This window comes from Sus scrofa, chromosome 12, assembly GCF_000003025.6.
Source record: "Sus scrofa isolate TJ Tabasco breed Duroc chromosome 12, Sscrofa11.1, whole genome shotgun sequence".
NCBI classification, from domain to species: Eukaryota; Metazoa; Chordata; class Mammalia; order Artiodactyla; family Suidae; genus Sus; species Sus scrofa.
The window spans coordinates 15,001,134-15,280,868 of record NC_010454.4 but is presented as its reverse complement, the minus strand read 5'-3'; the positions used below and the strand labels follow the sequence as shown (position 1 = coordinate 15,280,868).

Below are 279,735 nucleotides of genomic sequence, written 5' to 3'. Positions count from 1 at the left end.
AAAAGTTTAATTCCCTTTCTGACTAAATTCACGTAGAATAGTATTTGGATTATGGCCCATAATGAAATAAATTTAGTTCCTTCAGTCCCACAGAGGTAAGGATGGGATTCCTTCAGAGGTACATATAAATATAATGCCCCAGTTTAAGAATGAGAGCTATTTGTTGTGTGTTTTTTATTACTATTAAAAAAAATTAGAGGAAGTTCCCATTATGGCACAGCAGAAATTAATCAGACTAGGAACCATGAGGTTGCAGGTTCAATCCCTGGCCTTGCTCAGTGGGTTAAGGATCTGCAGTTGCCGTGAGCTGTGGTGTGGGTCTCAGACCTGGCCAGGGTCTGGTGTTGCTGTGGCTCTGGTGTAGGCCGGCACCTGTAGCTCCGATTGGACCCCTAGCCTGGGAACCTCCATATGCCATGGGCGTGGCCCTAAAAAACAAAAAACAAACAAACAAAAAAAGATAGTTGGAATTCCCAGTGCGGTGCAGTAGAAACAAATCTGACGAGTATCCATGAGGATTCAGGTTTGATCCCTGGCCTTGCTAAGTGAGTTAAGGACTCAGCATTGTTGTGAACTGTGGTTTATTTTAGGTCACAGATGTAGCTTGGATCCCATGTTGCTGTGGCTGAGGTGAAGGCCAGCAGCTGCAGCTCTGATTCTACCCCTAACCTGAGAACTTCCATATGCCACAGGTGCCCTAAAAAGAAAAAAGAAAAAATAGGGGCTTCTGCTATGGTGCAGTGGGATCGGTAGCATCTCTGGAACACTGGGACATGGGTTTGATCCTTGGCCCAACACAGTGGGTTAAGGATCCAGCTCAGATCTGATCACTGGCCAAGGAAACTCCATGTGTTGCAGGGCGCCCCAAAAGAAAAACATTTTGTAACAAAAATTAATGTATCATACTAATGTATGATGTTAATAATAGGGGTAACTGGGCGTGGGGAGAAGGGTATATGGACACTTTCTGCTCTATCTGCTTAATTTTTCTACAAATCTAAAACTGTTCTAAAAATAGAATCTGTTAATAAAATATAGTAATAGAGCTACATTAAGGTGTGTTGGGCTGTCAGCAGGAGGAGGTGAAAGGAGTGGTAACCCAGCTGTAGGGACAGATGGGACTGTGTGCTGAGCACTTGTGCTACTTCAGAGCTGGCTGTGGAACTGGACAGTGTGGCTGTCTGGTGATGGCACATCAGAGCATGGCAGCCTGTCTCAGGCCCTTGCCTTGGGAATTGCTTAGCACTTTAGAGAAAGGAGAAGAAGAAGACTGAAAAAACTGTTGTCACTCATACAAACCTTGAGGCCACATGATTACTTCCTCTGCTGCAGAGTCCCATCTCTGCTTGTGTGCACATATGCACGTGTGCATGCACGTATGCACCATCTCTTTCACCTAGAATGCAGACTAGCTGGGGCACACTGCCTTCCCGTTTCGCCTTCTCCATTGCTACCCTCTGTCAGAGCCTCCCTTATTGGTTCCCAAGGGCCCATAGCTTCTTGCATGATCAATACTCTGGTCTTCTGATTCTGACTGCATTATAATTCCACCTCCTCCATGAGTTCTGAAAAGTAAGGTCTTAAAAGATCCTTTGAGAGTTTCCTTCTTTTAGTGCTCCCATTGAATCCCTGCTTCTGTGAGTAAAATAAACTTCCCTTAGCTGTGTGACACATAAGTTTGTAGCACATCTGGGCTTAAGGGTTTGAATCCTGGCTCTTTTTTTTTTTTTTTTTTTTTAAATGGCTGTACCTGCAGCATATGGAGGTTCCCAGGCTAGGGGTCGAATTGGAGTTGTAGCGGCCTGCCTACACCAGAGCCACAGCAACACTAGATCTGAGCCACATCTGCAACCCACACCACAGCTTAACCTGTGGATCCTTAACCAACTGAGTGAGGCCAGGGATCGAACCTGCTACCTCACGGTTCCTAGTCAGGTTTGTTTCTGCTGAGCCATAACTGGAACTGCTGTCATAATTGTTAATGGATGAAGTCCATATGTTACATCGCAGGATAATAGGGCTTTATCAGAGCTAAATATTGAGGAGTTGTCATATTGCAGGCCTGTTCCTCAGGGGAGCTTTGCTGCAACTGTTTAGTATGTGAACTTTACAGGGACACTAAGCTCCTCGAGCCTCCATTTCCTAATTTTTAAATTAATGGGTTAGAGGAGATATATATATATCTATATATATATATATATATTTGTCTTTTTGCCATTTCTTGGGCGGCTTCTGCGGCATATGGAGGTTCCCAGGCTAGGGGTCTAATCGGAGCTGTAGCCGCCAGCTTACACCAGAGCCACAGCAACGCGGGATCCGAGCCACGTCTGCGACCTACACCACAGGTCACAGCAACACCGGATCGTTAACCCACTGAGCAAGGGCAGGGATCGAACCCGCAACCTCATGGTTCCTAGTCGGATTCGTTAACCACTGCACCACGACGGGAACTCCTAGAGGATGTATTCTTATATATTAATTCAGTGACTCTCAAGGTGTATTCTGGGACCCCCCCCCAGAAGGTTCCCAAGAAATTTTTAGGGGTCCATCAGGTCAAAACTGTTTTCATAATAGTACTAAGATGTTACCTGTTCACCCTCATACTCATAAAGAATGTGCAGTAGAGTTTTCCAGAGGCTACCTGATACATCTTATCACAATAGTTTGAAAACAAGCTGATATGAGAGTCCACCTGTCTCCTATTAAGCCATTCACTAAAGAGATTTTCATTCTCCCACTTCACTTTATAAAAAACATTTTTTTTTTTAATTAAAATGTGGGAATTCCTGCTATGGCACAGTGGGTTAAGGATCTAGTATTGTCTCTATGGCAGTATGGGTTTGATCCCTGGCCTGGTACAATAGGTTAAGGATTCTGTTTTGTAGCTGTGACCTGCACCACAACTGCTGCTTGGATTCGATCCCTGGCCTGGGAACTTGCATGTGGCATGGGTGCAGCAAAAAAAAAGTGTTAACACATAATGATTTTTAATTATTTTAAAATTAATAAAATTAGTTAATGAATTTATTGTTTTGCTTTTTAGGGCCACACCTGCAGCACACAGAAGTTCCCAGGCTAGAGGTCGAATGGGAGCTACAGCTGCGGGCCTATGCCACAGCCACAGCAATGCCAGTTCTGGGGCTGCATCTGTGACCTACACCACAGCTCACAGCAACACCAGATTGTTAACCCACTGAGCAAGGCCGGGGATTGAACTTGCTTCCTCATGGATACTAGTCGGGTTCATTACTGCTGAGCCACAACTAGAACTCCAAATAAAATAAGTTTAAATTTTTTTCAGTATTCATTTCTAATATGGCAAATATCAGTAGATATAATTTATATAAGCAAAAGCTCTTTGGGGTCCTCAATAATTTTGAGGGTATGAATTGGACTGAAAGAGAAGTCTAGCCCTTCAGTCTCTTGGGAAAGGGGGTCCTTTGTGCATCCATCTTACCTTTCCACTTTCTGCCTTTTCTATTGTCTTCTCTGTCTGCTCTGTTCTTCATTTGCAGATACTCTGGAACCCTCTTCTTCCTTCCAGGTCACAGTATTTTAATTTGTCTATCTCAGTATAATTTTCATTCATTGACTATGAACCCTTTCTTACCTCTGTTCTTTTCCTCTTCTTCTGTAATATCTTTTCCCCTTTGCTGTCATTTTTTTTTTTTTTTTGCTTTTTTGCTTTTTAGGGCCACACCTGTGGCATTTGGAGGTTCCTGGGCTAGGGGTCCAATCAATCAGAGCTACAGCTGCCAGCCTACACCATAGCCACAGCAATGCAGAATCTGAGCTTTGTCTGCGACCTATACCACAGCTCATGGCAATGCCAGATCCCCAGCCCACTGAGTGAGGTCAGGGATTGAACCTGCATCCTCATGGGTACTAGTCAGATTCACTTCCACTGCACCACAACGGGAACTCCCTGTCATTCTAAACTCCCTCAAGCCCTTTGCAATATCTCTTCCTCCTATTTGTTCCTTAACAGAATATTCTAACACTTCTCCTTCCTCTTATTTCTGACACACTCAAAACTGTTCTTCAATCAATTACTCCATTTAATAAATACTGTTAAGCACAAATATTATATACTATTTCCTTTGCCTGTCACTGGAGCTACAAAAGCAAGAGAGATGTGGTTCTTGTCCTTCTGGAGCTTGAAGGATACCCATAATGGTCAGTTAAGCTAAACCTTTGGACAGTTATAAGGTATTTGTCCAAAGTGTCACTTTACTCCCACTGAGGGTAGCCTTGAAAGGATCACAGAGATCATTAGTATGCAACTATTTATTGCATGTCTACTCTGTATTAGGTATTTTACTTTTACATTTGCTCATTTAGTTCTCCTAGCAGCTCTGTGAATTAGGTGTGTTTAACCCTACTCTGCAGATAAAAAAACTGAGACTCATATTAGATAAGTGACTTGGTTGTGGCAGTATAGTTAGGAATTGTAAGTATTAAGGTTTCTTTTTCTGTTTAATTACATCAGCCAAGAAGGAAAGGTATCCTGGCCAGGAGGCGGTGATACAGTGGGAGAAACTCCAGAGCCAGTTGCAGAAATAGGAAGTGTGTGAGCTTAGAAATGACATGTCAGAGCAGAGCACCTGAGCTAGGGCTGCCACCAAGGGATCTTATCCCAAGAGCTTTGTTGCTCTTGAGGTTGGAGCTCCTTGAAAGGAATGCCTGTCAAGATAGAGAAGCTCCAACAGAGCCAGGGATGTTTGCTGAATATTGCTAAAGGACTGCCTGAGGCGTACCTGGGAAGGGCAGGAGTGACACAGCCAGAGAACTTGCTAACCTGTCTATCATTTCTTTGGCAGAGTGACGTCAGAGTCAAGTTTGAGCACAACGGGGAGAGGCGGTAAGTCTGTCTTCTGATGAGTGGTTGTTTTCCTGTGTGCTGCATTTCTTAGCTTTCAGCTTGGAATGATTGCTGTGGGTCACTGGCTGGGTAATGGGCATAAAGGGGACAGTTTTACCCTTGGCCGGGCCAACTGATTCAGCCTTGTTTCTGGTTTTAGAATTGGAAGCCGTTTCAACTGTTAATGTTGTATTTTACTCTTCTGCTCTTATCCTGCTACTGTGAGCTCTGCCATTGCACTAGGGGAAGAAGTCAGGACACCAGATATACTGAGTCATGCCTTCCAGACACACACTGTGCCACCCGTAGGCATCAGAGGGAGATGAGGATTCTCCCGTGACATGGTGCCATTCCCATGCCCGGTACAGTGTCCCTGGTTTTGTCCACAGTAGGGGTCAGGTTGGTGAATTGGTGGTTTCTTTAAAATGTCTTCTAGGTCATGGGAACCTGCATGTCTTCTCAATTGTGAAAGATTTTGGATCATTCAAGAACATAGAAAGGGAGTTTTTCCAGTCTGTATTCTGTATCTTACTTTAGGGAAATGAGAGTAATGTTACAAAACCCTTCTATCCTTTTCTCTGTTGTCTCCAGATAGTTTTTGTAGAAAGTCAAGGTAGAAGTTCTCAGTGGAGAAAAATATTACTCCACTAATTTCTCAAGTTATTTTAAGGAAAACCTTTAAGAAAGCATACAGAACTCTGGTCATGGGATTTGAGACCCAGTGTGTGCATGTGTGTGGTACATATGCACATAAGCTGCTTTTCTTTTTTTCTTTTTTCTTTTTAGGGCCGCACCCACAGCATGTGGAGGTTCCCAGGCTAGTGGTCAAATTGAAGCTGCAGCTGCCAGCCCACACCACAGCCACAGCAATGCAGGATCCATGCCCTATCTGCAGCCTACACCACAGCTTTTGCAAGGCCAGATCCTTAAACCTACTGAGCAAGGCCAGGGATCGAACTGGATACATTAGTCATGGATACATTAGTTGGGTTTGTTTCCACCGTGCCACAACGAGAACTCCATAAGTGTTTTTCAATATCTTTTTCGTATCTTTGCCTTTCTCTCCCATTGATCACTGCTCCGCCCCTTTTCCTTTGCTTTGCGCCATAGGAGGGGCAGAGAGCATAGCCAGAAGAATAAGATCCTCTTGCTTCACAAGTCCCACTGGAGGACCTTAATGCCTTCAAACGTTCTTGTATTGGTAGTTCTCTGCCGCTGGCATCTTTCCACCCTCTTCGAAGCTAGCTCCCAAGGAGATCTGTGGCTGCTTTTCTCCCTTAAGAAGATTCCTTCAGAAGCCTATAAGGTTGGTGGAGGTTGCCCAATGGAAACATGGTGCAGAGAGTGGTCTGCAAAGCTAGGGTCCTGCTGCCGCCATGTGGCTTCTAGGACTGTTCCAGGCCTGGAGGGAGGAAGGTCTTCTGAACTCTGTCCCCAGCTGCTCATCCTGTGTCCTGCCAGCAGCACGGAAGTTAAATTGTCACTTCTTTGTTTCTGCTTTTCACACTTCTGACCTGACGGTTTTGGAGGGATTGCCAAGCTTGGAGCAGCAGAGAGTTTTCAGAAGTAGATATGAAATCAAAAGCTCAATTGTGTTGGAGCCTAATTACGCAGTTACTCTCTTCTGAATTCCTGTTCCCAAAGTGGTGTGCAGTTACAGTGAGTGGACTTACACTGAGAAAGTGTATGTGTTTAGTTTCAGAGATGCTGCCAGATCGAAACCACAAATATTTAAGGTGGTCAGGCAGGAATGGCCTTTTGAAGGCCGGAGTGGCAGTGTTGGTATCAAGGTTTTCAAAACTGTGCATTCTCTTTTTATGGAGCTGTTTTCAGGACCTGTGGCATTTCACTGTGTACTGTGTGTGGAATTGAGGACTTTATAAAGTTGGTGCAAGGAAGCCAAGTTCAAGCTGCTCTGTGCCAGACAGCTCTGGTGTCATGTATTTCTTTTTTAAATTTTTTAAATTTTTTATTTTTTTCCATTTTTTTATTATTCAAATGAATTTATCACATCTGTAGTTGTATAATGATCATAACAATCTGATTTCACAGGATTTCCATCCCACTGGTGTCATGTATATCATGTCTTAGGATTTTGTAGAGAATGTTATTGTGGGCTTTCTTTACTTTTTGCAGGGAATGTGGACAGTGTCTATATACATGTTATGGGCCCTTATAGAATTAGAATTTGTAGAAAAGAGGAGAGAAGCAGTGACTTTTCCCATTGACCATTGCCAGGTATCCATTCTGGTGGGCTGACTGTCCCTTTGGTGTGGAAGGGTGGGGCTCACACTCTGGACCCTCTTCCCTCTTAGCCTCGGGAGAGGACTGTGGGTTAGGATCTCCCTCCTTTCATGTCTGGAACTCTGGTGGGGGTGGCAGTCCTGGGTGTTAGACCTCTTTTTGAAGTACTGGCCTGAAAATGCCTGTTATTTGGTGTAATGGCAGCAGCTTAGATCTTACCAAACCTCTGGGAGTCCTGGTTTCTGATCCCAGACTTTTGGGCTGCTCATTGCCAGGCCAAATGCAGGATTTATCTCAGAGCTTGATCTTTTTCTGACTGTGTTAGGGACATCTGAGTGGCCCCTTTTGAATTGTTGCTGAGATCCTGATGGAGGGGTTGTGATTTACTATCAGGAATTAGTAGAAAGCTATTCTCTCTAAAGAAGATAGCATCTAATTATTACTTGGCAAAGTTGATTTGAGGGAAAAATATAAGGATTACAATATGGATGGATTTCCTGGTGGATATAAACTAATATATTCATCAATATAATTTCAAAAAAAGTGAAAGGTGGCTGAGGGAAAAGTTATAGAGAAGTTAACTTCCTGAGATGTTAGGCTTTGTGTAAAGAATAGATTATTGTTTATAGTAATATCCCATCAGTGTTACCCAGTAGACCTTTCTGCTGTAGTGGGAATGTTCTACACTTGTCGTTAGGTATCTGAGGAAATTGGTTCCTGGACCCCTCCCCATGGATACCAAACTCCATGGATACCAAAACTCCTTGGATAGTCAAGTTCCTTGTATAGGGAGTTCCCGTCGTGGCTCAGTGGTTAACGAACCCAACTAGTATCCATGAGGATGCAGGTTTGATCCCTGCCCTTGCTCAGTGGGTTAAGGATCCAGTGTTGCCGTGAGCTGTGGTGTAGGTCACAGACATGGCTTGGATCCCAAGTTGCTGTGGCTGTGATACAGGTCTGCAGCTGTAGCTCCAACTCTACCCCTAGCCTGGGAACCTCCATATGCTGTGGCTGTGGCCCTAAAAAGACAAAAGGCAAACAAATAAATAAATAAATAAATGCGGTCTTTGCATATAACCTCTGCACATCCTCCTGTATACTTTAAATCTTCTCTAGATTGCTTATAATACCTAATACAATGTAAGTAGTTGCTGGCATGCAGCAAGTTGAAGTTCTGCTTTTTTGAACTTTCTAGAATTTATTTGGAATGTTTTGGATCTGCAGATGTAGACCTGGGTTTTGGAGGGCTGACTGACTTACGGCTTTCTTCTCTTGTATACTAGCTACTAGTCACATGTGTCTAGTAAGCACTTGCAGTGTGGCTAGTGAGATCTGAAGGAGCCAGTTTTTAAATTTAACTTTAATTAATTTGAATTTCAGTAGCCACATGTGGCTGGTGGCTACTGTATTGAACAGCGCAGTTCTAGATGATAAAGGCTTTTATGCTGCCCACTGATTTGAGCCAGCTTGGCACACAGAACATCAAAGAAGTTATCTGGTCAGATTCCACTAAAATCCAATGGCTTAGATCCCTCTTTCCTGTGGCTTATTGTTTCTCCCCCTGGTTATACCACTTCCTACTCTGATGGGCAGGGGCAGGGGAGATGTGAAAGAACCACACACTTCTTCCTCTCAGCATCAAAGAGAGCGAGAACTGCAGAGGCTCAGGGCTGAGTGCTGCTGCGCTGCCACATACTAGTCGGATTTCAGCTAGTCTGGACATACGAAGAGAGGAAGGTGGTTTTATTTTTTCAATTTTTTAATTTTATTTTTTGTCTTTTTGCCATTTTCTTGGGCCGCTCCTGAGGCATATGCAGGTTCCCAGGCTAGGGGTCCAATCAGAGCTGTAGCTGCTGGCTTACACCCACAGCCACAGCAACGCGGGACCCGAGCTGAGCTGCGTCTTAGACCTGCACCACAGCTCACGGCAACGCCGGATCCTTAACCCACTGAGCAAGGCCAGGGATCAAACCTGCAACCTCATGGTTCCTAGTCAGATTCGTTAACCACTGAACCACGACGGGAACTCCAGGAAGGTGGTTTTAATAAGACACTTTTCCCTATTACCTTAAGCGTCTTTTCACATATTTATTAGCCATCTATAACTCTTCTGTGAATTGTCTCATCATATCCTTTGCTTGTGTTTCTTTTGTCCTTTTTTAATTGACTTTTGCAAGTATTTTTTCCAGGTTTGGTATTTGTTTTTTAATTTTGTTGATGGTTTATTTTGCCATCAAAAGTTTAAATTTTTGTTGTCAAATTTGTCTTCTTCCTTTTTGTTTGTTTGTTTTGTCTTTTTTTTTTAGGGCTGAACCTGCGGCATATGGAAGTTTCCAGGCTAGGGATCACATTGCAGCTGCAGCTGCTGGCCACAGCCACAGCAATGTGGCATCTGAACCACGTCTGTGATCTATGCCACAATGCTGGATCCTTAACCCACTGAGTGAGGCCAGGGATTGAACCCGCATCTTCATGGGTACTGGTTGGGTTCATTGCCTCTGAGCCACGACAGGAGCTCCTCCTTCCTTTTTGTCTTCTATTTTATGTAATGTTTAGGAGGACCTTCCCTACTCCAGTATTTTCTATTTTCTTACACACCAAACACACACACACACTTCTTTCTGATATTCTCTTCTGTTTTATCTCTTTGCTTATTTTTGCTTTAATTATTTAAGTTTTAGAGTATTGGGTTGGAACGATATGAAATTGCCACTTTGTACATCAAAAATTGTTAACTATCCCCAGTATCATATAGTTAACCCTAAAACATTAATTAAAACTTTTTGTTAAAAGTATTACAAACACACACAAAAACAGAATACTATGCTAAACCCCCAAGGACCTGTTACCCAGCTTCAACATTATCAACATTTTGCCAGCCTTGTTTCATCTATCCCTACTTTTAAATTTTGCTGTAGCTTTTAATGACAGTTCATTTTAAGACCTCTTTAAACATATTCTTACTCTACCATCTGTTTATTTTATTTTTTGTCTTTCTGTATTTTTAGGGCTGCAGCTGTGGCATATGGAGGTTCCCAGGCTAGGAGTCAAATAGGAACCGTAGCTGCTGGCCTACGCCATAGCTACAGCCACAGCCACACCAGGTCCAAGCTGCATCTGCGACCTACACCACAGTTATGGCAACTCTAAATCTTTAACCCACTGAGCAAGGCCAGGGATTGAGCCTGTGTCCTCATGGACACTAGTCAGATTCGTTTCCACTGACCTGTGGCGGGAACTCCGTCTACCATCTGTTTATAAAAATTGTTCTTTGAATTTACCTAATGAGTCTTTCTAGAAAAGAATCAGTATCAACAGTACTTACATGCCTACATGTGTCTTTGGTTAAGAAAACTGATTAGGCATATAACCAACTCAAGGGGAATTCCTGTGACTCTGGTAGGAAATTTCAATTCTGAGGATAAATCAACATGAGATTCTTGTGGCATCTCAAAAATGAACAATGGAAAAGACCTTTCAAGTCCTGGATTTGAGTCATTTAGGATTTAAAACCGTATTTTTAGGATTGCTGCTCCAATCTCTAGGTTTTCTTCCTAACAGGTATACCTGGAACATAGTTTATAAATGTAGGTGTCCTACTCTGATACTGAACTGTCATTGACAGATCTGAACTAAAGTGGTAGAACAGTGGTTGGTGTTGAGTACTCCTTATGGGTACTATTGGTAAACATGAGAGATGCTCAGAAGGGTGAAAAGAGAAAAGTAGATAAGAAGAAAAAAAAATACAGAGAAAGCCAAGCTGCATGAAAAATAAAGAGAGAATTCTGTGTTGAAAAGAAAAGGGAGTTCCCTTGATGGTGAAGATCAAACTGAATCTGACTAGTATCCATGAGGATGTGGGTTCAACCCCTGGCCTCTCTCAGTGGGTTAATGATCCCGCATTGTTGTGAGCTGTGGTATAGGTCGCAGATGCAGCTCAGATCTGGCATTGCTGTGGCTGTGGTGTAGGCTGGCAACTGCAGCCCCAATTCAACCACTAGCCTGGAACTTCCATATGCCACAGGTGTGGCCCTTAAAAAAAAAAGAGAAAAGGAAGATAGCACTCAGGAACCTTAGCTTCTAAACGCTGTATTTAAAATATCCAATTCACCATTCTTCCTTTTCCTTTTCAGGATTATAGCGTTCAGCCGGCCTGTAAGATATGAAGATGTGGAGCACAAGGTGACAACAGTGTTTGGGCAGCCTCTGGATCTACATTACATGAACAATGAGGTAAGAAAGGATGGTGTGGGGATAAGGGGGTACAGCTGCCTGCCTTTTTTGTCTCTGCTTAACTGAAGATTTCCTGGTTTGTTCCTCCAGTGTCATCTGCAGGTTTTCATTTTTTTGGGAGGTTCTTTTCTTAGTTCCAATAATTCTGGAACTTCTATTTTGTTACTGCATGGGAGATTACATAGCTGTTTCTATCCCCTCTGTTCATTCAGTGCTGGGAGCTCTAATACGGCCGCGGTAGAGTCAGGTTCATGGCCAGGGCTTATATTAGCTCCTTTATATTTTGTAGGTAACCTTTTTTCTTTCCAGCACAACCTTAATTAGGAGAGGGTTCAGCAGGGCTGGGGAGGTGGGGAAAACTGATAGTAGCCTCTATTGACAGGTATAAATGCTGGATTCTTCTCTCAGTTTAACTTCTGATTATAGCTTGTTTCAGAAGTTAGCATCTACTCGGAGTTAGCACTCTGGAGCGATGGGATTGGTGGCAGTGTCCCTGCAGCACCAGGACACAGGTTCCATCCCTGGCCTGGCACGGTGGGTTTAAGGATCTGGCATTGCCACAGCCCTGGCCCAGGAACTCCATGTGCTGTGGGGTGACCTAAAAAAGGAAAAAAAAAAAGCATCTACTCTAATGATTTCTTTAACTCTTACTCCTCCTGCCTCTGCCCAACAGTCCTTCTTTATTCGTACTTTTTTTTGTTTGTCTTTTTTTTTTCTTTTGCTATTTATTGGGCCACTCCCTCGGTATATGGAGGTTCCCAGGCTAGGGGTTGAATCGAAGCTATAGCCACCAGCCTATGCCAGAGCCACAGCAACGCAGGATCCGAGCCGAGTCTGCCACCTACACCACAGCTCACAGCAACACCGGATTCTTAACCCACTGAGCAAGGCCGGGAATCAAACCCGCAACCTCATGGTTCCTAGTCAGATTCGTTAACCACTGAGCCACGACGGTAACTCCGCTTTATTCATACTTTGAACATCACCCAAAAAGAAATTCTTTTTTTTTTTTTTTCCCCTCTTTTTTCTTTTTAGGGCTGTAGCCATGGCATATGGAAGTTCCTGGGCTAGGGGTAGAATCGGAGCTGCAGCTGCCGGCCTGCGCCACAGCCACAGCAATGCCAGATCCAGGCCTCATCTGTGACCTACACTGCAGCTTTTGGCAACGCCAGATCCTTAATCCACTGAGCGAGGCCAGGGATGGAGCCCTCATCCTCATGGATTCTAGTCGGGTTCTTAACCCTCTGAGCCACAAGGGGAACTCCCAGGAAGGAATTCTTGTGAATGTCAGTCACTTGGCTGCTTTCCCAGCTCTAAGGAAGGCACTAGAGGCTACAGTCTGCTTAGCCTGGTGCTTTGCATCAGTTTGAAAGGCAGTGTATTTGTGCCTTGTAAAGAGTCTACAACTTAAGGGGACTGAGCTGGGGGCATGGCAGGAAAGCTGAACAACCTCATGGCTTTTAGAGAGTTGAGTCTTTATTATGTAGTTTTATTTTATTGGTTGAAAAGTTAAGAATTTCCTCTATAACTTGGGGCTGAAATCGGTAGGAGCTGAGATTTGTTGGCTAAAAACTCTCTGGTCCTCTTCATACAAAATGCATAACTGCAATTAGATATATTCACTGCCAAATAGGTTAACAAAAATAAGAGCCTCTCATCTTTAGCTTTTTCAATAAATTTTAGAAATAGAGCACATTTGGAAAATAAACCACTAACTGTAGTTAATAAATAACACAGATGTAAGTATTTTAAAGTATGTAAGCTAATGTGTCTTGAATGCAGGATATAAGAATCCCAAAAACATAAATATCAAATTCATAGAATTATAATTAATTAATTATTTATTTATTTTGCTTTTTAGAGCCGAACCCAAGGCATGTGGAGGTTCCCAGGCTAGGGGCCAAATCGGAGCTGCAGCTGCTGGCCTATGCCACAGCAACGCCAGGTCCGAGCTGCGTCTGTGACCTACACTGCAGGTCACGGCAACTCTGGTTCCTTGATCCACTGAGTGAGGCCAGGGATAGAACCTGCAATGCAACCTCATGGTTCCTAGTCAGATTTATTTCTGCTGCGCCACGACGGGAATTCCTCTTTCTGTTAATATTTCCATTAAGAGTTCAGATGTCGGCAAAACCTTTTTCAACTTCTTTTGCTGAGAAAGTGACTGCCTGGTATGTTGGGCATTCCTTTATTCAAATATTTATGCGGGAGTTCCCATCATGGCACAGCAGAAATGAATCCGACTAGGAACCATGAGGGTGCAGGTCCGATCCCTGGCCACAATCAGTGGGTTAAGGATCTGGCATTGCCATGAGCTGTGGTGTAGGTTGTAGATGTGGCTCGGATCTGGCGTGGCTGTGGCTGTGATGTAGGCCAGCAGCTATAGCTCTGATTAGACCCCACCCTGGGAGCTTCCATATTCCTAGGGTGCAGCCCTAAAAAGACAAAAAAAAAAAAAAAAAGTTTATGCAGATATTGATTCTAAAGCCAAATATAAGTAATTGTTAGTATTTTAAATCATCTATATCTTCGCATATGCAGCTAATGTCAGTGACCAAGAGTTAACCAATTTACTTATTAATTTCATAATCTCTCAACCTATTTTTCTTTTCTTTGTTCTCTAAGCTCCTCCCTTGTTAGGATTTTTTAACCACAAAGGAAAAATCTGTTGATTTGATTTTATTTATGTTTATATTTTTGTAATAATAGTTTTATTGAGATATATTTCACCTCCATAAAATTGACTCTTTAAAACGGTACAATTCAGTGGTTTTTTTTGTATGTTCACAGGGTTGTGTGACTAACATCACTACCTAATTCCAGAACTTTTTCATCACCCCAAAGAGAAACTCTGTATTCCTTAGCAGTCATTTCCATTACCCCCTCTCTCCAGCCCCTGGCAACTACTTGTTTACTTCCAGTCTCTCTGGATTTGCCTATTCTGAACATTTCATATAAATGGAATCACACAGTATGTGTGGCCTTTTGTGTTTGGCTTCTTCCACTAAGCATGTTTTCAGGCTTCTTCCACAAGGTAGTATGGATCAGACTTTTCTTTTTTTTTTTTTTTATGTCTGAATAATATTCCGTTATATGGCTAGAACACATTTTGTGAATACATTCATTTGTTGATAGACACTTGATTTCACTTTTGGCCATTATAAGTAATTCAACTATGAACATTTGTGTACAATTTTTATATGAACATAAGTTTTCAGTTCTCTAAAGTATACCTAGGATTGGAATTGTGGGTCTTTTGATAACTCTGTGTTATCTTTTAGAGGAACTGCACAACTTTCCCATATAAGCATTTTACATTCCTACCAGCAATATATGAAGGTTGCAATTCCTCCACATCCTCACCAATACTTATTATTTTCTGTTTTTTTTTTCTTCTTAAAAAAAAAAATTACAGCCATCCTAGTAGGTATGAAATGGTATCTCATTGTGGTTTTAGTATTCATTTCCCTAATGACTAATGATGTTGCATATTTTTTCATGTGCTTATTATCCATTTGTTAATTTTCTTTAGACAAATTTCTATTCAAGTCCTTTGCCCATTTAAACAGTTGGATTATTTGTCCTTTTATTCTTGAATTTTAAGAGTTCTTTATATATTCTTGGGAGTTCCCATTGTGGCTCAGTGGTAAGGAACCTGACTAGTATCCATGAGGATGCAGGTCTGATCTCTGGCCCCTCTCAGTGTGTTAAGGATCTGGTGTTGCCATGAGCTGTAGTGTAGGTCGCAGATGCGGCTTGGACTCAGGTTGCTGGGGCTGTGGTGTAGACCAGCAGCTCTAGCTCCGATTTGACCCCTAGCCTGGAAACTTCCATATGCTATGGATGTGGCCCTAAAAAAAGAAAAAGTTATTTATATACATTTTGATGATGTACCCTTATCATACACTTGCAAAATTGTAGCTTTTTTTTTTTTTTTAAAGTTAAAATCTTTTCTTTTCTTTTTTTGTCTTTTTGCCTTTTCTAGGACTGCTTCCACGGCATATGGAAGTTCCCAGGCTAGGGAGTCTAATCAGAGCTGCAGCCACCAGCCTACGCCAGAGCCACAGCAACTCGGGATCTGAGCCACATCTGCAACCTACACCACAGCTCAGGGCAACTCTGGATCCTTAACCCACTGAGCAAGGCCAGGGAGCGAACCCACAACCTCATGGTTCCCAGTCAGATTCATTAACCACTGCGCCACGACGGGAACTCCAAAACCTAATGCAATAATTTCTTTATCCCACCCCCCCAACTCCCTACCCCCAACACCATTTCCTTATTTATCTCTACTTTCAATGTAACCCAGAAGGGACTTCTTTTACAATATGATATGATTTGTAAAATCTAATCTCCCATTTCATGGGTTGTCTTGAGATTTTATTTATTTATTCATTTTGGCTGAGCCCGTGGCATCTGGAAGTTCCTGGGCCAGGGATTGAACATGCACCATAGCACCGACCCAAGCTGCTACAGTGGTAATGCTGGATCCTTTACCCGCTGCACCACAAGAAAACGCCAAGATTTTATTTTAAATACTATTCTTACTACTTGTTTTTTCCTGAGCTAGGATTTAGAGTTCTCATTTCCTTATGTTAAAAATTGAGAACTGAAGAAATTAACTGGTTTCTTGCTTTATGTTTGCCACAGATTTATAAGATCTGACATTTGTTAGGTCTTAGGGAAAGCATGCTTTTGCATCTTTTAATACTTAAGTGCTCATAATGTCTTCTGCTTTTAACAGCGAGTGAGACTTTCTGTACCCTCAAGGACCTTCTCTTTAATACTCCGGTGGGATGAAAACAGAGAAGGTAGTTTTTAGTTCTAGTCACTGATTTTTACCTTTAAACATTAAGATATTAAACCCTGCTATGTAGTCTAAGTTTGGGTCTTCATTTGAGTAATGTTTTCACTCTCTGCCACCCCCTTTTCCTCCTGTGCCTTTTCTCCTTATTCTGGTAATGTCAGCACAGGGTAGGAGGGGACATGATTCTACTGCTTAATTTGGGAAGAAATCTGGGGTCTATAGCCCTTTGGGATTTGATGCTTTGGAGTAAAAGGTATTTTTAGAGATGGAGCTCTTCTCAGAAAATATCTTGAAGCAAAGTACTGACATGTGCTACAGCATGGATGAACTCAAACATTAAGCAAAGTGAAGGAAGCTAGGTGCAAAGGATTACGTATGACTTGAATTGTGTGTGGATGAATTTTGTGATTTCATTTATATGAAATGTCCAGAAAACAAATCTCTAGAGACCAAGTACATTCGTAGTTTCTGGGTAAGAGGTAGAAAAGGGGAGTGACTGAATAGGTGAAAGAGATCTTTGGAGCAATGGAAAAACTGAATTGTGGTGATGGTTGCACAACTCCGTAAATTTACTAAAAATTATTGAATTGTACACTTAGTGAAAAGAAAAAAAATTATCTCTATGGTCTCAGTTAGGTCTTTTAAGACCCTCATAGTATCCAGTGAGATTGTTTTCCTCCAAACTTAATTTTATTTTGCTTATTTTTGCAAACTAAGGATTTATATTTTATGATTTCCTTTTTCTGTATCTGTGTCACAGCTCTCCATCCTGCTGAAGAACCAAGATGATCTTGATAAAGCAATTGACATTTTGGATAGAAGCTCAAGCATGAAAAGCCTTAGGATATTGCTGCTGTCCCAGGACAGAAACCATGTAAGTAGCTGCTGTCATGGCCCAACAGTTGAAGACAAAGCTTGCTGTCCTTCAGGAGTTCATCTTGCTTCCTTGACAGAATTTTGTGTTCCTCAGACACTGGTAAAGTGAGAACCTAAGTGTGGCCCAGCCCACTGGGTCAGGGGCTAGCAGGCCTTCTTCTGCATTGAATTTTATAGCGAAGCCAGATCATCAGTGTTAAACTTGCAACTAAAGATTACTTGGTTTATGGTGTGGGAGGAAGGAAAATATTCTGTGATAAAGGAGAAAATTCTTTTTCTCTATATTTATGGGAGGAAGGAAAATATTCTATGATAAAGGAGAAGATTCTTTTTCTCTATATTTATGTTCTTTCAGTTAGACTTGGATTCCAAGAAGAGATTTGGTTAGCGTAGGGGTGCTGATTAGCAAAAGCCGTCAAGGATTTGAGACTATCAAGCTTTGTAAGCCCTCCTCACACAACTCCTCGGCAACTCCCTTGGGACACGTGTAGGGAACAAGCTTTCCCTTCTGTTCAATGGGAAAAAAGCCATGGACTGAAAGGCCTCTTGTAGTAATTTAGCAGCTGCTGCCTTACCGAGTGGCCAGCAATCTGTAGGGGCCTCCGAAGTGAGGAAGTATCCCTTATGCAGTTTCCTCTCCTACAAGATCCCTGGGGGCATGCATTTCACAAGAATGCTTGTTAATCTGGATCTGTCTTCCTATTGCTGAGTCCTCTACTAGTTTTCTTCAGATGCATGTTCCTGAAGGTTTCTTGGCATTCTCTCTAATTCCTTATGATTGAAGATAGCCAACTCTGAATGGCTGACTTTGCTGCATGAGAACTATGGATGCACCATGTCAGGACTGAGTTTAGAAGAAATGGGGCTCATGCTGACCATTTATTTTTAAGAGACTTTGGGCTGTCTGTTGATTAGAGGAAGACACAGGAGAATGCATTTAGGAAGGATTAGAGTAAAGACATTTTACAGAAGTGCTTTGAGCATGAGGATTGGTCTTCTCTATCTCAATATGTCTTTTTTCTGGATATGTTTTGAGATGTGAAGTATAGACTTTACTGTTTCATTTCTCTGTTCAAGTTACTCTTCTGCTTCTTGTAGTGCTTCCTTATTGCCTATCATGTAAGATCTAAATTTAGCCTAGCACCCAAGGTTTATCGACAACTACCCTTCCCTTTAACTCTCCAGGCTCATCTTTCCAAATTCTTCACCATATTCCCCCCATTCTGCAGTTCTTCCTTCTTCCTCTTTGCCAGACCATGGTGGTCAACCTTTTTTTAGGATCTAGCTTGATTTACCTGCCACAATTTGGTCAGTATTTTTGACTGAGGCCATTTTGATTATTCCTTATTCATTTAGTTATTGGATATAGTTTTCACACTAGTTTATAGGTTGCTTAGTTATTGCATATTTGTAAGCTTTACCCCAAAAGATTATAAGCTCCTTGAGAACAGGAGCTCTCTCTTATTTTGGAACCCCTTCCCCACCCATCCTCTTAAAAGAACACAGTGAATACTTCTTGAATTGTTAGCAAGAGTCAAGCAGAGATCATATTCAGCAAATGCTTCCTTACAGAAGAAGCTGGAATTGGGGTTTAGTTTAATGATGTGATTGTTTAATTGGGATCTAGCACCCCTGATTATGATCCCTTCACTCCCCTGATGAGAATCTATAGACAGCAGTTTCTTTACATTTGCTCTCCCATCCATTAAGGGGTGCACTCAGCTGCAGACACTGCTGCAGTATTCAGAGCTTTTTGAAAGATAACCGTCTGTGGAGTTCCCGTTGTGGCGCAGTGGTTAACGAATCCGACTAGGAACTATGAGGTTGCAGGTTCGATCCCTGGCCTTGTTCAGTGGGTTAAGGCTCCGGCGTTGCCGTGAGCTGTGGTGTAGGTGGCAGACTCGGCTCGGATCCTGTGTTGCTGTGGCTCTGGTGTAGGCCAGCAGCTACAGCTCCAGTTCGACCCCTAGCCTGGGAACCTCCATATGCCGCGGGAGCAGCCCTTAGAAAAGGCAAAAAGACCCCCCCCCAAAAAAAAAGAAAAAAAAGATGACCGTCTGGGCCCTGACACTCAGGGTATTGCATTAGATGTTGCATAAGATAAATGCTGCATTGATGCCTCTCTTTCTAAGGATGTGTATTTTAAAAAATTATTATAAAATCAGTATAACTTATTGTAAAGTTACCAAAAAAAAAAAAAAAAAAAAGGGAGGGGGACCATCTTACATAATCCCAGCACCATAACACATTGATTTTTTTCATCCACCCTTCTTTGGCCATATGTATACACACTTTAAGTGTTGTCATGGAATTTATACAATTTTCTAATTTAATTTTCACTTGGCATTGTCATGCATATTTTTCTCTTAATATACAGTCTTCATGATTATAATTTATAAGGATGCATAAATCCTTTGAATGAATATACATAATTAACCATTTTTGCTACTGTTGGAATACTTAAACTGCTCTTTTTGCATTTGTAAAGATTTATATTTAAGACTGAAAGTAGTGTCAGTGGTGATGAAATATTCCTTGGGAACTTCCTCAGCTAGACTTCAGCTTCTTAATAACAGGTATCATAATCCCAGATTGCTTTGTACTCAGGAATCCTACTTCTAGAACAGTGTTTCTCTGTTTGTGATGAAATACCAGTTATGTTCTTTTAGATTCCAGTCTGTCATGGACCAATTCTTTTTTAAAAGCAGAAAAACTGAAAAATGAAATGGAAAAGTTAACTAGAAATGTACAAATTACAGGCCCATAATTTTTATTGTTAGATTCAATAGACATAAGACACTGTGCCAAATTGCTATAAGAGTGTTTAAAGAATTCCTCTCCGTTTCTATATTTACCTTGTACACTGCAGGTTGTAGCCTGGCGCTAGCCCACAGGTCACACTTTTTTTTTTTTTTTTTTTTTTTTTTGTCTTTTTTGCCATTTCTTGGGCCACTCCCACGGCATATGGAGGTTCCCAGGCTAGAGGTCGAATTGGAGCTGTAGCCACCAGCCTACACCAGGGCCACAGTAAATTCGGGATCCAAGCCCCGTCTGCGACCTACACCACAGCTCACGGCAACACCAGAGCCTTAACCCACTGAGCAAGGCCAGGGATCGAACCTGCAACCTCATGGTTCCTAGTCGGATTCGTTAACCCTGCGCCTCAACAGGAACTCCATCATCCACTTCTTGATAATCACCTATACCTTTACTACCCTTTTTATTCCTGTATATTTATTTAATTTGGCCATACCCACTGCATGTATAAGTTCCTGGGCCAGAGATCAAACCCACGCCACAGTGGCAACCTGAGATGCTGCAGTGACAACACCAGATCTTTAGTGCGCTTTGCCACAGGAGAATTTCTTACTCTTGCTTTTGTTTTTCTTTTTTTCTTTTTATGGCTGCACCTGTGGCATATGGAGGTTCCCAGGCTAGGGGTCAAATTGGAGCTGTAGCTCCTACACCACAGCCACAGCAACACTGGATGCCACACCTGTGAGCTGCACTGCTGCTTTATTGCAACGCCACATCCTTCACACACTGAGCGAGGCCAGGGATCGAACCAGCATCCTCAGGAACACTATGTTGGATTCTTAACCCGCTGAGCCATGATGGGAGCTCCCATGTTCCTGTTTTTAAAGCTACTATCTCTTTCTTCTCTCTGATTCCTTATTTATTGATCCTTCCATGATGATTCTAATCTTTCTTGTCTTCATCCCTCACCAAAGTGGATAGTCTTACCCCTTCCACCACACTTGTCCGAGGCCATGTCTTAGGCTTCAGTATTGTTCTTACCTGAGAACGCATGAATTTTGGTAATCACAGGACCTTCTGTAAGTGTCAAGAGCCTTTCTCTATCTTTGATTTTACTGCCATTTTAAGATACTTCATCTCCTTCAGTAGTTGTTGCTGTTTTAGGCCTCTGCCTTGGACCATCATCTCTTAGCTATTTCCTATTAAAGACTTATTTTTTGAACACGCGTGCATCTAGCTCTGAGATTATCTTTCTGCTCTTGATCTTATAACTTTCTAGACCTTCCACTGTCTTAACATAATCTCTCTCTCTCTCTCTTTTTTTTTTTTTTTTTTTTTTTTTGCTTTTTAGGGCTGCACCCATGGCACATAGAGGTTCCCAGGCTAGGGGTCAAATCGGAGTTATAGCTGCTGGCCTACACCACACCCACAGAAATGCCAGATCCGAGCCATGTCTGTGACCCACATCACAGCTCATGGCAACTCTGTATCCTTAACCCACTGAGCAAGGTCAGGGATTGAACCCACAACCTCATGGTTCCTTCTCAGATTCGTTTCCGCTGTGCCATAATGGGAACTCCTCATAACTTAATCTCAAGTTTAACATTCTGTTATCACTTGTATCTGCATATGATAAAAACTAAATACCCAACCACCTTAAACTGTCAATGGCATTTTGTTTTGTTTCTTTCACATTCTCTCTGACAAAAGTAAACTTAAAATCTACTCATCAAGTTTTGCCCATGTCCCAAATTTCCCATCAGTGAGTTTGACACTATTTAAATTCAAAACATCGGAGGTACCATTGTGGCACAGTGGAAATGAATCTGACTAGGGACCATCAGGTTGCAGGTTCAATCCCTGTTGCTCAGTGGGTTGGAGATCTGGCGTTGCCGTGAGCTGTGGTATAGGTCGCAGACGCGGCTTGGATCCTGTGTTGCTGTGGCTGTGGTGTAGGCTGGCAGCAGTAGCTCAGATTCAACCCCTAACCTGTTAACTTCCATATGCTGCACATGCAGCCCTAAAAAGCAAAAAAAAAAGGGGGGGGGATAATCTAAACAGTAATTCAGTTTTCCTAGAATAATGGGGCAAGTACAAGAAATTAGAATAAAACTTGTTGGACAAGATAGCTTCAGTCTGGCACATGTTTAAAAACATAACACTTGTTTAAGGTCTTTTCATCTCTCATTTGCTTTTTGCAACTTTGAGGGGTCCTAGTTAGGCATCTTTTATTGCCAGTCTACACCTGGGGAAACTAAGGCTTACAGTTGACTTGCCCTAGGCGAGACAGTAAACTGTGACAGAGTTCGTCTAGAATCCAGATGTTCTGACTGTTGTCCAGTACGTATCAGATACCATCAGGAAGGGGATCTTACATTTATTGTAGTCCTTGGAAAACTTCACTCAGGCTCTTGCACAGTTCATTAGAAGCAGAACAGAAAGTATAGTGTGAGGAAAACTTGTGAGATGTGTCATTCTCTTTCCTACAGCTGAGAAGGTAACTGAGCTCAGAAAGGTCCAAGAGAGGACGAAATTTTTAAGGGGTTGAGGTCAGTTTTTTGTTTTATTTCAGGCCACTCTGTGGTATATGGAGTTCCTGGGCCAGGGATCAGATCTGAGCCACAGTTGTGACTTATGCCATACCAGTGGCAATGCCGATCCTTAACCCACTGTTCTGGGTTGGGGATCGAACCTGTGTCCCGATGCTCCAGAGACATTGCCAGTCCTGTTGCACCATAGTGGAAACTCCTGGGGTCAGTTTTATATGTGAATAGCCTAAAAAGCTTGGAACTCTTTAGTCAGAAAAGGCAGTCTTAGCATACGTATGTGTAAGCAAAATCTGTGAAGCATTGAAACACTGGTTTAATAAAAACACAGATGTATTCACCTAATCTCAATTTGGATGAACCCCTTAAATGTTGGGGGTTGTCAAAGAACAAAAAGGAAATAAGAATTTGAATAAGGGGTATAGACATAGCATCCTTATTCACGTTGTATGGCTTCAAAGCACATTTTTGTAAGGTTTTTAATAAATTCATGGGTGTTACAATGGTAAATGTGTTAACTAACTAGGATGCTTCCATGGCTGTTATAACTATCATGATCTTCCATGCAAGTGTCTCTTGCTGCCACCGTTGAAGCAGAGGACTGGTGAAATCCAGGCTGTCATTTCTTAACTCATATTTCCATGAATCAAACTAAAGCAAACACACACACGCACACGCACACGCACACACGCGCATGCCCTTTTTTTCCCTCTGCCTTGTTGAATCGACTATTTTTTTTTTCTAATACCACTAAATCTTTTATCAAGATAATTTGTGGGTCGGCTTTTATAATCTCTTTTTCTGCTAACCTCCTAGCTTTCCGTGACTACAGTCTTTATGCTTGTGGTTCTCTGGTAATTTTTCATGTTGTTCGTGTCAGCCACAGAGTCCTTCAGTGAGGTTTTCATTGAAGAGTCAAACACTGCCTTTTATTGCTATCTTGATAGTGTAGTGCCAGCTACTCACTTTCTACCTATTGGCTCTCCTTTTACAGGCCCCCTTTTTTTTCTTGGTCCCACCTTCCTCCTTCCTCTCTTTCGCACTTCTGGGTCTTGTTCAAGGTTCCTTGAATCTTTGCATCAACTTCATTTTTGTTTACCATGCTTTTCTCTTTTTATTTCCTTAAATCAGGGTTTTCAAACTTGTCTGAATATTATAAACACTTGGGGTAGATTTAAAAAATACAAATCCTATTTAAAAAATACAAAACCCTCAGAGACTCTGTTGTAGTTGGTCATGGTGTCAAGAACCCCACAGGCCATTCTGATGGGTGTCAAGGGCCGAGAACCAAGGTGTGACTCACCTCCTCAGACCTCACTGCTCAAAGTGTGGTTCGTGTACCAGCAGTGTTAGCATCACCTGAAAGCTCGTTAGAAATGCAGAGTCTGGAGTTCCCGTCGTGGTGCAGTGGTTAACGAATCCGACTAGGAACCATGAGGTTGCGGGTTCGGTCCCTGCCCTTGCTCAGTGGGTTAACGATCCGGCGTTGCTGTGAGCTGTGGTGTAGGTTGCAGACGCGGCTTGGATCTCGCGTTGCTGTGGCTCTGGCGTAGGCCGGTGGCTACAGCTCCGATTCGACCCCTAGCCTGGGAGCCTCCATATGCCGCAGGAGCGGCCCAAGAAATGGCAAAAAGACCAAAAAAAAATGCAGAGTCTCAGCCCCACTCCAGATCTGCTGACTCAGAATCTTGGTTTTAACAAGGTCTCAGGTGAATGGTATGCACACCAGAATGTGAGAAACCCTGCTTTGAAACCTTTACTGACTCCCTTCATCTGTTTTCTAACCTGTTGCCATAGTCAGCCTTTCCTTTTAGAAACTGTGCTTGTTCTGGCTCTTGAATTTCCTTTCCGATCTCAGCTTTTGATTTGAAAATTGAGATTTTAGCATGTATGTTCTTTGGTATGATTCATATTAATGTTGCCAAGGTGTATTGAATTCCCAGTCTGTAAGACCCTGTGTCCAAGCAGGTGTCCTTGGAGTGCTCAGCAGGTAGCTTTTCTCTTTCTGATGGTAAGGCTGTGGTCTTTCCTTGCCCTTCACTGGCCTGCTTCCCCAGCCTGTGGCTTTGACTGTTTTTTCCTTTCTGACCCTTGACGGAGAGCTATTGGGCATCAGAGGCTTCTGCAAGAACGTTCACTTCCCCTTGGTTCTGACTTCCCTTTTGAACAAGATAGTTTGTCAAGACAGCTCTGCATGTGATAAAGGCTGGCGTGGCGAGAGGAGGAGCTGCTTGGCAGCTGAACTCACCCCCGAGAGCGGGAAGCATTTTTCCTGGAGGACAGGATATAGTTGTTTAGGTCAGACTTTTTTTTTTTTTTTTCCCCTTACAGGACGTAAGAGAGAGAGAAACAAGTAGAAACTTTGACCCAAATTGTTTATAAATTCTGAGCTCCCACTCTTCATCATATTCTGTTCGTGAGCACATCCTAACATCACTTGCTCACCTTCAAACTTCAGTTTTACTCTTTCTCAGTGCAAGGGCCCCTCCCTCATTGCTTTGTTTTGTCTCTAGGGCTTACCTCATGGCCCAGCTGGGTCAGTGCAAAAGTGGGTTAGATGTGGCAAGGCTGCTGGCTCTGTTCTGAAGTCCTTGACCCCTGGCAGAATGGTGCCAGTGAGAGCCTTTCTGAGATGAACACAATTCTGAGATGGTTCACATGTAAACCTCAGTGATATGAAGCAACTGAGATCTTCTTGACTTTGAGGGAGTGACTGTGGTTGGAGAAGAAGCAGTGTATCAGGTTATTTTAAAAATGAATATTAACCAGAATTTTGGGGGGCAGAGAGCTTGCCACCATTCTTCACTCTGACCCCCCTTAGGGCAGGTGATCTTGCTGCTGAAATAATTTCCTACTTTTCCTGCTATTCTTCCCAAGCTCTCTGGAGAATTTTATGAGGGGGTATTTACAACTCTCTTTTCTGTGGCAAATTATTATAGGAATCCCTGTTATTCTTCTGTGTCTGGATTGTCACCTATTAAATTGGCACACTGGGTCTCAGTGCTCTCTATCAGTGAAGCCGTAAAACTCCATTGAGCAAATAGTAATTTATCAAGTTGGCTTGAACAGTGAGATTTGAGGGAATGCTGGGTAGCTCCTATATTGAAAGCATGAAGGTGACTGAGAGCATGGGGAGTCCTGGGAGGGGTGAGGGGGCCTTTCTCAGCCCACCTGCTTAAAGAGCTTAGCTTTTCAGCCTTTTCCCTCTTATCTTACAGACCAGTTCCTCTCCTCACTCAGCGGTGTCCAGGCAGGTGCGAATCAAAGCTTCCCAGTCGGCAGGAGATATAAATACCATCTACCAGCCTCCCGAGCCCAGAAGCAGGCACCTCTCTGTCAGTGAGTATTTCACTCCCTTTTCCCTCTCATCTAATTTAATCTGCCCATGTTTTTTTACATGTTATTTAAAAATATAAATTAATTGGAATTCCTTCTGTGTTGCAGCAAGATCAGCAGTGTCCCTGCAGCGTTGGGACACAGGTTCAATCCCTGGCCTGGTACAGTGGATTAAGGATCCAGCATTGCTGTGGCTGTGACATAGGTCGCAGCTGTAGCTCAGATCTGATCCCTGGGCAGGGAACTCCATATGCTGTGGAGCGGCCAAAAAAGAAAAAATATATATATTAATTTTTAAAAAAAAAATCATCAAACATTATTGACTGCTACTCTGTTCAAAATAATCTTCCATGTCTTTCTTTGGGAGGAAAAAAGTAGAGAAATGACTGGGATGGAATCCTGACCCTTCAGAAACTTGCACTATAATGATGTGATGGCGTAACCAAATTCCTTTTCAATAGCCCTAAAAAAGTGTTCTCCTCGTGCATCTACTTGAAGGCCTCCAGAGGTGGTGTACTCTCATTTTTTTTACAGTTTTTTCCCCAAAGGACTAGGGGCTTGTGGAGTTAGGAGTCAGGCCCCAAGTTTGAGTTTTGACATCAAACCTCTTGGTTGTGATTCCTGAGGAGTCCTTATGCTTCCAGGAAGATGTAGACCAACGAAACTCCTGGAGAGTTGAGCTAAGTTGTCTGGGAAGGACAGACGTCTGTTAAAATGGTGTATATAGTTGTCTCACTAGGAAGAAAACTTTGTAGCTGCTGCCAGGCCTCCACAGGAAAAGACTCTAAATCAGGTCTGTATATTATACTAGGCAATGCAGTGTTGCTTTGGATTCCTCTTCCACAGTCTGAAGAGAAAGTTTATTTCTTGAATTATGGCATTGGTATCAAGAGGGAAATCTGGGAGTTCCTGTTATGGCTCAGCGGTAGCAAACCCGTTTCCATGAGGATATGGGTTTGATCCCTGGCCTCACTCAGTGGGTTAAGGATCTGGCATTGCTGTGAGCTATGGTATAGGTCGCAGACGAGGCTCAGATCTAGCGTGGCTGTGGCCGTGATTTAGGCAGCAGCTGTAGCTCCAGTTGGACCCCTACCCTGCGACCTTCCATATGCTGCAGGTGTGGCCCTAAAAAGCACAAAAAGAAAAGAAATGAAAAAAAGGGGGGAGTCTGGCCTTTTCACCGTTTGCATTGAGGTTGCTGCCCTAATGTTGTGCAGACCTCTGCAGCTGTCCATACATGTTCTATTCATACAGGTAGAATTGCATCAACCTGAACTGCCCTCTGGAAATCTTGAGCTGAGCTTGGGGAGGTCTGAGTAAGAGCTTGTCTGTCACTGAGCTTGTCTGCTCCTGAGGGAGCAGCAGAAGGAATGTGTTGCTGAGGCACTGACTTTGCCTCACTGAGTAATTTCTGGACCCCTAGCAAGCACTAGTAGTAAATATGCCAAGCCGAAGGTCTGTGTATGTGTTTTTTATTTCTCTAACATTGCGGATGATTGATGCTATGTTTTCAGTAAGCTGGTTGAGGAGAGAGCCAGTACCCTAGCGGGGAGATCTTATCCAGAGCATCTCTGGTCCTGGAATCCAGGTGCCCTGAAGCCTGGGAATCTCTGCTAGTTTGGCCTCTGTTCCAGAGCCCTTGTAGAGAGTGACACACTGGAAGGGGGCAGCATTGCTCATTTGTGGAGTAAGCAGTGGGGACTGATTTGGAGCAGTGATTGGGCCTCTTGCTCCTAAGCAAGTGCCTGTGACTTATGTATGAGACAGGGGCTAAGTGCTGGACCATCACTGTAGGGATCACATGTGGAATTTCCTTGTCTGAGAGTGCCGAGGAATAAGATTTCTACAAACGAGTTCCTGTTTATCTAGAAGATGGGCAGCACAGCCTCCCAGCACACATCAGTTCTGGGTTCCTTCATTCAGCAAGCATCATGTACACCAGCCTTTGGGTTGAGACCCATGAAAGGCCGAGGGTGGTGTGGGAGCACAGCGGAGGCGGTAATCAACTCTGCCCGGGACTTTGGAGGACACCTTTCATGAAAGAGAGGGAACATCAGAGCTAACATGTGAAGGAAGATTTACTGACTGTAGAGACAGATGCTCTAGGCATGGAGCAGAGCATCTACCAGGCATGATCACAGAAGAAGGTACTGGGTTCTGAGAAACCCAAGTGGTTTAGAGGGGTGGACTTGCTGAGAAAAGCAGGCATAACCTGTCAGCTTTCCTATAAAGCCGTAAAATGGCAGGGATTATTTCTAACTGGAATGACCTGGGAAATGCATTCTGGGGAGGAGCTGTGTGAGCTGGATTTTTAGAGATTATGAAGGATTTCCCTAGACAGGGATGAAGGAGAGAGGGCATTTCAGTGGTTTGCTGAATCTTCATTGTCCTTCAGATTGGCTGATGTGTTTGAAGGAGAAGTAGAGAAGGCTGAGGAAGGATGCCTGCCTTGACTGAGGAGCCTTGACTGCATATCAGCTTCTTCTTCTTGAGAAGTCGCTGGGAACGGTGACCCCTTGTGCCCATCTGTGTTATAATGCTCATCCCATTATCTCATTATCATGTCCCTCATCCTATCAAACTGTGCTTTTATTCATTCATTCATTTATTCATTCAAGAAATAATTACCAAAGTACCTGCTGTGTGCCAGCATCATGGGAAACAAAAAGACACAGCTCCTGTCCCTGTGGCTCTTGTACACCTGTGGCAAGTCAGACCTTACTTGTCATGATGTGATTCATGTATAATTATAGACAGGGACCAAAAGGTGTGTGGTGCTGTGAGCAGGTGTAACAGAAGGATTTGACCTGATTTCGGGGCCAGGGCATAGTAGCAGTAACTCAAAGGGGATGCAGGGAGGAGAGTTCCAGGCAGGAGAGCAATGCATAAGGAGGCCCAGTGGCAAGAGGGACTGTGATGCCTTAAGAAACAGAAGGAAGTGTTGAAGCCTGGAGAGCTGAGAAAGGGGGAAGGAGGCTGAGGAAGGAGGCAGAGCTTTGTGGACCATGATGAAAGGTTTGATCTTTATGTTGAAAGCAGTGAAATTCCACTTCAGGGTTTTTGAGTGAAGAGGACTGGGTGGCATGACATATTTAGATTTGTATTTTGAAAAGATTGCTCTGGTATATAGTATGGAGTGTGGAGAGCAGATTGGAGGGGGGCGTGCAGGCATGGATCCAAGGGAACCATATTAGCTAATGCGGTGATCCAGATGAAAGAAGACAAAAGCTTGGACTAGGCTAGTAGTGACAGTGGTGGAGAGAGGAAGGATCAGATGGATATGAGACATGCAGTAGGTAAAACCGGTAGAACATGGCATTGTGGAGGTGGTGTGATCTGGGAACTTGGAGGGTCCCTGAGATACTTTTAGGGGGTCTGCAAGGTCAAATAATAATAATGAGACATGATTTGGCTTTTTATCATTTTCTCACAAGTATACAGTGGAATTTTCCAGAGGTTACCTGCCTAAGGTAATATCATTGCCCTGTGGCTAATGGAATGTGTGCTTGTGTATTGTGTTTTAAAATTTTTGACCCTTAATTTCTAATACAGTGAATGTCAATTAATATAACCCCCATAAACAAAAGCTTTTCGATGTCTTCAATTTTTTTTTTTTTTTGTCTTTTGTCTTTTGTTGTTGTTGTTGTTGCTATTTCTTGGGCCGCTCCCGCGGCATATGGAGATTCCCAGGCTAGGGGTTGAATTGGAGCTGTAGCCACTGGCCTATGCTAGAGCCACAGCAACGCGGTATCCGAGCCACGTCTGCAACCTACACCACAGCTCACAGCAACGCCGGATCGTTAACCCACTGAGCAAGGGCAGGGACCGAACCCGCAACCTCATGGTTCCTAGTCGGATTCGTTAACCACTGCGCCACGACGGGAACTCCACGATGTCTTCAAATTTAGAAGTGAAAAAGGGCTCTAAGAAAAAAGGTTTAAGAACCTTATCGTATTTGAATTTTCAGGTGTTGAGAGACAAGGACATGTTACTGGCTTATGGCACTGCCTTTCACCAAGACAGGGACGCTAGAAGAGAGCCTGGCTTTGGGCCCTGAAAAGGGCTGAGTTAAAGTTTGAGGTTGAATTGGAGATTCTTTGAGACAGTCAAAAGGAAATGGCAAATGGGTAGCTAAATATATAGATTTCCAGCATAGCGGGGAGAAAACTAGAAGTAGAGGAAGAGATTGGAAGTTGTCAAGTTGAAGCCATGGGCCTAGATGAGAGTTTATAAGCAGACTGCAGAGTGAGAAGAAGGCCTCGGACTGAGCCTTAGGAACCTAGACAGTGGTCAGTAGAGAAAGGTGAGCCTGTAGGTCATTCAGTTTCCAGTGCAACATTTTCAATAATGAGGAAATTCAAGGTAGCCCAACCCAATCTTAGCTCTATTTATTTGAGGTTCATCCTTATTTTTGTTTTTGTTTTTTTTTGTCTTTTTGCATTTTTCTAGGGCCGCTCCCATGGCATATGGAGGTTCCCAGGCTAGGGGTCTAATCGGAGCTGTAGCTGCCGGCCTACACCAGAGCCACAGCAATGCAGGATCCGAGCCACATCTGCAACCTACACCACAGCTCATGGCAACGCCGGATCCTTAACCCACTGAGCAAGGCCAGGGACGGAACCTGCAACTTCATGGTTCCTAATTGGATTCGGTAACCATTGTGCCACGATGGGAACTCCATCCTTATTTTGAATTGAAATTCTGCCTTCTCTCTAGTGCTGCTCTCTTGAGCAACATAGGTAACACAGATAACATCTTTCATATGACAGTTTTTCAAATATTTGAAACCAGCCATCATGTTTACCTTTTGTTTTTTCCATCATAATATGCATACCTTGAATTCCAGTTTTTTTAAAGCCAGTTAGTCTGCTAAAAAAAACAGAAAGAAAGAAAGAAAGAAAAAAATAAATAAAACCTACTAGGTAATGTGTTAACCCAAATCCAGATAAGGCAAATAGAATTTCCCTGTGTGAAGGTACCCTTTCATGGGTCTTTGCCTAAAAAAATTCTATCCACCTTTGAAGCCAACCAAGCTCAGGCACCATTTCTTCCATCATATGTTGGGTGGCACCCTTAAGCCATGTAGCCAAGCCTCAACTGAAGGACTGCTCCCTGCTGCCTCTGATTCCCATTTGGTCTAGTACCTCTGTTCTTACTCCATCTTGCTCCTCGTCCTGCCACTGCATCCCACAGTGGAGCAAGCCAGATTGCAGCCCCTAAGGAAGGGTAGCTGATGAGTAGAGGCAATCACTTCTTTCAAGGAGTTTGGCCATGAAAGGGGAAAAAAAAAAAAAAAAAAAGAGGTGGGCTAAGCAGCGTAAGAGAGTGGCAGAAATAAGGTCAGGATATTTTTAGGCTAGAGATCTGAGCATGTATCTGAGGGGAGGCACAAAGACAGTTGAAAAGGAGTTGGAAAATGGTGAAGAGGAGACCGTAGGGGAGCAGGAGCTGGGGACAAACTGGGGAGTCCAAGCAGAGGGCTTATACTGCCTTGACAGGGAGGAGGGGAGCCCTTTTCCTCTGAGAAGTGAGGAAGAAAAACTCGGGTAAAGGGGGAAAAAAGGCTGAGGTGACTTACAGCGATACCTGGGCAATAATGAGTTATCTGTACACAGTGCAGACCTCCAGTCCTGGTGCAGATTTTTAAGACTGGAAACCAAAACTGCAGAGGTAGTGACCACATATACAGAAACAAAATGGTCAGCTTCCTTCATTTCCATGAGTGAGTTTTTTTTTTTTTTTTTCTCTCTTTGCTAAAAATTCTTTTGTGATATTAGATGAGACCAGAAATGTTCAGTGGTGGTAGCAACTTCAAAATAAAATGGGAGTTTTGAACGTTGAAACACAGGATGTTCTTAGAGTCTTAAGGATAAAAATATTGAGAAGCTCTGTTCTGCACAGCCAGGTCCAGTGTGAGCACACTGGGAAATATCAGTTAAGATTTTCCATTGAAGAAGAAAAAAAGATATGATTCCTCCCCTCATCTCATCTGCCCCCGAAGAGAGAGCAGAGTTTAGAGCAAAAAGTTGGTAGCCAAAAAAAGCTATCTCTTTGTACTTGCAATGACCTGCACATTAACACTGACCCAAAGCCCTAGAACTCCCTGTGGAGGCAGCTTCCTGACTGCATCAGCTTCCTGACAGGAGTCTCCTGTGAGGAGGGCTAGACTGACTGAGAGTCTGTCTTTCAGCATTGAGTCAGAGAACAGAGCAAAAGAGTCAGCCATATCTGAGGGTGAGAGTTTTGCTCCAACTCTGCTCCTCTGAATTAAGGAGGCTAGCAGTGAGCTAGCAGGCCCTAGGAGGAATTCAGACAGCTGGCCCCTTAAACCCCTGCATAGAGAGCCTTCATGGGAAGCTGTGGGCCACTCTGAACATGGGATTACTACTCTACTCTTTCACTTTAGCTGGTGCTAAGAAGGGGCCCTTTGGCCTGATGAAATTAGAACAAGATCAGGCTGGAAGGCCAGGGAAGGGTAGCCCAGAGACTTGCCATCTCTCTTGCCTGCCTTCCAAGACCCAGGATGAGCTGTGTCTTGGATAGCACTGTTTGTGAGACACTCTGACTCACTGCCGTCCCTGCTGGTAAACACGTGAGCATCAGTGAGTCTCATAGTTCAGTATCCTGTTCTGTTCAGGTCCCTGTCTCACTTGTTCTCAGCTACTGTTGTGTGTCTCATTGGCCCCTAATTCTGAAATGAAGATAAAAACAAAACTGAAAATGCTCTGAGTAGTTCTGCCAACTCCTGGTTTTTCCATTCGCTTCCTCTGATAGCCATTGGTTTGGGGAGACTTCCCTTTCCTGCCCCAAGCTCTGGGCCTGTGCACAATAGCCCCTGGCCCATTGCCCATCAGATAAGAAGGCTGGCTCTCTGCAGGCAGCAATGTGTATTGGAAAAAGTGAAAGTCTCTGGCTGGAAATAAAAGCTCAGAAAACCTTTGCTATTTTCCCTCAGCCCCTCCTGGGTCTATAATGCTGGTCTCATGTGGGCTAGTCCCATCCCACCTGCAAAACCAGGGGAGAGTTCAGTGGCAGCTGGTGAAGAGGGAATGGATGTCATGGGGCCATGGTTCTTTTATCCTAGGGACGTCTCACCCTAGACACTCTAAGTAAGGGTGTCAGATTGAGAGTAATTCAGCCAGTCCGGGGATAGTTTGGACCAATGTCTGAGATTTCATCAGTCAGAATTTTTCTTTCTCTGTGATCAGTTTTTCACAAGAGACATTTTTTATTTGTTCTAGGTCAAATAATGTAATACCTTTCATTCCAGAATGTATTGGTCAGTATCCAGTTGCACAGAATAGAATCCATGCTAACTGGTTTGAGGAAGAAGGCATTTAGTGCACATTCTGAAAATCGCAGAGAGTGAGAAACAAACTCTAAGTCTAAAGACATAATACAGGAGTTCCCGTTGTGGTGCAGTGGTTAACGAATTCGACTAGGAACCAAGAGGTTGCAGGTTCGGTCCCTGCCCTTGCTCAGTGGGTTAAGGACCCGGCGTTGCCATGAGCTGTAGTGAAGGCTGCAGACACGGCTCGGATCCTGCATTGCTGTGGCTCTGGCATGGGCCGGTGGCTACAGCTCCGATTCGACCTCTAGCCTGGGAATCTCCATATGCCTCGGAAGCGGCCCTAGAAAAGGCAAAAAGACAAAAATAAATAAATAAAGACAGACATGATACAGAGCTCCTCCTCCTTCTGTAATCAGGTGGCTGCCAGATCCAGAAGCACAGGATTTCTCCGCTCATCTACACACCACTTACACAGGGATGCCTGCACCTATGTCTTGACATCAGGTCAACAGAAACCAAGTGTGGTGCAGCGCACCTGGTGCTGCAGCAGAAAAGCCAGGGCTTCTGGGACTGTGCCCAGAAACAGCAGGAAGCCATCTAAATCTCACCCAGGTGCATCTGACTGGCTGAACCTAAAAGAGGTCTTAGGAATAATAGCTTTTAGGAGTTCTCATTGTGGCTTAGCGGTAATGAACCCAACTAGTATCTGTGAGGACATAGGTTCGATCCCTGAATTTGCTCAGTGCCTTAAAGATCCAGTGTTGCCATGAGCTGTGGGTAGGTTGCAAACCTGGCTCAGATCCCGAGTTGCTGTGGTTGTGGTATAGGCTGGTGGCTACAGCTCCGATTTGACCCCTAGCCTGGGGACTTCCATATGCCTTGGGTGCAGCCCTAAAAAGATTAGAAAAAGAAAGAAAAGAAAAAAGAAATAATAACTTTTAGCCGATTAACTTCTGAAGTACAGGAAGGAACACTGCAAGGATAGAATGGATCTTGAGTCTAACCTGTTTTATCTGCCACATAGAATAAAGGAAACAAGTGGAATTCTACTGAGGTTTATAAGGTAGATAGTTCTCCCCATTTTTGCAAGTGAACTGAGAGTTTAAATCGTTTAGCTTATGAGACAGAGCCTGATTTGAACCTTTGTTCATCTAATTTTCTTTTTTCTTTTTCTTTTTTTTTTTGTTTTTTTTTGCCTTTTCTAAGGCTGCTCCCACGGCATATGGAGATTCCCAGGCTAGGGGTCTAATTGGAGCTGTAGCCACCGGCCTATGCCAGAGCCACAGCAACACAGGATCCAAGCCGTGTTTGCAACCTTCACTACAGCTCATGGCAACGCCGGTCCTTAACCCACTGAGCAAGAGCAGGGACCCAACCCGCAACCTCATGGTTCCTAGTCGGATTTGTTAACCACTGCGCCACGATGGGAACTCCCTCATCTAATTTTCAAGCTTAGACTTTTCTCACTTTTCCTTGCTCACCTCATTAGGTTACTTCTGCTGGTGACAAATGTTGTCAGCATAGAGATTGGATTTCCATAGAACTTTTGGGCTACTAGAATGTTATCCAAAGCCAGAAGTGGGAAGCAGGCAATAGGCTAATATTTGTAAGCCAGGTGTTAAGTAGTGCTCTGTGCTTTGAAACATGGTAGGGATTAGGAAAACCATCTTTTTTTTTTTTTTTTTTTTTTTTTCATGTTTGCAGTGGAAATGGCCAGCTGCAAGGATCTTTGATATGTGTTTGTTCCTCAGAAAAATGGAGTAGCTTTCTTATTCTTGTTCTAGATTTCCCCTTACCTCCATCTTGTCATTGTCTATCAGATGGCATCTTGCACCCCTGAGCTCCAACTCACAACTCTGAATTTGAGCTGCATGAAGCATGGCCCTATGTTTCCCTTGTGCTGTCAAGAAATCACCATATTAAATATGAAATAGTTTGTGTGTATATATATATGTATATGTACGTATAACTGACTCACTTTGCTGTACAGTAGAAATCAAACAACACTGTAAATCAACTCTACTTCAATAAAATAAAAATAAAGTAGAAATCCCCAGTTTAGCCTCCCTCCTGCTCCTTGCAGAAAGGCTGTCACATCTCCCCATGAGTGGGATTCCCCCCTCGTCTGTTTAGATTGCTTTTGTGGAATGCATGGCTTGGCCAGTTTAGGGCCAAGTTTTGCTTTCCACCTCTGTGTTGAATAGCATGCCTGCCCTTTTTGTAAATAAATTGTGGTCTTTGTACTGGGTGTCACAAAGCCTGTTTTCTCTATGCAGCACCACCATTAAGTCCCTCTATGACTTTGGGCTTTGGCTTCCCTTCTGCTCACTGTGGATGATAATAATGCGCCTCCACCGCAGGGGCTTTGCGAGGATGAAAGGCAAGGTAACAGAGTGTAGAAAAGAAAAAAAAATTGCCATGGCTGATTTTATTACTCTTGATAGTTCATGGCACAGTATCCCTAAATTTACATCCTGAGTGGTGTCAGTTTCTGCCAGGGATAGAAAACTCGGACAAATACTGATGTACAGCACAGGCAACTATATACGACCACTTGTGACAGAACAAGTCGGAAGATAATAAGAGAAAAAGAATTTATATATATATGTGTGACTGGGTCACTTTGCTGTATAATAGAAATTGACAGAATATTGTAAATCAGCTATAATGAATCAAAAACTAAAAATAAAAGGAATAAACTCTCAAAAAAAAAAAAAGGAAAATAAAACTTGGACAGACTCTTTCCTCCATGGGCTGTTTGAGATCATTTGAAAGGCATGGTTGAAAGAAAGGAAAGGTACCTCTTTTTCTTGGAATTGGCAACCTCCACCCTGTGAGTGAGGTATTGAGACTGGAAATATAGCCTGATTCTCTATGCTTGCCTACAGAGCAGTTTTATTTCTGGCCTCTGCTCTGGAGTCAAGTCAGGAAGCCAGGCTACCAAGAGCCTCAGGTTAGCCTTCCCACCCAAGACACCTATCGTGTTGGTGGTTCTAGGAGAGAGTCTACATTGATGCCTCCACAAGAAACTGGAAGTGCTCTTGGTGGCAGATTCATCAAAACATCTTCACTACAAAACCAAATGAACCATATATTCTGAGTAACTAACTTCATGTAGGAGAATGAAGGAGTCAGTTTTTTGAAGGATATTGAAAATAATAATTTAAACTCTTTTGGGAGTTTCCTGGTGGCCTAGTGGTCAAAGGAAAGGATCTGGCATTGTCACTGCTGTGACATGTATTTGATCCCTGGCCTGGGGATCATACTGCAGGCATGGGGGCGGGGCTCTCTTTAAAAGAGCAACTCTACCCACCATTCTTTGACTTTTAAGTATTTTTTTCTTCCTTCTTGGGTCCTTGGATTAGGAAGAGGAGCCACCTGGCTCAGGAAGATTCCTCTAGCCTCAACACTTATTAGGCCTGCCCTCTCCAGGATGTTCAAGGAGCCAAACCGGCTTTCTCCCAGCTGCAGCAGACACTTCGTCTGAGCTGATTCCATTTCTGCTCCTGTCAGGCTGCAGGTCCTGAGCTCTGCAGTCAAAGGTTTTGTTTCTATATTTTAGGCTCCCAGAACCCTGGCCGAAGCTCGCCTCCCCCAGGTTACGTGCCTGAGCGGCAGCAGCGCATTGCCAGGCAGGGGTCCTACACCAGCATCAACAGTGAGGGGGAGTTCATCCCAGAGACCAGCGAGCAGTGCGTGAGTATAGTACGGGACTGGGGTGTGTCTTGGGGTGCACAGACCAAGGTTATAATGAGGGGGTTCTCAGTGGGCATGGTGTGGAGGTGAGAAACTCGAGTCCCATCTAGATCTTTTGTAAACCAGACCTTCCAAATATGGATTATTCCTTTTTAGGGGCCAGATAGCAACTCCTTCCAAAGACAGGATTTAAGCTATCCTACCTAGCCTCCTTGGTGTATGATATGCATTTGACCTTTTTCCTCCTCTGTGGTCCTCTCACTGGTTTCCCTACAGATCACCCCTGTGCTGTTTCTGTACTTCTTTACAACCATTTCAGCAGAGTTTTGGGTGGTTTTTGTTTGTTTTTTCAGAGCTGTACCTGCAGCATATGGAAATTCCTGGCCTAGGGGTTGAATTGGAACTGCAGCTACTGGCCTATACCACAGCCACAGCAACACCAGATCTCAGCCGCCTTCTGCAACCTACACAGCATCTCACAGCAATGCCAGATGCTTGACCTACTGAGTGAGGCCAGGGATCGAACCTGCATCCTCATGGATACTACTTGGGTTCTTAACCTGCTGAGCCACAACAGGAACTGCTCAGCAGAGTTTTAGCATTTGACCAGTGCTAAACTGGCAGATCTTGTTTTTCAACAACCAGATTTTAGTTTTGCTATTTCTTGATGAAAGATAGGGAATATACCAATCAAAAGTAGGACTGGTTACTTTGGGTGAACTTTTATGATAGTAGACAGCTGTACTATCTATTGCTCTGTGAAATAACCGCAAACTTAACAGCTTAAAACAGCAGACATTTATTACTTTACAATTTTCTTGGGTCCAGAATCCAGGCATGACTTAGCTGGGTCCTCTACTCAGGGTTACACAAGGCTACAATCAGGTGTCAGCCCGGCTGCCTTTCCTTCTGCAGGTTGGGGTTCCTCTCCAAAGTCACATTGTTGTTGGCAGAACTCCATTTCTTGTGGTTGTGGCACTGTGTTCCCTGTTTTTCTTTCTGGCTATCAGCCAGGGGCCACTCTGCAGTTCCTTGCCATGTGGCTCTCTCACAACATGGCAACTTCTGCAAGGTCGATAGAGGAATCTCCGCTCCAGTCTGTAATGATGGAGTCTCAGATAATGTAACATAATCATGGGAATGAATAGCCTATCCTCTTTGCCTTATTAACTAGAAGCAAATTACAAGTTCTGCCTACACTCAAGGGGAGGGGATTATACAAGGCCATGACTCATTAGGGTGGGGGTCATCTTAGGGTGTGTCCACCTTGATGGCTTACCCATGTTAATGGCTAGCTTTTTTTAACTTGTGGCTCACTTGATGAAAATAGCACTTTGGCTTAGTGAACTCAGCAAGGTTGAGATTTCTGGCTTCATTCTAGAGTTTTTTTCAGTGAGCTTGCTTTGATTGAAAAGAAAAAGTTCTGCAGTTCCCGTCGTGGCGCAGTGGTTAACGAATCCGACTAAGAACCATGAGGTTGTGCGTTCGATCCCTGCCCTTGCTCAGTGGGTTAAGGATCTGGTGTTGCCGTGAGTTGTGGTGTGGGTCACAGATGTGGCTCGGATCCCAAGTTGCTGTGGCTCTAATGTAGGTTGGTGGCTGCAGCTCCGATTAGACCCCTAGCCTGGGAACCTCCAGCAGCCCAAGAAACGGCAAAAAGACAAAAAATGAAAATAAACAAAAAAAATGAAAAAGTTCTGTCTTATACACTTTTGGGATTTGATCTTAAAGGGGAAAATTTCTTAAGAGTAAAAGCATCCAATAGAAGGGCACCCTCACATGGGGGATTTTAACCAAAAACATTGATTTTTGTAGCTTTTCTTTTTCCTAAAATTGAATCTTACAGCTTTTCTTTCCCCTCAGTTGCTAATCTCTGCACAGTGTTGTTCAAACTATATAGGCTGCAAGAAGCATTTTTGCACTGCTGCTTGTCTCCTCTATAGCCCTGCCTTACAGATAAATGTATGTTTCAAACAGTGACCTGGAGTGCTTTTAGCTGCAGATTCTCTTCTGGAGTATCTTACCATGCTTTCCATTTTCTCTAACCAGAGCACTTCTGGACATCAGCTGTACTAAGGGTGACTTGGGTGTAAAACTTCAGAGATTGCTAATGAGTTTGATTGCCTTTGCTTTCTGTCCCTCCCCATGGCCCTACATCCTGGCCCTTTTACTTTTTAGCTTTACCTGCCTGGGCCTAGAAGGCATGGGAGTGTTAGACTTCTGGTGAGGACGGACTTTTAATAAAAGGCCATGGGGGGTGGCAGCTGGGTCCTTTCCCAGTGCCTGCCTGTTTAGCTAAAGAGAATTGCTGCTGGTAATGGGCCCTTCAAGATGAATCCACTTAATAGAGACCGAAACAACATAATAGGTAGTGAAAGAATATCCAACTAAGACGTTATCGAAAAGCAAAACTAAGATAAGTTTATTTTTTTTCTTTAATCAGATTTGGGTAATAGTTGCATCTGTATACTAATTTTTAAAATGAACAAAGTGGAGTTTCCTTGTGGCACAGCAAGTAGGGATTCTGGCATTGAGACTGCAGTGGCTTAGGTTGCTGCTATGGTGCAGGTTCAATCCCTGGCCTGGGAACACAGCCAAAAAAATACAGTAAAGCATGAGTCAGCTTTTTTTTTTTTTTTTTTTGTCTTTTCTAGGACTGCTCTCGCGGCATATGGAGGTTCCCAAGCTAGGGGTCCAATCGGACCTGTAGCCACCGGCCTATACCAGAGCCACAGCAACATGGGATCTGAGCCGCGTCTGCGACCTACACCACAGCTCACAGCAACGCCGGATCCTTAACCCATGGAGCAAGGCCAGGGATCGAACCTGCAACCTCATGGTTCCTAGTCGGATTCGTTAACCACTGTGCCATGATGAGAACTCCCACATTCATTTTTTTGGCTTAATTGTTCTAACAAAAATTTTGCTAGCACAGTATAATTTTCTTCACTTCCCCTTTGACTTCTGCAGCATTGTCATAAAGAGGGTCTTTCTGCCCCCTCTCCCGCTTTTTTCAGCTGCCCTTCAGCATGAAGCTCCTGGGCCAGGGATCAGGTCTGAGCCTCAGCTGTAACCTATGCTGCAACTGCAGCAATGCCGGATCCTCTAACCCACTGTACTGGGCTGGGGATAGAACCTGCCTCAGAGACACCACTAATTCCATTGCGCCACAGCGGGAACCCCAAGAAGGTCTTTTTTTACAAGAAGGATCCTTCCTAAAAACACCCTTCACGGGGTTCGTTGTGTTTTCCAAAGGCCTCTCTCTTGAATCTTTGGTGTTCTTCCTCCTTCATCACACCTGTCATGTTGTTGTTATACTTGTGCATTCTCTCTTCTTCTGTTACCTGGTCTAACTTTGCCACATGTGCACTTTATGGATTGGGAGCAATTCTTTTTCCATGTTGGTTTTATCCACTTGAGGAAATCCTATATCCTTAATAAGACTTTAGTGATTTTACTTTACAATTAATTTGCCTTGGTTGGCAGTTTTGTTTTTTTTAAAATCATTTATGACAATATGTGAGTGAAATTCTGGGTGAGATGGACTCCAGCATTAAAGAGGAAGAGAAATTTTGAGTTGGAAACCAATTCTATGAAAGTTGTTCATGAATTTTCATAGTTCTGATATTTTGCTTCCCTATGTACATGTTTAACTTTGGATCTCAGGTAATGAATGCTCTGATAGTGAATACCTCTCGTGGGCAGAATGAAGGGGAGAGTAGTTGGAGAAAAAGCTAATCTGGAGGCTTTTTGTACTGTGTTTGACCAGGGGCCAGAAAACTAATTTATGTGGATATCCATTGACTCTGCATGGGAACCAGGGACTGGGAAATTTTTGTTCTGTATCAGCTGTGCACTAACGGGTTTCATGATTTCGGACAGTTCTCCTAACCTTTTTGGACCTGCATTGGCTTATCTGTAAATTGAGGGCAATACTTGTCTTTGTAAATTATAAATTATGGAGTATAAACAGAAGCATTATGGTCCCACCCAAATGCACTGGAAACCTCCTCAGGGTAGTACCGTCTCCAGCACCAGGTTCCAGTGTTCACAAGCCAAGAAAATGCCAACAAGAGAAGAAGCATCTCTGCTTTGCTCTCCTGGCAGAGCTCCTTGGGATGCCAGCCAGGCATTTTTCTCCCTCTCGGAAACTTGCCTCTCAAACTGTGGGGGAGAATGGTACTTTCCTAACCATTCTTCCCACTGCCCAGGCAGAGAAAGGGTACTTTCATATTTTGGAAAAAAAGGACATTTGCTGGCCTTGGCTGGGGATTGGGGCTGGGGTATTATTGTATGACTTGCCTTGCAGATGCTGGATCCCCTGAGCAGTGCTGAAAATTCCTTGTCGGGAAGCTGCCAATCCTTGGACAGGTCAGCAGACAGGTATGGAACTGTGGCTGGTTCTAGGGTTAGTGCGTAGGCATTTTTTGAACTGGCGAGTTGAGGAAATAGAGTTAGCCAGTGTGTGTCTCTGAATAGACACTGGTCTGTAGGCCCATGGTTAAAATGTCATGCTTGGAGTTCCCTGGTGGCTCAGTGGGTTAGGGATCTGCCATTGCCACTGCTTTGGCTCTGGTTACTGCTGTGGCACAGGTTCGATCCCTCATCCAGGAACTTCCACATGCTGCATGCATGGCCAAAGAAAAAGGCAGTACTTGGATTAAGAAGGGACCAAGGCAGGTTACCCTAGAGGTTGGTTTCCTCTGCCTTAAGAATGAAAGGATGAATGAATGAATAAAATGTCATGCTTCTGGGAACGAAACCTTTTGCTGGGATTCTTCACCCTTTCCTTAACTGTCCAAACACCAGGAGAAGGTTATGTTTGTATAATTAGATGAACGTAATAGCAGGTCATAATAGCAGCTCATATGCTCTATTAAATGCTTGCTTTTTTGTTCCAAGCGCTTTATATATTTTGGCTTCCCACATCATACATGCTGCTCTTATACCCTTGACCTTATTGCTGAGATCTGGACTGAGAAGCAATGGACTTTCAGTGTTTTGGGGACAAAATTGAATTATTACCTGTGGATTTACTTTCTTTCTTTTTTTTTTTTTTTTCCTCCAAGTGTTTCTGGTAGAATAAGAAACTGGGATATAAAAACCAGAAAACAAAATATCCAGACTGCCTAGCTTATCACACTGCCTGCTTGGTGTATAATCTTGTTCTTATGCTTTGAGAGGAAACAAGTGCTGTCCTTTACAAACCACATAGTTCGGCAGAGCTGCTTTGCCCCTCAGTAGGGGTGTTTGGAGGTGGCTTTGGCAGTGGTCCAGCCAGTCTCTCTCCTTGACCTTGTTATGTCCAGGAGCACATTTGACCATGTCTGGCCAGGCTTAGGGCTATGATAGAGCCTATGGGCCAGTCTGGGCTCTTTTCTTTTCTTTGGGTAACTGATTAATTGCTCATGTGGGTACTCAGGTTGTAACCATGGCCAGATCTGTACTGTGTCTCTCCTAACAGACCTGTGTGCTGGCGAGCGTGGTCTCCCCTCTAGATGTCATAGTCACAGTCATGTCTAATATGTAACCTTGTTTTGGGCTTGCTTTCCAGCCAGGAAAGCGAGAAGGCACAGGTAAAAGTGCCAAAGTTCCTGCCACAAACTGAGGGCTCTGCCAGGACAGGGACTGACTCCGGCTTTGGACTTTCTCCTCAGCTTTGTGGCCATACTGGCAGGGGAGGAGAGGTGTGGGAATGGACCACGGAAGGTCTAGCAGCTGGAAAGTAGGGGATAGCCCCTGAATCACTGCCGTGAGAGTTTCTGACCTATGACCTTCTTATAAGGCACTTTCACATGAAAGAAAGGCCCTATTCAGGCGGATGCTGGGAAAGATAGTTCAGTTTACCCACTTAATTCTTGAATTTTTCCTCTGTCTCTCCAACGCTTTGTTTTCTTCTTGGGAGTCAAACTCAGTGACCTGGACTTAATTCCTTGAGGCCTAGCCTTAACTTGAAGTCAGGGCTTTTATTTTTCCCTCATGGGATCTGGGGTAATGCAGACCCAGCTCCTCCAAATATTAATCAAGTAGCTTTGGACAAGTCCTGAATTCGCTGTTCCTCAGTTTTTCCCATCTCTAAAATGAGATCGTGCTGATTAGTCTGAAAGGAAGATGCTAGATATAATTGCTATCTTTTTTTTTTTTTTTAATGACTGTACTTGTGGCATATGGACGTTCCCCAGCAAGTCCTTTAACCCACTGCACTGGACCAGGAATTAAACTTGTGCTGACCTGAGCCTCTTCGGTCTTAACCCCCTGCACCACAGCGGGAACTCCATCATTCCTATCTTTATAACCATCCTGGACATGGGATATTTTGCAGCTCTTCCCCAATTACCGAGTTGGGAGGAAAGGGCACGGTAGAGCTCTGTGCAGTCAGAGTGGAGGTCGGTAGGTCTGAAGGGCTTCGTTATCCAGTGTCCTGTCAGATATGAGCCTCAGACTAGTAAAGAGAAAGTAGGAGGCTGAGCTCAGAAAAGGGCTGCTTCTCTCGAACTCTGCTTCCCATTATGTATTGATATGTGTGTGAAGGAGTTAGAAAAAGGAGTCTATCTGGGTATCCTGCCTTCTGCCCTGTGAGCTGCTGTGGAGGTACCCTGAAGTCAGCTTTGTGATTCATTTTGTTTTCCCAGCCCATCCTTCCGGAAGTCACGAATGTCCCGAGCCCAGAGCTTCCCAGACAACAGACAGGAATTCTCAGGTGAGAGCCTGGATGAGCACCATAGGGTGTCTGACTGGGCTGCAGGCAGTCTGCTTTTGATAGCTGAGTTGGGAAGGGAGTCCAGGGCTGTCTTTTAATTCTCCTCGGGCCTGATGCTCTGAGGTCTCAGGTGACCTAGAGGCTTAAATGGATCACACTCACTTTGGCCTCCCCAGAAACTAGTGAATCCTCTCTCTTACTCAGATCGGGAAACTCAGTTCTATGACAAAGGGGTCAAAGGTGGAACCTACCCCCGGCGCTACCACGTGTCTATGCACCACAAGGACTACAACGACGGTGAGTGCACCTCTACCCTGCCCCCTGCTGACCACCTCAGAAGGGATGTGGTTAGAGCTCCGCCACACAAAAGCCATTGCAAGGGGGTGGCCCAAGCACTCCAGGCCCCGTGTTTCCTTTTTTTCCGAGGAACTGAGTCCAGGCTTTAGGCAGCAGAGTCAGCGTTAAAAAAAAAAAAAAAAGAGGGAGGGTGGTATTTGTAATGCTGCCTCTGGAAACACTGTCCTTTATCTGAGTGCACAGCATCGGGCTCCAGGGCACCAGCTCTCCAACGCCCTCTTCTGTTCCGTGACAGCAAACAGAATGGAGCTTCCACAGAGGTTTAGGATTAGGATGCCAAAGAAAACACAGTCCAGCTGCGGATTGGCCCTGTGAATGATGTGGGGTTGAGAGCCAGCCCTGTGCCTTCCCCTTGGCCAGGTTTTCCTGAACCATCTGTGGAGGCTTCCTAATTCCTCCTTTTGTCCTTGATTCCCAGAGTGCTTGAGACATTAGCCATCCTGGTACGAGTCAGGGGGAGGTGCAGATAGGATGGAGTGGAGCTGGGGTTATGACCTGGTTTGCACATTCAGCCTCGTGGCCAGGGGTCTGACTTGCTCTACTCTGGTCCCTGCTCCCCTTTCAGGCAGAAGAACCTTTCCCCGAATACGGCGTCATCAAGGCAACCTGTTCACCCTGGTGCCTTCCAGCCGCTCCCTGAGCACAAATGGCGAAAACATGGGTCTGGCGGTGCAATACCTGGACCCCCGAGGGCGCCTGCGGAGTGCGGACAGTGAGAATGCCCTCTCTGTGCAGGAGAGGAATGTGCCGACCAAATGTGAGGAGTGGGCCCTGGCCAGGAGGAGGCTGCTGGGGGGATGCTCAGACCAGCTGGAGGCGGGAGGCCAGCGGGTCTGCGGGGGCTGTTTGGCTCGGCACTTGGCTGCTCTGGCCCCTCTGCACCCAGTGGGAGAGCCTGAGGGTCGGCAGCAGATTCTCTGGACCTTAGTCCTCACTCTGCTGTTGTGTGACAGGCCAGTCCTCCTCTCTGGTCTTTAGTTTTTTTGTGTTTAAGCTGAAGAGCAGTCTCTTTAATCTTTGACCTAGTAAGATATTTGGGGGCTTTGGAGGTATAAAGATATTAAATCAATTTACATGAGCATTTAACCATGATTTTAGCTAGTCTTCAGTGTCTTGGGATCGGGCCTTAAGGTCTCCTAGACCAAGGAGCTGTGCCTGTTCCAGATTGGAGTAGAGCTGCTGTGCTGAGATGTGCTGGGGTGGGGAGGGGGGCGCTCGAGCCCCTGAAGAACAAGACAGGATATCAGTAAATAAGCTCATGAACGCTAATGCTCTTCTCTTCTGTTCTCCTGTAGCTCCTAGTGCCCCCATCAATTGGCGCCGGGGGAAGCTCCTGGGCCAGGGTGCCTTCGGCAGGGTCTATTTGTGCTATGACGTGGACACGGGACGAGAACTTGCTTCCAAGCAGGTCCAATTTGACCCAGACAGTCCTGAGACAAGCAAGGTACTGCCTCCCCCATGGTCTGACTTCCAGTTCCTCTCTCTCCACAGAATGCCTGTCCTGATGCACAGACTAATTGCCTGAGATGCTACAGGTTGCTTCTCCTGTTGTTCTTCCTCCCAAGCTCCCTTGCTATCTCTCCTGGCCCTGGGGAGGGATTGGGTTTGAGGAAATGAGTTGGTGCCAGAGTACCACACAACTTAGACTGAGAGCTGATGGCCAGTGCCACAAAGAGCAGTACCTGCCCCACCCTCACCACACATGCCTCTCCCAGCCCTCGGACCAGGAAGGAGCCTGTCTTTGGTGCTTAGCTTTGGATGTAGCCTTCCTTCCAGCTTGAGAGAACAAATACCGCCCACAAACCCATCCCCTCTCCCACAGTCTGCTGTCTCCCAGCACGGGAGTGCCACCAACCCAAGGCTTAGCCAGCATTGTGGACAAAGACCAGGCCTTGGAGAGAGTCCCCCTTTCCTCCAGCTGAAGTTCCTAAGGCAGACAGGTTCCTGAGATCACTGACTAGGGCAAGCGAGCTGATCCTGGGCAGGCAGGCCTGGGGCCCTGAGAGCCTAGGTGACCACTGGGCCCCTCCCCTAGGAGGTGAGTGCTTTGGAGTGTGAGATCCAGTTACTGAAGAACTTGCAGCACGAGCGCATCGTGCAGTACTATGGCTGCCTGCGGGACCGCGCCGAGAAGACCCTGACCATCTTCATGGAGTACATGCCGGGGGTATGTGCCCCTTTATGCACATGGGACACACACAAGAGACCTGACCAGGGGTTGGCGGCTGTGGAGGAGAGGGTTCCCTTTGACATGGGTCTGATCACCTGAGACTTCAGAGGCTCAGGAGGGAAGGCAGGACTTGGATGAAGTGAGGGTGTGGGCTGGGATGGTGTGGGATGAGAAACGTCCCAGGCCACCCTAACCCGAGGCTCAGAGGGCAGCCGCACTGTCTAGTAAGTAATGCCGTCACCTGGAACAGACGGACCTCCCTTCTGGATTTGGGTCATCTGTTGCTCAAGGGAAGGACTGTCTCGTACTTTTTTCTTCAAGCTGCCTGACAGCTCCCCGCGAAGTGCCCGGCACATCGCAAATGCGGATTGGATGAATTACTCCTTTGCCCCAATCCCGGGGGCTGGAAATAGCCTTACCCCCTTCCTGCCCACTTCCTGCAGTGACTCCCTCTGACTCCTGTGGCTCTAGGGCTCAGTGAAAGACCAGTTGAAGGCTTATGGAGCTCTGACAGAGAGCGTGACCCGAAAATACACTCGGCAGATCCTGGAGGGCATGTCCTACCTGCACAGCAACATGATTGTTCACCGGGACATCAAAGGTGAGCAGGGGCAGGCTGTGGGCTCCCCGGGACTGAGTCACCTGGGAACTTTCGACCTGGTCATTTCAAACCTTTTGAACTCTAGTTGCTTCCTTTGGGGATTGGTATGAAGATCACTGAAGCAATTTGGGAAAATAGTGTGAAGTGCTCTGCTGATGTTGGCCAAGGTGATGACCACTTGGTGCTGTAGGGCTGAAGCTTCCTGTCAGGGGCCTGGTTGCTCTGCGCAGTTCAGGTCTAATTCATGGTAGCTCCCACCCTGCCCAGCAGCCCTTTGACCTGGGAGGGAGGGACAGAGGGCAGATGGTGGAAACACACGGGGGCTCAGGGTTGCAGCCTCTGCCCTTTCATGCCTTAGGAGCTAACATCCTCCGAGACTCTGCTGGGAATGTGAAGCTGGGGGACTTTGGGGCCAGCAAGCGCCTGCAGACCATCTGCATGTCAGGCACGGGCATGCGCTCTGTCACCGGCACACCCTACTGGATGAGCCCTGAGGTGATCAGCGGTGAGGGCTACGGAAGGAAGGCAGACGTGTGGTGAGCACTGGGGATGGGATGGGACCCCATCTCCCTGTCCGGGCTGTAGTGGCTCCATCTTAGAAACGAGGCTTGTGGTCATTGCAGTGTGGCAGGAAGGAGTGAGGACTCACCTCTGGCCAGCGAGGCCAGGATGCAGGCTCCATATCGACAGAGGTGGTGGTACCTGCAGCAGTACAGTCAGTAGATGGGTTGCATTTGTTATCGCTGGGAACTTAGGCCATGTAAAACACCCCTGAGGTTTGCTAAATCTCTGAAAGAACTAAGATCCAATCTGAAGGCCTGGCTTATTCTCTAAACAGTAGCAGGCTTCCACTCCCTCTCCTAGTGCTCAGATGACTTGCATTTGCTCTACCTGACTTTGTGTCCATCCTTAGAAAAGGGCCTGAAAATCGTGAGGGCATCTCTTCCTCTTAGAACATGATCGTAGTGGGCTGAATAATGGTCCCCTTCAGATGGCCATGTACTAATTAATCCCTGTAGTAAGTGTTACCTTTAGGCATTACCTTACATGGCAGTTGGGCCTTCGCAGATATGATAAACTTAATTTTGAAATGGGGAGATGATCCTGAATTATCTAAATGGGCCCAGTGTGACATAAAGGTTCTTTTTTTTTTGGTCTTTTGAGGGCCGCACCCACAGCACATGGAGGTTTCCAGGCTAGGGGTTGAATCAGAGCTGTAGCTGCCGGCCTCCAGCACAGCCCCAGCAATGTGGGATCCAAGCTGCATCTTCGACCTACACTACAGCTCACGGCAACACCGGATCCTTAACTCACTGAACGAGGCCAGGGATAGAACCTGCATCCTCATGAATGCTGGTCAGATTCATTTCTGCTGAGCCAGGACAGGAACTCCACAAAGGTTCTTATAAAAGGAAGGCAGGGGGAGTTCCTGCTGTGGCACAGTAGGATCAGTAGCTTTGTCTCTACAGTGCTGGGATGCAGGTTCGATCCCTGACCCAGCACAGGGTGAAGAATCTGGCCTTGCTGCAGTGTAGGTTGCAACAGTGCTTCAGATCTGATCCCTGGCCCAGGAACTCAGTATGCTGCAGAGCAGCCAAAAAAAATTTTTTTAATTTACAATTAAAAAAATAAATGAAGGCAGGAGATGAGATCCAAGTGAGTAGTAGATGTGACAAGGGAAACGAGTTTGGAATGATGCAAGGAAGGAGCCGAGCCATGAGCCAAGAAATGCAGGCAGTCTCTAGAAGCTGAAAGAGGCAAGGAGATGGAGTCTCCCCTCGGAGCCTCCGGAAGGAACCGTCCCCACTGACATGTTGATTTTAGCCCAGTGAGACTAATTTCAGTCGTCGTCCTCTTTTAAAAAAGTTTTTTTTTTTTTTTTTTTTACTGATTTGTTTGATTTTTTCAGTTGTAGATCTTTATATTTTCATGTCGATCTGGTTCTGTCTGTCTTCTTTTAACATTCAATAGTAGTTTTACAAGCGTAAATGAAAAAAAAAAAAAAAAAAAAAAAAAAAAAAAAAAAAAAAAAAAAAAAAAAAAAAAATTTTTTTTTAAATTTTTTTTGCTTTATAGGGCTGTACTCATGGCATATGGAGGTTCCCAGGCTAGGGGTTGAATCCAGGCTTAGCCACCGGCCTATACCACAGCCACAGCAATGTGGGATCCAAGCAGTGTATGCGACCCACACCACAGCTCATAGCAACACTGGATCCTTAACACACTGTGTGAGGCCAGGGATCAAACCTGCAACCTCATGGTTACTAGCCGTATTCATTTCCGCTGCACCACAACACGGGTATAACTCCTAATTTTAGACTTCTGATCTCCAAAACAGTAATAAATTTGTTGTTTTTTTTTATGCCACTAGGTTCATGGTAATGTATTACAGGAGCAATAGCAAATTAAAAGTTATGTCAGGGCTCTTTCTGTCCTTGCCAAAGTGGCTTTCTTCCCCAATCTCAAGAAGCGCCCAGGTTGGTGTAGGCCGATGAAGCCCCTGTGGACGAAACTGATGGATTTTTGAAGCCTCTTCTGGCCTTGGGGTCCCTTTGGAGGGTGTCAACCCTCAGCTCAGCCCCTCCTGCCTCAGGGTGTTCTGAGAAGGGCAGGTCCTTTCACAGCGGTGGGCAGGGCAGCGGGAGCCTGGGGCTGGCTCTGGGGTAACAGGGGTTCTCTCTCTCCAGGAGCCTGGGCTGCACTGTGGTGGAGATGCTGACAGAGAAACCACCTTGGGCAGAGTATGAAGCCATGGCCGCCATTTTCAAGATTGCCACCCAGCCCACCAATCCTCAGCTGCCCTCCCACATCTCTGAGCACGGCCGGGACTTCTTGAGGCGCATTTTTGTGGAGGCCCGCCAGAGACCTTCGGCCGAGGAGCTGCTCACACACCACTTTGCACAGCTCGTGTACTGAGCTCTCAAGGCCACGCTGCTGCCGGCCGCTCCCTGCTGCACAGGCGAGGGGCTGCTTCGGGGCTCAGCAAAGTTGCTGCTTCTCCCAGGCCAGGCTGCGGACCATGGAGCTGCAGACCAGCCAGTGCTCTCTGTGCCCTTCTACCACTGGGGCTCAGAGCCAGGTGGGGTGGCTGCGGCCTCAAGGACTGGGAGCCCCCAGCCTGCCAGACCCGAGAGCTCCAGTGTCCTCAGCTCGGCCCAGAGGGAAGGGGCAAGGAACAGTGTGCAAGGCACCGTGGGCCCCACCCTCGGGTCTGTGTCCTGACACTGCAGTCTGCACCAGACCCCACAGTCTGGGAACACAGGACTGACTCCAGGGTCTGAATAGTGTTACTTTCATTCAGAGTGTTACTTTGTTTCTCCCCTGTTTGGAGACCACCAGGGCATCTCTGGGCTGGATGAGCCCACCCAAGCCTGAGGTAAAGCCTAGCATCCCACAGCCAATGGAAAGCAGAGGCTTGGGCCCTGCTCCCCCGGAGCTCCCAGGCCAGCTTTGCCAGTTCCTGTCCTTTACCAAAGATGAATGAAGCAAATGTTATGCTGCCTTATTCAGGGAAGGAGGAGCCTGTCCTGCCTGACCCCATGACCCTCACCTCCTCCCACCCTCGAGCAGGGGCCTGAGATGTGGAACTTCCCCCACTGAGGGGGAGACCCAGTTTTGTCAATGCAATTGTCTCTGTTTTACAAGTTGCAGTCACTCTTATGCTGTACCCAGTTTTTAAACTGGAGACTTTGTGTGCCCTCTGGGCTCTTGAGTTCCCCTGCTGTGGGCTTGGGCCTTGGGCCAGATTGTTAAGAGCTGAAAGTCATGGCTTTTGTGTTCCTGACCTGGCACCTGTTCTCCCACTAGAGCAGAAGGAAGATGGACAACACAATGCCGCCATCTGAGCTGGCGGGCCACCCTGAGCGGGCTGTTCAGGTTAGAGTTGTGTCAGGCTCTATGTAGGTCATGACCTGCTAGGCCAGAGCTCTCTACCTGGTAGAAAGCCTTTATGATGCCACCAGTTGTGTCCCAAACTGCCAGCCCTCTTCCTCCTGGCCAGCCTTGCCAAGAGGTCTCAGCCTCTTTTCCTTCTTTCTCCTCTGGGGGAGGAATGCAGCAGGGGTCAGGGAGCCAGTATCTCCAAGCAGCTTAGAGTTGGCCTTACTTACCTCAGCCTGGGCGCTGGTCCTTTTTTCCGGCCCCTCCCCTCCAAAATGTGCCTATTGCTAGAGCTCCTCCCTCTTAACACCCAGTTTCCTTGGGAGTTGTCATTAAAGGAAAAAAAAAAAAAAAGCCAGTGCCCAGGGATGGGTCTCCAAGGAGCTGGGGATTAGTGCCAGGCAGCTCTTTGCCAGCCGTGCCCACTTCCCCACGGGCATCAGAACAAGCCAAAGCCTTCGTTGTATGTTGACGATGCACTTTTATGAATGTAGTTTCTATCGCTGTTTTTTAGCCTTTTCACATCATGTAATGTGAGGCCTTGTTAATTTATATCTCAGATCATATTTGATGGTTTTTATATATATCAATTCTAGACTGTTACAGGTGATGGACGCCTCAAGAGAGAAGAGAAAAGGAAAGCAGCTGGTTTTGCAGGAATGTGTATTGCACGGTGCCAGTTGGGTCTGGGGCCCTCTGTTTCCATCTCTTCCCCCAGGGGCCTCTGTCAGGCACCCCAAGCTGGGCCCTCTGAAGACAGTGAGCACGTGCTCCTACCTCCACCTTGGCTCTTGCCCCAGGTGGGGACCGGCTCGACCAAAGCTGCCTGGTGGCAGCTCGGCCTCTCCACAACCCCGTCCTAATGGCTGTAGCGCTCTTCTTGGGCCCACACCACCCGTCCTCAGTCCCTGACCCCCAACAGCAAACAGCGTGGTATTGGCGCTGACATGAAACGACTCTGCCGCAGGTTCAGGCTCTCACCAAGCCCCCCCCCCCCCCCAGGGTCTTGCCTCACAGGGAACGTTTTAAAAAACAAATTTGCAAACAAGCCAACAAATCCTGCAGCACCTCCAAAAAACCAAAAGACCCTGATTTCTTTTGTGTGCCAAAAACTGTGGACATGCTGGCTCAGCATCCTCAGGACCAAGCTGTTGCTTAATTTTAATTTATTTTTTTTAAATTAATCCAGATGAAAAGTTGTGGGGCCTAGGACGACCTGGCCCAAAGAATCTGAAGGGCAGTCTCCTAGCAGCCCCAGGCTGGCCTTGGGAAGGGCCATGCCACCATTTGCTCGTCATTCCGTGCGGTATGTCAGCCTGGGCCAACCCAACATGGAGAGGCCAGGGCTGGGGACAGTCCACACTCCACTGCCCTCCTGCCCCTCCTGCCCACCCCCAGCTGTGTGTCTGTGTCTCAATTGTGGATCGTGCAGAAGAACCTGCAGCCATAGTTATTTGACTATATCTTGACCGAGGGCTTGCAGTGCAAAGCCAGGCCAGTGTCGCGCATTACTTACAATAAAAGGGATCATTTATACCCAAGGGGTCCTGTGGCGATGCTTTTGGTGGAAAGGTAGAGGGAGTAGGTGTTTGCCTGGGAGGAGCTGGGTAGGGTACCTGGAAACAATCTTGCATCCTGATGGGACTCCCAGAGGGTTCTTGGGATGGTGTGGCTTGGCTGGTACCACTGCTAGCTCAGAGGTGGCACCCCCCCCTTCCCCCGACTCCTAGGAGCTCTGCTAAGGGTTGTTCTGCCAGTGCTGACTGAGGGCACACTGTCAGCTCACCTGACCCAAGTGTCACTGTGGCTGAGGTCTGAGGACCTTTGTGCCATTGACTAGCCTTCCTAGCCCAAGAAAGGACTCTGTGGTATATCCTTGCAGGGCTGGATCAGGCACCTCCAGGAGTCACCTCACTGGTCTCTGTCCCTGGTCTAGCACTGTTATCGATTAGCTCAGAGCAGAGACCATCCTTGTCTCCAGCTGAGGCCTCTGGTGCAGAGTTGGGCCTGCCCTGATGGGGCTCTCCAGCAACTCTCCTCACACTCTGGGGTGACATTTCTGCTGTTAGCTCTGCCACTTCCAGGGGCAGTGTCTACCACCACACAGTACTGTGACTCACCTGCCACCCGAGTTTGAGGTCCTGATCATTTAGCAACTTAAGGACGCATATGGGGTGGAGGCAGCAGATCCCCCCCAGGAGTCTGCCCTCTTGTTCAACTCACATAGTCCACAGGTGGTTGGGAGGGAATCAGGACAGTTGGGTCTGGGGGTCCCAGTTCCTCCAAGCTTGGCTTGTTTGCTCTGCTGGAAACTTATCCCTCAGAGGAGCAGATGAGCTGTCTCTCTTTAGTCTACTTGGGATGGTGACCACGGCTGCCCCATTCCCTGGAGCTTGAAAAAGCAGGAGGAAGAGGACAGACTGGGAGACCTCTGACAGAACTTACTGGATCTGCTTGTTCCCACCACACCTTCCTGATTCCCAGGGCACAGGGGGTCCAGAGCAGGGTTCGGCAAAAAGATTCTGTCTCACACCCCCACATCCTCAAGCGCAGTAAGGCTTGGCCCCATCACCCACTGCCAGCCTGACCTTCCCAAGGGTGAGGAGCAGTTTCAGTCAGCAAACACTGGGTCTGAAAGCATGGAGACCTGCCTGGGAAGCGTACCCCCTTTCTCAGGCTGCCTGATAGGCCTCTGACACCCATCACCGCCACACCCCACCACCAAAGCCACCGTGCTCTGGGCTGACCCTGTCACCTCAAGTCTGTGTCCTTCCTGTCACAAAGCCCCCCATCCGGCCACATAATACAGAGTCAGGATCTGTTGAAACATGTTTTAAAACAGGTTTGATCACAACAGTCAGAACCAACAGAAATAGGAGAAGAGGGAGCATGGCCCTGCCAGCTCCCCGCCAGTCTTTGTGGCTCTCAGCCTGGCGGATGCTTTAGCTTCTGCTTCTTCAGCGGTGCAAGATGGTCCCAGGCCCACATGGGCATGCCCTGCCTCACCTTTTTTTGGGGGGGGGGGCAGGGCTGCTCCCCTTCCCGCCCCTCCCCGGGGGGGGGGTCCTGGTGGGCACCTGGAGAGGCCCAGCAGGGCGCACCCTGGCTCACCTTCCTCCATTCTCCATGGCTCAGGACCAGGCTAAGGGCAGAGGTAGATGGGGAGACGTGGGGGCTGCCCAGGGCCCCAGGTGGCAGTGAGGAGCTCAGGACCCTGAGGAGGGCATGCTGACTCCTTGCTGGAGAAAAGGCACCTAGATAGGGAAGCTGAATCTGGGGGCCTCCCAAGGGGGCCACGGGGTGAAGTGGGGTAGGCTGAAAGAAGCAGGAAGCAGGGTGCTGAGCAAAGCCCAATCCTGGTTCCCAAACCCCGGCCTACTGAGGGAGAAGAAGAAATCCTGGAGCAAAGCCCTGTCCCCATAACCCTGCCTGAGCAAGATGGCCTCATCCCCTTCCCACCCTGCCCCAACCAAGCCCAAGGTCCAATCTCCCACCCTTCCAACTGCCCGCTCCAGGCCCTCTATGGAGGGAGGAGGGAGGGGACTGCCAGAGGGGCCTCAGGCTGTCTTGGTGCCGGAGTCCACCTCCTTGTGGGCCCAGAGCTCCTTGTGCTGCTTCCGGCCAAAGCCTTCATCGTAGTTGCCTTTGCTCTTAAACAGCTGCTGAAAGTGGGGTTTGCAGTAAAATTCCCCATGCAGCGCTGCATAGCTGCCCAGGCTGCAGAAGCAGAACAGCTGTGGTCAGGACAGGGCAGGACCGGAAGGCCAGGGCGGGGGTAGGGAAAGGGCGCACCTGAGCTTGGTGTGACAGTGCTTGCAGCAGAAGCAAGAGTTGTGGAAAATGAGCTTGTCAGCCACCAGCCGCTCCATGGGGTACACAGTCTTCTGGCAGGCAGTGCAGGTCTCCTTCACCTGGGCCCGGAGGCTGAAGGACTGTTCCAGGAGAGACTCCATCAGGGACCTGACCACCCCCATCCCTTCCTCCCCGCACACGCCAGACGCAGGGCCCTACCTTGGAGCGCTGCACGGTACTGCTTCCTCCGCCGCCTTTGGTTTCCTGAGGGAGAGGGCAGTGGGGCAGGGTCAGCTGAGGAAGGGCCCCCCTCCCACGACCATCACCAGACCAGATCCCAGGGACACTTAATCAAGGAGGGGAAGGGAGACAGGCTGCTCCTCACCCGTTCACCCCCAGGCCAGACACCTGCGGGGATGGAGTGCCCTCCCACCCGGCTGATCACCTACATGAGAAGGGGTGGCCTGGGCGGCTCCTGCAGCCTGGAACATGGCTCGTTGGAGGCGATGGAGGCGCCGGGTGGAGACGCGGCACCCGCAGGGTTCTGCAAGGGGAAGTCGGTTGGGAGGGCCCCACAAGCCCTTCCCCAGCTCGCAGGGTGGGGGTGGGGGTGTTTACAGCAGGGGGCTGGGGGGCTGTGGTTGGGACTTTCCCTAAGTCATTTCCTGTTGCTCTGGGTCTTGCCACTTCCGCCCCTCACCCACCCGCCGCCCCCCTTGGCCAGCCCGCCCCCACGCAGCTCCCCAGGGAACAGGGGTCCCTGAGTGGAACCATGTGTCGGGGGAAGAACAGAGTCAGCGGCAGCGGCTGGGGGAAGGGCTCCGCGCAGCCGCCCGAGCGCCCCGCGAGCTCTGACCTCGCCTGGCGCGAGAGGAGGTCAGCAGAGAGCGGGCCGGGCCAGGGCTGACCCCAGCTCGACGCCACCCAGCTCGGGGCCGAGCACTGCCCGCTCCACCAGCCCAGCCCCTGGACAGCGCTCGCGGGCTGGGCCACCCGCCCGGCGCGGCCAAGCCGCCGCCCGCGCGCCGCGCTCCTCGGCCCCGGCCCCCACTCTCAGGACCCTTGCGGACCCAGCCGAGGGCACCCCTGCCCCGCCCCGGCCCAGAGGCCCGACCCGAAGGACGCACGCTGGCCTCGCAGCCCCGGGCGAGAGCGACGGGCTGAAGCGCTCGGCGTTGGGACCCCGTGGGCGGCGGCCCCAGCGTCCGCAGCCCCCACCTGGGCCGCCGGGATTGCAAGCCGGATGCCGGCCCCTCCCCCGGCCCGCCCGCGAGTCTCACCGGGCCCCGGCCTGTGCCGAGGGGCGGGGGTCGGTCTCCGGGGGACGCCGCGGGTGCGAGGAGCGCGCGGGAACGAGCCGCCGCCGTTGCCAGTGGTCCCTGAGCGGCCGCGGCCGCCAGCGCCTTATCACGGCGCCGCCCCCGCCGGCCCCCGCCCCGCGCCCGCCCATTGGCTCCGCCGCGCCCAGAGCCGCCTCCAGGGCCCCGCGCCGCCGCCGACCCCTTTCTGCGCTTTGTCTTCCCCTCACTCGGCGTCCCTCGCCTTTGTCTACCCCCGCGTCGACCCCGCGCTCTTTGGCGCTCCGCACCGCCCAAAGGCTTCGCGCTCGCTAGCCTCGCGAAACCGGCCGCCCCGTCGGCCCGCTCCGGACGGAGGCAGGGACCCGAGCCCGAGGGTCCGCATCGCAGGCCTCGGGGCGGGGGCAAGCCCAGGTGGAGACGCTGGGGTCGCGGGATGAACGGCGCTCCCGGCGAGGCCCCCGCGGCGGAAAACAATAACCAGGCGCGCCTGGGCCTCTGGCAGCTTCCATTTTCCCGCTCCAGGGGCCCTGCTGCACGGAGGACCCGCGGGGGCGGCCCGGAGGCCCGCCCAGCGACCCCGCGCCTCTCCCACGCCCCCTCGCGCGCGCGCGGAGGCCTCCCGACGCCAGGGGCGCCTGCGCGGCCGCCAAGAAGGCAGAGCGGCCGGGCACGCGGTACAGCCACGCGAGGCGGCGAGGCCTGGCCCGCGCCGCAGGGAGGGTCCCGGGGCCGCGATGTTCAGTCTCCTTCGGCCAGCAGCCCTCCAGCCTTCTCCCGCCGCCCCGGAGACCGGGGCCCGGGAGGCTGCGCCTTTGGCGCCCAGAGGGGCGGCCGCCGCGCTTCCGTTCCTGGGCTTTGTGGGCTTAGTCATCCCCCGCCCCTGAGAGAAGTGAGGTTACCTCTTTCAGAGAAAGATTCCCAGCCTTCATAAAAAGCGAACCTGGGCTCATGCAAACACCACTTGACACAGGGGGGTGAGACCTGAGGATGTGAAGTGACTTGTTCCAAGTACCAAAGCTGGAGCAGCAGGGCTGGCATGAGAGGCCAGGGCTTCTGACCCCGACCCGGCTCCTGACGCGCTGCCCTCTGGCCTAGCCCGCTGCCTGGGCTCCGGCACGCGCTGCAGCAGGTCTGAGGCACGTAGGAGGAACCTGTGGAGCAGAGCCTCGGCCCTGCGGGGAACACAGCCTCTGCGAGGACCCCAGGGACCTGCCCGCTGGGCACCAGGGACTGCTGGGCTGTGCCTGATGCCAGGCTGGAAGCTGTTGCGCGAAGCACAGCCCTAAACATAGCTTGTTTCCACAGTGTGGCAGGAATAGAACTGGCGGCTCCAGAGCGCAGCCCACACGCTTGTCAGGGAACAGAACAGCGCGGCGCCCCCGGCGCCTGGCGGGGGAGTGCGGGAGGCGACAGGCGCCCCCAGCCCCCAGCCGCTCCCTCGGCTCCCTCAGCGCCCGCGCCCCGCCTGGCTTTCCTCCTCAGCCTCCGGGCCCTCTCCGCAGGAAGCTTTCCGCTGGGGCTGAGCTGCAGGCCCCCGGCGGGTGTGGGGGAGAGACTCCTAAAACCCGCCCCGGGCAGCATCTTTCCCGGCCAGGCGCCCACACCTGTCGTCAGGTTCTCCCAGGGGCTGTGCTGAGGCAGGAAAGGTGACGAAGGCCCCGGAGGCACAAGCTGCGCTGCGCGGGGCTGGCACCTGGGCACTCCCCGGCCGCCCGGCCCCAGGCCCCGGCCCGCCCAGGACGTTCCCGGGCTGAAGGGCGGGGTGGAGCCCACGGAAGCAGCACTCTGGGCGCTGAGGATGAGCTAACAGCAAGGTGAAGCAAGCGGTTCAGAGGAAAGAAAACAAGCTGATAATGGTGTTAACAAAAGGGAACTTGAGGTTTAAAGAAAAAAAAAAAAACCACACATGAGCTGAGTGGGACGGTTGGAAATAAACGTGACCTGGCCTTGTCCTCCCTCCGCCATGTCAGGTTCCCCACTCCCTCACCGCTGGGGCCATTCCCTTCTCGTCCATCCCTGCGACTGCCCAAGGGAAGAGGTTTTCCATTTTTGAAACTGGTGTTAGAATTTCTGAGGAAAGTGAGGGCATCAGATGGGTCAAAGCAGCTACAAGGGAGAGGGAGGGGCACTTCCTTGATCTGACATCTGAAGTGCCTGAGCTAGAGAGGAGCACACACCCTGCACGGACTGGCCGGGGGTGCTGGGGCGGCTGCTGGGAAGCACCACAGAGGAGAGAGAGGTGAGAATCATCCCCTGGCCGCCAGCCAGCATGATGGAGAGGGGCCGGCTGGTTCTTAGGTTACCTGCTCTTTGAATATTACTTCCAACGGTAAGGAGACACCATGCATCTCGTTACAAAACAAAGTCCTCCACCTCCTTTCCTGCCAAAGCTGAGCCTCTTCTGCCTGGACTCCAGTGGCCCTGCAACAGGTCCTGCGGAGGGGCTGGTCTCCAGCACTTCGACATTTCCAGCCGCAAGGTGGTTTGCTGGCCACAGGCTAAAATTAATGGCTTCAACATTAGAGAGTTAAGAGACAAATCTATTACGGGTTTTAACAGAAATGTGTGTGTTGCAAGGCTGTCTAGCTAATGAAAGAGGTCACTGCCGTGTTCCCACAGCACTGGTGGGATCACGCTCTTCTTCGGATGGCAGAACCCAGGGCGGGATGACTCATGTCCAAGCCTGCGTGGCCAACACACATCACTCTCCAGTGGACTCTCTGGAAATTTTAATTTGTTCTGGCAAGTAAACTAACACAGCAGAAGCACTGGCCCTCAGGCGAGGCAAGACATTATGGCCCCTGGAGGAAGCACTGAGGCAGCTGGCAGGAGGCAGCAAGATGGACTCTTGGTGGGAAAGGAATGAGCTCCACAGATGAACCAACGGAAGGTTTTAGGTATCAGGGCCCAAGCGAAAAGGGGGATGATGACGGCCTACCTCAGCTTTCACCTAGTGCTTCAAAAGAAAAAAAAAAATAATAAAATAAAATACCCTTCCCTTCAGTTATTAGGAAGAGGTCTGAGGGGAGGGGGTCTTATTGCTTGCCCCTCCATGGACCTATAGGATCCGAGAGCAGAGGCAAAAAATGGAACTAGGCTGGTAGGAGAGCTAGAGTGGGAAGAAGTCTTACAGCTCTGGGTGGGTGTCTTAAGTCCTGGGCTTGGACTTCAGCCCCCAGGCCGGAGCAGCATCTCTTCCTTCTGAACAAGTCAGGTCACCTGAGCTCACAGGCCTGGGAACGTCAGCTTTCCGGCCCCTCCCGAGCCCTGGTTGTTGGGGCTCCCTTGTGTCTCAAAAGCCTTGGAACAGTAATGCCAAGTTTCTCTCCAGGAGTTTCCTTCCCAGTCAGTAAGCAGCCAACTCTCCTGGCAGAAATATCCTTTCCCCAGGCTGCACCCAGGCGTGTGGGGATGTGGCCAGCCCTTGGGAAGGGTCCCTGGAGGTTCACGGCCTGGGATGAGGACGCGCACCTTCTTCGGAGGCTCAGAACTCCCAGTCGTCCACCTCCAGCTCTTCCAGGTTTGTTACCAGGCCAAAGATTCCACTGGGATCTTGAGACTGGCTGCCCTCAAAATTGGTGATTGGGGTGACAGGACGAAGTAGCTCAGGCAGAGCCTCTGAGGCACGTCGCTTGATCTGGGGGAGGCGAGAGTTGGGGGTGGATCCTGTTGCTTTGAGTCCCAGGACTCCAAGGGGCAAGGGACCAGGGCCTGGGGACAGATGGGCTGTTGGGGCCAAAAGTCTCTATGAGAGGGAGGAGCCACGCCTCTGAGGGGCTTTGGAAACGCGGCCGTTTCTCTGATTTGGAGGGCAGAGGAGAGACCATCTGAAGAGCCCAAGCTAAGCGGCCTGCGGGGACTGAGAGGAGCTGAAACCACAGGCAGGAAAAAACAACAAAGAACCAGGAGCCTCGGGGAAGTGCTACTGTACCTGCTTGAAGAAAGAGTGGTTCAGGAGGGTGCTGGCACTCGGTCTGGAGAGAAAGGGGGGGAGACCGGCATCACGCCCGGCTCCAGATTTCCCAACTCCTGCGGCTCCCACCTTATTGCCAGGGCCGCCCATCCTTCCCTCGGCTCCCCAAGAAACAGCCAGCGCCACCCACGCTGCTTCCTAGCAAACCCTGTGCTGATCCTCCTGGGGGAGGGGCTCGGACTCCCTGGGGAACCCAGGCTTTTCCTGGGCTCCCTGGGGACTGATGCATCCTCTCCAACTCTGCCTTCCCCTCCAGAGCCCCCCAAAGTCCACTCCCAGCCCCGCACGTATACCTTACATCCGGGCTGCGCTGAAGGCACTGCTCCACAAAGTGGTGGAAGTGGGGCGAGAAGGTGCGGTGATAGGGGTGGGAGGGCGAGTCGCCATTGGAGGTCCTGGGGGTGCTGGTGGCCAGGCTCTCACTCAGGCCAGGGTTGGCCGCTGAGCGCGGGGCACCCATGGTCAGCTCCTCAGCGGGGATGGTGCTGGTGTCCAGCAGACAGGGCACAGTGCCGTTCAGCTTCTCCAGCAGCATCTGGGGGGGACAGACCAGGGCCTGGACTGGAGGGGACCCCTGAAAGGCCCAGGGAGTTTCTTCACAGGTACACGTTCCCAATATACAAGGGATTTGCGGGGAGTAAAGAGAGAAGTGGACGAAGTCTGACTTTCCCAAAGGAGTGCCGGCCACTGGCTGGACAGCCACAGTTCAGCGAGGCCAAGCGGAAGAGGAAGGCTGCAAAAAAGGACCTGCCTTCAGCGGGGCTGGAAGGAAGGGGCCTGCAGTCTCTCCCCTTTTATAAGGCATCAGATCTTTCTAACTGTAGAGCCCTCACCATAGGTCAAGGCGGCAGCCGGGTCCTGTCTTTGAGGCCCAGCCCCAGTTTGCCGCGCCCCACTGAGCCTGGTGGGGTCCATCCCAAGCACCGGCAGTGCCATGTCCTGGGCTGTCACTGCAAAGTCCTCAGGCTCAGTACATGTAAAAGCAGCCCACCTTGGGGACTGCTATCCTCATGAACCTTGTCAACTGTCCAAGGCAGAAATCCTTCTAGAACTGTGCTGTCCAGTATGGGAGCCACCAGCCATTGTATAGCTGTGTTTAATTTCGATTCGGTTTAGAATTCAGTTCCTCAATCCTTCTGGCCACATTTTAAGTGCCCAAGAGCCACAGGTGACTGGTGGCCGCCATCCTGGACGGTGCAGATGTAGGACATGTCCATCCCCTCAGGAAGCTCTACAGAACACTGGATCTGTGTCGTTTACGTTAAACAGCCTTTTAAATCTTTCCTGAGCATCTGTCCTGTCTTAGGTTTTCCAGACTCCCTGCCTCGGTTTCCCTACCCTCCTAGCTGGTCTACCAGAGCTAAGCTGTCTGCGAGAGTCATCTTTCTAAAATATGTATCTGATGCTATCACTCCTGTGCTTAAAAGCCTTGGGCGATTCTCCACGTGCTTCGGGACAGGAACCAGACGCCCTGGAGAGGCACGCCCTGTCCTTCATGAGCTCCCCCTGCTTCCTTCTCCAGCCATGTCACCTAGCGGCCCCCATCTGTGCTTCAGCCATTTGCAATGACGTGCGGTCCCCACATCCTGTTCTTTCTTTCTTTTTTTTTTTTTGTCTTTTGTTGTTGTTGTTGTTGCTATTTCTTGGGCTGCTCCCTTGGCATATGGAGGTTCCCAGGCTAGGGGTCGAATTGGAGCTGTAGCCACCAGCCTACGCCAGAGCCACAGCAACTCGGGATCCGAGCCGCGTCTGCAACCTACACCACAGCTCATGGCAACGCGGGATCATTAACCCACTGAGCAAGGGCAGGGACCGAACCCGCAACCTCATGGTTCCTAGTCGGATTCGTTAACCACTGCGCCACGAAGGGAACTCCCCTGTTCTTTCTTGACTCTGGGTGTTTGCACATGCTGTTCCTTCTGCCTCAAAGCGTTTCCTTCCAGTTCCCATTCTTTACAGTTAATTCCTATTTGCCTTTGCCACTCAAGTGTCACCTCCTCCCAGAAGCCTCCCCGGGCCCCCTCCTCTAGAGCTGCCCTTTGGCGGTCCTTTAGCTGCTCCTGTCCCCACAGGGCAAGCAGCCTGTGGGTTCAGGGAGCACTTGCCCAGAACCCACACCCCCGCCCAGTTCTAGATCATGCTCCAGGTACTAGGAACCCAGGTAATCCTTGCCCAAACGACACAAGTCCACTTTCTGGACTTGATAAGACCTGGATAAGCCCCTCCCCTGGGTCTGTCTCCAAGTGGTAGACAAAGCCACTGGCTACGTATATGCCTACGAGTGGCCATTAAAAGGGGCATGAACAGGGAGTTCCCATTGCGGCTCAGCAGTAACAAACCTGACTAGGAACCATGAGGACACAGGTTCGATCCCTGCCCTCACTCTGTGGGACAAGGATGGCATTGCCGTGAGCTGTGGTGTAGGTAGCAGATGTGGCTTGGATCCGGCGTTGCTGTGGCTGTGGTGTAGGCTGGCAGCTACAGCTCTGATTTGACCCCTACCCTGGGAACCTCTAAAGGCCATAGGTGCGGCCCTAAAAAAAAAAAAAAAAGCAGGGGTCATGAACAGAAGTTGAACTTGCAGGCTGGAGGTTGCAAAAGTATTGGCTGGAACGTGACAGCATAGAACCTGCAAAGTCTAAGAATTCTAAATCAGAAACTGGCCTTCCAGGTATACTGGTCAAGGGAAGAAGATAGAACATATTTTATAAATTTATGAAAAACTGTTAGCTTGATGTATGTTTTTAAGACACCTGGTATGTGGGCTCTGGGCCTGCGACTCAGGCGCTCCCCAGGCTCCACTACCCCGCAGGTATTGCAGAGGGAAGTAAACAGTTGCACCATCTCCTGCACGGGTGGGCTCTTGAAGGAAAGGACTGGGCCTGTCATCTTAGTGTCCCTGGCTGGTGTCCTGAGTGTGGCAGGTCCTCAACAAGTGTTTGAGGAAAGCAGACAGGCCAGAAGGAAACCCCTCGGCTGCAGGCTTACCTGGGTGGCAGGCATATCCTTAAAGGGGACGTGGCCATTGGCCAGTTCACAGGCTGTGATTCCCACGCTGTAGATGTCGGACTTGGCATCATAACCCTGAAGATTCTAGATCAGGAGGAAAGAGCCACAGCTCACTCCACTATAGCTGTTGTTCTTAGAAAAAGAAGCGGGGAGAACAAAAACTGGGAAGAAGAAAAGAATGCCTGTCCCCAAATTGGGGTCAGCTGCTAAGACTTTCCTGGCCTGTACAACTGAGGAGGTGCTGCTATTTCAGCAGAAAGGAATGTCTTGGGGATGCTCTGCGACAGCAGGAGGAAGCACGCCTGCTCCGCGTAGGGACGCGGACAGCACCCAACATCTCCCCAGTGCTCGCTCCTCCCTTAAGATGGGAGCGTCTCTAAGGGAGCCTCAGGTGCAGTGTGGGACCTCAGAGGGGAACGACATCCCCTGCAATGGGCACGAAACGACCGTGTCAAGAGGCCTCCCCTTCCGGGGGGTACCCTTCCTCCCTCCAGGAGCCCCTCACTCTACTCAGAAGCTGGGAGGCACCCCTCATCCCCCGGAAATTCCTAAAGGCCTCCCCAGGGAACCACAACTTGTCTCCTCAAGACCCAGGGCACAGACCTGCTGGAGGACCTCCGGGCTGAGCCAAGGCAGAACCTTGATACTGTACTTGGGAAAGTCGTGGACTACGCGCTGCCGCTGCCCGTGGCTGATCATGCTGAGGTTGCTGCGTAAACCGGACAGGTAGACCTTCCCATCGGCAGAGATCAGAACATGGCTGGCTTTGACACTCCTGGGGGGCAGCGGGGGCGGGGGGGGAGTCACCAGACAGTAGGAGCCCCTCACACCATAAACCTTTGTCTTCCCACACTAGAGCCAGTCAGCTCTCTCCCCTGGGGCGGGGGGAGGTGTATATATGTATTATACTTATATATATACATATTATACATACAGGAGCATAGATTTTTATGAAAAATTTGAAACATAAAAAAGAAAAAGTCGGAGTTCCCGTTGTGGCGCAGCGGTTAACTAATCCGACTAGGAACCATGAGGTTGCAGGTTTGATGGATCCCTGGCCTCGCTCAGTGGGTCAAGGATCCAGTGTTGCTGAGAACTGTGGTGTAGGTCACAGATATGGCTGGGATCCGGAGTTGCTGTGGCTGTGGTGTAAGCTGGCATCTGTAGCTCCCATTAGACCCCTAGCCTGGGAACCTTCATATGCCCAGAGTGTGGCCCTAAAAAGCACACACACATAAAAAAATAGCATGACCTGGAGGTCCCATTGTGGCTCAGTGGTTAATGAATCCAGCTAGGAATCCCAAGGTTGCAGGTTTGATCCCTGGCCTTGCTCAGTGGGTTAAGGATCCAGCATTGCCGTGAGCTGTGGTGTAGGTGGCAGATGCGGCTCGGATCTGGCATTGTTGTGGCTATGGCGTAGGCCGGCAGCTGCAGCTCCGATTAGACCCCTAGCCTGGGAACCTCCATATTCAGGAGAGGCCCTAGAAAAGGCAAAAAGACAAAAAAAAAAAAAAAAAAAAAAAAAAATAGCATGACCCAATTGCATACCACTAAATTTTAAAATGTACTTATATTTTGTTAAAGCTCTCATTTATGCTTACAGACCACTGCTTCCTCTACCATCTCCTGCCTTTAATCTGTACTTTTGTTTGTAGGATTGCATAAAGTGCATCACTATTTTGCATACATCTTCTATTGACCTAATGGTACTGTTATGCACCCCATTCTTCTATTTTCAAGAACCATCCGTGTTGCCAACGACATACACCTAACTGTTGCTTCTAATTGCCACCTGCACTCTGGGGTGGGGTCTAATGCTTACTAATCTGTTCTTCCAGGAAAGGACACTCGTGCTACCTCTAGTCACCATGGATGTGAGCAAAGATGTCCACATACATGTCCCCTGATGCACCCGTGGACCAGCTGCTTTGAGGCGTGCACCCAGAGCTAGCACTGATGGACCTGGTTCTGAGTGACCCTGGCTGGCTGTGTTGGGCCACCTCCTCAGGGCACTGGTCCTCACCCAGCCCATGAATCACTGATGGTTCCATGTATATAAAATAATAGCCTCCTGTTTTAATTTGATTTCCTGATTCTTGCTAGATTTGAGTGTCTGTTCTTATGACCGTTAGTCTTTGGGGTGTCTTCTTTTATAAACTCCATATCCTTTGCTCATTTTTCTATTGCTTTGCTATCCTTTCCCTAGTGATTCACAAAATTTCCTTGTTACTAATCTCCAGTGTGTTTTAGACAACACTGACATCTTCCACCTGTGGCTCCTTTCTTAATTTTGTTTCTGGTGTCCTTCACTGAAGAGAATGCTTGAATCTTGATAAAAGATATCAAATTCATCATTTTTTTGTCTTTTTATGGCTGCACTTGCAGCACATGGAGGTTCTGGTTCCCAGGCTAGGGGTTGAATCAGAGCTGTAGCTGGTAGCCTACCCCACAACCACAGCAACTCGGGATCTGAGCCACGTGTGCAACCTACATCATAGCTCACGACAACGCCACATCCTTAACCCACTGAGCGAGGCCAGGGATCAAACCTGCGTCCTCATGGATACTAGATGGTTTCGTTAACCACTGAGCCATGACAGGAACTCCTCAAATTCATCAATTTTTTGCTTATGTCTTGTATGTGTAAAAGAAATTCTGGTATGCGCCCAGGTCACAAAGGCATTTCCTCACCTTTCCTTCTATCTAAGTTAGGCCTTTAATGGATCTGAAGTGCTCTCTGTATGGGGAGTGAGGCAGGGATCCTGGCTTTATTTCCCTCCTGACCATGACCTGCTTTTCCTGACATCATCTCCTAAGCCACCTGCCTTTCCCCAGGCTCCAGGCAGAGGGTGGACTCTGGGGCGCACACACCAATATGGATGCTCCGTGTCAGATTCTCCCCTCAAGCAACACTCAGAACCAAGCTGCCTGGGAAAGAGAGTCAGTGGCTTCAGCACTGACAGGGAACTGCTCTGCCTCCAGCAGAGGCGAGGACAGGATTCCAACCTTGATTTAAACTCTGTCTTCGCTAAGTTCAGTCAACCTTCAACTGTTTCCTGGAGGGCTTCTGGGCCCAGATCCCGCTCTTGTGGAGGGTGTGTGGGCCCGGGAAGCACCTGTGCACATATCCCATGTGGTGGATGTAGTCCAGGGCCTTGAGCACCCCCTGCAGGATGTACGCGATGGCCAGCTCGTTCATGCCGTCCATGAAGTGTGTGCAGATGAGATCCTTTGCAGAGCCTGGAGATCGTGGGACAGAGGGGAGGGTCACAGATGAGGAAAACAGCACACGAGCACACTGAGAGCAGAGCTCTCAGAACCCCTCTCTGCCAGGACCCCTTTCCCACTCACCATACGCCATGAATGATGTGACAACCCACAGCTCGTTGTCTGCGATAAAGGTGGCTCGATAGGGCAGGATATTGGGATGGCTGAAGAGTTTAGAGACATGGAGCTCCCCCTAAAAGCAACGGTAAGCCGCGGTCAGAACCAAAGGGTACTGAGGAGTGACGCTCAACTTGAAGGGGGCAGCAGGAGTGGTACGGGGAGCTCGGCCTTCCCAGGTGCTCTTCTCAGAGTCCTGGGAGCAGCCTGAGCAGGTGCCACCAGCATGAGAGGAGCTGGGCTCTGCCGCCTTGGCAGGGAAGCCAGCCCTGCTTCGTCAGCTCCTGCCTAAGTTTGGCTCTGCCAGCTGATCCTACAGCCAGTCCTAAGCTCCCCGCCAACAGGGCAACCGCTGACAATGCAGCGGAGGGCAGCAGATGAAGACGAACTGAGGACTGGAGTCTTAGGAAGATATAAGCTAAGCTCAGCTTTAGGGCCAAGGCACAGAACTCTTCTTTAAGATAACAGAACAAAAAACTGTTTTCCGGCGTACAGAAAATGTTATCAGTAGAAAAAGGAAAGAAAGCCTTAAAGAGCAAACAACAACATAAAACATTAGAAGAGATTCCTTAGCAACCTCAAGTAGAGATCTCTCTTCTTCAGAAGCAGCTATAGAAAGTTTAAGACCCATGGAATTTTCAAATAAATTTGGAAAAAACACATGGGAAAAAAAAAAAAAACTGTACAGGAGTTCCTGACATCCTGCTGTGGTACAGGGGGTTAAGAATCCGACTACAGCAGCTCAGATCGATGTGGAGGCGTGGGTTCAGTCCCTGGCCTGGGAACCTCCATATGCTCGGGTGTGGCCTTAAAAAAGCATTTGTACAAAAGAACTGCAAAAACTCCAGGGTCCAGGCCTCTGGGAAATGAGACAAGGCCAAATAGGTAGCACTGTCTACCTGTCCATGTTGCTTTACAGAATAAAGATAAAAATCACCAACATTGTAAGTCAACTATCCTCCAAAAAAAATTTTTTTAAAAAGAACAGAAAGCATTGAGAACTATGTCTAGATACTCATGTTGCAACAGAACAAAGGGTGGGGAAAAAAAATGTAATGTATACATGTAAGGATAACTTGATCCCCTTGCTGTACAGTGGGAAAATAAAAAAAAAAACAAACAACGGAAAGACTCACGAAGGCCAGTTTGCTCTAGAACAAACTCAGATATATGTTTTCCCAAATAACTGAGCTGGGACTAACTGTTCCATTCTCAGACTCACAAAGCTACCCTGGACACATGACCAGTATTGGAGCAGCTGAGCATGAATTCAGAAAAACATTATAATTGAAGATGAGGAGGTGGGCTGCACATAACTGGGCTGAAAATACACTGACTCAGGCCCTAAATCTAAGAGGTTCCCCGTGCAAACCTTCAACTGTGAAGAAGAATCCAGTCCCTGCCCAGGTACTACATCTGCAGCCTCTCCCAGTTTAACTTGCTTGCTTCTCCGGTAGAAAGGAACCCCGGGCAAAAAGACAGGAAGGGCTGGGGGACAGTCGCTGGTCGCCCGAGGCACCTGAAAGAGACTGTCTGGGGGAGCCTGGCCCTGCCACTTACCAGTGCGTGTGATTCAGAGCCTCTCTGAATGATAAACAAATACATGGGCCAAAAACGATCTTTGGAGAAGTGGGGACTATAAATTGGGCTGAGCAGCATCATAGAATCCTAACGCCGAATGCCCAAGATTCTTCAGGAAGCACTTCCACAACTTCCGATGTGAGAGACCCTTGACGTTACTGCTGGAAATAGGACCCCCCCCCCCCCCCCCAGGCATCACAGTCGCATTTCTTCACCTGCAAGAACGTCACCATCTCATTGGAACACGCTTCGAGGTTAATCCTTCGTACCGTCACATACTCTCCTGTTGGTTTGTACCTTGCTAGGTTCACTGTCATCAGGTCCTCGAATCCTTTGCCTGAAAAAAAACAGGAATGCCATAAACAGGACAACAGCAGCAAAGGGGTCCGGTTCCCCAAAGAGGCTTGATTTTAAAAGAAAATCTAAGTTCAAACGTTCACTTGTGGGAGTTCCCATGGTGACTCAGCGGTAACAAGCCCGACCAGGATCCATGAGGACACAGGTTAGATCCCTGGCCTTGCTCAGTGGGTTACGGATCCCGCGTTGCTGTGGCTGTGGTGTAGGCTGGCAGCTATAGCTCTGATTCAACCCTTAGCCTGGGAGCTTACATATGCTATGGGTGCGGCCCTAAAAAGACAAAAGACAAAACTTTTACTTCTGTTGTTTCTTGATTTTTTTTTTTCCATCAGTTCTCCCTCAGCCAATTATTCTGCGACCCAGATGCCAGAAGTGTACAGCCTGAAAGAAAGGAATTGAGAAGAGCTTCTCCCTGGAATGATTTTTTTCCCCATACTTGGAAAAAGAAAACTAAGGACGACCCACAGAAGCCAGTTTTGTCACCACAAATCCTGCTAACTGGCTGACAGCTTCTGGCACACATTTGTCTGAGGGTGCTGAGCAGGGTGCAGGGGTCCCCTGGGGCATGAAAGCCCTGACAGTCCTGGACGTTACCTATAACGGTGAGTAGCTCGTAACACCCTCCCTCTGGCAGGAAGCTACTCATGATCTCCTGTTTAGAGAAGGATGCTATCGACTCTGAGCTCGCCTCATTGGTCTAAAGAAAAAGAAAACTAGGTTAATAAGTGAAACCTGGGGGTGGGATGAGCGTGGGGAGATGGTAATTCAGACCCACGAGGTGACTGGCATCGAAACAAACGTGCAAATTCTGACTCTGAAGCAAAGCAGAAGTTCCGGCACTACTTGATGAGAAATGTAGAGGAAAACTCAGCTGTTCGATGCAGTAAGCAGCACTACTGCCAGGGTGAGTGAGTGTGAAAGTGCCTACGAACTGGGGGGGGTGTGTGTGTGACAAGGGCCAGTTCTCGTGAACAGCTGATTGTGTGTCCTTTCCAACAACTGGCTTATTTGCTAAAAACCATGAAATTCTTACTTGGGAAAGGATGTCTGGAAAGAAAACACATGTAGAAAAGAGAAGGGGGGGTGGGTAGGTGGGGGATCCTCTTGAATTTCCTGCCGCATTAGGGTCCTAGTTTTAAGGTCCTGACTTTAAAAAAATCCCAAAGATCAAACACACTAAATCTTCAGGAAACCAGGAGCCCAGACCCATCATTTCCTGACGTTTCCTAAAGCCAGAAAATGGCTAACACCCTGGGCTGGAGGCAAGGAACAGAGCTGTCAGGGCTCAGTCATCATCCAAGGCGGCAGAAGTGACCCGCTCCCTCGCTGCTGTGTGCTCCGGCCACAGATGAAGCTGGGCCCTGGCCGTTGAGCCTGCGGTGGTCACATCTGAGGTCCTGATGGCAAGCGCCCAGCAAAATACATGGCAGGCCAACAGCTCTTTCTTCAGAGTCCATGGGCTCTATTTTCTTCTTCCAAACCTAAATTTACTTGCATGATTTAGGGACTACGCGTATTCTTCTTTCTTTCGGATCCTCTTTCTTCAGATGTGTCTAACTACAATGGAGAGCCCTAGGCCAGTTCCTATTTCATCGGCTGCATTCATAAACCTGCCCTCTGGTCAGGAAAAGGTCTTTGAACACATGAGAGGCTCTTGGCTCAGCATGAATGGAGAATGTTCTGACATGGCGGAATCACCTCCTAGGGGGTCCCTGAGGTTTCAAACACATCTGGTTTCACAACCGTTGGTGCTGCCAATAGGGAAAGAAACCAGACGCGGCTCTGCTTCCGGCACCACTTACACTGACAGTTAAGAGGAACCAGTCAAGCAAAACTGAGCCCTGTTAGGAAACTGCAGTTCTAAATTAATCAACTTTGTATTTTGAAGATTCACTCATATTGCTACGTTTAGCCAGGCTGTACACCCATGCTGTATAATATTCATCTTGCAAACGCGTCTTGATTTATCCTTCCAATGCTTTGGGGATTACATTTCATTCTATATTATGAACTGGGCTACAAAAAACACGCTTGAACGTGTCTCCTGATGCATGGATGCGAGAGTCACGCTAAAGTTTACGCCTAGGAGTGGAACTGGAGGTCACAGAGTGTGTGAACACTCCAGGATATGATGCCAAATTGTTTTCCAAAACGGTTACACCAATTTACACTCCCACCAGCAATATATGTATGTTCTCACTGATCCATTTTTACTCAACACTTGGAATAGTCAGACTTAATTTTTGCCAGCCTCCCTGTGGGTTTGACTTACATTTCCGAGTGCTAATGAAGTTGAGCATTCTTTCATATATTTATTGGCTGTGTGGGTTTTCTCCAAAGTGAAAATGCCTCTGTCTCTTGTCCATTTTTCTGCCTAGTTGCTTTAATGCAGGATTTCCCCAAACTAGACCCCGTGGAACATTGATCCTGGCAGTTAATGCATGAAAAAATTTACATGTCCAATTAAATTACAAAATGCAGCACACTCCCTCTCAAGGACAATTGCAAGGGTACCTGCATATTCAAGGCTTTGAGAAGTTCTGCAGTTTGACAAAGTTGTACTTTGTTTAATCTAATGTTTCCCAAAGATACCTGTCCAGAGAAGTTTCCTTTACCTAACATCTGTTAAATTTGGGGGAAGATAATTCGGGAAAGCCTGTTTTTAGTAAAACATACAGTCTAATGTGAAGACTCCAGGCTTAGGGGCCGGGAAGAGGCAGAATGTGAACCCAGTCACTTGCTCTGTGACCCTGGGCAAGTCCTTCGTTAGATCTGGATCTTAGCTCATCAGTGGAGTAATTCCCATTTCATAGGGTTGTTGTGACAATGAAGCGAGATTAAATAAGCAACGAGCTTATTTAGCGCTACTTGGTGTATCAGGGGTATTCAGTAAAGAGGGATTCGCTGCTTCTCTTGCCTCTTTTGCTGTCTACTTTTTAGTCACTCTCCTGTCCAACAAAGAAGATGGAAGAGAGGAAACGGAGAAGCCTAAATGCAGCTTGATCAACAGTTCAGTTCATTTGATTTTGGTTGTTACATGTACCCGTGTTTTCAAACGCTCTGAAAACAAATTCTAGGATCATTTAAAAGCCATTGTTGCTTCTTGAAACATCCTGTCTTCGGAACAATCTGAAGATACTGGTTACTACATGCCAGGTGCCTCACACAGATGAGAGCCAGACAACAAGGGACAAAATGGGGTGGGGATTTGAGCAAAAAGCCTAAACCGGGAGCTCTGAAATGGCGACGTCCCATCTGTTGAGAATTTAAGTTGCATGCTGAATTAACCTTGACCTCATCTTAACCTTATACCTCTGACCTGCTGCACCTCCTCTTGCTCGGCAGATGCTGCCTCAAGCATCAATCGACTCCTCAATAAAATCAGCGTCACTGGTTAGCGTGAAACCCAGGGGCCTGCTTTCAGACCAGCCGCCTTCTCTGAGTTCACCCCTTCTCTGTGAAGAGCCACAGGATTCGGCCACTGCCGACTTTTACGACTTCACCCCATGTCAGGCTGCCCTGACTCCCTGCACTTGACCCACCCAGACAAGCGCGCTCCGGGTCTAGCAACCTCACACCAGCTATCCCTTCGCTGGAGACCCTCCTGCCCTGCTCCTTCCCTGCCCCTGCCGGTTTCTCATCGCTGCCTCCTCCTTGTCACTGCGGTCTCAACTTAAATGTCATCTATTCATTGAAGACTCTGTCCAGCCAGAGTAAAGTAGCCCCCAGTCACTTTATTGCACCATCTCGCTTTACTCTTCACTGTGATCACCGTAATTTATTTTGTCTCTCGCCCGTCTCCTCTACTTGAATGCAAGCACCTTGAAAGTGGGACCTGGTCTGTCTTTTTCACAGACGTATTGCCCAACCCCGACCACAATGCTGGCACATGCTTATAAAAGAATAATTTAAGCCATGTTTGCACGGAGGAGGTTTTCTGCTCATGACCTTGTCAAGCCCATGGGCTGAGGAGGGGAACAAACGTACCAGCCAGCTCCACTGGAGACAGTTCGACATACAGCCCTGCACTGCCCGCACCAGCCCTCCTAAAACACACTCAGTAGCTCCCCTGTTTCAGACCAGAATCTGACATCTGCCTGTGAGAAAGTACTGCGTTTTTTTTTTTAAGCAGGTAACAATATGGCCCCAATCAGAACAAATCTGGACTCTGTATTTGAAGGTCTCTCCTCTGCTCTCTGGGCAAATGCCTTAACGTTTCTCTAATTTAAAAGAACAGAAGGACTATGAAGGACAGCCAAGTCCTGAGATTTAAAAAAAAAAAAAAAAAGTATATGCACTTTAAAACACTCCCTTTGGAAAAACTACAGATAAGATACTTAAAAAAAAAAAAAAAAGACACATTGTCTACAAAGCTATACACTAAAGACACACTTTTGTTGAGCCTAGGTAGGAGTGAGTCTTTAAGCTACTGATACGATTAGTTCATAACTTGACAAATATCTCTACTCTCTTTGTTGACTAGAGAAAACTGCTTAAAAGCGTTAGTTTTAGAAAATGAAGTTCTTTAGGTAATTGGGATTGGGGTCCCTTGAGCAATCTGGAATTGCATCAGATGAACTAGGCTGGTGGTTGCTGTGGCTCCTCTACCGTTCTGTCCCCAGCTCCCTGGAAATAATCCTAAAGTGGAGGCTTCTGACTTTGTGGGTGTTCTATAGTCCCAACTCCAAGAGAGACAGACTTTATTTAGGAAAATGAATAAACAAACAAAGGCAATATTTTGAAAGGAAGAGGTTTGGTCTGATTTTACCACAAGAAAGGCGGTTTAGTCCATTACACTGTTTCAGATTTAGAAAAGGTCAAAACTGAGATGAAAAGGATGAGCTCTTTAGCGCATTCTCTTTAAACAGAGCATGGCATAGTTTTAGTTGTGTGAGGTATAATCTCAAATCACCTCGAGAAAGAAACGAATTCTGTCAAAATCTTTTCTTAGTTTCCCACCATGAAAAGCATTCTGCTTCATTTTGAAGCAGTTGAAAAATACATGAGCTACCGGTATCCAGAAATGACCATAAAATGATAACTTTGTTTAAAGAGTTTAAAACAAAACACAATAAAGCACAAATATTTATGAAATGCCCAACAAATAAAAACATTCAGGTTTCACACAGGATAACTTCTGGTATAACACTGGCAGCTGTGAAAATACACTAACTGTGTATAATTGGCACTGTACTCTGGAAAAATACCTAACTGATCCTATAGGGCATGTTTTTGCTGTCCTGAGTGGAAAAATATCTGGAGTTGACAGAAAGGTGCTCAGCCAAGCCCAGCCAAGATCGATTCAAAGAGAAATCAAATTCCTGGTCAGCAGCACTGTCCCCCACTCACCGTGGGGGTGCCTGCAAAGGGCACCAAGATCTGCCATCTGGAAAGAGAACATGTCTGTGCAGAAAAGGGCTCTACCCTCTCTTTATAAGACACTGGTTCACAGTATCAAACCCAGCTTGGTTCCCTGCGGTTATGTCCATCGGTAAAATCAACCAGAAGAGGAAGAAGCAGGGCAAGAGTCTTGAAACTTCTGCCAGCAAAATAATACATTGCCTGTTTTGCACCTTAAAATCTGGAGCTTTGTTGTGAAAGCAGCTTTGAGGTCCTGCCTTATAATCGAGACAGGGATGTACATTATCTCTGTGGACTGAAATCTATTACTAAGGGTAGAAAATTGAGGCCTTAATTTGATTTTAGTGGCCACAGGGCCACAAGATAACCACATGTTAGATTGTCAAAACTTTCTCTTTGTTGGAGGGGGTGGTAGGTGATTAGCAGGGCTAAGAAGGGGAGGAGAGAAAAGAGTGCCTGAGACCTTTTCAGCTCTCAAAGTTACACCCCAGAAATCCTGGGTGAAACCTGAGTCCCCCACGTAGAAGAATTACACCACAAATAAAACTCAATGACAGGTGAGCGAAACATAAAATGATGAGCCAACCCAAAAAACACACAAAGTTCCACGAGTTGTCTCCATGCAGAAGCCCCCGTGCTAGAGCCTAGAAAATGACTTACTTTTCTCCGAGTGTCACCCGGAGGCTGCTCTGGAGTAGAGAAATTGATTGTTGGCATTTTGGTTTTTGGCAGAAGACACACTCACATTCAGAACAGCAATTATTACACTTAGGACTACATGGATTAATAGAAACCGCTGTAGAGTCATTATAGCAAAAAATGCCTGCAGTGCTACATATAAACACACACACACAAAGATCCCCGGTAACCTCACTGCAGATAGATGGGATTTTAAACATGAATCTGTGGCTCTTCAAAACTCGGCCAGGCTCTTAGTGTACAGATATTCTTTACTGAGTCCAACCCAACTGCTCTAGTTCTGGTCCCACAGCTATTTTCCATCAGCACACAGTGTTACTTTCAAAAGGCTGGTTTCAGAATCTTATATATATCGTGAGCAAAACATCCATTATGAAATTATAGACAGGGTTGGCTATTTCCCAGGGACTGCAGGTACTAGAAACAGGTTTACCCCAAAAAAGGCAAAAAAATTTTAATACAGCAATATGCGACTGTGGAACCATTACCCAATTTGTACCTTTCTTTTTCTTTTTTTGGCCAGTCCCACAGTATGACACAGTGGTGACAATGCTTAGTTCTTAACCGCTAGGGCAACCGGGAGCTCCCATTACCCAATTTGATTCTCCAGTCAGATACATTCTATTCTGAATGAAAACAATGCAAGAGCTTTTTGGCGCTCTGCTACTCCTGGTGAAAACAAATAAAGCGAAGAAACCAAAAATAACTTTCTGCTCCCAAATAAGACAAGTTCTGTATCAGTGCTTTTGATTTTCTTCATTCTACAAAAGTGATGAAAAAGATTTTTATCTGTAAAGTATTGGAATGATTACACATTTCCAAATAGCTTAAATTATATCACTAGATATTGGCTGCAGAGTAAATTAACCTCAGTTTATCAAAGTAAGATCTTTGTGTGTGTGCCTTGGACAACAGTTTTCTGGTACACAAATGGCAGGAGCAGTTGCTTAAGACATTCTATCAAAGCTAAGAAGCCAGATGAACAGATTGAATGACATCAAACCCAGCCCTCCGGAGCAGGAGGCAAATTCCAAGCTCTATAAACTTGATAAGAGACACTTTATTGAGCTGTAAACAATATATAGAAAAATCTTTTCATCCTCCTCAGATCAGACACCAGGGAATTATCAAAAGACAGCCAGAGATTCTACACTCAAGATGCCCAAACCAGAATCCACAAACCTAATCCACATAGCCAGAATATTTTTAACTAATTAATTGTAAACTGGACTTCCAGGACAATTTCCATCAATGCCAATGCTTACTTCTAAATCACTATATTCCCATTAAGGATGGGAAGAAAATGAGAACAGGACCAGAATATAGCATTTTTGTTCCACCGACCTTTCCTTTACTGTGCAGATTATTTTTATTCTTTATAACCGAAACAAAACTAACTTATTTTTTGAAAATCTCATTTGTCTTTTATACAATCCTTTGACAGTGTTCATGAATAATTTAACTCCAGAAGTTCTTTGGGTGGCATTAGAGAAAATAAATTAATAGGTACCACCCAGTAACTAATAAGTTTAGGTTTTTAGTTACTCAAGTCTCTCGGGGTATTTTGGATCAGTTAACCAATCTACTCAATCTGATAACCCACTTCTTTAGCTACAGGAGTGGAAGAGAGTTTTTTGATGTTTGGACATAAAGAATGGGGCTTTACTACTATTAATTTTATAGAAAAAGAATTTTCTTTGCTTTAAATTAAGATCACAGTTACCAAAAAGCTCAATTTGAAAACGGCCAAAGGGGGTAGTTCCTGTTGTGGCTCAGCTGAAACAAATCCTACCAGCAGCCATGAGGATGCGGGTTTGATCCCTGGCCTCATTCAGTGGGTCCGGGATCTGGCGCTGCCGTGAGCTGTGGTGCAGGTCGAAGACGTGGCTCAGATCCAGTATTGCTGTGGCTGTGCTGTAGGCCGGCAGCTGTAGCTCTGATTGGACACCTAGCCTGGGAACCTCCATATGCCACGGGTGTGGCCCTAAAAAGCAAAACAACAACAAGAAGAAAAAAATCAAAACAAAAAAAACCCCAAAAAGAAAATAGCCAAAGGGGAGTCCCTGGGTCTGTTAAACCTCAAAACTGCAAACCTACTTTACTTCTGAATCAACATTTAGATTTTACAAATAGGAAGTTAGTATTTTTGTCTTGACAGATTTTTTTTCCTTAGTTAGGTCTCATAATTTCTACCATAAATTGTCAGCTAGATTGATCAGTAAAACCATAAATTTTATATCACTGCTACCTTTGTCCTGACTATAATTTTATTTTTTAAGTCTTCAAGGCTAGAGACTTTTTTTTTTTTTTTTTGGTCTTTTCTAGGGCTGCACCCACGGCATATGGAGGTTCCCAGGCTAGGGGTCTAATCGGATTTCTTGCCCCTGGCTTACACCACAGCCACAGCAATGCCAGATCCTTAACCCATTGAGCAAGGCGAGGGATCGAACTTGCAACCTCAAGGTTCCTCGTCGGATTTGTCAACCACTGAAACACGACAGGAACTCCAAGGCTAGAGACTTTTAAACACCTAGTTTTTTTCTTTAAAAAAATATGTATTTCAACTAGATAATTACTTAGAAGAAACAAGTGCGCTTTTAAGTAAATACTGGCTTTCTAATAAAACAGGCCAAGAACAACTCCCAGATTACTCCTCAAATTCTGGGGAAAACATGGATTCAAATGAGAGCCAAATAAATATAACAACTGAAGCCAAATAAATATAACTTGCCCTTGAGTTGCTAATTTCTACAAATTGATTCAATCAAGAAAAGGATAGCAATATTTATCCTGAAGTGACGGCTAAATGCCATACCGTACTTACCTCCAAATAGTTCCAAATCTCTTAAGCCCTCAACAATGAACTTTTCCGAGACCCACCGCTAAAGAGGAAAACCCCAAAGAGAATTAGTATTTCTCCCAGGCCACAAAAAAATTAGCTATCAGCCATTAGATAGACAAGCAAAAACACAACTACAAAATCAGAATCATGCAGTACTGTTAAGCTCCATGTCTATGGAAAAGTTCTGAAAAGAACCTTGGATTTAAATCCATTGAAAACAACAGATTAATTCCTTTTCTATTCTTCTTTGCCTAAGTTGATGAACAAGTCTTAAATCTGACATATGAAAAACAAGTAGTACCGATCCTAACGATGAAGAGTATTTTTGTCTTTCCCGTCTATAAAACTGCCTTCGGCTCCATCCTGTTCATTCCATGGGTGTCTGTTATACTGCGTGGGGCTGTTAATGCCACTTTGAAAAATATTAGTGGAATTCACAACACAGAAAACAGAGATGAAACTGTTTTTGCACAAGCCTCTGCTGGTTTGTAAAAGGGAACAGCAAGCTGCATATTCTTTCATCCACTGGGATTTCTAAAGACATCACCAACATTTACACTTTCTACCAAATTTACAAGGACCAAACTAGCCATGACTAAGCTATGGCCCACTTTACTGGCCTATTTCAAACAAGGATTGGATTTCCAGCATACTGATCAGTCGTAGTCTGGTTTCACCTGAATCAGGCTACGTTGAAACAGAAAAGAAGCTCACATGTAAAAGCAATGGAATCAAGATTGTATCTCACTTAAGGGCTGGTATTAAAGTTTGGCTTAGGGGTATTCTTTCCACTGGGTAGAAGTCAGGCCAAGAAGGGATTCTGGTTTTTTTTCCTCTTCATTCATAGTGACATTTACTCAGTGAAGTAAACATAAGAAAAAGGAAAATTAAGTAACATTCAGGAGGTTCCCGTCGTGACACAGCGGAAACGAATCTGACTAGGAACCATGAGGTTGCAGGTTTGATCCCTGGCCTTGCTCAGTGGGTTAAGGATCCGGTGTTGCCTCGAGCTGTGGTGCAGGTCGCAGATGAGGCTCAGATCCCACAATGCTGTGGCTCTGATGTAGACCGGCAGCTACAGCTCCAATTAGACCCCTAGCCTGGGAACCTCCACATGTCGCAGGTGCAGCCCTAAAAATACAAAAAAAAAAAAAAAAAAAAAAAAAGTAACATTCAGAAATAAGTTGCATAGTATGGACTATGAATTAAAACTATAAAATCACTCTCCATCCTTGTCTATATCATTTTTTTTCCAAATTAAAGAGAAATAACACCCTATGTTTAAAAACACACAAAAAGTTCATATGCATATGTACCAGAAAATATAATTTATACCTTAACATTGAAAGTGGTATATTCATATCTCATAGTGCATATATACTGTTAATAGAATTTTAAAATAATTACTAATGCATTTAGAAATGAAGAACTAGATAATAAATAAAATAAGACAGTCCTTCGTGAAATCATGGAACCTTGTAAAGAAGCTAAACCCAGTGTTTGTTCTTGAGGTTGCTTCAGCTAGTAGAGTTCTCAGGTGTAATAAAATTTTCCTTGTTCAAAAAGTCATCAGTTAAAACCTATAATTATACTTAGAAAAAAGTGTTCCAATGATTACAATTTGATGCTGATTTTTAAAACACATAAACTCACTGAAAATACACAGGAAATGGCAAACCATTAGCGGGTACAGACCTACACTGAAAAGGGCCAGCAGCTCATTTAATGTTGTGTGACAGTTAATCATAAAATAAGCAACCTTGTTTCTTCTTTATCAGACAAGCTGGTGGGTATATTCTACATCTGGGGTGAGCCTGCCTGCAAGCTCTTTTCTCAAGAGGGGAGGCTGTAACACCTGCTTTACTTTCTGCATCTCTCACTTCCATATGAATCTGCACATCATATAAGAAAACCACCTGCAATATCTGCCAAAACACACCACTTTTCAGAAAATAAAAATAGTAAAGGCAGAAAAAGAGAAACACTCACCCTAATTCGCTCTGGTTTACTTACAAGAAAAGACATGAGTTCCTAATGTGAGGACCTACTTCAATTTCAAAAATTTAAACCTAAAAGGAAAATAGATACGAGTTAGTCAAATCTACCTTTTTTTTTTTTTAGGCCACAGTTGCGGCATATGCAAGTTTCCAGCTAGGGGTCGAATTGGAGCTGCACCTGCCAGCCTACGCCACAGCCACAGCCACACGAGACCTGAGCCACATCTGCAGCCTATGTTGCAGCTCGTGGCAACACCAGATCCTTAACCCACTGAGAGAGGCCAGGGATCCAACCTTCGTCCTCACGGGTATTAGTCGGGTTCATTACCGTGGAGCCATGACAGGAACTCCATGACTTACCCATTTTAGACATTTACACACTAACTTCCTACCATGGTAGGTGAAGATGAGGCTCTCCTACGTCACCTTCCTGCTTACTTTCCTGCCCTCATGCTCCCGACGCAGTTCTTTTTTTTTTGTCTTTTTAGCTATTTCTTGGGCCGCTCCCGAGGCACATGGAGGTTCCCAGGCTAGGGGTCGAATCGGAGCTGTAGCCGCCGGCCTACGCCAGAGCAGCAACGTGAGATCCAAGCTGCGTCTGCGACCTACACCACAGTTCATGGCAACGATGGATCCTTAACTCATGGAGCGAGCCAGGGATCAAACCCGCAACCTCATGGTTCCTAGTCGGATTCGTTAACCACTGCGCCACGACGGGAACTCCCCAACACAGTTCTGATGTGATTTTTGATTACAATTATATGTAATTACAACAATAGTCCACACTTGCAAACACGGTCCTTAGCTGGGGCAGAGAGAAATGACCATATCTTCTTGTTCATTTCCTTTTTTGGCCACCCCACAGCATATACAGAATTCACAGGCTAGAGGTCAGATCCAAGCCACAATTTGTGACCTACGCCACAGCTGTAGTAATGCTGGATCCTTAACCCTCTGTGCTGGGCCTGGGATTGAACCTGCATCCCAGCACTCCAGAGATGCCACAGTGGGAACTCCTGACCATGTCTTTCTTAGACTTTTTTTTGCCCTGGAGTTAATAACTGCCTCCTTTTTATTACCTGCTTGTCTGTCCATGTAACTATTAACATCTTCCAAATACTTCAACACTTCCGCTATCGACATGTTCCATACACTCAAACTCATACATTCCAATCTTTCCCTGGAGATGCCCTTTCCCTTCCCAAGGCCTCCATCTCCCTGCTGCAGTGTGCACTAGATGCTTTTGAGGCCAGTGGTACTTAGCCTTATTAGCGTGTAGATTTGGATCTTCCAATTCTGGGGAATATTATTTCTTTGACAAGAAATAGGAACAGAAATTCTAATAGTTAAAGGTGTACTTCTAGGGAGTTCCCGTTATGGCTCAGTGGGTTAGGAACCTGATTGGTATCCGTGAGGATGTGGGCTCTACCTCTGGCCTTGCTCAGTGCTGATGAGAGCTGTGGTGTAGGTTGCAGATGTGGCTCAGATCCAGTATGGCTGTGGCGGTGGTGTAGGCTGGCGACTGCAGCTCCATTTGGACCCCTAGCCTGGGAACTTCCATATGCTGCAAGTGAGGCCCTATAAAGAAAAAAAAAGGGTGTCCTTCTAGGATTATCCCCTAATTTTTTTGGGGGGTGGGGGATCAATCTATTTTATTTCGGGGCTTCGGGGGAGGGTCGAAGGGCTGGGAGAACAATGAGATCCGACATCCTCCAGCCCGGGATCTCCTAGCTTCACAGCTTCAGACATCCCCTAATTTTATACTTAATTCACAGCTAATTTCCAGAAACTTCTTCAAACATTACTTTCCAATCTTCTACTAAGTTTAAAATTTTCCATTTCTTGAATGTACTTCTTTTCATATCATTCTGACCTTATTTTATGTTTGCTACTTATGGTTAAGAATTTATATCCAGAATGGCTAAAAGCATAATATAATACATCATGACCAAGTGGGGTTTACCTCAAGAATAAAAGATTGGTTTAACATGAAAAAATCAATCAATGTATACAAAACTGTCTTCTTTTGAAGTTGATTGCAAATAAAGAACAATCAATTTTAAGGAATTTAAAAAATAAATCAATGTAATTTCACCTTTTTAACTGAGTAAACAAGAAAAAACACAATCATTTCATAGATGGAGAAAAAGTATCTAACAAAATTCAACACCAATTCATCAGTTTTAAAAAACTCTCAGTCAGGAGTTCCTGTTGTGGCTCAGCAGTAATAAACCCGACAGGGATCCATGAGGATGCAGGTTCCATCCCTGCTCTCACTTAGTGGGTTAAAGATCCAGCGTTGCCATGAGCTGTGGTGTAGGTCGAAACACGGCTTGGACTTGGTGTGGCTGTGGCTGTGGCTGTGGTGTAGGCCAGCAGCTGCAGCTTCAATTCATCCCCTATGGAACTTCCATATGCCACAGGTGTGGCCCTAAAACAGAAAGAAAAAAAAATATATATCTAATAACTCAACAGTAAAAAGAATGAATGAGTTTCCTCTAAGAACAGAAGCAAAGCAAGAATGTCTATTGCACTAGTTGTCTTGGCCAATGCAAAAAGGCAAGAAGAAATAAAAGGCACACAGATTGGAAAAGAAGGTATAGGAGTTCCCGTCGTGGCGCAGTGGTTGACGAATCCGACTAGGAACCATGAGGTTGTGGGTTCGGTCCCTGCCCTTGCTCAGTGGGTTAACGATCTGGCGTTGCCGTGAGCTGTGGTGTAGGTTGCAGACACGGCTTGGATCCCACGTTGCTGTGGCTCTGGCGTAGGCCGGTGGCTAGAGCTCCGATTTGACCCCTAGCCTGGGAACCTCCATATGCCGAGGGAGCGGCCCAAGAAATAGCAACAACAACAACAACAACAAAAGACAAAAAGACAAAAAAAAAAAAAAAAAAGAAATGGAAAAGAAGGTATAAAATTCTTTACTTAGGAGTTTCCATGTGGTTCAGCAGGTTAAAGATCCAGCATTGTCACTGCAGCAGCTTGAGTCACTCTGCTGTGGCAAAGGTTTGATCCCTGGCCCAGAACTTCCATACACCATGGGAGCAGCCAAAAAAACCCAAAAAACAAAAACCTCTTTATTCACAGACAACATATTTTTATACATAGAAAATTCTAAATATTCTTGGAGTTCCCGTCGTGGCTCAGTGGTTAACAAATCCGACTAGGAACCATGAGGTTGTGGGTTCGATCTCTGGCCTCGCTCAGTGGGGTAAGGATCTGGCGTTGCCGTGAGCAGTGGTGTAGATTGCAGACACGGCTCGGATCCTGCATTGCTGTGGCTCTGGTGTGTAGGCCGGTGGCTACAGCTCCGATTCAACCCCTAGCCTGGGAACCTCCATATGCCGCAGGAGCAGCCCAAGAAATGGCAAAAAAGACAAAAAAAAAAAAAAAAGAAAAGAAAATTCTAAGTATTTTATTAAAAAAAATCATTACAGTTAAGAAAATGAACTTAGAAAGAAGGTCAATTATAAAACCCAATATAAGAGTTCCTGTTGTGGCTCAGGGGAAATGAATCTGACTAGGATCCATGAGGACGCAGGTTCAATCTCTGGCCTCATGCAGTGCGTTAGGGATCCGGCATTGCTGTGAGCTGTGGGGCAGGCTGCAGAAGGCAGCTTGGATCCCGCATTGCTGTGGCTGTGGTGTAGGACGGCAGCTGCGGCTCCGATTTGATCCCTAGCCTGGGAATCTCCAAGTGCCACAGGTGTGACCCTAAAAAGACAACAACAACAACAACAAAAACACAAAAAAACCCTCAATTATATTTCTCTATACTAGCAATGATTAATTAGAAAATGAAATTAAAAAAACAATACCATTAATATTACCAACAAAACCAAAAAATAATTTCAATAAATGATGGCTAAGACCTGTATGTTTAAAATTATAAAACATTGGTAAGAGGAATTAAAGATGATCTAAATAAGAGATATGCAGAGTTCCTGTCGTGACACAGTGGTTAACGAATCTGACTAGGAACCCTGAGGTTGTGGGTTTGATCCCTGCCCTTGCTCAGTGGGTTAAGGATCTGGCACTGCTGTGAGTTGTGGTGTAGGTCACAGATACGGCTCGGATCCCACGTTGCTCTGGCTCTGATGTAGGCTGGTGGCTACAGCTCCGATTCAACCCCTAGCCTGGGAACCTCCTTATGCTGCGGGAGCATCCCAAGAAAAGGCAAAAAGATAAGAATAAATAAATAAATAAGAGATATGCTATGTACACAAACTGGGAGATTCAGTACTGTTAAGCTGTCAATTCTCCAAGCTGATCTATAGATTCAGTATAATCCTAATCAAAATTCCAGCAAACTTTTAAAAAGAAATTGATAAAGCTGATTCTAAAATTTGCACGGAAATCCAAGGGACCTAAAGTAGCCAAAATAATTTTGAAAAAGAACAAAGTAAGAAGACTTACATTATCTGATTTCCAGCCTTACTTTATGCTGCCATAATCAAGACAGTGTATTTTGGTCTAAGGGTAAACAAATGGATCAAGAGAATAAAGAATCCAGAAATAAACCCATGCATACATGGTCAATTAATTTTCAAGAGAATGGCCAAAGTAATTTCATGGGGAAAAAACAGTCTGGCTACAACTTGATATCTATTTAGAAAAAATGACCCTTAAACTGTACACAAAAATTAACTTGAAATGAATCACAGAACTAAAGAAAAAGTTAAAACTTACTAAAGAAAACAGAAGAGAAAGGCTTCATGATCTTGGGGTAGGTAAAGATTCAAAAAAACATCAAGAGCACGAAATATAAAAGAAAAATTTGGAGCACTGATCTTTATCAAAATTAAAACTTTCTACCTTTGAAAGACACAGAAATAAAGATTGGGAGAAAACACTGTGTGTGTATGTGTGTTTACAAAGGACTTTACAGAATATATAAGAATTTCTAGGAGTTCCCGTCATGGCACTGTAGTTAACAAATCTGACTAGGAACCATGAGGTTGCGGGTTCGATCCCTGGCCTCGATCAGTGGGTTAAGGATCTGGCATTGCTGTGAGCTGTGGTGTAGGCTGCAGACGAGGCTCGGATCCCACATGGCTGTGGCTCTGGTGTAGGCCGGCGGCTACCGCTCAGATTCGACCCCTAGCCTGGGAACCTCCATATGCCGTGGGAGCAGCCCCAGAAAAGGCAAAAAGACAAAAAATAAAAATAAAAAATAAAGATTTTCTATACCCAATAATCAGACAACTCAGTTCAAGGAGTGGGTAACAGGTCTACACAGAAGATATATGAGTGGCCACTAAGCACGTGAAATGCTGTTTAATGTCACTTATCATCAGGGAAATGTACATAAAGCCAGGATGAGATACTAAACACCCATCAAAATGGCTAAAAATAAAGACTGACAATACCAAGTGTTGACAAGGATATTGACCAACTGGATATCCTTGCTAGTGGGAATGAAAACAAGTATGGCCACTCTGGAAAATAGGTTAGTAGCTTATGACCCAGTGATTCTGTTCCTAGGTAAATCTACTCAAGAGAAATGAAAACATATATTCTCATAGACTTGTACACGAATGTCCATGAGAGCATTATTCACAACAGGCCCAAATGGGAAACAATCCAAATGTCTACCAACTGCTAAATGGATTTGAAAAATGTGGCATATACACCAATGTACTACTACTCAGCAATAAAAAGGAACAAACTACTGATATGTGCAACAATATCATGCTGAAAGAAGTCAGACACAAATCTATATATTGTTCCCATTTACATGAAATTTTAGAAAAAGTAAAAATATGACAGAAGGCAGATCTTGGTTGCCTGGGACTAACAGTGAGAAGAGGAACCAACTTCAAAGAGATACCGAAGACCTTTTCGGGGTGATGGAAAAGTTCTATATATTTTTATTGTGTGGTGGTTATGTGAGTGTAGCTGTCAAAACTCAACAAACTATCTACTTAATATAGATGCATTTTGTTGTAAGTAAATTATATCTCAATAAAGTTGATCTAAAAAGTAAAATGACCTGGAGCTCCCACCGTGGCTCAGCAGTAACAAACCTGACTAGTACCCATGAGGACAAGAGTTCGATCCCTGGCCTCGCTCAGTGGGTTAAGGATCCAGCGTTGCCGTGAGCTGTGGTGTAGGTGGCAGACGCGGCTCGGATCCTGAGTTGCTGTGGCTCTGGCATAGGCCGGCGGCTACAGCTCTGATTCGACCCCTAGCCTGAGAACCTCCATATGCCACGGGAAGTGGCCCTAGAAAAGGCAAAAAGCCAAAAAAAAAAAAAAAAGGAAAGCCTATGAGAATGCACACTGTCTAGTAACATTAAACACAAAGCACTGTGCCAAAGGAATATAAGAGGAAACAGATCTATATCCGCGTGCAGTCTACAGCAAAAAGAAAAGAGGATATTAATGTAGATAAAGAGATGATTTTTACCCTCAAGAGGAACTACCTATGGCTCTGGAAAAAAACACTGGAAATAGAAAATGAAGTCAGTTTCAAACCACTGTATAAATGAATATAAGTGCCCATTTGGAGAGACCCAAGAACTGGTTCGAGGCTGCCACTTCAACAGCTTCGATAATGATCTGAGCTATTGGTTCCCAAACAAGGATGCATTTCAAATTGATTTGTGTACTCCCTCCTCCAAAAATTTTAACTCAGCAGGTCTGGGGAATGCACATGCAGAAGCGGGCAGCTCCTGCTCCAGTTCGGCAAAGGGGAAGAGAGCAGTGAGATGTGGTGGATCTGGATGCTTTCACTGAAGGGGCGGGGCTTGAATATCAAATAGGACTTAAAGAAAACGGGAATTACAAGCATGAAATAGCATTAGCTACTCATTAGCGCTCAACTGTCCACAGGTGTGTCTCGGTTTCTAGAACAGTGCCTGGCACACTGCAGGCACTCGGTGACACTGAAGGAGTGACCAAATGTGCTGAGCAGTACGCCAGCACTTTGCATACACTCTCCAGTTACTGTGTGGGCAGTTACAGAAAACACAACTCCACATACAGGAGAAGGATTAATAGGCCTTAAGTGTTATGCTAGAGGAGGGGTTTTATGCAGCAGGCAGTAGGAAGTCAGTGCAGGTTTTAAACAGAAAGGTGACACAAAACCGAGGTCTAAGGTAGTGTCTCTTAAACTTGACAGTGCATGCAAATCACCTGAGGATCTTGTTAAAACGCAGGTTTTGATTCCGAAGTTCTGGAGTTGGAGCCTCGTTGTTCTAACAAGCTCCCATAACGCTTGTAATGCTGTTGACACATGGACCACCATAATGACTAACAACTAAGACGCCTTGTTCTAAGGAACATTCTAAGGAGTATTAACCCACAAAGGGAAGGAGAAGGGGAGGTGAAAATAACCCAGAGAAAGGAGTGCCAGTTAGAATACAATTACACTGGACCACCACTGCGGTACTAAGAGCCCCTGGCAGAGGGAATGTTAAGAAACAGGTGGATAGGGGAGAAGGAAAAAGAAAGAAATTTAGTAAGGACACCATAAGCCATCTAGCCTTATCCTCTACTCTTTGGAGGAATGGCTTTTAAAAACTCCTGGATATAAGGTTAGCTGGTCTCTGCTTGAAAACTCATGCCAGAGACACACTGCCTAATCAAGGAACCCATTCTACCTGTCAGCAACTCTGATGGCACCGTTTTTCTGTGCTCAAGTAACTGAGAAAAGAATAGTGTGTCAAAGACAAAGTAAGAAAGCTCCGAGGTGGAAGTGGCTTTCGGGGAAAGATAAGTTTGAGTTCTCAAGTCATACTGAAGTTGAGAAGAGAATTAAATATCCCAAGGGGAAAGACACAGCCTTCCGTTAGAAATGTTAAGACCAACGCTTAAAAGAGGGGTTGGAGATGGCTATGTGGACTTGGGAGTTGGCAGCTAAAGCTATAAAGTGACAGAAATTCAGTCAAGAAGAAAGTGGTGAGAGAAAAGCAGACGGCCGGGGAGCAAGTTTTGCCATAGGTCCATACTCAGGACAGCGCTTGAAAGACAGGTGGGAAACGGAGCTCCGAGGGAAAATTTTAAAGATCCTGCATCCCCTTGTGGACCACTTTCACTCTCCCAGTCTGGTTTATTTTTCCATTTGTTTTTTCATCCACAGCATATGGAAGTTCCTTGGAGCCCAGGAAATGCTGTATCCTTAACCCTTAACTCACGGCACCAGAGGGGATCAAACCTGCACCTCCGCAATGACCTGAGACACTGCAGTGTCTTTAACCCACTGTGCCACTCGGGAACTCCTGGTTAATTTTTATGTGCCCCTCACTACTCCTCTTAGGTGTCTGGTGCTACAGGAAGTCCTCCCTGAGGGCAGCTGCCGCCAACCTATGTTAGGTATTTGGCCTTTTGTATTCCACCCTTATACGCACCACACTCTTAACTGCCTACTTATCAGCTTCCTCCTCTAGAGTAGAGACGCTGTGAAGGTAGAGAATACCTCTTGTTCAGTCGTGCATTCCCAGGGGCTACTGTGCCCAACACCTAACATGGGCACTCCTCCATCTGCTAATTTAACAATTGTAAAAATAATAAAAGCAGCAAGCACTTTAGGTGAACTTATGTGCCAGGATCTGTGCTAAATGCTTCACGTAGATCAGCTCACAGTAAGTATTATCATCCTCGTTTTATAGATCAGGATATTAAGACTCAGGTTAATACCCAAAGTTACACAGACAAGTGGTAGAGAACTCAACAGGTTTGTTCCAAAGCCTGTGCTCTAGAAACTGTGAGTGATAACACGGGAGAAGTGTCGAGTCTGTGTGTGCCAAGATATGATGACTGAAAAGCCATCACCTGATTTGACAATGGTGCTGACCAGATGCCAAACAGTGTAGAAAGAATTCCTTTTCTTGATTTAGTTTTTTCCCTTTCCCCTATTTTCATCACTGGTTTTCTAAACTTCCTCCATGTCTGGGATTACAACTATACACAATGCATTTGAGCCACAATACCTCTAAGAAACCTAGTTCAAGGGTGGGGAGGAAGAGATATAACCAGTTCAGTACTTATGGGTGAATAGGCTCCTGGCCTGAGGCAGATAATCAGAAAAGATTTAGTTTCTTCAACTCTCAGGGAGGAGAAATAGTCTTGAGGGGGGGACGCCAAAGAAAAACACCAGTCAGTCGATGAAAAACTGTCTTAATGCCACAAATACATACTGGAATACGGTTCTACTCCAACAGATATTTCAATAAGAAAAGGACCAATTCGAACAGCTTTTCCTCTCTTGGTAAAAATCAAGTTAGAATATGCTAGGATATCTTGGCACTTCTCCTAGCAGAGAAGTTCCCTATTTCCAGAAAACGTGAACAATTTTATTTCACCACTCCCCTTCTCTCGCGCTCACTTACCCACCCACACCCCAAATCGACTGTGGGCGCTTAAACATTTTGAAAAGCAAGACAATTAGAAGCTCTACTTAGGTTGATTCAGGGAATACTCTTTCCTAACAAGGACCTGACCTACCTAGCCTGGGATGAGATGGGGATGCGGGACCGGGGACGCGGGGGGGGGGGTTTCGGGGAGAGTGCAGCACTAGGATACGCCGCCGCCTCTTAGCTTCATCAAGACAAACCGCCACCTGGGCCGCAGGTTTCCCACCTGAAAATCAGGGGAGAAGGGAGGGAAAGCACGCTCGCCTCTTCTGCCCGGAAACTCCACTCGGGTGTGTCTGGGCCTGGCCCAAGCCTATTCTGCTCTCCGGCTGCAGCCCCTCACTGCGGGAACCGAGAAGGATTCGGGTGAAAAGGGGCCCGTGAAGGGCGAGAGGGTGCTCGGGATGGCCGCTCTGAAAGAGGGTGCCCCTGAGAAGATGTAATTGGCATCAGAGCGAGGAACGACTGATCCCTGGAGCGCACCAGGCGGTCCCGCCAGCCCGGTACCTGGTCCTGGAGTAAGCAAGCAGTCCCGACCCAGTCTCAGCTCCGCCTCCTTAGTTTACCGCCGCGCTGCCGCCGGGCCGGTTGCTGGGAGGAGGTACGCAACGTGCCATGCGCAGTAGAGGGACCCGGGGAGGGCTGGTAGAGAGCTCCGCCCTGCCTCGGCCCCACCCCGGAGCTGGACAGGAGGCCCCGCCCAATCACTCCAAGGAGCGAGGGAGCCCGGTCCCTGCTCCTCTAGGCGGGGCGAGGAGGAGCGAGGAAGCTCCTCGTTGCCCCGCCCCACCAGCGCGGGAGAGGAAGCCCCGCCCCGGGGCGCCGCAAGTGGGGGCAGTTCTGCCTGAGTCCCGCGTGGCTGCCGTGCGGAGGGTCCTCAGCCGCGCCCCGCGGAAAGCGGTTCTCCAGTTCTGAGTTAACCTTTTTACGCGCAGCGCATACCTGAGGGCTTTCGGCCTCCAGCAGAAGGGACCCGTTTCTCCCGTGTGTGGAAGCCAAAGACCTAGCTTGTCGTCGGTGTCGGCTCGGGGTCCGAAAAGGGCTGCCAGAGCTTCCGTCGCGCTGCAGGAAGGAAGTGGGATGATTTCAACAATCAAGAGTCAAGGGAGCTAGAGTAAGGCACGGCAACACTGGCTGCTGATTTGGCTACTTTGAGTACTTTTTTTGGGTGCCTTTCCTTTCGTGTGATGGGATTTTAGTGGAAAAAACAGCCTCATACTCTCAAAGGCCCTTCACTTTGGCCTCCGGGGCACCGGATTGACAGGCTTCAAAGGGGAAAGCCATCCTCTCTCTGTGGCACAGATTCCTTATCTGTAAAAGGAGGAAAATACCTGAACCAATGAGAACTATCTTTATTCCCCCCTCTGGATCTTTGTCCTGGATCCTTTGTACAAGGTTTTTTGGTTTGTTTGTTTTTTTGGTGGTGCCCGGGGCATGCGGAAGTTCCCGAGGCAGAAAAGGAACTCGCGCCACAGCTGTAACCAGAGTCACAGCAGTGACAAGGCTTGATCCTCAACCCCGCTAAGCCACCAGGGAACTCCCGGTTCTGGATCCTTTGACCCACAACTCTGTCTGCAGAAACGTGTCAGGTTCGCCTTGGTGGGGAAGCTAGCCTAAGCAGAGGCATGCAGCTCTTGAGAAAGGATGAAGCAATAAATGATGGAGCAAGACTCCTTCTGTGAGACTTTTTTTAGTGACTCCGCCCACGCTGGTGGGGGTGGGGTGGATCCCAAAATGGACATACTCCCTCAAGTAATGAACACTCACCCCTACCAGCTATGACCCTTGGCACACATTCATGCTGGTCTAACTTCCAAGATGGGGGAGAAGTTCAGCTACCTTCAAACAGGGGCTGTCGGAAATGTGCAGCGAAACTGAAATGTGAACTTTGCCAGTGCATCTCAGCGTCTCACTAAATTTTACCCACATCACTTTGATCTCATCTAGTGCTTTATAACATTCCAAAGCAGTATCCTCACTATTCTCTGTCAAATAAGATAACTTTTTTTTCAGCAGCAGACTTGGCAAATTTACAAAGCAAGACAGTAGCAGAAATTGAAGTAAAATTCCCTGCAATGTTTTCCATTTGTTTGGTCTTGCCCACGGCATATGGAAGTTCCCAGGCTAGGGATCAAGCTCATGCCACACCAAGGACCTGAGCTGCCCTGCAATGTTCTTTTCAAAAGACCTTCTTCACCTGTTGTCTTTAGAATCAAGGGTATTAGAGGAGTCAGTGCCTGAAAAGATGACAAACATTTTTTTTTTTGCCTTTTTTTAGGGCCACACCTGTGGCACTCGGAGATTCCCAGGCTAGGGATCAAATCGGAGCTGCAGCTGCTGGCGTACACCACAGTCACAACAATGCAGGATCTGAGCCACGCGTCTGCAGCCTACGCCATAGTTCAGGGCAACTCGGAATCCTTAACCCACTGATGGAAGCCATGGACAGAACCCACAACCTCATCATTCCTAGTCATATTCGTTTTCGCTGCACCACAACGGGAACTCCCAGTGCCAAACTTGATGCAGCCATCACAATGGGGAATTTAAACATGGTAGTACTTGCCATCTAATCCCCAGCCCAATAGCTATGTCATTTCCTAACTGGATGTCAGTTGGTCAAAGTGGCTAAAAGATTTTCGAATCTTCTTGACTGCACACAAAAGCTAGTTGGGCAAACTTTCAGCCTTGACTCTGTTTCAGGGAGCAAATTTCCTTGCAAAAGGGCATACTAAAGCCAGATAACTCAGAAAATGGGTGTAGTGAAAGGTCAATTTTCAGAGTTTACAAACATAGTCTCCTCTTGCTTTGCTTTTGAGTCCTGGAATGTACAAGCTCCCTAATGTTTTCCACTTACGTTTAATAAGGGTGGGAATCTCCAAGATCTTTGGAGCTTTCCGAAACCTGCTTGAAGATTAGAGGAATGGAGAAGGACTGAAGATCCTGGCTGTTTTGTTTTTAACTCTGAGCATCCAGCTTAAACTGAGTGCACCTGCCCTCTTCAGGATAAAATTGACTGTGAGAAAGGTAAAACTAATTGCCTAGAATACTCAAGTGAGAACTAGACACTTACAATGTATAGTTTAACAAGTTGGGGAGGATTATTTATAGAGCATTCTATATGTTAAAGAACTTAAAAAAAAAAAGTTTTGGCCACACCCACAGTATATGGAAGTTCCTAGGCCAGTGAATCCAAGCTGCAGCTTTGGCAATGCTGGGTCCTTCACGTGACCCCTGGGCTTCAGCGGGAACTCCTCAAAGCACTTTTTCCATTTCGTTTTTATGGCCAAACCCACAGCACATGGAAATTCCTGGGCTAGGGGTTGATTTGGAGCTGCAGCATATGCCACAGCAATGGCAACACTGGATCCTAGGTACATCTGTGACCTATGCTGCAGTTTTTGGCAGCACTGGATCCTTAACCTGCTAAGTGAGGCCAGGGATCTAATCTGCATCATTATAGAGAGAGCTCCAGGTTCTTAACCCTCTGAGCCACAGGAATGCCTCAAAGCACATTAGATAAGGGAGAGTAGATAGATAATGCCACTTATTGATGAAGAAAGAGACTTGTTAAAGCATTAGGACAGCACCTGGGTCCCTATCCCTGGAGCCGAAAAACTGGCTTCAATTCTAGCTTTGCTACAACCTTGCTAAGTGGTACAGTTACATGCAGGAAAAAGAGGTAAAATAAATCAATTTAAGCATTTAAGTTGAAAATATGATAGGAAAATAACATTCTCCCTTAGGCAAAGTGATATAACATAATCTAGGCAGATGTACTATTATCTGATTTCCAAATAACACCTATTCAGAGTTTCCGCTGTGGCTCAGTGGTAAAGATCCTGACTAGTGTCCAGGAGGATGCGAGTTCGATCTCTGGCCTCGCTCAGTGGGTTAAGGATCTGGCATTGCTGTGGCTCTGGTGTAGGCTGGCAGCTGCAGCTCCAGTTTGACCTCTAGCAGGTACAGCCCTAAAAAGACAATAACAAAACAAAAAACATTGGCATCCACATAGCAGCCATGGAAGTAAACACGTTAAAAGGACTGGGTGTCTTACATAAATAAATGTTACACTACTTGGAAAAACAGGTGAAACTAAAGAGCACAATTAATTTTAAAAGATGAACTTAAAAAAAACCAATGTCCATTAAAAGCAGTACAGTAGTAGACACAGGTTCTTCTTTTTAGGAAAAACAACAACAAAAAAACAACGAGGGAGTTCCCGTCATGGCACAGTGGAAACGAATCTGACTAGGAACCATGGGGTTTCAGGATTTGATCCCTGGCCTCGCTCAGAGGGTTGGGGATCCAGCGTTGCCGTGAGCTGTGGTGTAGGTTCCAGACGAGGCTCGGGTCTGGTGTTGCTGTGGCCCTGGCATAGGCTGGCAGCTGTAGCTCCAATTAGACCCCTAGCCTGGGAACCTTCGTATGATGCGGGTGCGGCCTTCAAAAGGCAAGAAAAAAAAAAGTACAGCCTTTTACCCTCACACCAAAACCAACAGATCCTTGTACAACACTGTTCTAAATAACTTTCACATTGCCAATTCCGATTGAATGGGTGGAATAAGAATACCAATTAATGTGTTTCTTTGATCTAAGTCCCATCTAAATAAGAGTTTCACATCCAGCACCTGACAAGGAAACAGAATTGTAAACTGTCCCCTATCCCCATCCTCCCAGCACCCTCGACAAACCCTGTCAAGTTTTGCAGATAAAATTAGAGAACTCTGAAAGGATCTGCTTGGTTTCCACTGGGAGAAAGAAAAGCGAAAATATACCACTTGGAGAACAGGCCTTGATGGTACCTTATATTTTAATTTATTTTATATTTTCACAACTTTTTTGGTAACTATAGTTTTTTTTTGTTTTTGGTCTTTTTAGGGGTGCATCTGCAGCATATGTAGGTTCCCAGACTAGGGAACAGCCACAGCCACAGCAACGTTGGATCCAAGCCGCGTCTGCAACCTAAACACAACTCATGGCAATGCCGGATCCTTAACCCACTGAGCAAGGCCAAGGATCGAACCTGCAACCTTATGGTTCCTAGTCAGATTCGTTTCCACTGTGCCACGAGGGGAACTCCCGTACTTTACATTTCAAAAGTGCTATCATCTATGGGACAAATTTACATATACTACCTCTTGTTGTTAACCTCCATGTGAGGGAGGCAGAGAAAAGAATGACTATCCCTAGTTTGCAGAAGGAAGAATAGAACAGAGACTCAAAGAGGTTAGTGGCTTGCCCAAAGTTAAAGAATTAATAACTGGTTTTGCTGTCACTAAAAGCCAGCTCTTTAATCTTCTGTTCTCGCATTGCTAAAGGCCCAGGCAATGCAGACAAGACTGGAGAGCGTGATGGTTTTCCAATGTGTGACAGTCACTAGCATTCTCCTCTTCGACCACTCAGTCATAGGAGAGACAACGAACGGTGTCTTAACTCTAGTGGGGGACTTTGGGGAGGAGCCCACTAAAGACAGATGAGGCTCTAAAAATATAAAATATTCTAAAAATAACTAGTAACAACTAAAGGATCACTGTCAATGCCAATTCTTTCGAAGGAAGAGCATTTCGGCGCTGACTTTGATTGAACAGGAACATTTCCATGGGCTTATACTCTTATAAGGCAACCCCAGAAAAGCATAGGCGGCACTCTGAGACTTTTGTCAATTAATTTAATATATGTCCATAGGTAGTTCATATGAATGCTTAAATTACAAAATTAGCTGCCATGGTCCAAAGGTATGGGACTTTAAGAAAGCTTTTATTAAGCATATCAATTTTGACTTCCTAAAATGCATTTTAAAGGTTTGTAAAACAAGAGTAATCTACAATTATATAGCATTCAGGTAGTTAAATCTCACGTTATTTTTGTTTTTAATAACTTAATTTCATGAACTATTAAAAAAATATTACATCTGCATCTCCCAGTTTACACATTTCTGCATTAACCTAGAGAAAAACCCAGGTGAGACGTTTCCATGCAGTTACAAAGGCAGCAGCACATGCTGTTTTCACAGCAACTTGTTATTGCCTCGGAACACACCTGCACATAAAGCGTCAACAGAAAATACCCACCCACCCCTCTCCCACCAAAAAACCCAACCCTTTCCCGTCCCCAGCAAAAATTACCTGGTACAAGCAGTGACTTAAAAAATGCTTTCTTAGTAGGAAGCATTTATAAAATGCAGAGATCTGAACAAGCTAAATGCTCGTGCAGATAGAAGGGCCTCTCCCGCGAGTTCCTTCAAGAGGCAGAAAGAACTCTCAATTGTTTAGGAAAGCACATTCACGGCTATTTCTTTGAAAGAATACACCCAGCCTCAACTGTGGAAGAGAGAAAAGCAGAAGGAGAAGCAAAGGGACACAGCTGTTAACACAAAGAACAGAGCTTCTCCGTGAACATCCAATAGGTTGTGCAGCAACCAAGAAGGAAAACGTGACTTCACATAGACCACTGATCTCATCTAGGTGAAGCAGTTAATTTTTCATGCACTTGTTTTTAAGAAAACATACAATCACTTAAAATTCAGCATTCGCATTGTCATCAGCTCGTGGTATCAGGTAAGGAGAAAATCGTGCTCCTGTACTACCTACCCCTAAATTGTCCATGTAAGTACCCTAAAGCCTACAGATCTCCTATGATAGTGCTGCCAGTACCTCCCACCTACAGAACACATACTGAACTAGTCCCTGAAATTTCAATACCACATTCAGTGTTCTAAATTTTACTTTTTTACAAGTTTAATGTAGACACAAAAGAAAACACAAAACAATGTTTATTGTGCAATTCCAATAGTTATTTGTGGAATCTTGGTTTAGAGTCAATCTTCACAGCCATTTCAGCTGCCTAGTTTAAACAAAAAGCAACAATCTATTTATATATCTATAAATTTCATGATATTTCTTCAAACATCAAAGCACTAAAAGTACTGATAATTCATGTTATAATTTTTTAAAATGTTTTAAAACTACACAGATTTAGTATATATCATTTGTTTTATAAAATAATCAAAACGATTTGATTATCTGGAAGAAAATGACTGAAACAATCTTTCAATATATCTATAACCTTTGTAAAACTCCAAACCAAAAACAGAACGGATGATGCAATACAGATTCCTCAGTCACTGGGAAATTTTAAGATGAGAAATGAACTGGTATTTTTTGTTTTCTGTGAATTCAGAGCTTACAGGTGGTATCAGGACTCAGATCTCTGGGATAACTTCACATGGCTTTCACTTTGATTTGCTTCATTTTCATTTGCTTCTTCTCTAATTTCTTTTGCTCACGTCTCAAGGCAGCTTCCTAGAAAGAGGGGAATCCAAACGAAGATCTAAGCACTTGTTTCAAAACAAAACAAAACAAAACTAGAATACTGCCTATACTATTTGGGCTAGCAACACAAACATAGTTATAAGAATTGCTAATACATATACTGGTTAATGAAAATTAACTTGAAGTAAAGGAAACTAAAATCTCGTTAGAGAGAAATTAAACACTACATTTAAGTTGAACTTGTTACTCTGCTCTGATTTTTCCTATACATAGGAAACACTAGCCCAACTTTTATCATAACATATGTATCTGCTAAGAATTTGTATTTCCATTCAGAAAAATCTTTTTAAAATTTTTTTTATTTTTGGTCTTTTCTAGGGCCGCACCGGTGGCATACAGAGGTTCCCAGGCTAGGGGGTCTAATCAGAGCTGTAGCCACCAGCCTACACCACAGCCACAGCAATGCAGGATCCAAGCCGTGTCTGCAATCTACACCACAGCTCAGGGCAACGCTGGATCCTTAACCAACTGAGCAAGGCCAGGGATCAAACCTGCAACCTCGTGGTTCCTAGTCGGATTCGTTTCCGCTGTGCCACGACAGGAACTCCTGCTCAGGCAATTAAGTGTAAACGCTGAATCCTTAACTCACTGTGCCACAAGAAAACTATTTATTCTTTTTTAGAGGGCTATCAACTAACTGTCCCAAGTGCTGAGAAAATGCTAAGCTTTTTAGCCTGTGTCCACTGCTACATAGAATTATCTTCACAGCCAATACTGCACAAAAGACATCCTTACAAATCTTAGTTTTTCCCAGTGATAAGAAGTTCATCTTACCTCCAGCCTGCGCTGTTTCTCAGGATCTTCCTCATTCATGATTCGTTCCTTCTCTGCCCTTTTCTTCTCTTCACGTCGAGACTGCGCAGCTTCCTGTCTCTGCACATGCGTCAGCTTCAAGAAATTCTCCTCTACTCGAGCCCGGTTCTTGTCTGCTTTTTGCTTGCCCTACCCCCAAGAGACAGCACTCCATAAGAAACCCATTTCAGCACAACGAAGCAAACTCTCATTTAGTTTCCTTCCTTAAACCACTCCCATTTAGCACTTTCAAGTCATCTAGCAAAGACACAATCACTGAAATCGATAGCTAATCAGCCCCACGCCCCAGCAAAACAACAGTAAAAGGTGCCAACTTATAATGAAGGCGGCAGGTTCTTACCTCTCTGTTGAGTCGGAACTTTTTGGCTTTATCAATAGAATAAATCACCATGTTCATCAGGGGTAGTAAAGCCTCCATATCCTTTGGGTAAGTGTTACCTGAGCCAGGCACTGGAAAACAAAGCCATTTCCCCACTGAGTTAATGTCATCATTCATACGCCTGGTATTAATTAACTTTTTCTTTTTGTATTAATAGATTCCTTTCTTCGGGTTTTTTGGACAGCTAAAATGCAGCAGAAAATAGAAATTAAAATATGTAAAAGAATCTCTTAGTGAAGGAACCCAAAACTCATTCAGCTGGCATGGAGTTGGTTTTAATGTAGCTATCATTTAGAAAGAAACAATACTCTCTCTATTTGGGATGGAAATGCTGTAAAATTTGGTTGTGATGATTGCTGTACGCAATTAAGTAATTTTAAAAAAATTTTATTTATTTATTTACTTATTTTCAAAAATTAAAAAAAAATATTCTCTTTAAGATCATCTCACAGAAAACAAAGAACCCAGACAGGACACAGAACACTTACCATTAAATGTAAACAATAGTGTCCTCTTAGTGTCAGGTAGCTTTAAAGGCTGACCTTCCCTGTCATAAAAAAAAAAAAGTTATTAAGAAAGAACACAAAACAGACAGACACTTCCCATGGACATAAATCACCCAATTCACTTAGATGAACAGATACCAGGAGTTCCTGTCGTGGCTCAGTGGTTAACGAATCCAACTAGGAACCATGAGGTTCCAGGTTCGATCTCTGGCCTTGCTCAGTGGGTTAAGGATCCGGCCTTGCCGTGAGCTGTGGTGTAGGTCACAGACATGGCTCGGATCCTGCGTTGCTGTGGCTCTGGCGTAGGCCAGAGGCTACAGCTCCGATTAGACCCCTAGCCTGGGAATCTCCATATGCCACAGAAGCAGCCCTAGAAATGGCAAAAAGACAAAAAAAAAAAAAAAAAAAGATGAACAGATACCTGCAAATCATCAGCACAGTATTTGGCTTGGCATCCCCAAATCAAAATACAATCTCAGAGCCTGAAGGAGCTTTACAGGTCATCTGGTCCACCGGTCTATCTGACGGATGCACTCTCAGGTGACCTTTATCCTGTCCTTGAACACCTCATGTGATATTCCCTCCCAGCAGGATATATTCCATCTCACCTGGGGAGCCAGAAATGAGCCTATATTTAAGTATGAGGCCCATATTTTAAATAACTTTTTGTTTAGTTTGATGAACTTTATATGTTTTATTTCCAACTCTTAATCTATCTTCCTGTAATGAAGGATCTTATCTTTAAGTCAGGCTCAGAATACAAACTTTAGACATAATCTACTATAGCATGTATAATTTAGTTCTGACTCACCAAAGATTCCTCTTGTAACTTTTTCTTTTTTGTCTTTTTGCCTTTTCTAGGGCCACTCCTGTGGCATATGGAGCTTCCCAGGCTAGGGGTCTAATCAGAGCTACAGCTGCCAGCCTACACCACAGCCACAGTAACGTGGAATCCAAGCCGTGAATGCGACCTATACCACAGCTCATGGCAATACCAGATCCTTAACCCACTGAGCAAGGCCAGGGATGGAACCGAAACCTCATGGTTCCTAGTCAGATTCATTAACCACTGAGCTACGATGGGAACTCCAAGATTCCTCTAGTAACCTTTGACTTTTAACCCCCCACATCTCCCCCCAAATACAAAACGCTCCATGAATGACACAATGTGATACTTCACCTGCAGTGTTATTATTAATTGGAGCAAGGCAAGGATGATAAAACACTATCTAGAGGAGTAAGTACGATTACCCAAGTAATTCTGACACAGAACTAAAATCCACATTGGCTTTTAACTATACTCAACTCCACAGTTCTTAGCCAAAAATGCAGATCAGAACCAATTCGACACCAAGGGTAAACTTAAATATGCTCTCCTGGGAGTTCCCGTCGTGGCTCAGTGGTTAACGAATCCGACTAGGAACCATGAGGTTGCGGGTTCGGTCCCTGCCCTTGCTCAGTGGGTTAACGATCCGGCGTTGCCGTGAGCTGTGGTGTAGGTTGCAGACGTGGCTCGGATCCCGAGTTGCTGTGGCTCTGGCGTAGGCCGGTGGCTACAGCTCTGATTCAACCCCTAGCCTGGGAACCTCCATATGCCACGGGAGCAGCCCAAGAAATAGCAACAACAACAACAACAACAACAAAAAGACAAAAGACAAAAAAAAAAAAAAAAAAAAAAAAAAAAAAATGCTCTCCTGAGACAGAACGTGACATCAAACAACAAACTCAAGCCCTGAATATGCATATTTGAACAATATCATTATAAAGGCAGAAACTTTATGGGCATTAAGGGTATCTGATAATATACTAGAAAGAATATAATCACCCAACCACTCAAAGAAGGGAGCCAGAAAAGGCCATGAATTACAAAATGCACAGATTTACAATTAAACGCAAGTCAAACATAATAGATTCGTATCATAAATTTAAAACAAAAACAACTCTAGACTATAAAGGACAGAAATCACCAAGTGCATTTTCTTAGCATTAGCCATTCTGTAAGAGTCTCATCTGCCTCACCGAGCGAGCGGGTGGTGGGAACATGCGGTGACACATGCAAACTGGAGAGGCTTATCTGGTGCCTCCCACAGGTTTCCAATTACCTTTACGATGCATGCAGTCAAAGCAAAGGAAAACGTGGATGCTGTCACCAGCTTCCCTCACTCATTTGGGAAGGGAAATTGCAAAAGCACCTTGAAGGTGTTTCAACACAGAAAGCTGGTAAAGAAAATTAATGTCAATATTTTTATTTCATACGTACTCTTGCATAATTTTTGGACCAGAGAACTGGTCTGAAAAATGAACAGATTCAATCTTGTCAGCATAGTGTGTAAGAAAGTGAACCATCTGAAATAAAGAAAAGAAAATTATTTTTTTTAAAGTAGGTTTGATGTATTTCCCTTTTTTCATAGATATTCACTCTTTAATCCTCCTTACTTCTGTACAATGTCTGTCATTAAGGATGAAGCTTTAAAAAATTAAGAAGACTCGGAGTTCCCATGGTGGCTCAGTGTTTAACGAACCTGACCAGTTTCCATGAGGACATGGGTTCGATCCCTAGCCTTGCTCAGTAGGTTAAGGATCTGGTGTTGCCGTGAGCTGTGGTGTTAAGTCACAGACTCGGCTTTCATCCCACATTGCTGTTGCTGTGGTGTAGGCTGGCAGCTGTAGCTCCGATTCCACCTCTAGCCTGGGAAGTTCCATATGCTGCAGTGCGGCCCTAAAAACACAGAAGACAAAAAAGAAGAAAAAGTTAAATAAAGACCCTTTCTGCAATGAAACCAGTACCTTTCTTTGGTCACATCAATGAGTAAAATTCTTCCTACTGGAGTCCCATTGTGGCTTAGCGGTAATGAACCCAACTAGCATCCATGAATGAGGATGTGGGTTTGATCTCTGGCCCCACTTAGATTAAGGATCCAGCATTGTTGTGAGCTGTAGTGTAGGTCGCAGATGCCACTGGGATCCCGTGTTGCTGTGGCCAGCAGCCACAGCTCTGATTTGACCCCTGGCCTGGAAACTTCCATATGCCCCAGGTACAGCCCTAAAAAGAAAAAAAAATTCTTCCCATTAGCCGTTGAAAATATACCTCAGGAGTTCCCGTCGTGGCGCAGTGGTTAACGAATCCGACTAGGAACCATGAGGTTGCGGGTTCGGTCCCTGCCCTTGCTCAGTGGGTTAACGATCCGGCGTTGCCGTGAGCTGTGGTGTAGGTTGCAGACGTGGCTCGGATCCTGTGTTGCTGTGGCTCTGGCGTAGGCCGGTGGCTACGCTCCGATTCGACCCCTAGCCTGGGAACCTCCACATGCCGTGAGAGCGGCCCAAAGAAATAGCAAAAAGACAAAAACAAAAAAAAAAAGACAAAAAAAAAAAAGAAAATATACCTTAAAATAATGTTCTAAATACGAATGGAAGCATGAATATAAAATCTAAAATAATTTCAGGGAGGAGTTCCCTTGTGGCATAGCAGGTTAAGGATCTGGTATTGTCACTGATGTGGCTCTGGTCACTTAAATCCTTGGCCCGGGAACCTCTGAATGCTGCAAGTGCAGCCAAGGAATTAAAAAAGTAATTTCAAGGGATTTTTCACAACCATATCCCCCAGAACTATCTTTGAGCTATCTTGTGTATATATACTTTTTTGTGCTTTTTTAGGGCCGTACCTGCAGCATACGGAGGTTCCCAGGCTAGGGGTCAAACTGGAGCTGTAGCTGCTGGCCTACGCCAGAGCCACAGACATGCCAGATCCGAGCCGTGTCCTCGACCTGCACCACAGCTCATGGCAATGCTGGATCCTTAATCCCCTGAGCGAGGCCAGGGATTAGTCAGGTTAGTTTCCCATGCACCACAACGGGAAAAACTATCCTATATTTTTATGATACTAAAATGTGCTGTTACCATATACAGCCAATAGGGAAAAAAATAGCTCTCTCTATATTCACCTTCTATACTAATTGAAACATTAACATTTTAATCTTTTTTTTGGGCTATGCCCACAGCACATGGAAGCTCCCAGGCCAGGGATCGAACCCGCACCACACCAGTGACCAGAGTCACAGCAGTGACAACACTGGATCCGTAACCTGCTGCACTACTAGGGAACTCCCTACCTGAACTTTTAAAAAGGCACTAAATGACATGTTGATAAGGATTAAAGTTGTACCTATTCTTCAAAAAACCTGAAAGCCATTTGCTCTTGATTTACAGAGAACTCTTGAATAGTAAAATTGTCTTTTGACAAGTTAATCTATTGTTTCAAGAAGGTATTTAGATGGCTGTGCAGGAAAGGAACGTACACTGAAGAATTTGTACAGTGTAACTTTCAGGAAGCGCCCTGCAAATATATGTCTCCTATGGTATTTACCTTTGTATCCATCATGCCCTCTGTGACTTCTCCCATCTCTGACAGGATAGCCAAGGAGTCAGGCAGTCCGTACTTGGCTCCAGACTTAGGTTTGTCACTGCAAAACTCACTCTAGAGGAAGAAGGAATAGACAGTTAAGTCATGACATTTTATTATGCATAAGGACTTTTTGTTTTTCTCAAGAGAAGACATACGGACCTATTTCAAAGTGATGCTTAACAATGTCCAAGTGACATAATTATCCTCGGCTCTGAAGCTGAATGTTTATGTAATAAAGAGGCACAGTTTCTAAGAATTATTTGAGTTAGTAGAGCTTGACATACCAGATCCTGCATCTCCTTCTGCAGTCGCACCAACGCTTTCCGAGTACCAACAGCAAACACATAGGTATCCATGTCTTCATCATTCATGGTTACTTTTATTTGCTTTAAAACAACAACAACAACAAAACTCACCTGTTAGGTCTGCGATAGGTGGATTTCTCAGACAGCCCCTAAGATTCCCGCCTGCTGGTGCACACATTCTCCCCTTGAGTGTGAGCGACTCATGGATGCGATGGCATCATCACGCCCGTGACTACATTATATTTCATGGCAGACTGCCCCTCATCAGCTGACTTCGAGTTAATCGAAAGGGACAGCATCCTGGGTAGACTGACCTAATCAAGTGAGCCCTCAAGAGAGACTGGGCCCTACTTGAAGAAAAAGTCAAAGTGTGACAGGGTTTGGTGGGACGGCACCACATGGCAAGGACCTAAGAACGGCCTCTAGATGCTGAGAGTAGTTCCTATGGACAACTAGTTAGAAAATGGGAACTGAATTCTGCCAACAGAATTGAATGACCTTGAGAAGAGGGGCCCAGGCTCCAGAGCTCTGAGTCACTAAACATGTGGACGTACTGGCAGGGGGAGGGAGGGCAGTGCCCCACCCCACCCTCACACCTTGCCCCACGCTTCGCCTCCATTTGGCTGTTCCTGAATTACATCCTTTACGATAACCTGGTAAATGTAAGTGAAGTGTTTTCCTGAGTTCTATGAGCCATTCTAGCAGATTACTGAATCTGAGGAGAGGGCTATAGGAACTCTATAGATTTATAGCTGGGCAGACAGAAATCTGGTGGCCTAGGACTTGAAGCTGGCATCAGAAGTGAGACTGAGACCTTTAACTTGTGGCATCTGGCATTAACTCCAGGTAGATGATATCAGAATTGAATTGCTGGAGAGCCATCTGGTATCTGGAGAATCAGACAGCTGACTGCTGGTGCTGGGAAATGTCCCAGAGGCAGGTTTTTATACTGTTTTATTAAACTCGATATTGGACCAGGGAGATGAAGTTATAAGCCTGAAGTCTCTGGTATGACAAAATATGGCCCTCATTAATCGTATCGTAAAATAATATGGGTCAGGAGTTCCCATCGTGGCGCAGTGGTTAACGAATCCGACTGGGAAACATGAGGTTGCGGGTTCAATCCCTGCCCTTGCTCAGTGGGTTAAGGATCCAGCGTTGCCCTGAGCTGTGGTCTACATCACAGACGCGGCTCGGATCCCGTGTTCCTGTGGCTCTGGTGTAGGCCGGCGGCTACAGCTCCAATTCGACCCCTAGCCTGGGAACCTCCATGTGCCGCAGGTGTGGCCCTAGGAAAACACCAAAAAAAAAAAAAAAAAAAAAAAAAAAAAAAAAAATATATATATATATATATATGGGTCAAAAATAACCAGTATATAGGTGGAAGGAAGGAAATGTTAACATGGGGAAATAGAGCAAAGGTCTGGCCAGATGGCAGCTGCTAAAGAAAAGGTTTTCTGCTCTTTCATCATTGAGGGGAAATTACGCAAAGTAACAATTTAAACAGAACTCCCCCAAAAAGGGGCTAAAAATATAAAGAACCATATATTTGTTGAGGCCGTTTGTCATTCCAGGGGGAAAAAAAGGTAAAAGGATGGCTGGCTCAGAGGAAAAGAGAAGATGAAGTGTACAGCAGGAAAGAAATGAAAATGACTAACACAACACATCAAAGAGTAACTTCTACAAAAGGATGGCTGAAGATGCAGCAAAACTTCCTCCTTTGAATTTTAACTGATGAGCCTCAAAAAACTACTGGATTAAATCATCATCATAGAAAAATTAAAGATACAGGCTTGCAATTAAAAATGAGTTTCGGGAGTTCCTGTTGTGGCACAGGGGAAACAAATCCGACTAGGAACCATGAGGGTGCGGGTTCGATCCCTGGCCTTGCTCAGTGGGTTAAGGATCCGGCATTACTGTGAGCTGTGGTGTAGGTTGCAGACGTGGCTCAGATCTGGTGTTGCTGTGGCTCCAGCGAAGGCCAGCAGCTGTAGCTCCAACTAGACCCCTAGCCTGGGAACCTCCATATGCTGCGAGTGTGGCCCTAAAAGGACAAAAAAGACAAAAAAGAAAAAAAAAAGTTTCAATCCAATAAAAAGTACTTAACTATACTACCCATACAGCAGTTATTAACCAATACCACTTTGTATTTTGAAATATATGCATACATTTCTTGTTTTACTATCATATAGAAAAGAGAATTGTGTATTTTTGCTCCCTGCAGCTGTGGGAGTCAGCAGTTATTAGAAGGATGAAGGAAAGAGGAATGTGGCATTTCTTTCTTTCTCTCTCTCCCTCTTTCTTTCTTTTTTCTTTTTAGGGCCACATCCACAGCATATGGAAGTTCGCAGGCCAGGGGTCTAACAGGAGTTGCAGCTGCTGGCCTACACCACAGCCACAGCAACGCCAGATCCTGAACCCACTGAATGAAGCCAGGGATCGAACCAGAGTCCTCATGCATACTAAAGGAGTTCATTACTGCTGAGCCACGATGCGATCTCCAGAATGTGGCATTTCTGATGAAGGACACAACTTGCAGATTAACATGTTACTTTAACAAAAGAAAGAAGACATATCAAACTTTAAGGTCACCAGATCATGCTATAATCTCATTCAGCCCGAGATGTATTACCCGAAGCAAAAAATATTTGTTCTTTTTTTTTTTTTTTTTTTTTGTCTTTTGTCTTTTTGTCCTTTTTAGGGCTGCACTCTCGGCATATGGAGGTTCCCAGCTAGGGGTCTTATCGGAACTGTAGCCCCTGGCCTACGCTGGAGCCACAGCAACGCGGGATCCAAGCCACCTCTGTGACCTACACCACAGCTCACACCACAGCTCACAGCAACACCGGATCCTCAACCCACTGAGCGAGGCCTGGGATTGAACCTGTGACCTCATGGTTCCTAGTTGGATTTGTTAACCACTGAGCCACAATGGGAACTCCCATTTTGTTCTCTTTTTTTTTGTCTGCAAAAAAATATTTGAAAAGAAACCTACCTTACTACCAAAAAAAAAAGCATACACGAGGAACAGAGAGAGGTGTGAGAGCAAACTTTCTGTGACAACTGTCTTTCCATCATCCAGGGTGACTCAGTTGATCTACCTGGTGATGAAGTATTACTTTTTCCCCTACAAAAAGCACATGTGTCTCCCCACATCCCACCCTACCCCACCCCCAGTTGCACACTGGGTAGAAGATGATCTGTCTAAATAGAAAAGGTTCTGTTTTTTGGCAAGGGACATGAGTTGTCAGAAAGTCCAAATAGAATCCAGGCAAGAAATGGGATAAGCTCTAAGAAGTTAGGAATTCAATCTGTACAGAGAAAATCAGCAGGAGGAATACATACCACTTGATCACTCACTGGTCTCATCATCCGGGCCAGGACATTCAGTAAGTCTTGTCTCTTGAGAAACTAAAAAAAAAACAAGAACGACAAAATCAAATCAAGAGAACAGTTGTAGTTTCTACTTACTATAAAGTACGGAGCTCCCGTCGTGGCTCAGTGGTTAATGAATCCGACTAGGAACAATGAGTTGTGGGTTCCATCCCTGGCCTCGCGCAGTGGGTTATGCATCCAGTACTGCTGTGAGCTGTTGGTGTAGGCTGCAGAGGCAGCTCAGACCTGGCGTTGCTGTGGCTGTGACAGAGGCTGGCAGCTGTGGCTTTGATTTGACCCCTAGCACAGGAATTTCCATATGCCTTGGGTGCGGCCCTAAAAAGATATTTATTTATTTATTTTGGGGGCCACACCTGTGGCATGCAGAAATTCCTGGGCCAGGGATCAAACCTGACCCACAGCAATGACCCAAGCCACAACAGTGACAATGCTGGATCCTTAACCCGCTAAGCCACCAGGGAACTCCAAAAAGATGATTTTTAGAACACATTTTAAGTCAAACCTAAAAAAATGAGACACTAAACTTTGAGGACTTAGGGTCACTTTGAAAAAATGAAAGGACGATACACATTGTATTAGAAATTCCCTACTTACCCTCAGCTGGATAAGCATCCCCTCACAGCACACTCGACCAGAACACCACAGGTTGTAAATGTGCTCATTCTCCTGGTTCAGCTTTCCTGTGCTCGTGGCTTCTTTGTTAGTTCCATCATCCCCTGGGGGTAAAACCACTTAATGTGATTCACTGGAAACAATGGGGTCTAATCCCCACATCATCTTCAACCCTGACCCCCAAATGGTGATAACTTTAGGGCAGCAGAACTTTGCTATCTTAGAGAACTCTCCTTTAAACACAGATTACAATAGATGGGCCTTTTATTCTCAAAATACTTGGTTGTCGCCACTGAAAATCACAGACTCTACCATTACTTCCGTGTCCTTGTTAAAGAAAATCAGCTTAGAGAATAATTTTTCAAGAGTAGGTGCAAATGGAGCAAAGTCAGTTTAATTGCCTCTGCCAAAGGTTTTTAAAGAAAAAAAAAAAACCTCCTATATAGTGAATAAAAAGAATCATTAATACAAATTATTCAATATACCCTCACTGTGTCTCTTTTCAATTAACTTTACCCGTTTGCTTTTCCTACAGCAAAAAAACAGTGGTATTAAGCATTCGTTGTATTTTAGATCTAGAAAAAGTTCAAATTCCAATCATTTCCTCTTTTTTTTAATTAAGTATACCAAAAAAATGTGTTCAACCTTACAAGGTAAAGCAGACTGACACAGCAAGTGAAAACGCACGAAGGGAAGGAGAAGGCGAAATTAAAGGCTGCTTATTACCCCCCTCCCCTCTAATTTCCAGGTCAGAAAGTACTCTGAAATAGGACAGGATAGTGGCACATGGACTTTGGAAGCAGGCAGACTAGGTTCTAATACTATGGTTGCAATTTCATAGCTTAGACAAGTTTTAACATTTCAGTTCCCTCCTTAAGACAGTAGAAACTATATCCAATTAGGAGTTATGTTACATAAAGGTTAAATAAGAAATAGCGTATGCAAAGTACCTAGCACAATAGACAGTCCTGCTAAAAAGGCAAATGAAGTGTTCAAAGGCCAAGGTGAAGGTGGCTGATCCACCGGACCCCTTACACTTCATGACAGGGCTTCCTCTAAGGTACTTCAGTGAACACCCCTGCAGTGGACCTGAAACCAAAAGTGCCTAAAACCTGAGGGAATTATGAAGGCTTTCTACTATCAAAAAGATGAACTGAAAGCATCTGATACCTAAAATGTCAAAAATCTTTGCTTTTGGCCAGACTTTGAACAACTTGTTTTGATAACACTGAGTTTCTCATTCTAATCCGAAGCTGTCTAGCAAATGCTGATGAGTGAAAAGTGAGGGAGTTATTGCATAAATGCAATTTATTCAGCATGTAAAAACCTTACGAAAAAGAGGTCTTTGAGAGAGGAGGAAAAAAAAGCACTCTCTTTGGTAGTCCATGAAAGCAGGGAGATGCTTACACTGAGGAGAATAAGCTGTTCTTACCAGGTCGTTTTCCAGCAGATGGCTAGACTTGTATTAGCCCAACTTACCTACTAAGGTAAAGTTGCTCTCCAGAAGCTCCCTGTGAGTGTTAAACCAGGCCTGAGCAAGGCGACTGTTTTTATTCTTCCCGATGATATAATTCATGATGTAGGCAAGCAGGCCAGTCACCATCAAAATTTCTAGATAGTAACTCTCCCAGCTGTTCTGGAGGTGTGCGGGAACCTAAGGAAGGAAAATCATTCTTTGCAACATTGGCTGAGGCTGGAGGATGAGGCCTAACTCACGGGAGGAAGGAGAAGGAGAAAAGCCACAAACAGAAGTGGACACTTCAGATAACTGCCACTGAAGATGGCCACACTTTGAAAAAATATGCCCATCCTGGCTTTCTAGGTCAGCTTTGTAATGCTCCTTTAAGGAAATGTGAGGAGAGTCAAAGGAGATGACAAGCTGGAAAGCCCTCCGTATTCATCTTGATTCTGAGTCCCACCCCCAAACAGACCCAACATCTACCCTCTTCATCCCCTGACAACTACTACTAGGAGGGCTAAAGTAAAAATATGGGGGTTGCCTCTCTACGTGCAAGAGTGTTATCAGAGAAACTATGTCAAACTCTTTCCTGGCTCCCACCATTTCATCAATCTAGCTATATGTCACCAACCACATTTCTGAGATTAATCACAGCAGGATATTTTGTTGGTTAGTCTGGAATTCTAAACCCTGTATACCTACATCGACAATTGTTATTGGGTCTTTACTTTTGCTAGAAGAAGTATCTGGTTTGTCTTCATAACCTTCAAATTCTTCATCATCGTATGGTTCACTCTCGGTATCTCCCTCCTACAAAAACGAGGCACAAGCTGTCTTCCCTCACAAATGTCACCAGCAGTTTTATAGGCAACATTCGTAGGAAAAAACAGAACATGAAAGCAGCAAGCACAGAACATGGAGATATTACATGTTTTAAACAAATGATGTCTCCCCATGCTTTTGAACCCTGAGTTCTAAATGATAAATTCTTATCCACCCACACTCACCCACCCCACGCCTTCCTTCATCCAGACTTTCCATAGAGGAGAAAAACACAATTCACCCTTTCATGAATGCAAAAGATGGGAACATACCCCAAACATTTAGAAGAGCTCCACCTACTGAATCAAAATGAACATTCCAGAGAGTAAAGCTCTCTCTAGACCTGGGTCCTACTTTTCATATCTGGGTGCTAGTTATACGCTGTCCCATCCTTCCAAGTCCCCCAAGAAGTCAATAAAAAGAAACTTTACCTGGGTATCTGCATCCTCAAAATCCCCTTCCTGGTTTTCATCCTGCCCTTCCAACTCCACAGTCGTCTCATCTTCATCATCCTCAGTGGTTATCACCCGCTGAGGAGATTCAGTGACAGAATCTTCTGGGACGTCCTCGAATTCAGCAAAGTCGTTATCATCATACTCTACTATGTCTTCCTCATCCTCGAAATCATCAAACTTTGCTTCAGAGAAACTCCCAAATATCAAAAGGACAACACAGAAAGCGTGGAGGGCTTTCATTGCACCTTAAAAATGAGCCAAGATACACTGATCAAAAAAAAAAAAAAAAAAAAAAAAAAAAACATTTTCTTTGTAGATAATTGAAAAAGACTCCCTCCCACGTTCCTCTTATTTAATACCATTCATTTCAGACAGTACTACGTAGAGAGTGATAAAGTGAGGCTCAAGAGGCCTGGGTTCCAGTCTGGACTCTCTCACTAGTAATCTGTAAATTCTTGGACAAGTCATTTAATTTCTTTAGGTTGCTTTTCCTTTACACTGTGTATTCAGAAGGCATTTTTTGAATGCCTAGAAAAAGCTTTATGTAGAAACTAGGAAGGGGAATAATGAAATAAAGATGAGATGCAATGATTTATGTTAGTGGTAACAAAAGTAACGCATGAATAGAGAAGCTATTCATCCTTGGATCAACCTCATGTGTGCACATCCCCACCACCACCACCATCACTGCAGGTACTGAAGACAAAGTGCTAGGCACTGTCCTAAGGGCTTTACAAGAGGAAATTAATTTAATCCTTGTACTAACCCTCTGAGGAAAGGAGCTTTAATAACACCTCCATTTCACAGATGAGGAAAATGAGGCACCGAGATACTAAGTAATACAACCGCCAGTTGACAGAGAACTAAGGTTTGATCCCAGTTTTGCCTCTGGAATCCTTGCTATGAACCACTTCTCAGGCTGCTTCTCTAATGTAAGCCAGTGGCTGTGATTTTGCCACTTACTTAAAGCAGCGATTTTTTTTGCTAACAAAACTGTTCCTAGTGTGCATGAAGGAATTAAATACGTCAGCACTTGATAGCGTTCTGAAAAGAACACTAGGTATTCTCCCACCTAAACAAGATTTTGAACCAACAAATATAATGAAATCACACTGGCAAAAAAAACATGAAAACAAAGACAATGAAGGGATTAAGATGGCAGAGTAGAAGGACTGGAACTCACTTCCTCTTGAAAACAACAAAATCACAACCAACTGCTGAGTAGCCTTCAACAAAATAGACCGCCAACTATCAAAAAAGATATCCTACACTAAATGACAAAGACGAGGCCACATCAAGACAGTAGGAGGGGTGATTACATGATATAAGCAACCCCATACCCGCTGGGTGGGCAGCCCAGACACTGGAAAGTAACTATCCCTCAAAGGCTCACCCACTGGAGTCAGAGTTCTGAGCCCCATGTCAGATTACCACGCCTGGGGATCTGGCACTGGGGGAGGAAGCCCCCAGCAGGGCTTGCGCACAGGAGCTCCACCGGACTGGGGGAAACAGGGACTCCACTTCTGAAAGGCGCACACAGGCCCCACTTGCACTAGGTCCCAGGGCAAAGCAGAGACTCCATATGTATCTGGGTCAGACCTGTCTGCAATCTTGGAGGATCGCCTAGGAAAACAGTGGGTGGCTGTGGCCCATTGTGGGGGAAGGATCATGGAGGCAAAGGTCTCAGGAATAGTCATCAGCATGAACTGCCCCAGAGGTGGCCATTTTGGAAAAACCTGGCTCCACCCGTGAGGGTGGAGAAGCCCCAGATCTAACAACAAACCAGATGGGGACACAGCCCCTCCCATCAGCAAACAGGCTGCCTAAAGACCCCCACATGGCAGCCTCCAATCACACCCAAAGTCCCACCAACCAGAGGGATACAAGTGGTTCCTATAAGTGGGCAGGCACCAGTCCCTCCCATCAAGAAGTCTGCAGCAAGCTCCTGTACCAACTTCAGCCCTAAGGCGGGGCTGTAAGAGAGGCTACAACCCCATTGTCTGCAAAAAGGAGACCACACCAAAAATCTATACAAAAAAGGACAACGAAATCATCTAACCAAACATGAAGGTTTTGCAAGAAAAAAAGAGAGTATGTGAGCTAGAATTTGAGCAGTAGTTAGATTTTTAACTGTATTTCTAGTCCTCCCCTCTTACCTAAACACCAGCCCTGTATTGCCAATTGCCTAACAGGTATGTCCATTTTGATGTCCTACAAACTTTCTCTGTATAGGACCAGATAGTGGCTTGGTGGGCCACATACTTATCTAATACATATTCTTCTTTAAAAAAAAAAAAACCTTTAAGAATGTAAAAGCAACTCTTAGTTAGCAGGCTGTACAAAAACCATCTGCCTCTCAGGCTGCATTCTAAAGGTATCTAAATTTCTCTATTTCTATATCAATATCAATCTTGTATTTCTAGTCTTACTTGTTGAAAAGAGCAAGATACCTAGTTTCTCACTTTCTTTTTCCCCTTTGAAATCTAATCAACCATTAGATCCTGGTGTTTCCTTCTGTGACTCCCAAATCCACCATGATAATCTAAATTATCACCACCTACTCAAGAACCACGGTATTATCCTAAAAGGTCTCACCTGTCTCAACTCTCTCTCCCTACTTCTTAAAAACCACCATTATCTAGGAGTTCCCATCGTGGCTCAGTGGTTAACGAATCCGACTAGGAACCAGGAGGTTGGGGTGTTCAATCCCTGGGCTCGTTCAGTGGGTTAAGGATCCGGCGTTGCCGTAAGCTGTGGTGTAGTTTCCAGATGCAGCTCAGATCCTACCTGGCTGTAGCTGTGGCATAGGCCGGTGGCTACAGCTCCAGTTAGATCCCTAGCCTGGGAACCTCCATATGCCTTGGGTGCAGCCTTAAAAAAAAGGACAAAAAATAAAATAAAAACATAGTTCCCGCACTCAAGAAGAGGCACTGCAGACTGAGGAAGAGCTATAGCATAGAGGCCTGAAACAGCATATTTTAGGAGTCTTGGTATGATAGCGCATTGGGTTTATAGACCCATTTGGGGAAAACGAGGCTAAAAAGGCCAGCAGGGGTGAGATCACGATGACCTTTGTTTATTTAAACACCGCATTAAGAAGTCTGGATAGGGGAGTTCCCGTTGTGGCGCTGTGGTTAACGAATCTGACTAGCGGGTTCGATCCCTGCCCTTGCTCAGTGGGTTAACGATCCAGCGTTGCTGTGAGCTGTGGTGTAGGTTGCATACGCGGCTCAGATCCCGTGTTGCTGTGGCTCTGGCGTAGGCTGGCGGCCACAGCTCCGATTGGACCCCTAGCCTAGGAATCTCCATATGCCACGGGAGCAGCCCAAGAAATGGCAAAAAGACAAAAAAAAAAAAAAAAAAAGAAGTCTGGATAACTGGAACCCACTAAAGCATTTAAGTAAGAGAATGACACAACCAGATTTGTAATTTAACCCTGAATGCTCAAATAGTGCGAACCAGAGAAGGGCATCTGAGGCAGGAAAAATAGGAAGAGGCAAGAAAATTAGGAGGTAAAACAGTGGAATTGGGAAAGGACAGAAAAACAAATTTGACAGATATTTAAGAATTATATTTGTCAGCACAAAGTGACTGAATACGAGGAATGTGGGAAAGGAAGATCTGGGGTGATTCCAAGTTTTGGCTTAATTAACAGCTGAACAAAGTCATCCTTAAGATAAAAAACAATAAAGGAGGTAAAAATTGAGGGAAAGCCAATAAATTAAATTTACTACCTGCTGAAAAGTTCGGAGTGTTTCCAAGCAGTACATTAGATGACTAACATTTATCTCTTGATTTTCAAAAAGTCCCTAAAAAGTTTTATAACCTACTTTATATAGGGAGAAAACGAAATTTAAGCCTGGAGTTCAGGATACAAGCCTAAGCTGAAAATAGAGAATGGATGAGCTCTCCTGGAAGTATTAAGAGTTAGGTTTAGGAAAAAAAAAAAAAAAGGAATTCCCACCATGGCGTGGTGGGTTAAGAATCTGACTGCAGCAGCTTGGTTTGCTGCAAAGGCGTGTGTTTGATTCCTGGCCAAATGATGCCAAAGCTGCTGCGTAGGTCACAGTTTCGGCTCGGATTCAATCCCTGGCCCAGGAAACTCCATGTGTTGTGGGGGGAAAAAATCTTTTGAAACAAATCATTACAGCTAAGAGGTGGACATAATAGAAAGAATTGGAATGGAAAACTAAGAAGGAATGGTTAGAAAAAAGAAACTCTGGCCAAAGTGATATCATAGAAGTCAAAGGAGAAGCATAATCCTAAGAAGGAACAGAGCTCGATTTCAACTGCTGCAGCAAGTTCAAGTGACATATGGACCAACAATTTCCCAACGTTGATAATGAAATCATTATTGGCAACTGCAGAGAAGTGGTAAGTATGGAAGCCAGGATGGAGGGAGATGAGTAATAACAGAGTGAATGGGTGGCAAAGGGAGTGTGTACTAATCCTTCAGGTGCAGGGGGAAACCGTGTATAGAACACCATAAATTCACAAAGGAAATCAGTTAAGTTCAAAGCCTATTGGAGTTCCCTTGTGGTGCAGAGGGTGCTGTCATTGCAGCTGCTCTGGTCACTGCTGTGGCACTGGTTTGATCCCTGGCCAGGGAACTTCCATGTGCCTCCAGCGCTGTCTAAAGTAAAATAAAATAAAGTAAAATAAAATAAAAAAGTTTGGAGTTCCTGTCGTGGCTCAGTGGAAATGGATCCAACTAGTATCCACGAGGATGTGGGTTTGATCCCTGGCCGGTCAGGGATCCGGTGCTGTCATGAGCTGTGGTGTAGTCAAAGATGCCACTCGGATCCCACATTGCTGTGGCTGTGGCGTAGGCCAGCAGCTGCAGCTCTGATTCGACCCCTAGCTTGGGAACTTCCATGTGCTTGCAACCCATGGATGCTCAAGAAATATTCTTAGAATTGGACAAAATATGGAGTTCCCTGGTGGTGCAGGGGTTAAAGATCCAGCCCAGTCACTGCTGTAACTATGGTTATGACTATGGTGAGGGTTCAATTACTGGCCTGGGAACTTCTGCATGCTATGGGAGTGGCCAAAAAAACCAAAAAACAACAACAACAAAAAACTGGACAAAGTCCATAAATTTTGAAAGGCACAAATGACTTGAGAAATGCCACCAAAGATTGACCAATACTACGTTCTTTCCAATATTTGATCTTTGATGTTAGCACCAGGGGACATTTTACAGGAAAACACAGCTGCCCACTTGACAAAAACCTTAAAGCAGTTTGTGATGTCTCCAAACACCCCTAGTTTCATATCAAAAGTGGAAAAAATGTGAAAGAGTACAGAGACTGCTGGAGTTAGTTTTAGTTTAAAACATCAGCTCTACCATTTGCCAGCCTCATGATCTTAGGCTAATTACTTATGGCCTTGCTCCCACATACAAAAAAGGCTAACCACTCACTGCTTGCCTCACAGAGCTGTAGTGGACATTACAGGAAATATGAGAAGGCACTCAATCCTATCAGTTCCTATTACTTCCTTCTACTGTGCCTTATGAACCCCCTTTAAGGTTTAAAAATAGTTCACTTTTGGAGTTCCCACAGTGGAGCTGAAACGAATCCAACTAGGAACCATGAGGTTTCGGGTTCAATCCCTGGCCTTGCTCAGTGGGGTTAAGGATCCGACATTGCGGTGAGCTGTGGTGTAGGTCGTAGACACAGCTCAGATCTGGCGTGGCTGTGGATGTGGCTGTAGCTTTGATTAGACCCCTAGCCTGGGATCCTCCATATGTCTCAGGTGTGGCGCTAAAAAAAAATAAATAAATAAAAAAAATTCACTTTTATTGTTTCCCTTTCAGATGTCAGTCTTAAACTTTTTCAAATAGTAGCAATAAAGGTTGACACTGCCAAGTTAACCACTGTCTGATCATTTCAAACTAAATTTCCACTTACAATGTGCAGACCACAGAAGCATTTCTAAGATAAATTAGCAGTGTGACAGAGCTCTTTCAAGGTTATTCAGGTTACGATGATCCAAACCCATTTGTGCCTTTGCTTTCCCCCTCAGAAGACTCTTTGCTGCACCTGTCAACTCATTTCTCAAATGCACAACTCCTTCCTTGCCTGAGGGGCAGTCCTGAGACTCCTGGGGCAGGGAACACCAACACTAACAAGTCTGGTTTGATTTCTTCTGCTAGCTCACTTGGCAAGCTCAGTGACTGGGTCTGGACTTAAAAATGAAAGACGAATACAAGAATCGTTCCTTGCTGACATTTTAGATTAAGCCTTTCTGACAACGGCCGGACAATGCGGCTTCTCGAGATCATTGAGATGGTCCCCTCTCTCCTTACATACGTTGGATAAAAACATGTCTTACGCTAGAAACCTTTAGAGAAGACTGATCACAGAGGTTGCTGCTTCTGCTAAACCCTCCGGATCAAGTCTTTGCCCAGCAAGGAGAATCATCACTTCTATGCTCCATTTTTCCTGCTGCACACTGAGGGCTTCCTCTAACTTTGCCCTGCGGGTTGCATTTGCTTGCAGTTCTAGGAGTTCCCAAAAAACATTAAAGTCACTCCCAAGCCAAGAAAAATCCCCAAGAGAAAATGGGCCTTGTGGTGGACAAAGTTTGGTTTCTTTTGAGAAAGCAGGGAAAGGCGAGAAGACGCGGGGATTGATGCATGCAGGCTGAACTTAGGGGCTTAGGTGGGAAACTGGACCTGGCAGGGCCACGCAACTCAGCGTCACCGCTGGGCCTGGCCCGGCTCCACCGACTAGCGCGTCACGGCCCGCTTCCTACCTGTACCGAGGGCTAGCCTGGCCCAGCGTCCCTGCTTCTACCCTGCCTGCCTCTCGGCTTGGCCACCGCCTGCAGGGTCACCGCGATTTCACAGCCCCCGACGCCTCTAGGACACAGGCAGACAAGGTAGCTCAGTCACACCGCGCCACTCTTCGCGTAGCCTCCGCCATCCGTTACGTAGAATACGTGCGGCTGGTCCGCGCCTGCGCGCCGCTCGGGGGCGGGACGCAGCCTCTGGGACCCCACGAGACCGCCTCCTTCCCCGCCCAGGAGAAGCAAGGTGGGGCTGCTGGGAGAATTACACAACACCGGCCCCGGCGCCGGAACTGCCCGCGCCTATCCCAGGGCTCTCCTCGAGGGTTCAGACGAGATGTCATCACGCTGAACCCGTGCTCCGGAAGCTAAAATCGCCAGGCTCTACGGGACCACGTGGTCTGAAGCACGAGGAGAAATGTTGGCCAGGTCAAATTTGCAAAGTAGAGCCTAGGGGCTCGACAATCTTATGTATATATGGTTTCCACCCGAGCCTTTTTCTTGGCGGCTCCCTGTACTGCTGCTTTCTGCACTCCTAGACCCACTTCCTAAACGGGCCATGGATCCTCTCAGCCAGGGGCAGTGCCAATCAAAGCGTCTGAGGAGTCTGTGAGGCATTCCGGAGCTTTTAGGTCCGAAGCCCGCAGCGCCTTCCGGGAGCCGTAGACCCAGGCTCCGCCCTTCGGCCCGCGCTCTCTGCACTGCGCATGTCTGGCTTTCGCTCCCCTCCCCCCGTCAGCAACGGGCCGAGAGGCGGCGGCGGCGGCGGCAGCTAAGGGGGCGGAGAGAGAGGAGCGCGGCGGGACCGGGCCTGAACCGCGCGTACTTTGGGCCGTGGGATTCTCTCCGCGTCGGCGGTAATAACAGCTGCCGCTGCAGCCACAGAAGCAGGTTTGTGTGAGGTGGGTCTGGACGCGGGGCCGTAACCCCTTGAGGGCACCGGAGGCAAGTGCGGGGCCTAGTGAGGGCCGGGGAACCGCGGCTTTTCTTAACAAAGAGTCGTCAGAGCCTCCAGGAGCCGGAGGCCCAGGGGGCTGGGAATGCCGGACTGAAGCTTCGAGGGGTCCTTGGGAGCCTCGTCGCTCTCCCGCGACTCCCGCTTTTCCGGCAACTCTTACCGAGGCCCAGTTGGCGGCTTTCCGGAGGCGGTGCTCGCCCTCCCGCCCTGCCAGGGAAGGGGATTTGCAGCGTGCCGGGCTCCGAGAGAGAGATAGCCAAGGGGAGGATTCTGACCCAAGCTGCTAGCAATTGGCAGGCGCTAGTTTCCAAATTGAGGGGCTTCATAGGTAAAAGTTGCCAAATCTGAAGACAGTAAAAGACATAGGGATCTTTGTGTAGCCTTGAGTGTTGAGCATCACCATCGTCACACAAACTTTTTTTCGGCCTACTTAAGAGCGTATCCGATGTGAGTAAATTATTTACATGGAGTTACAAGCATACGCACCGATAACATAAAAACAGTCGCACTAGTCAAGATTTTAGGGGGAGTCATAGCTTACCACCTTAGTGGAAGCATTCTGGCTCTCCTTTGGGCAGTCATTTAAATTCGCCTGGCTTCCCATATATACTGTTTTTTTGTAAATGATCTTTATATGTCTATTTTTCCGTGTATATGCACCCTCGAGCTCATAAAGGGCGGAAATTATGTTTTGGTTCATTTTAACCTTCTAGAGCTAAGCCCAGTGGAAAGTGGTCAGTCAGTCTTTCCTACTAAAATTTTTTAAGATTTTCAGCGTCGAAAAAAATGTTATGTTGTATTTTCGTGTACCTGGAACAGGAATCATATGTCCTAATATGGAGTTCATTCATCCAAGAAATATTTTTGGGGATACCTTCTGTGTGCCTGTCCCTGTCCTAGGTCTGTGACCCCAGCTCTCATGAAACTTAATTTCCAGTAGGGAGTAAGAGAAACAGAAAACAAATATATAAATTATATTGTTTGTTAGAAAATATTAATGCCTTAGGTTAGAAAAGTAATAAAGCTGGAAAGAGGGATGGGGAGGTGTTGCATTTTGAAATAGGGTGGTCAGAGAAGTATTTATAGATAAGTTGGTATTTAATAAGACTAAAAGGACGTGAGGGAGTGAGCCCAGCTAGTTTCTGAGGAAATGATGTTCCAGGCAGAGGGAATTGCAGGTGTAAAGGCCTCTAAGAGGAAAATGCTGGCCTGTTAGAGAGATAGTTAGAAAACCTACTGGCTTGGAGCACTGTGGGCAAATGAGGGAGTAGAAGGAGATAAGGTCTGAGAAAGAACTGGGAGGGTGGGGCTGTGGGGAGCCTCTGGGCTCAGAACAACCAGGACCTTTTAGGCTGTTGTGAGAGTTTCACTTTTCTTCTGCCTGAGATAGTAACTGTCTGAGGGTTTTGAGCAGAGGAGTGGTAAGATCTGACTTACATTGTAATAATTTAGTGTAGCTGGTGGAGGAGCACAGTTCTTTATATTTTAATCAAATTGATATTCATGTAGTCAGCTCTTACGGAGTTTCTCAAGCTAACAAAAAAGATGCTTCTAAAATAAGTGTAATCTAGCATTTACTTATATTTGGCTTTAGAAGAATATGTTGAAATACTTGGATTTGTATAGATTCTTGTTAAAGAACTGACAGGTTTATAGTGTGTGTTATTCTCAAGGCAGATTACTAAAAGTAGATGGTGATCAGCTGTCACTAGAACTCTTTGACTTATTCCAAAAGCACAAGTAATAATGTGTTTTTTGTTTTTTTTAATGGGCACACCTGCAGCATATGGAAGTTCCTTGGCCAGGGATTGAATCCTAGCTGCAGCTGCAGCAACACCAGATCCTTTAACCCACTGGGCCGAGCGGCGACCTGAGCCGTTGCAGTTGGATTCTTTACCTACTGCACAGCAGTGGGAACGCCTACATTAATGTAGTTTTATAATCAGTTGTTTTAGTCCACTATTATTAAAGTCATGTCAATCATATCTTATTCTCCACCATTGCCCAAAACATAAACTCTAGCCCGATTATTTTCCTCGTGTTCCACACTTACTCTAACTTCCTAGACTTTGCTGTTTCTAGCTTTCCTCCATAGAAAGTCTTCCTCCTTCACACTTCTCTATTCAGCTTATATCTTTCTGTGCCTAGCTTGGATTCCAGCGCTCTCAAGCCTGTCCCCATTTGTCAGTTCATAATAATTCTGACATCTAACGTGTCATGTGGCACTGAGGTATGGAATCCCCAAGTTGAAAGAAACTTGAGAGGTCTGACTTGGTAATCTCCAGTAGCCAGTGGAGAGTTGATTTCTGGAGAAAAAAATAGTAGTAAACATGATGGCTAAAACATTGTGCACCATATGCCAGGCTTTGTTCTAAGTGTTTTTCTGTGTGTGAATTCACCTTTTCATACCAACCCTATGAAGTAGGTGATAGTCTTACCATCTTATAGATGAGGAAATTTAGGCCAAAGAAGCTAAATAACTTCCATGAGGTTCACATCAAATTAGTGGCAAAGCCAGTATTTGAATATAGTGGCCTCGCTCTATAGTCTGTACTACTTTACTGTGCTGTTATGATTTTCTACCAAAGCACAGCACTTTAGCGCCTAAAACAATACCAGGCAGGTACTTTGTGCTATCTTTAATTTTCTCTTTGACCAAATTGTAAATCTTTTTGGGTCTCCTATATATTGAATAAACGTGAATAATGGATGTATTCTGCAGAAAACACAAGAGAAAAAAATGAATAAGCCTGCTTCTTCAGCCATAGAACTCATAAGAGTAAGAGAGAGACAACAAGAACACAAATAGTTACGAATAAACATTGAGTGTCTTAAGATTAGAAAGGGAGTTTGAGGAAGGAGGTACCACTTCTCTGGAGAATCATTCATGTCATAGTTCTGTGTGTGTGTGGTTTTTTGTTTGTCTAGCTCCACCAGCGGCATATAGAAGTTCTGGGGCTGGGGAACAAACCTGGACCACAGCAGTGACCTGAGCCATTGCAGTGATGTCAGATCCTTAACCCTTTATGTCACAAGGGAACTCCTGGGAGTTGGTATTTGAGATGGGCTTTGAAGGATAGGACTTTGGCAAGTAATATATAGTGAGAAGTTTGGTGCGGGGAAGAGCCTTCACCAAAGTGCATGGAAAGTAGTTTGTTGCCACAACTGAACCTCATTCCAGCCTGATTGACTGTGGAGAGCTGGTGAATAGAAGGGAATGACAGGATCAGAAATGTAGGGCGGAAAGGTTTGCAGCCAGGGTCTAAGGAACCTGGGAGGTTTTGCTTAGTGTCTGAATGCTCACCTTGGTTGAGTGTGACTTTGTCTAGTTCCACAGTATTAACAAACACCTGCCAAAGGAGGTGAAAATTCATTTTCTCTTTTCACTGTTCATTCCTGACCCACTGTTAATTCACCATTTAATGTTTTACAACTAAGAGTCACTTCTCATAGATTATGGAATATTTGCTAGTTGTAAATGCAGCTTTTATTTATTTATTTTATTTATTTTTTTTTCGTCTTTTTGCTATTTCTTGGGCCGCTCCCGCGGCATATGAAGGTTCCCAGGCTAGGGGTCGAATCGGAGCTGTAGTCACCGGCCTACGCAAGAGCCACAGCAACGCGGGATCCGAGCCGCGTCTGCAACCTACACCACAGCTCACGGCAACACCGGATCTTTAACCCACTGAGAAAGGGCAGGGACCGAACCCGCAACCTCATGGTTCCTAGTCGGATTCGTTAACCACTGTGCCACGACGGGAACTCCGTAAATGCAGCTTTTAGATGTACATCACCATGACTTTTCTAATAAAACAGACATTCTTAGAACAGTAGGATTGTGGGGGTGGGGGTTACCTGTCTAATGTCAAGTATCAGTCACTTCAGAGAGACCTTACTTCTTTCTGTCTTTAATAGCTTACCTTTTGCCTTCGTTGATTTTTGAGTGGTTGGTTGCTTTTAGTAGCACTTGTTACTACCTGAAGTTACATGATTTGGTTTGTTTTTTTCTTTATAATGGACCAGGTTGAGCTCCTTGAAGGCTGGAGTTGTGTCTGATTCCCTTACTGCATCCTCAGCACCTAGAACAGTGCTGGGCAAAGTAGGCATTCAGTATATTTTAAATTATTGATTATTGTAGTATGGAGGCTGGATAATAGAAACTTGTTAGAAATTATTGCAATAGTGGAGGTAGGAAAGGAGAGGTATTCTCCCTCAGTATTGGGCACGGAACAGAAAGTGGTTATTGGTCCATATAAAAGTTATTTCTAAGACCCAGCTCAGGTTCTCTTTAAAGCAAATGCTCATAAATTTTGTTTGTGTTTCTGTTATACAGCCAATTCTTTTCAGATTAGATGTTTTATTTTTAAAAGCACTGTTTTTTTGTTTATTGGGTTTGGTTTGGTTTTGTGTTTTTGGGGCCACACCCATGACATATGGACGTTCCCAGGCTGGGGGTCTAATCGTAGTTGTAGCCACTGGTGTGCACCACAGCCACAGCAACACCAGATCTGAGCCGTGTCTGCAACCTACACCACAGCTCACGGCAACACCGGATCCTTAACACACTGAACAAGACCAGAGATCAAACCTGTGTCCTCATGAATAATAGTCAGATTCATTTCCATTGAGCCAGGATGGGAATTCCTAAAAGCACTGTTTTGGTTTTTTTTTTTTTTTTTTTGTCTTTTTGCCATTTCTTGGGCCACTCCTGTGGCATATGGAGGTTCCCAGGCTAGGGGTCGAATCGGAGCTACAGCTGCCGAACTACACCAGAGCCACAGCAGCACGAGATCTGAGCCGTGACTGCATCCTACACCACAGCTCATGGCAACGCCGGATCCTTAACCCACTGAGCAAGGGCAGGGATCGAACCCGCACCCTCATGGTTCCTAGTCGGATTCGTTAACCACTGAGCAACGACGGGAACTCCCTAAAAGAACTGTTTTTTAAAGAGAAAACAAGTAGTTGAAATTTCACAAGTGTATTTCAGAATAGAAACTGGGGTTCGGACATTATTCTCCCTCATAAACTGGATAAAATAACAATGTAAAAAAACATGTGCAGGAGTTCGCGTCGTGGCTCAGTGGTTAACGAATCTGACTAGCATCCGTGAGAACGCAGGTTTGATCCCTGCCCTCACTCAGTGGGTTAAGGATCTGGCATCGTGAGCTGTGGGGTAGGCCAGCAGCTACGGCTCCAATTTGACCCCTAGCCTGGGAACCTCCATATGCTGTGGATGCGCCCCCCCCCCAAAAAAAAAGAAGGCAGAATTCTAATTTTTTAATTTTCATAGTTTTTTGTGTTTTTTTTTTTAACTGGTTAAGATACACATAAAAAACCTTCACCATTTATAATTGGACAGTTCAGGGACATTAACTACGTCCACATTGGTGGTGTTTGTTTGCATTTTTAGGGCCACACCCTTGGCATATGGAAGTTGTCAGGCTAGGTGTTGAGTCGGAGCTACAGCTGCTGGCCTACACCACAGCCACAGCAGCGCAGAATCTGAGCCTCGTCAGCGACCTGTGCCACAGCTCATGGCAATGTCAGATCCTTAACTCCCTGAGAGATGCCAGGAAGTGAACCTGGATCCTCATGGACGTTATGTCAGGTTCTTAAGCCTCTGAGCCACAATGGGAACTCCATAATTTTCTTCCTTTTTAAGGCTGAATGCTATTGCTTCTTGTCGCATTTATTCATCCATCCATTGATGGACACTTGGGCTGCCTCCACCTTTTGGCTGTTGTGAATAATGCTACTGTGAACATGAATTTACAAGTGTTTGTCCCTGCTTTCAGTTCTTTTGGGTATATGCTGTATCATATGGTAGTTCTATGACTAGCTTTATGAGAAACCACTTTATTGTTTTCCATAGCAGCTGAACTTTTTTACATTCCTACCTGCAGTGTACAAGTGTTCTGGTTTCTCCACATCCTTGCCAACACTTGTTATTTTCTGCTGGTGTTGGGTTTTTGGTTTGGGTTTTTTTTTAATGGCCGAAACCATGGCATATGGAACTTCCCAGGCCAAGGATTGAACTCAAGCCTCAGCTGTGACCTATGCCACAGCTGCAGCAACACTGTATCTTTTAACCCATGGAACCTGCACCTCTGCAGTGCCACAACAGCTGCAGTTTAATTCTTAGCCCAATGAGCCAAGGTACAAACACTTTTTTTTTTTTTTTTTTTGGTCTTTTTAGGGCATATGGTTAGGGGTTGAACTGGAGCTGTAGCTGCTGGCATACACCACAGCCACAGCAACCTCAGGCCATGTCTTCAACCTACACCGCGGCTCACGGCAATGCCGGATCCTTAACCCACTGAGTGAAGCCAGGGATCAAACCCGTGACCTCATGGATACCAGTCGGGTTTGTTACTGATGAGCCATAACGGGTACTCCGAAGGTGGGAACTCTTGTTTTTTAATTCATAGCTGTGCTGGGAGTTCCCATTGAGGCACAGCAGAAACTAATCCAACTACTGACCATGGGAATTTGGGTTCAATCCCTGGTCTTGCTTAGCGGGTCAGGGATCTGACACTGCCATGAGCAGTGGTGTAGGCCAAAAATGCGGCTCGGATCCTGCTTTGCTGTGATGTAGGCTGGCGGCTGTAGCTCCAGCTCAACCCCTAGGAACTTCCTTATGCCATGGGTGTGGCCCTAAAAAAGAAACAAATAGTAATAATAATAGTTATCCTAATGAGTGTGGGATGAAGCAGTTTTGATTTGCATTTCCCAGGTGATTAGTGATGCTGAGCATCTTTTCATATGCTTATTGGCCGTTTGTATATCTTTGGAGAAATGTCTAGTCATGTCCTTTACCCATTTCTTAAATTGTTTTTATTGCTGCCGTTGTTTTCAATGGAGTCTGTGAACTTTACCTGAGTGTCCGAATTCATGTAGTGATTTCTGTATTCCCTGAAGCTATTGTGTATTTTCACCTTTCTGTCATCAATTTGAGAAGTGTTTATGGAGGCAGAGGTAAAATTTCAGAGCTATTTGATAGGAGTTTGCCAGGATGTACCAGGCATATTATTATAACCTGAGGGAAGGCTCTGAAGTTTGTGTGTGACTGTGCACTCATGTCTTAAGACCAAATAAAGGAAGCATTAAAGAGAAACCCACAAATAGAAGGATTACAATTAATTTTTTAATATCCTCACTGTATTTTGACTTTGTTACTTTTTTTTCTTTTGGCCACACTCACGGCATATGGAAGTTCCCAGGCCAGGAATGGAATCCAAGCCACAGCTGTGACCTGTGCCACAGCTGTAGCAATGCCAAATCCTTAACTCATTGTGCCAGGCCAGGGATTGAACCCACACCACCTCAGATACAGCACTGGATCCTTAACCTACTGGGCCACAGTGGGAACTCCCTTGATTTCCTTATTAACTATTTAGATGATGCCTCTTCTCCAGTGTTTGCTCAGAGAATGAAAATAAATTTTAATAGCCTGGAGTTCCCATCGTGGTGCAGTGGTTAACGAATCCGACTGGGAACCATGAGGTTGCGGGTTCGATCCCTTCCCTTGCTCAGTGGGTTAATGATCTGGCGTTGCCGCGAGCTGTGGTGTAGGTTGCAGACGCGGCTCGGATCCCACGTTGCTGTGGCTCTGGCGTAGGCTGGCAGCTGTAGCTCCGATTCGACCCCTAGCCTGGGAACCTCCATGTGCTGCGGGAGCAGCCCAAGAAAAGGCAAAAAGACAAAAAGAAAAAAAATTTTTAATAGCCTAAATAGAGGATGGTTCCTTTTTTTAAGCATCATAAAACCAAACAGAGATTAGTTTTGCCGTCTTTTGCTTCTATATGAGCTGCGGTGCCTCAGACCTCTGATTGTGAAGGGTGTGTTGCCATATACGTGGACTAATAGTAGGAAAAGCTGTTGTCAAGAAAATAGGGAATTAGTGGTGCTCTGAGGATGATCTGGCTTAGATTTAATAAGAGGGCTCAGTGGCTAGATAGAAGGGTTTGTAATAATGGGAGATGATGGCTTTCACAAATATGGGGATGAATTTTGAAGAGCCTAAATGCATGATATTTATTCATTCAACAAAAATTTTTTGAGTACTGTACACGCGCTAGGTGCTAAGGATACTGTTTTGGAAAAATATGCAAAGTCTCTGCCCTTATGGAGCCAACAATCTAGTTAGTGGGTGTATAGAAAGCACGATAGTTTGGTAGTTTGGCCTTGCTTGAGGCTGTTAATTAGGGAAAATGGGCAGTGTGACCTAGCTCACACTAGTGAGAGGCTTGGGGGCACTTCAGTCTTCTCCAGTCTTTTAGTTGATCCAAATCTCCAAGGAGTTAAAAAATTATTGCGTATTTTGCATCTTATGTTTGTAAACCATTAAGCAACTCTCACCTGCCCAAGGTCTCACTTCCTGCCTGTTTGTGGCAGAAGTTGAAGTTTTAAAACCAAGTATTTGACTTCTTTTGTAATTTGGGCCCTTTGATTATTTAGTAGAATTAATTTACATCTTCGCCCATCCTTTTCTCCTGCCCTTAGTCTGGAGGGAAGAGTTATTTAGTCCATGTTAAAATGTTTGATCTCATCTCTTCAGGTCACTTCATACCTCATTCATCGATTTTTCTTGTCATCCTGCGTCTTCAGTTTTTAATTTGTTGGCTTTTCCAACAAATTTTAACACCTCATGTGCTTCTTCCTGTCATTGGTAGATGGCCTAGAAAGTAATCTGCACTCCTCTTGGCTTAGTCTTCATCCTCTATCTACCACTTAATTACCAGTCATTCCTTAACTCTGCCCCACTGCTCCAACAGAGGCTCTTTAGTTCTTAACTCACTTGACTTTAGTTTTTAACATTGGACATTTATTTCTGCCTATAGAACTTGTCTTAGCATCTGCGTTGCTCTTCTCTGCTGTCCTCTCTCCCTCTCTGTTCCTTCTCAAGTTTCCACGTGAGCTTGTTTTCCCCTGCACAGTCCTAAACATTGACCAACACTAAGATTGGCTTGCCCCTTTTCTTGCTCTCTGTGCCCTCTCTTTGCTGGCTTATCTATATCAGTAACCTCATATCAAATCTATAGCTCCATCCCAGATCTGTCTGCAGGTATAGACCTTACTTGCCAGTTCTCCTTAGCTCTCCCATAGGTACAGAATTGATACCACCTTCTGCCTGCTTCTCCACACCTGGCTTTTCTAGATCTCCATCCTTATCAGATTTGACAGAGACGTCACTATTCACCCAATCTGTAAAAGCCTCCAGTTATTCTAGACTTTTCCTTTGTCCTTAGCTCCACATATCATTGTGTCACTCACCCCAGTTGATTGTCCCTCATAGATTCCTAAGTAAGGAATCTGCTCAGATCTGCTGCCCCCTTCCTTATAGCCACTTGCCTAGTTGTTCAGAACCTTGTCACTTTACATCTGTATTTTTATAATTTCCTAACCACTTTTCTACTAACTTTTCCTACTATCTCATCTACTCTTTCTAAAACTGATCTGAAACATTCCCTGTTTTTGCTTAAAATTAATGATCCCTTAGAGCTGGCAAAATGCAGTTTTGTATGGTGTATTCTTAGCATAGCGTTACTAAACTGTTTACCTGGGCCCTGCTGGTCTTCCTGAGCATGTGCCCTTCAGCTTTCCCAGATGTCCTACTGAATTCTAGCTGTACTGAAATATTTCCAGTTCTCCGTGGTAGAACTTACAGTGCCTTCAATCTAAAATGCTCTCTTCTGGAGTTCCCATCGTGGCTCAGTGGTTAATGAATCCGACTAGGGACCATGAGGTTGCAGGTTCGATCCCTGGCCTCTCTCAGTAGGTTAAGGATCCGACTTTGCCATGAGCTGTGGTGTAGGTCGCAGACGCGGCTCGGATCCTGCGTTGCTGTGGCTATGGTGTAGGCCGGCAGCTGTAGCTCCAATTCGACCCCTAGCCTGGGAACATGTGTGGCTCTAGAAAAGACAAAAGACAAAAAAAATAAAATAAAATAAATGAAAAAAAAAGCTCTCTTCTGACACCTCTTCCTTAGTCTAATGCCTTTTCAGATTTAACAAGTTAACTGCAGTATCATCTCCAGAGAAACTGTGCCTTCCTCCCTATTCATTATAGGTTGGGTACCCTTCTCCTGAGCCATCAGCAAATGCCACTTTATGCAGTACCTCTGTAAGAACACATCCTGTTGTTTTAGCTGGCTGAAACTACACTGTGAACGCCTTGAGAATGGGGTTGTATCTTTCATCTATAAATGCCCAGCGCCTAATACAGTGCTGATTCTTCCTTATTAGCAAGCTTTCAGTAAACCATTGAAAGTTTTCCTGGTAGGAGATTATTCACATAATTCTTAAAATCTACCCAAACCTAAAGGTTTTTCTTTTTCCCCATCCTTCCTTTGCCTACTTACTGATTTCTGTGACTTATTTATTGTCAGCCCCTTGTTATACAATATATACACTAGGAAAAAAATGTTAAAATTCAGAGTCTGTCATTTTTGTTGCTTAGGAACAGGTTTTGTAAAGCCAGGCTCACAGATGGGTTAAATAATATCAGATGCTAAAATTTTCTGGCTTGTAAATAGTCTTATTAAATCTCATCTCACTAGAATTATGTCGATTTCCCCTTAAAGGATTCTGAAGAAGGCAGGAAATGGCCTTCTTAAGTTCAATTAAATTCTTTCTTAAGTACTTATTTTAGCGTGAGTAACTTTTATGAAAGGTCCAAAATGAGTAAAGACAGTCTCTACCTGGAACTGAGGGTAGAGACTGACATAGCATAAATCAAATGTAATTCTAAGCAGACCGAACTAAGTGCTGTATATTAGCAGTTGAAACAAAACCTATAAGGTATATTTGGTGCAGGAGCATAGAACCAGAAAAGAAGAATGATTTTCCTGTCTCTTTCAATAATGCCATCAAAAAAAGCAGTTTTTTGAACTCTTTTTCACATTGTCTTCAGAATCTACTATAAACATTTAAACTTTTGTTCCCGTCGTGGCTCAGTGGTTAACAAATCCGACTAGGAACCATGAGATTGCGGGTTTGATCCCTGGCCTTGCTCAATGGGTCAAGGATCCGGCGTTGCCATGAGCTGTGGTGTAGGTCGCAGACGCAGCTCGGATCCCACGTTGCTGTGGCTCTGGTGTAGGCTGGCATCTATAGCTCCAATTCGACCCCTAGCATGGGAACCTCCATATGCCGCAGGAGCAGCCCAAGAAAATGGCAAAAAGATGAAAAAAATAAAAAAAATTAAAAATAAACATTTAAACTTTTCTTATTAATGGTAAGCTTTAATACAAAGGAAAAAGTAAAAATCAGATAACTGCCATTAACATTTTGATAAACAGCCTTCCACCTATTTCTGTATATGTAACACGTGCTTTTTGTTTGTTTTTTATTTTATTGTAGTGTATTATATTGTAGTGTAGTTGACGTACAGTGTTGTATTAGTTTCAGGTGTACAGCAAAGTGAATCAGTCATACTTATAAATATATCCATTCTTTTTTCCCATATAGGTTATTACAAACTATTGAGTAGATTTTCCTGTGCTATGCAGTAGGTTCTTGTTAATCATCTCTTTTTTTTTTGCTTTTTAGGGCCGCATCCTCAGCATATGGAGGTTCCCAGGCTGGGGGTCATATCGGAGCTACAGCTGCAGGCCTGTGCCATAGCAATGCCAGATGCTAACCCCATCTGTGATCTACACCACAGCTCACCACAATGCAGATCCTTAACCCACTGAGTGAAGCCAGGGATTGAACCCACAACCTCATGGTTGCTAGTCAGATTCCGCTGCGCCATGATGGGAACTCCTTAATCATCTGTTTTATACAGTGGTTTGTATATGTGTAACACATGCTTGCTTTTTTTTTTTTTTTTGGTCTTTTATCCTTTTCAGGGCCACACCCACGGCACATGGAGGTTCCCAAGCCAGGGGTCTAATTGGAGCTGTAGCTGCTGGCCTACACCACAGCCACAGCAATGCCAGATCTGAGCCTCATCTGTGACCTACACCACAGGCCATGGCAACGCCAGATCCTCAACCCACTGAGCGAGGCCAGGGGTCCAACCCACAACCTCATGGTTCCTAGTCAGATTCATTTCTGCTGCACCACGATGGGAACTCCTAAAATGTTTTTTAACCTTAGAATACGCATTGCCTTTGACTAAGAAATTACATATAGAGAGTTGATCCTGGAGTTCCCATTGTCGCGCAGTGGTTAACAAATCCGACTAGGAACCATGAGGTTGCAGGTTCGGTCCCTGGCCTTGCTCAGTGGGTTAAGAATCCGACGTTGCCATGAGCTGTGGTGTAGGTTGCAGACGAGGCTGGGATCTGGTGTTGCTGTGGCTCTGGCATAGGCTGGTGGCTATAGCTCTGATTCGACCCCTAGCCTGAGAACCTCCATATGCCGCAGGAGCGGCCCAAGAAATGGCAAAAAGACCAAAAAAATAAATTTTTTGAAAAAAAATAAAGAGTTGATCCTGAGGAAATAATTAAGAGAATGCACAAACATACAGCTATATGATATGTTTCACAGTTTAATGAAACAGTGGTTGAGAAGTGTGTGTGTGTATACACATATATTTTTTTGTTGTTTGTTTGTTTTTTGCTTTTTTAGGGCTGCACTCTTGGCATATGGAAGGCTAGGGGTCACATTGGAGCTGCAGCTACTGGCCTGCGCCACAGCAACAGCAACACAGGATCTGAGCCTCGTCTACATCATACTCCACAGCTCAGGGCAATGCCGGATCCTTAACCCACTGAGCAAGGCCAGGGATTGAACCTGGTCCTCATGGATGCTAGTTGGGGTTTGTTACCACTGAGCCACAACAGGAACTCTGAGAAATGTATTTATTGAGATTTTAAAAATGTTCATGTATATCATTAAGTAAAAAAACTAAAATGATATGTACAGTACATCAGTTTTGGTTTTAAGTTGAGTGTGTATACACACATGCATAGAAAAAATAGCAAAAGATATAAAAAAAAATACATATCTGGGAGAGGAAATTTCAGGTGGAGTTAAATTTTGTTCCTTTTTGCTTTCTGGGTTTTCTGCTATTTACAAAACTTAGGTAACTTGTGTCATTAAAGAAAAGCTTTGTGGAACTAAGACTAAAAAGGTATAAGGTGTTGTTTTTAAGCTGATTTGATTGATGCTTAACTGAATAAGAAGTTGAATCAGCGGTCAGATCCTTTTGAGGGGACTGATATTAAATACTGCATTCCTATTTAGATTGAGAACTCAGTAAAATAACAATTTCTTAAATGTGACCGTTTCGTTGATGTTAGCATATTGCATATCTGATGTACAAAGTTTAAAAGTTTTAATTGAGAGGCAAAAGTTTAAAATTGTAGGTAAAGGCTGGAAGAGACAATCAGTGGGCTGTTTATAAAGTTGAATTTATATTAGTGTATCTTGTTCCAAACAGATCATTGGCACCATGAACTGGAATAAAGGTGGCCCTGGCACTAAGCGGGGATTTGGCTTTGGAGGTTTTGCCATCAGTGCTGGAAAGAAGGAGGAACCAAAACTCCCACAACAGTCCCATAGTGCCTTTGGGGCAACCAGCTCTTCTTCTGGATTTGGAAAGACGGCTCCACCGCAGCTCCCTTCTTTCTACAAAATTGGTTCTAAACGGGCTAACTTTGATGAAGAAAATGCGTAAGTGGTAGCTCCTGGTAATTTTTTCTTTTTTTTTTTTTGCTTTTTAGGGCCATACCCCCAGCATATGGAAGTTCTCAGGCTAGGGTCGAATTGGAGCTACAGCTGCTGGCCTATGTCACAGCCATAGCCACACCAGACTGCGACCCACTGAGTGAGGCCAGAGATGGATGGAACTCACATCCTCGTGGAAACTAATAGGATTCATTTCTGCTGCACCACAGTTCCTGGTAATTTAGGAATGGTTAGCCTTTGAGTTATTCATTCCATCAGTAGAAATTGAAGCCATTTGTTTCTCAAATAATAAAACAACTTCCTTAATTGGTTGTCTCACTGATTTGCATTGTTCCTAACAAGTTAAATTGACAAGTTTACTCATTGGTAAGGAATGTAATACTTGTGTGCTCCTTTACTTTTGCTTGTTCCAAAAAGGATTTGAGGCCCTTGAAACCTAAATATAGCTGAAGAGTTTTAAATAATTCACGTGGCTTTCAATGGTCTTTACTAAAGTTTTTTGTTTACGCCATATTTGTCTCAACACCCAAGTCCTTGAAACTGTTATGTTGTAACATCTTACAGTGGCAGGAAAATCTGCTCAGATTTTTGCCTACAGTTTTTAGGAAACATATACCAGTTACATTTACTTTTTTGAACTTGATTGTCTAATAAGTTGATGGCTATAAAAAGCTGGGGTTGGAGTTCCCGTCGTGGCGCAGTGGTTAACGAATCCGACTAGGAACCATGAGGTTGCAGGTTCGGTCCCTGCCCTTGCTCAGTGGGTTAACGATCCGGCGTTGCCGTGAGCTGTGGTGTAGGTTGCAGACTCGGCTCGGATCCCTTGTTGCTGTGGCTCTGGCGTAGGCCGGTGGCTACAGCTCCAATTCAACCCCTAGCCTGGGAACCTCCATATGCCGCGGGAGCGGCCCAAGAAATAGCAACAACAACAACAAAAAGACAAAAGACAAAAAAAAAAAAAAAAAAAAACTGGGGTTTTGAAAGTTTGAGCTCTAGTTCCTTAGAGATTTTAACTTCTCTCTTTACTGAGTCTGAAGAAATCCTGTATTGCTGTTATTTCCAATGTGACACTGCTTGAGTTTTTAAGTTACTAAAGAAAAACTCAAGATCAGAGGTTTGAAAGTACACAGCAGCATTTTTAAAAGTTGGTATGTTATTTAGCAATTAAATACAGTGGTAGATGTTTAAGATTCAGCAAAGTCAAGGATCAGTACCAGTTCAGAGATACTTTAAATGATAAATGAAACTACTATATAAATGAATATATGTTTATATGTGTGTGTAGTGCATAGCAGTGCTTTTAAGATGAAGATTTGAAATGCTTTAAAATTTTAAAGCTGTGATTGTGATTTTTTTAAGCTACTATTTGGTTGTATTACTATTTCATTAATTCTGAAGTAAGGTCTAAACGGTGTTTTCGTCTTATTTTGTTTTTTGGTCTTTTTAGGGCTGCACCCTTGGCATATGGAGGTTCCCAGGCTAGGGGTCAAATTGGCACTGTAGCCACTAGCCTATACCACTGCCACAGCAATACCAGATCCCAGCCACATCTGCAACCTACACCACAGTTCACGGAAACGCTGGATCCTTAACCTACTGATGGAGGCCAGGGATTGAACCCTCATCTTCATGGATCCTAGTCAGATTCATTCCTACTGAGCCACGATGGGAACTCCTTGTTATGTTTTAACTTATACTCTATAGATACTATTTTCTGGGATGTTTGTTAGAGGGTAAATGACAGTTTTTCCAGACTTTGAAGTTCTTTTCTGAATACTTAGTTTAGTGAGGATGTTATGTAAGTTTCAGGTGTAAAACAGTGATTCACAATTTTTAAAGATTATATTCCATTGTAGTTATTACTAAAACGTTGGTTTAATATTTGTTATATCTAGTCAACAGTGATATACTAAGTTTATACTGCAAACTCATCCCTTTTGGCACAACTGAAAGTGTGATTTTTAACAGGCACTATTGAAATGGAGAAACTGCTGTGATTTTTTTTTTCAATATTAGAATTTGGCATGTATTAAGTGATTCTCTCTTTTTTTTTTTTTTTGGCTGTACCCTCAGTATGTGGAAATTCCCCAAGCTAGAGATCGAACCTGAGCCACAGCAGTGACAATGCTATATCCTTAACCCACTGCACCACCAGGGAACTCTTCAGGTGATTTTTTTTCTTTTCTTTTTTTTTCTTTTTTTGGCCGTGGGTGTGGCATATGTAAGTTTCCAAGCTGGGGGTCGAATTGGAGCTACAGCTGCTGGCCTACGCCACAGCCACAGCAACGCAGGATCTGCGTTGTGTCTGCAACCTACACCACAGCTCACAGCAGTGCCAGGTCCTTAACTCACTGAGCAAGGCCAAGGATAGAACCAGCATCCTCTTGGATACTAGTTGGGTTGTTTCCACTGAGCTGCAACAGGAACTCCCTTAAGTGACTCTTAATAGTTAAGTCCTAAGCCAAAGGCAAAAAAAGTCCTAAGCAGAGGGCTCCTGTTTGACCTGAAGAGTTTAAATGTCTTAATAGTTCCATATACCATAATAAAAATTTGTGTTAAAGGAAAGATTCACTTGACCCCAAATTAAATACTCACTTCATCAATCATGCTCTTAATTTTCAGATATTTTGAAGATGAGGAAGAAGATTCTAGCAATGTTGATTTACCTTACATTCCTGCTGAAAACTCACCTACCCGCCAGCAATTCCATTCCAAGCCAGTTGATTCTGACAGTGATGATGATCCATTAGAGGCATTCATGGCTGAAGTGGAGGCAAGTGTCAACTCTGTTAATGTTAAAATCTTTAGCGATTAGAAATAGATCAAATTAACCTAGTGCATTAGTCTTCCTGCAGAATTTGTTTCTTAGGCTTTTATTGGGAGAATCTTGCTTTTGTATTCTGTAAATTTTTTTTTGCTTTTTTAGAGGTGCGCCCTCAACATGTGGACGTTCCTGGGCTAGGGGTCCAATCAGAGCTGCAGCTGCTGGCCTGCACTAGAGGTACAGCAACTCAGGATCTGAGCCCTGTTTGCAACCTACACCACAGCTCATGGCAACGCCAGATCCTTAACCCACTGAGCAAGGCCAGGAATCAAGCAAGTATCCTCATGGATCCTAATCAGATTTGTCAACTGCTGAGCCACGAAGGAAACGCCTATAATTTCTTAAATAGACTTCCATGTGCCTGTAGCATTTTCAGAGATGACTGATATCTAGAAATTTGAACTATAACCTTTGAGCATAGTAGGTTAAGATTTGTGTGTGATTTGTTTGAATAATTCTTGATGTATTCTTAAGTGGAATATTATTCAATTTAGCACTTATTAAATACATATTTATGTAAAATAAACTTAAGGAACTTGCTGAAATTATGAATTCTTTAAATATTTTTAACTCAGTGAATTTTATCAGAGTTGTACAACCATCATCACAATAAATTTTAACAACTTTTCCATGCCAAGCCCCCCTCCCATCCCTCCCCTTCCAAACCTCTTCTTTGGTAACCATAAATTTTCCAAAGTCTGTGAGTCAGTTTCTATTCTGCAGATAAGTTCATTGTATCCATTTTTTAGATTCCACATATAAGTGATAGCATATGATGTTTGTGTCTCAGTGTCTTAACTTCCTTAGCATGATAATTTCTAGGTGCATCCATGTTGCTCAAATGCCATTATTTCATTCCTTTTTATGGCTGAGTAATATGCCATTGTGTATATGTACCACATCTTTTCCACTCCTCTGTTGATGGACATTTAGGTTGTTTTCATGTCTTTTTTTTTTTTTTTTTTTTTTTTGTCTTTTGTCTTTTTGTTGTTGTTGTTGTTGCTATTTCTTGGGCCGCACCCGCGGCATATGGAGGTTCCCAGGCTAGGGGTCGAATCGGAGCTGTAGCCACCAGCCTACGCCAGAGCCACAGCAACGTGGGATCCGAGCTGCGTCTGCAACCTACACCACAGCTCACGGCAACGCCGGATCGTTAACCCACTGAGCAAGGGCAGGGACCGAACCCGCAACCTCATGGTTCCTAGTTGGATTCGTTAACCACTGCGCCACGACGGGAACTCCTCATGTCTTGACTATAGTATATAGTGCTGCAATGAACATTGGGGTACACGTGTCTTTTCGAGTCAGGGTTTTCTCTGGATAGATGCCCAGAAATGGGATTGCTGAATCATATGGTAATTCTGTTTTTAGTTTTTTGAAGTACCTCTGTACTGTTTTCCACAGTGGTTGCACTAATTTACATTCCCGCCACCAGTGTAAAATGGCTCCCTTTTCTCCACATCCTCTCCAGCATTTATTGTTTGTAGACTTTTTGATGATGGCCATTCTGGCTGGTGTACCTCATAGTAGTTTTGACTTGCACTTCTCTAATAGTTAGTGATATTGAACATCTTTTCATGTGTTTTTTGGCCACCTTCTTTGGGAAATTGTCAGTTTAGATCTTCTGCCCATTTTTTGATGGGGTTGTTTGTTTTTTTGGTATTGAGCTGCAGGAGGTGTTTATATATTTTGGAGATTAATGCCCTTCAGTTGGTTCATTTGCAAATATTTTCTCTGTCTTGTCTTATCTTTTTTTTTTTTTTTTTTTTTTGTCTTTTTAGGGCCACTCCTGTGGCATATGGAAGTTCCCAGGCTAGGGGTCAAATCAGAGCTTCAGCTGCCAGCCTATACCACAGCCACAGCAACATGGGATCTGAGCCACATCTGCAACCTGCACCACAGCTCATGGCAATGCCAGATCCTTAACCCACTGAGTGAGGCCAGGGATTGAACCTGCATCTTCATGGATCCTAGTCGGGTTCATTAACCACTGAGCCATGAAGGGAATTCCCTGTTGTCTTTTCATTTTAAGGTTTCCTTTGGTGTGCACAGACTTTTAAGTTTAATTAGGTCCCATTTGTTTATTTTTGTTTTTATCGTCATTACTCTAGGAGGTTGATATTGCTGTGGTTTATTTCAGTGTTCAGCCTGTGTTTTCCTCTAAGAGTTTTATAGTGTCTGGTCTTATATCTAGGTCTTTAATATTTCAAGTTTATTTTTTTGTGTGGTGTTAGGGAATATTCTAATTTCATTCTTTTATGTGTAGCTGTCCAGTTTTGCCAGCACCATTTATTGAAGGGACTTTTTTTTCCCATGTGTTTTCTTGTCTCCTTTGTCATAGAATGGTTGACCATAGATGCATGGGTTTAATTCTGGGCTTTCTGTCCTATTCCACTGATCTGTATTTCTGTTTTGTGCCAGTACCATACTGTTTTGATGACTATAGTTTAGCAGTATAGTCTGAAGTCAGGGAGCCTGATTCCTCCTGCTCCCTTTTTCTTAGGATAGCTTTGGCTATTCTGGGTTTTTTGTGCTTCCAGACAAACTTTAAAATACTTTGTTCTAGTGAAAAATGCCATTGGTAATTTGATAGGGATTGCACTGAAACTGTAGATCACTTTTGGTAGTATAGTCATTTTGATAATATTGATTCTTCCAGTCCAGGAGCATGGTGTATCTTTCCATCTGTTTGTATCATCTTTGATTTCTTTCATCAGCATCTTACAGTTTTCATAGTACAGGTGTTTTTTCTCTTTAGGTAGGTTTAGTCCTAGGTATTTTATTCCTTTTGATGAGATTGGTTTTTTTTTGTTTGTTTTTTTGCCTTCTCTAGGGCCGCTTCCACGGCATATGGAGATTCCCAGGCTAGGGGTCTAATCGGAGCTGTAGCCACCGGCCTACGCCAGAGCCACAGCAACGCGGGATCCGAGCCGCATCTGCAGCTTACACCACAGCTCAGGGCAACGCCGGATCCTTAACCCACTGAGCAAGGGCAGGGATTGAACCCGAAACCTCATGGTTCCTAGTCGGATTTGTTAACCACTGCGCCACGACGGGAACTCCTAAATGGGATTGTTTCTATAATTTCTCTTTCTGACCTTTCATTGTTGGTATATAGAAATGCAGTCAAATTCAGTGTATTGATTTTGTATCCTGCAACTTTACCGAGTTCATGGATGAGCTCTAACAGTTTTTTGGTAGTGTCTTTAGGATTTTCTAGGTATAGTATCATGTCATCTGCAGTGATAGTTTTACTTCTTCTTTTCCAGCTTGGATTTTTTTTTTTTCTTTTTCTTCTCTGATTGCTGTGGCTAGGACTTCCAAAACTATGTTGAATAGTAGTGGTGAGAGTGGACATCCTTGTCTTGTTCCTGATGTTAGCAGGAGTTCTTTCAGCTTTTCACCATTGAGAATGATGCTAAGCTGTGGGTTTGTCATATACGGTCTTTAGTATGTTGAGGTGGGCTCCCTCTTCGCCCACTTTCTGGAGGATTTTTATCATATAGTTGGCATATAGTTGCTTGTAGTAGTCTCTTATGATCCTTTGTTGTTCTGTGATGTCCTGTTGTAAGTTTTTCTTTTTTTTTTTTTGCCTTTTTGCCTTTTCTAGGGCTGCTCCCACGGCATATGGAAGTTCCCAGGCTAGGGGTCTAATCAGAGCTGTAACCGCAGGCCTATGCCAGAGCCACAGCACGTGGGATCTGTGCTGCATCTGCAACCTACACCACAGCTCACAGCAATGCTGAATCCTTAACCCACTGAGTGAGGCCAGGGATTGAACCTGCAACCTCATGGTTCTAGTTAGATTCGTTAACCACTGAGCCATGACGAGAACTCCATAACTTCTCTTTTATCAGAAATGGGTGTTGGATTTTGTCAGAAGCTTTTTCTGCATCTTTTGGGAGATGTATAGTTTTTATTCAGTTTGTTAAATGTGGTTATATCCCACTGGTTGATTTGCAATTATTGAAAAATCCTTGCACTCCTGGGATAAATTCCACTTGGTCATTGTATACAAACCTTTAAATATATTGCTGGATTCAGTTTGCTATAATTTTGTTGAGGGTTTTTGCATTTATGTTAATCAGTGATATTGGGCCGTAATTTTCTTTTTTTATATATCTTTGTCTGGTTTTGGTATCAGGGAAAGGGTGGCCTCATAGAATGAGTTTGGAAGTGTTCCTACCTCTGCAGTTTTTTAGAATAGTTTCTGAAGGTGTTAGCTCGTCTCTAAATTTTTGATGTAATTCACGTGCAAAGCCATCTGGTCCTGGACTTTGTTTCTTGGAAGTTTTTTAATTAGTTTCAATTTCAGTACTTGTGATTGGTCCATTCATCTTTTCTATTTCGTCTTGGTTTAGTCTTGGAAGATTGTACTTTCCTAAGAATTTGTTATTTCTTCTAAATTGTCCGTTTTATTGGCATATAGTTGCTTGTAGTAGTCTCTTATGATCCTTTGTAGTTCTGTGATATACTGACGTAACCTCTCTTTTTCATTTCTGATACTATTGATTTGAGTCCTTTTTTTCTTGTTGACTCTGGCTAAGGATTTGTCAGTTTTGTTGATCTTTTCAAAGAACCAGCCTTTAGTTTCATTGATCTTTTCTATGGTTTTCTTCATTTGTATTTCATCTACTTCTGCTCAGATGTTTATGACTTCTTTCTTTTCTGCTAACATTGGATTTTGTCTGTTCTTCTCTCTAGTTGCTTTAGATGTAGAGTTAGGTTGTTTATTTGAGATTGTTCTTGTTTCCTGTGGTAGGCTTGTATTGCTGTAAACTTCTCTCTTAGAACTGCTTTTGCTGCATCTCATAGGTTTCGGATTGTTGTGTCTTTGTTGTCATTTGCTTCTAGGCATTTTTAAATTTCCTCTTTGATTTCTTCAGTGATCCATTGGTTGTTCAGTAGCATGTTTAGTCTCTATGTGTTTATATTTTTTTGCAGTTTTTTTCTTGTTGGTTTTCAGTCATATAGCATTGTGGTCAGAAAGATGCTTGATGTGATTTCAATTTTCTTAAATTTATTGAGGCTTGATTTATGGCCCAAAATGTGATCTGTCCTAGAGAATGTTCCCTGCACACTTGAGAAGAATGTGTATTCCGCTGCTTTTGGATGGAATGTTCCATAAATATTTATTAAGTCCATCTAGTCTAATGCATCATTTAGGGCCTGTGTTGCCTTGTTCATTTTCTTTCTGGGTGATCTTTCTATTGCTGTATGTGGGGTGTTAAAGTCCCCAGCAATTATTGCGTTAATTGTCAGTTTCTCCTTTTAAGGTTATTAGCAGTTGCCTTATATATTGAGGTGATCCTATGTTGAATGCACATATTCAACAGTTGTATTTTCTTCTTGGATTGATCCTTTGATCATTATGTAATGTCCTTTGTCTCTTATAATCTTTATTTTAAGGTCTACTTTGTCTGAAATAAGTAATGTTATTCTTTTGATTTCCATTTACGTGGAATATTTTCTTCCATTCTCTCACTTTCAATTTGTTTGTGTCCCTAGAATTGAGGTGGGTCTCTTGAAGACAGCATTTATGTGGGTCTTGGTTTTGTATCCATTCAGCCAGTCTGTGTCTTTTGGTTGAGGGATTTAGTCCATTTACATTTAAGCAATTATTGATATGTATGTTCTCAATGCCATTTTATTAATTGTTTTGGATTTCTTTTGTTGGTCTTTTTTCTTTCCTTCTCTTGTTCTCTTCTTTTGTGGTTTGATCACTGTCTTTAGTGTTGTGTTTGAATTGCTTTTTATTTGTGTATCTCTTGTAGTTTTTGGTTTGCATTTACCATGAAGCTTTGATATAGGAGTCTATATGTATACAAGATTGTTTTTAAGTTTTTGGTCTCTTAATTGCAAGTGCATCTCCGGTATCCTGCACTTGTACCCTCCTCTTCTCATGATTTCTGGTTTTGGTAGCATATTTGTGTGTGGCTGACTTCCTACTTTTACTTATTTGTGTGCCTGTACTGGTGAGCCTTGTCATTTATACTATTTTTGTTTCTGGTTATGGCCTTTTCTACCTAGAGAAATTCCTTTAGTATTTGTTGTAAAGCCGGCTTAGTGGTGCTGAATTCTCTTAGCTTTTGCTTGTCTGTAAAGCTTTTGATTTGTCCTTCAAATCTGAATGAGAGTATCTTCTGGCTAGAGTAATCTTTGGTTGTAGGTTTTTTTCCTTTCATCACTTTATCATGCCACTCCCTTCTGGCCTGCAGAGTTTCTGCTGAAGAATCAGCCAAGGTAACCTTATCAGGATTTCCATGTATGTTATTTGTTGTTTTTTTTTCCCTAGCTGCTTTCAATATTTTCTCTTTGTCTTTAATTTTGGTCAGTTTGATTAACTTATGTCTCTGGGTGTTCCTTCTTGGGTTTATTTTATATGGTAATTGTTGTGCTTCCTGCATTTGAGTGATTCCTTTCCCGTTTTAGGGAAGTTTTTGGCTATTATCTCTTCTTTCTCTCTCTCTACTCTTTCTGGCATCTTTATAATATGGATATTGGTGCATTTAACGTTGTCCCACAGTTCTCTTAGATTGTCTTCATTTATTTTCAGTCTTTTTTTCTCTTTTCTGTTCCACATCAGTGATTTCCCCCAGTCTGTCTTCCATCTCACTCATTCGTTCTTCTGCCTCCTGTATTCCGCTTTGGTTTCTTCTAGTGAATTTTTCAGTTATTGTATTTTGCATTTCAGCTTGCTTAATCTTTAAATCTTGTATTTTTTTGCTCAATGTTTCTCATAACTTATCAGTCTTTGCCACCAGTTTATTTCCAAGATCTTGGCTTATCTTTAGTATTATTAGTCTAAAGTCTATTTCATAGAGGTTGCTAATCTCCAGATCACTTATCTGTTTTTCTGGGGTTTTCTTCCTTGTTCCTTTATTAGAGTCATAATCCTCTGCCTTTTCGTTTTGTATAGTATTTTTGTATGGTCTCCTTTTTGCAGACAGTAGGGTTGTAGCCTCTCTTGTGCCTGAAGTTGTATGGGGGCTTGCTGCAGGCTTCCTGATGGGAAGGACTGTTACCTGCCCACTGGTAGGTGAGGCTGGTTCTTATCCCTCTGGTGGGTGGGGCTTTGTCTCTGGTTGTGATTAGAGGCTGCTGTGTGAGGGTCTTTAGGCAGCCTGTTTGCTGATGGGAGGGGCTGTGTCCCCATCTGGTTTGTTGTTAGGTCTGGGGCTTCTCCACCCTCATGGGTGGAGCCAGATTTTTCCAAAATGGCCACCTCTGGGGCAGTTCATGCTGATGACTATTCCTGAGACCTTTGCCTCCAAGATCCTTCCCCCACAATGGGCCACAGTCACCCACTGATTTCCTAGGCGATCCTCCAAGATTGCAGACAGGTCTGACCCAGATACATATGGAGTCTCTGCTTTGCCCTGGGACCTAGTGCAAGTGGGGCCTGTGTGCACCTTTCAAAAGTGGAGTCTCTGTTTCTGCCAGTCCTCTGGAGCTCCTGTGCACAAGCCCTGCTGGCCCTCAGTGCCAAAAGCTCTGGGGGCTTCTCCCCCCAGATCCTCAGGCGTAACCTGATGTGGGGCTCGGAACTCTGACTCCTGTGGGTGAGCCTCTGTAGTATAGTTGCTTTCCAGTCTCTGGGCTGCCCACCCAGTGGGCATGGGGTTGCTTATATCGTGTAATCACCCCTCCTACTGTCTCGATGTGGCCTCGTCTTTGTCATTTAGTGTAGGATATCTTTTTTGATAGTTGGCAGTCTATTTTGTTGAAGGCTGCTCAACAGTTGGTTGTAATTTTGTTGGTCTTAGGAGAGAAGGTAAGCTCCAGTCCTTCTGCACTGCAATCTCAATTCTGTTTCCTGGAAGTCTTAAAATACAAGCATGACGTCTATTTCTTTTTCTTTTCTTTTTTAATTTTTAGGGCCGCACTTGCAACATATGGAGGTTTCCTGGCTAGGGGTCCAACTGGGGCCACAGCTGCCAGCCTATGCCACAGCCACAGCAACACCAGATCCAAGCCATGTCTGCAACCTATACCACAGCTCATGACAACGCCTGATCCTTAACCTACCAAGTGAGGTCAGGGATTGAACCCTCAACCTCATGGTTCCTAGTTGGATTCGTTTCCATTGAGCCACAGTGGCAACTCCCATAATGTCTATTTCTTATTAACATTCATGACTTCGCTGTAGAAATTGAAACTTGTGACCTCTTTCTTAAAACTCTTGTCACTGAATTTTGTGATTTTACATTTTATTCCTTATTTCTCTGACTTTTCTGTTTATTCACTTAATTACTTTTTTCTTAGGAAAAATTTTGACACATACAAAAGTGAATAAAATGAGCCCCCCACCCAGCTTTATCAGTTAACAGGTTTTGGTCAATCTTTTGTTACCTTAACACTTTTCATCCCTCTTTTAGATTATTTTATTTATTTATTTATTTATTTTTGTCTTTTTGCTATTTCTTTGGGCCGCTCCCACAGCATATGGAGGTTCCCAGGCTAGGGGTCGAATTGGAGCTGTAGCCACCAGCCTACGCCAGAGCCACAGCAACACGGGATCTGAGCCGCGTCTGCAACCTACACCACAGGTCACGGCAACGCCAGATCCTTAACCCACTGAGCAAGGGCAGGGACCGAACCCGCAACCTCATGGTTCCTAGTTGGATTCGTTAACCACTGCGCCACGACGGGAACTCCTCTTTTAGATTATTTTAAAGTAAATCTCAGACATATCATTTCGTTCATCAGCATTTCTGTAGTTCCATAACTCTTAAAAAATACTACTTCCATTATTGTACCCCCCCAAAAAATTCTTACATAGCCATTTGACCATTACCTGTCATTCTTGTGATCCTCTTTCAGTTTTTCAAATGATTCTCCTACAGTTCTCTATTGATATGCTGCCTTCACTCTTTTTATATTCCTTAGTGACCTCATCTACTCAAACTTAACTTCCATGTGAATAATTAATAGCTTTAGTTCCATAGTGTCTCTTTGATTTCAGCTCTGCTTTTTTAGAAGCCTACTGGCCATTTTTACTATGGTGTGTCCCCTGACACCTTAAACCCAATTTATCTTTTTTTTTTTTTTCCCTCATCAGGTCTTTTGCTTTATTTCTCTTAATGGCATCAATATTCATACAGTGACGTTGAGTTTAATTTCTTCCTTTGACTTACCTGTCTCATTTTCTTTTTAGCAGGGGATCAAGCACCTTCATGACTTGCTGCATTTAATTCTCAGAATATAAAGGAGAGTAGGCAGAAAAAATATATATAAACGTTTTAACTAATAAGAAAAATGAACCTTAAGATAATTCACTTCCCTTCCCCAAATCATAATGGCACTATGTGGCAGAGCTGGGACTCTAATTTTTCTTGCTTAGTAGTATTGAGAACTACCTCTTGTGCATTACATCATGCTGCCTTTCCTCTCGTCATTTGCCAGTTTCTGTCCATCTTTACAGTATCTCTTGCATTTCTTTCTTCCTGTTTCCACTGTGGTCATCTTAACTTTATACCTGCATTAACTCTTGCCTGATCTAAATTCTCTCCCAATGCTTTAGGCTCCACTTTCCCACGTATATGGTATACAACTCAGAGTAATTAGACTAAAGCATGTTTCTTGTACTGCTCCTCTTGGCTTGAAAACTGCCCCTTTATTGCTTATGAAATAAAGTCCTTCTGGATTCCTCAATTACTTGTTACCTGAAGTTTTCAGCCAAGATTTTCTCTCTCCTCTAAGGAGTAGGGAAAGAAAGAATCCAATATGTATGTGTTTTTGTTTGGCCTAATAAACATTGCTTTTTAAAATAAGAGCCAACATTTTTAAGATCAGGAGATTTTGCCCAGAAGTTCAGACTTGAAAAGTGGGAAATCTGGGGGTTCCTTCAGGGCTCAGTGGGTTAAGGACCCACCATTTTCACAGCTGTGGTGCAGGTTCAGCCCCTGGCCTAGGAATTTTTGCATTTCCAGGCCAAAAAAGAGAAGGAAAAAAAAAAAAAAAAAAAAGGCAGGGCTGGGGAGGAAATCTGGCAAGCCTAGCCCTGCATTCTTGCATGGCAAAAACAGGCCAGCTGCTGAGCAAATGGCTGCATGCTATAGACAAAGCAGGCTTTTTCTAGTTCACCAGAATCCCATTAGTCCGTTTTGTCTTCTTGATATTGAAGCCATCATTTAGAACCGTTTATCATAACACTTGAGTTGTAGTTTTTTTATGGTGGGAAAATATTTTTCTTCAGTTAGTCTTCTATCAAATACCAGAAATTAACAGACCCGGGGGCTATGTGATAGAAGAGTGAGAGCATGCTTCTTTTTCTTTTTTTTTTTTTTTGCTTTTTAGGGCTGCACCTGTGGCATATGGAGGTTCCCAGGCTAGGGGTCTAATTGGAGCTGTAGCCACTGGCCTACTCCAGAGCCACACCAGTGCCAGATCTGAGCCTCGTCTTCGACCTCCACTACAGCTTATGGCAACACTGGATCTTTAACCCACTGAGTGAGGCCAGGGATTGAACCTGCAACCTCATGGTTCCTAGTCAGATTCGTTTCTGCTGCACCATGATGGGAACTCCTCATGTTGTTTTAACAAGTAGAAGTTATTGCAGAATATGTTTTAACCTTGGGGGGAATTACTTAATTCTTCTGACCTTGATTTTTACATGTATAAAACAAAGACTTAATTTAGATCAATAATTATCAATTTACTGTGTATTAAGAATTGCCTTCGGAGGAGTTCCCGTCGTGTCAGTGGTTCACAAATCCGACTAGGAACCCTGAGGTTGTGGGTTCGATCCCTGGCCTCGATCAGTGGGTTAAGGATCTGGCGTTGCCGTGAGCTGTGGTGTAGGTCGCAGACACGGCCTGGATCCCGAGTTGCTGTGGCTCTGGCGTAGGCTGGCGGCTACAGCTCTGATTTGACCCCTAGCCTGGGAACCTCCACATGCATGGGAGCAGCCCAAGAAATGGCAAAAAGACCAAAAAAAAAAAAAAAAAAAAAAAAAAAGAATTGCCTATGGAAAATGGAAAAAAATGCATGCATTTAAGTCTACCCTTAAGGATTCTGATTGATTTAGTAGGTTTATTTAGAGTAGGGTTTTTCAGCCTCGGGACTATTGACATTTGAGGCTGAATAATGAATAATTCTTTGTTTTGTGGTCTGTCTTATGTATTGTAGAATGTTTGGCAGTATCTATGGCCTTTACCCACTAGATGTTAGTAACAAGCCCCTACCCCAAGTTTGAACAGCCAAAAATGTCTTCTGACATTGCCAAATGTTCCCTCCAGACAAAATTGTCCCAGGTTGAGAACCACCTTTCCAGAGCTGGATCTGGAAATCTGCATTTTTTACTAGTCCCTTTGGCAATCTGATGTAAATGATTGTAAGCTACACTTCGAGAAGGCTGATATGCCTGAATTTAAGGCCTTTTGCAGCCATAATTATAACATTAACTCTTTAAAAAAGTGAGCATTCAGGCATTTTTGTTAATTTTTCCATACATGGTATATTTGCAGATAAAAATCATGCAATCCATGTATAGCCAAGTTTTGAGAACATTTGAATATTGCTCTTTGAAAAAGAATTGTCAGACAATTCGATTGCATCAGAATGCAGTTGTTAAAATGCATAGCTTGAAACTCTGGTGGTGCTTGTTCAAATCTAAAAATTCTTTGTAAGGAAATTTCCCTTTCAGGATTTTTAGTTGCTGATTCTGTATGACCTTTTGTTTCATTAGGATCAAGCAGCTAGAGACATGAAGAGGCTTGAAGAAAAGGACAAAGAAAGAAAAAACGTGAAGTAAGTTGTTTTCTTTTCCCTCAAAAAGTTACATGAGAATTGCCATAGTATTGTAAAGCCTAAAGTTTATAGAGAAAAATTAAAACACACAAATGTCTTGACTTGAAGTTATTCATGTATTGTGAATAACATTTCTGTAGGTAATAGAAATAATTTTGCATTTGTAATAGTTAAAAGGCTTTCTCTTTGGTAGACTGTTATTTGGTATTTGACTATAAATAGTTTAGTAAACATAAGAATGAGTTAATAGTGAGAGTCAAGAGAGCATCATTAGTAGAGTTTGGGTTTGTTCTGCGTTTTGTCCCATAACTAATATAAAATAGGTTTATGCATATGTGATGGATTTTGCGAAGTAATGGTGATTATGTCACAAAAACTATGTATATTATTAATAAATAATAAAACCTAATTTATATAAGGAGTGACATCCTGCTTTAGCAGTCAGAATGTGAAATACTTTATTTTCAAGGAAAGAGAAGTCTCTTCTTTCCATTCCTGAATATACTCTTCTTAAGGCTTTTGCTACCAAGCACAAGGAGGCATGGTTGGACTTTTCCTTCTGCTTGGCCTTCAGTGCTCAGGCCCTCCCCAAGGTTCCTGTGCCGCATGGAGGTTCAGCCCACCCTTGGGTGATTATTGTGTCTCGTGTTCTTTTCCAGCTTCCCTACATTGGTGGTGTTGCTTGCCTAGGTTAGGCAGAAAGTCTGATTAAAAAGAGATGGTGGTGGGAACTAAGCAACCATTCTTTCTAGAGCTCCTGAGAGGGGCAAGTGGCAATGGTCCACTTCTCCATGTGAACCGTTTGGGAATTTTAGTCCTAATCTTTAAAAAGTTGAGGTAGTTTTTCTCTCTTTCCCAAGGATTTTTATATAATACAGTTGCTCCAGAACCAGAAACTCTGGGGCACATTAAGAAGTTGTAACCTTCTTGTTAGTGTATACCAAATGCATGTTTTTTGTTTCTTTAAATATAAAATCCTTTTCACGATGGTGTTTGTCGTATGGGGTTGACAAAGCTAGGATCCTTGGGTATCTACCTTCAAAAGATTTTACTCCTTATATTCTTGTTAGTATTTGACTTTTCTAGGGGTACCATAGCCCATCCAAAAGAAATGCAAACTTCAGCTTATAGAGTGAAGCCAGACATGTATGATGGATGGTTAGTTTACAGTGTGCTTATTGCTGCTTTGTTATTGTTAGTGTTGAGAGTTCCTGTGCTGTATGGAATTCAACACTAATGTGCTATAAGTATGGAGCTGGGTATGTGGAACATTTGCAGGGAAGTTTGTTTCTCCGCTTGTTTTTCCAGGGGTATTCGAGATGACATTGAAGAGGAAGATGACCAAGTGAGTTCCTATGCAGTATTTCTCTTTTACTTTTACCCCACAAAGTCTGTACTGGGGACAAGCTAGAGCTTGCCTTTACTGAGATGGCCATTCCTGACGTTCAGCAGGGAATGTCATTTGACTTGTTCCTTTTCTACGAGGGTGACCGATTGGTATTGTAAAGATTCACGTGGCTTTCCCCTATGTTGAAGACGGAACTATGGTTCAACCATTAACATCAAAAACAAATATGAGCTTTATTCAGCTAGATTTTTTTTAATTCAAAATTAATGTTCTGATAAGGAGTAGAGTAGTGGGGGATCTACAGATGGCCTCTAGCAACATCTATCCTCTGTTTCTAAGGGTTCTGTTTGTGGTTCTTGTGTTTTAAGATGGAACATTAAATGACTGTCCTTTAGTAATTTTTTTTTTCCATTCAGTTGTGGGATTGTGAGAAGGGAACCAGAGTGAGCAATAGTCCTTTCCAGGTTTGTGACCCTTCTAATCAGTGTTAACTTCCAAACTTGGATTGGTAAAGCCACAGCATATGTTTCACTGCTCTGGGCGGGGTTGGTAGACACCCCATCCCAGGAAGGCCGTGCAACAGACAGATTTGTAAGTCTTCTGTTAAGCAAGCTAAATCATTTTATGGTATTGTCTTACTCGTTTCCTCCGATTGTCCCTCTGAATACTGCTGTTGTTAAAGGAATCATTGCTAGTAAGAGTCTTGCCTTACTTGGTAGGTATTTGTACTGTGCAGTCATCTGGTACACTGTGTGCACTAATTACAGGAGCAGAGCTGTTCTCATTTGTATCTGGGTATGATTATGTTCTTGTGCTTTCCTGCAGGAAGCTTATTTTCGGTACATGGCTGAGAATCCAACTGCTGGTGTCGTCCAAGAGGAGGAGGAAGATAATTTGGAATATGATAGTGATGGGAATCCAATTGCACCTTCCAAAAAAATCATTGATCCTCTTCCTCCCATTGATCACTCAGAGGTTGGTGTTTCTTGCTGAATTTAACTCTTCTTTCAAGCTGATACAGCTCTTCAGCTTTCGTATTTAGGTTTCCCTGATATCAGAGTACTCTTGATTCATACTCCTTATATCACGAGAATATTTGTTTGGGATTTTGTCATCTTTGTCAAGTGCCAGAGTCAGAAAGTGGCTGAGTGGTTGAAACTTTGTAGATTATATTGTTGTACCCAGGTACAGCTGAGTCACTTGCTCGTATTCCTTTTTAGGCCAAGAGTTGTTTTCAAGCAATTGTTGTTTTTCAGACCATCACTTACCATTCTCCTTTCACAATGAGTCCCTGGGCCTGCATTTGTGTTTTTTTGTTTGTTTTTGGTTTTGTTTTTTTGGTCTTTTATAGAGCTGCACTTGGCATCATATGGAAGTTCCCAGGCTAGGGGCCAAATCAGAGCTGTAGCTGCTGGCCTACACCATAGCCACAGGCCTACGCCACAGCAACCTCAGGATCCGAACCACTGCGACCTACACCACAGCTCATGGCAATGCCAGATCCTTTAACCCACAGAGCAAGGCCAGGGATCAAACCTGCATCCTCATGGATACTGGTCAGGTTCGTTACCACTGAGCCATAAGGGGAACTCCTTGGTTTGCTTTTTAATTGTTGTAAGTCTTTACTATTTCTCCCAGATCTGGGGCAGATGAAAGACTGTTCCTTAAAAGTGAAACCAAGAATCACAGGTTCTGTAAACCGGGAAAAGGAAATGAAGTTATCAGTATACTCACTTGGGGGGCGGGGGGAATTTAGTGTTTGAACCATGTTAAATAAGAGACTAGAGCTTGTGTACCCTAGTGAGTCTAGATCTGCAACAGTGGTTTTCAAAGTGTGGTCTAAAGATTCCTAGAAGGATCTTTTCAGGGAGTCTACAAAGTTAAAGGAATTTTCTTTTTTCTTTTTTTTATGTCTTTTTGCCTTTTCTATGGCCGCTTCCCGTGGCATATGGAGGTTCCCAGGCTAGGGGTCCAGTTGGAGCCATAGCCACCGGCCTACGCCAGAGCCACAGCAACTCGGGATCTGAGCCGCATCTGCTCACGGCATCGCCGGATCCTTAACCCATGGAGCAAGGCCAGGGATCGAACCTGCAACCTCATGGTTCCTAGTCAAGTTCGTTAACCACTGTGCCACGAAGGGAACTCTAGGAGTTTTCGTAGTAATGCCAAGATTATGTGCCTGTTTCACTGCCTCAGCATTTGCATGAATGGCTAAAAGCAATGCTGGCATCTTATGATGAATCAAGACAGTGGTAGCAACTGTTCTAGTAGTCAGTGTATTCCTCCCTGCCAGACCATCTCAGTTTAAAGGAAAAAAAGGGAAAAAAAAAAAAAAAGCATCAGCTTCGTTTAAGAATATCCTTGATGGAGTTCTTGCTATGATGCAGTGGGATTGGTGGCATCTCTGCAGCACAGGTTCAATTCCCAGGTGTATAGCAGGTTAAAGGATCCAGGGTTGCCACAGCTGTGGCATAGGTCACAACTGCGGCTTGGATCAGATCCCTGGCCTGGGAACTCCATATGCCTCAGAGTGCCCAAAAAGAAAAAAAAAAGAATGTCTTTGATGAAATAGCAAAAATTATTTTTTATTAAATCTTGACCCTTATGTTTCATGTCTTTTATTCTGTTTGACAAAATGGGAAGGGCAAGGAAAGCAGTGGTCTCAAGGAAGGACACTTAGATGTTTGAGTTGTGAGCTGAACTAGCTCCCTTCTTTTCATGGAACACCATTTTCACTTGAGAAAATGAGTGACATATCAAGGAAAACAGTTTAAAGTGTTTATTGCCAATGGTAGCAATTCAAGCAAAAATGGGAAGTTGAGAAATGTATTCACCACAGTGAGCTTGACAGCTTTCTAAGTCTGTTGTAATGAAAGTGATGATGTTAGTCAAATGTAATATATGTATTTTATTAATTATGTAATGAAATGTTTTAGATGATCTGCATACCATCTCAGTGAATCAGGTATTTTTAGATGGCCAGTGCATGATGTTAAGAAATCGTGCATGATGGAGTTCCTGTCGTAGTGCAGTGGTTAACGAATCCGACTAGGAACCATGAGGTTGCGGGTTCGGTCCCTGGCCTTGATCAGTGGGTTAGGGATCCGGCGTTGCCGTGAGCTGTGGTGTAGGTTGCAGACTTGGCTCGGATCCCGCGTTGCTGTGGCTCTGGCGTAGGCCAGTGGCTACAGCTCCGATTCAACCCCTAGCCTGGGAATCTCCATATGCCGCGGGATCGGCCCAAGAAATAGCAACAACAACAACAAAAAAGACAAAAGACAAAAGACAAAAAAAAAAAAAAAAGAAATGACCACTTGTGGAGTTTTAGTGTGGTATCAAAGAAGAATAAGTCCACAAGTATCTGAAAGGTTATGGATAAATACTCTCTGCTTTTCCAGCTTCCTACTTTTACAAGGCCAAATTTTCTTTGATCAAAATAATGTATTGGAGTTCCCATCGTGGCTCAGTGGTTAATGAATCTGACTAGGAACCATGAGGTTGTGGGATCGGTCCCTGGCCTTGCTCAGTGGGTTAAGGATCCTGAGTTACCCTGAGCTGAGGTGTAGGTTGCAGACACGTTGCTGTGGCTCTGGTGTAGGCCAGTGGCTACAGCTCCGATGGACCCCTAGCCTGGGAACCTCCATATGCTGCGGGTGCGGCCCTAGAAAAGGCAAAAAGACAAATAAATAAATAAATAAATAAATAAATAAAAATGTATCACAACAATTTGGATGCAGTAGGAAGCATTTTCTTTTAAATCAAACATTAAAAAGATTTGCAAAAATGTAAAACAATGTTATAAAGATAATTTTTATTGAAGCATTTATTTGAAAGGGTAATAGGTTTGTTACTTTTAAATCAGTTATAAATTAAAATTCATAGTTGTCTTAATTTTAATAAAGTAAGTATCAATAGTTAACCTACAAAAACTGGTGTTTTCATTAAATGTAAAGGGCACCTGAGATGAAAAAGTTTGAAAATTGCTGCCCTAGACCGGAGTAAGGATTATCTTCACTTTTTCTGTTTCCTTTTGTGCAACTGTTACCACATAAGGAGTTGGTATTTTACATGTGGCAAATGAAACTAAATATGTGAAACTAATCTAGGAGGGTACATCCATGATAAAGAGTGAAAAGCCAATAAGAAAAAAACATACAAATGTTTGAAATTGTTATCTAATAAAACACGTGAGGTACTTGACAAAGTGCTCAAAGTTCATCATGTCTGGGATATCCTAAAGTTGTCCTAATAAAATGGGCAGGCTGCCAGGAGAGGAGAAAAAAGATACCGCTTTTTTCATTTTTCTTTTTCTTTTGGATCAAAAAAAAAAATTAGATGTAAAAATTTATATATTGTAAATTTTTGTGAACAAAGACAAAAATTCTTGCCCTCCTGGAGCCTCCATTCCGATAAGAGAACTGAAGAAAATCCTCTTAATGGCCTAGTGCGGCATTGTGGGGAGCATACCAAAACGTCCTACTAATAATGCCAAAGGAGATTTTCTTTCTTTTTGTTGATTGTGCATAGATAATTTTAGGCTGTGTCTAGAATTAAGAAATTTTTGACCATCTACCAAAGACTTAAGTTCTCCTTAAAAAATAAGTTTATTGTAAATAGCTACATGTGTTTTTTTTGGGGGGGTTGTTTGTTTTTGTGTTTTTGCCTTTTCTAGGGCCGCACCCGCAGCATATGGAGGTTTCCAGGCTAGGGGTTTAATTGGAGCTGTAGCCACCGGCCTGCACCAGAGTGACAGCAACTTGGGATCCGAGCCACACCACAACTCACGGCAACGCGGGATCCTTAACCCACTGAGCGAGGCCAGGGATCAAACCCACAACCTCATGGTTCCTAGTCGGATTCGTTAACCACTGCGCCACCACAGGAACTCCAATAGTTACATGTTTTTAAAAATAATAGAGCTCCCTCTAAAGGCAGGGCTCTCCCCAAAGGAAATATTAGTAATGTTTTTAAATGCCTGGGTCAAGGTAAACAGTTTACTCCAAAACATAGTTAAGTGCTGTAGATTGGAACACACAAGTCTTTGGCTTTAGCGATTGCTTAGTCTGCATCATGGCTGTTCACATCTGAGGTGTCCTTAAGAGTCTCCTTAAGAAGTAGGTTGGTGTTAATATTGAAAACAGGAATAAGAAAAAGTACTGGCCATGCTTTTGGAATTTGTATCATGAATAAAATGAATTCCTTTGTTCTCTCTAGCTAGTTATGGCTTTACTTGTATAATATTTGTAAAGGGTTATTTTGCATTAAAATCAAACTTACAGGATTGACTCTTGAATTCTAGACTAACTTTGAATAATTGGACCTGCAGATTGACTATCCACCATTTGAAAAAAATTTTTACAATGAACATGAAGAGATAACCAACCTCACCCCACAGCAGCTAATAGATCTCCGACATAAGCTCAATCTTCGGGTAAGTCAGCCATTAAGGCAAATATTCATATGAATGTTAATTAGTCCAGAGTTGATATTGCTTATACAAACTAAAATAACCTTGAATTTCTTTTCTAGTGGTCCCTGAACTATCTCTATACAGTAATAATTAGATCACTTGGGCTCTTTTTTTTTTTTTTTTTTTTTGTATGGCTGCACCTGGAAATGAAAGTTCCCAGGTTCAGGGTCGAATCAGAGCTGCAGCTGCTAGCCTAACCTAGCCACAGCCATGCCAGATCAGAGCCGTGTCTGCAGCCTACACCACAGCTTTCGGCAACACCAGATCTTTAACCTACGGAATAAAACCAGCGATCGAACCCAAGTCATCATGGATCCTTGGGTTTGTTATCGCTGAGACATGATAGGAACTCCCCTCGGGCCTTAGGTCTTGATTTTATTGTTTTAGTTTTCTATTTTAGTATGGCTTTGGCTCTTATGTCTTGATTTTATTGTTTTAGTCTTCTATTTTAGTATGGCTTTGGCTCTTATGTCTTGATTTTATTGTTTTAGTCTTCTATTTTAGTATAGCTTTGTTTTTTTTTTTTCCCTTTCTATTTTTGGCTGCCTTGCAGCATATGGAACTCCCAGTCCAGGGATCAGCTCGGAGCCACAGTTAAGACCTAAGCCACATCTGTGGCATTGCCAAATCCTTAACCCACTGTGCAGGGGTCCCAGTGCTCCTAAGACACTGCTGATCCCAGTTGTTTTTTCCTTAAATGTGATACACATGAGTGCTGTATGTATCTGTTCAGTCAACTTTGTATGTTGTGTTGGAACCATAGGTCATGTGACCTTAAAACTAATCAAGTATTTCCTCACTGAGAACAGTGTGCTGAGAATAAGAGCTGTGTTGGGTGGGCTAGAGATGAAGACAAAGGCGCTCCCCATCTTCATGAAGAGGAGACAAGACTAATAAAAGTGAACAGATATGTGAAATCTTAAGACTATTTTGAAATTAAAATTATATACAACACAACTTTTTTTTTTCTGGCAGTGCCCATGGCATGTGGAAATTCCTGGGCCAGGGATCAAACCAGAGCCCCTGCAGTGACAACACTGAATCTTTTTTTTTTTTTTTTTCCTTTTAAGGGCTAAACCCGCAGTATATGGAAGTTCCCAGACTAGAGGTTGAATCGGAGCTACATCTGCCAGCCTACACCACAGCCGCAGCAACACGGGATCCTAGTGGCATCTGCGACGTATACCACAGCTGACAGCAGCACCCGATCCTTAACCCACTGAGTGAGGCCAGGTATCGAACCTGCATCCTCATAGATCCTAGTTGGGTTCATTACCACTAAGCCACACAGGAACCTCCACAGTGCCAGGTATACTTATTAACTTGCTGTGCCAGAGGAGAACTTGGGCACACTTTTTTTTTTAATTAGAAGATGAATTTAACTTTTTTTTTTTTTTTTTTTTTTTGGCTTTTCTGGGGCCACTGCTTCGGCATATGGAGGTTCCCAGGCTATGGGTCGAATTGGAGCTGTAGCCACTGGCCTACGCCAGAGCCACAGCAACAAGGAATCCAAGCCGCGTCTGCAACCTACACCACAGCCACAGCAACTCGGGATCCTAGTGGCACCTGCGACGTACACCACAGCTCACAACAACGTTGGATCCTTAACCCACTGAGCGAGGCCAGGGATCAAACCCACAACCTTATGGTTCCTAGTCGGATTCGTTAACCACTGAGCCACGACGGGAACTCCAGATGAATTTAACTTTTGAAAACATGCATGTACTGATATCAGAATATTAGTTTAAATTGTCCACTAAAAAGCTTTGGGATGCACAGTGGCCACACTGTTGAGGGTGCTACTAGATAATAAGTGAAACATACAGATAAAACAGTGATGTTTCCTCTGGTGTGGGCAACTTTCTGGCCTTATAAGTTGCTGCTTGATATCAGAACTTCTGTTTGCTGAGGGGTTGTGTGTGCACACATGTTATGTGTGCTTGTCTGTTTTCTAAGAAGTATCCCTTCAAAAAAAACTTGTAAGTGAAATCCTGATTGGGAATATCAACAACACCCAAGAAGCACTGAAAGGTTGTCACTGTTGGAGGTTGAGCCTCATTCTTCACCTTGGTACAGTTCAAACAATTGTTGGCCGTGTCTGAATCATCACTAAGTGGAGCATTCGCTCTTCAGGCATAACTGAAAACGGAGACAGTAGATAGTATCTTTATAACTAGTAGGTATAGATGCATCTAATTTGGAGCTCATTAACACTCTTCATTTTATTTCAAGAGTAAATTTAATCTTTTCTTCCTCCTGATTAATGGTTATGCAAATGGGGAAAATATTAATGACTTTTTCCAATTTACTGAACATTGCTTTTTATTTCTAATGAGAAAATTAATTTTGATTTAAGAGATTCCTGTACCCTTTATCATTTAAAATCAAATGACTGTTATCTCAGGAATGCTTACCTTGGAGTTTTTTTATGAGGTTTTAGATCTGTATATTGTTTGAATTTTACCTTTTCAAACAGTGTAGGCTGTTGGCAACATTTTCACTTCTTCATACTCCAGGTAAATGCTAGATACAGGTAAATACTGTTGAACTTCCAGTGCTATTTATTTTGAAGTACAAGTCATTCCTGCAAGTTGTCTTTAACTCTAGGTTTCTGGTGCTGCACCTCCTAGACCAGGAAGTAGTTTTGCTCATTTTGGGTTTGATGAACAACTGATGCACCAGATTCGGAAATCTGAATACACACAGCCCACTCCAATACAGTGCCAGGTAAGTAAAACATAATGAAGGAAAAGTGAAGTAGAATGGCATTCAGTGACTGTTACTTTTTTTTTTTTTTAACTAGCAAGTCAAGCAAACAGCATTATACTGTACAGAATATTGTACAGTACAGAATTATATTGACATGGATAGAATTTTTGAAATCTCTAAAAATTAAAGAGCAAAAGTGAATTTTTTTACCACTCTGAAGTTGCTAAGTGGCTGGGAAATGTTCTTTTGTGTCTGATAAATGTCTTGAAAATTGATCTGAAGTAACTGATCATTAGGCCTAAACTGAACCAAAAAAAAAAAAAAAAAAAAGATTTGTGTGGGGAGACATTTAGCACTGTTACTGATTAGAATTCCTTTGTCTGTGGCCTGAAAATTCTCATTTATAACCAAAAATAATAGCTTCTGTCTCCCACTTACATATGGATTTTATTCATTCCTGCACAATTCAGTATATGGATGAGATTGGATAGATATCCAATTCAGTATATGGATAGGTAGTCTGTATCTTCTCAAGGGGATGAAATTTTTTTAAAATTTAGCAGTGATGATATCATTTCCTACGAATCAAGAATTTCTTGTTACTCCATAGCCAGTATGCAGAGTCTGGGATATTTTTGTCCCATTGGAGATAAATGTCATTAATAGTCATTTGTCCTTCCCCAGATTTTCTTCAATACATCTTTAAAATCGAAAGTTTAGAGTGGATGCTTTTTTTTCTCTCTAGGGTGTACCTGTGGCGTTAAGTGGTAGAGACATGATTGGTATTGCCAAAACAGGCAGTGGAAAAACTGCAGCCTTTATCTGGCCCATGTTGATTCATATAATGGACCAGAAGGAATTGGAGCCAGGTGATGGACCAATTGCGGTGATTGTGTGTCCTACTAGGGAGCTTTGCCAGCAGGTATGTGTTTTATATAGAAGCATATGTAAACTAGTAAGAGATTAGCCAGTCAAGTGGGTAGAATTACCAGGAAACCTTTTTTTTTTAATTGTAGTAAAATACCAAAGTTTACCATTTTAACCATTACTATGTGTACAGTTCAGTGGTTTTAAGTATGTTCACATTGTTGCACTACCAGGAAACTTCTGGAAAATATTATTTGTTGTGTTTTTTCTATATAACCAAATACTTTTCCCTAAAAAGACTATTGTTTTAAGGAGGTAGGGGGACCCTGATACGGGAATTGTTTGTATTGTTAGTTCCTAGCATTTTCCTCCTGGGTTAATTCATTTTGTTTGATAGAAAGGCAAAGACAGGGTCAGGAACAAAAGTGAAAAAGAATAATCACTATATAAGATTTTAGATAGTCTGTTGAGATGTGATAATGACACTCAAATCACTTACTTTCTAAATAAAATTGTGATTTTAAAGAAATGCTTTTGATTTTCTATTGACATCCCATTCTGTGTACTTTTCATAACTCCTTTTTGGGTTCCTGACAGGTATTTGTTAGTGTCAGAGTTTGTTAATTTGTCATGTCAACTCTGTAGATCCATGCAGAATGTAAGCGGTTTGGGAAGGCGTATAATCTTCGATCAGTGGCTGTGTATGGAGGAGGGAGCATGTGGGAGCAGGCCAAGGCCCTTCAGGAGGGGGCAGAGATTGTTGTCTGTACACCAGTAAGTATGTCTTGGGTTTAAATAGCTTTTCAGCCTCTCTCGATACGGAAAAAATGTTGGAGGGCATTTCTTCTGAAATGTGGTAACACAGGGTTGAAAATACTCCGATGAGTTCTCATTGTGGCTCTGTGGTTAACGAATCCAACTAGGAACCATGAGGTTGCGGGTTTGATCCCTGGCCTTGCTCAGTGGGTTAAGGATCCAGCGTTGCCGTGAGCTGTGGTGTAGGTTGCAGACTTGGCTCGGATCCTGCGTTACTGTGGCTCTGGCGTAGGCTGTCAGCTACAGCTCCGATTTGACCCCTAGCCTGGGAACCTCCATATGCCGCAGGAGCGGCCCAGGAAATAGCAGAAAGACTAAAAAAAAAAGAAAAGAAAAGAAAATACTCTGATGGAGTGACAGCTGATGGCTTTGGTTTATTTTGATTGGTTGACTCAAATAGCAGTCATGTAAGATTCTCTATGTGTTACAGATTCCCCTCTATCTCTAGCAAATAGTTTTTCTTATACTCTCTTAGAAAATGGACTTGTGTTTACTGTGAGCATTAAGAATCAGAAAGATGCTCTGAATACAGTCAGAACTGCCTAGAAGATTGTAGCCTAAACATTAAAGCCCATCGATAAGGCTTTAAATTAGGTCGCTTCAGAATGCCTCACAAAAATACTTCTAACCAACCATCTTCCCGCCATTTATTTATTTGTTTATTTATTTATTTTCTTTTTTTTCTTTGGTTGTCCTGCAGCATGTCGAGTTCCCGGGCCAGGGATCAGATCCAAGCCACAGTTGGAACCTATGCCAAAGCTGCAGGTATGCTGGATCCTTTAACCTGGGGCAGGGATTGAACCTGCATCCTGGTGCTACAGAAACACTGCTGATCCCATTGTGCCACAGCGGGAACTCCTATTTTTGTTCATTTTAAAAAAAATTTTCCTGGGAGTATTGTTGACTTACAGTATTGTTAGTTCTTCCCACAATTTTCCCTCCTTCCCTCCCTTCCTCTCTTTCTTCCTCTCCCCCACCCCCAGTTTAAATCAGTTAATGTAAGGGGAGAATCCAGTTGAGTTTTCACATTTTCTATTCTTTTAGTCTCTGTGATGTATACAGTTTGAGGCTGTCAGACTAGTGTCTGTTACAGTCTTCTTGCCATGAGCTGAACTCTGGAAAGTTCTTATAAATGCCTTTGATTATATAGTTGACCCTCTACATCAGCGGGTTTCACCCAACTCTGGGTTCCACTAAACCAAGGAGTGAAAATATTCTGGGGGAAAAAATTCCATAAAGCAAAACTTGAATTTGCCATGTGCTGGCAGCTGTTTACATGGCACTTACATCGCATTTGGTATTATAAGTAATGTAGAGATGATTTATGGTAGGAGGGTATGTGTAGGTTATATATGCAAATACTACTACCTTTTATTTCTGGGACTTGAGGGTCCTCATGGCGGGTGGGATGAAGGATCCTAGAGCCAGTGCCTGGCAGATGCCGAGGGATGACTGTGCTTACTGTTCATTTCTCATAGGGTCGACTGATTGATCATGTGAAGAAGAAAGCTACTAACCTTCAAAGAGTGTCTTACCTTGTATTTGATGAAGCAGATCGGATGTTTGACATGGGATTTGGTATGCCTTGAATCCCAGTTTCTTCTGTCCCCATCCTCAGGATACTAATTTTTTCCATGTCTTTTCTAGACTTAATTTTTTCTCTATGTGAGAGAAGTTAAAAATAATCCTGGGTAGGGTTAGACCATAGAGATATAGCTAAGACAGTAACTATTTGTAGGAGTTCTCTCAGGAAAAGTCTGTTAGGCCTAACTAGGTTGTAGACATTCGAAAGTGTCTGGGGGAATATTATCTGTAGGTTTTATCTTTATTCATATGCTCTTGATGGTGGAGGCAAAAGTGTGGTATTAGATAGGTGGATGTCATATCATTCAAGGCTCTTTGCTTTCCAGTCCTCTTGAACTTACCCAGCTGTGTGAAAATTCTGAACAACTGTCTTTATTGACTGGAACTACTGGGCTAAGCCCAGCTAGGTGGAGCATAGGCAATTCTAGAATTTCCTTAATTCTTAGAATGTCTCGTATGAAGATTTCTTACTAAAATGAGTTTCCAGGCATCCCAAACTGTCCTACAGACTTATAATATTAATTTTACTCTTCTGCTTCTTCCAGAATACCAGGTGCGATCCATAGCAAGTCACGTCCGTCCTGACAGACAGAGTACGTATGAAGCAGTTTCATTAAGTCACAATTTGTACTCAGGATAAACACCTGTTTGTTTATCACAGTTACAGCAGCAAAAATGATCTCGTTTGTAGTCATGAGAAACCATAAATGGGAAGGTAATAACTGTTTACCTGAACTGGACAGGACCTTAGAGGTCATCAGATAGAATGCGCTCCTTTTGGTAGATGGTAAAACCAAGGCTGAGAACCAAATGACTTGCCTTAATTCATGGTTTGATCACTGTGTAGACAGTACACAGTGCAGATCTGCTCATTTGAAGTCAAGAGCCTTTTTCTGAACCATGCTCATAACTCTGTCTTAACTGAAAATGTGTAAAAGCAGAATAAGGGCAAAATTTTTTTTCCTTTGTCGGACTTCCCATCGTGGCTCAGCAGAAACGAGTCTGACTAGCAGCCATGAAGACGCAGGTCCGATCCCTGGCCTTGCTCAGTGGGTTATGGATCTGGCATTGCCATGAGCTGTGGTGCAGGTTGCAGACCCCGCTCAGATCCTGCGTTGCTGTGGCTGTGATGTAGGCCGGTGGCTACAGCTCCGATTTGACCCCTAGCCTGGGAACCTCCATATGCCACATGTGCAGCCCTAGAAAGACAAAAAAATTCTTTTTTTTTTTTTTTTAAGTATCATTGCCTTACAGTGTTGTGCTAAATGAGTCAGTTTTTAAACTAAATTTAAATTTCAGGCAGATTTATTTTTTTTTTAACAGTGAGAGTAGGAAGCTTAGTAGGTATTCAGAAAGAAGTCATACTGTTTAACAGAATTTACTTTACCTTTTAGCTCTCTTATTCAGTGCCACTTTTCGGAAAAAGATTGAAAAACTGGCCAGAGACATCCTGATTGACCCCATTCGTGTGGTGCAGGGAGATATTGGAGAGGTAACCCTCCCTGGGGCTAGATGGGTCTAGTGGGTTATTTCTCATATTATGGAGTCATGGAATTAATTTCTCAGTATTCAGAGGGGGGAGAAAAAAGTTATGCATTTAGAGATGAGGCAGCATGTTTCAAATTTGCCTTAAAAAACACAAGGGGGGAGTTCCTGCTGTGGCTCACTGGTTAAGAACTATATCCATGAGGGTTTGATCCCTAGTCTCACTTAGTGGACTAAGGATCCAGCATTTCTACAAGCTGCAGTGTGGGTTGTACATGTGGCTCCCCTTGGATCTGGCATTGCTGTGGCTATGGCATAGGCTGGCAGCTGCAGCTCCAGTTCAAAACCCCTAGCCTGGGAATTTCCATGTGCCGTGGCCTTAAAAAGAGAAGAAAAAAAAAAAAAAAAGAAAAGAAAAAAATGCAGGGAGGGGGATAGGTGAAATAAGACTGGCAAAATGTTAATTGTTGAGTTTTGGTGATGGATACATGGAATTTGATTTTGTTCATTTTACTCTTTGAATGTTTAAAAATATAAAACAGTAAAAATTTCCCACAATAGAAAACTTTTTTGGGGAAAAAAGCAAGTTTTGCCTGAAAGAATACTGATCAGTTAGGGTGGAACTGGCATTTTCCATGATTGTGGGAGGAGGCTTGCATAGCATGGAGTGGGGTGATTAAAAAGGCCTGGTTTAAAATGAGTTCAGGGTTGTGGGTTTTTTGGGGTTTTGTTTCCCCTCTTACCTGTACGTGTATGCCCTGTGGGGAAAATTTCTCCATTTTGTGATTTGGAAATTAATTAAGACTGCCTTGATTATTATTAAAGTTGTTTGCCATGGTTATTATTAAAGTTCTGTGCAGTTAGCATATCAACATTGCATTTCATTTCTTAGTGCTTTCTGTGTGTGTGTATGAATTGTACTAGGAACAGTAAGTGGGACAGACAGAAAAGGAGCTACTGGGAATAATCTGAATAAGCATATGGAAAAGTATGACAGAGCGTTGGCCTTGCCGATTAGGTATATATATGTACACATCAGGAGGGGGGTGGAGAATACTGATTGGAGGAGACACCTAAGATTGGGGCTGCACTTGACTTGCTAAAGGAAGGCCCAGTGAGAAGAGGGACTGTTGAAGGTTCTCTAGGTGCAGGCAGAACACATGGTGTGTGGGTCCTTGTTCAGGCGCCCTGGGCACAGAGGATGGTCATCTTTTTCATTCTTCTTCTTTTCAGGCAAACGAAGATGTAACTCAGATTGTGGAGATTCTCCATTCTGGGCCTAGTAAATGGAACTGGCTTACTCGACGTCTAGTGGAATTTACCTCTTCAGGGAGTGTTCTCCTGTTTGTTACTAAAAAAGCCAATGCTGAAGAGCTAGCCAATAACCTTAAGCAGGAGGGTCATAATCTCGGCCTACTCCATGGGGACATGGATCAGAGTGAAAGAAACAAGGTTATTTCAGACTTTAAGAAAAAAGACATCCCAGTACTCGTGGCCACAGATGTCGCAGGTAGAGTATGAATTCCCCTGAGAACCCTAGTTTTCTCTGCTGTAAGGGTACTCTGTCCTGTATATAAGACCTACAACAGGAGTTCCCTGGTAGCCTTGTGGATAAGAATCTGGTGTTGTCACTGCTGTGTTTCAGGTCACTGCTGTGGCTCACGTTCCTTCCCTGGTCTGGGAAGTTCCATGTACTGCAGGAGCGGTCAAAATAATAATAATAATAATAAATACCTATAACATCTGAGGAGGCTGATTGACAGCACTTGGCTAGCCTGCTGGTCACCCAGCCGTTCAGAGCACAGGGATCACAACCTGGGGCTCTTGGTACCCATTTTTCACTTAATGTTTCTGAAAAAAAGAATCCCTGCAAGTGGAAGATACTTGGGGAAAAATTGTTTATGCAGTTATATCATTGTGTGTCTGAATATAGTAGATATCTTACATTGATTTTTGAGTTGGGCATACTTCGCTCAAGATCAGAAAAAATTATAATGTATAATTTTTGAGTTTGTTCTTCTGAGTTTTAATAGCTGTCCTTAAAAACTGGTATTTTCGGAGTTGTCCATTGTGGTTCAGTGGGTTATGAACCCAACTGGTATCTGTGAGGGTGCGGGTTCAATCCCTGGCCTCAGTGGGTTAAGGATCTGGCCTTGCTGCAAGCTGCAGCGTAGGTCGCAGATGCAGTTCTGGCCTGGTGTTGCTGTGGTTGTGGCACAGGCCAGCAGCCACAACTCAGATTCAACCCCTGGCCCTGGGAACTTCCATATGCAGCCCTGAAAAAGCAAAATCAAAAAACAACCCTGGTATTTTCTCCCAGAAAGGAGGTCACATCTCAGCTTCAAGGTAAATTTGATTTTGGTTTTAGTTTTTTTGGTTTTACATATTTCTGGTGCAAGGGAGAGGCCTGGGCAGGTTATCGATGGTAGTAGGTAGATGACCCTTACACTAAGTTGGCCCAGCATCAGAGAACCTGCGATAGTGGCATTTGTTCTAGAAGGGCGGCTTGTGTGCCTGTATCTCAGCACACCAAACTGTGCACTTTTTTTTTTCTTTTTTCAGGGCTGCATTCTTGGCATACGGAGGTTCCCAGACTAGTGGTCAAACTGGAACTGTAGCTGCCGGCCTGCACCACAGCAACACCAGATCTGAGCTGTGCCTGCAGCCTACACCAGTGCCACAGGGAATCCCGGAAGTGGGAAGGCTTGGTATAACAAAACACACAGGACTCTTTTATATTTAGAAAGTGGGGTCCAGGAGGCACTCTGTTCCAAAGAACAAAGACCCTGAACTTTAGCCCACACAGCTTTTATTAAGGAAGGTGCTGTATGTAGATTAGTGGGCAGGAGCAGGCACAGGCAGTGACAAAGCTACGTCTTAGTGAATAATAAAGGAAACTATTAGCACTGGTGCAGCTGCTTCTAGAACAGCATAGTTTATGCATAATATCTTTGTAGGAGACCCTGTACTTTAGAATGCTGCTTCAGCAGATATTTGCCTTCTGCAGAGCTCAGCTGTTCAGTGGTCTCCAACACACCAGAGCTCATGAAATGCTGGATCCTTAACCCACTGAGCAAGGCCAGGGATCAAACCTGCGTCCTCATGGATACTCGTCAGATCTGTTTCTGCTGAGCCACAACGGGAACTCCTATGCACTTTTCTTAGATAAAAGGAATGTGGGTTCCTAGGAGGTTAGCACTTTGGGTTACTTTGGTGTTTTGACTCCTGATGTAGAATAATGAATTTGGTTGTTATTTCAGCCCGTGGTCTGGACATTCCTTCAATTAAGACCGTCATTAACTATGATGTGGCACGAGATATTGATACCCACACTCATAGGATTGGCCGCACAGGCCGAGCGGGTGAGAAGGGTGTGGCCTATACCTTGCTGACCCCCAAGGACAGCAATTTTGCTGGTGACCTTGTCCGGAACCTGGAGGGAGCCAATCAGCATGTTTCCAAGGAACTCCTAGATCTGGCAATGCAGGTGAGGAGCTGGGCACACTTGAGATTGCTGCCAGCTGCCAGTCCAGAGGCAGATAACGTAAAACCACGACAGTAAAGTCCGGCGTGCAGGGGAGCACTTGAAGTGCAGATTGCTTATCCTCTCCTTTCAGTAACCTTTGTGTTGAAAAGCTGTTCCTTTCATTGTGCCAAAATTTGTCCCTCTGAAATTTCCACCGCATGCTTCCGCATTAACACTTGTGAGCAAGTTTAATCTCAGAGAGAGCTGCTGTTCTCCCTGCCCTTTCCCCTAAACAGTCTTTGGGGGCTAAAAGTGTATAATGTCTCTTCTTCAGACCTACATCTCAGACCTTTGACTAAACTGCTTATCAGTCCAAACTGAAGCATTCTACTGAATTAAATCTTAGTTTGGTTTGGTTTTTTTGTTTTTGGCCATGCCTGCAGCACATGTAAGTTCCCAGGCCAGGGATGGAACCTGGGCCGCTGCAGTGACAATGCACAACTAACCTGCTGCACAACAAGGGAAGTCCCAATCTTTTTTTTTTAAACTTTGTCTTTTGTCTTTGTAGGGCCACACCTGTGGCATATGGAGGTTCCAGGCTAGGGGGTGAATTGGAGCTATAGCCGCCAGCCTACACCACAGCCATAGCAACGTGGGATCTGAGCCGTGTCTGTGATCTCTACCACAGCTCACAGCAATGTGGGATCCTAACCCACTGAGTGAGGCCAGGGATCGAACCTGTGTCCTCATGGATACGAGTTGGGTTCATTAACCACTGAGCCACGACAGGAACTCCTGGAATTCCAAATCTTGAGTTGTCTTAATACACACAGCCCCCAAGCTAATCTGTGGTTCCTCCCTTGCTATAGATACATCAGCTGAAGATGCAGCAAAGAATTCTTCCCTCCCATTTAGTTTCTTCTTTGATGTCCTCTTCCTCCCTTGGCTTAACCTTGAATTGTGTTCAATACAGAATGCCTGGTTTCGGAAGTCCCGCTTCAAAGGAGGGAAAGGGAAAAAGCTGAACATTGGTGGAGGAGGCCTAGGCTACAGGGAGAGGCCTGGCCTAGGCTCTGAGAACTCGGTGAGTCCAGAATACAGTAGTGCCCCCTGGGCTGGTCCTGGGTGCTGGGTGACGTCCGGATTGTTCTCATCTACCTGAGCACCTCAGTGAGGTCACAGCCCTGTCTAGAAGGGAGTTGTGTTTAATCTGATCCTAGTCAATACAGTGCTGGTTCTTAACATTATTGACTTTCGATGAGAGATGCACGTGTGTACTCAGCTGACTAGGGTGCTCAGGAAATCAGTCAGTCAGCAGTGGTTCTCAAGTTGTGGCCACTGGGCCAGTAGCAAATGCAAACTTGTGCCCCACCTTAGACCTGGTAAATCAAACTGGAGGTTGGGCCCAACAGTCTTTTCATAAGCCCTCCAACACTGGCCTAGAGCACAGGGTCACTCTAGCTGTAGCTTGTAATTAAACTCAAGAATGATCCCTTCACCATCTGGGAAATCACATCAGAGATGGGAGAGGTAGTAGCTTCTCCCACAATCCAGGTAACAAAACTTATTGCCCCCGACTGGCTTTCTTAACTTTGTTTCCTGTCACTTTGATTCTTAAACCAAGTAAGAAAGTGGCCAGTCCACATTTCTGGATCATTTATTATAGTTAACTTGGTGTCTTCCTTAAATAATCGGTCCCCACGTTACAGTGCTGCTGCTAATGATGATGTGGCCCATGCAGGTGTAATAGTAAGCACTTAATATGTGCTAGGGCCACCCCAAGCAGCTGCACATGTTTAAGTCCGTCTTCGCAGCCACTTGGTGAGGTAAGTACAGATAATACACACTGAGGCACCCAAGGTCATACTGAGGTGAGTGTTAAAGCTGAGATTCCGACTCTTGAACGTGTGGATCCAGAGCCTGAGCAGTCATGTGTGTGCTGTCCTGCCTTGTGGCTTTTTAGCTTTGGCATAATTTACATTACATAATGTTTGTGTGTATAAAACTACATGATCGGCTTTGGACATATTCTGACCTCATTTCTGATTATTAGGGTTAATTCCCAAAAATAGAATTACTCAGTTGAAAGGCATAAATATTTTTAAATGATTCATTACTGTGCCTTTTCTCACAAAGCATGAATAACTTTCTAAAAATACCTTTTTCCCATTTCAGCTCCCACTTCAATTTTCAATCTATTGAGCCCCAGACTGGCAGTGGGCTTTCCTGCGTATTCTTCCATCCTCATGGGTGTGCTTCTTTTTTAGGACCGAGGAAATAATAACAATGTAATGAGCAATTATGAGGCCTACAAGCCCTCCACAGGAGCCATGGGAGATCGGCTGACAGCAATGAAAGCAGCTTTCCAGGTCTGAAATTAAGCATTTAGCCAAACGAGCTTTCAGCAGTACCTCCTGGGCAGTGATCAGGGGGCCTAGTCTTCCTGAGGTGGTAACTGGCTTTGCAGGATCAGTGTTTGCTGGATTTAGGTAGGGCCTTCCCCATTTTCAGTTTTGAGTATCAGCTTAACTACAGCTTACCTAGAGATGCATGCATAGAGGCTAGATAAACCTCTCTTGCTGGTCACTTGCTCCACTTGTGCTCAGGGCTCTTGTCCTGCAGCAGAGTTCATGTTCCCTCCCTCCCTCCCTCCCTCCCAGCCCACCTCCAAGGCCACCGTCATCTGGTGGAGAGAAATTGTGATTTTGTGACTCTTGTGAACTCAGAACCCATCTTTCCTCTATACCTACACTTCCAGTTAGCTAGCTGGGCCTTGATTTACCTATTTCATCTGTCTCCAGATTTATGTTTCAGGCAGATCCCAAGATTTATTGTTTCCATTAAGGTAGCGGCACAGAAACCATGGAATTGTGGGGCCGTCAAGTTTCTTAACTTAGTATCTCACCTGCTGTTGTCTCTTTTAGTCACAGTACAAGAGTCACTTTGTCGCTGCCAGCTTAAGCAACCAGAAGGCTGGAAGCTCTGCTGCTGGAGCAAGTGGATGGACTAGTGCAGGGAGCTTGAATTCAGTTCCAACTAATTCAGCCCAACAGGGTCATAACAGTCCTGACAGCCCTATTGCCGGTGCCACCAAGGGCGTCCCAGCCTTTGGCAGTGCTGGCAACCTCAGCAGCGCCCCAGTGACCTACCCTTCTGCCGGAGCCCAGGGAGTCAACAACACAGCTCCAGGGAATAACAGCCGAGAAGGGACTGGGGGTGGCAATGGGAAGAGAGAGCGATATACTGAGAACCGGGGTGGCAGCCGACATAGTCATGGAGAGAGTGGCAATCGGCACGGTGAGAGCCCGCGTCATGGAGATGGTGGTCGCCATGGAGATGGATACCGCTACCCAGAAAGCAGCAGCCGTCATGCCGATGGCCGGCGTCACACTGATGGCCACCCTCATGGAGAGAACAGGCACGGAGGAGGTGGAGGCCGCCACGGGGAGAGCCGAGGCGCAAGCGATGGTCGGAATGGTGAAAGCAGGAAAGAAAGTTGTAATCGTGAGAGCAAGATGGACCCCAAAGCAGACAGCACCAAGGCGGATAAGACAGACAGCAAGACAGATAAGACAGCTGATGGGTTTGCTGTCCCTGAGCCCCCAAGCGCAAGAAAAGTCGATGGGACAGTTAAAGGGTATGTGCTGAAGTGTGAATCAATTGTCTTTAATTTTATTTTTAGAAAGATTTTTGGTAACTAGGTGTCTCAGGGCTGGGTTGGGGCCCAAGGTGCAAGGACCCCCTGTGCTTAGTGAGTAGTTGGAGCTTGGAGACATTACCCCCTCTTCTGGGTCATTTTTCAGATGTTTTTGGGAAGCTGCTTTGGTCCTTAGAAGTGAGACCTGAGAAGCTTCTTTTGGCTCTGGGTGAGTTGTCATGAGGGTCAGTTGAGGAAACCTTGGAAGAAAGGGCCTTATAAGGCACAAAACTCATTCTAGGTTTATATTCTATGTAGTGCATATTTTTTACTAAAATGTCACCTTAAAAACATCTACAAATAAAGTTCTTTTTCTGTGGCCAGGCAGACCCCTTTGCAGGAGTTGGCTGCTCCTACGAACCCAATCCACAGAGGTGTTAGGGATGTGTGGGAAGCACTTTGGTGCATCCAAACATTTGCAGGGAAGGGAGATGTCTGATTCTGAGGGAAAAGTGATGCTCAGGTTCCCCAGCCCTGAGACAGGAAGCAGCAGCCTGCCAGACCCAGAGCCGCGCTGGGCCTGAAATGTTGCTAAATGGAAAATTAAGCAAAAATCCAACAACAGCTTTTAAAGTGTCTTCTCCTATTTCACTGTATTTTTTTTAACTTGCCACAATGGTAGAAGAATCTTTTGCTGAAATGATTTTGATGATTTTTGTTCTATCTTGTTTATAAAAGGAAAAATATACGTACTTCAAATTTTGTGACTTTGTGAAGGTTTCTTTAAGATGTGCATTCCTTTCTGCTTGCTCTAGTAAATGGTTTACTACTGGGACCTGTGGATTGTTTGTCATTTACTTCACCATGAGTCGGTACGTATTAACTGTGATCTGGAACAGTGCAGCACGTGGTGTCAACAGTTACCACGCACTGATCATCCTGATTTTATTCAGATGATGCCCACCTGCCCAGGAGCAGACTACAGCACGTGCCATCCCAACACTGAACTCCCCCGCTTAGGATTTAAAAAGGGTGTGATTTTCTTACCCCACAACGGTTGTGGGGTCTGGGATGGTGCCGACAGGACATTTCAGTGGCATGTTAACAGGAGCCCTTCTTCCAGCCAGGAAGACATCCCCCTCACAGCACAGGACCACCCCCAAGTGCCCGGCACCTGTCTTTTCACACTGTGATGCTGGCAACAAGGGACGGGATGGTACTGAGGAGGCGGAAGGCCTCGTCCTTACACAGTCCTGCTGGAAGTCCTGCAGCTCTGCTCACTTGCGCTTGTGCTTTTTCTTCTGCTCCTTCCGTTGCTGTGCTCTTTGGTCTTTCTTCATCCTCGAGTCCACCACCTTGAAGTGACCTCTGACTCCAGCTGGTCGGCGTACTTTGCGGCCCACACCTTTTTTGGCTACGACATAGGTGACCTGGCGTTTCTCCTTTCCAAGCCCTGCCTTCTTGTAGAGACTGTAAATGGAGGACCCAGGTCAGAGGCTTTCGGCCGCTCCCCAACCTCACACACCCTCGCGGGCGACTCCCCGCCCCTCACCTTCGAAGCTGTGCCACTTTCTCCCGCTCTGAGATGTCCACCGTGTTGACCACAGCTTCTGCCTTCTTCTTGGTCTGCTCCAGCTTCTTCAGCATCTGGAGAAGGAGCTCTGTGAGGCTCACCCTTCCTACCCCTGCCCCCCACCCTCCACCTGGAACCTCGGCAAGCCCGGCCATTTACCCTCCGTTTCTTTCTGGCCTTAGCCTCAGCCACTTTCTTGATGGGACGGGCGTTGATTTCCCGCCAGCGTTTCCTGTAATACTCCACCTCCTTCTTATCAAGAGGCAGCTGTCGTATCCTGTGCTGCTTCTCCTCCTGCACAAACCACTCTGGAAGCTCCCCCTCATCCTCATTAAATGTGTACCTGCGTGGAGAGTACGCCAGCCCTGGTGACCACCCCAGGCTTTCAAATTAGAAATCCTCCCTCCCCACCCGCCTGGGCCACTTCTCACGACTTTTGGCTCCTTACCGGCTGAAGGAGTCATCTATGAGGTCTCTCTTGGCTTTTTTGGAAGAGGCAATAATGGCGCCTAGAGCCAGGCCTTCAGGGTCCAGTATCCGATGTCTCGCTAGAGAGAGCAGGAGAGTTAAAGCTCAGTTTCAACACAACCTTCCCGGTGGCCTCCCACTCCACTAGGGCTGGAGCTCTCACCTGGGTCCTCAATGGGCACGATCTCAAACCCGTCGTCATCCCCTGCCTCAGGCCCCCGTCTTCGCTTCTGACTGCGTGGTTTCCAACTGGGGAAGAGGGGGGAGTCCGACTGCAGGATGCTCCACCATCATACATGCCACTCACACCCACTCCTGCCTCACCGCACCCTGGTTCTCCTTAAAACTGCTTGGGGAACTTCCAGAACCTCGCCACCCAGGCTGTCCTGCAGACCACTTTAATCAGTTTTTGCTTGTTTTGGTCTTTGTCTTTTCAGGGCTGCACCAATGGCATATGGAGGTTCCCGGGCTAGGGGCCGAATCAGAGCTGTAGCCGCTGGCCTATGCCATAGCCCCACAGCCACGCCAGATCCAAGCTGTGTCTGCGACCTACACCACAGCTCAGGGCATCGCCAGATCCTTAACCCACCGAGCGAGGCCAGGGATCGAACCGCAACCTCATGGTTCCTAGTCAGATTCGTTAACCACTGTGCCACAATGGGAACTCCTACTCAGTATTTTTTAAATTCCCCATCTACCGGCAAGGTTGAAGACCCCCAACTTAGCAACGATTAGAACCACTGCTCCTCTTCATCCCTTCTCCCGTCAGCTGCAACCACTCACGTGTCTTCATCCTCACTGCTGCTGCTGTCGCTGTCAGAGCTGCTATCTCTGGCTTCCCCGCCAGGGCCTGTGGCAGCCTCTGTCCCTGAAGGAGCCCCTGCCCCTTCAGGGGCCTCACCCTGGCATGGGGGTGGTTTTCTCTCAGTCTTCACGCTGGAAGGTGCTGGCAGTGGCTGCTGCCCCTTGCGACGGCTCTCGTACAACAGCTGTGCCTGGCTGATCTCCAGGGCCTCGTCAGCATCATCCTCGATCCCGCTGAAGCCATCCTGTGGTGGCAAAAACGTCAGACACCCCCTGCCCTGAGGACGCCAGTCCCGGCCATCCTGGCACCCAGCTGCTGCTTGCCTTTGAGAACCACAGGCTGGCTTGTTCTTCCTGCAGTACCGCCTTTTCCTCGAGTGGCACCAGCAGCGGGTTCTCTCCCTCCTCCTCTTTCTCATCATTTGCTTCAGCAAGTCGTACACTGTAGACCGGAGGCAAACAGGTGCAGAGTCAGCGCCCTGGAGGACTTGCTCCCCCACTCCAGCCCCCACACCCGCCACCAGCTCTGCTTCTGGGCTCGGGCTGAGGGGGGTGAGGACTCCCTCCTGCAATAACCCCCTCACCTCCCTTACCGCTTTTGGTCCTTTAGACCTTGAGGTTCTCTGACTCCTGCTAGGTCCTCTGGATCCAGGTCACTATCCAGAGATGCACTGTCGTCGTCGTCCTCCTCAGCGTCTGATATGTAGATGTCATCACTTGGCAGGTCAGACAGAAACGTGTCTGCAGCACTCATGTCCCCTTGCGTCACCTCCTCTAACAACTGAGACACAGTGGTCAAAGGAGCTGACAAGGACTTCCTGCCTCCCTCCCCATCCATCTTATCTTAGTTTATCCTTGGGAACACTAGGAAATACACTGGCGAGTACAGTACCTTCTCTTACAGACAGGGAAGTGATGGGGTTAAACTGTTTAAAACATCCCATTCTAGGAGTTCCTGTCATGGCACAGCAGAAACAAATCTGACTAGGAACCATGAGGTTGTGCGTTCGACCCCTGGCCTCGCTCACTTGGTTAAGGATCCGGCGTGGTGTAGGTCGCGGATGCGGCTCAGATCTGGCGTGGCTCTGGCATAGGTGGGCAGCTGTAGCTCTGATTAGACCCTAGTCTGGGAACCTCCATGTGCTGTGGGTACGGCCCTAAAAAGACCAAAAAAAAAAAAAAAATCCCGTTCTAGGCCAGGTCACTCAGCTCTCTTCTGTACCAGTAGCAGAAAAAAAGTTTATGAAAAAGTGCCCCATGGCCTAGTGTCAAACTTTAAAATGTCCTAAAACACTGATTTTTTTAAAAAATTTACTTGCAGAAGGCACTATAATAATCTACAGTTCTTGTTTCTACCGAATAAAAGAGCCCATGCAACATACATCTAACAGGAGGTACCATTTCACTTATAAGCCAGTTGTCAACTCCAAAAATCCATTTTCCTCATGGTAAAGATAGCTACTCTTTGAGTCACATACCAGGGTTCCACCTAATCATCTTTTTATATTCCTTCCAAAAATCCTAGTAGGTAGGTTCTATTAATTCTTTTACAGATGAAAAATCTGAGGCAGAGCATGTAAGTGCTTTATTGCCACTGCTGTGGAGCAAGTCGACCTGGTTAGTACCTTCCCACACAAGAGCCACGAAAGCGCATCTTGTTGGTGAGGTTGCTTTTATCAGGAAAAACAGATTCTCCGCTATTTAGCAGCCAGCACCATCTCGCAGCCTAGTGCAGCACAGTGCTACCTGGGTTCAGCGAGCTGAAGGCCGCTTCCTCTGAGGGAAAGCCTCCATCACACATGCTGGGAGCCAGGCCCCTGGCTGCATCTCCCATAAGCTGAGCTTCCTCCAACAAGTGGCCTTGGTTATGGTAATGCACTAGTCCCACAAGGCCGCAGCTCTAGCACACCCAAACCTTCCTACATTCAGCATTCTAAGTGTGGGTTCCTTCCTGGCCTGTGGGACCAAAGCTCTTGTTTATTCCCAGTTGCCCTGGCCAAGTCGTCTTCTGGGTGCAGACAGCCATGAGCCATGACCCCACGGCACCCTCACCAAGGCCCCCCGCTCACCTGGTGACCCCGGATGGTGCGCAGGGAGAACATGCCAGTCTCCCCCTCATCGGCGATGGAAACTCCAGGAAGATCCATCTTCAGCTCCACACGCTCCCGCTGCTTCCTCTGCTCGCGCAGCAGCTTCTTTTTCTTCCTGAGGGGAAGGTTCGAGGAATTAAAGCTGCCCAGCTCTGGAGTGTCCCTTCACCCCTCCCCCGCCTTCACGCCCCAAGGGGCTCTGCCATGGGGCTCCCCCAGCTCCTCTCACCTCTTTAACTCCGCCACCTCCTGGGCCTTCATCTCTGCCAGGGTCCGGTTGAGCTGCTCCTCCTCCTCCTCCTCCTTAGAGGGCTGCTGCGAGGCCCGGGCCGCCTGCTCCTCCTCCTCCCCTTCCTCTTCCTCCCCTGAGCTGAGGCTGACAGAACAGGCCCAGGACTTGGTCATTTTCCCAGACGCTTCCCCCAACACCCAGTCAACACCTGCCCTGGCTTAGCTCCCTCCTCACCTGATGTCCATTGCCTTTGCTTGTTCTTTCAGCTTCTTGGCCACATGTCGCCGAAGCTTCGTCCTCCAGTTCAGTAGGGATCTGCCCCAGAAATACCATTCCTGACCTTACCGTCTCCCTCTTGTCCCCACCGCTGCCTCATACCCCAAAGTTTACATTGGAGCCACATACATCGTAGGGCTCAGACCCTTACCCCAAACCTCTAGCACAGCAGCATCCTGTTCCCAGAGACCCAATGTCAAGACCCTCAAAGGCCCTCCCTGCCTCTGGATCCCAGCACCTACAGCTGCCCCCCGGCGTGTACCTAAGCTCCTTGCGGCCCAGCACTCTGATATCCTGACAGCATGCCCGTACATCCTCGGTGGTGGCTGGATGCCGTGCCAACTCTTCATCATCTATTGCAATCTGTTGGGGAGAAGGAAAAGGAGTTGGGAGACGCTAGGCCATGTTTCTGGGACTCCCTCATACCCCCCAAGTCTGGGGACTCACTTCGCTGGCTTTGGAGAGAAAGTCGACAGGGTTGGCAGCTCGGAGGAAGTCAGTGACTGAGGTTCGGTGATAGAGAGTGAGGTCACCCTCGGCATAGCCTTCAGCCTTGGAAGGGAAAGAAAGAAGGTGAGCGGTCCCTACTGGGGTATCTGAGGACTCGGGCCCAACCGCCCCAGAGTTCCAGGTCCTCGGGGTGGCCCCACTCCCCAAACACACCTTTGGCTTCTTCTTAGTCACCAACTCGGTAACAGTCTTGGCCTGAATTTCAACCTCCTTGAAGGCAAACTTGGGGTCAAAGAATTTACTGTCAACCTTGTCAGGCGCCAGGAATCCTAAGACAATAAGATATGTAAGAACAGGCGCTGTGGCAGGTGAAAACTGAGTCAAGAGATTGAAGTAATGCTCACCCTGGCAGACCACAAAAATCTCTGCAGATTCATGACGAGACGCTTGGGGCTTAGTGGCCTGGACACGGCGGAAGAGCTGCTGGAAGATCCACAGTAAGGGCTGATAATCACGAGAACGGAAAACCTTCGTGATGAAGCAGCCACCGCGACCCAGAAAATCGCAAGCCAAACGCAGAGCCATCAGGGTCAAATGGGCTGTGGGAGAGAGAGACAGTTCGCTGAGGATCTCTGCAGCCCGGAAGGGTGTGCCCCCCCACCACCAGCATCCCCAGGCCACCACCCCATCCTGGCACCTTGTGAATAAGCATCATGGACCCAGCTGGCCCCAACGTTGGGGGCCCCATCATTAAGCACAACATCAACTTTCCAGGTCTTCAGCTCCTTCCTCAAGGCCTGCAGACAAAGACAACTGTTATGGCAACAGAAATGGCTAAGAACAAAAACAAAAAAAGGAGTTCCCGTTGTGGCTCAGCGGTAACAAACCCAACTAGTATCCATGAGGATGGGGGTTCGATCCCTGGCCTCACTCAGTGGGTTAAGGATCCAGCATCTCTGTGAGCTGAGGCCTAGGTTGCAGACAGGCTCAGATCTGAGTTGCTGTGGCTGTGCTGTAGTCCAGCAGCCGTAGCTCCGATTCGACCCTTAGCCTGGAACCTCCCATGTGCCGCGGGTGCAGCCCTAAAGACCAAAAAAATAAAATAAAGAAAGGGCTACAAATGGAGTTCGTGGTTCAGCCATTTGTCCACCCAGTCATTTGTTGAGTGTCCACCAGGGGCCAAATCCTATGCCAAGCAGGGGATACAATGATAAACAAAAGCAACATCTGTTCTCATGGAGTTTAGAGGCCACCAGTGAACCTGCCGGAAAGAATTTCACTGAATTCTCTGCACTTCCGCCAACCCCAAACACATCTTTCCAGAATAACGGCTTGGTGGACGTGATGTATTACCTGTTTTGTCCTGTGCAAGCACTGCTCAAGGCATGGTAAACAGGAAAAGCATGCCTTCAGAGGATCAGGGTAGGCTTGGATCTGATCCCTGGCCTGAGAACTTCCATATGCCGCAGATGCAGCCAAAAAAAAAAAAAAAAAAAAAAGAGAGAGAGAAAAGAGAAATCTCCATTACCTGCCTACAACGTTCTGTTGTGATATCCTCCTGGAGAGTCACCACATTGGGAAGAGGCTTGATTGGAACCAAGTCCACACCTGGAAGAAATCAGGGTGGAGTGTTCCCAAAGGTTGCCTTAAACAGGAGGAAGGGAATGCCGAACACAGCATGTCACACTCGCCATCCCCGAAACGCTTAAAAGAACTGTCACTCACCCACAATAAGGCTGGAGACAGGCATAAACTTGGCAGCCACCTGCAGCCTATAAAAAAGAAGTAAACACTGAAATAATTACCCTGGCTTGTCCCTTTCCCGCCGTCTCTGGCTCTCATCCCCAGTATTAGGAGCCCCTGCCGACTGCAGTGGCCAAACATATCTCATACATAACTTCCAAATATTTTTCCCTGAAATTTGTTTCGGAAGTAGAAAAATTTCAGATTGTTAGTCCTGTATCTCTCCTGCCCACAGTTAAACTCAGTCATCCATGGCGGGAATGCAGAAAGCTGCCACAAGAAGCAACAGGTGCCAGATATTACGCACCATCCACCTGGTGCAGCGCACAGGTCTAGCAAGGCTCGGGCTTTCTGCAGAAATTGAAAGCGGCGATTCAGCTGGATCAACTTGAAAGCAGAGCGGGAACGGTAACCTAGAAACAATGAAAAAAGAATAAAGTCCGCGAAAGCGCTTTCCCAGCGGGATTACGGTGGCCTCACAACCCACCACCTCTTCTGTGGAAGAGAAACCCAATGTTCGGGAAGGAGGCGAACAGGCAAAGATCGGTGGCTCTCTTGCTCTCAGACTGCGTAAACCATGACTCACCGGTCTCTTTCGCCAGGTGATAGAACTTGTCCCGCCGGCTCTTCCCTACTTTGCCCTTCTTGCCCATAGTGGAACTGGGGAGTGCCACTCAATCTGGAGAGAAAGCAGAAATCAGGACGTCTCCGCCCAGAATACTAGATTACGCTCTCCGCTCCCCACTCGTCTTCTCAAAGACACTCCGCACTCCGCTCCTAACACCACCCAGCTCCGTTTTCACTACCCCAGCAGCGGCACGTGTAAGCAGCAAACGTATTTCCGCTTCCGTGTGCGTCGGCTGCGTCCGCGGATCCAAGTTTTCCGCCATTTTGAGCGTGGCCACAAATTTTTCTTTAAGCTCTGTGTCCAGGTTTATAAACTAGATGTTTGCACCCGGAAGTAATATTACTTTAACCAAAACCTAGTTTCTTCGGAATAACATTTAGGAGCTCTGCGTCCTCTTTATCCCCTTCCAAAGCTCCTGACCTCGCGTGGCCCCGCCGCTTCAGGGCCCCTGTTATTTGCTTTGTTTGGGCGCACACCCCGCCCATTGACCCGGAACTGTTCTCTGCCCGGGAGTTCGGTCCCCCAAGCCCCGCTTCCGCGCCTGCGCACCAAAGCGGCTCTGATGCCGGGGGCCTCCGCGGAAGAGGGAAGATGGCGCTTGACGGGCCTGAGCAGGTATGGCGGCGGCTGCCGCGGCCAGACGGGGATCAGGGCTGGATGCGGAGCAGGTGTGATCCGAGGTGGGCAGCCGTCTGGGGCAAGAGCGTTGAGGCAATCAGGTGTGGATGGACCAATCCGGACCGGGCCCTGCCTGGGAACGGATCTGCTGTGTCAGCGCCTCCCCCGGCGGGTCAGGGCAGGGCCGGGAATGGAAGACCCGGTGGAAGCGGGATGAGTGAGCGAGTCGCCCGAGTCAGGGAACCCGTCCTTCTTGCTGGCTCCTCCTGTAGTAATGACCCTTCGGGTTTGTATGCCGTTGCCTTGTGTGTTCTCTCTTGCTCCTCCTGAAAGTCTTAAGGGGTGGACTTTTTTTCCCCTCTTTCTGTTTCCCCTCTTCTGTCACTGGGACACGAAGGGTTTTGAAGAGATGGAGTGAGGGATTAGAACCCAAGTCTTAGTCTCTGAAGTCCAAGCTGGAAGTAGCTTTATCCCTTGGGTGTTTAACCTGTTGTTTAATAATTAAACTGTCTTCAGATGGAGCTGGAAGAGGGGAAGGCAGGCAGTGGACTCCGCCAGTATTATCTGTCCAAGATTGAAGAACTCCAGGTAAGAGGTCCTGAGGGAGCTGGAAGGGCTTCGGTGAAGGATCGATGGAGCCGATTTCTAGAAAGCCGTATGATTCCACTGGGGCGCAGTGGAAGAAGCAAGAAGCCAAGGGTATGAATTATATCAAGTTAACAGTTTCTTCCTCAAGTCCCACCCTTTTGAAGATCATTAATATTCACAGTTTGTTACATATTTTCAGGAGTCAAATTTTCACATAAAAGTTAGCCCCGGCCAAAAATCATTCCTTTCAGAGGAAGCCTGAATGGTAGTTTCTTATAAAAGGGAAGATGTAGGTTCAGAAGATGGGATTTATTAGAGAGGGGTTGGGGCAGAGTGAGAGTGAGGGAAGACAAAATTGAGGAGTCTGAACAATGCTGGTTCCAGGGGGCCAAATGAAAAGGAACTAGCAACCCAGTATTACAGCCTAAAGAGGGAGCCAGATCATAGAAATGAGGAAAATATTGCAAATTAGATGGAGAGCCACAAGGAAAAATTCTCACTTCCAGGTACATTTGCAGGTTTCATATTTGGGTGGTCATTTTTGAAATGCTTTACCTGTGCTGCTTTCATTTGTTCCTCAAATTAACCCCGAAAAGAGGCCAGTAGGTGCACCACTTGCAGTTTGGTGAGAGATCTAGACCTTTTAAGTGGTTTTCATTAGCTTTACTCAGCTATTAACAGCCAGCAGTGGGGCTAGAACTTAGGCTTCTGACTCAAAGTTATCTTCTCTCTCTACCATGTTACTGCCCTGCAAGACACAGTGTAAGCCAGCTGTTGCCTCTTCTCCATTAGGGTTTGCTATTCCTGGACCAGTGTTAGACAAGAAGCTTTTTCCCTGTGGTTGTCCTACACTCCTGAGGAACTCTTGGATCACATTAGAGAATCTGAAATAACATGCGGGTGCCCAGTGCTCTTTCCTCACTCTGCTCCCATCAGCCTGTGAGGGTCATAACCTCCTACCACTGTCTGCCCTTTGCCTCTTGTCCTCCACAGCTGATTGTGAATGACAAGAGCCAGAATCTCCGCAGGCTGCAAGCACAGAGGAATGAGCTTAATGCAAAAGGTGAGGGGGAAGGATGGGAAGGCTGCACGCAGGCAGTGTGAGGTCCTCACACGGGTGCCTGTCGCTTTCTCATAGTTGTTCACGTGCACATCTCTCAAGCTCCCTTGTAACCTCCTTTAAAGATATGAATTTCGACTTGTAAAAAAAAAGTCTTATTCTAGTTGATTCACAGTGTTACTTCTGCTGTGCGGTAGTGTTGCAATTACACACATATATGTTCTTTTTCACATTCTTTTTGTTACGGTTTATTACAGGGTGTTGAACATAGTTCCTTGTGCTATGCAGTAGGACCTGTTTTGACTTTCTTTTTGAAACCTTCCTTTCAAAACTTCAAAACGGCACTTAGTTCATGCATGCTGAATCCTGAATCAAGTCGTGGGGGGAGACATCAAAGAATCTGGGTGACCACTATGTCTGTTTCCCATCTAGTTCGCCTGTTGCGAGAGGAGCTACAGCTACTGCAAGAACAGGGCTCCTATGTGGGGGAAGTAGTCCGGGCCATGGACAAGAAAAAAGTGTTGGTTAAGGTAAAGGCAGCATGAGCCCCGGGAGCAGCCCTTTGGTCGTGGCATTCCCATACCTACGTGTGTCGTGAAGGTTCTCCTGTCGTGCTATTGTGAGACTCGGGGGTCTCTCTGGGTGAGGCTCATGGCTGTCAGGGAAGCACACAAGCCTGTGTTTCTGTAGGTGCATCCCGAGGGCAAGTTTGTCGTAGACGTGGACAAGAACATCGACATCAATGATGTGAGTGCAGCAGGTGAGGTTGGGAGTTGGGGGGTCAGCTCTCACCATGCCCCATCCTAAAACTCTCTTCTCTCGCCCAGGTGACACCCAACTGCCGGGTGGCTCTCAGAAATGATAGCTACACTTTGCACAAGATCCTGCCCAACAAGGTAGATCCACTGGTGTCACTGATGATGGTGGAGAAAGTGCCAGATTCAACTTACGAGATGATTGGTGGACTGGACAAGCAGATCAAGGAGATCAAAGAAGTGATCGAGCTGCCCGTGAAGCATCCTGAGCTGTTTGAAGCGCTGGGCATTGCACAGCCCAAGGTGAGCCGGGCGTCTCTGGGAGGGCCACGCTGCTCCTGTGCACCTGCTGCCCAGGCTGAACTGCAGGCAGGGGCCGAGCAGGTGTTGGGGTAGACTGGCGCCTGCCGAAGCTGGCCCTCTTTGTGCACAGGGGCTGTGGCAGAGATGCTGCCAGGGCAGCGACTGGTTTGGATGTAAGGCCCAGAGGGGACCTTGACATTCATTTTTTGTATGTCTGGCGTCTAGCACAGGATCTAGGACGGTACAGACACTCAGTAAATATTCACTGAATGACATGGGGGACGGCTTTTTGCCCTGAGTCCTGCCATTGCTCTCTAGGGAGTGCTGCTATACGGACCCCCAGGCACTGGGAAGACACTGCTGGCCCGAGCTGTGGCCCATCATACAGACTGCACCTTTATTCGCGTCTCTGGCTCTGAGCTGGTACAGAAATTCATTGGGGAAGGTAAGTGGCCAGAAATGAAAAGACTAAGCCCAAGGGGGTCGGGGGAGAGGGAGAGGGAGCTTATCAGCTCAATGCCAGCTTGGCCTCTGCACAGGGGCAAGGATGGTGAGGGAGCTGTTTGTCATGGCCCGAGAACACGCTCCATCTATCATCTTCATGGACGAAATCGACTCCATTGGCTCCTCGCGGCTGGAAGGGGGCTCTGGAGGGGACAGTGAAGTCCAGCGCACGATGCTGGAGCTGCTCAACCAGCTGGACGGCTTCGAGGCCACCAAAAATATCAAGGTGTGGTGGGGTCAGGCGAGGGATGAAGGCCCCTGGTGAGGAGCAGCCTCAGGAGGGCTTAGCTGACACCACCCTCTTGGTCCACTCAGGTTATCATGGCCACTAATAGGATTGACATCCTGGACTCGGCGCTGCTCCGCCCAGGGCGCATCGACAGAAAAATTGAATTCCCACCCCCCAACGAGGAGGTTTGTGATGGGCAGTACTGGCAGTGATTGGCTACAGGGCTAGGCCGTGGGCTCAGGCTTTTCCTCTCCCATCTCTAGGCCCGGCTGGACATTTTGAAGATCCATTCTCGGAAAATGAACCTGACCCGGGGCATCAACCTGAGAAAAATTGCTGAGCTCATGCCAGGAGCATCAGGCGCTGAAGTGAAGGTAACTGGAGTGCCCAAGGGAAAGGGGGCAGGGCAGGGGGCTCTGGGTCCTGGGGCACAGTGGTGGCACCTGTCTTCCTCGCCTTGCTCAGGGCGTGTGCACCGAAGCCGGCATGTACGCGCTGCGCGAACGGCGAGTCCACGTCACCCAGGAGGACTTTGAGATGGCCGTAGCCAAGGTACAGGCCTCCCTCTTCTGCCTCTGCTGATGGTGGATCTGGAGCAGCAGGGATAGGGCTCGAATTCACCCAGTTTATAACGTAAATGCTCTCTCTCTCTCCAGGTCATGCAGAAGGACAGCGAGAAAAACATGTCCATCAAGAAGCTATGGAAGTGAGGCAGGTGTCTTTCGTGTGGATTCCCTCAAATAAAGCTCTGCAGGACGAGCCTTTGAGGACTTGAGTCTGTTAATAAGTGGCTACACTGTTCAAACACTGGGTCTGGGTACCACCAATAAACAAAAGATTTATTTGGAAATTTCCAAACCTGCCAGAAGTGGCACTTGCCAAGCCCTAGGCCCACCCACCCTCCTTACCGAGCTCCAAAGGGCAACAGCAGTCCTGCCCACTGCTCCTCTTCTCACCCTGCCCTCCAGCAAGCCCGCACACCCACACCTCAGGCCGTGCCCGAGAATAGAGTGCACCCTTCCTCTAAGAGGTGCTCCCCCCAAGCCCAAGAGCCGGGGCGGCGGCCCTCTGGCATCCCAGGAGATGATGGCGGCTGGAGCCGCTTGCATAGATCAAGGAAAGAAAAGAAGGAAGGAGGCACCAAGTAGGGCTCCCTGAAAAACCCCAGCTTACCCCTGTATAAAAAGTGGCTCCCGCATAGAAAAACCTGCTCCACAAATAGTGCAAATACCCAAAGGAAAGGAAAAAGCCAGCAGCAAGGCTGGGCTGGTAGGAATGGCAAAGAACTTTGGTTTGGAAAGGCTAGGAAGAGTGTGAGCTGTGCCCCTCTTCCTCGCCCAGCTCCCCAGAGCCAGCTCCGACACTCGCCCTCAGGGGGTCTGTAAACAAGCAAAGCCAGAGTGGCCTTTGGTTCTGAAAGGTCTCCTTACAATGTCAAAGCACAGCCTCCAGGTCCTACTCGGGCCTGCCTGCAGGGGGCAGAGAAGGCCTCCTGTGAACCCAATTAAAGCCAACGTGTAAAATAATAAGGCTTTGGGGACCAAGCAACAAGGAATCCTATCACTACATTTTGAAACGAAAGCTGGGAGCAGAGAGTGTCAGGAGACACCTCTCACCCCCTCCTTATCCTAAGTGTCGGCACTCCAGAGGGTGGTCCCCTTCCAGGCCGAGGAGGGGGTGGCTCCAGGGCTGGGAAGAAAGGGATCCCTGAGCAGTTAGGTCAGGCGGATTCCCAGCACCTGTTCCAGTTCCTGCCTTCGCTGCTGCACCTGGAGGGGGAGAGAGCTGCGCTCAGACCTGTCCGCCTGTGCATGTGACCGCACCCCTCCCCTCCCGAGTGCGGCCAGCTCAAGACTGCAGGCGGGCAGGTGGGCAGAGGCGGCCTCACCTTGGCAAAGATGTGCCTCCCCACTGCTTCCTGGGCCCAGGGCTGGTGGTAGAAGGCAGCTCGTCTCTCCTCCTCAGGATTCCCAATCACATCAGTGATGATCTGCAAAGAGCCGGGAGGAAAGCCGGATGTGATTCCCACCCCTTAGCCAGTCTGCCCCCGGAACGGAAAGAAGAGTGATGGGGGCAAAACCACCCAGCGCTTAACATGGGCTCAAGCTCAGGAGAGAAGAGCACACCTTGAGGTCCCGGCGCTGGGAACGGAGCCATTCCTGGATGAAGTCCTGGGGGTCAGTGCTAAAGCTGAGCATGAAATCCCTCTGGGTCTTCAGCTGGTTGATGGACTCGATGGTCTCGTGGATCTGGGAAAAGGAGTCCATGGGTCAGACTGGCTCCCACCCCTACAGGGTCTGGTCCCAAGCCTCACCCCAAAGGACTCAGATCCTGCCCCAAGGTGCTACATGTCTAGATAGAGCCTGCCCACCTCTATCTTGGGCCCCAGAGCAGGCTGGGGAGGTAGGAGGGCCCACCTTGACATCAAGAGAGGCAATCTCCTGCTGATTGGTGGTAGAGGCCAGAAAATTGCTCATCTGGGCCTTGAGCGGGTCATCCACCTCCACGTCAATGTCATAACAGGCGGTCTTCTTCTGGTCGTTCGGGTCCACGCTGAGGACAGCGCACAGGAGCCAGGGTGAGCACACCGCTGTCGCCATCCCACCCACCTGGGCCACGCTGCTAGGAACCAAACCTGCTGCTTCTCTCTGGTTTTACATCAAGCCAAACATAAGCTGTTCTTAGAGGAGCCTTCCTCCCCGTCTCCCGTTTACCTAATGACATGATTGATGACAATGGGGTCTGGATGCTGCAGCAGCCCAGCCAGCTTCATGGGAATCTCAGAGAAACGGAGTCGGCCACAACTGAAGATCTGGAAAGAACACCCGAGGGTTGGGACAGGGGAAGTGGACCATCCTAGGATCCGTGTGAAGAATGTGGCCAAGAACTAGCCCAGGGGGTGGTGGGGGGAGGCTCTGGAGCAGCACGCAAGGCAGGGGCCCAGCTAACCTGGCGGAAGTAGCGGTTGCAGTTGATGTACTCGCGCTCGTGGCCGTCCTGCAGCTGATTGTGTTTGATATAGAGCCACAGGGCCTGCATGATGGCAGCCCTCGTCTGTGTGTGCACCCCCAGCAGCCTCGCCAGTCGGGGGTCCAACTTGTACTGGGGAGGCTGGGGATGGACAGAGGGGTTCTTAGGAAAAATCAAAGTGGAAGAACAGGGCAGGGACAGGGTTTATGATAAGAACATGCCCCCACCCCCCCAGATGAGGGGCACTGTCACCTGATGATCCAGCATGAGCAGGAGGGTGCACTTGACATTGAGGTCTCCAGGCCGTTTCACTTGGAAGCCATCTGTCTCCTGGGTGGTGGGCATCCGGTGCCACTGGCATGAGGAGGGGAGCAGAGCTCATCAGCAAGGGGGTGGGCATGACCCTATACACAACTGGCCCTACACGGGGACCAAGACCATTTCTCTGCCCACCTGGCACGTCACCCCAGGCCCACTCTCACCTCCACTAGGTGGTTGTCAGGCCCGTACAGTTCCTTGTCCAGCTCAATGACAAGGCTCTTAAAGAATGAAGAAAACTTCCTCTTCTGTTTGCTAGGCTGGGGATGCAAAGGGGTGTGAGATGGGGGTGCTGCTGGGCGCTCGAGCCTAAGCTATACTAGGCCCCAAAGAGGAATGCTGTCTTGGCCCTGAAGCTCGGGGACCCGAGGGCTCTTGGGCCCTGAGGGAAGAGGAGAAAATGAGAGACTGGGGACAGGAAAAGGGCTCTATGCAGCCCCACTGGCAGCCAATAAAGCACGACAAATTAGAAAGGGGTACCCCTTCCGCAGGACACTTCACTGCCATCTGCAGGAAAACTATTGTCACAACCATACAAATCTGCCACCTCTCACTGACTTGGAGCTGTGCAAAGCTGCTCTCCCTCAGGCAGGACATCCCCAGGAGCGCCCAAGTGTCAGCCCAAGAATGAAACCCACACAGGCCACCTCCCCTCCAGCACCTCTCCCCCCAACTCACATCATCCAGCAGTTTTCCCTCTACTCGGAGTTCCCAGGAAGCCACCTTGTCCCCTGCTGGGGTCCCCCCAGGAGTCCCTGCGCTTCCTGCACTGTCACCTTCTGCCTTGCTGGGACTGAACGTATTGGAAATATAGATCCGCAGCTTTCGTTTTTGCTAAAGAGAGAAAGACAACCGGTTAGCTAGAGGGGGCCCAGCATGTGGGAAAACACTGCCACCCAGTCTTCCCTCTGGACTCGTTCAACATCAGTGCAGAGCAGTGACGCTGGGCCAGGCCCCTGTTAGGCAGTGAGAATTGGGAGTAGGGAGTCCCAGGCCTGGCCTTCAAGGAACTCAGTTTTGTAAGATAGACAGATGCACTGCCAAAAAGCCAACAATTCCAACACAGGTGGTTCAGTAGAGTGACAGAGGTTCAGGCAAATCAGAAGCCTCTGGCTGGCTCCTTTTTTTTTTTTTTTTTTTGGCCTGCACCCACTGCCTGTGGAAGCTCTCAAGCCAGGGGTTGAATCTGAGCCATAGGTGCAACCTAGGCTACAGCTGTGGCAACATCGGATCCTTAACCCATGGCACCAGACCAGGAACTCACTCTGGCTCATATTTTTAACGAAACTCAAACACCCTTCGCGGCCCCAGAATATCATCTCCTGGAAAGCCTTCTACATTGAAGGGACTGTTACAGATTATTTATTAAAAAAAAAAAAAAAAAGAAAAAAGAAAAAAAAGCTGCTCTGGGAAGAAGGTAAGAACCATCTTTATCTACCCTGTAGTTCTGCCTTTGAGATCTTTTTTTTTTTTTTCCAGCTGCCCCTGGGGTGTACAAAAGTTCCTGGGCCTGGGATCAAACCCTCACCACAGGAGTGACCCAAGCCACAGCAGTGACACTGCTGGATCCTCAACCCACTGCACCACCAGGAAGTCCTGCCTTTGAAGCTTCTGACCATCATCTACAGTATGTACGTTTTAATGCCTGATCCAGGATATGCACACACGTGTATAAATGTCAGAAACCAAAACATCATAAAATAATTCCTCTACTCTGTGAGGAATTACTGTAATTCCTACTCTTTGGCTTTTCATTAAAAACATGCTGGCCCCCACGTGATGTTGAGTTCGTGCTCCGTGAGCTGGACCCTGCAGAATGAAAAACCCTGCACCAGCCTGCGGCAGACCCTCACTTGGCCCCTGGCAAACACGTCGGGAGAGGAGGGGCAGAGAAGCTGGGCAAGGCCCAGGAGTGGTCCAGGGCTGCACACACCGTCAGAGGCTTTTTGATGGCCTCCTGGATCTCCATCCGCTTTCGAGCAATGGTCTGGTCCAGCTTCCGCTCAAAAGCCAAGAGATCCATGTACGCCTGAGACTCTGGGACAAGCTCCCGAATCTGGAGGAAGGAGGGAGAAGGGATTCATCGGCTTGTCTCAGGTGCGGCTCCGGCTCCTTCCTCCTTTCCTCCCCCACCCCAGGGCTGGGGGAGACTGACTCCAGCCCCAGCCAACCAGCCCTTGGACGGGCCTCCTAGGCCCCCTTCCAACAAACTCACTCGCTGAGGTAGAACTTTATCTGCCATCTTCCTCCTCTTTAACCTGGAGGACAGAAACCCACTTAAGAGGTCAGTGGTCCAGAGGACCTCCCCCCCATCTACCTCTCCAGCCCCCAGGACCTTCTCCCAAGAGAACCGGGCGTCTTCCTCAGTCATCCCAGCTCTTAGGACTGAAGGAAACCCTGTTACCACCAGGCCGATTCTAGGTGGGGTGGGAGAAACAGGATGGTCTTACCCCCGGCGCTGGGCAGGCATCGGGGGCTGGGCCTGGGGCACAAGCAGGCGTTTTCGGAATGGATCCATCATGGTGGGTGGCATGCCAGGTCGAAGTGGAGCAGCTGTACCAAATGGGGAACCAGCAGGGGGTCCCACCTGCAAGCCAGCCATGGGCATCCGGCTCCCAGGTGACATGCCAGGCCGCTGGAGGAAGTGAGCCAGTGGGGGTGCATAGGTCAGCAGCGGGGCCCTTCGGGGCCCATAACCCATTCCCTCCATCCCTCTGCCCAGCCAGGCCCAGCCCTGAGCAGCTCACGGCAGAGCCCGGGCAGGAGTGCCAGGAACAAAGGGGAGCAGACGCCCGAGAGCAGAAGTGTAAACCACACCTGCCCCACCCCTTTCAACCGCCCTGGCAGCGGTGCCAGCGAATGAGGCCTGCAGAGCCCAGCAGGTGGGAGGAGAATCCTGCCTGCAGAGAGAAGAAGGGCCTGGGGACCTTTTCAGGGCCCATCACCACCTTCTAACCACCTTGCAGTCCTGGCACACACTGCCCTGCTCCCTGGAACCAGCCAGCTTCAAGGCACTCCTACAACTCTGATGGTCCCACCAAACACTCCCATCCTTCTCCTTCTCCCAGCATAAGGGAGAAGCCTGGGGGCAGTGTCCCTGCCAGGTGGTGGGAGTAATGTGATAAGAGCAGGCTGATGGGGCGCAGCCCCAGCACCCAGTCTGGTCATGTGATTGAGGGGAGAAAGGCAGTCCAACTGGCTGGCAGGCCCACCAGGCCATGGCACCCCAGGTGAGCAAACTGCAACAGGATGGCCTGGAACGTGTCCCAAGTGGGGGAGTGGCCTCAGGCAGAGTACGGAGACCATCTGGTCGCCATATGGCCCCTACTCACATCTCAAAACTGGACCCTTCTCTTACCTCCCTGCTTCCCGGCCCCCAACCCCTACGCCAGAACATCCCAAAGGGGACGCTGTGGCTCCTGAGCAGCCTGTGGGAGACAGAGCAGCTGGCACCTGCACTCTGCCCGTGGTCCACGCACCACCTGGCAACTGGGGCTGGCTCGGGCTCAGCGTAGCCCTGGCAATCCCAAGCTGGAGAATGGAGATGAGATTATCCCGGGATGCAGGCATCAAAGCCTCAGGGTCACCAGAGGAAACTGGGTGAGAGGTGGCTTCTTTAGAGGCCTGCAGAAGGACTCCCCACCGAGGGCCAGCTCCCCAACACCTCCGTGGAGCCCATGTGGGAGTAACTCCCGCCCCCTTCGTCATGGCTGCTCCTGCAAGGCCTGTTTGGCAGCTCTGCCTCGCGCACACACTGTCCCTGGCAGCTTCGCAGGGCTGGCCCCAGGGCCCAGATTATGCAACCAGCACAACCAGCCAACCAAGCCAGGCTGGGTGGGACTCGCACCAAATCAAAAGACCCTCACCCCGACCCCAACATCACGGAGACGAGATTCCCACTTCTCTTCATTTAGCACTCGGCCCATGTTCTCACCAAGGAGGGTCAGATTCTTGAGCAGATGCAGAGATTGAGAGAAACATGATTGAAAGATACGGGGAAGGGGGAAGGAGTGCTAGGAGGAGGGAGTTACACGTGGGGGGCTCTGGGACCTGGAGTCCCGCCACAAGGTTCCCTTCATCAGGAAGAGATTCACCTGAGCTCACGAGAGGCAAAAGACAGCCTGTTTCTCTGCCTTAATGAGCCACAGCTAGAGATGACAGAAAAAAACTCAGGGAGCCACAGCTGTAAGCCCAGCCCCAAGCACCCTAGACGTGAATTTCCCCCCAGCGCCTGAGCTGAAGGGGAAGAACAACCAAAGCGGCAGACCTGCAGGGAGAAGGCTAAGGCCTCCTTGCCAGGGCATCCGCACAACCTCCTCAGCGACAACCACCCCAGGCGGGTGCTCCTGGAACAGGAAGTCCTCAAACCGGGTGGCACAGGCAGGGCCTGAAAGAGGCCTCTCCCAGATGCTGCTCCAGATCCCAGGTGCAGAGCCCCCAGCTCGCGCCGGGCCCCAGGCTTCTCCCGAGGGGGAAGGGGCCCAGGGAAAAGCTGCTTACAGTTCACGAAGTCCCAGCTCGGCCTTGCCAAGCTCCATACCTGGGCTCAGAAGCACCAGTAACTCCTCTTCTAAAAAACGACGCAAGAGTTAAAAAAAAGAGAGAGAGAGAGAGAAAGAGAAAAAGAACACAGCCCTGAGCTCAGCGCCCTGAGCTTCCGAAGTAAGCAGCCCAGAAGCGGCCCAGCAGCGGTCCATGCCTTCAACAGGACTCTACCTCCACCATCTGGGACAGCAGGGGAGAGAGGCCAGCCCGATGTTGCTGCCTCCAGAGAGCATGCTCTGCCAGGGCTCAGAGCCTGTGGCCCTGGTGCTCCTGGTGGCTGGGCCTAAGGACCAAGGAGAAGAGAACATACCCCCACATACGTAGAAAATACTCTGAACTCTCTGGTGTGAACCCAGCAATCTGTGTTCTTGGGGGGGTTTGTTTTTCCCATTTTTTGTTTTCTTCAAGTTCCTTAGTAGACTGTGATCCACAGCTGGAAACACTGCGTGCAAGGAGCTGGGTCATCATTTCCCTTCTATCAACAAGATTGCCTATTTGCCCGCCGTGAGCTTGAGCGCCTTGCTCCCTGACTCACCTCGTGAGCCCCAACAGAGAGGTGCCCATTGCTCCTGAGATCTCAAGTCTCTTCTCCTGGAAGTCACATAAAGAACTTGAAAAGAGGCCAAGTAGGATCCTCTCTGCACTCAAGATGAGCTGCCTCCTCCTTCCCCCCATCTACCTTTACTGCCCCTCTGGTCCCTGGAAGAGAAGCAGGAGATGGGGAGAAGCCCACACAAGCAGAGGCTCAGTGCCTTCCTCAAGGTCTTGCTCCTGGTAGCCTGGGCTACCCAGCCAGCCAGCTCAGCCCTGCCACTTGCCCGAGGCCACCTGCTCAGGGGTTTTCCCCAGGCCACATTCCCCATGGGCTGCAGGTTGAGGAAAAGTGGAGGGGCTCCTATCTGCCCTTTAGATCCCTCCCAGGCCAACAGCCCAAAGGGAGGCACCTCAGCTAACTGGCCCAAGGGCCAGAATGACAGATGCAGGGACCCCTCCGTGACACCTTGGGCCAAGGGGGAGAGCAAGATGGGAAAGATGAATCCCAGCTGGAGCCGCTGGGACCAGGTCTGTCTCTATCAATACCCAGGCCCTAGGTTTTCTTTAGAGGGTGGAGGGAGAATGAGAAGTTAGAGGGAAAAATCACTGTCCCCAGTTAAGCATCTCTTTACAAAGTGAAGGCCCAGGGGTCCTGGGAGGATGTGTACCCTACTCTATGAGGATCCATTTGGGGGACCTCTACTGGAGACACGAGAATCTCCTAGCTTCCCTGAGAGATTAGCAAGAAGCCAGTGTCAAGTGCTGGGATACATGGATTGGGATACAGATGGCGTTGTGAGAACCTAAAAGGCTAATTAAAAGTGGGGATGGAGTTCCCGTTGTGGTGCACTGGAAGCGAATCCGAGTAGGAACCATGAGGTTGCAGGTTCAATCCCTGGCCTCACTCAGTGGGTTAAGGATCTGGCATTGCCATGAGTTGTGGTGTAGGTGGCAGACATGGTTCGGATCTGGCGTTGCTGCGGCTCTGATGTAGGCTGGCAGCTGCAGCTCTGCTTCGACCCCTAGCCTGGGAACCTCCATATGCCGCGGGTGCAGGCCTAAAAAGACAAAAGACAAAAAAAAAAAAAGTGGACAGAGGGTAGGAAAAGAATGGGCACAATTCCTAAGCATTCTGGGGCAACCAGAAACAATGAACTTGGGGGCTGGTAAGCCCCAACCCCAGGGTCAGGCTGAGTTCCTCACACACTGACCCCAAGAATGGAGTCTCTGCATCTCCATGGCCTTTGAAGCTGCAACCCAAGAAGCCCTCTGCAAAGCCAAGCACCAAAGAGGTAAGGACAGAACCCTTTGAAGCAACTCTCACAGGCTCCTCCAGCCCCAGACCAGCAAGGCTCACTGGAGCCTCTATGCTCCCCCAGACTAATCAACTCCTGGACACTGTGACACCAGGCAGAAAGCCAAAGAGAGTCTGTCCAGAATGGGCTGGGTTTCCCTCCTTTCTCAGGCCTAGCCACCACCCTCTCTGGTCTAACCCAGAGTCACCCCTGTGTGAAGGCCCCTGCGCATGACCCAGGAGTAGACTCCCCCTGCACAGGCTGGAATCGCTGGTCCTATCCTCCACCTCCTGTCGGTGGGAAGCCAGGCCCTTCTTCCTCCTCAGCAGCTGGGAGCCATCTCAGACACGCTAAAACTCTGCCAGTTCCCAACTAGAGAAAAAAGAGCAGCCTTGGAGTAGGACCAAGACCAATGTAGGGTAACCCTGGTTTCTCAGTGAGGGCCCTTTTCCAAAACTTTCTCATCACTTCCCAGGACCCCATTGCGGAGAATCTACACTAGACTTCTCAAGCCACCCGCCTACAATTCACTAGCTCCAACAACTCCTCCATCTCTCAGTTACTCAGAACCCCTGTTCCAAGACCTCACACCCTCCCAACAGCTTCAAACCCTTCACCCGAGAGTCGCTCTTACCTTCTCCCCTAACTCCTCCGCAACCACCTAGCCGAGCCCCAGAGTCCCTGGCTTTGCCCCGCACAGTGCCCCGTGAACTCCGCATGCAGAGCCCCTGTGCCCTCTGTCAGGAAGGCTGCTCCAGGACCCTCACTCGAGGCCTCTTTCGCCCCCTACCCGAGTGTGCTCGCGGCGCCGCCCGCCCCTCAGCCCTCCTCACCTGGTACTGTGCTGCGGGGCCCGCGGGGCCCATGGGGCGGAAGGCGGCGGCCCCCGGGCCCCCCACGCCTCCAGCCGGCCCCGGCCCCCTTAGCGCCGGTCCGGGCAGCATGCCGGGTCCCGCTGGCGGAGGCGGTGCTCCCAGGGCCGCGGCAACCGCGCCGCCGCCAGGGCTCAGCGGGGGCAACGGGAACCCGCCCGCGCCACGGCCCGACATCGCTCCGTCCCGTCCCGCGGTGTCTCAATCCGGGCTCCGGGCTCCGCGCTGAGTTCGCTCCGCGCTCCGCGGTCCGGGACTTTCCGATCTAAATTCCGGGTTCTGGGGTTTGTTGATCCGGGTTCCGGGATTTCCTAATCCAAGTTCGCGAGTTCCTCACAAACCCAGTTTGGGGCCGGGCCGGTCTTGATTCCGGTCCTGCCCGGGAAATTCCGGATCCGGGATCCGCTACGGGCCCGCTAGCCTTCGCCGGTCTCTGGAGGTTTCAACGCCAGCGTCCAGTTACCCAGAAGCTGCAGTTAACTCCCTCCCCCGCCTAACCCAGCCCAGCGCTAGGCCCCGCCTATACCCAGCTGGCCAATGCGAGGATGCCCCCTCAAATACCGCCCTCGCGAGACCCGCCCCCCTACAGGCACCGCCTCTAACCGCCGGTCCCCGGAGCCCCGCCCATACCCTTGGGCCGGCCCTCCACTGGAGGGGAGGGGGCGGAAGCAACTCAAGAAATGCAGAAGGTCAGAGGTCGAAGGTCACTAGCACTACTGTAGTAAACGGGTAGTTGCTGCTCTCTTCCCCCCTTGCGGCTGGTTCGCCGAGGTACCCAGCCTCGGTCCCTGAAAATAGTTGTCAGAGCTCCTTTCTACGTTTTAACATTACAGACAACTTAAAGCTGCTTTCTGCGGCAGAACAGCCGCCAGCGTGACTCTAAAAGCCCATCCTAGTGGCTCAGAGCTGTCAAGAGACTTGGCTGCTCCAGACCCTATGCAGCTGTGCGAAGAGTGGACTTGGCCAAGCGCCAAGTTTTTATCGCATATTTCGAACGTGCCTCTGCCTCACTTTAAGGAATTCTAATACTTTACTCCAGAGGAAATGTTTCTAGGAGAAGGAAGTTTGCATTATGAGAAACCCCTAAGTTAAATAAGGTCTTTCTCCAGGATTTAAAGCACTATTCAAAAACTTAATACCTTTTCGGAAATCAGATCTGTGTTAGCAGGTATGCAAAATAAAGCTGCTTCAGCTGTGCCAGGGAGCCCCTCTGACATTCTGGGATTTTTTTTCCCCATGATACAGACCAGTGCTTCTTTAAGGAGCATAAGAAACATCTGAGGCTTTTGTTAAAAATGCAGATTAAGTTTCAGTAGGCCTGGGTTCTAGGGTAGGCTCAAGATTCTGCATTCCTAACAAGCTCCTGAGCAATGCTGTTGTTACTCAGACTACACTTTTTAAGTATCCAAGATAGACTTTTTTACCATACAAATCCTCTCCTTTGTTTTCATCCCCAACCAAGACTTGCCCCACAGCGTTCCACATTTATAGAGCAACCATTTTTAGTCAGTTTTGCTCATCTGTACTTCCTGGTATCTTTCCTCCAGTGATAAACCCTGCTTTTGCTGCTGCTTTCCTGCCTCTTGGTCTTCTCAGGGATCCCTCTCCTCTTTCTCCCTAAAAGTGGGTTACCTGTCAGTCTGAGAAGACCACTAGAATTGTTCCAGTCATTGAACCAGGGCCCCTCTCTCCGGCTTGTAAAGTGGGTAAAGAATTCATGACAAAGCGTTTATGTCCATTTCAACCCTTTCAAGCTGCTAGAGCAACAGTAATTCCAGAGGAAGTAGGGGTAAATCCCCTGGGGAGCTATTTCAAAATATCCCTGCCAAACCACCCCTTCACTCACTCACACACACACACACACACACACACACACACACACACACACACACACACAGCAATGGCTCCCAGTATTCTATTTTTAAAAAGATCCCCCAGGTCATTGTGATACAATCCTCCCTGTAGATCCATATTTCAACTCCCTGCTAGATCCTCTGTAGGTCATTTAAACCCATTTGTCCAAAATCACTATCTCATTGTCTTCCCTCCCAGTTTCTTCCCCTATGTCTATCTTGATTAAAGGCATAAGAAAGAGCCAACCCTGCCTTGCTGAGACATTCAAACTGGTCTTGTAGAACACTGAGAGCCACAGAAGACAGAGTGACCCAAAGAGATGCCCAGGGTTCCTGCAACTAAAAGCCAAAAGCCCAAAGCAAAAAAAAAAAAAAAAAATTACAGAAAGCTTATTCTTGAAACTCTTCCTTCTCTTACTTTCCCTGAGTCTCAGTCATCAAGTTCTATTGGTTTTATCTCCTAAATCTCTCTTGGGTCCATCCTACCCATCTTAAGTCAGGTCCTCAGAATCTCTTCCATAACTCATCCAGTTGGTTTCTCTGCTAATAGGCCATTCCACCCCATCCTACCTGCCAATTTTATCCCAAGATGGCAAATCTGATCACATCACTCCATTTTCCAAAATTTGTGTGCTCTCCATCACCTTTTAGCAGACCCTTAACCTGCTGCACCACAGCGGGACCCCTTTATTTTCATAAAGCCTTTAAATTGTTAGGTGACTTCAGACAAATTAAATATTCCTTAAATATTGCCATAAAATAAAAATCCATTAATTAAAAGTTCCCAGAAATCTACAAAAGCATTCAAAACTAGTACATACAGTAGTAATTGCTGGCAACTTTATTAAGAAGTGTAAGAAATATCTTTTTTGAGAAATGGTATTAGAGGTCCTTCCCACTTAGCCTTTTTTCCTAATTTCTTTCTTTTTTGGCTGCCCCAAGGCATATAGCATTCCCAGGCCAGGGATCAGATCCAAGCCCCAGTTGCAACCTGTGAGACAATGCTGGATCCTTAACCCAGCGAGAGAGGCCAGGGATTGAACTCTCATCCTCATGGATACTAGTTGGGTTCTTAACCTTCTGAGCCACAATGGGAACTCCCTTTTCAGGTACTTTTGAACATCATTTTCTATTTTGTTCACATGCTTACATTTTTCCAGTTCCTCAATGACTTAGCAGCCTTAACTTTCATTTCTTCAATTAAAATTTTAAACTTCAATATTTTTAAGGCCGTTAATATAATTCCTTCTAATAAAAATAGCTGTATCATATAAAAATAGTTTTCTAAAAGTTCTGATAATTTTATAAATTGGTCACTTGTGAACTGAATTTTGGTAAATGAGCTTGCTCCAGCTGATCCATTTATGTGAATGATGCTTTCCTAGGGAAATGGAGAAGGTATTCCTTCAAATGGATAATCACCTTGGCCCAGGTAGTTCCTTGTGGGGGGACTGGGTTATAGAAACAGCAGGTTTAAACATGACAAAAAGCAGGAGAAACCCCAGCTCGAGAGCTATCCTCTTCTGAACCTGCATCGCTCATTCGACTTTTTTTTAAACTTGGTTTCTGGGCTCCCCAAATATGCTGCTTCCCTGATCCCTCAAAACTCTCTTTCTCCCTTACCTGCTCTTTAGTCCTGGGGCTGTCTATGCCTGACTCAGAGCAACTTGTTTATAGAGGCTAAATCACTAGTTAGGATCAGTATAGTCTTTATGTATATAGTTTCGGCATAGTCTTAACCAGAATTAGAAGAGTATATAAATAAAGGGTTAAACATGAGGAGTCAGTACTAAGTGAATCAACCTTGTTGGCCCATCAGAGTCAAGGTGAGGATAAGATCTGAGCTAGGGAGTAAACAAAGAAAAATCCAGGAATCCAGGTGGAAGGTCACTAGTCAATAAACCCAAGAGAGTGAGAGTATAAAGCTCAAGAAAGATTTGGGAGTCAAAGTTAACTGTTATGGTTAAGCTGGTTTTAACCTTCTGCCCAGATGCTTTAACTCCTGATTGGGACCAACTTGGAACAGAGTTCTGGGAAGGGGAAGCAGAGGTAATTTTTATCAGAGTTATTTCCTGAGCAGGCATTGTTTCTGCACTGTCCTGGAGTTCACACTGGAGGAGTGTGTGGATGGAGACAAGAGCCCCAAACAAAAGCCACAGCACAATATGATGAGTGCTCTTAGACCAGTTTAGATCTAGTGCTATGGAAGACAGAAAAGAGAACAACAAATTGACAATGGCAGTTGGAGGGTGGGGGATAAGAAATCATGGAAAAGTCCAGAAGCAGTGACATTTAGTTGACCTTGAAGAATAAACAGACTCTTGCATAGCAGAGAACTGGGGAAGAGCACTTATTCATTTAATAAATATGTATTGAGTACTTAACTTTGTGCCAGGTATAGTTCCAGGCAGTGGGGATGCAGTGGCAAACAAGACAAAGTCCCAGCCTTAAAGGAGCTTATATTCTAGTGACATCATAGGCAGAAGAACCACCGTGTGAAAGGCATGTTCAGGGAGGGGCAAGTTCAAATGTGGCTTGATGGCAGAATACATGAGATGTTGCTGGACAATAAAGCTAGAGAGGTAGGAGAACAGAGAATAAAGAGCCGATTATGCCATTTTTAGATAAGACTCTTTTGTAAGCCATAAATATTGTGTGTGGTGTGTGTGTGTGTGTGTGTGTGTGTGTGTGTGTGTGTCTTTTTAGGGCCACACCCACGGCATATGGTGGTTCCCAGGCTAGGAGTCTAATGAGAGCTGTAGTTGCTGGCTTACGCTTCAGCCACAGCAACGCCAGATCCAAGCTGTGTCTGCAACCTACACCACAGCTCACGACAACGCCAGATCCTGACTGGATGAGAGAGGCCAGGGATTGAACCCGCAACCTCATGGCTCCTAGTCGGATTCATTTCCACCGAGTCACGACGAGAACTCCGGCTTTTAAGACTTTAGAAACACTTTCTGCCAAAGAAAACTTGCAAGGTCACACAATCTTAAAAACAACAACAAGAAGAAAAAAAACCAATGAAATTAGAGCACCTGTGAGGGTTCCCCCTGGGGCTCAGTGGTAATGAACTCTACTAGTATCCATAAAGACTCAAGTTCGATCCCTGGCCTCACCCAGTGGGTTAAGGATCCAGTATTGCCATGAGCAGCGGTGTAGATCACAAACACAACTCAGATCTGGCAATGCCGTGGCTGTGGTGTAGATTGGCAGCTACAGGTCCAATTCAACCCCTAGCCTGGGAATCTCCATATGCCCCCAGCGCAGCCCTAAAAGGACAAAAGACAAAATAAAAAATAAAAAATAAAAAGGACTTAGACTGGCCACCAAAATTGCCAACAATAATTTCCCCGCCTGCCACCCCCATATAGAGAATAGTAAGGCCTCTCTAAATCTGTGTCCTCATCCATAATATAGGGTTAAATATAGTGCCTCCTTGCTTGAAGGTAGTTCAATTAAATGAAATAGATGCATGTAATGATTGCCCTCCTGAAGAAAAACAAAAAAACCCCAAATCCTCAAACTTCACTACACCAAGAAACTCAGCCCATGCCTCATGACCTTTCCAAGCAAGGACTTTCAGAGAGCCCAAGCCTCAACAGGATGCCGCCCATGTGAATGGCCAGATTTGGGCTCAGGGAAAGTGTTCTGAGACTCCACCCTGGGAGACATTTGATGTGGAAGATGAGGAACGAGGTCCTGGGGAGAACAAAAGCAACAGAGGAGGTTTTACACGCTCACCCTCATTTTTCATGTCTTATTAATAGGTCCCGGCGGGGAGGCAAGCGCACAGGCACCTTTGGTAGGAAGTGAGGCCGGAAACGCTGGTTCGCTCAAGCGTGTTACTTGTATGTGGAGAGCAGGGGGCGTGGCGCCGAAAAGGCTTAAGAGACCATGGCCGAAAGTCCTTCCGAACCCCTTTCCCACCCAACTCAGGAAGCGCTTGGAGTCCGGGGAGCATTTTTGTCCGTGTGACTAACGACTGCTTGACTTCGAGCCGGCCTCAAGACCCAAGGCGGGAATGAGGGTGCGCGCGCAGTCCCCTCCGCGGCAGGAGTGCACGTGTTCAGGCCGCACCACCAGACCAAAAGGCACAGGGGTGCCCACAATTCCTTATTTTCCTTATAGAGATCACATTTGCGACGACCAACCTTTATCTCTTGTTTTCACATTATTTTATGCGGTAGCCATCACCTTGAGTCAAATATACGCTCTCTGCCAGGCGGGATACAGGTTTTCCTACTCTCATCTTCCCCACAATCCCCTCCTGTCGTTCTAGCTTCCTTCCCGCCCCCCCCAGTCTCAGCCAACCCTCGCTAAGCTTCTGCGTAGACGTCACGAGTTTCTAGGCAGATCATGAAAATCCTCGCGGCCGGGAGCGTCTTCGTGCGCCCTCGCCCGGCAGTGCCTACCTAACGGTCTGAACGCGTGGCTGGCGCCTGAGAGCGAAGCGCGCGAGGCCGCCCAGCGACCGAAGCGGCTGGAGCATCGAGGAGTGGTCCTCAGTGAGAATTTAGGTCTGGTTTTTTTTGCTTTGTTTTGTTTTGTTTTGTTTGGATAGGTTCATACCGGTTTCCTGTCAGATCCGTAGGGGGGGGGGGGGAGTCTGGCCTCCTGACAGGCGTCTCCTCACACTCAAAGGATGAGGAGCACACATTGAAGTATTTTCCCTACATAGTTAAAAAATTTTCGGAGTTCCCGTCGTGGCTCAGTGGTTAACGAATCCGACTAGGAACCATGAGGTTGAGGGTTCGATCCCTGGCCTTGCTCAGTGAGTTAAGGATCTGGCGTTGCCGTGAGCTGTGGTGTAGGTCTCAGACGCGGCTCGGATCCCGCGTTGCTGTGGCTCTGGTGTAGGCTGGTGGGTACAGCTCCGGTTAGACTCCTAGCCTGGGAACCTCCATATGCCACAGGAGCAGCCCAAGAAATGGCAAAAAGACAAAATAAAAAAATAATAATAATTCAAATACCATCTGCTTTTAAAACCCTTCATGGCCTTTTGGGCTGAGAGCCATGTTCAGTATGCACTGCGCAAGAAATTCTTTCCAAGCAAGAACTGACCTTCAGGCTCTGTATCTGAGCAGTGGGCACAACTCTTCACTGAAATATTTGTAAATATTTTATCTAGTTCATTCATTCATTTATAATCTTTGGACACCTGCAACCATTCCCAGTGCTTGGGATCCCTCAGGTGAAAAAGGCCCTGCCCTCATGGGGCTTACAGTCAGGCCAGAAGCAGATAGGACTCCCAGGCCTAAGGGGTAAAGGGGAGTGTGGTGACAGGTGGTGCTGCTGGGGAAGAAGAAAGCAGCAGCATCAGGCGGTGTACTGTGGTGCGGCCTGGTGGTCATTGTGAGCCTTGTTGCAAAGATACATTCAACTGGGTGCGACTGGGTGAGGGAATGTTCAAGGAGTAGGAAGTGAATGCCCGGCAGAGGGGAAGAGACAGTGTTCAAAATGTGGGATGCGACTCAGGTCTGTATAAGAAACTGTCAGAAAGGCTGGGATGTAAATGGGTGCTGAGAATCCCAGATCTGGACAGGAAAACCCTTCAGTTACACAGCCAAAGCCATCATACAGCACCTGACTGTGTGCAGTGCCCCCCTTACTGCTCACTTCTCTCCCTGCAACCCTTTAATGGCTGGAGTCCAGGCCTAGAGTATCAGACATTTTAAACCCTTAATTTGGGGTGTAATCTACAGAGTAAACAAAAGGAATTTGAAGATTTAAAAATTGTTCCCTTTAGGGTTGCTTTTTTTGGCTGCATCTGAGGCAGGTGGAAGTTTCTGGGCCAGGAGTCCAAGCCGAGCCACAGCAGTGACCCAAGTCACTGCAGTAACAACCCCGGATCTTTAAACCATTGTGGCCACAGGAGAACTCCTAGGGGTGCTGCTTTCTTTGTCCTTAAGAAAATGAATGTAAAATTTCATGTTTCAGTACCTGATCATAGCATGCCACAAGGAAAACAAAGATGAACTTCTCTAATTTTCTCAAATAATCCTGGCCTGACCTGCTTGCCATATCATCTCATGCCTTAACAAACTTCAGCCCATAATAGAAAACACAGCTCAAAGGGATGTCTATGAGAAATCTTCTTGACTCCATCAGGGAGAAGAAATTAATCCCTCCTCAGTGCTCCCTGATCAATTTGTTTATTGTTACGAGCAACATCAACGACAGCAGCATAACCACCACCATCACATTTATTGAAGACTTATGTGCCAATAGCTGGACTAAACACTTGACTTGAATTAACTCATTTAATGCTCACTTTAATCCCTCTCTGTATTTATAATAACATGTGGCAGTGTTTTATTTGTAGTTGCATTTGTCTTTCCCAGTAACTTCCAGGAATTCCTGTCATAGGACAGATCTTGATGACTTCAAAACCTTACCATAAGCCTGGCTCAATAATTGTTTGCCGAAAGAATATATGAATATAAGTAGTCCCACTTGGGGCTTTTGTACTTTTTTCAACAGAGCTGTTATTACTCAAAACTCTTGTTTTGAAATTTTCTTCAAAGTCTGAGGTTACTTTAGAATCTCTTCAGGGATAGGGGGTCTTCCTTTGAAAGAGAAATAAGTCTCTCAGAGCTAAGTTTGGGGAATATGGTGATTTGAGTAATACAATTTTCGCACAAACAAAAATAGAATAGCTTAGTGAAGAGACTGATTTTGTGTGTGTGTGTAGCTTAAAAGCCCATTCTCAATCACTTCCCCCAAAAGTTTTAAATAATTGTGTCATCACTGGAGTAAGTTTATAGCCTCCCTTAGTGATTGTTTTGAATGGTAGCATTTACCTGGGAGTGTAAAGTTTGATATGCCTATTGCTTTATGTGTATACTAAGAAGACCAAAAAACCTTTTAGGCCAGCATACAGGTAAAGTTAGACCTGTACATATGACAATTCAAATGCAGAATTAGAGGGTAGTCATTCATGTATGGAATACCTATAATATGCTAGTCACTGTGTTAGGTGCTGGAGATGCAAGATGATGATTATTATTATTATTATCTTGTCTTTTTAGGGCCGCACCCGTGGCACATGGAGGTTCCTAGGCTAGGGGTCTAATTGGAGCTGTAGCTGCTGGCCTACGCCACAGCTACAGCCACGCCGTATCCTTAACCCACTGAGCCAGGCCAGGGATGGAACCCACAACCTCATGGTTCCTAGTTGGATTCATTTCTGCTGCGCCTTGACAGGAACTCCTAAAATTATTATTTTTTGTTCTCAGGGAATTCCTAGTATAGTAATGACTACGTCCTTAAAATAATGCACTGCGGTGAATTACATACATAGCTTCAGAAATCATATTTGACATAAAGTGAGGTACAGATAATGTGTAATAAGCGAGGGATTATGAGGTGGGATAGAATTAGTCAAGAAGCCTTCCTTAGAAGAAATTAGCTTGAAGGGGTTTTGAAAGAAAAACTTGGCATGGATTGGCAGAGAAAAGAAGTGGACACAAGACCTAACTCAGGAGTTCCAGTCGTGGATCAGTGGTTAATATTAGCTGAATAATATCCATGAGGATGCCGGTTCCATCCCTGGCCTCGCTCAGTGGGTTAAAGATCCGACACTGCCATAAACTGTGGTGTAGGTCATAGACACAGCTTGGATCCTAAGTTGTTGTGGCTGGGGCATAATCTGGCAGTTGCAGCTCCAGTTCGACTCCTAGCCTGGGAACTTTCGTATGCTGTGGGTATCGCCCTAAAAAGACAAAAGACGAAAGACAAAAACAAAACAAAAAAACAAAGAAAAAGGTCTAACTCAGCCAAAGTAGTAATTTAAATGTTGCTTGGTGAACCTGGAGATAGATCAGAAAGAGGTGGATCATCTTGAGGGATATTTTGCAGGGGTCATGAAGGGAGAAGCCTGATGAAGCACTGCTCCCATGAGAGAACAGGACTCTAGTGAACATGTTTTCTAGATTCAGTGTCACTTTCCACTGGACAGTGCCAGATAAACATTGCCAAATTTCATCTCTCTAAACCTCATTTTTCATATTTCCATGATAACAGCCTTTTCCTATTGACTCAAATAGAGGCAAACATGTAAACAAAAAGTGAAATACAAGCTTATACAGGAATTCCAATCTAATCCCCTCATTATTTCTCATATTTTCCTGTCTTTTTGCTATGCACATAAACAAAACAAATAAATAGATGCAAGAATTTTTTTTTAGTACAACCACACCAATTTCTCCAGACCATGCAGGTTTTCAGAAAAGAAGCTAACTTTTAACAGTATCAAAGAAAAAATTTCCTATGTCCTTTTTTCTCTCTCTCTCTCTCTTTTTTTTTTTTTTTTTTTGTGTGTGTCACTTTCTTCAGCATTGCTGTCTTGTTTCTTCCTTTACAGCTTTTGGCCCTTCTCATAAGGATGGAAGTGCTACTGTTTGGTGTCTGGGGCCTGCTGGCCTTGATCCCTTGCCCAGGTGAGGCTATTTGGGAAAGTTTCTTTAGCTAGTATGTGCCAGGGCACAGGTCAATGAGAAAGAGGATAGGAAATTCCAAGTGGGGTAACACTTTATTATTCACCCATCTGGATCCTTGGTTGAGATTCCTATTTCCTTTTCTTTTTTCTTTTCTTTTCTCTTTCTTTCTTTCTGTCTGTTTTTCTGTCTTTCTTTCTGTGTTTCTTTCTTTCTTTGCAGGCTGGGGGGTGGTGCACCCTCAGTGTATGGAGTTTCCCAGGCTAGGGGTCAAATTGGAGCTACAGCCACTGGCCACAGCCACAGCAACGCCAGATCCAAGTTGCATCTGTGACCTACACCACAGCTCATGGCAACACCAGATCCCTAACCCACTGAGCAAGGCCAGGTATTGAACCCACAACCTCATGGTTCCTAGTTGGATTGGTCTGCTGCACCACAATGGGAACTCCGAGATTCCTTTTTCTTGGATCACTAGGACACAGAATCCTTAGGTGTTTCTGGCTTGTAATTGGGGTAACCCAAATTAAGGGGCAGGATAATAGACCATCAGAAAGAACCCTAAGAGATGTCCCTTCTCAACTTGGCTCCTTGCTACTCCAGGACTGTCCTATTTTACTCTCAGGAATATTTTTACCTCTTTGTTGCTATCCTTTGTATCGTGATGAAAGGAACTGGAGTCTTAGTGGGTAACATTGCTCCAAGAGTTGTATATTCCCAGAGGGGCCTGGTACATGGAAGAGGAGATGGTGGACGTGAAATAGCTAAAGGGGACCTGTACTTTGAAAAACTTATGGGTTCCAAATGAGACAGGTTGGGGGGGTGGGGAGATGCACTGGGGGTTTGGGATGGAAGTGCTATAAAACTGGGTTGTGATGATTGTTGTACAACTATAAATACAATAAAATTCATCAAAGAATTAAAAATAAAATAAAAGGGACCTGTAAGGGGACTGACCTTTCAGGAGATTGAGCCCTTCACCTATATCAGGCATTTAAAACCTCCCTGATGTCTCTCTCACTGTACCTGAGAAGATTTCTCTAATGGACTAAACTCTTTTTTTTGTCTTTTGTCTTTTCTAGGGCTGCACCTGCAGCACACGGAGGTTCCCAGGCTAGGGATCTAATTGGAGCTGTTGCTGCTGGCCTACACCACAGCCATAGCAATACCAGATCCGAGCCACGTCTGCAACCTACACCACAGCTCACAGCAACGCTGGATCCTTAACCCACTGAACAAGGCCAGGGATCGAACCCACAACCTCGTAGTTCCTAGTCAGATTCGTTTCTGCTGCGCCACGATGGGAACTCCCAGGCTAAACTCTTAAGCATCCAAAAACATCTGTTGCCTTCGCACCAAAGCAAAATGGAATAATCTCACTTTGAGAAGAAGAGGTGAAAAGTTCCATGGAAATTGGTGACCCTGGGAGTAAACTTTAGGTCAGTCAGTGGTTCTCAAGGTCACACAAAGGTTACCAGGAGTGCTTCTTTTGTTCCTTTGAGTATTTCCAGATCCTACCTTTGCAAATTCTAAATCATCAGTCTGAGGTGGTGCTGGAATCTGCAGTTTACAAGCATTCCGTCATAATTCTGGTGAATGCAATTCTCAGACCATAATTTCAGAAATTCTGCTGTGAGGTGTAAGCAACAAAACTCTCTTTCTCTCAGGGATCAACTTACCCCATGAGGGCCCTCGGCAGCCAATTCTGGGAGCTTCCAAGACTTCTGGAAATTTAGGAAGAGAATGGTTTCTTCAGTGTGATTTTTAGCAATGTCGTAGTTTCCATGGTGACGCTAATGGAAAACCAGAGATCCCAAGAAAGATGATGAGAGGAGGGAATGGCGGTAGAATTAGGGTTCTAACTTGTTTATTAAGGGTTTTTTCTTGTTTAGTCCCCTGTACCCTTTTATTCAGAGTAGGTTTCCTCTTCTCTAACCTGTAACTAGATGGAATAGGCTCTGTAATTTCTTTGGGTCTTGTGGTCCTCACCAGAGTTTCGGCATCTGTGGTTGATCATTTCAGAGGCCGCAGAAGAGCTATTTGAGGTTTCTGTTTGGCCAGATCAGGCCTTTGTAAAGTATGGACAGTCCCTGATGGTCAACTGTAGCACCACTTGCCCAGATCCAGGACCCGGTGGAATTGAGACCTTATTGAAGAGAACCCAGGTGGGCAAAGGGCCTCAGTGGAAGGAGTTTCTCCTGGAAGATGTCACACAGAATTCCATCGTGCAGTGCTTCTTCTCTTGCACAGGAATCCAAAAGGACATAAGCCTTGGCATCACTGTGTATCGTGAGTTGGGCTGAGGGCTGGGGAGGAAGGGAAGAGTGGGGGAACATGACTATGCCTTATATAGGGAATAATTAGAGATTTCTGGGAGGAGTTCCCCTCGTGGCACAGCAAAAACGAATCCAACTAGGAACCAAGAGGTTGTGGGTTCGACCCTGGCCTCACTGAGTGGGTTAAGGATCTGGCATTGCCATGAGCTGTGGTGTAGGTTGCAGATGCGGCTTGGATCTGTGTTGCCGTGGCTGTGGTGTAGGCTGGCAGCTGTAACTCCGGTTCAACCCCTAGCCTGGGAACTTCCATATGCCTCAGGGGTGGCCTTTAAAAAAAGAAGGAAAGAAAGGGGAGGAAAAAAAAAAAGAGAAAGAGATTTCTTGTAGGGAAGAGAAGTAGAGCTCTTAAAAAAGATTTCTGGAGTTCCCGTCGTGGCGCAGTGGTTAACGAATCCGACTAGGAACCATGAGGTTGCGGGTTCGGTCCCTGCCCTTGCTCAGTGGGTTAACGATCCGGCGTTGCCGTGAGCTGTGGTGTAGGTTGCAGACACGGCTCGGATCCCGAGTTGCTGTGGCTCTGGCTTAGGCCGGTGGCTGCAGCTCCGATTGGACCCCTAGCCTGGGAATCTCCATATGCCGCGGGAGCGGCCCAAGAAATAGCAACAACAACAAAAGACAAAAAAAAGGCAAAAAAAAAAAAAAAAAAAAAGATTTCTGTCATACTATAGGGATTCTAGAGCCAATTATTTCTCTCTCCCTTTGGTGTAGGCTTTTAAGTTAGGAGCAGACCGCAAAGTGCATGAGACATCTGTGCTTGAAAATATGTTCAAATACAGGAGGAGTGTGCTAATAATGCTCATTTATAAATAATCAAAAAAGTAAAAAATTAGTGCCGAATTCTAAAAAATTCAAAATTAGTGCAAAATTAGTACAAAATTAGTACAAAATCAGTACAAAATTAGTGTCACGAATTCTTGTTATGTTTGTTTGTTTTTGTTTTGCTTTTTAAGGCTGCACCCTCAGTACATGGAGGTTCCTAGGCTAGGGGTCTAATCGGAGCTATAGCTGCCATGCCAGATCTGAACCAAGTCTGTGACCTACACCACATCACGGCGACACCAGATCCTTAACCCACTTAGCAAGGCCAGGGATCGAACCCGCAACCTCATGGTTCCTAGTCGGAATCGTCTCTGCTGTGCCACGATGGGAATTCCCGTCACAAATTCTTAGAATAAATAGGGATTAGAGAAAGGAGGGTCTTTGTCAGCTGGGATAGTCGGAGAGGTCTCCACGCAAAGGAGCCTCTTGAGCTTCACTCCTGCAAATGGTTAGGATTTGAAGGGATGGGAACGGGTGAGGAGCATCTTTCAGGTGTGCAAATGGTGTTGGCAAAGATACAGCTGTAAGAGTAAGTGTGAGCTCTGTGGGGTGAGAGCTTAGTTAGCTTAGTGATGCTGCTTATGCCTCTGAAGCCCTCTGGCATGAGAGCAAAGCTCTTCAGAATGGCAGCAGCAGTCAAAGCAAGGGACCTCCCCTCAGCAGTCACATTTCTTGGCTGTGGCTTTAGCCACCTTCAGTAGGTAGAAGAGCCAGAAGGCTAACTTGTCCCATCTAGAACAGGGGCAGCAGAAAGCTGACACTGTGCATCAGATTAGGTTTAAGAGTAGGGGTCACCTTCTATCACAGGCTTCCCGTTCTATACCATTTCTTTCTGGAGAGCTAAGTAGCTGTCTCCCATCAAGCCCACCTTTTTGTCTTAAAGAGCCACCAGAGCAGGTAATCATGGAGCTGCAGCCTGCATGGGTGGCCGTGGATGAAGCCTTTATAGTGACATGCCATGTGCCCAGTGTCACACCTCTGGAGGGCCTCACCCTTACACTTCTCCAGAATGACCAAGAACTACATAAAAAGAACTTTAGGAGCTTATCTGCGGCCTCTCAAAGAGCTGAGATCACCATCAATGTCAAAGCCCAAATGGAGGATGACAGGTGCAATTTCTCCTGCCGCGCCGAGCTGGACCTGAGTTCACGTGGTGGAGGGCTTTTTCGCAATAGCTCAGCAATCAAGGTACTCCGAATCTTTGGTGAGTCAGAGCCCAGGTGTGGAAGGAATCTTGGGGTTCATTTTCCTCATGTTACCTTGGCCTTTGGGACTCACCTCCCCTAGGATTTAGGATGGGGCATAAAGATAATTGAGCTCCGCCTTTTCTTGAGTTTTAAACTCACTGTGGGGACAGAGAGCTTTTAGCCCTACTCCCTACCTTGTGGGGTCCCTGTAACACGTGATTTATCATGGTTTCCCCCTTTCTTTCCTTTTCCTCATTTCTTGGCAGAATTCTCTCAGAGCCCCCAAATCTGGGTGTCTTCACTTTTGGAGGTTGGGATGGCAGAGACTGTGAGCTGTGAGGTGGCTAGGGTGTTCCCAGCCGAAGAGGTGGTGGTCCACATGTTCCTGGGCGACCAGCAGCTGGACCCCTTCCTCTCCTGGGAGGGAGACACAGTATGGGCCAATGCCACCGTTCGGGCCACGGAGACCGGTGATCAGGAGGTGTCTTGCCTTGTATCTCTGGGTCCAGTGGAGCAGAAAACAAGAGAGCCAGTGCATGTCTATAGTAAGTGACCTGCCTCTTCTCACGAGGTTTCTCCGCTATTGAAAACGTCCATGATAAAGGCTTGGTGATTCCACTGCAAATGCACATACTACTCTTTGCTAGGTACACTCCAAAGTGAACACTAGTCTTCATCTTCTCTGGTAGGTGCTGGGTGCACTGAGGTGGTAGGTTCTGTCCAGGCTTCACCCTCTTTCCTTAAGCCATGCTGTTTACAGAGTGATTCGGATTTTATTTATTTATTTATTTATTTAGAGCCACAACTGCAGCATATGGAAGTTCCCAGGCTAGAGATCGAATTGGAGGTACAGCTGCCGGAGGTGCAGCATCTGCAATCTACACAACTCACAGCAATGCTGGATGCTTAACCCGCTGAGCGAGTGAACCTGAATCCTCTTGGATACTAGTTGGGTTCATTACTGCTGAGGCACAACAGGAACTCCTGGGATGTTTGAACTTATTCCTGGGAGCAGTGATTTGAAGTAAGAACATCTGAAAGATAAAAGGGCATTTGCTATCCTTGCTTCAGAGGCAGAGCCAAATATGCACATGTGGCATTTGTTATGGGAGAAGCTCTCAAATTCCCGGACCATCTCGTTGCTCCTGCCAGTCAGCAAAACAGTAATGGTACCCAGAGTCTTTCCCTCGTCGTTGCCTACCCAAGGGGTACCACCAGCAGCAAGAGTACACAAGTGGCTGCCAGTTTCAAGAAAGATGTTTGATTCTCTTTTTCCTTTCTTTATAGGCTTCCCTCCCCCAGTCCTGGAGATAGAAGAATTATACCCGTTGGCAGGGACAGAAATTAACATAACCTGCTCAGGGCATGTATTAACATTCCCCAGCCCTACTCTTCGGCTCCAGGGAGCCCCAGATCTCCCGCTCCCTGGGGAGCCTGCCTGGCTTTTACTTACCACCAGGGAGGAAGATGATGGCCGAAATTTCTCCTGTGAGGCCTCTGTAGAGGTTCAGGGTCAGCGGTTGAGCAAAAGCACTGTGATCCAGCTCCATGTCTTATGTGAGTAGAGGCCTGATCTTTCTTGTCAAAACAAGGATTATTAGACTTCCATTTCCAGAGATCTTGACCAGCAGTTTCATTAGTAGAGTTGCCACATTCTTCTCATTAAAAAAAAAAAAATCAAAGGAGAAAATAAAATTAAAGCTCTCCAAGCTTACCTTACCCCTGGAAAAGTGAGTAGGGAGAAACTTGGAACAGAAAAAAGAAAGTGGTTGAAGCAATCAGGCAGTATTAGTTGAGGGCCAGTGGCTGAGAACATAGGAAGTGATAGTTGGAGCTTATGCTGAGGAGGGAAATTTCCATACAAACTTACGTCAAAAAGTAGAAAAATCCTCATCTCTGGGTTCACCCCTCCCATGTTCTCACTCACTGAGGATCAAAGATGGGAAGGAGGGCCCCAGAGCAATTCAGATCATTTAGTCTTAATCCATTAAAATGCCCTGTGCTGCATCTCAAACTCATCCAAGGAGGAAAAGGAGTAACTCAAAGCAGGGAAGTGACGGTCCTCCCCTTGGGAAAGAAAGTTTTTGGGTGGAGAGGACACAGCGTTTGGATTGGGGAGGGAGAGGGAGCTGAGTGTGATGGTGACAAGGGAATGTGGCACACTTAGCTGGCTCCTCTGGGGACTCTTATTTTCCAGACAAGCCACGATTAGAGGAATCTGGTTGTCCTGGCAACCAGACCTGGTTGGAAGGGATGGAGCAAAGGCTCACCTGTGTCCCAAAGGGAAACCCGACGCCAGTCTTGATGTGTACCTGGAATGGAACGATCTTTGACCTTGAAGTGCCCGAGAAGGCGACTCAGAACCACTCTAGGACCTACTGCTGCACAGCCACTAACCAGCTAGGCTCTGTCAGCAAAGACATTGTGGTCATTGTTCAAGGTGACTACAGCTCCCCTGCTGCCAGGCTCAGGATGGGAACCTCCAGGGGATTGGGGTCCTTTTTTTTTAGGGCTGCACTCTCAGCATATGGAGGTTCCCAGGCTAGGGGCCTAATTGGAACTGTAGCCACTGGCCTATACCACAGCCACAGCAATGCCAGATCCGAGCCACTTCTTCGACCTACACCACAGCTCACAGCAACACCGGATCCTTGACCCACTGATTGAGGCCAGGGATCAAACCTGAAACCTCATGGTTCTTAGTTGGATTCATTTCTGCTGCACCACAATGGGAACGCTCCAGGATTGGGAGTCTTAAACAAACATGGAAAGAAGAAAGATTTCAGTGGGCTGGGGCAGGGTGATTCTCTTGCCCTCGAACCCTCCCAATTCTCTGTGTTCTATGCTTTAGCAGGACTGGATGAAGGAGTCGGTTCCAGCATCTTCATCATCATTATTGTCGCCCTTGGAGGGGGTTTGATCATCATAGCCCTGTACTTGAACTATCGGCCCTGCAAAATAGAGGAGGAAATTGCCCTATAGGCAGAAGGAGAAGAACAAAGAGGAGGCAAGCCAGTTTGCTGTTCAACAAGCAGAAAAGTACAGTGCACATAATTGTTACGTAGAACCTGATATTTGGTTGACGGCCACCTCTACTCCTGGGGTTTCCTCAGGGAGGGAAGAGGGGGTAGAGGAGAAAGGAAGAGACAGTCCTTTGTGTTCTGTGGTCCCCTAAAGCAGTGTTTCAGGCCTTCATGTCCTCTGTAACCAATGCACCCACAAGGTCAGCTCCTCTGAGTAGGAAGTTCAGTCTCAATGTTCAGCCAGTGAGAGGGCCTTTTGCTCCTTGCCGCATGCTCACTCAGTCCACTCTAAGGGGCAGAAAAGAAGACCCTCCCTGCGCCTCCTCATCCCAGGTCCCACTGCCCTTTGCTCCCAAACGTCAGACTGAAGGCATAGAAATATCTCTGAAGTACAACTCGTTTCTCATGGTTTTCTCATGACTACGTGGGAACCAATTTCTTAGTCCAGAGACAGGACTTTGAAGGGAGTCAGTACCCTACAAAGGGCTAGGAATCAGAGCCCCATTCCTCCCTACACACCCCCCTGCTCCCTAACCGGGGGTTCTGGAATGCCGGCTCCCAGAGCTGAGTGTGATGACATCATTAAGGCTCAGTGTCTAGCTAGGCTTCAATTCACTAACCATCTCTGTGTGCCTTAAGAGGAGTATGAAAATCATAAAAACCCACACTAGGTCAGACAAGCAGCTTTCTCAGCCCAGTGTTCTGTCCCTGAAGTGGAAGGTTAGAGTGTTCCCGTGAAATCAGGCTCCAGACATCTCTGAATTCCTTTTCGTAATCCATTATAGAGTAAATAAATGTGAGTTCATGTTAAACATACTGTTTTTTTTAACCTGTACTAGTTCTCAGGGTAGAGTTCAGTGTTTTTTTCTCCCTTTCCATAAAGAACTATACATTTTCATATGTCTGCAAACGATTTCCTTTAAGCTTCAGGAGGACTCTTTCTATGGCGTGTTCACTGTGTGATTGAGCTTCCTTCCTCTGTTCTTTGTAAAGATTATATTCACTTCCTAGAGGAGACATGAGGAATTGTAAAACCAGGTGTTTTCTCCCAAATCAGTCAAGTATAGGTCACTGAAATGTTGGATATGATAAAAATAAAAGTGATTTTATGATATCTGAAAGTATTTCTCTTCTGTGTCATTGCTGAAAGCTTTCAGTCACATAGTTGCACTTTGAGTACAATTTCTAAGAAAAGAATGTCAAGTTGATCACATAACCAACCAGTCCAGGGCAGGTGGTACATTTGTTCAGGGAGCAGCCTTTTTGACTTGCCTTCAGAACTGAAGTTCAGACATTCAAATAGAGGTCCACAGCCTTCCAACCTGAACACATCAGCTAGAAAGAACACAGCACTGGGCATCAAAGAGAAATACTATCTCATTCTTTCCAGACCTTCCCTGAGTATGGGTTATAGATAAAATAACCCTTTGGTTTCAACACATACAAAGCAGCTGGGGTTCAATGGTGAACAAAATACTGCCCCTGCCACTACAAGCTAGAGCACATCAACAGGAGAGTACCCTAAATCCTATGGCTGGGAAAGCACAGGACCTAACTCAGGATCTAGAAGGGCTCCTGGGGGGAGAATGAAAATATTGTGTTTGATTTTGCAAAACAGCAGCCCTCCAAAATGACCTTCTCAGCTTCAATTTTTCTACTAAACATAGTAGCCACTGCTCTGTCATCATGTGACGAACATATATAAATTACCTACTTTTCCGAATTGAGCCCGTGAAGAAATAAGTTAGGAAGCCGAGTGAAGGAATTTGCCTCATCCAGGAATCTTTAGCTGTTTCAGTGTCTTGAGATCAGCCGTATCAGGTCTGTAGCTGTCTCATGTCTACACCCGCTCCCCACCACCCCAGTGCTTTGTGGCACAGTGAATCCTAAACAGGAGGGAGGAAGGGGGTCATTCAGACTCCTTGGTCCACCTTGAAGAGCCTGGAGGCTTAGTCTGCCCCTGCCTTTGCTCCTTACCGCCACTTGGTGTCACTGTTGACAACAGTCCCTCCAACCTTGCTCTACTACAGACCCAGGTTCCCAGGTGGGCTGCCAAGGATCTTCCAGGGAGGCCTCTCTACTTCCAGGGCTTGGGTAACACCTTACATGGGTTTCCAGGGTTACAGTTCTTAGAGCCGCATACTTCAGATTAGGTTCCTCAGATGTGGGTAGGCTCTTTCCCTTGGAAAATGCTTTGGAACCTCTGTTGTCTTTCCCTTTCTTGGGATCCATACCACCAGTGGTCAGGTGGCCTCTCCCAGTGAATTCTTTTTTTTTTTTTGTCTTTCTAGGGCCGCATCCATGGCATATGGAGGTTCCCAGGCTAGGGGTCAAATCGGAGCTGTAGCCACTGCCCTACACCACAGCCACAGCAAAGCCAGATCTGAGGTGTCTGTGCCCTACACCGCAGCTCACAGCAACACTGGATCCTTAACCCACTAAGCGAGGCCAGGGATCGAACCTGCGTCCTCATGGAGACTAGTCAGGTTTGTTTCCACTGAGCCACAACGGGGAACTCCTTCTGGTGAATTCTTAAAGCACAAGGGATCTCTCCTGACATTTGTTTTCCAGGATTATAGAGCTGGTCTCTGTCCGCCCTTCTAAAAGTTAGTCACCTTCAGTGTCTCGGGGAGACCCCACCCTTAAAAGGATTTGATGATAACTCCTTTTCTGAACAATAGAGCAACCAGTTCACACTTTATAGCAGGTACCCTCATTGCCTCCAGGTGAAGAGAGCTACCTTTACTACTCCAAAAGTTTGTCCTCTTAAGAAAGTCAAGGTAACTTTCTTTCAGACCTGAGAAAACACAGATCACCTGTGGGGCTTCTTACTGTAAGGATAACAGTTTTTACCTATTTTATTTTTTATGGCTCTACCCTCAGTATATGGAAGTTCCTGGGCCACTGGGCTGCAGCTGCACACTAGATCCTTTAATCCACTGCACCAGGCTGGGGATTGAACCCTCACCTCTGCTAGTGGCCCAAGCTGCTGCAGTCAGATTCTCTCTCTCTCTTTTTTTTTGGCTTTTTGTCTTTTTAGGGCCCCACCCGTGGCATATAGATGTTCCCAAGCTAGGGGTCCAATAGGAACTGTAGCCGCTGGCCTACGCCAGAACCACAGCAATGCGGGATCCAAGCCTTGACTGTGACCCACATCCCAGCTCACGGCAACGCCGGATCCTTAACCCACTGAGTGAGGCCAGGGATCGAACCTGAGTCCTCATGGATGCTAGTTGGGTTCGCTAATTGCTGAGCCACGACGGAAACTCCCAGCAGTCAGATTCTTAACCCACTGCACCCACTTAAACACTGGCAGGAACTCCAGCATTTACATATTATAGGATTATACTTGGAAAGAAATACATAGTACTTGTAAAAACACTAACACGGTGTAGTTCTCTTGTGGCTCACTGGGTTAAAGCTCTGGCATTGTCACTGCAGCAGCTTGGGTCACTGCTGTGGTGTGGGTTTGATCCCTGACCTGGCAACTTCTGCATGCTGTGGGTGCAGCCAAAAACCAAAAACACTAGCGTGGGTGTTGAATACATGAATTTGCAAGTATTTTCACCATATAATGTTGGAGGTAACCATACCCATAATTAATAAACTGAAAGCATGAGTCAGAAATCTGTGACAGCTATTGAGAGTCATCAAAAGTTATATGCACCATCAATACTTCCTTTTTCTTTTTCCATTGTGTTCTCTTTTCCTCTTTTTATATTCCATTTCCTTTTCCTTCTTATATATCCCCCCCGCTTTTTTTTGGCCACACTCATGGCATGCAGAAGTTCCCGGGCCAGGGCTCAAACTCATGCCACAGCTGTAACCAGAGCCATAGCAGTGATAACACAAGATCCTTAACCTGCTGAGCTACCAGGGAACTCCAGAAAATATTTTTTAAATTGTGCATTTGGATGTAATATACAACATGGCGACTGTAGTTAATACTGTACTGCATATTTGAAAGTTGCTAAGAGAATAGATATTAAAAGTTCTCGTCACGGAGTTCCCGTTGTGGTGCAGTGGTTAGCGAATCCGACTAGGAACCATGAAGTTGCAGGCTTGATCCCTGGCCTTGTTCAGTGGGTTAAGGACCCGGCATTGCCGTGAGCTGTGGTGTAGGTTGCAGACGTGGCTCCGATCCTGCGTTGCTGTGGCTCTGGTATAGACCAGCGGCTACAGCTCCGATTCGACCCCTAGCCTGGAAACCTCCATATGCCCCAAGAGCGGCCCTAGAAATGGCAAAAAGACCAAAAAAAAAAAAAAAAAAAGTTCTTGTCACAAGAAAAAAATTTTGTAACTTGTGGTGATGGATATTAACTAGACTTGTGGTGATCATTTTGCAATATATTCAGATATCAAATCATTATGCTGTAGGGAGTTGCTGTGGCGCAGTGGGTTAATGATCCAGCGCACCTCTGTGATATTGCTGGTTGGATCCCTAGCCCAGCACAATGAGTTAAAGATCTGGTGCTGCCACAGCTACGGCGTAGGCCACAGATGCAGCTTAGATTCAATCCCCGGCCTGGGAACGTCCATATGCCTCAGGTGCAGCTGATAAAGGAAAAAAACATGATGCTGTACACCTGAAACTAATATGTTTTCTGTCAATTATATCTCAATTTAAAAATTTAAATTTAAAAATTTAAATTGTGGTAAAATATACATCAGATAAAATTTACCATTTTTAGGTGTACAGTTCAATAATGTCAACTACATTCACATTGTTGTATAACCAGTTTCCAGAACTCATTTTCATTTTGCAAAACTGAAACCGCACCCATTGAACAATTCTCCACTCCTCCTCCCCCCAGCCCCCGGTAACCAGAATTCTACTTTCTGTCTCTGTGACTACTCTAAGTATGGAGGGAGGTTGGAGGGGGTCATCTAGTATTTGTCCTTTTGCTATTGGCTTATTAGAACTTTTTAAATTGTTTAGAAATGGAAACAGAAAGCCTCACGACTGGCCCAGGTCAATAGACTCCTTTTGCCCACTTTTACAAATAACAATACCTGTGGATGCATCTCCTCTGTGTGGTCCCAAATCGGTGATTCTTAGCCTTCTCAACCAGGGAGCTTTTAAAAATTCTCTTGTCCACATCCCATCCCAGATCCACCAAAATCAGAATCTCAGGGAGTGAAGGCTACTGCAAAAATTGTTTAGAAAACACCTGAGGCATTTCTAATTTGCAGCAGAGGTTGCCATCCACTGCCTAAACGGAGAGCTGAAAGGCAGATTAACAGTCAGCAAATCAAAGATTCTAAGGCAGACGGTATTTAAATTCTTGTTAAATTCAAAACATTTGCAAAACCAACCTCGCATCTTTGTAATTCTCAACCAGCAGTGGTGGAGTTGCTTTAACTACACCCGGAAGGAGCTGACCAGAAGCGCTTTGGAGTGTGGCTCCCCCTGCAGTCTCCTGCTGTCATGACAACTCCCCTTGAGACCCCTCTTACTAGGGGCTCTAACACCCCTTTCTGTAGATGCCCCTCTCCTGGCGCATTCGTTCAACACATACTTTTTAAGTTGGCTAGCTTTATTCGAGCCAAGAGATAATACTTTTAAAGACCATGAGATTTGCAAACAATTCTAAGGTCAAATGAGGGATATTACGGGGATATTGATTTCAGCTTGATGTAAGAAATACTTTTCTGAAACCAGAGCAATTTAATAGCATCAATTGTGTTGTGAAATAGAGTCCTTTAATTCTAGTGCTACACAAGTGAGTACCACCTGTGAGGGATGCTGTAGAGTAACTTTCCTAAATTAGAAGGAATTAAGATGACCTGGGAGGCCCTTCTAACTCCATGATTTGATTGATTTGATTATTATTATTATTATTTTGCTTTTTAGGGGCCCACTTGCGGCATGCAGAGATTCCCAGGATAGGGGTCTGAATTGGAGCTACAGCTGCCAGCCTACACCACAGCCACAGCAACACGGGATCCAAAGCTGCTTCTGAGACCTACACACAGCTCGCGGCAACACCAGATCCTTTAACCCATGGAGCAAGGCCAAGGATCAAACCCGCGTCCTCATGGATGCTGGTTGGGTTCATTACCACTGAGCCACAATGGGAACTCCTGCAGTTGGATTCTTAACCCACTGCATCACAGCAGGAACTCCCAGCTGCAACTTCTTCTTTTTTTTTTTTTTTGTTTTTTTTGTTTTTTGTCTTTTTATCTTTCCTAGGGCTGCTCCCACAGCATATGGGAGGTTCCCAGGCTTGGGGTCTAATCGGAGCTGTAGCCACCGGTCTACACCCGAGCCACAGCAACTCGGGATCCGAGACGCTGTCTGCGACCTACACCCCACTCATGGCAACGCCAGATCCTTAACCCACTGAGCAAGGGCAGGGATCGAACCCGAAACCTCATGGTTCCTAGTCAGATTCGTTAACCACTGTGCCACGACGGGAACTCCCCAGCTACAACTTCTTGAGTACTGTAATGTGTCAATCACTTCAGAAACATTTCATTTAATCCCACAGAAGCCTTATACGGCAATGCATTATTATCTCCACTTTATAGGTAAGGAAACTGAATCTCAGAGAAGTTAAATAACTTATTCCCAAGTATAATAAGTTCAAGTCTTTTATTCTTTCTGTTATACCAAATTATCCCAAATTACTCCTCTTAGAAAAAATTGCCCACTGACAGCTGAGGACCAAATGTGTTTGGGTTAATTTTTGCTCTTCAAATGATTTTAATACAAATTAGTTGCCACTGTTTAACAATTAGATTTCAAAATATATATGTATAGATTTCCATGAAAGTCTTCATGTCCCGTCTGTTTTGAAGAATCAGGTCTGGCAGCCCTGTTCCCGCAGTCTTGAATGGTGACACAGTGGGATGGGCCCCCTTCCTTAGCTGGGGTCTGAGGTTTTTTGTTTTTTTTTTTTTTTTTTTGCTTTTTGCTTTTTCTAGGGGGCTCCCTCGGCCTATGGAGATTCCCAGGCTAAGGGTCTAATCGGAGCTGTAGACTCCGGCCTACACCAGAGCCACAGCAACTCAGGATCCGAGCTGTGTCTGTGACCTACACCCCAGCTCACGGCAATGCCAGATCCTTAACCCACTGAGCGAGGCCAGGGATAGAACCCACAACCTCATGGTTCCTAGTTGGATTTGTTAACCGCTGAGCCATGATGGGAACTCCTGGGGTCTGAGTTCTTTCGGTTGCTCTGGCCCCACCCCTGTGCGTTGTCTCCCGCACAAACAGCCTGAGTGCTGGTTGCTATTTCTCACTTGGCCCACAGCCCTCATTACTTATGTGTATGCCTACCTGGCACCCGTTGGCACTGGATTTGCAACCCTCCGTTTAGAATCTCTCTTCCACTTCCCTTACCCCAATTCAGATCCCAAACATGTTGGTTCTGTTTGTCCCAAAGTCATTTTTGCATTGTTCCCATTTCCCAAGGGTAGTTGGGCCTAATGTGCATTCACCTTATAGTTTCATTTCTCTCAATGTTTCCGCACATGTCGGGGCGTCTTGCTTCAGAACGTAATAGCCTGTCTTGCTTTCATCTCTTTCCATTCTTGGGTACTTTATGGGAGGCGGGGGGTGTAGCAGGATGGGGGGTGGTCCTGACCTATGAGTGCCCAGCAAGCTGGGACTGCAGACCTGAGCAGTGGGTGCAGTGGGTGTGTAACAGAGAGAAGGTAATGTGCCTGCTCTTTCAAGCCCAGGAAGAACCGGGTCAACCATCATTCAGTGTCTAGGTCCCCAGGAGACCCCCAAGGATGCCTGCAGGTTGTCTTCCCACCCCCACCCCTTGCCCTACTGCCCCACCTCCCTCCATCGCAGAGTGACACCTACTCAGACAATACGATGCAACCTGGTTTTATTAGGAAAGGACAGCAGGCATTGGGGTGGCACTTTCCAGGGTCAGGGGAGGTACTGGGGAGGGGCAACAGAGATGCCCAGCAACTAGAAGGCACAGCTGCTCTCCACGAAGCGGCGACACTTCATGACCCGCAGGTATGTCTCAGCCTTGTGCAGGTCCTTCTTGAAGCAGGAGAGCAGCCCGTAGTTCTTAAGCAGCGCGTCATCACTGCGCAAGTTTGTGTCAAATTTGTCGTAGGTTTGCTTGAGGATCTGTCCTGCCCGGGGGCTGCCATCCTCCAGCTCCTGCAAAAGGGAGAGAGAGACAGAGGCCGAGTCCTTGGCAGCGGCGCTCTCCTGTCCCCTCCGTCTTCCACCCTCCCCTCCATGCTTGGAGAAGGACAAAGAGGGAAGACTCCGCAGGGGGAAATGAGGAAAAGATTTCTCCGGGTCGAGAGTGAACTGCTACAGAGAGAGCATGGGACCCTCTCCCCCAGCCCACGTGCGTCCCCCCACCGCTCCGCTCAGCCGGGAGAGAGCCGGCATGGGCCCCAGTGTGCGGGACCCGCAGCGCCATCCCCACCCGCATCAGGGCCTGGATGCCCTCCTCCAGGTCCTTCAGCTTCTCGTAGACGCGGTCTGAGGTGCCAAACACCAGGCTGTTGGTGAAGACCCTGCTGAGGAACTGCACGGGCCCGAGCCACGACTGGATGAGCAGCAGCGAGAAGCGCAGCAGCTCCACGTCCTGCGGGCAGATGCGTGGATGGGGGGCGCTGCCTCCGCCGGTGGGCGTCCCCCTCACCACCCCGCCCTCTGCCACCATCACCCCCACCAGCTCGGGGAGAAGGCCGCCCAAGGCCCTGATGATGAGAGATGGGGCAGCCTTCTTAGGAAGAGGGAGGCCCCTGCTCCCCGGCTGGCAGGTGGCCACTCACCGATCTCTGCTGGGCCTCGTCCTTGCCCGTGGGGGCCGGGATGGTCTCCGAGAAGCAGAAGGCAGCCTGGGCGTTCTGGATGGAGTACCTCTGTCCCTCCGGGATGTAGGCGCGCTCCTGGGAGAGGGGACAGCCATCCAGGTCTACACTGGGGCGCGGTTCTCCTTGCTGCTTTTCTTGGGAATCCCCTTCAGTTTACACTCACCTGATAGCATCTTCGGTTGGCCTCAATACTCCAGAACCCCTCATTTTCCTCCCACTAGGCAGAGAGGGACGAATTCACCCCTCTCCACCACCCCCCTCCAGCACCCTCCCTGGGGAGCTTACAAACTCCTTGTAGGTGTCAGCAGCCAGTTGGTGCAGGTGCTGGGCCCGGAGCACGGCGTTGGCAAATAGGCTGGACAAGGGCATGGCTGGGAAGGCGCCCACCTCCCGAGTCCAGGGCAGGCAGAGCAGGGCGAAAGCCAGGAGCGCGGAGGTCCGAGGGCCTAGAGACCAGGAGGGCCCGTGAGAGAGGGATCCCAGAGACAAGAGGCCTGGGCTCCACCAGCCCTGTCCCTTCTCCTCCCCCTCCCCCAGGGACATTTAAAACTTGGCCTCATATCTAGGAGTAGATATCCATGCTCACATTCGGAAACCCCAAAGCCCAAGGTTGGTGCCCCATCCATCTGCATGGCCCCCACGTCACCCTTCAGAACACACCAAGCCCACTGGGATTTTAGGGGCACTTGCCTGCAGCCATCACAGCCGGTGAGCTGTCCACAGGTCCCTGAGTGGTCTGGGGAGCTGGGTCCTGGGATTCTGGAATTGGTCCCTTTTGGGCCCTTTTTATACCCTGGCCTCTTCTCTCTCCCTCTGCCCCCACCTATTTTCTCTATACATTTATGCATGGCCCACTGGCAGGCATGTGCTAATGGATAATTTAGAACCTCCTCCCACTCATCCTGTTCCCGCTCCTCCTCTGGGGTCATGTCCCCCGGGTCCGTCAACTTCCCCTCCCCACTGTCACCAGCCCCGAGAGCTGTCGTACACACAGGGTCTCAGCTTGAGAGACCACCCGATCTGTCCTTTTTTCAAGGGGAAGGTGGCAGACGCGCTCTGGCAGGGTGTCATGGTGGGGTTGTCCACCAGGATGAGGAGGGCCCATGCTGGTCCCCAAAAAGGGACAATATTCAGATGGATGGATGAACCCTGAGAGCTAGGCTGATGCTTCCTCACTCTTTACACCTTTACTCCTCCCTGCACTGATGCCCTCCAGCCACCAGAAAGAATGTGTGTGTTGGGAAAGGGGGCCAAGGAGAGCACTCAGTTCCGGGGTTTCTGGGCATGGATTCCAGCTTTGCCCCATCACCATCCTCCTGCCTGCCACCTGACGTGGCCTGAGGCCCAGCTGGATGCAGTGCTAACATTGACCACTAGAGGGCCCCAGCTCTATGCTTTCCCTGAGCCTAGGGGCTCCCGCAGGTGGGTGGGACAAAGGACCAAAACTTGAAGTATTGCCTCTGACCCTGGGATCCGTCACAGAGATCCTGGGAACAAACACTGCCCACAAGTGTTTCCTCCTGTAGCCCTGTCCCCATCAGAGAATCTCAATGTTGGAAGAGTCCTTGAGGGCTTGAGGCTCACCCCCAGCACTGGAGTTTGGGCACAGCACCCTGAAAGATGCCCTCTCCAGCCACTGTGGTCTCCTACAAGTCTGTCTTCTCCTTAGTAGCTGTGTTGTGCATATCAGGTTGCGAAGAGCGTGCCTGTGCCATCTCACATTAGACCCTCGCGACCACCTAGTGAAGGAGGGATCCTTATCACCCCATTTAACAGAGGAGGAGACTGAGGCTCAGAGAGGCTTACTTTTTTTTTAAGGGCCGCATTAGCAGCATGTGGAAGTTCCCAGGCTAGGGGTCCTACCCCACAGCCACAGCCATGCCGGATACTTAACCCACTGAGCAAGGCCAAGGATTGAACACGCGTCCTCACGAATGCTAGTCAGGTTTGTTACCACGGAGCCACGACAGGCACTCCTCAGAGAGGCTTACATGTTACAGCTTCCTAAGCCCTTTCTTCAAAGCAGACTGGATGGGTGCCACTCTATTTTTTAAAACTTCTAGATCCCTCAGATCACAAGGATCCTGCCACTAGTCGCAAGAGTGCCTTCGCCTCATTTAGTCCTCCTTCAAGAGTCAGATTGCTGTCCATCCATTTTCCAGATAAAAACAGCCCAGAGACACGGGGTGTATGGTGGAGACCACACAGCAGGGCAAAGCTAGGGTCAGGAAAGCTAGGGCTGCAGGTGCCCAGGGTTGGGGCCACTTCAGCATCGGGAGGTCATCAGTATCAAACTGTCTCCAGGGATAAGAGCACTTCCTCTCAGTTTAAACCGTTGAGTGGAAGAACATTTAGCACTCGACTCTGTGGGAAAACAAACCAACAAGCAAAGCTTTCTGGAGGTGGTTGATTATGGTGTTGGCACCCGGTGTGGAAAAGTCACCCCCCTCCCCATGGTCCAGAACCTGAGAGCTTGCACCTTGCAACATCCGCCCCCCTTTTAGGATCAGAGGATAGAGTTGTCTTTTCTTCCATCTTGAACCATTGCCCATCTGTGCTCCTGATTCGCTATCTGCTAAGAAGGACACCGGGATCTCCAGGACCTGTCCCCAGGCAGTCCCCCAGGAGGACTAGGAGGAGTGTCATTATAGGCTCAGAGGAAGGTGAGGCCACAAGAAAGGTGAGGACCCTCCTTTCCTCTCCTTCCAGCTCCACCAAAGGGGAGGAGCCCAGCGGGAAGCGGGGGAGGGTCTCTGAGCCCCATGCGGTGTTCTGCCCCCTTGAAACATCTTTCTTCTCTGTCACCTGGGGGAAGGGGCACTGAGGTGGAACCTCCCATGACAGGCCTCTAGCTAATGCTAGGGGACTAGTATGTGAACTGTGGACCATGCGAGAAGCCTCAGGTCTCCCCTAGGAGTTAGGGTGCAGGAGCCCAAGTTGGGGACTGCTCAAGAGCCACACAAGTTGGGCACCAGCGAGGTGTGGCTGAGGCTCCTACCAGTCAGGTTACTGCCAAGAACAGGTAGGACCAGCCAGAGCAAGGGCACGTATCCTCTCGCCAGCCCACTTCTGCTTGGCCCACGCAATGCTGGGGATCCCTGGGATACACTTTCATAACAGGTTACCACGATGGCAGCCATCGGACCCAAAGAGGGAAGAACCGAAGAGTGTGGAGGTGGGTACCCGGATCCTTTTCTCTCGTCTAGAAAAGGTCTTTTCGAGGCGCTTTAGTCATGGAGACATATACATAATTCATTGCTAGTAGAAGAGAAACTTTGAATTGGACCTGAGATTTTCCCACCAGTGGGAGTCACCCAGCCTTTCTTGTGGCACCATCTGGGACCAGATGCCTGGCTTCTCCAGGCTCAGAGACTGCGCACAGCGGCCTCTGCATGGTGGCCAGCGGGGAGAGGCTGTGATCTGTATCTCCAGCGTCAGCCTCAAAGGGTTCAGGATGAAGCTCCCATCATCTTGGGATCCACAGATTTCAGTGTGTTTGGAACTCCTTTCATATTTCCAGAATTGGCCAGCCCTGGGGTTCTCTGTACCTATTGTAGCAACCCACAGTTCTCCTCTTGATCTGAAAGTGGCCTATTTCAGACTTCAAGAACCCCTCTGAGGTTCAATTCCCTGGGGCTTGGGGCCGTCGCATTAATTACAGGCATACTTGTCCTTACCTTAGGCGCAGCCTCAGAGCGGCTGGTGGCAGCTCTTTCCAAGCCCCTCTTGGTCACTTGGGGTTCACGTTTCTCACCTCTCTCTGTCCCGCCTTCCTTGAAGCCAGAGGCCGGGACTGCCCCCAGGGAAGGCTCCACCTCTTCTTTGCTTCGAGCATGAGTCTTGACTGCATTGATCATAGCACGTTGGGTCAATGTCTTTAGAGAACATTATTGTTCTATTAATATTATGCCCAAGGGCGTCTCCAGGAGAGATGGGGAAGGAGACCAACATTTCTGAGCACCCTCTATATGCCAGGCAGTGTACTGGGTGCTGGGGTGGTGGGGTGGGTGAGCCGAGTTTCATACAAGGACACTCAGGCTCAAAGTGATAAGCAGTTTTTTGCTTTGTTTTGTTTTGGTCTTTTTGGAGGTTCCCAGGTTAGGGGTTGAATCGGAGCTACAGCTGCCAGCCTATGCCACAGCCACAGCAACGTGGGATCTGAGCCAAGTCTTTGACCTACACCACAGCTCATGGTAACATCGGATCTTTAACACATTGAGCAAGGCCAGGGATCGAACCCCCATCCTCACAGATACCAGTCAGGCTCATTACTGCTGAGCCACGATGGGAACTCCTGCAATAAGCAGTTTTCCCAGAGTCTTTCAGCTGCTCAGTGATGGCTGCCCAAGACCCCGATCTTCCCACCACGCTGAGCTCTTTAGATGCCTCATCTGGGAAGGACAGTGGCACTGCTGGGCGTGGACAGACCTATCCTTAGTGCAAAGCTAGCAGGGTGGGATCCAATCCCCACTCAGAAGATGCTCAGGGAGCTTGAGGGGAATCGATCACAAGGAGCTTCAGCCCAGAGCAAGGTCCACCGGCGCCAGAAGACCTTCAGAGAAAAACAACCTGATGTAGCTCGATTTAATGAACCAGGTCGCATCAGCCTTCACATGTGTGTTGCACGTTTCAGTGTACATCACGTTTTCACTTCCTTTATCTCATCGGACCCTAGGGTTTGCCAGAGGATTCAAGCATGGAGGAGGGGCCTTGGAGGGCCCTGGGGCTGGGGGCCAGGGACTCCTGGGGGTTGATGGGGGGTGTTGTTTACACTGAGTGAGGACCTCTGAACAATCTGGAGGTGCAGAACAATCTCTATCACTGGACCTACTGAATCGTTTCCACCTTGGGGATTATTCCCCAGGGACAAAGGCCCATTGAAAAGGTAGTAAGTTCAGGGGCGTGTGCAGCAGCTGTGGGAAGTCTGGGGTGCTTTCCTCGTTGTGCTGTTGGCTGGAAATAACCTTTGCCTCCTTCCACCTTAGTCTGTGGTTATTTGTGAACATTTTATTCCCTTTATGGGCATGAAAGCTCTTTGAGGCTGGATTCATGCCTTTCATCTCTTGGATCAGCCACTCGTTCTCTTATTCAGGCACTGAGTGATTCAACAAGCAGTCGTTGTTCCTTCCATGTGCCAGGCATCATGCCAGGCAGATGGGCTTACCTAGATAAACAAAGGACACGATCTTTTCTCTGCTGGAGTTCACAGCATACGTTTGGGAAGGAGAGACAGTAGCAAACAAATAAATACATAATGGTAAAATGTATACAGAAATGTCACATTGTGAAAACGGCCATGAAAGAAATAGCTAAGGAGGTCCCTGGCGGTTCAGCGAGTTAAGGATCTGGCATCGCTGCTGTGGCTCTGATTACTGCTGTGGTACAGGCTCAATCCCTGAATTGGGAACTTCCACCTGTTGCAGGGGTCGCCGAAAAGGCAAAGGGGTGGGGGAAAGGAAAAAGAAAAGAAATAGCTAAGACATAGAGGTGAGCGCCTAGCTCGGGGTGTGGGGGCAGCTGGCAGCCGGCATCATCCCAGGCTTAGAAACTCCAGCCTCTGCTGAGTGGATTGAATGGATGGAAAGGCAGTGCCAACGAAAGAAGTCAAACTCTACCCAGTCAGAAAGGGCAGGGCAGGCCATGGGGCGGGTTGATGGTCTCCTTTACCATAAAAGGTACAGGCAAAAAATGACAGCACAGCGTCTTGCAACGCCGGGCCATACGTACCTGAACCAACCTCAGGGTAGGCTGCATATGCTGATGGCGAGATCACCCAGATGTTCACGCAGACCCACCACTTGCAGAACCTGAGGCCCAAAGGAGACCTCACGAGGTGTCTGGCCCGCCCACTCCTGCCCAGTGAGAAAGTGATCTTAGGGCCCCTGAGAACGATGTCTTTTTTTAATTTCTTTTTTTTTTAATTTGAGAACATCTCTTTTTTTTTTTTTTTGTCTTTTAAGGACTGCACCCTCAGCATATGGAAGTTCCCAGGCTAGGGGTCGAATCGGAGCCACCAGCCTACATCAGAGCCACAGCAACGCTGGATACGAGATGCGTCTGCGACCTACCCCACAGCTCACAGCAACGCCGGATCCTTAACCCACGGAGTGAAGCCAGGGATTGAACCCTCGTCCTCAGGGATACTAGTCAGATTCGTTTCCGCTGAGCCACGACGGGAACTCCTTTATCTTTAATTTGAAAAGTTCATTGCGATCTGTCTAAATGGGTTTTAACAAACTACACTCTGAATTCAGGCGGAAGGCTTGTTAACTTTTGTTCTCTGTGGAGTCACCTAAGTTTCCGAGTCCAGGCTTTGGGGTGGGAGAGGGCAGCTGAGGGGGTCCCAAGTGGCATGTTTGTTCATTTGGGTTGGTTTTTTGCTTTTTTTGGCCCCCCTGCAGATATGGAGTTCCAGGGCCAGGGATCAGATCTGAGCCTCAGCTGCAGCAACACGATCCTTAACCCATTGTGCTAGGCCAGGGCTCGAACCTGTGGCCAGGTGCCCCAGAGGTGCCACCAATCCCACTGTAGCACAGCAGGTACTCCTCACTTTTGTTTATGCTTGCACCTGAATCAGCAGCAGGTCTTGAGGGTGCCCTAACTGGGTGCGGCATGGGGAAGCAAAGACAAATCCAGAAATTTCACAGATGTGGGCTCTGAATCCAGCTGCTGAGAGCACCCCAGAGAGCCCTGCATGTGCAGACAGGAGTCCTGAGCCAGGAGCCGGATGGCCTTTGCGGCTCTTCTCAGAAGACCCGGCCAGGCCGCGCACCTGCTGAGGGTCCAGTGCTTCCTGCCAGTGACACCCAAACAGCGGCAGCTTTCCGAGCTTTGTTTTTCTCTTGCCTCTGATTCTACTGGAAAAACACCCAAACCCTTGGTCGGAGCACCCCCAGCCTAACAGCACCTGCAGCAAGGGGGCCGGAAGTCAAGCTAGAGCGGAGGAGGAACCAGCCTGTGCTTCCACCAGGCCCCAGGGGACTGGGCTGGATTCCCCCAGTGGGCAGTGGGGCATATGCCCACCCAGCGCCTCTGGGCTGCATTCTGGGAGGAAGAGGCCTAGGGCTGGCCCAGAGCCAGACTCCTGGAAGGCTGGCCCAGTGGCTGCACATCAACCCTAAGTAGGAAGGAGCGGGGCCTTCGGGCTCCTGGTGAGCCAGGGGGAAATTTGAAGATGGCCAAACGGTCCTGGGAATCTCTGCCTGTGGACCTCCTCCTCCTCTGGTTCAATGCTGCAAATCCTTCAAGGACGGCTGCTGAGAAGCAGTGGAAAGAGGGCTGCGTTTGGAATCAGAGGGTCTCTCTGTGACTTTTGGCCAATTACGGTAATAATCTCCCTGGGCCTCGATTTCCTCATTTGTAAGTGGAGGGGATTCGGTTCCCTTTCCAAGGTCATGCTGGGGCTGGACAAGGTCATGGAAATGAACGTGGAGGTGCTCAATAATGTCTCCTGGGCAGTTAAGGGATGCTCCATATGCATACTTCTTTGGGGGACCCAGCGAAAGATTCTGGTTCATGTTCTGGATCTCAGTTGTGGTGGCGGTGATACCATTCTGACTCCTGCTAAAATTCACAGAGCTGGTCATGAAAAGAATACAAAATCGGTTTTACTCTAGGATCGTTCTCTAAAAACCAGCATCTGGTCCAACTCCTTTCCTTTGGACAAGTTTTGGGATCCCCGTTTCGCAGATAAGGCGAGCGAGCGCTCCAGCCCAGCCCCAGGTTTGTTTCTCTGGCCTATCAGTTTCAGGGGCCCAGGGCCAGAGTCCCACAGGACAGACGTGGGGATACCTCTCGTGTAAGCCTCTGAAACACAAGAACAGACCAGGGAGTGCTTCTGCATCATCCCATGGAGGCAATGCCCCTTGCGGGGGGTGGGTGGGGGGGCCTGGTAGACAGGCAGGCCCCTTGCTCAAATGAGCTTCTGCCAACAGCACTTCAAAGCATCAGCGAAAGGCAGTTATTCAAAGACATTAAGTTGTCTTTTATAAAAGCCAAGGCCTCCCCAGGCTCAGGGCAGCCCTGAGCAGGGGGAGACCCTGCCTGGGGGGAGAAGTGAAGACTCCCTCCCACCCCCAGCCCGGCTGCCCAGGGTCCCTGGCGGAGGTCAAGGACAGAATTAGCGCCACTATGCAAAGCAGTAGGAGAGGAAGGGCTCCAGCTCAGTGGAGGCAGATGCCAAAACAAACCGGTTTCCTCTGGCAGCCCAGAGGCCCCGGGAGGGAGGAGGCCCGGCCCTGCTTGGCCCAGCCTGGCGCCAACTGGGCACCGCTGATGGACGCAGAGACTGACCTGAGAGCCCAGGCGTGGGGGCCCCAGCCCCCTGCCCCACCTGGAAGAACAGGGGGACGCTGCTCTCGCTGGTCGCCCCTTGCTGGCCGTGGTTCTCAAGCCAAACTGAAAGCTCCCTGAGGGCAGGGATTTCTCCCACCTGAATCCAGAGCATCAACAGCGAAGAGCTGTTCTGCCCCCCATCCCCCCACCCCCGGGTCAACAGGAAGCGGAGCCCAGCGGGGCTCTGCACACGGAGGTGAACGGGGTCTATGGCGGTGAGCAGCTCCCAGGAACTCCTGCAGCTGGCAGGTTAGGGCCCTGATTGGTAGGGCCCTAGGGAGACTTTTGGGGGGCATCACTGGAAAAGCCTGAAGGGGTGATGTGGCTAAGGACCCCCAGACTTCACCACCAAAAGGCCCCCTACTTCAGGAATTTCTCTTGCACAGCTCTGGGTCAGATTTTTTTTTTTTTTTTAAGTCCAGGCTTGGGGGGAGGGGTGCATGGTAGAGGCAAGGGAAACGCTGCCCACAGGAAGCTTCTAGTTTAACTGGGGAACAAGGCCAGTGTGGGCAGTATGAGGTAGTCGCTACGCCAGAGCTGCAGAGGCTGGGGTCGGAACAGGGATCAGACAGGGAACTGGGGTGCTTTGGGAGGGCTTCCTATAGGTGGAGGGCCTTGAAGGACAATAGTATTGAGGTAGGCGGGGGAGGGCAAGCCCTACAGAGCAGGACTCAGGCGCTGCTGGTCCCTGAAGGGCGTGCAGGATGAGGCCCTCCCCGCCCAGAAGGCCCCGTCCCCTCCACCCTTCTCCACTGCAGGGGGCCCAGCTAGGGTCCGAGCAGGGGAAGAAAGGGGACAGGAACCCAGGTCCCATCTGTGCCTTCAGGGAGAAGCAGCAAGTGAGCCCAGCCAAGGGCCCATCACACACCCCATGGGCCCACCGGCGCCCAGACGTCTGTGCCCAGATACTGTCCTCCACCCCGTCCCCATAGATGTCACAAGCCTGTGTGTGGTTTCTCAAGACACACTGTTTATTCCATGGGAGAATGGGTTTGAGGCCAGGAGCCCCTGGGGTGGGCGAGGGTAGGAGAGGGATGAAGCTCTTGGTGGCCCCTCCGTGGCCACATCGGGGTGGGCCCTGGCCCTTCCTAGACTCCGCAGAAAGCCGGTCTGCTCTGAGTCCATCTATAGGTTCCAGACACGTCTCTGCCTTCTCCATCCTGAACGGGGCGTGGATCTCCGCACGGCACCCCCAGAGGGCTGGGTCCAGTCTAGCCCCAGAGAACTCCCTCCTCCAAATCACTGCCCTGCGGCCCTTCCACTCCAGTCCCTCCGGTGAGAGTTGGGGACCAAGGGCGGGAGGGACAGGCGGATCTGGCTGGCCAGCTTTGGAGGCTGACAGGGGCTCCAGAGAAAGGGGGGTGGGCTGGGAGCCAGGCGGCTCTGAAGCAGTCAATGAGGGTCCAGCAGGCTGGGCCCGGGGGCGCAGGGATGGCCGGCCCCTCACTCCTGGCCAGGGTGCTCACCCACCGACCACTTCACCTCCCCTGTCCGCAGTGTCACTATGTCCTCGTAAGTGGCTGTCTGGTCAATGTCCAGGCCCTGGAGACATGGAACAGAGCTCAGACCTTGGCCCCTCCCCAGCGCACCCACATGGCCTCCGAGCGCCCCCCCAGGCCCTCTGAGCTGCGGGGTCCACCCTGCTCCTCACCTCGTAGGTGTGATCCTCTTCCATCCCAGGCTTGCTGTCGTCCTGGCGGGTAAGGATGGAGAGCAGAGCGTTAGTATCCCCACCCCCTCCACCGCTGGGCCAGGCTGCGGAGGCCCCAGGAGATTGGCCCCGGTGAGAGGTGAGAGGTAAAAGGTGAGAGGTCAGGGGTGAGGTGCACTCCGCAAGAAGAGCTGACGCACGAAGGAGTAGCTGACGAGGCGAGTCAGCGGGCAGGCTCTGGGGAAACGGAGACCCCGCGCACGTCTGGCCTGCCCTCCGGCTGCTTCCCGGCCCCCCTGTCCCCGTCACCTTGTCCAGGAGCAGGAAGATGGGCACGATGATGAAGAGGATGATGAGCAGGGTCTGGATCATGATGATGCCATCCTTCAGCGTGTTCCGCCGCTTCAGCTGTGCCAGGGTGCTGAACCCTGGGGGAAGGGGGGCGGGGACGGTGAGGCTGGGCCCCTCCTTTGTGGCCCGCAGGGATCTGCTTCTCACTGGCTCTCCTGGAGGCTCGAGGACCACAGCTCCCCGCCCCCACCCCGGGACCACCCCCCCCTTGCTGGAGGCAAACTGGGCAGAGGGGGTACAGATGGTCCGTGAGCATCCCCACGCTCCTCCCGGGCCAGGGGGCTGGGGGGGCAGGCCTTGCACACACCCATGACCCGAAGCTCAGTGCCACAGCCCTGCTCTGTCCTCAGGGGCTCCTTGGAGCACTCCTGCTTGCAGTAATAGACACCGTTGTCCTGAAACTGGACACCCTGGATGATGAGAGTGGCCTCGGAGGTGGTCTGATTCTGGATGATGCGGCCCTCTTCGGGCGGAAATATCTTGGGCTCCAAGTCCGCCTCCTGCTTCCGGAGCCAGCTTACGATGCCGGGGTCCTCCACGTAGCACCTGATTTCCACCATGGAGCCCCGTTTCCTGGCCACGAAACGTGGGTGCTGCCAGATCCGGGAGCAAGCGCCTCCTGTGGGTGCCATGGCTAGGATCAAAATCCTGCTCCTCGCCTTCTTGACTGCCAGCCCGACCGGGGAACCCCCTGCCCTGGGCAGCACGGACCCCTGGCTCTGTCCCCTCGTCTGTCCTTGCTTCTCAAGGTGTGAGACAGTCCTGAGGCAGAGGTGCTAGGGAGCCGAGCCACGTGAGAGGCCACGGGCCAAACCCCGCCCCTTCCTGAGGGCCCACCCTCCGCAGTTGATTTTCCTTTAGAAGAGCCTGGTTCCTTCTGATTCCTTTCCATGCCCATTACGGCAGCCCGATGTGGGCCTCACCCACTGCACACAGCCTCCCACTTAGCCTACCCTGGGCTGCCTGCTCCGGCCGGAAATCCTCCGGGACCACCCCCCCAGACCTTAGCCCGGCAAGCCAGGCCCCGCACGTCTCCCCTCCATCACCTCCCTCTCCCCTCCTGTGCGGACCTGCTCCGTTCTTTATTCCCAAACCTTCTCTCTCAGCCCCCATGCTCTCCCCGCCCACCTGCTCCAAGAAACCTCCCTCCTGCCTTGTTCCCAGTGAGTGGTCCCCTAGGAACCCCAGAGTCTCTGCGGCCTCTCAGGGCCCTAAAGTTACAGGTTCCTGTCGGGGCTAAGTCTAACTCCCCAGCCAGCCCGACCGGCCTGGGTCCTCAGTGGGACTGGCTCTGGCTCCGCCTCTCACCCTGGGCTTAGCCCAGCCTCCCGGGACCCAGGACTTGGGTTGAATGAGGGCAAAGGCTGGAGGAGTCCGGGTGGGAGGGAGCTCAGAGCCGGTCTTACAGAGGGAGACAGACCCCCAGGGAGGCCTGGGGATGGGAGTCCTGGGTGGGGAGAGCCAGGGGAGTCAAGGGCGCGAGGGGCAACCATGGGACAGCCCGCGGGACGGTGAGCGGCACTGGACACAGACACACGTGTCCCCAGAAGGGGCAGGGAAGGGGCCAACCTTTGGGATCCCGGAGTTCCTTTGTTTCGGCCTCCAGCACCGTCTCACCTGCCGGGTGGGAGGAAGTGGGTGGGGCCAGGCGCTCCGAGGTGCCTGCCCCACCCCTGCTCACCCTCCGCCTTCCCAGACCGCTTCCCCCGGCCAGGACTTGGGCTTCGGGACCCTCAGTTCATCCCAGCCCTGCTCTAGAGAGACCAGAGTGGGTGGGGTCACCAGAAGATTCACCTCTTGGCCCCTACGCCCCCACCCCACTTCTGCCTTGACCTTGAGCGGCTGGGGGAGATGGGAGGGAAGTCGCAGCTGGAGGGTCCCCTGTTTCTGGAACATGCCTGTCCCAGGGTCCTGTTGGGGAACAGCCTCTCCGCCGCCTCCCCCACGCAGGGCCCTCAAGGGCCTGGGGGTGAAGCGCCCGCTCCTCTCTCCCTCCAGGGCCTAGCTCTTCCGTGGCCAGGGCCACCAAGCCCTCAGGCCCAGCCCAACCGGACACCCTGCAGGTGGGAGAGGGGCTGCATCGCAGACCCCTGAGCCGGTCTGTGTGGCGAAGACCCACAGACCTGGCCCCCAGGGCTGTCAGAGGGAGGCAGGAGGCAGAAAGTGTGAGAGACAGAGGGAGGAGGAGAGAGAGCAGAGACAGAACCGGTGCAAACCGCAAGACCAGCAGGCCTGGGCTCGGGCGGTACCTGAGAGGAGCAGCAGCAGCAGCACCAACCAGTTGCTGAGCCCGGGAGACAGCGCGGGCCCCGCCATGCTCGCCCCTCCGCGTCCCCTTCCCCAAGCCCGTGACCTCGGAGGCTCCTGGGGGGAAAACGTGTAACTGCCTTGGCTGCAGCCTGTCTCCTCCCCGCCGCTTCCCCACCAGGCCCCTTCCTGCCATGCAAATCGGGACCCAGGGGAGGCACCAGCTCTCTGGGGACCCTGGGGGAGGGCGGGCTCTCTTGTCAGCTGTGCTGCTAGGGCTCAAGGGTCACCCCAGCTGGGGTCCTCAGTGGACGCCCCTGGAGCCTGGGGGTGCGGGGGGGCTCTGAGTCTTCTGAGGGCGGCCCGTGTTTCCTTCCCTGTGTCCCCGCCCCTGTGTCCCCACCCCATCCCCTGGTCCTGCTCTGGAACCTGAAGCCTCCTACCTTGCAGTCTGGATTCCAAGGTACTTGATTGCATAACACAAGGGTCCCCCCACCCTGGACCAGCCCACACCCTGCAGGAAGAGAGGCACAGGGCTGGGGGGGGGGGGGAAAGGCGGCGGGCGGGGGGGAAGCTGGGGATGGTGCCTGGCTGCTGGGAGGCAGCTATCGGCCCAGGCCAGGCGCCCAGAGCACAGCCTCTTGGCTGGCAAGAGGGTGATCATGTTGGGTATTGATGGAGATATGACCCTGGGGAGGAAGGGAGCCACAGAAGTTCTTGAGCCAGAATAGGCCAAGAGTGGCCGCCGCTTGGGAGAAGATTTGGTCCAGGCCCTGGTGAGAGGCCCTCCTCCCTCACTTCGGAGGAGAGTTTGCTGGGATCTGCCAAAGAGGGTGGACTTGGATGGCTTAGAGAAAACCCATTGCTCAGCAATCAGGAGCCTCCCAGGGCACTGCAATGTTATCCACTGCTCCAGGGGTCTTGGGTGGAGGACAGGAGGCTAGCGGCGGGGAGCCTTCAGGTCCTAAAACGAAAAGGTTCTCTGGCTTTATCTGGCCAGTCAGCAGAGTGGTGGATGGAACCATAGCATCCAGGAGCTCGTCTAAGCTCAGCTTTGTGCCCCTGCCCCAAGGTCAGATGCAACAGGAGAGTGGTACCTTTGTATAGTGTGCAACCTGCCCACCCGCACTTGGCAGGCCTCATCCCACAGCGCCACGGCTGAGCCCATTCTTGAGTATTATGGTTTTTGTTTTTTGTTTTGTTTTGCTTTGTTTTTTGCTTTTTAGGGGCCTCGGGCACCCGTGGCATATGGAAGTACCCAGGCTAGGGGTGGAATTGGAGCTGTAGCCTGTAGCAGCTGGCCTATACCGCAGCCACAGAAACGTGGGATCCAAGCTGTGTCTGCAACCTACACCGCAGCTCATGGCAATCCCGGGTCCCCAACCCACTGGGCGAGGCCAGGGATTGAAGCCACATCCTCATGGATCCTATTCGGGCTCGTTAACCACTGAGCCACGAAGGGAATGCCCTTGAGTTTATGTTTAATGGCAGCCTCTTTACTCCCTCTTGGCCCCTCACTCTCCCTCTTCTCCCAACTCTCAGGAAGGGAAGAAGATGCTGAATCCCATGTGTCCTCTGCCTCTACCTCTCACTCTCCTCACCACCCTTTAGTTTTCAAACCATCTGTGCTGCTGGCAGGTCTTTTTGGGCTCAGGGAGACGTGGTCCTGCCTCCCGTGGCAGGGTTGGTGGTGAGGAAGGTAGAGGTCTGGGAGCTGCCCCCTCAGGCCTGGGCATAGGCCCCATCTGGCACGGTGTCGGGGGAGCACAGGCCAGGACTGGGGCTGCAGAAAGTGAGGGCAGGAGGGTAGAGTTTCTATCCAAGGAACAGCTCATTCCCAGCTGTCCCAGATGTTCTTGCTGTTTCCAGATGTTCCAAATGAAAAAAAAAAAAAAAAAACAAAAAAAAAAACCCCAAAACATTTCTCTGAGAAGGTATCAGATGTTCAGCTCACAGAACAAACAGCCCGGGAATATAAACATCAGCCGAGGTCAGCGTGGGGACCACGGGCCCCTGGTGCTTGGACACTCCCCAGAGGAAGATCTTCTTTAGCAAAATACCTCCTGGCGATGGAGGCCTTGGTTCCCCTGGGGCTAGTGTCCCCCGAAGTTGGGAGGACGATGGGGAAGGCTGGGGGCCCACGCATGTGTGAGGCAGCTGCTGACATGGGTGTGCCCCCCGGGCTGGGCAGCGCGGGGCTGCTCGGGAGCTGGTCCTGGGGCCCCAGGTGACTCTAGGGAGTTTGGAGATTGGGGGTGGGGGGCGTGGTGCTGGCATCTTCCAAACACACACATCTGCCTCCTCTGAGGGCAGGCATGCAGATGTGTCCTTTGGAGTTCATTCCCATTCATGTCAGGCAGAGATCTGTTTTCAGGAGAGGGTGGGGGCTGTGGGGCCTCCACCGTCTGCAGGCTTATTTGTCACAGTGGGGACCATGCTGTTCCCTCCCCAGTGACAACAGCACTGAGCTCATCTGGGGCTCATGACGCCTTTTCTTTCCTGGAACAGGAGGCCTCATAAGCCCACTCCCGCCTCTGGCCCTGGGTGCCCTGGGCTCTACACCCCGACATCTGGCAGCCCCCACCTCACCTTTCCAGGAAGGCAGCATCAACGTAAGGGGTGAGGGTGTAGGGAGAGGGGACAAGGAGCTCGGGGTTTGGGGGAAGCAGGAAGGCAGGGACCCCCGGCAGCCCTGGGAAGGGTGGGAGAGGGCAGGACCTGAGTTTGGAAGGAGGGGTTCTGACCCTGCCCCTTCCCTAGTCCTTCCTTACTTGGTTTCTTGTTGGGGGTGGGGGAGGGAGGCTTCTAGCCTCAGAAGGATGCGGGTTTGAATCCTGACCCTGCAAAATACCAACCGGAAAGCCGCCCCAAGTCCCCTGGTGTTTCTCAACGAAGGGTGGCCCTGCCCCACCCCACGAGCATTTGGAAATGCCCAGGTCCATTGCCATGGTCAAATGACCAGGGGACGTCACTGGCATTCATGGGCCAGGGGCCCAGAAGACCCCGCCGTAGGAGGGACGGCGTCTCACAAAGCAGAATTGCCCTGCTCATGTGCCAACAGCACCCTGGCCAAGCAATACCCATTTTTAACCTCCCCGAGACCGAGTTTCCTCATTTGGGTAAAATAGAAATAATTGTCATTATATCTTCATCATAGAGCAGTTATGAGCCTCGATGGGAATCCTGTACCCGAAATGCTTGGAGGTACCTGGAAGCACAGTTGACCCTCAGGAAAGTGTGCAGTAGCACAGCTTGTGGGGGGCAGGGACACGTGATTCTGGAATAGGGACCTCAATTGGCTCTGTTTCTCACCCAGGACTTGGCTTTTTTCTTCTACCATTCAAGGCTCAGGACAGGAGTTCCCTTTGAGGCTCAGTGGGTTAAGAACCTGACATAGTGTTCGTGAGGATGAAGGCTCCATCTCTGGCTTCGCTCGGTGTGTTAAGGATCCAGTGTTGCCATGAGCTGTGGTGTAGGTTGTAGAGGCAGCTCAGATCCTGTGTGGCTGTGGCTGTGGTGCAGGCTGGCAGCTGTAGCTCCAACTGGACCCCCAGTCTGGGAACTTTTGTATGCTATGGGTGTGGCCCTAAAGAAAAAAAGATAAGGAGTTCCCGTCCTGGCGCAGTGGTTAACGAATCCGACTAGGAACCATGAGGTTTCGGGTTCGGTCCCTGCGCTTGCTCAGTGGGTTAACGATCCGGCGTTGCCGTGAGCTGTGGTGTAGGTTGCAGATGCGGCTCGGATCTGGTGTTGCTGTGGCTCTGGCATAGACTGGTGGCTACAGCTCCAATTAGACCCCTAGCCTGGGAACCTCCATATGCCGCGGGAGCGGCCCAAAGAAATAGCAAAAAGACAAAAAAAGAAAAAAAAAGAAAAAAAGATAAGGCTCAGGGGAAGGGTGGGCCTGGGCTTCCTCAAGCTCTCCTGTCCTTGGAGCCAGAGAAGGTCCCAGGCAAGGTTTGGAGAAATTAAAGTGAGGAGGAGCTCCCCCAGTGGGGGTCTCGGGGAAATCTTCAGGGATGCTGGACCCCTCCCCTGCATGCAAAGACAACCACAGGGTAGGACGAGGCTCGAGGACACGGCTGAGAGGTGTCTGGATGGCCTGTGACTGCCCCTCCCCAGCCCCCACGGGGGCCACGTAACCTCAGGACCCAGGAAAAGTGGGTACAGAAGTCCTGAAAGGGCCTATGTATTTACTAGTTTGAGGGAATACAGCCCTGGCTGTCAGAAATCAAGTTGTAGAAAACAAAATGACATCTAAAATTGTATTTCAGGGAGTTCCCACTGTGGCGCAGTGGAAATGAATCCGACTAATATCCATGAGGATGCAGGTTCGATCCCTGGCCTCACTCAGTAGGTTAAGGATCCAGCGTTGCCGTGAGTTGTGGTGTAGGTCGCAGACAAGACTCAGATCCTGAGTTCCTGTGGCTGTACCTGGAAGATCTGAGTCTTGCAGGCCGGCAGCTGTAGCTCCAATTCGACTCCTAGCTTGGGAACTTCCATATGCCCCTAGAGTGGCCCTAAAAAGCAAAAAATCAAAACTATATTTCACCCACTGGGAATGTGGCCTGAGCTCAGGACATATGACTCTGTCATAGTTCCATGGGACTCTGGGTTCTTGGGGTCCAGGGGTCGGAGGCAGCATCCTGGGGGGCTGAACCCCTGAGGAGATGGAGGGACCACACCCTGTACCCATAGGCACCTTAGGGCTTCTGGGGGCTGAGAAGTGAAGGGGGCTTCTAGAGAGAAGGGGCTGGGGGTACAGGCTCCAAACCCTGTTTCCTGGGTGCTCTCATGTGTGGGGAGATGGAGCGTGGGGCTGCCTGTTGGCGGTGGGGGGACAGGACTTCTCACCTCATCTGGCTTTTTGGAGGGGGCAGGAGTCAGCCGGACTGAGCCAGAGAAGAGCTGGGGCCCTCTGTGTCCTGCCCTCCCCGCCCCTGGCAGCCCCCCAAGTCTTCCCGCTTGGCCCCTAAGCCCCCCAGCCCTTCTGCTGCCCTCAGCCCCCGTTGATGTCCGCGCACAGAGGCACAAGGAAAAAGCCCACGTGGCAGAGGCACCAGGGGAGGTTTATTATAAGAACTGTACAAGGAGCCTCTCTGCTGGCCTGGCTTGGGCCTGCTCCCCCGGGACAGGGTGCGGATGGGGTGGGGGTGCAGGGGAGGAGGCCGCCGGCTCCACTGGCTCTGCCAGCGGCATGGGGCACGGCCGGGTGCAGGGGATCGAGTCCGGGGCCCGAGGAGGAGGGAAAGGCAGTGGGCAGGGCGCCGGTCAGGGAGGAGGCTGAGCCCACACCACGAACCCTCTGAACAAAGAGCCACAGCTGCTGCCCGAAGAGTTGGAGAAGAGTTGGAAGCGGGGGCTCCTTCCAGAGAGGATGCAGGCGGGGGCGGGAGCAGGCGGCCTGGGTGTGACAGACACGAGGAAGGCAGCAGAGTGGACGTGCGGGCCGAGGGACAGGGACGCCCAGGCCGGGAGGCCGGCGAGCAGGGCAGACAAGGGAAGCCTCCGGTCCGTGGGCACCCACGCGCGTGCACACACACACACACTGTTTTGGAGGTTTGGCTGCTTCCTGAGTTTTAATCAAATTGTTCACAAGAAACAAGAAGAAAAAGAAGAGGAACTAAGGGCACAAGGGACTCAATGTGCAAACCTTCCCAGGTGTTGACACTGACGTACACACCCACAGCACAGGACCACTCACGCAAACGGGCCCGCACAGAAGACACACACACACCCACCAGCCGGACACTACAGGGCATGCTGACACACACACACACACACAAATATACCCATACTACATGCATGTGCAGGCTCTGTGCAACACAGCGGTTCACATTCACACAAAGTCCCACACTTAAAAACACACACACACACAGGTATACACACAGGCATAAAGCAGACACACAGGAACACACGCAGGGGAGTAAATCCAGCGACCCCTGAGCAGGCGTCCCACCCCCTCCTCCAAGCTCAGACTCTGACTTGGGGGCTAGCAGAGGGCTGGCACTGGCACGCCTAGGTCAGCGGTGCCAGCAGAAGGGCCACCCCGCTTTCCAGGCGGCAGGAAGTTGGCAGGCTGGGCCTGAGCCGGGTGCGGTGCTCGCCCCAGTGTTGAAATCTCTAACAAGGGCTCCACTAGGACATTCTTAGATGGCTCTGAGGAGGGGAAGGAGGAGGAGGAGGAGGTGGGTGTGGCGGGAGGGGGCAGATCTCTGGGGCTGGTGAAGCTGCCAGGAGCCCCGGAGGTGTGGATGGAGGAGAGAGGGAGGGAGAGAGAGAAGCAACTGAGCACCAGGGTCGCCAACCCTACCCCACGTCTGGGGGTTCAGGCCGAGAGAGCCCCCAGGGCAGCAATGCACTGGCAGGACCCAACCTCTCCTGCCCACCCCTGATTCCTAGAAAAAGACAGTTCCCAAGTGGAACCCTCCCTCCTGCTCTTCCCCCAGGGCCCAGCCAGGGGAGCCAGGGGCTTAGACAATGGACCAACACAAAAGGGCTTCAGGGGCCACAACCCGGCCCAATGTGGTGTCAGGATCCAGTGGCCCACCAGGTTTGCCAAGCTGTTTCCGGACCAGTGCTGTTTCCCTTTCCCAGAGAATCCCCGAGCCGGCAGGGTGGCGGTGCATGCCCGGGGCAGGGCAAGGCTGGCAGGCCCCGGGGTCGGAGTCTGCTCTCACTGACGTTATGACATCTTAGTCCTGCAGGGAGCCGGGGCCTGAGCCCCTGCCCTGGGAGAGGTCAGTAGCCCTTAAGACTCTGGTGGCAGGAGGGCAGCCCATCCCATCACGGGCCCCATCCAATTGGGGGGGGGGGCAGAGATTCTGATGTCTGGACCTCCCCTGGGGCTGCGAGGAGGTAAGAGCAACTTGAAGGTAAACTCGTGGAGGCGGCAGCGGCCTGGGGCCCAGAGCGGAGCCTTCAGGTATGATTCCCACTTTCCGTGACCTGGGCGATCGCCCCAGCACGGCCACATCCTGTTCCCGACAGGGAGCTGAATCCATCCTAGACTCAGAGCCCCAGCTTCCTCCACAGGGAGCTTTGGGGGCTGTGCCAGGCTCAGCTGGCTACCTCACCGCAGCCCGCTAGACAAGTGACTCTTTGACCCCGGGGCGCACAGTCTGCCCCAGGGGTGGGGTGGGCGGGAGGGCGGCCTCTGAGGGGCTGATGAGCACGAGCCCCATGGCAGGTTCGGGGGCCCCTGTCCAGCCCCTCGCCTCCCCCTGGCTCTGCGCACTGGTGTTCCCGTTCTCCTGGCCGTACATCTTGCTCATGGTGTCGGCAATCAGCCCCTCCTTCTCGGGGGCCCCGTCCCCGCCGCCACCGCCGTCGTGGCTCTGGCGGTACATGTAGGACGCCTGCTTCACGGAGCGCTGGAGCAGGTGCCGGCGGTAGGCCCTCTGGATCTTGATGGCGCACACCTCCTCGTGCTTCCTCTTGAGCGTGGTGGTGATGGGCTCGTAGGAGACCTTGGAGGGGTTGGCAGCCATGAACTTCTCCTCCATGGTCTCCTTGAGGGCGTCCATCTCCCCAGAGTCGCCCAGGACCTCCTTGGTCAGGGCGAAGAGGATGTCCAGGCAGTGGATCTTGTCCCCCGGCACCATGGGCAGGTCCATGGTGATGAGCTTGATCTTGTTGGGCTTGGCGATCCTCAGCGGCTCCTGCAGGGTGTCCACGAAGTCCGAGAGGCGGCTGTAGTCGATGAACTGCGTGGCGTCGGGGTCGAACTTCTCCCACGTCTCGTAGAACATCTCGAAGTCGTCCTCCCCGAGGGGCTCGCTGCTCTCCTCCGTGGCCACGTTGAAGTTCTCCAGGATGATGGCGATGTACATGTTGACCACGATGAGGAAGGAGATGATGATGTAGCTGCAGAAGAAGCAGATGCCGATGGACGGGTTGCCGCAGTCGCCCCGGACGCTGGTGCCCGGGTTCTCCAGCGTGGGGTCGCAGTCGGGGGGCCCGCTGTTGAGGATGGGGTTGAGCAGCCCGTCCCAGCCCGCCGACGTCGTGATCTCGAAGAGGCAGATGATGCTGTTGCCGAAGGTCTCGAAGTTGAACATGTCGTCGATGCCCGACTCCTTCTTGACGTAGGCGAAGTTGGACATGCCGAAGATGGAGTAGATGAACATGACCAGGAAGAGGAGCAGGCCGATGTTGAAGAGGGCGGGCAGCGACATCATGAGGGCAAAGAGCAGCGTCCGGATGCCCTTGGCCCCGCGGATCAGCCGCAGGACGCGACCGATCCTGGCCAGGCGGATCACACGAAACAGCGTGGGGGACACGAAGTATTTCTGGATCAGGTCGGAGAGGGCGAGGCCTGCGGGGAGGAAGCAGTGAGGACGGCTGCCCTGGGGGGGGGCGGGTCAGGGGCTGGGGGCACATGGGGCTCAAGGGGGCTCCTGCCCAGAAAGGAGTAGAGGCTCCCCACTCAGAGCACAGCCCAGACGGCCCGACCCATGACGCTCTCCCACGGGTCTTGGGGCCCAAGGCTCCACCTTTGCCCTGACACGGCTGGACGGAGGTGGGACGCTGAGAGGGCCAGGCTCCCTGCCAAGGCCGTTGGCAGATGCCGTAGATGAGAGTAAAGGGGAGGACAGCTCTGGTGTGTGACTGGGGGCATGTCACTTAACTGGATTGTGACTCAGTTTCCTCATTTGTAAAATGAGGTGGGTTCCTGTCGTGGCGCAGCGGAAACGAGTCCGAGTAGGAACCATGAGGTTGCAGGTTCAATCCCTGGCCTCGCTCAGTGGGTTAAGGACCTGGCATTGCCGTGCGCTGTGGTGTAGGTGGAAGACGAGGCTCAGATCTGGTGATGCTGTGGCTGTGGTGTAGGCCGGCAGCTATAGCTCCAATTGGACCCCTAGTCTGGGAACTTCCATATGCGGTGAGTGCGGCCCTAAAAAGACAAAAAAGAAAAGAAATAAATTAAAAAAAATAAAATGGAGGTGACAAAAGTACCTGCCTCAGGGCACTGCTATGCACAATTACTGAGCTAATACCTGTAATAGTGCAGCATCAGGCAAATAGTGGCTGATGGACAAACAGGAGCTGGTTACTCTCATAATTACACGGATGTACAAGCACTTCTGTGTGTGTGGATACAGCAACCATCACGGTTTTTCTCAAAGCGCATGGGCACCTGAGTGTGCATCTGCTGACCAGGTAAATGTCTTTTTTTTTTTTTTTTTTGTCTTTTTGCCTTTTCTAGGGCTGCTCCTACACCATATGGAGATTCCCAGGTCAGGGGTCCAATCAGAGCTGTAGCCACCGGCCTACGCCAGAGCCACAGCAACACGGGATTCGAGCTGCATCTGTGACCTACACCACAGCTCACGGCAAGGCCGGATCCTTAACCCACTGAGCAAAGCCAGGGACCGAACCCGCAACCTCATGGTCCCTAGTCGGATTCGTTAACCACTGTGCCATGACTGGAACTCCAGTTTTGTTTCTTTTTTTTTTTTTTTTTTGCTTTCTTTTAGGGTCACACCCTCAGCATATGGAGGTTCCCAGGCTAGAGGTCCAATCAGAGCTGCAGCTGCCAGCCTACACCACAGTCACAGCCACGCCGGATCCAAGCTGCACCTGCAACCTACACCACAGCTCGCGACAACGCCGGATCCTTAACCTACTGAGCGAGGCATCCTCACGGATACGAGGTGGGCTCGTGACCGCCGAGCCCCAACAGGAACTCCCATGTAAATGTTTCGTGAGGTGTATTTACAATTGTGCAGGCGGGACAGGCTGCCTGGGAGCCTGCCGTATGTGCCTCCGTGCGCCAGGTGTAGCTGCCAGGTGCACATGCGGGGGAGGGGAATGTGTGAGCGTGCCCGGCGCACGAGGAGGTGTGCGCGGACCCAGGACGGGAGCACCGCGGGCCCGGCCGTGCTCACCCACGATGGACAGGATGACGACCACGAAGTCGAAGATGTTCCAGCCGACGGTGAAGTAGTACTGGCGGAGGGCGAGCATCTTGAGCAGGCACTCGCCCGTGAAGACGATGATGAAGACCATGTTGATGGTGTAGAGGATGTCCACCTTGAGCTGGCTCTGCTCGTCCGTCTCCACCATCATGGTGACCATGTTCAGGCAGATGAGCATCATGATGGTGATGTCGAACGCCTGCTTCGTCACCAGGTCGTACACCAAGCCCTGGATCTTGTTCTGCAGCCGGGACGCACCCGGGGCGGGGGGCGGGGGGCCGAGGTCAGAGCCGGAGGGGCAGGAGGGCATCACGGGCACAGAGAGGGAGCCGGGGTCGGGGCTTGCGGGGGAGGCGGCCAGGGCAGGCGGGGGGGAGACCCGTCAGAGGAAGAGGCCGTTCCTCCCGCCTCCCTCGGGGACCTCTCCTGCCGGCGAGATCCCCCGGCCACCGCTCATCATCCTTCCCCCAAAGTCTCTGCTCATCCTCTTCCTCCCCCTGGGAGGGGCCCTCGCCCCGGAGGCCACCAGCGGAGTGGGTGAATGGACACTGGGGGGCTGCACAGGCCCAGGGGAGGGGTCCGCCAGGGGCCGGAGTCTATCAGGCAGCTGCAGCTTGTGCATAAAGGGTCTGTACAAAGAGGTGCCCCTCACGGCAGGGAGACCCAGCCGCATGCCAGGGACATAGACCAGCAGGCAGAGCTCAGGCTGCATTTTGGTCCCCTCCCAAAGAGGGGGCAAGAGCCTTGCATGGGCTGCAGGAGGAGGGGCCCCCAGAGCAGGTACCTGGGGCCGGGGAATGGGCTTCTGAGGCTTCTTGGAGCCAAGCTTCTTCATGGCGTTGTAGTATTTCTTCTGTTCCTCCGTCATGAAGATGTCTTTCCCTCCAAAGTACAGTGAGATGGGGCCCGTAAGGTTGGGGGGGTCCCTGTTCCCAGCTTCCAGGACCTCCCTACCTCTGCCACCACCCTTAAAGCAGCTCCCACCCCATCCCAGGGGCCTGGTGGGAGGGGGAGGTGAACCCGGAGGGGCCAGCGATGGAGGTCAAGGGAGGCAGGGGGAGGAGGACTGAGGGTCCAGAGGAGGGAGGGGAGAGGGGTGGGTGACGGAGGGAAGGGCCAGCACGGCCCCACAGCCCGTTTTGGGCCACCTTCCATCAATTTCTCATTGGGTCCTCAGAACGAGCCAGCAAGGGAGGCGGCATGCACCTGACTTTGTAGATAAGGAGACCCAGGTTCAGGGCAGCATGTCCCTTGTTCACGGTTGCCTGGTGGGATCTGAACCCAGGCTTGCTGCCTCGATCCCGCTGCCAGGGACAGCAGAGTAGGTGCAGAGGCAGCATGTGTGGCTCTAAGAAGGGAGGGAGGAGGGCGCCCGGTGTGGGGAGGGCCCGGGAAGGCCGGGCTGGATACTCATCTTCTTCTTCTGCTGGTTGAAGTTATCGATGATGACGCCAATGAAGAGGTTGAGGGTGAAGAAGGACCCGAAGATGATGAAGATGACGAAATAGAGGTACATGTAGAGGTTCACCTCGTACTGAGGCTGCTCCTCCTTCTGCAGAGGCCACAGCATGGGTCGAGGTGCGCTGGGTGCACCGGGGCGCACGCTGCCCGCTCCCCGCTCCCTGTCCCACTGGCCCATCCCCCCAGGCTGTGGGGTGTCGGGATGGGTCTGAGTCCTCTCCCCGGGCTCACTCACTAGCTGTGCCTCGGGGACCCGCACTCACCTCCCGGGAGTCCACAGCTGCGTACATGATGTCCATCCAGCCCTTGAAGGTGGCCTGAGAGAGTGTGGTTGGGGGGGGGGAGGGGCTGCGTCTTGCTTCCATCATCCATGAGTTTCCCTCCCTGTCCCCATGGTCCTCCCCAGAGGCCGCTGGCCCAGAGCCCCACTGGGCAGGCAACAAATAGAGACCAGAGATGTCTAGACCGAGGTCAGGGACCCACAGCCTCACAAGGCACAGCAGTGAGCAGTGAGCTGGGTTGGGGAGTCGGGGAGACGCCTCCATCCCAGCCCCGTGCAGAGGCGACGGGTCACACTCACCACCTGCAGGAGGGAGAGGTAGCCCAGACCCACGTTGTCGTAGTTGACCTTGACGTTGAGCCAGCGGACCTGGCCGGTGTGCATCAGGCTCTCGCACTCGGACTTGTTGTTGACCTCAGAGATGTCGAACCTCTCGGAGGTGGTGGTGTTGATGCAGTAATAGAACTTGCCGGCGAACAGGTTGACGCCCATGATGCTGAAGATGAGCCAGAAGATGAGGCAGACGAGCAGCACATTCATGATGGAAGGGATGGCTCCTAGGAGGGCATTCACCACCACCTGGGGGCCGGGGCAGCGGTCATTGCCAGCTCTTCTCCCAGGCAGGTGGGGAGGGACACCCGGTCTCCTCTGGGAAAGGGCTCCCCACCCACTCTAACCAGGGACCAGGCAGGGTTTGGCCTTGTTACCCAGGGAAGTCTTCCTGGAAGAGGGCCAATCTGAGCCAGGCCTGGGGAAGTCTGCCGGATATTACATGGGGTGGGGGGGTGAGCAAGGATGGGGTTAGGGGTTTGCCAGCCTGGTGGCTGAATAGGGCTCTCTGCTTGGCTGGAGCCATCAGCCCAGAGTGGGGGGCTGGGCTTCTCTGGAAGCAGCCCGGCCACGGCTCACCAGGCAGGAGACAAACACTCTTTCCTCGGCCCCCATAGGAAACTCAGTCCCCGTGACCCAGCCTCCTGCTCATCTGCTCACAGCATCAGAGACAAAGACCCAGAAAGGAAGCCAAGGGGGTCTTTGCAGCAGCAGGACCCTTGGGACTGGAGCCCTGGGCCCTGCCAGCCCTGGCGACCCAGGCCAACCTCATTATTTCAGGCTGTGCTGAACTTGACAATTGTCTGTTTCCAAGGAAAAGTCGCCTCCGGACCTCAGGCAAAGTGAGTGGCACAGGTTCGGTGATGCCCAGGGGCGCTCTCTTCTGGCCGGGGCACCAACCAGCTGTGCGTTCGGCCACAGCCAGGTCATTTCCCCCAGGGGAGAGGGGTCCCCAGTTCCGGTGAGGGGAGGACCCAGCGCGGGCTGGCCTCTCGCATGAGCAGAAGGGAGCCCCCAGGCTGCCTGCACTGCGGACCTGCGACCAGCTGTTTCACAGAGGTTTGTCCCTCCAAGTGGGTCTTGTCCCTAACAGACCCGCCTTGGCTGGGGAAGTCCCATTGGGCTTGCCCCAAACCTGAATTTACCTGTCACTTCCGCCCTCAAGGGCCTGAGGGAAGGGTGGGCAGGCTCAGAGCAGGTCTGAGGCTGCAGAGAGCCACCCATCCACTCGCAGACCTGCTTTCCTCCCTCTCCTCGCGGCCTCTGCTGCCCCCCAGTGGAGGCAGAGAAGAGCTCAGGAGAGGGGCTGAGGGCAGGAACGGGCACTTGGGCTGGTGTGGGAGGACGCCTGCCTCCCCCCAACCTGGCCTTTAGCCGTCCAGACACGCCCACAGCACCTTTCCAAGCGGTGGCTGCTCCCCCATCCTTAACCTGACGCAGCATCCCCTTGGGACACCCACCCTCATGCCCTCGAATCTGGACAGTGCCCTCAGGGGACGCAGAGCCCGCAGCGTCCTCAGGGATTTGATGGGTCCCAGCTCCGAGTAGCCCAGCCAGTTGGCCACCAGGCTGATGATGGAGACCTGTCAAGAGAGGGGGGCGGCGGTCAGGGAGCGCGGGGCGTCCCCGCCCCCGCTGCAAGGGCGGCCTCGGATCTGGCGGCAGGGCGGGGCGCAGACTCACGTCCACGATGAGGAAGTCGAGCCAGCACCAGGCGTTGGTGAAGTACACCTTGAAGCCGTAGGCCACCCACTTGAGCAGCATCTCTATGATGAAGACATAGGTGAAGACCTTGTCCGCGTACTCCAGGATGGTGCGGATGACGCGCCGCTGCTCGATGTAGATGTCCTCGAAGGCCTGGGGGCACCAGCAGGGCAGGGTGGCCACGGCCCGGAGGTGCCCCTACCCTGCCTGATGCTGCTGGTTCCCAGGGGTCTGGCCCTGGGGCCAGGCAGGGGGCAGGATCCTTGCGGCCATCACAGGGGTGAGGTCCCGGTGGCGAGAAACCCTCGCTCCCCTTCCCCGGGCCTAATAAGAGTAACCCTTGATTGTCCGCTGGGGGGGGTGTTACAGTGACACGTCCTGCCCCCCGCCATTCTCAGGGTCTCCCCCACCTGCCCCCTGGTTGGGACCTGGCAGCCCTGGGGTGCAGGGTCAGAAAGTTAATGCATTCTGTGACACATCCTGGAAGCACTGTGAGTTCTCTAGGATTCTCTGGCTTCAGGGCTGTCAGGCCTCATCCCTCTAAAGGTGTAGAAAGGACGGAGCCCTGGAGGGCCTGCTCCAGGCCTGGCCCTGCCTCTGCCCCCGCCCAGCCCCTTGGGGCGGCGCCTACCAAGGCTCCACTGCTGAGCAGGATCATGAAGACGATGAAGGTCTCGAACCAGTTGTGCTCGACGATCTTGAAGCAGGCCCGGCGGAGGGTCCACCACATCTTGCCTCGGCCCTGGGAGATGTCCACATAGAGGCAGGGAAAGCGCTGCACACAGGCTGGGAGGGAGGGCGGCAGGGGCACCGGCGTCAGGGTCTGGGGGCATAGCCAGCCATTCCCGCTCCCTTCCCAGGAGGCACCCCCGCCCCCCCGCAATCCAACCACAGGCAAGATATTCCAGAGCCCGGGAGTGAGGGCCACCAGCGCAGGTACTATAGCTGTCAGCTGTCCCCTTCCGCCCCCTCCTCACCCAGGCAGCCTTCAGTCGGCGCAGCCCAGGCCCTCTGAGCAAACATGCTCTTGAAGGGCTAGACAGGCCTCTCTCGGGAAGAGGAAGCCGAGGAGAGCCTGAGAGTAGCCAATGCTGAGCACCTGCTCCGTGCCAGCCACACTCAGGGCTCTGTGGGGACTCCGCATGGCAGCCCGCAGGCCCATGCTGCCCTCACCCCCTGCACACATTGCGGGGGGCAGTGGACAGGGGCTGGAGGGCACCCCCGGCGCTAACACCCCTTTTGGGGGTTGTATTCTCCCCAGGAGAGGCAGGGCGGGGTAGCAGCAGGGGAAGAAGCCTCTGCCTGCTTTTGGTGATGCACATGTCCCCGAGATGTCCCCAAGGAGGGGACAGACTGGGGCTTTTGCCTCCCTGGGCCCTGGCCTGCCCCTTATGGGGACTGCTGGGCTGGCGGAGGCACCCAGGGAGGTGGGGGTGCACACGTGGGCTGCCCTCACCCTCGGTGAAGCACTCCTCAGGCTGCTCCCCCTCAGGGTTCTCCTCGGCCTGTTCCTCAGGGTCCTCCTCGGGGGGCTTGTAGTCAGCAGTGCTGCAGACGGAGGAGTTCCCGTCGAGGGGCTGCAGCGGCTTCTGCAGGAGCCACAGGGTCACGTGACCCCTGGCTCCTCCCACCAGGTGGGGCCGAGGTCAAGATAGGAGCCGACTCATTCATTCATTCACTCAGCACTGGGCACTGCGCACCCCCCACCCCTGTGCGCAGAAGAAACAGAACCTGCCCTCGTGGCACTTAGATGTGGAGTGGGTGGGGAATGAGGCCTGGGGACAGAGGGGGTCAGGACAGAGCTGGGGCTGCAGATAACGGGCTGGCTGCGTGTGATGCCCCCAGGGTCTGAGCCTTCCTATCCTCAGGGTCTGTTTGGCAGAGGAAGTCAGAAAGAATGGAAATTTTTCTGCAGCTGAAGCCTGATGGGAATGGGTGGGGTGGGTGAGGCTGGTGCTCCAGTCTGGCCAGGCCTCCCCCGCCTCCTCCCGGTGCTGTTCCAGGCCGGCTGCCAGACGCCCAGCTTCCATTCCTCCAGGGGCCCCCCTCATGGCTTGGGGGGAGGCCCCTGAAGAGGAAGATGGAGCAGGTAGCCTGGGGGCGGCTCTCAGCGTGATGATCAGAAAACTAGGGAGAGCCTTGTGCCCAGTTGACAGAAAGGGAAACCAATGCACTGGGTGGTAGATCAGGCAGGGCACCCACTGATCCCTTGGCCCTACCTGTGCACCCCAACTCCCACGGTCCCCCAGGGAGCCTCTCTTGCGCCACTTGAGAGAGTCCCCGAGCCTTCGCCCTGGGCGCTGTCCAGCCCTCCTCCACCCCCACTGCTCCTCATACCGAGGTTGGTGCCACATTTCCCGGGGTATTTATAGCTTGGCAGGCACTCAGCTCCCTGGTAAGTCAGCGTGCCATGTATTTGCGGGGAAGAAGGAGTTAAGAGGTTTCAGGGCAAAGTTTATTCAGGCTCTGGTGCCCAGCCAGGCCCAGGGCTGATAGGGTAGGGGTGGCAGGAGGCCCTGCCCGAGCTTATGGGCTGGTCTGTGGTCCCCTGCCAGAGCTGGAGGGGGCGAGGGGGCTCAGAATCGCCTCCCCTGGGAGGCCTCACTCCTGGCCTCAGCCTGAACTTCTAGGGGTGACCGCCAGTGCCTCTTGCACCCTTGCAGGGGAGGGCACCTCAACCCAGCAGCAGGCCCCCTGTTCAGGCAGGGTGGGTGGGTCCCACTGAGGCTGGGCCCCAAACTCCACCGGGCCCCTGACCCCTTTCCGCAGAGTCTCCAGCCCACGCCCAGCACTTTGGCCCACCCTGGGAGGTGGGGTCTAAGCAGAATAGATGATTGGCAGGGGCTTCCAGCCCACAGTGCGATTAAGAGAGGCCTCCTCCGTTCCAGCCCTGAAGCTGAGATGCCACAGGTAAGAACATCCTGTCTCAGAGAGTCACCTGCAGGTGAGAGGCGACCCAGGTGGAATTACAGGGCAAGAGTGAAGGGAGGGGACTAAGGTATCAACTCAGGGGGGGCAGATCATACTATCGTAATAACAATCACGGATCAGAGAGAGCAGACTAGTGCTTTGCACACAGCCCCTCACCTAATGCTCACAGTGATACCATGAGGTAGGTACCGTTACTCCATCATTTTAAAGATGGGACAACTAAGACTTGGAGAGGATTGGTGCCTTGTCCAAGGTCACACAGATATGTGAAGGCGTGTCTATCTGACCTCCGACCCCGGGAGCCGGGCCCTGCGACAGGCTCACCTTGACATCCTCAGGCTCCGAGAAGGTGTCAGTTTCCTCCTCTGTGGGCATCTCCAGGTCCGACTCCTCCGAGGCAATGGGCACGTGGATGGTCAGGTAGGGATTGTTGATGAAGTTGAGGTGGTCCAGCTCGATGCTGGGGGGAGGGCCGTCAGCCAGGCCCATGTGGTTCAGGATGTGGTTGTCCAGCTTGAAGTCCTTGTCACCCTCCTCGGGTGGTGGCTCCTTCTTCTCATCCTCGGGGGCACTGTCCCCAGCCTCGACGGCCTCGACGGCCTCCCCGATTCCCCCGAGGCTGAGCATGATCTCCTTGGGGCTCAGGATCTTGCCATGCAGCAGCCCCACCAGGAAGGCCTTGGCGAAGCCGATGCCCCACTTGATGCGGGCGATGGCGATCTGCAGGTTGTTCATCTCGCCGTCCTCGTCCGAGGCCGCCAGGCTGTCGGCGCTGAAGGAGCTGAGCAGCAGGGCCAAGAAGAGGTTCAGGACCTGGGGAGCACAGGGAAGGGGCAGCCTGCACTCAGGCTCTAGGCCCCGGAGGGTGCCACCTTCAGCGGGCACACGGGTCCTTGGGACGCTAGATCAGACCTGTCCCTTGTGGGGTGAGAGACGCCCCCACCAGGATCCTCACCACTGCTCGTGGGGATGGGAAGTGCTCTCGCTCTCACTTTACAGATAAGGAAACTGAGGCTGGGCACAGGTGAGGACTCTGCTGACCAGGGCACAGGCTGGCCTTGGGGAGGCCCACTGGGTGACAGGGACTCTTTCTACAACCCTGTCCTTCACCTCCACTGATGGGGGCTACAGAACGCAAAACAGGGCTTACGTCGCCAAGCCTCCTGCACTTAGCGGGAGCCTGAATATTCTGAGCCTTCTTCTCTTGTCTGGTAAGTGGGACTTGTTGTTGTTGTTGTCTTTTTCGGGCCACACCCACAGCACATGGAAGTTCTCAGACTAGTCGAATCAGAGCTGCAGCTGCTGGCCTACAGCACAGCCACAGCCACGCCAGATCTGCACTATGTCTGGGACCTACACCACAGCTCACGGCAACACCGGATCCCTAACCCATTGAGCGAGGCCAGGGATCAAACCTGCATTCTCATGGATACTAGTCAGGTTTTTAACCTGCTGGGTCACAAAGAGAGAACTGGGTGGTAAGTGGGACTTTCAATAGACCCCGTGCTCCCCTGGGCTCTGATGCATGTCCCCTGAGGCTCTGGAAGGGGCGTGTGACCTACTGCTCTTCACTCCCTTGTCTTCCCTTGGGCTCCCTGCTCCGCCTGGCTCTCTTCTCATCTCCCCACTGAAATGGACTTAAGAGGTGCTGGTCTCCCCTCCCCTACCCCGGATTTTATTTCCCAGTGGACAGACGTTTACTGAGCCCCCCTCATGGGGTGCAGGAATAAGCGGCCTCAGTTTGCTCCCACCCTAGAGAGAGACCTTTCATTGGATAATTACAACACAGTGGGTTTGCCCAAAGCCGAGACTGGGGTGCACGGGCTTTGAACCCCACTTTACTAGCCGTGTGTCCTGTGGCAAATCACATCACTGCTCTGTGCCTCAGTTTCCTCCTCTGTACAACAGGGATGATCCCAGCACCTACGAGGCTGTGAGGATTAAAGGGTCAAAACAAGCAGGGCGCAGAGGGGGCACTCAAGACACGTTGGCTGCTATGTGCGCGATAATAGAAGACGCTACAAGGCATAGGGAGGAGTGCCGTCAACTGAGGCCGCCCAGAGTCCCAGAGAGGTCGGGTGACTTGCCTTAGGATGCACAGCACAGTGAGAACTAGAATTCAAGTTTCCAGTCATTGCACTACAGTAGAGGACATTGCTTCCTTAGCCTGCAGTGTGAATGGCCACCCCGGAGGCTGTGCGATGCAGTGGCCCTGCCTCCCACAAGTCTACCCCCAAGGCGGTGAGGAGAAGAGTGAAGCCTGGTTGGGGTCTTAAGCGGGGATCCGGGTGTGTGAGTGGACATGAGGAAGAAGGGCCACCTGTTTTATGCCATTTTTTTTTGTTTTAAGTGGTTTTATTTAATTTTTTTAAATGGCTGCACCTGCGGCATATGGATGTTCCCAGGCTAGGGATCAGATCCGAACCAGAGCTGTGCTAACACTGGTTCCTTTATTTATTTGTTTGTTTGTTTTTTGGTTTTTTTTTTTTTGTCTTTTGTCTTTTCTAGGGCTGCACCCACAGTATATGCAGGTTCCCAGGCTAGGGGTCCAATTAGAGCTGTAGCCACTGGTCTGCGCCACAGCCACAGCCACCCCAGATCCAAGCCGCATCTGTGACCTATACCACAGCTCAGGGCAACGCCGGATTCTTAACCCACTGAGCAAGGCCAGGGATCGAACCTGCAAGCTCATGGTTCCTAGTCAGATTCGTTAACCACTGCACCACGACGGGAACTCCAACACTGGTTCCTTTAACCCACTGTGCTGCACTAGGGGTTGAACTGGCACCTCCATAACAACCTGAGCCACCGTAGTCAGATTCTTAAACCATTGTGCCACAGCAGGAACTCAAATGCCATTTTCTATTACCCTCAGATTTTAGTGTTCTCAGGGGGTCCTGGAACCAATCCCCTAAGACACCAAGGGACAACGGTACATAGGATCCTGCCACCCTTAACCATTTTCTGCACGCATCTTACTGCCTGGCTTTCACTGGTGTCCTCCAAGGTCTTTTTGTCATTGTCTTAACTATCGAGTTGACATCTTTAAAAAAAATATATCTTGTCTATTGCAAATCTTCTCTCTCTGGGAGCATGAGCTGGGTGGATTCAGCCTCCTCCCAAGCCTTCTCAGTGCCCTTCTGCCTTTGCCCCCCACCAAAACATACAGGTCTGTCTTTCTCTCTCTGGGGGGAGGTGTCCAGTTGCCAGAAACACATCTGAGATGGGAATTAGCTGCTCTCTGGGTCAGCAGGGTTTGCACACGGCTCCTGCCTGGGACAGAAATAGCCGCCTCAGGCAAGGCGTGGGGGTGGGTTAGAGGAAGGGGGATGGACATTAAGATCCCCCCCGCCTGGGTGGAGGGGGACTAAGGGGTGGGTTTCCTACAAGAACATTTCCTTTGTTCCCAGTAGCCCCGAGGAGGTGCCTGAGCGCCGCGGACACAGGGGACCTGGGTCCCCACACTCCCTGGCAGGGTGCCCTCTGGCAGACAGTTGCTTCCAGGAGGCCTGGGAGGGTGGTGGGTGGGGACGGTGCCCAAGGAGCTGACAGTGTCGCCTCCCTGGCCGCTCAGCTCCCTTTGAGCAAAGTGGGAGAGCTGCAGAGCTGGGCCGGAAAACGGTGTTGGCAGAGAGAGCGTGTGTGTGTGCGCACACCCACGTATGTCCAAGAAGGGAGGGGGGCGTCACACACACACACACACACACACACACACACACACACACACATACACACAGTGGCAGTGCAGTGCAGTGCTTCCAGACTCTGGGGCCAAACTGCTTGGGTTCAAATCCTGCACAGGTTACTCTGTAATCTCCTTACGCCTTTGCTTTCTTGTCTACAACAGAGGTAAGAGGGCGTGTCCCTGATGGCGGGGTGGTGACACTAAGGTCAATACATGGAAAGTGCACGGAACGCTGAAGAAACACGGACAGAGGTCCGCTGTCACTGCTGCTGCTGCCGGCCTCGTCATTAGCCCTCTTGCTGCTCTTATTGGTGTGACTGTTATCGGAGTCACACAGACCCAGGTTCTAGTCCAGGCTCAGTTGCCCGCTAGCTGTGTGGCTCTCAGCCACGCCTCCTGGGAGCACGGCGCCAACATTACTTGCCTCACAGGTTGTCAACAGCATTAGGGATGATGCACGTAAAGCCCCCAGCACAGGAACCCGCACACGGCAGGAGCCCAGCACCTGGAGTGTGACATCAGTGGCAGGTACCTAAACTATCACTGCCCTCTGCCCCCCACGCCTATAGCATTTGGACTCTCCTGGCCTCGCAGGCCAAGCACTCTGCTAGGCACTTAGGTGTGTGTCAGGTAATCCTCATGCCCACCCAATGGAGTAGGTCACCATCACACCCATTTTCCAGATGAGAAAAACTGCGGCCAGAGAGAGAATACCTTCCTCAGGATTCCCTAATCAGCAAGTAGCAAAGTGGGGGCCTGAAAAGTTTTTGAGTTTATACATACAGACGGGACCCCCAGCAGGCCCTTTAAAAAGCCACTCCCAGGCCCTTACATCTGCCGTCACAAACTTCTACTCAGAGCTAGTTACCCCCACCCCGAATCCTGCCCCCAAGTTCGGCTACAGTATCTTCCATCTCCCTCCCCACTCCCCAAGACCCCCGTTCCAGGGAACAGCCAGCCTGGGTTCTCCTGCCTAGCTGTCCCCAGGGCCTTGAGACTCCATCCCCGATCCCCTCCTCAGTCAAGGTGACACCCCCTGCCACCAGTCTGCCCCTGTCCCCAGCGGGAGCTCAGCGATATCTGAGAAGCGCTGACCAAGCAGCTCAAGGATTCCGCAGGCCTTTGCAGAACATGGGGACGTGCATCTTCCCACCCGCCGTTGCCCGGGGTCAGCTTTGGCCACCGCAGGGGGCAGCTGGGCACAGCACTTGGGCAGGAGCGCCCCCCCACCCGAGAAGGGGAGGAGTCGCGCCCCGTCTCTTACTGGCCCCCACACCTCCTCCTCTGTACCAGCCCCACACCAGCCCTGAGCCACAGAAGGTGGCGGGATGGAGGCCGTTTACACCATCTCTGGATCCTCCCAGCGCCTGGGGCCTGATTCCCAGGACCAGAGGGCAAGAGGGTAGGCGGACAAAAAGGCCAGGAGGCCCCCCCATGTGGTGATGTGGTGCCTTTTCCCGGCACGGTCCATCCTCCCAGCCACCCCCTGAGGTGCCCACCATTCCTCTTCCGCGTGAAGCTTGAGAACCCAGCCGAGCCGAGAGCAGCGATGTGTGGAAGGAGCTGGGCCCGGAACACGGGTCAGTCCGACGCTGGTTCTCATGTTACTTTACCCCAGGTCTCAACAGCACTACTCACGGGGTGGTCCCTGGACGGGCAGCAGTGCCGTCACCTCGAGCTCATCAGACATGCAGATTCCTAGGCCCCGGCTCAGAGCCGCTGCCTCTGACTCGGGGGGCGGGCGGGGCCAGGAATCTAGTGTTGAGACACTCCCAGGTGATGCTTAAGCAGGGTAAAATTGGGGGCCCCTCGGTGAAACCATATACAACTGCCATGTGGGGTGGGGGAGAGGCAGCAAAGAGTCAGGCCTCGGCTGTGTCGCACAGCGCGACCTCATAGGAAAAGGGCGGATTTCAAGGACATAAAGGCCTGGGGACACGTCTTGGGCGCTGGGACCTCCCGGGCAGGGGCGGGGGAGACACCCGGCCGGCCCCACTCACCACCAGGTTGCCGATGACCATGACCATGAGGAAGACCGTGAGGCACATGGCCTGGCCGGCCACCTCCATGCAGTCCCACATGGTCTCGATCCACTCCCCGCACAGGATGCGGAAGACGATGAGGAAGGAGTGGAAGAAGTCGTGCATGTGCCAGCGGGGCAGGCTGCAGTCCGAGGCGATCTTGCACACGCACTCCTTGTAGCTCTTGCCGAACAGCTGCATGCCCACCACGGCGAAGATGAACACGATGATGGCCAGCACCAGCGTCAGGTTGCCCAGCGCCCCCACCGAGTTGCCGATGATCTTGATGAGCATGTTCAGCGTCGGCCACGACTTGGCCAGCTTGAAGACCCGCAGCTGCCAGGCAGTGGGGAGCGCAGGGGCCGGTGAGGCCCGGGCACCCCCGGCCCAACCCCGAGGGAGCCCCATCCTTACGGGAGAGAACGCTGTTGAACGGCCTGAACCCCCACCCATCGAGGGAGGCGAGGCCTCAGGTGACCTCTCTGTTAAATGGGGGTGCTCACATCCTACCACCCCATCCTCTTTGTGTGATCAAAAGAAAAAGAGTCTGGAGTTCCCGTCGTGGCGCAGTGGTTAACGAATCCGACTAGGAACCATGAGGTTGCAGGTTCCGTCCCTGGCCTTGCTCAGTGGGTTAAGGATCCGGTGTTGCCGTGAGCTGTGGTGTAGGTTGCAGACGCGGCTCGGACCCACATTGCTGTGGCTCTGGCATAGGCCGGTGGCCACAGCTCGGATTAGACCCCTAGCCTGGGAACCTCCATATGCCACAGGAGCAGCCCAAGAAATCAAAAAAAAAAAAAAAAAAAAAAGAAAAAGAAAAAGAAAAAGAGTCTGGATGGAGCAGCTAGAGACTCACACTAAGTGAAGGAAGTCAGAAAGAGAATGATAAATACTGTATGATATCCCTTATATATGGAATCTAATATACAGCACGAATGAACCTGTCTGCAGAAAAGAAACAAACTCACAGACACAGAGAGCAGACGTGTGGTCGCCAAGGGAGTGGGATGGACTGGGCATCTGGGGTTAGCAGATGTGAACTTGCATTTGGGGTGGATAAGCAACGAGAGCCTGCTGTATAGCCCAAGGAACTCTTATCTAATCACTTGTGATGGACCGGGATGGGGATGATGGGAAAAAAAGAATGTATATAAGCGTATAGCTGGGTCACTCTGCTGTACAGCAGAAATTGACAGAACATTGTAAATCAACTATAATAAAAGAAAAAACAGAGTCCTTCTCTCTTAAAGATAACAGACTGAAGTATCTGCAAGTGAAAGAAGAGGTCAGGATTGGCTTTGACATACTTCCCCTCTAAAAAGTGGGGGCACAGATAAAACAAGACGGGGGACTGTTGATGGCTGGTGGAGCTGGGTGATGGGTACGCAGAGGTTCATCTTACCTTCTCTCCACTTTTGTGGATGCAGGGAAGGTCCCTATGGGGTGGTGGAAAGGATGCTAACTTGGAGTCCCAATTCTATTGCTGACGCGCTTCCTGAGCCTCAGCTTTCAGGTCTGCAATATGGGCTGAAGTCCCACCCCCACGGCTGCCCGAGGTCACTTAGGAGTCAAGCCCAAACGTCAGCTCCTGGACTGTCACTTTGGTCCCGCAGCAGCACTGTGTGATAAGGAGTGGGGGCACCTTTCTCCCTTTTTCGGGCAAGGAAGGCGGAGTGGCGGGCCCAAGAGCGGGGGCGGGGGCAGGGGGCCTCGGTCCCTGCCCTTTGGCTTCTTGGGGGTTTCTCCTCCTGTCCTCACCCCTCCTCAGCCCAGGGCCCGAGGCCTCACGCACCAGACGGAAGGATCGGAGCACGGACAGCCCCTGCACGTTGGCCAGGCCCAGTTCCACGAGGCTGAGGGTGACGATGATACTGTCGAAGATGTTCCAGCCCTGCTGGAAGTACTCGTAGGGGTCCATGGCGATGAGCTTCAGCACCATCTCCGCCGTGAAGATGCCCGTGAAGACCTGCGGGGTGGGGTGCAGCCTGTCACAGAGCCTCAGGGCCACGGGGCCTTTGGGGTCCCCCAGCTTCGGGCAGAGGCTGAGGAGCCCAAGGGGAGGGCGACGGAGCCCTGAGGCGGGCAGGCAGTGGTACCCGGGGCCCACAGGTGTGTGGATGTGAGCACGTGAGGAGCGGAACGGCCGTGCCGAGGACAGAGGGGGCACCACCCAGAGGCCGTGGTCCATCCCTCCCTGGCCTTGTGACAAAGGGAAAAAGCCGCCGCCGCCTCCTCCAGCCCTGCCCCACCTTTCCCAGTGCCCTTGCAGTCTCTCCAGGAGGGTGAATGGGAAGGATGGGAAGGGTGAATGACTTCCTGGGGCCTCACCCCAATCCCAGTACTGTTGGACACTCAGAGCGCCCTGTGGTTCACGTTATGATCTCATCTGGATCCCAGTCTCTATGAGGTTGGACGGGATTATCACGCTTGTCCCAGAGATGAGAAATTGAGGCTCGGGGACCTCAGCAGCAAGCTCTCGGTCGCGCTGCCCACGTGGGGATGAGTCAGGTCTCATACGCAGGTCTTGGGGTGCTTTGTTCAGTCTCCTGTGTCTAGACCCTACAGCCTCTCTACCCTGGTTGGCAGGAGTCCCAGGACCCAGAAAATCTTGGTGGACTCAGAAATCCAGGGCAAAGGCCAAAAAGGGGCAGAGTGGAGGCTCAATGGGAAGCCAGAGCTGGCCCCTCATAACCCCGGGCTCACTGTCTGAGGGCTGCAGAGCCCCTGAAAGCTCCCTGGGCACGGTGCCCCTCCTGCTGGGCACAGCTGCCCCGGGGCCACAGCCTGCCTGGGCACATGCTGAGCCCCACCCAGGAGCTGTCCCTGGCCATAGCAGGTGCCCAGACGGCAGCAGAGTGTGGGCAGGGGGTGGGCCAGCCGCCGGCTGGGCCCATCACGCACACCCCAGCAGCTGCACCAGGAGGCCTGAGCACACCCGTGCCCCTCCTGCCCAGTCTGGCCACGGCTGCCTCAGGCATCCCCATGGGACAGACGCGTCTGCTTGCCTCGCAGGCTGGGGAGTCCAAGGTCTGATTCCCGTGCCACCCACACAGTCTTTGTTCTGCCCCAGGTCCCCGTCCTACTCCTCCTGGACTCCCCTCACCCACAGGGTTGGGGACGCATCCTTCCCATTCACCCTCCTGGAGAGACTGCAAGGGCACTGGGAAGGGTGGGGCAGGGCTGGAGGAGGAGGCGGCGGCTTTTTCCCTTTGTCAGGCTCCACCGGGGCTGGCAACGAGGTGCTAATGCTCCTAATGGGCAGGGATAAGCGGGCGGATCAGTGCGTGTCAACAATAGTGGAGCAGAAAGGGCTGGAGAGGGAGCTGGCCTGGTCCTGCTGGAGAAAGGGCAGCGGGCAGGGGGGCTCAGGGCCGGGGGACAATGCCCTGCAGCCTCCAGGGTGAGCTGGGGCCTCTTGGGCCTGTGTGCCCATGGCTCTCTGTCCCCACTTCCGGGTCCCTTGTCCCTCTCAGTTAGGCCCACGACAACCTCTGAAAGCAGAGAGACTTGCTGTCCAGCGCCCCGCCTGGACCCCAGACCCCTGGCGTCCCGATCTTAAGAGGTCATCCCCACTCCTCCTGCCCCAGATACCCTGCAACCCAGACTCCCCCGTCCCATGGATCACCCCATGCGCCTCTCTTGTGTGTCAGCTCGTGCCCCCATATGCTCCCATGCTGGGAAAGCCACCCCAGCCTGTCCCTTTTATGCCCCTAACAGTGCCCCAGACTGCCACACAGCCCATCCGCCCTGAGGCCCCTCTCCTGCCCTGCCCAGGAAGGCCCACCCCTCCCTACCAAGTTGCCCACGGTGAGGACGGCGTCAAACTCCTCGGTCATGGGGTAATGCTCCATGGCCATGAAGAGGGTGTTGAGCACGATGCAGATGGTGATGCCCAGGTCCACGAAGGGGTCCATGACAATCAGGTGGATGATCTTCTTGAACTTCATCCAGGGGCCGCAGCAGTTCCATATGAGCACTTTGTGGGAGCACTTGTACCACCACGGTGGGCACTTCTGGTGGGCCTCTTCCAGCTCTGGGAGTTGGTGGGAACAGACCCCTGAGGAGGATCCCGCTCACCTGCTCCTGCCGCCCCCTAGATCTTTGGCCGCACCTTCCAAGCCCCGGCCCTTAGAGCCCCAGCCCTCAACCCCCCACCTCTCAGTGGGTCACCCTCAAGACCCACCCTTCTAGGCACCACCCACCCAGCCCCTCAGGGCCCCACCTTCCAAAGCCCTATGCCTTCACCAACCTGCAAAAAGCCACGCCCTCAGCAGCCTTACCCCAGGCCCCTTCTCCCCATGCTCCAGTTCAGCTCCACTCTCCTAGCTCACCCCGCAAGGCTGTGATGGGGTGACCCCCATCCCCCACTTGGGGCCCAGGACTGCAATCTTGGCAGGGGAGATGCCACATCTTGGGAGGGGCCCGAGAGCCCCCAGCGAGAGGCAGCAGGCCACTGCGGGGGGAGCGGGGGAGGAAGGGGGGGGAGTTGGGTCCCAGTTCCACCTGCTGCAGGCTGCTACCCCTCCCCACTGAAGGCTCTCCCTCCCCTGCCAGTTTGCAGCCCTTCCAGGCAGACTGTCCCCAGCCAGTCCTTCCTCTATCAGGGTAGCTTTCTGGAAACATCCCCTGTTCTTGCCACTCTAGCTTTAACCCCCTGGGCTCTGTAAGGCCCGTGGATGGCGTGATCCCATGTAATTACCACCAGAAATGTGTAAGTATATTAGTGCCCCTCATGTCAAAGATGAAGAAAGGGGACTGGAATCCGGGGCAGCCCCATGGAGACCTGGGTTTGAGGGCATGACTGGGGCACCCCAGAGATGGGGGCGGCTGAGCCTCATTCTCACCCAGGCGTTAGTAAACCGAATGTTTCAAGGGCTGCAGGTTCTGGTCTGATGGTAACACCCCCACCCCCAGCCCGGGTATTGCTGCAGGGGCCCCTAAGGTTTGCAAAGTCCTCCAGGCCCTCCAAGTCCTTCCTGGCACAAGGCAAGACACCAGGGAGGGGACCAGATCTCTTTATGTCAATTTCCTTGCTTCCTCTCTTTCTGGCCGCCGCCTTCTCCCTCCCTCCTTCCCTCTCATCCATCCATATACCCGTGTCTCTTCCCATTCATTCGTCTTTCAGCCCACCCACCCGCGCATCCGTCCACCTCTCCATCCATCCCCCTATCTATCCACCCTCTCCTCTACCTTCTCCCAGGCTCCTCCCGAGGCCTGGGGGGCAGCCTGGGGGTCTGAGGAAGTGTGTGACTCTATCTTGGTAGAGTTTGGCCTTTGCCCTTTAACTTTGACCCAGAAGCTATTTGAGGAACAGGATCTCCAGTTTCCGGAACATGGAGCCTTCCTGGTTAGTGTTATTATCCCATCCTTCCCCACTGCCTTGGCAGCCCCCAAGGCCCTCCCGGAAGCCCCCGGTTCCCGCCGCACCCTGGCCTTGCAGCCAGCACTGGGCCAGGTGAAGCCAGGACTATATTTATCCCGGCCATTTCTTCGATGCCAATATTAAGTTACTGCCCTGAAGCTGGGCCCAGCCAGGCCCCCTCCCCCCATCCCGGGAGCCTGACAGGCAGAGCGGGAGCGGGGACACGGATGCCGGGCCCTCACCTTCCATAGCATCTGAGATGCCGCTGTCTGCGCTGCAGCTCGGCCTCGGGGGCCCCTTCTCCCCCACCGATGTGTCCAGGCTGCCGTTGCAGTCTTTGCCGCGGGCTGGGTCACCATCTGCCTCCCCGCCTTCCAGAGCCTGGGCGGCCTTGGCCTGTGGACCAGCAGGGGGCATGGGCATAAAGTCCATCCCTGAACCACGGGCAAGGACCGACGGACTCTCAGAGCTTCTTTCTGAGTCCTTCAGGCTGGGGGCCCCTCTTCTTAGCCTGCGCTCAGCCTAGTGCAGGTAGCGGTGGCACCACTCATTGGGGTGGGGGGGTGGGTGCTGACAAGGAAGGGACTGAGGACTGACCCTCCCCCCTCTCTAAAGCCTTGACTGACGCTGCGCTTCATGAGATGATGGGTAAATGTGCGGCTGCTCCCTGGGGGCTCATCAAGACCCGCCCCCCCCTCCCTTATCATCAACCCATACGCTGCCCGTAAAGAATCATAACATCCTAAGTGTTTGCGCTGGAAGGCTGCTCCAGGTTTGGATACTTGAGAGCAGATTCCTTGTTACCTATGGGGAAACTGAGGCATGAACGGCAAAATACTCTTTCTCCTGCCTGGATGCCTCCGTCCCCACCAAAGCTCTAACCAAGCCTTCTGCTCCCCCTCCCCTGCCTGGCAGCCCCTACGCCACGCCTCTCCCTCCCGCTCAGCCTGTCCAGGAGTACCCAGGCTGAGGGGCAGGGAGGTCCCTGGATCCTCCTCTCCCTGAGTTCAGACCTTCTCCTGCTCCTCCTGCTGCTTTTTGAATTTCTCCAGCATCTGCTGAAACTCTTCTTCTTTCTCCTGATCCTCGGCCAAGGTGGCCTCGTTCTGCTCCGCATACGCCATGGCCACCACCGCCAGGATCAGGTTGATGAGGTAGAAGGAGCCCAGGAAAATGATGACCACGAAGAAGATCATGTAGGTCTTGCCGGCAGCTCGGAGGGTCTGCGCGTCGGGGAGGGAGAGGAGTGTCCCAGGGCGGCCGGGCTGCTTTGACTCACACCCACTCCACACACCCATTGCCCAGACAGGTAAACAGAGAGGGACCCTCACAGAGACTGGCGACCTGAGGACCTTTGAGACAAACTACGGCCATCCTTGGCCAACGGAGCCACATTCTAGGGAGCGTCAAAATATGTACTTGGGACCCAGATTTTCCTGGTCTCCTGGCTCAAGAGCCCTGAGGAGCCCAGCCAGACATCCTGAGATCAGAGAACCAGGATGAAAAATGGGGAACGTGGGCTTTGGGATCAGCTGGTCCCACGGTGCTTGGCATCTAGTAAGAGCTCAGCACAGAGCAGCTCTTGTTACCACTGCTCTCATTAACATCTTCAGTGTTAGAAACGGCACCAGGGACCAGAAGGCTCTGTCCCTTGTTTCAGACTCAACAGTGCTCCCGCCTGCAAAGAGTGTAAGTAAATAACTGTATGAGCAGAGTTGGGTTTCTTTTCTTCTTTTTTTTCCTCTCTCTTTTTAGGGCCAGACCTGTGGCACAAGGAAGTTCCCAGGCTTGGGGTCAAATCAGAGCTGCAGCTGCCGGCCTATGCCACAGCCACAGCAACGCCGGATCCAAGCCGCACGTGTGACCTACACCGTAGCTTGCGGCAATGCAGGATCCTTAACCCACTGAGCGGGGCCAGGGATTGAACCCACATCCTCATGGATACTAGTCGGGCTCTTAACCTGATGAGCCACAATGGGAACTCCCCCAGAGGTGCATTTCTGAGCTGCCCTACCAGTTCCTGTGAAGCCTGGGAGTTTACGCTCGGCCCAGATCTCAGCTCCCGAGGCAAGGGAAGGAAGGAAAGCCCGGCGTTCAGATCTGGGCTGGCGCCCAGCATTGGAGGCCCCTGAGCACCCGGATGTCGGGGCGGTGAGGGGCTCCCATGGAGGAAATGGCCTCCCTGCCCTGCCCTGAGGAGGCTGCGGAGATAGAGAGAAGTGGCTGGAGGGATGCCGTGCAGGATGGGGACAGCTGTACCAGCTGGAAGAGGTTTTCCCAGTAGTCCTGTGTCATGAGGCGGAAGAGCGCCAGGAAGGCCCAGCTGAAGGTATCGTAGCTGGTGTAGCCGTAGTTGGGGTTCCGCCCTGCTTTAATGCATGCGTAACCCTCGGGGCAGTGCCTGGAGAGAGGAGGCTGGTTTTAGGGAGAAAAGAGAGCTCCAGCGGGGGGACAGATGGAGGGACCCCCAAGAAAAAAATGCCCTTTGGCCTTACCTGTGTCCCCCAAACAGGAAAATGTCCCACCCGTGCCCATGAGTATTCTTTTTATTTTTCTTTCCTTTTTATTTATTTATTTATTTTGTCTTTTGTGGGGCACAACCATCGCATATGGAGGTTCCTAGGCTAGGGGTCGAATCAGAGCTGCTGCTGCCGGCCTGCGCCACAACCACAGCAATGCAGGATCTGAGCCGCGTCTGCGACCTGCACCATAGCTCATGGCAACGCCAGATCCTTAACCCACTGACCAAGGCCAGGGATCAAACCCACATCCTCATGGTTCCTAGTTGGGTTCGTTAACCACTGCACCGCGACAGGAATTCCCATGAGTATTCTTTTTAAAATGTAAAATTAAAAAAAAAATTATTTGTGGCTGTTGCAGGCAGCAGCTTGATGTGGGATTTCAGTTCCCAGGCCAGGGACTGAACCCTGGCTGCTGCAGAGAAAGCGCCGAGTCCTAACCACTCGACCACCACCAGGGAACCCCCTCCCATGTGTATTCTTTACACTCCCACCCACCCCAGGTCCTGGTCCCTCATCATCCCACACCTTCCGACAACCCTCCGTGCCCGCTTCCCCTTCACTCACCCGGCGTCACTGCTGTTCCCACAGAGCAGGGCATCACTGGATCCCTCCAGGAAATAGAAGTTCCCTTTGGGAGTCAGAGGCCACAGAGGAAACATGTCATCACACGGACACCGTGGCCCACATGCACCAAATGGATGTTTTTGGGTGCCTCCTGCCCCCCCTCCTTTAAGGGCAGCCCCGAGTTCTAAGGTGTCTGGCTAGATACGCTGCCTTGTCAGCTCAGTACCCAGCGTGGGAGGCAGCAGGGGCACAGAGGGAGATGGGAGGAGCGTGCACGCGTGTGTACAGGGCTACCATGTGCCTGCTCGGGACCCCTCGTGGAGAGGTGAGCGAGGTGGGGGGATGGCTAGAATCCAGGTGCCAGGTTGAAGAAGGGGTACCGTTTTCGAATCTGCGAGAAGACGCAGCATGGACTACTAGCAGCTTAATGAGAATGTTGTGTGTGTGAGTGCCTGGCAGTGGTCCTGCCATGGTGTGGGCATGTGGTGTGATGAAGGAGACGAAGGACTATGTCGGTTAGGGACTAGGGACTGTTGCTTTTTTGTTTTTGTTTTTTAGGGCTGCACTGGCCGAATATGGAGGTTCCCAGGCTAGGGGTCTATGTGGAGCTGTTGTTGCAGGCCTACGCCAGAGCCACAGCAACGCCAGATCCGAGCCGCATCTGCAACCTACACCACAGCTCATGGCAATGCCAGATCCTTAACCCACTCAGTGAGGCCAGGGATTGAACCCGCAACCTCATGGTTCCTAGTTGGATTCATTTCTGCTGTGCCACAATGGGAACTCCAGGACTGTTGCTTTTTATAGCAAACGCTCCAGGCTTTTCAAAGCAATCTGGCATCTGTCATGACACAAACCCTTGGAGTCGGGTCCTGCTGTCTCCCTTTTACAGGTAAGGATGCTGAGGGTCAGGGAGATGAGACGGCTTGTCAGAGGTTCCCCAAGCTGGTAAGTGATGGATTTACCCTCAAGTCTTCTCCGTGCTCTTTATGTCCCAGGGGGCTGCCACAGGGGCTGGGAAAGACCCCGTTGCCACCCCCGCCCCCGCATCTCTGTTCTCACCTTCATCACTGATGTAGGCATCCCAGTCAAAGGTAGAGTTGCTGATCCACGTGTCATTGCCGGACCATGTGTCATTGCCATACCACGTGTCATTGCCGGACCACATGTCATTGCTGGACCACGTGGTGTTGGTGTCGTTGAAGGGCGGGGGCCAGCGCACGCACTTCTGCCGGAGGTTTCCCATGAAGAGCTGCAGCCCCACCAGGGCGAAGACGCTCAGGCAGAAGACGGTGAGGATCATCACGTCCGACAGCTTTTTCACCGACTGGATCAGGGCCCCCACAATCGTCTTCAGCCCTGACCACAGACAGAGGGGGCGAGCATGGCGGTGAGCGGGGCGGGTGATCACTCACGGACTCGGTCCTACCCCAGCCTCCGCCTGCTCCAACTCCTCCAAGCCTGACGCTCCAGGCTTTTCAAAGCAATCTGGCATCTGTCATGACACAAACCCTTGGAGTCGGGTCCTGCTGTCTCCCTTTTACAGGTAAAGATGCTGAGAGTCAGGGAGATGAGGCGGCTTGTCAGAGGGTCCCCAAGCTGGTAAGTGATGGATTTACCCTCAAGTCTTCTCCGTGCTCTGTATCTCACAGGGGCCACTAGTTCCCGGAAGCCCTCCCAAATTAGCCCCGTTCTTCTCTGATGACCCCCTCTGTCGGGAGCCTTTGGATGGCCACGGAGTCTCAACCCCTACAAGAATGGACTAGACTTTGCAGGACAAGCAACACACACGCAGGCCAGCTTAATGCATGTCGCTAAGTCAGCACTCCCAATGCATGTTCCTTTGAGCACCAATCTCTCTAGCTGGGCCCTTAACAAAAGGGATTGAGTGACGCTTGGGAAAGGCTGAGCTGTGTAGACTTCTCCAGGAGAGTCCTCAGGTGGATTCTCCTATCAAAGGCTCGGAAAAGTCTTACAGAACCAAACGATACGATGTCTCCTCATTTGACCACACAACTCTTTTTTCTTATAACCCCTGTTAACACCCAGGGAAGAGCAGGCTTCCCTCGGAGACACGCTACACAGACGGCAGCATCCCTGTATTCTGCGGCTCTGGATGGGCCGAGGCATAACCAAATCAGGTGGAAATCCAGGCTCAGATTCCATCACTTATGGAAGAGCCGCAGCTTCTTCCTTGGGCCTAAACAGATTGTTTTTGCTTCCATACCAGCGCTTCTCCTTTTTGTCTTCTGACATGAAAACAGATGCTCAGCAGCCTCCTCATAAACCACCCCCACACCCCAAGCGCTGAGGATGCTGGCAGCCCGGCACCGGGGAAAGGCCTCACGGCCTTGACCTCAGTAAGCACATCGTATTGTCCATCCTCAGCTGCGCCATGAGGGCTTTGGACCAGAGGGGAACTAAGGTGCTTTCGGGCACTAAGCCTTAACGGTTTCCGCTCCTCCTAGGGTCTCTGCTCCATGCCGTTTCAGATCGTCTTTCTTGCCTGTAATGAACCTTCTCCAGTTTCTGCACATGCTTTTCTGAGGGTCTAGATGATCCGGATTCTATTTATTTCGTGCCTCTTCTTTTTTTTTTTTTTTTTTTTTTGTCTTTTGTCTTTTTGCTATTTCTTCGGCTGCTCCCACGGCATATGGAGGTTCCCAGGCTAGGGGTCCAATCGGAGCTGCAGCCACCGGCCTACACCAGAGCCACAGCAATGCAGGATCCGAGCCGCGTCTGTGACCTACACCACAGCTCACGGCAACGCCGGATCGTTAACCCACTGAGCAAGGGCAGGGATCGAACCCGCAACCTCATGGTTCCTAGTCGGATTTGCTAACCACTGCGCCACCACGGGAACTCCCTCGTGCCTATTCTTGATGCATTCCTTTGGAATTGCCTCGGCCTCCTTGCTCCATGTGGCGTGCTCGTTATGGACCCCCAGGGCTGCGACTTTCTGTCACTACTTCCCCCGGCGTCTCTCAAGCGGAGGTCTCTGCTCCACCCAGTCTGCTTATTTAACACGTAGACCATGTGCCAGGCCTGGTTCTAAGCATCTCTTTACCAAGGCTTCGAATCTCCATAAAGAGCCAGCGAGTGGGACTGTTCTCATCCACACTGTACAGCTACAGAGACGGAGGCAGACAGGGTAAACCATGTGCCCGAGGTCAAAGTTCGGAAGTGGCGGAGGTGGGAATTGAACCCGGGCAGTCTGGCTCCAGAGTCTGTGCTTTACCACCGCAGTGTGCTGCCCCTCAAAGCCCACCCTCCCACTGGAGCCCCTTCTCCTCTCTGGTCACAGGGCCCCCTCTGTGCCCAGGCTTTGGTGTGGGTCCTACACTGCCTGGGAGGGTGCCGACCCGGGGTCAGGCTCCGGGAAGGTGAGAGCCAGGTTCCAGGCCTGGGTGTGCAGGGCGGCCGGGGGGCCCGGCAGAGGGTCCCTGCCCCTCGCCCATACCTGGAATGACCGTGATGGTCTTCAGGGCCCGCAGCACCCGGAAGGTTCTCAGGGCTGAGATGTTGCCCAAGTCCACGAACTCCGTCAGGTACCTGGGTGGGGGTCGGGCGAGGGCTGCGTCAGCGCCAGGGGTGGGTGACAGGGCAGGAGTCGCAGCTTCTCCAGGCCCAGAATGAGGATTCCCAAGGAATCCTTGTTGGTGGGTTTACCACAGAGGTGCAGGTGGACCGCTCGGATGCCCCAAGCTTCCTATCCGGGCCCGAGAGGCGGGAAGGACAGCGCAGGAGCTTGGCTGAGGACTGAGGGTGGCAAGGGTGGCCTGGCTCTCCCAGCCGGTGGGGGCCTGTGGGGCCGGAGCCCAGGGCTGGAGGGGCACAGCGAGAGTCTCCAAGCCAGACCCGGGGGTGACAGCCCTAGAATCGGACAGCCCACCGTCTGCACACCTGACCCCCATCCCCGGCAGTCCACCTTCCGAGGGTCGGCCCCCTCGGCTGCCCTGTTTGAGGCCTGGCCCCCTCCCCTTCCCCTCCCGCGCCCCAGGACGCCCTCAGGGCCCTGCTCACGCCATCATGATGACGCTGAAGTCTAGCCAGTTCCAGGGGTCCCGGAGGAATGTGAAGTCGTCGATGCAGAAGCCTCGGGCCAGTATCTTGATGAGAGACTCAAAGGTGTAGATCCCTGTGAAGGTGTACCTGGCGGGGAGGGGGCCGGCGTGTCACGCCTGGGCCGCGGGGTGGGTGGCAATGATGGCCCTCCTGGGAGGAAGGGCACAGAAAGGACATATGCCGCCCAGGGGGCTGAGGACCTTGCTGAGAGAGAGAGAGAGAGTGTGCCACCCCCAGCGGCTTCAGGTGTGGGTGGGTGGGGTGACCTTGCCAAGAGCAGTGTCACCCTGGGCATCCTCAGAGTGCAGACTCCTGGGCTGGGGGACCGGGGGAGGGGGAGACTTACTCCACATTCTTGGACCAGGAAGGCGGGTCGCTCATGGTCATGAACACGCAGTTGGTCAGGATCGTGATCATGATGAACATGCTGAACAGCGTTGGGGGGGGGGTCAAGGAAAGGGAGAGAGCAGGTGGGGAGGGAGGTGCTCCCCGGCCAGAGCACCCCGTTTGGCCTGTCCCCAAACCCCTCCCCTGCCTTTTCCCAGCCCGGCGCTCGCCCGACTCTGGCAGGATATGAGTGGATGAGCACCTTGATGGCGCTGCGCCTGACGACGCTGAAGGGGCTCAGCACGTAGAGAGCAGGCGTGGCAGAGAAGCGGAAGATGGCCTTGCCCTTGTTGAGCACGATGAAGGTCTGAAGCAGGGAGAGAGCTGTGAGGCCCGGGACAGGCAGACAGATGACGACGGACAGACAGACAGAGGAACCCGCCCAGGCCCTGACCTTCTTGTCGCTGTAGTAGGGATCCAGGTCCTCCAGAGGGATGCCGATGACCTCGGGTGGGGGGTCCCCATAGATAAGGGGCAGGTTTTTGCCAGCCTCCAGGTCGCTGCGAGGCTTCCGTTCTGGCTCCTCGATCTCCATCTGCTTGTTCCGCTGCTGCCGGGCCTCCTCCTCCACCACCCGCTGCTCTATGGCAGCCAGGGACTCCCGGGTGAAGGGGCGCAGGCTCTCGGGGCCCAGAGGCACCACCGCGGGCAGAGATGGGTTGGCCATCCTCGCATCCTGGGCTCAGGGTCCCGCAGAGTGGTGAGCCACTGGGGCAGCTGCTGCGTGTAGCCCCCGGGGTGCTGGGCGGCCACCCCGCCCTGGGCCTGCTGTCCACTACTCACCTCCTGCCTGCCCAGGGGCCAGGGCAGGGAGGTTGGCACACAGGCCCTGTTGGGACTGGGAGCTGTGACTGCAGGGCCCGGGTGCTGCTGCTGCTGTACTGGTGCTGGACACAAGAGCATCACCCCCGAGCCCCGCACCACCCTCTCCCCAGCAGGGGGCTGGCTGCCCTCTGGACCGACAGCAAACCAACCAGATCCTCTTCGGCCTTGGGGATTTGGGGCTAATGCCCCAGTGCCTTCAACCGCCTCCTGGACCCAAGTTCTGGGGAGCGTGTGGCTTCAGCCTACAGGGACAGAGAAAACCACTGCTGGCTATGCCACGTGGCCTCTATCCTGCAGTGAGGCAGAAAGAGATCAGATGTGGAATATGCTGGTGGGCCCAGAGGATGGGCCGAGGTGAGGGTCCTGGTGGGGTCAGCCCAAGGCAGGAATAGCATATGGATTTCATCTTGAGGGCTGGCTTGGATCAGCTGCTACCGGCTTCCTGGAGATGTGGGCAAAAGACCATGGGGGTTGCAGCCAGACTCAGGGCAAAAAGACTGCTGTGATTGATTAGTGATGTCTGCCAGGGGCACGAGAAGGGTGAATATGGCACATTTGCCTATATTCGCCATCTCTGGCCTGAAGGGAGGAGAAAAGGAAGATGTGGGAAAGGGGAGTGCTCTGCCCTGAGCTTTGGGGAAGCAGGGTGTTGAGCAGGGAGAGGAAAGAAGGAAGATTCCCAGGCCCACCAACTCCCTCCCACCAACTTCCTCCCACAGGACCCGTGGAGAGCTAACCCCTGGGCAGGCGGGGGGAGCTGGAGCAGGCAAATGTAGGGTCGGGGGCATGTCAGGAGAGCCTGCTGATGCTAACGTGGAAGAGGGAGACATGCAGGAAAAGTCCTGGGGACAAAGAGGTGGACAGTATCAACGGTGGGGGCAGGGCTAGAACTCCCAGGGACTGCTCTTGACTGGCGAATAGAGGGCACCCGCCAGGAGTGTGAGCACAGGTTGTGCCTTCTGGGCCAGTCCTCTGGTTTCTCCCAGCCCCTTCCCCTTCCCACTCAGCCCTTCTGAACCTGTTCCCTGTGGACGGGAGGTGGTGGGTCACTTATGGCAAAGGCTCTGGGGAATGGCCCGCATCAGCAGGCAGGCACAGGGACACCACTGCAGCCTGGTCACACACAGAGCCATCACAAGGCCCACACAGATGGGCACCCCAGAACCATGACTCTACCAAAGGGGCTCAGACAGACCCCCCCTCAGAGACACCGGGAGCCACACTGGAGGGCAGCGCTGTCACAAAGGGCCTAGATGCCCGAGCATGCCCCTGGCCCGGCCAGCGCAGGCACTTCCTCAGGCTTGGTCAACATGTGGGCAGGGCGGCGGGGAGCGCCGGGAGCCACTGGGCAGAGCTGGCCACGCCCCTGCCTGGCTGCCCAGCTGCTCCCTCCCATCACCCCAGGGAGTCGTGTTTCCAGGGGCATGACTCTGCTCATTCCTGTTGACCCCATCCCTCAGAGGCTCACTGGTCCCTTCGTGTGCATGGAAGCGTGTGTGCACGGACGCACATGTACACACCCACATGCACACCCAGCCGGAACCACCCCTCACTCAGACCCTACGGCTGTACCGACCACGTGCCACACAGCTCTGCTCCCTCTTCCCCATCACTGGCCCCACGTATGTGTCCAAACAGAAGATGCTGCCCTGCCAGATGGCCCTGGAGGGACCACGGCTGCTGGGCACCCTCCTAGGTCACAGGCCCCGCTTGGCAACAATCCTGTAGCCCGATGCTGCCCCTCCTTCCTTCCCAGGAGCCCAAGTGAGACCACCGCAAACCAGAGAGGAACAGTCTGGCTCGGGCCCCGCACTCATAGAAACTGCGCTCATCAGAGTCACCAGAGGCCCCCAGGGTATAGACCCAGGGGCTGCTTTGCAGCAGACCCCACCTTGAGCATCTTCTGGAGGGAAGAACGTGGCCTCCCCCTCCAGCCACTCCACATCTGCTCTGTGAACTCCTTCTTCCCGCCCCCGGGAGGCGCGGCTTCTCCAGGACCTGGTCTGCAGTTCTGTTTTCTTTTCACACCGTGCCCCTTTCCCTGTGCCCTTCTCTTCTGCCACAGGAACAACCACCATCTATCTCCTTTCCGTGGGTTTCTACAGCTTTGCCACATCTGTTCCCATTTCCTCAGTGGCCCCAGACTGGTCAAGTCACGGCTCCCCCTCATGTGCAACCACAGCCTTAGGTCAAGTGTAATTCATACGCTGCTTGTGCGATTATCCATGGCTGTCTTTCCACTACCAGATGCCTCATAGTTCAGGGCTTGGGGTCACTCCTGGAGTGGTGCCTGGTACATCGGTACAGGACCCACAGATGGCACAGCCAGCCTGGCACCTCCTCCTGCTGGCCCCCAGCTGGCCCCACATGGACTCCCTGTCTCTCCCTTTAAAATTTGCACTTCATTCTAAATTCCTCTCCTACCCCTTTCACCAGCCCTGAAGCCACTTCACATCTGGCTGTCTTGTTATATGACCACTCATTAACATGCCCTCCTTGGCTGGGCCAGGTGGGCAGGTTTGGGTTGGTGGTGGCTGAAAGCATCCTGACGGTACACCTGGTTGGTTCCCAAGCCATGCCAATGCTCCCTCCCAGCACCCACGGCTCTCCTCCCGCCAGGCTTCTGCTCTACATCACCCCTCGCCTGCTCTATTCAAATAGCCTCCCATCTGCCTCCCTACCTCCAGCCCAGCTCCCCTCCAACTTACCACCCACGTTTCTAAAATCACAAATATGAGCATGTCACGCCCCTGCTTCAGCCGTCCACGGCTTCCCACTGCTTAGTAATGCATCCTCACTCCTCCGCGTGGCTCCCGAGACCCTCGGTGATCTGATCCCCACCTCACCGCCCACCCCGTCCCCACATGCACCCAACCCTCTGGCCATGCTACCTCCATTTTCAAGCTGTTTCCCACCAAAGCCCGTGCCTTTGCTTATGGTCTGTGCAGCTCCTGGAGCCCTCCTCCTCCTTGTCACCCCAGAGAGCTTTAATTCGTCCTTCTAGACTCAAGCTGCCCGAGAACCACCACCTCCAGGAAGCCCTCCCTGGGCACCTGGCTGAGTGGATTGCTCCTTGCTACAACCGGGGTGCCTAATACTGAATAAAAGTTTATCAAAGGAATGAATGAATGAGAGGACCCTTCCACCTCAGCCCCCCATTTTTCCATTGAGTCCACCCAGAACCTAAATCAGAGCCAGAAACTCTGATGTCACGGCTGATGTCACAGCTTCAAGCACTCCCCTCCCCCACCGCCTGCTGCTCAGCCTAAGTGCCCGGTTGTGTAATTCTTGAGCTTCTTCTTGCCTTCAACCCTTGACCCTGCAATTCTTCCTTCTCTATCAGACGCCTCAACTTCACTTGGCTCCTTTTCCAGCCGCAGTCACAAGAGCCATCTTGATAACTCCTCCCTTGGAAATACCCTGAACTAAAAATACATAAATAAATAAAAAGAGAAGTTCCTGCTGTGGCTCAGCAGTAATGAGCCCGACTAGTATCCATGAGGATGTAGGTTCAATCCCTGGCTTCACTCAGTGGGTTAAGCACCCGGCATTGCTGTGAGCTGTGGCTTAGGTCGAAGATGAGGCTTGGATTCCCCATTGCTGTTGCTGTGTCTAGGCTGGTGGCTGTAGCTCCGTTTCGACCCCTAGCTGCAGCATATGGAGGTTCCCAGGCTAGGGGTTGAATAGGAATGGCAGCTGCCAGCCTACACCACAGCCATGGCAACAGTGGATCCAAGCCATATCTACACCTCAGCACGTGGTGACGCTAGATCCTTGCCCACTGAGCTAGGCCAGGGATGGAATCTGCATCCTCATAGAGAAAACACTGCGTCCTTAACCCACTGAGCCACAATGGGAAGTCCTCACTTTTCCACGTTTTGAGAACTATTTCATGCCTGTCTTCTAACCTCAACCCCCCCATAAGCCTCCCTATGATTCTCCCAGCTGGTGACTTTGTCTCCGTCTTGAGAAAACAAGATTCATCACACACAGTCAAACCAACAGAATTATCTTCACGCCCCTCCCTTCATCCCCCACGTGCTGTAATGAGTCAAGGCCAGGCCTTGTACCTGGGCTCAGGCCCTGACCCCCCTTGCCTTCCCGGGGACCTCACTGTCTAGTTTTCTTCCCTCGCTCCCCACCAGCCCTCCCAGTCTATGACCAGGCTCTCCCATCTTCAAAGTAATGGCAGCAGTGACAAAAACATCTCTCCCCATCACACACTTCCCTTCACCATTGCTCTGTTTTTCTGTTCCTCTTCACGGACAAACTTCTTGCAAAGTGTCTACACCAGGTGTCTTTATTTCTCTACCTTTCCTTCGCTCTCCAACCCATTCCAGCCTGGCGTGCGTTCCCCCCGCTCCACAGAAATGGCTTTTGTCAAGTCACAAGCACTGTCCCTGCTGCCAAGTCTGCCGAACACATTTCTGTCTTCACCTCCCCCAACCTTAGAAATAGTCAACCCACTTGGCCGCAGCCCCCTTCTGGACACACCCTGTCCGCTCAGCCTCCATGACAGCTCCCCCGGGGTTCACCTCCTGCCTCTCTGGCTGTTCCTTCTTAATATCCTTTGCATGTCCCTCTTCGTCCTCCCAATCTCAGGGCTCAGCCTCCGTCTGGATGGCATCATTCCTATGACCATAAACAGTGTTACAGGAATAATGCTAAACCTCCCCTTTGAACTCCAGACCCATATATCCAATGGGCCCCTGGACCTCGTGGTGGGAGCACCACCAGGCATCCTGCCCACAGCATCTGGACTGAAACACCTGCATTCTTCCACCATGCATTTTCTCACCCCAGGAAGTGGCACCACCGTCCATCCAGGTCCCAATGTGCTCAAGGCAGAAACTGAGGGGTCTGTGTGAATTCCCCTTCTCTCTCGCCTCTACATCCAGCCTGTCCACAGTCCTGTTAACACCAACTCCAAAATGCACTTCATCTCGCCTTTGCCTGCTCTCGTCTAGATCACAACAATTTTTTTTTTTTTTTTTTGCTTTTCATGGCTGCCCCTATGGCATATGGAAGCTCCCAGGCTAGTGGTTGAATCAGAGCTGCAGCCGCTGGCTTATGCCACAGCCATGCTGGATCTGAGCCGAGTTTGTGACCTACACCAGAGGCCATGGCAACGCCAGATCCTTAACCCACTGAGTGAGGCCAGGGATCAAACCCGCATCCTCATGGATCCTAGTCAGGTTCTTCACCCTCTGAGCCCACAACAATTTCTTGCAATAGCTGCCTGCTTTTGTTCCTGACCTCTTCAAACCAGTCCCATAAAGCAGCTGGGGCTATTTTAAAAACAAGAAACTTGTAGTTGTGTCATCATGGTGTCTCTGCTGCTTAAATTTCTCTAGTAACTTCCTGTTGCACTTAGAATAAAACCTCAATTTCTCACGGCGGTCCCGGGGCCCTGGTGAGCCATTCTGCATCCACCTCTTCACCTCTGTCTGCGGACCTGTCCTCCTGGCTTCCTTCCAGATCCTTGACCCCCAGACTCATGCCTGGCTTTCGGCTTCTGCTCTCCCTGGAGCTCGTGTCTCCTCCTCCCTCTTCACGTGGCTGTTCCTTCTCACTCCCTGGTCGAGGCTCTAATGTCCCTTCTCCAAGAGGATTTCTCCGCCTCTACTCTCCATCACAGCCGCTGTATTTTCCTTGACCTCATTCATCACTTGTGTAACCACTTGTTTATTGGCCTAATTCTTTTTTTATGTAGCTACATCTGTGGCATATGGAAGTTCCCGGGCCAAGGGTCAAATCAGAGCTGCAGCTGCTGGCCTTCGCCACAGCAATGTGGGATCCAAGCTTCATCTGTGACCCACACCTCAGCTTGCAGCAATGCCAGACACGTAACTCACTGGGTGAGGCCAGGGATCAAACTTGCATCCTCATAGATACTATGTCAGGTTCTTAACCCACTGAGCCACAAGGGGAACTCTTAACGGCCTAATTTATTTGTCACTCGCCTCCACTAGATTGAACTGCCAAGAGAGCAGGAACTGTGTTTGTCCAGGTCACCATGGCCAGTCCCAGTTTTGGGCACACAGCACTCAGTGAGTGTAAAAGGGCTTGGATACAGACCTTTCTGGGAATAAAGTAGATTCTCATAGGTTTCATTCATTCATTCATTTATCCACCCACCCACCCATTCATTCTGTTCACAAGCCTGAAGCTGAGCTAGCCCTGAATAGGACACAAAGATGCATCAGCCGAGCATCCTGACTCCCAGGAGCGGATAGCTGGGGAGGAGGCAGACAGGGGCACACGTAGCTGTTGCGATAAGAGGAGAAAGCGATGCCCGCTCTAAAGAAGGGAGCTGATGGTCCATGGGAGTTCAGGTGGCTGAGTGGTTACTTCCAGGTTGGGGGCAGGAAAAATGTGGCTTTTCAGCTGGATCTCAAAGGATGAGTAAGTTACGAGCCCAGGGAAAGGGGAGGAGAGGACACAGCCAGAGCAAAGGCAGAGGCAGGACACGGAGTGATGCTGGGTCCGGTCCGTCTCCGGAGGGCACAGAGTCTGTTTAGTGGTTTGGGGGAGGTGGGTTGGGCAGTTAGGCCAGGGCCCTGAAGACCACATCTTGGAGTCTGGACATCATCCTGCAGCTCTGGAGAGTCCCTCCCAGGGGCGGTGGGTCAGGGTGGGGGCACAATTGGCCAGCAGGTGGGTGCCTCCTGCTCACCCTTACAATGTGTCTAGAGCAGATGGGACAAGCTGTGTTGTTTTCAGTGGCACCAGCGGGGAAGGAAGGAACATCTGGGATTTATGCACAGAGAAATTTCTGGCAGAGACCAGCACTGATAATGCCACCTATCACTGGCTGGGTGTCACCTGACCCCTCACGTCACAACCCAGAGTCAAGGGAGCCGGGTGACAGCTGGAACCCTCCTTCCACCAGCCAAAGATCAATCTCGAGCCTTAACCCCAGCCTGTTCCTGAGATGTGGTGGCTGAGGGTCTGCGGGAACCTTTTCCTATTGAATTTAAGAACATCAGAGTTGCAAGGACCTGAGAGAGCAACTCCCTCATTTTACAGGTGAAGAAACTGAGGCCCAGAGAGGAGAAGTAACTCCTCCCAGTTCACACATTTATTCACTCAACAAACATTTCCTGAGCATCTGTTCTCTGCCGGGCTCTGTCTTGGAAGCCGGGGGTAGAGGAGTGGCAAAGTCCTGTCCTCACTGAGCTTGCGTTCCCGAGGGAGGAGGCGGATAACAAATAGGGAAGCAAATAAGATAATTTTAGAGAGTGATAAATGAAAGGCTGAGCCAAGACTAAAATCCTGCTCCCTGGGCACCGGGGCCCATTTAGGACGTGAGAAGCCCCATCGGAAACTGTGTCAAAACGGAAGTTTGGGCGGAAGTGGTGGGTTAAATCTTGGGGGCCTGGAGGGACGGGGTGGGGGAGGACGGGTCTGGTCAGGGAGCCAGGCTGGGGCCAGCTGTCCACAGGCAGGGAGCCGAGGCTGAGGACACTGGAGGGTGAGGCAGCTCTTCTCTGGAGCGGGTCCAGACCCGCATTGTCTCCCGCTGTGGAACCCAGTTCCAGAGAGTCTGACCACAGAGAGAGGCCTTTTCGTCTTGGCCTGGACGCCCATTCTATTCATTCATCCCAAGATGGCATTGACTTTTTCGGCAGCCCATCCACAAGGTAAGCTCACAGCCAACCCTGGAGCTTTTTGTCATGAACTGTGGCCACATTAGATCCTTCCCATCTTGTAATTTTGCACTTGATTTTTCTCTATAAATCCAGGTGGAGCTCAACAAAGTATTAGCAAATCAAATTCAGTAGATATAAAAAGAACTACAGGAGTTCCTGCTGTGGCTCAGCGGGTTAAGAATCTGACATAGGGCCCATAAGGATGTGGGTTCGATCCTGACCTCACTCAGTGGGTTAAGGATCTGGCACAGGTTGCAGATGTGGCTCAGATCCAGTGTTGCCGTGGCAAAGGCCAGCAGCAACTGCAGTTCTGATTTGACCCCTAGCCTGGCAACTTCCATCTGCTGCAGGTGTGGCCATAAAAAGCAAAACAAATAAACAAACAAACTATATACTCTACAACCAAACGGGATCTATCCCAGGTATGCAAGGCAGGCTCAACTTTAGAGAATCAATTGATATAATCTATCACATCACCAAAGTAAAGAAAAATCATATGATCACATTAAAGGAACAGAAAAAAGATTTGACAAAATCCAACACCCATTCATTTTATACACACACACCACACACAAATCAGCAAACTAGGACTAGAGGGGAATGTTCTCAATCTGATAGAGTACAGTTTACAGCTAACATTGTATTAAATGGTGAGAAACCAGACGCTTTCCCACTAAGATCAGGAATAAGGCAACGATGTCACTTCTCTCCACTCCTTTTCAAGAGCATGCTGGAAGTCCTAGCTGATGCAATAAGACAAGAAAAGGAAATAAAAGGTATACTGATTGGGAAAGAAGAAATGTCTTTGTTCACAGATGGCATGATTGTCTATGTGCAGAGTCCACAAGAATCGACAAAAATCCTCCTGGAATAATGATTATAGCAAGGTTTCAGGATGCAAGGGTAATACAAATCCAGGTGTAGGATTTTCCATCTACCGCTAAGTTCCCCTCATTCACTGCACCTCTTCACCTGCCGTCTTGTGTGAGAGCTTGTTGAATCTTGATTCTTCCTCTCAGTTCATGGCCATCCCTCACAGCTGAGTGTCTATGATCTCAATTATCCCAAATTACTGGCCGAACAAGGCTCAGGACAGACACCACCACCTCCTCCTCCTGCCATTATAATGCTTCTAGAACCTTCTGTTCTGCGACACCAAGCTTTCAAGGAAAGTCTTTCAAACATCCAGCAAACCATCCAGCTGCACTGCATTGGCCTTAAGCCTCTCCCCACCACCTCCCAAGAAGCCTCAGCCATGCCCTGCCAGCAGGGATAGAAAAGCTGATCTGAGAAACTCTAAGACTGAGAATGCATGTTCCCTGTCCTTCGCAGCCCTCCCATTCACTCTAGAGCATATCCCCCAGGACACAGAGGTGGTGGAAAGTTTGCTGGCCTTGCTCAGGCCCCAGTCACCATCCCTCTTGCCAACCAAGCACGCCCTTCATCTCCAGGAAAGCTGCAGTCCAGCCTCGGGCTGTTTTTTTTCTTTTTTTTTTTTTTCCCTCTGTGGATTGGGAGCAGAATTACCAGAGCTGCAGCCAGCCAATGGAGGCCCCTCCTCAAGCTTCACCTGCAGTGGGGGCTCAGGCTCAGGACTTTCTGAGAGACCGAAACAGATCAAACTTTTTCTATGCCAGCCAAAGGCAGCACTGGGCATCCGGGTGGCTTACTTCCCAAATTCCTGCATTTCTGCCGTGACCCAGCTCCAAGAATGCAAAACAGATCCGCATACCCCTCCTAGTTGTAAATCTCAAGCCACAGCTTTTTCTCAGCTGGGGCAGGTCAGGGGTCGGGATGGGAAGGGAGGAGCTGTGCTGTTCCTGGGCCACTTCTTAGGGCCTCTGCCTTGGCAGGCCAAGGGCCTGGAGGAAGTCACCCCAGGTGGCCCTCCCCTCTTGGTCGAACACTCTCTTCAGAGGAATCTGCTCCAGAAGGTCTTGGAGGGTGGCCTGGAGCCTAGTTCCGAAACCTCCGGATACCCAGGAGTGATGAAAGCTCCGGAAACCATCAAGGTCACGTGGAGGAACCCTGGGCCAGGGGTGGGCTGACGCTAATGGCATTTTTCAGGTGGGGCTCACTGGGTCAAAGCCCTTTTTCAGGCACCTGATTCAGCCAGCCTGACGAGGTTTCCTCCCTGTGGGGTAAGAACGATAGGGAAGGCCACATTGATGTTGCACTTACTGTATGCCAAGATTGACCTCCTCTTGCGGCTATTTTGGTGCCCCTCCTCCCCACAGTCAGCTCTGGCGCTGCGAATCCCCCAAAGGCTCTTTAAGAACATCCACCGGAGGAGTTCCCGTCGTGGCGCAGTGGTTAACAATCTGACAAGGAATCATGAGGTTGCGGGTTCAATCCCTGGCCTTGCTCAGTGGGTTAACGATCCGGCGTTGCCGTGAGCTGTGGTGTAGGCCGCAGACACGGCTCGGATCCCGAGTTGCTGTGGTGTAGGCCGGCGGCTACAGCTCTGATAGGACCCCTAGCCTGGAACCTCCATATGCCTCAGGGGCGGCCCTAGCAAAGGCAAAAAGACAAAAAAAAAGAACATCCACTGGAAAACCCCAGCCTGCCTCCTCCTCCCAAACCTGACCCTTTCCTCCACCCAGAGTGCTTCCACTCAGCTAGGAGCCTGCTGAACTGAAAACCCACAAATGGGCTGTGTTGGGCTTTATGAACCGCACTCCCTTCCCGCGAAGCCCTCCCAGCTCATCTACGGGACCTGGAAGCCTTTTCTCCCAGAATCGAAGGCCTGAGAGTGGGGTTCCCCTTCCAAGCCTGAGCCTTAAATCAAAGGAACTTATCTCAAGCTAGGGAACTCCGGGCCTCAGACAGGTCCGCTCAGGAAAGGGTCTACTGGAAGGGGAGGGGTCAGTCCCGCTGGCCCCCAGACCTCGATGCGTTCACCCGTTCACCCCACGTGGTGACGAGCACAGACCCGCGAGGTGGAGGCGTAAGAATTACTTCTTGATGCGGCACAGTCAGGCTCAGGGTCATTTGCCATCACTGGGTCCCAGCCCGTGTCCCAGGTGCTTCGCATTTATCGTCCCAGCTAACAAGTGGCCAGGATCTGAATGCAGCTCTCTGATGCCAAATCCACATGCCTGTTAAGAGAGACACGGCCTGCCTCTCGCCCTGTGGGCACGGGGCTGGGCATGGCCGCCCTCTCCCAGCACAGGGCACGCCGTGGTTGAGGTCCCATCCAGCTGCCCCCTGAGCTGGCCTGATCCTCACCTGTCTGTCCTCTTCAAAGGGCAAACCAGAGTCCTCGGGCCAAGCCCTGAAAGGTGTGGGCCCCGGGTGGGCATCTGGCAGGCCCAGGTGCAGGCCTCCTGGGGCCTTGTGCTCAGAGTTGTGGGTGATGGGGACTGGGGGTCCCCACTGTCGTTTGATAAAGACGCTTCATCGAGGTTTGGTTTTCCATTCGTACCAACTGACCTTCATATACCCCCAACTCCCTTGGCAGCCCGCTCCTACACACACACACACTCACACACACACACATGCACACACGCACTCACTGTTTCTATGAGTCATTTCTCAGCTGCTCCAAGGGGTGGGGAGGCCGATTAGTTCCACCCAGGCCTGGGGCTTCCTGCCCTCTGCTGGCTCCGCTTTTCCAAAGGAGCCCCAGGGGCGGTGACCAGGGCCCCGTGGATGCTCCCCTCAGGCCTGCCTGTGCTCACCTTCGTCCACACACGTATCTAGACCCACCTCACCCGCCGTCTGGCAGGCCTCCCCCTGCACACAGGCTGTCTCCCCGCGCCCTGCCTGCTCCTACCTGCGGTCTCCCCTCTGTTACCGCCTCTCTGCCGTGCACCCTGAACCCTCAGCCCTCCCAGAGCACAGCCGACGGCCCTTTTCCCTGCCTTCCGTCCATGGGGAGGGCAAGAAGAGGACTCTTCAAAACTGATCCTGAGCCTGGAGCAGGCGGGGGCCAACCTGCCTCCCCCTTCCCTCTGTCAACCCCTAACCACCCATAGGGCGGGCTTTGAGCCCTCCGCCCTCGGGCCTGAGGCCCCTGCCCGGCCCTGGGAGTTGGACGAGGTGCTGGGACAAGCGGCCTGCAGAACCTGAGCTTATAACGTGAAGCCCCGAAAAAGGCCGACGGGCTGTCCCCTGTCCCACCCCTTCAGCCAGCTTGGCTCTGCCACGTACTTGGAACTTCGCTGACCCCAGAAACTGCTCCAGGGATGTTTGCTCACCAACTACCCTGGTGAAAGCTCCAAGTCAGGCCAATCAAGAACTTAACAAGCCTCAAAAAGCGTCACCTGAAGCTCTTACTAAAATGTGAGCCTGGCGTGAGGGGAAGCTCTTCTTTATCCTTTGAGTTTCACAGCCCTTATGGCCACATGAGCAAACCACAGACCCTTAGAAAGGAGCTCTGCTATCCATGATGAAAGGCTCTCCCCATATGAAAAATCCTGCCACCACCCCCCCCCCCACCGCCTCCAGCTGTGCAGGCATCCCAGAGCTAGACAGGTCGTTCTGCCGCCTGCAGCCCCTTCTTGCAGCTCCTCCTCCCCTGTTACCCCCATAAGAGACATGCATTTCAGAGTCACAGCCCAGCAACAAGCGTAATAATGACCTACTAACATTTACGTAGAGCTGACTACCCCGCCAGGCACGGACCTGGCCGCCACACATGCCAGGAGCTCATTTAAGCCTTACCATGAGCCTACGGTTATCACTCCATTTGACAGATGAGAACACAGAGACACAGACCTGGGAAGGAACTTGCGAGATGTTGTTTACGTAGTAAACTGGGGCTAGAAGCCTGGTCCTCAAGGCTCTTGAAAGAGACCTTGGTTCTTAACCACTAAAGTATATCATCACCTCGGTCTAAACTGGACCATGACCTTCTAGCACCTATGGGCGGTGGGGGGTGGGGAGGCAGGCACCTGGTTTCACAAACCAGTTCAAAAACAGAGTGGGGTCTAGTCACTGCCGTGGTTGTCCGCGGTCCCTTTATGCTGGCGCTGCTGGAGGAGGGCCAGGAGGCCAGCAGGAGGGGCAGCAGCCCACCCTTCGAGGGGCATAGTGGCTCCCCTGCCACCCCTGCTGCCCCGGGGCTCCTCGAGCCCCTCCTACTCCTCCCACTGCCCCATCCCCCCCACGAGGGCTGTTGACTGAAAACTGCAGGGAATAAAAATAGCTGTTGCTGATGAGGCAGAATGAGGGCCAGAGAACATGAAAGGCTGGGGCAGGGGCGGTGGAGGTGGAGGGACCCTGCGATTCCCCAGCCCCATGGGCACCTTCTGGTGGAGCCCTCGGGAGCTGGGGACCCCTAGGCCTGCCCACGGGCCCCCGCTGCCCCCTGGGTCTCAGGGGTGAGCTCTGCCCCATGACCCAGCCCTGCACCAGGGTCAGTTCCTCCCCAAGGAGCGGGGGCCTTCGCCGCTGTGGACAGAGCCCCGGCCACTCACGAGCTGTGTGCCCTGGGGAAGTGACAGGACCCTCTGAACCTGAGCCTTCCCTGTAAGAGGAGTCACAGAAAGTTTGTGTAGCCTGCACTGTGCCACTCTCCTCTGTCCCCTCCCCTCTGTACCTGCTCTCTGAAGCCTCCTGGCTCAGATTTTTCGTTTCCCTTCTGGAGGGAGCCTCCCCGCGCCTCTCTGGGAGGGCCCATCTCTTCTCTCCTCTCTGGCTCTGCCTGCCCCTGCCCCCCGCCCCAGCCTGCTCTGAACCCCACCCTCTTCTCCTTGCCATTATCTACACTCTTCTCTCTTCTGGTGGCAGGAGTTGCCCCCAAAGGCAGGCACTTTGTCAGAACCACCCCAACATCAGCCAGGAATTCTGTGCCTCCGGAATCCACCTCAGGGCTTCCCCTGGGCTGGGGCCTGGGGTCGGGGCCCAGAAATCCTGGCCTGGGAAGCCGGCCAGGCAGACCTTGACACTCAGGCCAGCCTAGAGCTAGAGGGGACCCTGAGCCCCCACCCTATGCAGGTCCCTAACCAGAAATGACAAGCAGGGCCAGGCGGGGATGGGACCACCCGGGAAGGACCCTTAGGCACCTCTCCCAACCCTCCTAAACTCCCAGCCAATCCCCTGAGAGACGCCTGTGCTGCGCTGGAATGGGGGTGGGTCCTTGGGTTCCGTCTGGGCCCCTGCCTCCAACTGCCCAGGTGACTTGGCTCCAACTACTAGAACAAGGGCCACAGCCATCCACACGACTGCCACACAGAGTGAGGCCGCCAGCAGGGCACTGGGGATGACCCCAGAGGAATCTGCAGGGTCCTGGAAGAAGCAGCCCTCTCTGCCTGCAACCCCAGCACTGCATGCCTGTGTCCAGCCACTGCCACGCCTGGGGTCTCCTTAGCTCGGGGCCTGGGAGGAGGGGAGCAGTCACAGCCCTGGTCACAGATGAATGACAACAACGCTCGTCTGTGGCTCTGTTCCACTTCTCTGGCAGCCCGTTCCCCTCTCCAGACTAGCCAGACGCCCCACACGGGCCTCTTGCTCCCCTCCCCAAGCTGGCTCTTCCTTAGGGGCTGAATTGAATGGCCTTCAAGGCTCCTTTGGGCTCTAAGCTCCCCGAGCTCTGGGGTGACTGATGTCTGGGCAGGCGCCTGAGGGGGCTGGTGTGGGTGGGAGGGGGACATGTCTGGTCTCCAACTGGAGGACCACCTCTAGACAGTGGGGTGCCACGAGCCTCCATCATGACCTGGGCCCCTGCCCTGACCAGGGGGAAGGGGCAGCCGGACCCTGTACTTAATCACCCCCGCCACTATGCATTCTTAGAAAGCCTCAAGCACCCCCCACCCCCAGGGCCCTCTAGATGGGACTCCCCAGTTTTTGGAACAAATGCCTCCAACACACGCGTGTGTGCGCACGTGCACACAAACACCCCTGCCCTCAAAGCACCCCTCCCTTTAGCCCCATGCACCTCCAAAACACCTTCTCCCATCTCTGCTCAGACCATTTCACCAGCCACGGCCCGCCCTCCCTCCCTCCCCGTGTCCTGGGTGCCCAGCGCTGCCAGCAGGGAGGGGGAGGGGGGCTACGCTGTGCTTTGGCACCGCACCCCTGGCCCCGCCTCCTGCCCCTGAGTCTCGTCCTGAGTCCCCCAGAGTCCCCTCAGGGCTGTGACCCCCTGTTCCCCTCACGGTGGACTGTCTGGCGCTCTGTCCCCACACCCCGTTCCGCTATACGGGGCTCTCCTCTGGTCCCCCTCCTTGATTTCTCCCAGGAAAGGAGCCCAACTGGGCCGAGGCAGGGGCGGTGGGCAGAGCCAGCCGCCACGCAGCCTGAGATGTGTCCTCTGCTGGCATCTCGCAGATTCCTTTCAGCAGAGAGCAAAGGAGCCGCCCGCCACCCCCTGCCCGGCCTCCCGCTCTCCTCCCCCCACACCCCTGCCTTCTGGGCCACTGCAAACAGGCTGAGCCGAGTCACTGTTTTGGCCCCTCCACCCTCCTCTCCTGAAGAAACTCGGCCTGGTCTCTGTCCCTTGGGTCACCCTGTGGCTGTCCGGAACCAAGCCTCAGCCCCTGGGCCATTTGTGACCAGGGCGAGGGCCCTTGCTAAGGGCAGTGACGGCCAGCCAGGCAGGGGCACAGGGAGCAGGTGACAGGGCAGAGAGAAGCGAGCCTGGGGACCGAGGGTCACGGCACAAGGAGTTGGGCAGGGGCCACCGCAGAGCAGGGCCGGTGTGGGCAGGAGGACAGCGGTGCCCGGAGCGAAGCGTGACTTCGTCGGAGCCAGGCTGGGCTTGGGGCCAGGGCTCCTGGCCCCTCGGGTGGCCTGCCCTCGGGGTGCCCGGCCCGGGGGCAGGGTGCCGAGGGGCACGGTACTTACAGTTGGACGGGAGCGGAGTGCTTGCTGCTGAGCCCGGAGCGTCGTGCCCACCTCGGGCTGGGGCTGGAACTCTGGGGGACTTGGCCGGGGGGCCGGGCCGGCGGGGACAGCTGCTGCCGCTGATGTCACAGGGTCATGAGTGAAACCTGAGGACTGGGCCAATCTTCAGGTGGGAGCCTCGCCTCCCTTCCCGCCCCAGGGCTGTGCTGGGCTGGCCTGGGACCCACGGGGCTGGGGGCCGCTGACCCGGAGCGTGACACGCCCGCCACGCTCGCCCACGCACACGCACACGCACTGGGGCCCGCGTCTGAGCCCACACACGTGGTTCTCTCCCTCCCTGGATGAACCAACGCAGGCTCATTCTCACACATGAATCTCCTTTCACGCTCATTCCCAGAAGCCCTTCCGGGGCCGCGCTGGCTCACATTTGCACGCTCTGTACACTCTCACGTCTGTGCACCCCCACACACACACTCACACATGCTCAGCCATACATATAAACCACCCTTC

General features: G+C 48.9%; 12 protein-coding genes and 1 long non-coding RNA gene across 48 annotated transcripts in view; 4 read left to right on the top strand and 9 right to left on the bottom strand.

Annotated features, from left to right (window-relative positions):
• Positions 1-51,890, top strand: part of MAP3K3 (mitogen-activated protein kinase kinase kinase 3) — a 69,806-nt gene extending 17,916 nt beyond the window's left edge. The window contains exons 4-17 of one of the 2 annotated variants that reach the window (XM_003131293.6): positions 4,821-4,861; positions 11,239-11,338; positions 16,906-17,019; positions 25,543-25,663; positions 36,514-36,647; positions 40,957-41,030; positions 43,280-43,347; positions 43,552-43,644; positions 44,270-44,461; positions 45,000-45,148; positions 45,740-45,871; positions 46,346-46,475; positions 46,834-47,011; positions 49,163-51,890. In XM_003131293.6, coding sequence (XP_003131341.3) covers positions 4,821-4,861; positions 11,239-11,338; positions 16,906-17,019; positions 25,543-25,663; positions 36,514-36,647; positions 40,957-41,030; positions 43,280-43,347; positions 43,552-43,644; positions 44,270-44,461; positions 45,000-45,148; positions 45,740-45,871; positions 46,346-46,475; positions 46,834-47,011; positions 49,163-49,391 — 1,755 coding nt within the window. In that variant the 3' untranslated portion in view covers positions 49,392-51,890. The remainder of the gene's footprint in view (positions 1-4,820; positions 4,862-11,238; positions 11,339-16,905; positions 17,020-25,542; positions 25,664-36,513; positions 36,648-40,956; positions 41,031-43,279; positions 43,348-43,551; positions 43,645-44,269; positions 44,462-44,999; positions 45,149-45,739; positions 45,872-46,345; positions 46,476-46,833; positions 47,012-49,162) is intronic. The other variant, XM_003482965.4, reaches the window with a different exon arrangement.
• LIMD2 (LIM domain containing 2) lies at positions 51,235-57,071 on the bottom strand. 4 transcript variants are annotated; one of them, XM_021066098.1, is made up of 5 exons: positions 57,052-57,071; positions 54,596-54,690; positions 54,366-54,410; positions 54,147-54,286; positions 51,235-54,071 (listed from the first exon to the last, which is right to left on the bottom strand). In XM_021066098.1, the coding sequence occupies exons 2-5, from the start codon at positions 54,635-54,637 to the stop codon at positions 53,912-53,914; spliced, it is 387 nt and encodes a 128-aa protein (XP_020921757.1). In that variant the 5' UTR covers positions 54,638-54,690; positions 57,052-57,071; the 3' UTR covers positions 51,235-53,911.
• STRADA (STE20-related kinase adaptor alpha) lies at positions 58,160-89,076 on the bottom strand. Of its 19 annotated transcripts, none has more exons than XM_021066777.1 (14): positions 88,513-88,629; positions 78,643-78,722; positions 76,636-76,693; positions 73,773-73,801; positions 68,346-68,448; positions 67,610-67,731; positions 65,781-65,889; positions 65,546-65,669; positions 63,033-63,204; positions 62,409-62,513; positions 59,714-59,955; positions 59,379-59,421; positions 58,919-59,084; positions 58,160-58,403 (listed from the first exon to the last, which is right to left on the bottom strand). In XM_021066777.1, the coding sequence occupies exons 2-13, from the start codon at positions 78,676-78,678 to the stop codon at positions 58,932-58,934; spliced, it is 1,296 nt and encodes a 431-aa protein (XP_020922436.1). In that variant the 5' UTR covers positions 78,679-78,722; positions 88,513-88,629; the 3' UTR covers positions 58,160-58,403; positions 58,919-58,931. The 19 variants fall into 19 exon arrangements, with proteins under 19 accessions (XP_020922436.1, XP_020922434.1, XP_020922439.1 ...); XM_021066775.1 differs by adding an exon at positions 85,787-85,876 and having other exon boundaries at positions 58,160-59,084; positions 88,513-88,594; XM_021066780.1 differs by adding an exon at positions 85,787-85,876 and having other exon boundaries at positions 58,160-59,084; positions 78,667-78,722; positions 88,513-88,594.
• CCDC47 (coiled-coil domain containing 47) lies at positions 94,728-115,601 on the bottom strand. 2 transcript variants are annotated; one of them, XM_021066772.1, is made up of 13 exons: positions 115,248-115,601; positions 108,465-108,733; positions 107,914-108,021; positions 107,232-107,406; positions 105,735-105,856; positions 105,090-105,155; positions 101,724-101,825; positions 101,401-101,511; positions 99,298-99,383; positions 97,020-97,078; positions 96,493-96,602; positions 96,114-96,281; positions 94,728-95,309 (listed from the first exon to the last, which is right to left on the bottom strand). In XM_021066772.1, exons 2-13 carry the CDS (start codon positions 108,726-108,728, stop codon positions 95,229-95,231), a joined length of 1,452 nt encoding a protein of 483 aa, XP_020922431.1. In that variant the 5' UTR covers positions 108,729-108,733; positions 115,248-115,601; the 3' UTR covers positions 94,728-95,228. The 2 variants fall into 2 exon arrangements, with proteins under 2 accessions (XP_020922431.1, XP_020922430.1); XM_021066771.1 differs by having other exon boundaries at positions 108,465-108,755; positions 115,248-115,590.
• Positions 115,612-166,670, top strand: DDX42 (DEAD-box helicase 42). Its single transcript, XM_021066770.1, is given in 19 exon segments — positions 115,612-116,171; positions 129,631-129,863; positions 132,501-132,651; positions 144,392-144,453; positions 145,762-145,798; positions 146,627-146,776; positions 151,128-151,232; positions 153,879-153,998; positions 154,726-154,902; positions 155,493-155,621; positions 157,142-157,241; positions 157,793-157,840; positions 158,642-158,739; positions 159,966-160,242; positions 161,993-162,219; positions 163,172-163,282; positions 164,466-164,567; positions 165,123-165,801; positions 165,804-166,670. Coding segments are annotated over 18 exon segments (2,823 nt in total). The 5' UTR covers positions 115,612-116,171; positions 129,631-129,642; the 3' UTR covers positions 165,833-166,670.
• FTSJ3 (FtsJ homolog 3) lies at positions 165,844-175,227 on the bottom strand. 2 transcript variants are annotated; one of them, XM_013980850.2, is made up of 20 exons: positions 174,058-175,227; positions 173,779-173,884; positions 173,454-173,500; positions 173,257-173,336; positions 172,426-172,525; positions 172,133-172,327; positions 171,942-172,057; positions 171,726-171,830; positions 171,541-171,641; positions 171,237-171,317; positions 171,000-171,146; positions 170,750-170,885; positions 169,274-169,461; positions 169,005-169,122; positions 168,660-168,925; positions 168,040-168,125; positions 167,857-167,956; positions 167,568-167,751; positions 167,388-167,482; positions 165,844-167,305 (listed from the first exon to the last, which is right to left on the bottom strand). In XM_013980850.2, the coding sequence occupies exons 1-20, from the start codon at positions 174,122-174,124 to the stop codon at positions 167,113-167,115; spliced, it is 2,511 nt and encodes an 836-aa protein (XP_013836304.2). In that variant the 5' UTR covers positions 174,125-175,227; the 3' UTR covers positions 165,844-167,112. The 2 variants fall into 2 exon arrangements, 1 of the variants encoding a protein (XP_013836304.2); XR_002337065.1 differs by having other exon boundaries at positions 166,715-167,305; positions 167,568-167,773; positions 174,058-174,440.
• Positions 174,543-178,923, top strand: PSMC5 (proteasome 26S subunit, ATPase 5). 7 transcript variants are annotated; one of them, NM_213983.1, is given in 12 exon segments: positions 174,543-174,714; positions 175,234-175,305; positions 176,299-176,368; positions 176,798-176,895; positions 177,056-177,112; positions 177,193-177,423; positions 177,742-177,868; positions 177,963-178,153; positions 178,243-178,341; positions 178,420-178,530; positions 178,622-178,708; positions 178,813-178,867. In NM_213983.1, coding segments are annotated over 12 exon segments (1,221 nt in total). In that variant the 5' UTR covers positions 174,543-174,690; the 3' UTR covers position 178,867.
• SMARCD2 (SWI/SNF related, matrix associated, actin dependent regulator of chromatin, subfamily d, member 2) lies at positions 178,970-188,943 on the bottom strand. The gene is made up of 13 exons (NM_001244252.1): positions 188,652-188,943; positions 183,895-184,079; positions 183,660-183,702; positions 183,378-183,500; positions 182,123-182,278; positions 181,609-181,704; positions 181,379-181,480; positions 181,106-181,267; positions 180,871-180,968; positions 180,574-180,709; positions 180,283-180,405; positions 180,045-180,146; positions 178,970-179,925 (listed from the first exon to the last, which is right to left on the bottom strand). The coding sequence occupies exons 1-13, from the start codon at positions 188,865-188,867 to the stop codon at positions 179,872-179,874; spliced, it is 1,596 nt and encodes a 531-aa protein (NP_001231181.1). The 5' UTR covers positions 188,868-188,943; the 3' UTR covers positions 178,970-179,871.
• On the top strand, positions 193,799-207,467 carry LOC100512920 (intercellular adhesion molecule 5). 2 transcript variants are annotated; one of them, XM_013980848.2, is made up of 8 exons: positions 193,799-195,063; positions 198,909-198,984; positions 201,004-201,270; positions 203,020-203,340; positions 203,590-203,868; positions 204,611-204,880; positions 205,521-205,763; positions 206,178-207,467. In XM_013980848.2, exons 2-8 carry the CDS (start codon positions 198,930-198,932, stop codon positions 206,303-206,305), a joined length of 1,563 nt encoding a protein of 520 aa, XP_013836302.2. In that variant the 5' UTR covers positions 193,799-195,063; positions 198,909-198,929; the 3' UTR covers positions 206,306-207,467. The 2 variants fall into 2 exon arrangements, with proteins under 2 accessions (XP_013836302.2, XP_013836301.2); XM_013980847.2 differs by having other exon boundaries at positions 206,175-206,992.
• Positions 200,781-211,721, bottom strand: LOC106505411. Its single transcript, XR_002337066.1, has 3 exons — positions 211,360-211,721; positions 204,777-204,978; positions 200,781-204,357 (listed from the first exon to the last, which is right to left on the bottom strand). It is a non-coding gene; the product is annotated as an uncharacterized LOC106505411 (long non-coding RNA).
• On the bottom strand, positions 214,171-215,904 carry GH1 (growth hormone 1; the record flags this gene model as incomplete). Its single annotated transcript, NM_213869.1, is given in 5 exon segments — positions 214,171-214,474; positions 214,752-214,913; positions 215,104-215,220; positions 215,431-215,591; positions 215,836-215,904. Coding segments are annotated over 5 exon segments (651 nt in total). The 3' UTR covers positions 214,171-214,273.
• On the bottom strand, positions 224,428-227,903 carry CD79B (CD79b molecule). Of its 2 annotated transcripts, NM_001243912.1 has the most exon segments (6): positions 224,430-225,021; positions 225,131-225,172; positions 225,440-225,558; positions 225,789-226,100; positions 227,051-227,098; positions 227,731-227,862. In NM_001243912.1, coding segments are annotated over 6 exon segments (687 nt in total). In that variant the 5' UTR covers positions 227,798-227,862; the 3' UTR covers positions 224,430-224,922.
• Positions 232,777-279,513, bottom strand: SCN4A (sodium voltage-gated channel alpha subunit 4). Of its 4 annotated transcripts, none has more exons than XM_003131284.4 (25): positions 279,226-279,513; positions 263,355-264,027; positions 263,149-263,267; positions 262,920-263,009; positions 262,532-262,660; positions 261,969-262,060; positions 259,571-259,867; positions 258,509-258,572; positions 257,682-257,823; positions 256,436-256,645; positions 255,665-255,818; positions 253,855-254,093; positions 251,853-252,026; positions 250,040-250,396; positions 244,679-245,167; positions 242,880-243,012; positions 242,055-242,209; positions 241,403-241,576; positions 241,180-241,302; positions 239,690-239,968; positions 239,373-239,426; positions 239,063-239,200; positions 238,433-238,537; positions 237,619-237,889; positions 232,777-236,045 (listed from the first exon to the last, which is right to left on the bottom strand). In XM_003131284.4, exons 2-25 carry the CDS (start codon positions 263,625-263,627, stop codon positions 234,814-234,816), a joined length of 5,493 nt encoding a protein of 1,830 aa, XP_003131332.1. In that variant the 5' UTR covers positions 263,628-264,027; positions 279,226-279,513; the 3' UTR covers positions 232,777-234,813. The 4 variants fall into 4 exon arrangements, with proteins under 4 accessions (XP_003131332.1, XP_013836299.1, XP_013836300.1 ...); XM_013980845.2 differs by lacking the exon at positions 279,226-279,513 and adding an exon at positions 276,103-278,469; XM_013980846.2 differs by lacking the exon at positions 279,226-279,513 and adding an exon at positions 276,157-278,469.

Coding starts and splice junctions, on each gene's coding strand:
- LIMD2 (XM_021066097.1), bottom strand. CDS start 56,485: ATGCCAGCCCTGCTGCTCCAGCTTTGGTACTTGGAACAAGTCACTTCA. Junction 54,691..56,346: donor GGAATCTTTCTCTGAAAGAG/GTAACCTCACTT, acceptor TTCCCCTTGCAG/AACCCTGCGGGTGCCGCGTC. Junction 54,411..54,595: donor CCCAGGCCACCCCTTCTCAT/GTAGGTGATCAG, acceptor CCTCTCCCTCAG/GAAACCAAAGGCGGCGGAGG.
- STRADA (XM_021066774.1), bottom strand. CDS start 78,678: ATGTCTTTTCTTGTAAGTAAACCAGAGCGAATTAGG. Junction 76,694..78,642: donor GTAAACCAGAGCGAATTAGG/GTGAGTGTTTCT, acceptor TTTCCTCTTTAG/CGGTGGGTCTCGGAAAAGTT. Junction 59,956..62,408: donor AGGATATGCCTGCCACCCAG/GTAAGCCTGCAG, acceptor TGTCCCCCCCAG/ATGCTGCTGGAGAAGCTGAA.
- CCDC47 (XM_021066772.1), bottom strand. CDS start 108,728: ATGAAAGCCCTCCACGCTTTCTGTGTTGTCCTTTTGATATTTGGGAGT. Junction 108,022..108,464: donor TTGAGGATGCAGATACCCAG/GTAAAGTTTCTT, acceptor TCGTTTTTGTAG/GAGGGAGATACCGAGAGTGA. Junction 101,512..101,723: donor AGAAGGAGATGCAGGATCTG/GTATGTCAAGCT, acceptor TTCTTCCTCTAG/AGTGAGTTTTGCAGTGACAA.
- FTSJ3 (XM_013980850.2), bottom strand. CDS start 174,124: ATGGGCAAGAAGGGCAAAGTAGGGAAGAGCCGGCGGGACAAGTTCTAT. Junction 173,885..174,057: donor TCACCTGGCGAAAGAGACCG/GTGAGTCATGGT, acceptor CATTGTTTCTAG/GTTACCGTTCCCGCTCTGCT. Junction 171,147..171,236: donor GCAAAGGCAATGGACATCAG/GTGAGGAGGGAG, acceptor CTGTTCTGTCAG/CCTCAGCTCAGGGGAGGAAG.
- PSMC5 (XM_021066208.1), top strand. CDS start 176,200: ATGCGGGTGCCCAGTGCTCTTTCCTCACTCTGCTCCCATCAGCCTGTG. Junction 176,896..177,055: donor AGAAAAAAGTGTTGGTTAAG/GTAAAGGCAGCA, acceptor GTGTTTCTGTAG/GTGCATCCCGAGGGCAAGTT. Junction 177,424..177,741: donor TGGGCATTGCACAGCCCAAG/GTGAGCCGGGCG, acceptor ATTGCTCTCTAG/GGAGTGCTGCTATACGGACC.
- SMARCD2 (NM_001244252.1), bottom strand. CDS start 188,867: ATGTCGGGCCGTGGCGCGGGCGGGTTCCCGTTGCCCCCGCTGAGCCCT. Junction 180,969..181,105: donor GCAACCGCTACTTCCGCCAG/GTTAGCTGGGCC, acceptor TGTTCTTTCCAG/ATCTTCAGTTGTGGCCGACT. Junction 180,710..180,870: donor GTCATCAATCATGTCATTAG/GTAAACGGGAGA, acceptor CGCTGTCCTCAG/CGTGGACCCGAACGACCAGA.
- LOC100512920 (XM_013980847.2), top strand. CDS start 198,930: ATGGAAGTGCTACTGTTTGGTGTCTGGGGCCTGCTGGCCTTGATCCCT. Junction 201,271..203,019: donor CCTTGGCATCACTGTGTATC/GTGAGTTGGGCT, acceptor TTTGTCTTAAAG/AGCCACCAGAGCAGGTAATC. Junction 203,341..203,589: donor CAAGGTACTCCGAATCTTTG/GTGAGTCAGAGC, acceptor ATTTCTTGGCAG/AATTCTCTCAGAGCCCCCAA.
- CD79B (XM_021066088.1), bottom strand. CDS start 227,797: ATGGCGGGGCCCGCGCTGTCTCCCGGGCTCAGCAACTGGTTGGTGCTG. Junction 226,101..227,050: donor GGAACTCCGGGATCCCAAAG/GTTGGCCCCTTC, acceptor TGGCACCCACAG/GAGGCGCTTGCTCCCGGATC. Junction 225,022..225,130: donor AAGAGGATCACACCTACGAG/GTGAGGAGCAGG, acceptor CCATGTCTCCAG/GGCCTGGACATTGACCAGAC.
- SCN4A (XM_003131284.4), bottom strand. CDS start 263,627: ATGGCCAACCCATCTCTGCCCGCGGTGGTGCCTCTGGGCCCCGAGAGC. Junction 258,573..259,570: donor TGCCTACATCAGTGATGAAG/GTGAGAACAGAG, acceptor TGACTCCCAAAG/GGAACTTCTATTTCCTGGAG. Junction 241,577..242,054: donor TGCTCAGCAGTGGAGCCTTG/GTAGGCGCCGCC, acceptor TGGTGCCCCCAG/GCCTTCGAGGACATCTACAT.